At 41.4% G+C, this 288,358-nt stretch overlaps 5 protein-coding genes and 1 long non-coding RNA gene across 34 annotated transcripts; 3 read left to right on the top strand and 3 right to left on the bottom strand.

Annotated features, from left to right (window-relative positions):
- Positions 1-30,028: 30,028 nt before the first annotated feature.
- Positions 30,029-30,493, bottom strand: ANXA2R (annexin A2 receptor). The gene has a single exon (XM_008537098.2). It carries the CDS (start codon positions 30,491-30,493, stop codon positions 30,029-30,031), a length of 465 nt encoding a protein of 154 aa, XP_008535320.2.
- Positions 30,494-64,171: 33,678 nt separating this feature from the next.
- Positions 64,172-105,725, top strand: ZNF131 (zinc finger protein 131). Of its 20 annotated transcripts, none has more exons than XM_070587641.1 (9): positions 75,339-75,566; positions 76,478-76,616; positions 77,637-77,738; positions 83,275-83,466; positions 84,738-84,882; positions 95,798-96,158; positions 96,261-96,483; positions 103,075-103,205; positions 103,868-105,725. In XM_070587641.1, the coding sequence occupies exons 4-9, from the start codon at positions 83,415-83,417 to the stop codon at positions 104,552-104,554; spliced, it is 1,599 nt and encodes a 532-aa protein (XP_070443742.1). In that variant the 5' UTR covers positions 75,339-75,566; positions 76,478-76,616; positions 77,637-77,738; positions 83,275-83,414; the 3' UTR covers positions 104,555-105,725. The 20 variants fall into 20 exon arrangements, with proteins under 20 accessions (XP_070443746.1, XP_070443733.1, XP_070443734.1 ...); XM_070587642.1 differs by having other exon boundaries at positions 75,352-75,566; positions 83,345-83,466; XM_070587644.1 differs by lacking the exon at positions 75,339-75,566 and adding an exon at positions 75,666-75,958.
- A 7,507-nt stretch (positions 105,726-113,232) lies between these two features.
- Positions 113,233-170,079, top strand: NIM1K (NIM1 serine/threonine protein kinase). 2 transcript variants are annotated; one of them, XM_008537105.2, is made up of 4 exons: positions 113,233-113,524; positions 153,157-154,192; positions 166,841-167,109; positions 169,214-170,079. In XM_008537105.2, the coding sequence occupies exons 2-4, from the start codon at positions 153,901-153,903 to the stop codon at positions 169,961-169,963; spliced, it is 1,311 nt and encodes a 436-aa protein (XP_008535327.1). In that variant the 5' UTR covers positions 113,233-113,524; positions 153,157-153,900; the 3' UTR covers positions 169,964-170,079. The 2 variants fall into 2 exon arrangements, with proteins under 2 accessions (XP_008535327.1, XP_008535328.1); XM_008537106.2 differs by lacking the exon at positions 113,233-113,524 and adding an exon at positions 145,989-146,192.
- Positions 170,080-179,218: 9,139 nt separating this feature from the next.
- On the bottom strand, positions 179,219-215,310 carry HMGCS1 (3-hydroxy-3-methylglutaryl-CoA synthase 1). 8 transcript variants are annotated; one of them, XM_070587648.1, is made up of 13 exons: positions 200,911-201,047; positions 194,914-194,974; positions 193,403-193,540; positions 191,043-191,197; positions 187,627-188,084; positions 187,174-187,299; positions 186,462-186,626; positions 184,830-184,995; positions 183,833-184,003; positions 183,257-183,363; positions 182,304-182,429; positions 181,924-182,087; positions 179,219-181,017 (listed from the first exon to the last, which is right to left on the bottom strand). In XM_070587648.1, the coding sequence occupies exons 5-13, from the start codon at positions 188,072-188,074 to the stop codon at positions 180,928-180,930; spliced, it is 1,563 nt and encodes a 520-aa protein (XP_070443749.1). In that variant the 5' UTR covers positions 188,075-188,084; positions 191,043-191,197; positions 193,403-193,540; positions 194,914-194,974; positions 200,911-201,047; the 3' UTR covers positions 179,219-180,927. The 8 variants fall into 8 exon arrangements, with proteins under 8 accessions (XP_070443749.1, XP_070443750.1, XP_070443748.1 ...); XM_070587649.1 differs by lacking the exon at positions 191,043-191,197 and having other exon boundaries at positions 200,911-201,055; XM_070587647.1 differs by lacking the exon at positions 193,403-193,540.
- Positions 215,311-221,804: 6,494 nt separating this feature from the next.
- On the top strand, positions 221,805-241,032 carry LOC139077931 (uncharacterized). The gene is made up of 3 exons (XR_011530606.1): positions 221,805-222,007; positions 226,668-226,783; positions 240,245-241,032. It is a non-coding gene; the product is annotated as an uncharacterized lncRNA (long non-coding RNA).
- CCL28 (C-C motif chemokine ligand 28) lies at positions 236,598-273,742 on the bottom strand. 2 transcript variants are annotated; one of them, XR_011530605.1, is made up of 4 exons: positions 273,545-273,742; positions 251,759-251,885; positions 245,957-246,201; positions 236,598-236,991 (listed from the first exon to the last, which is right to left on the bottom strand). XR_011530605.1 is itself a non-coding variant. In XM_070587628.1 (3 exons), the coding sequence occupies exons 1-3, from the start codon at positions 273,612-273,614 to the stop codon at positions 246,009-246,011; spliced, it is 390 nt and encodes a 129-aa protein (XP_070443729.1). In that variant the 5' UTR covers positions 273,615-273,704; the 3' UTR covers positions 240,726-246,008. The 2 variants fall into 2 exon arrangements, 1 of the variants encoding a protein (XP_070443729.1); XM_070587628.1 differs by lacking the exon at positions 236,598-236,991 and having other exon boundaries at positions 240,726-246,201; positions 273,545-273,704.
- Between the last annotated feature and the right edge of the window lie 14,616 nt (positions 273,743-288,358).

The following is a 288,358-nucleotide window of genomic DNA, read 5'->3' as shown; positions in this document are numbered from 1 at the left end:
TTGGGTGCTGTTATAGGGAAATGGTATGTGTGAATATTTTCATTGATGTGCTCTAGACTGTTTTGTTGATAATTACATCTAGCCTTTTTAAATATTCAGAGCTAAGATACACATTTTTTAGAAAAAGATTAAATCATTAATTTAAGAGACTGGCCCAGTGGCTGAGTGGTTAAGTTCACACGCTCTGCTTCAGAGGCCCAGAGTTTCACTGCTTCTGATCCTGGGTGCAGACATGGCACCACTCAACAGGCCATGCTGAGGCCATGCCCCACGTAGCAACCAGAAGGACCTACAAGTAGAATATACAACTATGTACTGGGGGGCTTTGGGAAGAAGAACAAGAAGAGGAAAAAAGGAAGATTGGCAACAGATGTTAGCTCAGGTGCAAATCTTTAAAAAATTCATTAATTTATAATGACCTTCAAGTTTAAATGCTACAGATAGTTTTGATCATGGAAGAATTCAGGGGATAAACAACAAAGAAATGACTAGAAAAGCTTCCAGGTAAGAACAATGCTTCATTACAAGATTCCATTTAAGAACTATAGAAAACTAAAATTAAACAATGGGACAGTGATGACCGTGCCAAGCGCCGTCCTGCTCCTGGCCCCGAGAGCCACCACCGCACAAGCCAGCGGATCCGAAGCGCTGTTGCGCCGATGACCAAAGAGCCTAAGAATCCTGAGATTTCTCGAGACCCTCCACACGCAGCATCCTCCGTGCCCAAATGATGCTATGTAGCGCCTGTGAGTTTGCTCCATGACGATGAAGCGCTTCTGTCTTCAGAGTTCTTAGATAATTTTCTTTCGCTACTCAATAAAGATAACGAAAAACAACGCCAAAGTCCTTTATATCTCCCGTGTGTTCCCGGTTTGTCTGTTGGGAAAGGACGAGGCACAGGGGCGGTGGTGGCCCCGGTGCTGGTTCCCACCGGGGACCATGGGTCGCCTGGCTTTGCTGGGCGTGGCCAGGCACCGGGGCGGAGGCTAATAGGGGTCAAGCGTGTCCTTTAGACTGACTTGCCCACACGCGCTGGGCCCCCAAGAGAGATAGCAGACGGGCAGCCAGGGCCCGTAGGGACTCCGCTTAGCCCCGGAAACGCTCCTTCTCTGCGGCCCTGGCCCCTGTTGGCTCCGAGTCCATCTCCAGAGGCCATTCTGGCATCGGGCGCGTGACTGTGCCGCTCTCTCCACCACATTCCTCCCCACCTCCTCTCTACACTCACCCAGAAAGTCAGGGATCCTCAGGTCCAGATGTCCTGTCTTCCTAAGGCGGTGACCTAACGCCAGCATGTGTCCCTTACCTCACAGACTCTTGGAAATCCCTTTTTCCAGTGCCTGCCAGCGACTGTAGATGACCTGCTACAAGATTGCTGGGGTGGAAGGAGAAGACAGCCATGACCTGGGCTCATAGCCTGGGACACCAGGCCCCCTGCGGTGAGATAATACACTAACAATGACAGGATGAGGAGGATAGTACATAGAAAGAAGAAGGATTTCTATACCTTGAAGGACACATGGGTAAATCTGATAGATGGCAATTGGGAGAAGATAATTTCAAAGTCTAAAATTCACAAGTATCCAATATCTATATAGAACATCTAAGCTCTGCAAATCAAAATGATAAAGCAGGAAAACCAGAGGAAAATGCTCAAAAGGTAGGAATAGGCAATTCCCAGAAGAATAATATAACAATACAAATTGGCTAAAGAGTGAATGAAGAGAGGTTCAAAATCATGATAGATAAAGAAATGTTAATTAAAAGTATGAAACTGTCATAAGAGCAAACATTAGAAAGGTGGAAAATTCAAAGAGTTGGTGAGGATTGGTGAACAAACCTCTCATCAGGAATGAAATTGGAGTTAATTCTGAAAAGAAATATGGCAGTATGTCTGGAAGCTATGGGTACTTTCATTCTTTGTCTCTATAGACCACACTCCTGAACTATGTCACAGAAGATGTCTCCTTCAGGTCCAGAGAGTATCTAGTTGATGACATTCATCACAGCATTGTTTGTCAGACACGGGAGTTGGAAGCAACCATGATATCCATCACTAGGTATATGTCTATATAAAACGTGGTGGATTTTTGCTATAAAATATGTTGCAACAGTTTTATGAAACAAAGTTATATAGATAGAAATATTGATCTTAAAATCATAATGATGAGTGAATAATGAAAACAGAAAGATATGCACCTGAGTACCACTTATATACAGCAAAAGACATTCACACACCAATATCCTACAAATTTACATGGATGCATACATAATTTTTTTAAATATGGAAAAATTGGTGTGAGACAGGAGTAGAAGTGGGGATTGTGGACAAAAGAATAGAATATAAAAGAATGAAATAAAATTAATAAGATAAGAGCACATTTTTACAAGGATGAAGGGTGATAATTTGTTAAGAACACTGCATCTGCAGCAAACAGTAAACAGTGAAAAAAAAAAGGTGAGGGGCGGTCACTGTTACAAACTAGTTTTCAAAAATACCATCCTATAATTAGTTTTAATGTGTTTATTCTTCCATATAAATCTTTGAATCTTTTATTCGATTATACATTGTATTTTCACTTAAATCTTTTATTCAATTACACATTGTTTTCATTTAAATCTTTTATTCATATAAACAGTAAATATTTTATTTCACCTGAAGTTTATTTTGGAATACCGAGTGAGGTAGGGAGCCACCTTTATATATCCCTAGCAGTAGCTAATTGGATGTTCCACAATGTTCACTGAATAATTACTATTTCCCCATTAATTTGAAAAGCTATCTCTATCATATACTAAATTCCAATATGCACTTGAAATTATTTCAGCAGATGTCACATTAAAATGAAGTTAGAAATCATTAACAAAAAATTACTTCAGTAATTTACAAATATCAGGAAATAAAACAGCCATATACATCTAAATACCTATGAATCAAAGAAAAAAATCACAGTAGAAATTACAAAATATTTTAACTGAATTATGATGAATATTCAACATAAAGCTTGAGGGATATATTTAAGATCACGCTTAGAGATAAATATTTATCTTTGAATTACTAGATTAGAAAAAAACAATACCTGTAATATCAAATGTTTAAGCATTTGTTTCAAGAGATCAGAAAAATAGTGAAAATTAAGTCCAAAGGATGTAGCAGGAAATAAATAATTCTAAGAATAAATACTAATGATGTAGAAATTAAACAGACACTAGAAATGATCAACGAGACCAAAATACATAACCCCTATTAAGGCTGATCAAGAAATAGAAATGGGGGCTGGCCCGGTGGCGCAGTGGTCAAGTTCACACATTCTGCTTTGGCAGCCAGGGGTTTGCCAGTTTGGATCCCAGGTGCGGACATGGCATCGCTTGGCAAGCCATGCTATGGTAGGTGTCGCATGTATAAAGTAGAGGAAGATGGGCACAGATGTTAGCTCAGGGCCAGTCTTCCTCAGCAAAAAGAGGAGGATTGGCAGCAGATGTTAGCTAAGGGCTAATCTTCCTCAAAAAAAGAAATGGAAATGATGAAGAACAAATTAACAATATCAGAAGGTCAGAAATAAAAAAGAGACCATCACTACAGATTCTAGAGACACTAAAGAGATAATCATATGATGGTATAAATAACTTTGTGACTAAACTTGAAAATTTAAATAAAATAGACATATTCGTAGAAAAACATGATTTACCAAATAGCTACTGGTCTGGATTCCAGTAGATACTGTAAATCCTCCAGAAATTTAGGGCATGCCACTTTGATAAAGTTTTTAGGGTTCCGGTGGCCTGGAGCATGCCAGCTAAAGGGAAAATTATGGTACCTTGGAACTCTTTACCACAAATAGGCACAGTACTATGGGCCTCTTTCAGTTTTGAGGACAGCACTGATCACTCTGGACATAGAGTTCCAACCCATTTAGTCAGTGGCTCTGGATGTGGAATGGGGCCCAGAAGAGAGGGCTGTTGTCCAGAGTAATACAAGGCCACAGAAAAAGCTAACATGCCACTTAGGCCATATGACAAAATATGTAAAATATTAGGTACCGAGAGACCATGCAACTGGAAATGTCAGTCATAATTAAGTTTATCAGATCCAAGTCATAAGTTGCTCAGGCACTGCAGCATCTACTATAAGTTGCATTCAGAATAGAGCGTCCACCGCTTTGCTTTAGATGCTGGCTGGCAGTGTAGAGCACTGACAGTTCCCTGTGGCTGTTGTAACAAGTTAACAGTAACCAGGTCACTTAAAACAGCAGATATTTATTCTCTCATAGTTCTGGAGGCCAGAAGTCTGAAATCAAGTTGTTGGCAGGACTGTGCTCCCTCCCGAGGCTCTAAGGGAGAAAATCATTCTTTGTCTCTTGCACCTCCTGGTGGCCATCAGCATTCGTCGACTTGTGGCTACATCACTCCAGTTTCTGCCTCCGTGGTCCATGGCCTTCTCCCCTGGCTGTGTCAAAAATCCTCTGCCTCACTCTTATTGGGAAACTTGTCATCAGATTTGGGGCCCACCTGGAAAATCCAGGACCATCTCCTCATCTCAAGACCCTTAATATAATTATATTTGCAAAGGTCCTTTTTCCAAATAAGGTCAAGTTCACAGGTTCTGGGGACTAGGACATGGATTTATCTTTTGGGAGCCATCATTCAACCCACTACAAACACTATGCCATTTCTTTGTGTATATAATTCTTTCTGTATATTTTCTTTAAAAAGCGAAGAAAGTATTGAATAATCTCAGACAAGAATATAAAGAAGTATGACAAAAATATCTGTTTATTCCTATATTATTCAGAATCCAATCAGGTGACAGAAACTACACCAATCATTTGAACCAATAGAATTTAAAATATAGAATTGGAAACCAGGTAGAAAGCTATCAGTTAGGTAAAGAGAGAGGGTAAGAAGAGAAGTGTAAGATAATGCAGAGAGAGCAACTGCAGGAAGCAGTCAGGGAAACAAAGGGGAAAGCCTGGATTTATTAAACTTTGAAGTGCAAAGGAGAGGCATTGCTGAGCTGAAACCCAGAGTGGGGAGGCAGGGGCAGTATGGGGCTGGTGCTGTTTTCTCTGAGCTCAGAAGAGGGCCTGTGGGGTGGGACCCATATCTTTGCTGAGAGGGCTGGCTGATGCTGGTGTTTCTAGGGAGATGATATGAAGCTAGTTTTATATGTGTTCGGAAACAGCAGTTAACTGGATCCAGCTGCTGCTATGAAAATCAAACTACCTCTCTAGAGGTAAAAATGCTGCTTCGGGGGAACCAAGAGAAAATCCCCAAGAAGCAGCCAGGAAGGAGCAAGTCCTTGCTTTCTTCTCCAGCCTGGCAGTCTCTCTCTAGCACCTGCTAAGGGAAAACTGGCTATGGAGCCAGTTGGCAGAACAGAAATGTGATTTACAGAGTCCCAGCTCTAACATTACAATAGTGAGCAGAGAAGAGAGGGTTCGGAGTCGAGAGAAAAATACCTTAATAATTGAGCCATTTCTGTATATCACTTTCATTAATTCCCCAAAGGATACTCCATATTTTCCCAGAAATTGATCCTGGCAGGAAAAGGTAGATGAGGAATAGTGTAAAAGCAAAAAGAAATTCTCATTTTTGAGCCTAGGAATTTTTAAAACACGATTTTTATAAAAATTAGGAAAATTCAAACTAATCTATAAGGACAGAAGGCAGGTCAGTGGTAGCCTGGGGTGGGGGGGGGCGGGGCTGGTGGGACAGGAAGGCACAGCATGGAGGGAGTACAAAAGAGCCCCAGAAAACTTGATTGTGGTGATAATTTCAAAAATGCTACACTTTAAATTATAAACTGTAAATTATACACTTTAAATGTGTGCAGTAAATAAAATGTCAATTACGCTCAAATAAAGCTTTAAAAACAAATCTGGCTATCTACCTCAAGTCAGGACTTTAAAAGCAGGAGGCAAGGAGCTGGGAGCGCAGGAGAGCTCCTAAAAACAGAAGCAAGCAGAAAGAGAAATTGGAGATAGTGCCAGAGGAAGAAAGTCAAAATCATTGTCCAGCTTCCAGAAAACTTTAGATGCCTCAAAACATGGAATCTTACCCTAAAGGCTCAAGCCAACCCTTTCCTCTCCCCAGACCCCTGACAACATGCACACACACGCAAACACCCTCCCTCCTTCTGCACAGGGGCTTTTGCAGGCACTTCACATAAAATGATCACCATGGAGCATCAAAACCTTCAGCCTCAGCTCTTGGAAGAAGGAACTGGATGTCCTGCTCAGCAGGAGGATGGAGAATCTAGAAAGTCCAGGGAATCATCTTTCTGAATTTGGAAGGAAATAAGCAGGCCCAGCCCACACTCCAGAGAAGATCATAGTAGGGACATGAATATTAGGAGGTGGGAATCATTGGGGGCCATCTTAAAGTCTACCTGCCCACTGGCCAAGGTTCTCAGCCCAAGAGGTTTGAAAAGAGAATCCATTCACTGGGAGCAAGAGGGTGTGAAAGTCCAGGGGGTTGGGAGGGAGTGGGAGTGCCAGCGAAGATAGAGGATTCGTTATACTCAGAGGGATTTTAAGATTTTTTTTTCTTATTTTAACACATTGAGAATCAGGATATGCCTCACAAATGGTGGTGTTTATATTCTATGAGATACTGTGGCCTCCATATTGTGCAGAGTTGTTTTGAGGCTCAATATTATGTTTCACTGGTGTGTTAGTCTATCCCTTATAAGTCACTTACATCACTGAATCTAGCCTCTTCTGTTACGGTGGACTTGAGAGTATCCATGAGAGGCAGAGAAGAATGATGAGATTAAGAGAAAATTGGGACTCATTCTAAATACATCTACATTTATGCCACACTCCTCAAAGGCTACATGACTCTTGGTTTTAGGCTTGATGATAATGGCACACTGACTCAGAGATATCACATGAGCTGAATCCAGGGAGAAAAATAAAGTAGAAGAAAGAAAAAATGTGACAGGGAAGGCAACTTTGCATCAGAAAGCAAAACAACTTATAGAATTGAATGGCAGCAAAACTGTGACAGACATGTCCCCTTGAGTCCACTAGAGACACCTGCCCCACCACCCAATGGTTACCAAATTTATTTGCAAAAACAAAACAAAACAGTTTGGCCGTGGGTCCCTGCTGGAAGATACACTCTGTCCTCTTTCCACGATGCCTTCATCTTCCATTCCTGCAAGTAGGGCAATGGTGCTGAGGAGCAGAAGTGTTCAGATCCTGCACCTCAGTTGAAAGACCACATCTCAGCCCGCCCTCCCAGCGCTGGGCCTGACGATTCCTCTTACCCAACTCGACCATTTCAGGAGGCTTGAGGGGAGGAGACCGACTGTGGCTGGTTTCAATAGCCCAGCCAATTTGGGCGTTTCCTAATCTCCCGGCTGGAAGTTTTGGGGCCCTCAGGTTGAGAGAAAAGCAGTGGGTCCGGCGCCGGTGGACTCGCCACTAGGGGGCAGCAGTACGCCGGGCTCTAGCGTGACATGGGGTTTAGGGGGGAACCTGGAATTTGCAGGGGCCTAATGCACACTTGGACCTGAGGCTTGATCAACGCAGCCATTCTAAAGTCATCTGCTGGCGGAGGTGCTGCTTTCCCCAAAAAAAGTGGAAATGAAAACTCATTTTGTTTTTGTTGGTTTTTTTCCACCTTTATTGAGATATAATTGACATATAACAAGTGTAAGTTTAAGGTGTATAAAACGTAGATTTGCTACTTATATATTGCAAAATGATTGCCACCTATAGCATCAGCTACTTTAATCACCTTACATAATTACCATTTCTTTTCTATAGTGAGAACATTTAAGATCTACTCTCTTACCAACTTTCAAGTATAAACATTATTGTTAACTACAGTCACCCTGCTGTACATTAGATCCCAGAACTTACTCATTTTCTACCTGTAAATTGGTACCCTTCGACTGACATCTCCCCCACCCCCCAGCCCCTGGTAACCATCATTCTTCTGTTTCTATGAGAGCAGCTTTTTACATTCCACATGTGGAGACACCACACGGTATTTCTCTTTCTCTGATTTATTAAACATAGCATAATGCCCTCAGTCTCCACCTGTGTCGGTGCAAATGGCAGGATTTTCTCCTTTCTCATGTGACGATCCTTAGCACTTTCGCTAGTAGCTCTGAGCCCTGTGGTGTGTTTTGTTTCCTTTTCGTTTTGTTCGATTATTTGCATCAGAGCCCTAAATAGCATAGAATGGACGTTTTCTAGGGGGCAGCACCTTTGATTCCCCCTAGACCCGCCGGGCGCCAGCGTCGCTGGTTTTCCTGGAAGGGTCTCACAGTCCCAGCACTGCCGCTCTCACCGAGCTCCTGTTCCCGTTGGCACCTTCGTTTGTCCGCAGAGCCGGCGGGATTCCTGCCACAGGACACATTTGCATCCAGGTAGCGGCATTTTCTCGGTAGCCCACGTTCAATCCTCCAAACAGGCTGGTTCTCAGAGCTGGGTGTTTCTCGGGCCGGCACCGCTCTGTGCTCCTTGCCCGCATCGCTGGGACTCAGCAAGGTGAGGTGCTCGCTGTCAGCGTTTCCTCGGGCGCGGCTGGGATACGAGCAGAGACGGCGGGTCCTCAGTGGCCTCAGACCGCTAGTGGAAGGAGCGGGCGGCTCTGGGTCGGGCCGGATGTGTGATTCGGCGGCCGCACCTCTCCTTTCTTTCCTTGATCCAGGTGATTTTCGGTCTCATCCCAGATGTTTTCGCCAAGATTTCTCCCTGGTGCCCCGCTACCTCCGCCAGGTCACAGGCGTTTCAGAGGCAGCAGCGCTCCTGGCAGCGCGATCGCCGCACTAGCAGCCGGAGTGGGAGTTGTCGCGTCCCGCTCTCTGCGCAGGATCTGCGCTGTCTGGGTTCCGGCACCGCTTCCGTCTCCCAGAGCGCCAGCTGACGATTCCTGTTCAGATATTTGCAGGGAGTCGCCGTGCGCGTTTGCAATTTCCATAGTAGCGGTAGATGGCGCTTTTTCTGTCACAACACATTTGCACCCAGTCGGTGGGCTTTTTTCTCCGTGGCAGCAACTTTCATTCCTCCAAGCCCGATGTCTCTAGGGCGCAGCACTGCTCCTCAGAGCCGGCAGTTTCTCTTTGACAGCACAGCTCATCGCTCCAAAAGGAGTATTTGTCTTTGGGAACAGCACCACTGTTTGCTCCCCGCCGGCATCGCCACGTGCCAGCGCCGCGGGTGTCTCGGGTTTCTCTTCAGCAGCGTCGCTCCAGCGCAGCGCCCCAGCGGCCAGTGGCTGCGCCGTTTTGTTCTCCGAGGCCACATTTGGTTTCGTGGTCTGTGCACCGCTCACCGCTCCCTGAGTTTTGTAGGGTTGGTTCTCTGCACGGTTTGCTTTTTGTTCCGTTTCATTGCGTTTGCTTTCGTCTCGATATGTCTTTATATCGGAATGACTTGTGTCTGTTCTCTATGTTCTCTAAATTTTTTTCGTATTTCATTGTCTACTGATCTCCGTTTTGCATTCGCTGCCTTCCCTCCGCCCACGAGCCCTGGAGAGCATAAATACCCGGAGTGCTGGTGCTGCTGAAGCCTTTGCCTCCTTGATCAGCGCAAACGCCTGTGTCCTGGTCCGAGGCCTAAGCGATGGAGCAGCATTTTCTCGCCGCCGTGAAGGAGGCTCGGGATTCCGCAGAGGCGGTGCCAGAGCCTCAGCCTCTGTCCTCTCGGAGCTTCGAAGATTCTGGGCCGTGGCCGCTCCCTCTACCCGGTACTGGAAGAGTGCTTATGCCCTGGCGGTGATTTCCATTGGGAACTGCTTTCTAGTCCTAGCCGGCGGCTGTCCAGGGTTGGCCTGCAAAACGGACTCTTGCCCAGATCCGAGGGCACATTGGAACCAAGCCCAGCCCCGCCCACTCCGGACCTCTGGCCCGCCACACAGAAGACGTTAGAGTCAATCGTAGGGGAGTTGGTTCCTGCAGAGGAACCCGACAGACTCACGTTCCAGTCGCTTCCCTGGGCCAGGCTGCAAGATGCCGCCCACAGACAGCAGGACACAGAGACCTGTGACAGCGAGCCCCTTCGGATCGTAGTCGACCTCCGGTCCCCGCTTGGTGGAGCCAACACCGGGTTTTCTCAGCATGCTTGGCGTGGATTCCTTGCGCGGTGTTCTCCATGCCCTGGGGTTGCTGCCGGTGGGTCTTTGGCGCTGAGGAGCCCTGAGATGCAGCGGGAGTCTTTTTGAAACTTTCCCCAGGAAAAGATTCTCCGTTCCAAAACCTTCCCACTTACAGAATTTAAAAAATGCATTAAGGGGGCTGGCCCCGTGACCGAGTGGTTAAGTTCGCGCGCTCCGCTGCAGGCGGCCCAGTGCTTCGTTGGTTGGAATCCTGGGCGCGGACATGGCACTGCTCATCAAACCACGCTGAGGCAGCGTCCCACATGCCACAACTAGAAGGACTCACAACGAAGAATACACAACTACGTACCGGGGGGCTTTGGGGAGAAAAAGGAAAAAATAAAATCTTTTTAAAAAATGCATTAAGATGTGTCTTCGGTGTGCATTGCAAATTTTTCTCTTTCTCCTGCAGTTTCTCCTTGCAGTGTGCGGTCGCTTGTTACTTGCAGTTTCCTTGTTTGCCCATGAGCCCAGGAAATCAAAAACTATCCGCTATTTTCGCCCAGCCTGTAATTCGTCGATGGTAGTCCCGCTAGTTTTATGTAGCCGGATGTTTCTGGGTGGCAGCACGGCTAAGGTTGCTTCCCGTGGGCGCTTGCTGGATCCCAGCACTGTGAGCTCTCTGGGACAAAGTTTTGTGATTGCGTCTCTGATTGGCGCTCCACACATGGGGGCGGGGGAGGGGGGTTTTCTCCATCTACCAGCAAGTGTTTCCCAAGGACTACCTATCCTTTGGCCGAAAGGGATGTGTCTTGGTCGGTCGCACACCCGGCGTTGGCGCTTTCCCGCCGACCGCCCTGCCACTTGCGCCGTGTCAGTCGTCTTTCCGTGGCACCCGCGTCAGCTGCACGGAAACCACCGGTTTCTCATCATCTTCCTTATTAGTGCGGGTCCGTGGCAACGCTCTCAGTAGCAGAACTCGTGGGTTCCCCTGTAGTTAATGGAGTTTATAATAATTTTTGTTTATTTCTTTCTAAAAATTATTTAAAATTATTCATTTTCTACATTTAAAAATTTTTCCCTTTTAATTTAAAAAATGGGGATTTTTTATTATTCTAGTTATTTTTCTTATTTTTTCTTAGTATAGTAACTTACTATTTCTTTAATTTTTAACTTATTTTTCATTTATTTCACTTTTTAAAATTTTCTTTATACATTTTTGTTTTAAATATTCATGTTATTGTATATTTTATATTTGATTTTTAAAATTTCCTTTTCAACATTGTAATTTTTAATTTTAAGTTATTTTTATTTTACTCTATTTTTAATTTAAAATTTTTTGTTTTAATTTTTATAATTTTTATTATTTTTTAAAACCTTCAACTCCAACGGTTCTCAGTGTAGGCAATGATGATTCATCAGCGCCTGCAGTTTTCTCGTGGCAGCACCCTCAAAAGCGCCAAAACGGGTATTTTCCTTTGCCCACATCGCCTCTGTTTAACCTTGCCCGCCCTTGCTGGGTCCCAGCACCGTTAGGAGCGCCGACTTGGCGTTTTTTGCCCGTTGCCGCTGCGGACAGTGCACCGGCCGGCGTTTTCTCCGTGTTAGATTCCGGTAGAGCGAAGCTGGCGGTTTCTCGCTCGTGGCACCGCTGGTGGCGCGGAGCCGTCCCTTTCTCGGTCGCAGCCCGCCGCCTTCCCCACGCCCCCGAAGGTGTGGCTGCCACTGAGACTACTTGGGTGGAGCCGCTTTCGATTTCGCAAGTTCCGTTTGAGCTGTGCTTCTGATTTCACGCTAGTACAAGTCGGGGTGTCCAGTGTGGGCCATTTTAGGCGTAGCAAACACCGCTTTAGCGGTGACTGATTTCTTAGTCCCAGAAGTCCCGCTGTAGAGGTAGCAACAGGCGCTGGTTTAGGCGTGACCGGGAAGATCGGAGGACTGCGCTGTTCCACGGTGTTTGCTGTTTCTTCTTTGCAGCGGCGCTTTCTCCAAACGGCTTGCGTTTCCAGGTTGCTCCGGGCTGCGCTGCTCGGTCTCAGCCCCGCCGGTCACGGGCTCCCGCGCGCGGCGCCGCTCCTTACGCCCAGCCTGCGGTTTCGCCACAGCACTTTCTCCAGCAGCGCCAACGCCGCGGAGGTTCGGTCGAGGCACCAATAGTAGCGCTAAACAAGTCGATTCTCTTTCTCAGGTCTCGGAGGACCTCTGTGCCGTCACTTTCTGATATGAGTAACGCTCCTTTCCTTGGCCGGTGGTTTCAGGGTCGCAGAACTGGGATTTGCACCCAACTGGAGATCCCTTAGCACCTTCGCTAGCACTGCTGAGCCGACCTGTTGTGTTTTGTTTCCTTTTTTGTTTGCATCACAGCCCGAAATTGCATCGAATGGGCGTTTTCTAGGTGGCAGCACCCTTCATTCCTCCTAGCCTTACCGGGTCCTAGCACCGCTAGTTTCCCCCACTGGTCTCACGGTCCCAGCACCGCGGCTTCACCGAGCCCCTGTTCCCGTTAGCACTTTCTCTGGTTCGCTAGAGCCAGTGGTATTTCTGTCGCAAGAGCACATTTGCATCCAGTTGGCGGCATTTTCTCGGTGTCAACACCGTTCATTACTCCAAACCGGCTGTTTCCCTGAGCCAGCTGTTTCTCGGGCCGGCACCGCTCTGTGCTCCTTGCCCGCATCACTGGGACCCAGCAACGCGAGGTGCTGGCTGTCAGCGTTTCCTCGGCCGCGGCTGCGACACGAGCAGGGACGGCGGGTCCTCAGTGGCCTCAGATCGCTAGTGGAAGGAGCGGGCGGCTTTGGGTCGGGCCCGAGGCGTGTTTCAGTGGCCGCACCTCTCCTTTCTTTCTTCGATCCGGGTGATTTTCGCTCTCGGCCTCAATGTTTTCACGGAGATACCGAGTTCTCCCTGGTGCCCCGCTACCTCCGCCAAGTCACAGGTGTTTCAGAGGCAGCGCCCCTCCAGGCAGCGCGGTTGTCGCGTCCCGCTCTCTGCGCCAGCCCTGCGCTCTCTGGGTCCTAGCAGCGCTTCCACCTCCTAGCGCGCCGGCTGATGGTAGCGTTTCGGGATTTACAGGGAGTCGCTGTACCCCTTTGCAATTTCCATAGTAGCGTTAGATGGCACTTTTTCTGTCACAACACATTTGCACTTAGTTGGTGTTTTTTTCTCCATAGCAGCACGGTTCATTCCTCCAAGCCCGATGTCGCTGGGGCGCAGCACCGCTCCTTTCTCAGAGCCGGCAGTTTCTCTGTGGCAGCGCCTTTGATAACTCCAAACGGATATTCGCCTTTGGCAACTGCACCACGGTTTGGCGCCGGCCGCTTCGCAGAGACTCTGGCTCCTCGGATTTCTCTACAGCAAGGTGGCTAGCAGAGCCCCGGCGGGCAGGTTTTCGGTGGTTGCACCGCTCATTTCGCAGATAGACGGTTTTGTGGTCTCTGCACCACCGCTAATGGATCACAGTGTTTTCTACAGTTAGCGCTCTCTGCAGTTTGCTTCAGGGTGCCTTTCGTTTCTCTCTTCCTCGCTCCCCAAAAGCGATTTCTTACTCCTTGTATGCGCAGACTTAGTCGAAAGCAGTCCTGGTTTAACCATGCTTGCGATTATGCGCAGACTTAGTCGAAAGCAGTCCTGGTTTAACCATGCTTGCGATTCTTTAGTCGTTATTTATTTTTTAATTCTTATATTTTTAAATAAAAATTAAAACTAAAGAAGATAAAATGAATGATAAAAGTTTAAGATAATAGAAAATAAAATATAATAAAATTCTTTTTATTTTTATAGTTTAAAATAAAAGCATAAAATAGTAAGACTAAAATAAAGTAAAATAAAATAGTTTTATAATTTTTATTTTTACATTTTTTAAATTAAAAATAATTTCAAAAATAAAAAATGAAGGCCGCCCCGTGGCCGAGTGGTTAAGTTCTCGCGCTGTGCTTCCTTGGCCCAGGGTTTCGCTGGTTCGGATCCTGGGCGCGGACATGGCACTGCTCATCAGGCCATGCTGAGACCTGGTCCCACAAGCCACAACTAGAGAGACTCACAACTAAAAATATCCAACTATGTGGGGGGGGGGGGGGCTTTGGGAGAAAAAAGGAAAAATAAAATCTTTTAAAAGATTAAAATAAAAATGAACACATACTAAAAATAAAATTAAGAACTTTTTAATTAACTATATTTCAAAAGACTAAAACATAATATGAAAGAAGAAAAATTTTAAAAGTGAAACACCATTTAAGAAATCGAGAATTTTGCTTTTACCATTTAAAAAATGAAATTAAGTGAAAAACAAAACATATCATGAAAAATAAAAATATCCCTAAATATCAAATAAAACAATCTTAAATTTTAGTTAAAATAAAATTAAAAATTTTTTAATAAAAAGTAAAGTATTTTTGAAAAGGAAATACAAAATAATGTAAAATATAACTTTAAAATATTTTTAATTTTTTTAATTTTAAAATTTTATAATTAAAAACAAGATATGAAATGAAATTTAAAAATTAAAACATTGAAAATTTAAGTTGTGAAAATCACGATTTCAAAATTTAAAAATATTTTATTTAAAAAATTTTAAAATTAGAACACCATTTTTAGTTTCTTTTTACTATTTTTCAAATTTTGAGATGTTTTTATTTTTTATTTTACTTTATTGTATTTTTAATTTTGAAATTGTTCATATTTATTTTTTATATTTTATTTGTTTAATCTTTTAATTTTATTAAGCGTTATTTATTGATTTATTTTTAATCATTGCCATTTCCTTACTAGCGTTTCATGGCGCTTTTTCAGTCACACGGAGTGGCTCTTTTCTCCAGGACAGCCCCAATGATCCCTCCAAGTCGGATCTTTTTCGGTGGCCTATTGCCGGTTCTCAGGGCTGGCCGACTCTCTTTTGCACCACTGTTGATCGCTCCGAGACAGATAATTATCTCTGAGAAAGCACCGCTCATTGCTGGGTGCCCCACGGAGCCTACCAGGTCCCAGCACCACCAGCTCCTCTGGTGTCTCATCAGCGCTGCTCTTTCCGACCAGCGGCGGTTTCTCATCAGCACTTTCGCCATCTGTGCCTAGCCTGAGGTTTCTCAGTTGAGGCATCGCTCCTAGCGCCAAAGAGAACCTTTTTCGTTCGCAGGGCACCTTGGTACTCTGTGCCGTTGCTTCCTCGGTCCTAGCACCGCTCGCCTCCCTGGCAGGCTGTTTCCTGTGTAGCACCGTTATTTGCGGCGAGGTGACGTTCCGTTCGCACTTTCGGTGGTACTGCTGGACCGACATTGTTGTGTCTTTGTTCTTTAATCGCCGCGTGATTTTGTCCCTAATTGGCATTTTCTAGGTGACAGCACTGTTCATTCCTCTAAGCCAGATGGTTCTCGTTTGCTCAGCACTCATTTCTCAGTGCAGGCAGTTTCTAGGTGGCAACAACTTATTTACAGCAAAAAAGAAAGCTTGTCCCTGGCTAGAGTGCTAGCTGCTCATCGTTGCGGCTTTCCGTGTCCCAGAAGCACTGCTAGTTCCTTGGACTGGATCGTTTGTGATTTCGGAGGTGAAAATGTACATCACTTTGTTTTAACTTTCATTTCTCTGATTTCGGAAGCATCACGTTCCTACTGCCCCCTGCAGGCGCTCATCTGATTTTATAAATATTCTGCTTTTGAGCAACATATTTTAGTTTTCTTTCTTTTTCTAGTAAAACTTTCAAATGAATTACACGTGTAATAATCACCTCCTTTCCAACTGTAGTTGGGGACCTAGATTACAATTTAGCTATACACAAAACAATGTGACTGAATTTCCTCTGAATATCAGAGTCAAATTTCAAAGCAGTTTTACTGCCATAACCATAACTGTTTTATTCACCTTCCTTTCAAACATTTACTTTCTCTTCCCCACCACTGTATCCTTGGGTTTTAATCTGGATTTGAATCATATGAACTACCTGAGCTTCAAATGTAAGAACATTGTAATAGTATGTACTTGATAATGGTGTATCAGGCCCAGTTTCCACGAGAATTAGACGTGATGTAGGCAATATGCCTAGTATAGTAACTGAAACTCAGTCGAGTTTCTCTAATGGACCAAGCTACTCACAACACTTAATGGTCTCACTTAATCAGTCCCTACACTCTTTCTTCTCCCAGACTACTTTCCACTTGACCAAATATAAAGTACCATATACCTGTTAATATTAATTCTTATTTTTTATTCTCTTTATGTCATAACTAAGATAACCATACATCCAGTGTGCCTGGGACAGTCATAGTCATAGTTTCTTATTCTGTTATAATTGATAGTGCCCCCTTTAATTCTCAAGTGTCCTGGTATACGTGATAAATTATATGTTCATCCTGGCTTTTTCATTCATACTTTTCCCTGTTTCCTTAAAATTATCATGGCAAACAATATCTTTAAGAAGTTACTATTCCCTCTGCTCAAGGCCTTGTTAAATTCTATGAGAGTTTATATTACATGGAATGGACTTCTCTTATGATGAGAAGAGCTCTCAAAATTAGATCAATGAGTGATAGGTACTGTAGATTCTAAAGAGAGATTCTAGAAACATCCCCCACAGACTTGTTAAGTAAGATAACATGCCCTGGACCATTATCTTCTACAGGCAATAGAAGTAAAATCTACAGCTAAGAGAAGATTCACAGAAAGGAATTCCAAGGAGTAGAGAAAACTGTAGTGTCCACATTCACATCCCATCCAGCAGGTATCAAAGGTGTACCTCTATGAAGCCAAATGACGTAGAGTCCCATAAATAAATTTTAGGATGTTTAGCAAGCACCTGTTAAGAAGGTGAGGTTAACATTTCACGCCTTGACTGGATGCCTCCTGCTCATCAGAAATGGGTCCACCTACCTCAGAATGGCCACCGGAGTGAGGCACCTCAAGAGAGAGTCCAGGAAAACCTGATATGTTTCCCAAGACCTTTGGAGATCACTGACCCTGATGCCTACTTTTTGCCCAGAGAAGTGTCAAGGCTAAAGGATGGCCAAAACTGCCTCTGTCAACAGGGCAGACAGTGCAGCAATGAAACCAAAGGAAATCTCTACCCTTTGATGGTGCAAGGAGATTGCCTTTCACACTGTGAAAAAATGTAAAGAAAAATAAAGATGAGCTGTAGGACGATGGGGAATTTTAAAGAAATTTTTTCTTTTAACAGTTCCACCTAAGCCTCTCTGTATTATATCTCCTCTCACCTACTTAAAGTGAAATTTGCCCTCTGACCTGCACTAGTAATTTCTTCAACACTGTGAATTCATTCCCCTTGGGATGTAAACATACCTTAGAACACATTTAAAGAAAACATTTCTCTGAAATCCATCATTCTTCAACTACCAAATTTCTATGTTCCACTTCAAAATCACTTAAGAATTTGAGGATCAAAATAAACAGGCAGACAAACGGGTTCTAAATTGCTAAATAATATCAAAAACCATGAGTCTATACAAATTTAAAAATAGGTAAAAAGAGGAGAATAGAGGATTCTCTCCTATAGTAGAATTTTAACTGACAAATATGTGCAGAGTGGTAGCATTGGAAGATCATTGTTTTGCAACCACAATAGTAAAAATTTGGACAGGAACTGCCAACGGTTGCTAAGTATGAGGAGGGAATTTTAATGAGAAGGAGAATATTTGCATGATCTCAACTTCTCTTAGATTGCTTATTAGTTGTGAGGGGGGAAATTGTAACCGTGCGGTGGAGACATCAGACAGCACGTTGCTGGCAGGATCAAAGTTGTGATGACCACTGAGAAGCAGACACGCATTGTGTACTTCCAAACATGATGCCTTGAAGTTGGACAACCTCACTTATGCGGCATTCCAGCCGTACATGCATGATCTGAATCTTATCATGAGGAAACTTTAGACAAACCTAAATTAAGGACAATTCAGTGAAATAACTGGCCCGTATTCTTCAAAATGTCAACATCATGAAAGAGTGAGGAACTCTTCCATCTTAAAGGAGGCTAAGGAGACATGATAACTAAATGCAACATACGATTCTGGACTGGAGCATGAACTGGAGGAGTAAAAATGCTGTAAAGGACGTGATTGGGAGAATTGGTAAATTGCACTATGGACTTTAAATTATACAAAAGTATTATTTTGAATTAAAATTTCCTAAGTCTGATAACTGTACTGTACTTATGTAAGAGAATCCTTGTCCTTAAGAAATACAACCTCACAACTAGAAGGACCACAAGTAAAATATACAACTATATACTGGGGGAATTTGAGGAGAAAAAGCAGAAGAAAAAAAAGCACAACCTGAAACATTAAGTTATAGGTGGCCATACCTATACCTGTTATGTGAAATCTACTCTGTTGAGAGACTGAGAGAGAGGACTATTCTTGCATCTTTCCTGTACATTTTTAATTATTTTTGAATAAAAACCTAAAACATCACCTCCTAACTGCATATATACACTATCTCCATCTTTCACCTCCCAGTGAATCTTCTACAATGAAGCTTTAATTCCCACAATTACACTTTTTTATCCCCACACTCTTCAACCACTCATCAGCGTTTGATAGAACTAACATATTTCCTAGACTTCCTTCATATCCTACACTCCTTATTTTCCCTTTACTTCAGCAGACACTCATTCTCACTATGGTCTGCTGGATCCTATTTCTATGCACAACTTCCAAAATGCCCCAGGATTAAATATTTTGGTTTACTAAATATTTTGGAGTAATTTTTCACTTGTAAGTGGGATCTATATCATCAATGTTTCCAAAGGAAGCAGATGCATACTCTAAGGAGGTAATTGAGAAGAGTTTAATAAAGTGAGTATTCACAAAGGGAAGGTGTGGGCAGGTGAAAGGAAACCAAGAAGGAATGGAGAAGCACTCCAGAGCTGGCATCGGAAGGGGCATGAGAATGAGTGGTGTTATAGAAAACAAGAAAGTGCTGGAAGAAAGGGCCACCCCACAGTAACTTTGGCTTTGGATAAAATAATTCACCACTCTGAGGCCCAGATGGGAGAGAACCAGGAGAATAAATACCCCACCTCATATTCCAGAACTCTGAACAGCTGGCGTCTTCCAGTGACTGAGCCCTCTCAGAAGCCTGAGGGCAAAGTTAATCCTCCAGTGCAGTGCACACAGGTTACCTATTGCCACACAGAGTGGGCTGAAGATGGAGATATTGAGTATATACAGTTAGTAGATGATACTCAGGCTGAAGAAGAGTGGTAAGTGGATCTGGAAGGGAAAATGACAATATCCAGTAGTTCCTTTATGTTGATCAACTTACTCACGATAATAGCCTAAAAAATGGACTAAGAACCACTCTAAACACATAAATTCAGTAACTTGTTAAAATGAATGAATTCCTCAAAACCCAGAATCTACCCAAACTCATCCAAAATAAAATAATCTTAATATTCCTAGAACTATTAGTGACATTTAATTCATAGTTTAAAAGCTTTCAAAAAGCAAATTTCCAAATGTCACTGACTAATTCTACCAAACATTTAAAGAAGTGTTGTCCACAGCCGCAAAGGGCAAGGAATGACAGGTACCGCCAAGGCTACTTACTTGGTTACTTAAGCAATCAGAGTTCATTGATAAAGGGGAACACAACGAGGAGCAGGGATAAAGGGAAACAACAAATCCAAATCGGTACTTACAACATCCACACCACAATCAGCCAGGGAAGTCCCAATACTTTGTACAGCAGGCGGGAGTGCCGATTGTCCCAGTCTGAGGCAAAGTGTCCTTTCCTCAGTGAGACTTCGAATTGTTCTATGCCTGTGACTCCCTTTTATCCTAAGGTTTCTCTAGGCTCTGACTCAGGGTTTCAGACATTTGGATACTTTGAGTTCTTACTTCTTGTTCCCACGGATGGGGTGCTTCTATCTTTTTTGTTCCCACAGATGGGATGTTTCTAAAGTCCTGTCAGGTGCCCGTCAGGGTGGCCAGCCCAGACAAGGAACTTGACACAGGACATACTCTTTGTAATTTTTGTCCTAGAGTGAAGGCCAAAGTGGCCATCTTTGGCCCCAAGCCCAGACACATTCCTTCATTTACGGCCCAGGCCCAGTGTCCTTGGAAGGCGGGAAGGTCAATGAACTCTGTACAAGAAGAAATGACATGAATTCTACTCAATCTCTCCTAGAAAATGGAAGAGGATTGAACACTTCCCAACTCATTTATGAAGCCAGCATTACCCTAGAAAAGACAATATACCAAGAGAAAACTACTGACCAATATCCCCCATGAACAGATACAGAAATCCTCAAGAAAATACTAGCAAATAGAACCCAGCAACATACAAAAAGAGTAATATACTATGCTTGAGTAATGTTTATTCCAGGAATGCAAGACTTGATGTAATTCACCATATTAACAGTCTAAAGAACAGAAAACATATAATTCTATCAATTGATACAGAAAAAGAATTCAATAAAATGTAATATCTATGCATCTATTTTTAATCTATGGGAGATTAAAAAAAACTCCCATCAAACTAGGAATAGAAGAAAATTTCCTCAAATTTATGAAAAGCTTTTACAAAAACCTACAGCTAATATCATTCATAATGGTGAAAGACTCAATACTTTTCCATAGACTCAAGAACAAGGTAAGGACATCCACTCTCAGCACTCCTATTCAGCATAGTACTGAAAGTGTTAGCTAGTGGAATAAGGAAAGAAAAAAAGATAAAAAGCACATAAATTGGATATGAAGAAATAAAACTGTCCCTATTTGTAGAACATGTTTATCTATGTAGAAAAATCCCAAAGAATCTAGAAGAAAACTAGAACCAATACATGAGTTTCACAAGGTCACAGGATAGCAGGTCAACACATGAAAACCAGTCCTATTTGTATATTCTGGCAATGAACTCCTGGATACTGAAACTAAAAACACAATACTCCATTTACAATAACTCAAAAAAATACCGAAGCATATATTTAACAAAACGTGTACAATACCTCTTTGCTGAAAACCACAAAATTCTAGTGAAAGAAATCAAAGAAGACCTAAGTTAATTGGGAATCTTACCATGTTTATTAATTGGAAGGTTCAACATAGTAAAGATGTCACATCGCCTTAACTTTATCTATAGGTTTAACTAATTCCTATCAAATTCCCACAAGATTTGTTTGATAGATATAGAAAAGTTCATTATAAAAATTTTTATGGCAAGGGAAAGAAACTAGAATATCTCAAATAATTTTTTGAAAAATGATAAAGTTGAAGGAATCCCACTACCCAATTTAAAGACTTACTGTATACCTACAGTAATTTAGACAGTGTGGTGTTGATGGAGAGACAGACACAAAGATCAATGGAAAAGAATAGAGAGTCCAGAAATACACCACACAAGTTTGGCAAACTGATTTTGAGAAATGTGTAAAAATCAATGCAGTAGAGAAAGAATAGTCTTTTTAACATTTGTAGTTGGAACAACTGGACATCCATAGCCCCTCACATGCCAAAAACAAAAAACAAAAAAAGTCTACCTTAACCTCAAACTTTAAACAAAAATTAAATTAGTCAAAGATCTATATGTTAAACATAAAACCATACAGCCTCTAGAAGGAAAAACAAGAGAAAATCTTCAACACTTGGGATTAGGCAAAGAATTCATAGATGTGACCCCAAAAGCAAGATCCATAAGAGAAAATAATTTATAAGTTGGACTTCACCAAAATTTAAAACTTTGGCTTTACAAAAGAACCTGTTAAGAGGATAAAAAGATAAGCCACAGATTGGGATAAAATACTAGCAAATCACACCTCTGACAAAAGGCATACCCAGAATAGATAAAGAACTCTCTAAATTTGACAGTAATCAAAACAAACAATCTAATCAGAAAATGGCAAAAGATTTACAGAGATACTTTGCCAGAAATGATATATGTATGGCAATATACAGTTGAAAAGATGTTCACTCTTAGCCTTTAGGGAAATGCAAATGAAAGCTAGGATGAGATACCATCACATCCCTGTTAGGATGGCTGGATAAAAAACATCAGCAGTATCAAGTACTGGTGAGAATCTGGAGCAGTGGGATCTCTCAGGTCTTGCTAGTGTGAATGTAACATGATATGTAGCCACTGTGGTAAACTGTTTGGCAGTTTAGTATAATTAGACATATACTGGCCATACATTTTAGTTTTCTATTGCTGCATAACCAATTACAACAAACCTGGTAACCTAAAACAGGACACATTTATTGGTTCACAATTCTGTAGATAAGAATTCAGGGCACAGGGCAACCAGGTCCTTCAAGTCAGAAGTCTACAGAGTTTATAATAAGGGATTGGCCAGCTACATTCTCATCTGCAGCCAGGGTTGTCTTCCAAGCTCATTCAGGTGGTTGGCAGGAAAAAGTTCTTTGTGGTTTTGGACAGAGGGCGCCATTTTCTTACTGGTTGTCAGCCTAAGGTTGTTCTCAGCTCCCAAAGGCCACCTACTGTTCCTTTGTTAAGAGGTCCTGTTAATCTTCAAGGCCTGCAACAGAGAACTTTGCTCTCATGGGAAATTCTTGAGTCAACCCCTCTCATGCTTCAAATCTTTGCTTTTCTTTGGCCATTCTCCTCACTCTCAAATACAGTTTCTGGGGAACTGGATCACGTAAAATCTATTCAAACATAAGCCAAAACAAGAGAAACTTAGCTACACAGTATTTGTTGAAAGCATAATAACACTAGCATACCATAAGCTTCTATTATTTGTTTATCTATTTATTTATTTTTTACTGAGGAAGATTTGCTCTGAGCCAACATCTGTGCCACTCCTCCTCTACTCTCTCTGTGTGAGTTGCTGCCACAGCATGGCTGTTGAGTGGTGTAGGTCCGAGCCGGGGATCTGAACCAGACAACCCGGTGCAGAAGCAGAGTGCACTGAAACTTTAACCACAATTCCACGGGGCCAGCCCCACCAGAAGCTCCTTTTAAAATAAAGTGACTTTCAAACTCACCAAAATTAAACAGTGAAAAATTAAAACATTATATATATATTGCCTAGCAAATTCAAAACATAGTTTAGTTTATTACACCAATGATCATCACATTTTAGGGCAATGTGCACTTTCACATAATGCAAGTGAGACCACATTTGGTACAATAATTTAAAGTGAAATATTAAGATATGAATTAAATTCATAATGTACATGTTCTTGAAACCCAATGTTATCTATTGGTCAGTGTAATACACACAAACAAAAATCCCAGGGGCTGCCATGGTGAGGTGGTTAAGTTCATGTGCTCTGGTTCCATGGCCCAGGGTTTCACCAGTTGCGATCCTGGGTGCAGACCTTGCACCGCTCATCAAGCCATGCTGAGCAGCATCCCACATAGCAGAAATAGAAGGACCTACAACTAGAGTATAAAACTACGTACTGGGGGGCTTTGGGGAGAAGAAGGAAAAAAAATATTTGCAGCAGATGTTAGCTCAGAGCCAATCTTTAAAAGAAAAACAAGGGGGCCGGCCCCCAGGCCAAGTGGTTAAGTTCCCACACTCCGTTCCAGCGGCCCAGGGTTTCAACAGTTTGGATCCTGGGCACAGACATGGCACCACTCATCAGGCCATGTTGAGGTGGCATCCCACATGCCACAACTAGAAGGACCCACAACTAAAATGTACAACTATGTGCTGGGGGCACTTGGGGAGAAAAAGCAAAAAAAAAAAAAAAAAACAGAAGAAGAAGATTGGCAACAGTTGTTAGCTCAGGTGCCAATCTTTAAAAAATTTTAAAAATTAAAAAAAAAAAAAAAATCCCACAAGTTGAGGATGATCATAGCCAAACATAGATGTTGGGAAATATGTAACAATAGGATGTCAGAAATAAAAAATTTTGCAAACAACTTGGAATATATGTAGTTGACAAATGAAATGTCAATATGTAGATACAACATATATAAGTGAAAAAAAGCTAGTTACATAATGGTGTATATATCATGATTACATTTTTGCTTTATAATTCTGTATAGCTAGAAAAATTACAGGTCCACAAAATCTTCTCAGAAATTATAGAGAACAGATTGTTGGAATTCAGAGTGGGAAATGATAAAGTGATAATAGGTGCTTGTCCAGAAAGAGTGTAACCCTGCCTGCGGGGTCTAGAATCCTGTCCAGTAATCACCCTTTCTTATGAATATTCATGCTGATCAGGTATAGAGCACACTCTAGCCTCACCTGAGTCCACATCAGATTTTGCTTCTGACTGAGCTCTGCAGCAAAATGTACATACACAAGAGTATGTTTGCAGAAAATTTGGATTTTAGAATAACTCAAAATAACTGTAGAATTTTACTGCAAATTCTACCAGCGATTACTGGCAAGCAGGTTAATACAGATCTATCACTCTCTCCATGAATTCAAGGGATTATTTTTTTTATTGTCCAGAAGAAATTACTTTGAAATACTAATGGGCAATGTCGAGGGTGAAACAACGAAGTAATTAAATTCAGGGATGACATTTATTTCCTATGCTTACTGATTTCCTTTCTTATATACACAAAGGACAAAGGAGAAAACTACAGTATTTAAATAGAGGCTTATCAGCGTCTACGACACACATTCACAGTTCCCTGGTTATAAAGTGTATGTTTCACAAGCTAGCCCTTCCTGGGAAAACTCCCTTTGAGTCTGAAAATGTAAAATATCACTCTATGGTCCACCAGATCATGAAAATAGTATGTTTGCAATTCGCTCCAGACAGGCCACGATTTTTTTTTTTTTTAAGATTTTATTTTTTTTCCTTTTTCTCCCCAAAGCCCCCTGGTACATAGTTGTATATTCTTCGTTGTGGGTCCTTCTAGTTGTGGCATGTGGGACGCTGCCTCAGCGTGGTCTGATGAGCAGTGCCATGTCCGCGCCCAGGATTCGAACCAACGAAACACTGGGTTGCCTGCAGCAGAGCGCGCGAACTTAACCACTCGGCCACGGGGCCAGCCCCCAGGCCACGATTTTTATAACAGCTGAGCCACAACATCCGCGTCTGCAGCGATGGCACATAAAATGCTGGCAAGAAAAGGAGGGAAAAGTTGGGTCGGGTGTGGTGTCAGAAACTAGAGAGGTCAGAAGGGATTATAGGAATTAGCTCCCAGGGAAGATAGTCCAAACTTTGAAACCGCTGAGCTCAATAACTGAGTTTTTTCTGTCCCAGAGACATGGCAGTAGGAGAACGAGTGTAAGAAGGATTGCACTTAACATTTACTGAGCATTTATACTTTCCTGGACATTCTTCTGACTCAATGCCCCATACCAGCCCCGGAAACGATGTCTCCTCTAGGTCAACTTCCGTTTTCATTAGAGAGTTAAGGCGCCTTGGAAAGTCACCAAGAAACTCTGAGAACTAGCAGTGAGCAACCTAGAAACATCAGCGTTGAGGAAAGAAAGGTGCTGCCACCCAGAAAACCCCCACACGGTGCAAATCCGCGTTGTGACAGAAAAACCCAGGCCCAGCGCTACTAGAGAAAATGCTGACAATGTCACATCTGTGCAAATCATGGTGCTGCGAGCCTGAAAAGGCCGGCCAGGGAAGCGGGCGATGCTAACAATAAGAAGATGACATCACAGATGGCCTGAGGGCCCTGCGAGCGAGAAACGTTCTCTGACACCAGCAGCGGTGCCAGCACCAAGAAACGGCGGCCTCGCCGCTGCTGGCGAAAGTGCTGACGAGAAATCGCAGGCGGGGCGCAAGGAGCGATGACGCCCAGGACAAACCACTGATCCGCTTACTAGCGGGTTGAGCCGGGGCTGCGCTGCTCCGCTCCTCCGCTCCCGGACGCACGCCGGTCCCACGGCATGCATCCCGTGCGGACGCCGCACACGGGAACCTCAGTAGAAAAACTAGTAGAACGTAAATTAAGATAAATTAAACAACAAATTCTAAAATGCAAGTACACCCCAAAAGAAAACAAACCAAACATATCGATCCCAGAACAAAATACAGTGAAAGAAACTTAAAATGTAAACCATTCAGAGAAAGCAGCTCTACAAAGAAGAAACAGTGAACACCGTTGAACAGCGGGGTCCCAGGATTTTCCCGGTCACGCCTCAAGCAGCGCCTGTCGCTACCCTAAATCGGGACTTCTAGGACTAAGAAATGACGGTCACCGCTAAACCGCTGTTTGCTGCTACGCCTGAAATCGCACACACCGGACACCTGGACTTGTAGGCGAGTGAAAACAGAAGCACAGCTAAAGGGGAACTTGCATAATGGAAAGCGGCTCCACCCAGCAGCCTTGGTGGCAGCCACAGACTGAGGGGAGCGGGGAGGCCAGCTCCAGCCCGCCGCCAGCTCGGCTCCAGGAGACGGTACGTCCGAGAAAACGCCGGCCAGGTGCTTATCGCCGCAACAGTCAAAACGGCAACGACACGAAGGGGCTGAGAGTTGAGCGGTGCTCACACCGAGAGAGATCGCATTTCCAGGAGTTAAAATAAAATAAATTGTAGACCAGGCTTGAATATCCTCCTAGCCGGCAAAACCACTTAAGCCACGTCAGCAAAACTAAATTAGGTCATTTCAAAATGTAAGGGAAACCTAACAGCTTATTTCTCATAAATGATTTCCGTATTCTTTGAAAATCAAAGAAACAAATCATCTTCCTAAAATGGTATAAGATAATCACGTTTAAACCATTCCCCTGCCGTCTGGAAATCCCCTCGTAATAACCAATCATTGTAAAGATTAAACAACTTCCTCTTCCACTTTATAAACCGTTCTGGACTGTCAAGCCTCTGAGCTTCATACTAGTTTTCGGACTGAAGTCTCCCTCAGTGGGAACAGTTGGTTTCTCGCTCAATAAAATATTCCTATCAAGCAAAGCTCTCTGAATTTTCTCTGAGTAGTTATTGTCGTCAGAAGTGGGATGGAAGGAAGAGCCCTGATGAAGCCCGGAGGCTGGTGAGTAACTGGCGCCTGGTGAGGTCCAGGGTAAATCTGGAATCTGAGCTCCACGCCCTTTGTGTTGAGCTCTCTGATTGTGTCGAGCCACCTTTGCTGAAGCTTCTTGGTAACTCACGCTATTGTGTTCAAAATGAGGAGGGGGCAGGGGACTTGTGACTCCCTGTGTTGTGGAACAGCTGGTGAAAAACAGGGTTCCTCCGAGTTTAAGTTCCACCTGGTGCACAATGGGAACCAGAATCATGTGCCTTTGGGGAAAACGGGTGAACTTTTCGATAATTTGGAATTGTAGTGGCCTCTTTGGGCAACCTTTAATTTATATGAGATAGTTCACCTTAGGGGTGTCCTTAAAAAGAGAGTACCCCAGGCAATAGAACGGGAGACAACAGAATGCATTCTTTGATTGGTGTGCAGAAGCTTCTAAAAGACAAAGTGACTCCTGAAATAGCTTCTCTAAAAGAATCCTGATGGTGCACAAATAAAAACATTCTATAGGGCCAGCCTGTGGCCCAGGGTTTAGCTGGTTGGGATCCTGGGCACAGATCTAGCACCACTCATCAAGCCATGCTGAGGCAGCATCCCACATAGCAGAAATAGAAGGACCTATAACTAGAGTATAAAACTATATACTGGGGGGCTTTTGGGAGAAGAAGAATAAGAAAAATAAAGATTGGTTCAGGTGCCAATCATAAAAAAAAAAAAATAGTGGAAAGCTTCATCCATCACAGCAGGTAAGCTTAACTTGTTTCATCTCCTAGAAACACAGTTTGGATACAGCTATTCCTTTGAGTTTTGCATTATTGTACCTGACACAAGGCTAAAATTTTTAAATGAGAGCTGTAATATCTCTGTTTGTGTCTGTCTGTATCATGGTGTATATTTATCCATATATGTTATGTATATGTGATATTTTTAAAGAGTTCTATTTAATTTCTTAAAGAAAAACAACTGCTTATTTAAGTATGTTCTAAACCTCAGAAATACACCAAATAACCCGAGTGTTTCTAAAGTTCACATGATAGTGGATGATCTTTGATAAGTAGAAGTTAATTTAAGTTTTTTGGTTTAATTAAAACAAATATGTCTTCAGAGTTGTCAACATTAAGTGTAATGGAAACATACAATTTGTCTACCTCCATTAGTTACTAGTCAAATAAGCTTCATGCTATCTCTAGCTTACAAAATCTGTCAGCAAAAAAAAAATAACATGAAGATTAGCTGTTTAATGTATAACCGTTAGTATGCATTAAATTAAACACAAGTAATTTATATGGATACAAATAAGATAAAGTTTATACTAAGTTAAACTGAATGATGTTCATTGAATTAAATTAATAGTATTCATTGAATATAATATCTAGATCATTTCCAAATAATCTAAAATACTGCAACATTACTTGCTAAACGTAAGTTTAACTTGGTCTACTTTCATCTTCTTAATTTTTTACAGGGAGACGAAAGATATTTGGGTCTACTAGGAAACATGTCTTTTTCCACACTGAAACAATTATACAATGAAAGGCATATGTCTCTAAAAATTGTAAATTTTTATAATTTGTATCCATAAATTTGCTAGTTTTCACTGGGAAGGAAAGTTTACTATTAGTTAACATTTATAATCCATATGTAAAAATAAAACTACTAGAAGCAATAAGAAGGAAGGGAAACCACTTTATATACAAAGTATGGAATGAAAATGGGATATGTTTTTATCTGTAGGGCATTGTATAGTATGTGTTTTAGTCAAGGAGAAAAGAGAATAATTTTGTCCGAAAATAAAGTGGTTGTTCCAGAAAAAGAAATGGGAAAAGACAGACAAAACATAAATGGATATACAAATTGCAGAAGGTTTGCGGCGGGCCGGGGACGGGGGGTGATAAAAGCAGTGCTGGGACGCGGAAGCGCAGAGCTGGCACAGAGCGCAGGACCACATCTCCAGGACGGTGCGGTCCAGATCGCGCTGCCGCGAGCGCTGCTGTCTCTGAAACACCTGTGTTTTGGCAAAGATAGCGGGGCAACTGGCTATTTTCGCGAAAATTTCCGGGGTGAGACGGGAAATCACCCGGATCGAGGAAAGAAAGGAGAGGTGCGGGCACAGAAACACACCTCGGGCCCGACCGAAAGCCGCCCGCTCCTTCCACTAGCGATCTGAGGCCACTGAGGACCCGCCGTCCCTGCTCGTATCGCAGCCGCGGCCGAGGAGACGCTGACAGCGAGGACCTCGCGTTGCTGGGTCCCAGTGATGCGGGCAAGGAGCACAGAGCGTGCCGGCCCGAGAAACAGCCGGCTCAGGGAAACAGCCGGTTTGGAGGAATGAATGGTGTTTCCAAGGTAAAGGCCACCAACTGGATGCAAATATGTTCTGTGACAGGAATACCGCTACCTCTGCAAACAAGCGAAGGTGCTAAGGGGGACAGGGGCTCGGTGCCAGCCGCAGTGCCGGGACTGTGAGAACAGTCGGGGGAAACCAGCGGTGCTGGGATCCAGTTAGCAAGATTTTTGTCACTGAGAGCTTTGACAAGACCTGCACCACTAAGGAACCTGATGCAAAACCAGCGATATCAGTGCAGCTAAGCGCTGCTGCCACGGAAAATGACTGACGCAGAGCACGTAGCGGAGATCGCAGAGAGAAACCACCAAACCCAAGCGGGAACAAGAAGAATCGGGTTCAACAAAAGGATGGACACCTGTTTCGAAACACTTGCGAAGAGACAGGAAAACCGCACGCACGGAGCCCGAGTCAGACATGCAACCCACAAAACGCTGTCCCTAAGCACTGAAGAGTACTGGGATGGAGCAGGCTCCCACAAGAAGCAACTGGCGGTGCTGCAGGGAGAAACATCCGGCTCGGCAAAGTAGAATCAAAACTTGACAAGGAACACTAAAGGGACATCTTAACGCATTTTTATTCTGTAAGTGGATGGGTTTTGTAACCCTGAATCTTTTCCTGGGGAAAGTTCCAAAAAGGCTGTCTCTGTGTCTCAGGGCTCCTCAGCGCCAAAGATGGTCTGGCAGCAGCCGCAGCTCAGGATGTACACTGCGCGACCAATCCACTCCAAGCAGCCCAAGAAAAGCCGGTGGTGACTCCACCCAGAGGGGACCTGAGGTCAGCTGCGATCTGAAAGGTCCCTTCTGTCAGAGGTCTTGGCGTCCTGCTGTCTGTCGGCGCCGTCTGACGGCCGGGCGCAGGTACGCTGGTGGAACGCGAGTCCGTCCGGTTCCTCTGCAGGGTCCAAATCTCCCACCATCGCCTCTGGCTTGTTCCGCGTCTCCAGCCAGAAGCCCGGAGTGGGCGGGGCTGGGCTTGGTTCCAAGGTGCCCGGGGCTCTAGGCAAGAGCAAGTTTTGGCTGTAAACCAAACGCAGCCGCCAGCAAGGACTAGAAAGCAGCTCCCCCTGGACATCACCGCCGTGGCATGAGGACTCTTCTAGTATGGGGTCCAGTATGTGGTAGAAAGGGAGCCGCCACGGCCCAGAATCTTGAGAGCTCGGTATAGACGGAGGCTGAGGCTCTGGCGCCGCCTCTGCGGAATCCCGAGCCTCCTTCCCCGCGCCGAGAAAATGCTGCTCCATCACATAGTGCTCGGACCAGGAGGACACAAGCGTTTGCTCTGGACCAGGAGGCAAAGCCTTCAGCAGCAGCGGCAACCCGGGTATTTATTATGCTCTCCAGGGCTCGTGGGCGGAGCAACGTGGAGTGGCAACAAATTCTAGAAATCAGTAGACAGAATGAAATACTGAAAAATTTCGGAGAGAATAGACAACCGACACAAGTCATTCCGATATAAAAACATATCGAGACGAAAGCAAACGCAATGAAACGGAACAAAAAGCAAACCGTGCAGAGAACCAACCCTACAAACCTCAGGGAGCGGTGAGCGGTGCACAGACCACGAAACCAAACGTGGCCTCGGAGAACAAAACGGCGCAGCCACTGGCCGCTGGGGCGCTGCGCTGGAGCGACGCTGCTGAAGAGAAACCCGAGACACCCGCGGCGCTGGCACGTGGCGATGCCGGCGGAGAGCAGACAGTGGTGCTGTTGACGAAAATCCCTCTGTTTTGGAGCGATGAGCTGTGCTGTCAAAGAGAAACTGCCGCCTCTGAGAACTGAGCAGTCACCGACTGAAAACCATCCGACTGGGTGGAAGCACCGATGCTGCCACGGAGCAAATACGATCGCCTTCTACAATAAAAAGCGCAGTACAACGCTACGAAGGGAATGCTAATTATTATTTTTTGCAAAAAATAAAGTTAAAAAATTAAAACACTAAAAATAACAAAAGTAAAAATAATTTAAAAACAACTGAAACAATAAACAACAAAATTAAATACAAACTGATATATTCTATAATTTAATTTATAAAACATTTTATTATTAATTTCTTAATTTAAAGCTTGTAACTTATTTCAGTTACGGTTGCTTGTATTATTTTATTTTGTGTTTATTTGTTTAACTTTATTTTTTGATTTTCTGTTATATTTTAATTCTAAATGAAAAAATTAATTTTTTGAAAACTAAAATTTTAAATGTTTTTTAGTTTTGTTTTATTTTACTTACTTTGTTCATTTTATTTATGCAAAATTTTTAATGATGTTATTTTATTTTTAATTTTTTAATTTAAGAGATATTTCTTTTATGAGTTTCTTTTTATTTTACTTTACTATTTACATTTTTTGTACTTAAAATTTTTCTAAATTATAATTTTTTTCTCATATTTAATTTATTTTTCAACTTAAAACATTCAATTTAAATTTTTAACTAAATGTATTTAATTTCATTTTTAAAATTTTTTGTCTTTTTACTATTTTCTCTTAAACTTAAAATATTGTTTTTTAAAATTTTTTATTTTATTTAATATTCTTTATTTTTAATATTTTTATTTCATTTAATTTTAAAATTTTTTAAATAAAAAATTTCTGAATCTTAATATTTCTTATGCGATTTTTACTTTTATTTCTATTATTTTTAAGTTTTAAATTTTCTTTTATTGTAATTTATATTTAGTTTATTTTTCATTTATTTGATTTCTCATTTTATCTTTTGCTTTTATTTTAAATAAAGACATAAAATTAAATGTTTAAATTTTTCAATTTTATTTATTTGTTTGTTTATTTAAAGATTCACACCTGAGCTAACAACTGTTACCAATCTTCTTTTTTTTTTCTGCTTTTTCTCCCCAAAACCCCCAAGTACACAGTTGTATATTTTAGTTGTGGGTCCTTCTAGTTGTGGTACGTGGGACGCTGCCTCAACGCGGCCTGGCAAGTGGTGCCATGTCCGCGCCCAGGATCCCAAGGGCCAAACCCTGGGCCAACAAAGCAGAGCGTGCAAACTTAACCACTCAGCCACGGGGCCGGCCCTAAATTTTATTTATTTTTTATATGTCATTATTTTATTTTACTTTTAAATGCTTTCTTGTATCTGTCCAATATTTATCTTTCTTATTTTATTTTTTAAACTATATAAAATTTTAACTTTACCTTTGAAATGAAATAAAATTATATTTTTATTTTATTTTACTTAATTTTAATTAGATATTTAATTTTTAAGTTTCTGTTTAGAAATATAATATCCAAATTATATTATGTTTTAAACAATTTATGGTGAATTAAATATTTTGTTAATTTTTATTTAACATTATTTTCAGTTTTGTCATTTATTAAATTACTTTTACTTACTTAACCTATTCTAAAAGGTTTTAAATTTTATTTTACTTTTTAATTTTATCCTAAAATTCATTTTATTATTGAATAAAATTTATTTTACTTTCTAAATTTTAATGGTTTTAATTTTTACATATTTTAGATTCAAATTTTTTATTTTATTTTATCTTATTGTTAATTTATTTAATTTTTACATATTTTAGATTCAAATTTTTTATTTTATTTTATCTTATTGTTAATTTATTTGATTTTCAATTTTATTTTATGTCTATATTGTTTTATGTTTAATTTTTATTAATAAAAGGAAAATAAAAATTAAAAATTAAATTATAAAAAATTAAAGTAAAATTAAGAAATAAAATAAGAAAACAGTAAAAATGAAAATAAAATACAAATTTTTTCATTTAAAAATTAAAAAGAAATATAAAAACAATTTTAAAAATAAGAAATAAAGAGGGCCAGCCCCATGGCTGAGTGGTTGGGTTCACCCTTGGCTTTGCAGCCCAGTGCTTCACTGGATAGGATCCTGGGCATGGACCTAGCACCACTCATCAAGTCATTCTGAGGCGATGTCCCACAGCACAACTAGAGGGGCTTACAACTAGAATATACAACTATGTACTGGGGGGCTTTCCGGAGAAGAAGAAAAAAAAGAAGATTGGCAACAGATGTTAGCTCAGGTGCCAATCTTAAAAACAAAGAGAAAGAAGAAACAAAGTTAAAATAAACTATAATTATAAAAACTTTTAAAAATCAAAACTATTTTTAAAATTTACAACCTAAAATAATATTTAAAAATTAATATTTAAAAATAAAAAGGAAGCTAAAATAAAATAGACCAGGCTTAAAAAGAAACCCAAGCTGGTAAAATCACTTAAGCCCCTACATAAACAAACCTTAGGTTATTTTTCTGCAAATGCCTCTGATAATCGTGAAAGAAATAGATCACCTTCCTGAAATGGTATAAGGTAATCACTTTTAAGCAAACCATGGCCTCTGGAAACCCCCATTGTAATTACCAATCCTTGCAAAGTTTAAACAGCTAGCTCATTTTCACCTTATTAGCCCTCCTGCAACTTCATGCTTTTAACTTCATACTAGAGTTATCTTTGAAGTCTCCCAGTTCAATAAGAATTGTTTCTTCTTGAAGGAAAGCTTTGTATCAAGTAAAGCTCTCCATACTTTCTTTTAACAGAGAATGAACTGAAAGATTCACGCTGTGCAAAGGTGTTGTGTCGGAAAAAGCACCATGTAACTCTACTATGGGAATTGCAAACAGGTACTGGAGGGAGCTCACTGCAGATCACAGTACCATGACCTTCAAAGGGCAGTCTAGGAGAGACTAGCTGTGGTAGGATTGAGAAAGCTATAACTCAGAGAACGGATGGGGCCTGCAAAGCGGAAACTGATTTTGGCGCTTGGGGAGGTGTGGCAATGGAGGAGCCCAGATAACTGTGTGAACCTCGGTGACAGCTGATTTCCATCAGAGAGGTTAGGGGCAGCTAGAATATGCTGTAGATGCAGCAGAAAGAAGCCACTGCGGTGAGAACCAGCAATGTGATCAGACTGCAGATGATCAATATCAGTCAACAAAGTGAGGATGACCTGATTGCAGACAAGGTCTGACCATTACATATATTTGGGATATCTTAAAATTTCTTTTTGTCTATAAAAGTTCCCCAACACTTTCATGTTTCCCTTTTATTTTTTGAAGAAAAGAGTATCTCAAGTACAATGTCCTGCCCATTTTTTAAAGTTTCATTCATATACAACTTTTCTGAGCATCAAGAATAGGAAAATTCCAGTCAACCTGTGTGCCAGCATGGAGCAAGTTCAATATTGGGCATGTGAAACAAAAAAATTTCTACCAGGTAGCTATTTTCTCAAGACTAGAAATGGGATGATTTCAAAAAGGGAAGGCAGAAAGAATATTTTATAGATTTCAGAAATGATCATTGAAACTGATATGAAATAAATGTGGATGGATTTTTGAATACAATAGGCTCCATTTCTTTATCCACCTATACCAAAAACAAGTTTTGTTCTACTGTTACGGAAAAGGGTGGCATGAAAGAACACAGGTTTGTGAGAAGAGTTAACAAGAACATGGGCAGGCAGGGACTGGGCGTGCCCTGGTGAGACCGTCAGAGACAGTCTTAGTGTGGGGCAAGTGTTCTCAGGGATCCTGCCTCTGGCTGTTAGAGAACAAGTTCCTCTTCTGTAGGGTTTGAGGATCCAGTTTGGAGGTGAGGAATACTTGCTGACTGACAGCTTTCTTATAGCTCATCACTTTGCTTTTGAGAAGTAGATCAGACAAAATGCAGGCTCTTTAAGGGGAAAAACCACAATGGTGTCTCTCAGCCCAGTAGGACAGGTAGGTGACAGCTGTGGGAGGGTATGATGTCAGGGAGGGGTAGGATCTGGAGAGTCCAGGAAACCTGGTTACTGCACAGGCTCAGTAAATGATCTAATTCTAATTTGAACCCTTACTGTACCCTCTAAGTAGACTAACTCTAAAGAGGTTCCTTTTCTCTAAAGGATCACAGGGTACTCTCAGCAATGATAACTTTACTTCTAGCAACTTAAGCTAGAGTATAGTCCATGAATTGGATTGCCCTACTGCTTTAAATACAAGGTAGTGTCTTTGAAGAAAGTAAGAAAACAGTAATAACTGATAGTCAAGTTACTGAATCATGTACATAATATGATTTTTAAGAAGTCAATGGTATTAGTGTATTTGCATTTGCATTGGTGTGATTGCCTTTGCAGAAAAATATGAATATACTGCAAAATATCAATAGTGGTTATTTATCAGTTGGGAGGTTGGGAAAAAGAGGGTGTAAGTTCTATTTTCCCTTCATATTTTACTGTTCTGTTTAATTTAAAAAGAAATATTTGTTTTTTGATAAATATTTAGAGGCAATTTAAAAGAAATAGGGTTCTAATGTCTATTCACTTTGATATTTTAATAGCCAATATTTGTTCAAAATTTGCTATATGATAGGCACTGTGCAAAGAGTTTTATTTTTATTATCCATTATATTAGATGCTATTACTAAGTGCATTTTACAGGTAAGAAAATGTAGGGATGCAGAATTTAATTTGTTGGCCTGAGGGGCGGGTCAGCAAGTGTTTATCTGGGCCCTGTGGCTCCCCATTGGGAAATTCCACACCTCTGTGTGTTATACTCACCTGGGCACTGCCCACTGTCTGCAGCACAAGCATCCATACTCATGGTCCCACCAGGAGAGATATATTCAAAGAACACAGCTAATGATTGCCTGCACAATCTATTCACTTTACTTTTTTTCAGTAAAGGAAGATGAAAATGATGTACATGTCTTGTAAGATATTGAGAAAATAGTGTGGCTTCAAAAGAGTCTCTGTCCAGAACAAAATACAAAGAAATGAGCCTGTACCCTCCACTGCAGTATCAAATCTAGAGAAACAAGAGGTAAATAATATGTACATTGGTAAATGTAGAGCAGACTCTACGTGTCTGGAAGATGGATCCTGAGAACAGGAGCAGCTACAACCGAACAGTGATTATTGGGGGTACTTCAGTGATGATCCCAAGAAGCTAGTTTCTGCATTTCCTGGGTCAAGTAGCCGAGACATATCTCTCCAGGTGTGAACAGTGAGTGGATGCTTGAGTTGTAGAGAGAAGTGGTGCCCGGGTCACTATAACACAGAGAGGAGTGGGGAGTCCCAGTGGGGAGCCCCATGCGCAGGCAGCCCGGCTGAGCAAACCATCCTGCCAATATGGCTCTCCCTCAAAACTGTGCAAAGGAATGTACTGGTTCCTTTCAACTACCCTAGACAGGAACTGCCAACTGCAGAAGGAAAAGAATTATTAGGGAATACAGTATTTAGGCAATCCATAATTAGACTGGGTATTTTTGCTGTGTGGTTTTTTTTAATTTTTATTTTTGAATTATTTTATTGAGGTCATAATGGTTTCCAACATTATGTAATTTCAGGTGTACATTATTGTATGTCAGCATCTGTATAGACTCTATCGTGCTCACCACCAATAGTGTAGTTTTTATCCATCATCATACATATGTGCCCCTTTATGACTTTTTCCCACCCTCCACCCCCTTTCCCTCTGGTAACCACTAATCTGTTCTTTTTCCATGTGTTTGTTAATCTTCCACATATGGGTGAAATCATACGGTGTTTGTCTTTCCCTGTCTGGCTTATTTTGCTTAATATAATACCCTCAAAGTCTATCCATGTTGTTGCCAATGTGACAATTTTGTCCTTTTTTATGGCTGAGTAGTATTCCATTGTATATGTATACCACATCTTCTTTATCCAATCATGTGTTGATGGGCACTTGGGTTGCTTCCACGTCTTGAATCTTGTGGTTAATGCTGCAATGAACACAGACGTGCATAAATCTCTTTGTATTGTTGATTTCAAGTTATTTGGATAAATACCCGGTAGTGGGATAGCTGGGTCATATGGTATTTCTATTTTTAATTTTTTGAGAAATCTCCACATTGTTTTCTCTAGTGGCTGCAGCAGTTTGCATTCCCACCATCAGTGTACAAGGGTTTCCTTTTCTCCACCTCTTCTCAAACATTCGTTATTTTTTGTATTGGTAATTATAGCCATTCCGACACATGTGAGGTGATATCTCATTGCAGTTTTGATTTACATTTTCCTCATAATTAGTGATGTTGAATGTCTTTTCGTGTGTCTATTGGCCATCTGGATATCTTCTTTGGGAAAATCTCTGTTCACATCCTCTGACTATTTTTTGATTGGGTTCCTTGTTTGTTTGTTGTTGAGTTGTATGAGTTTATATATTTTGGAATTAACCACTTGTTGGATATATGATTTGGAAATATTTTCTTCCATTTGCTGGGTTGTCTTTTCATTTTGTTTATGGTTTCCTTTGCCTTATAGTAGCTTTTTAGTCTCACGTAGTCTCATTTGTTTATTTTTTCTTTTTTTCCTCTTGCCAGAGTAGACATGGTATTCAAAAAGATGCTGACAAGACAGATGTCAGAGAGTACAACTGATGTTTTCTTCTAGGAGTTTTATGCTTTCAGGTCTTACATTCAAATCTTTAATCCATTTTGAGTTAATTCTTATGTATGGTGTAACATAATGGTCCACTTCCATTGTTTTGCATGTGACTGTCCAGTTTTCCCAACACCATTTATTGAAGAGACTTTCCTTTCTCCATTATATGTTCTTGGCTCCTTAGTCAAACATTAGCTGTCCAGAGATGTGTGGTTTTATTTCTGGGCTTTTAATCCTGTTCCATGGAGCTGTGTGGCTGTTTGGCTGACAGTACCATGCTGTTTTGATTGCTATAGCTTTGTAGTATTTTTTGAAGTCAGGGATTTTGATGTATCCAGCTTTGCTCTTTTTTCTCAGGATTGCTTTGGCTATTCAGGGTCTTTTGTTGTTCCATATGAATTTTAGGATCCTTTGTTCTATTTCTGTGAAGCTTGTCATTGGAATTCTAGTTGGGATTGCACTGAATCTGTAGATTGCTTTAGGTAATATGGACATTTTAACTATGTTTCTTCTTCCAATCCATGAGCATGGCATATGTTTCCATTTCTTTATGTCTTCTTTGATTTCTTTCAATAACGTCTTACAGTTTTCAGTGTCTAGGTCTTTCACCTCCTTGGTTAAATGTATTCCTAGATATTTTATTCCTTTTGTTGCAATTGTAAATGGGATTGTGTTCTTGGCTTCTCTTTCTGCTAGTTCATTATTAGCGTATAGAAATGCAACTGGTTTTGTATGTTGATTTTGTACCCTGCAACTTTGCTGTAGTTGTTAAATATTTCTAATAGTTTTCTGGTGGATTCTTTAGGGTTTTCTGTATATAGAATCGTGTCATCTGCAAAGAGCAAGATTTTTACTTCTACCTTTCTAATTTGGATTCTTTTAATTTCTTTTTCTTGCCTAATTGCTCTGACCACAACCTCCAGTACTATGTTGAATAGGAGTGGCAAGAGTGGGCATCCTTGTCTTGTTCCTGTCTCAGAGGGATGGCTTTCAGTTTTTCTCCATTGAGCATGATGTTAGCTGTTGGTTTGTCATATATGGCCTTATTATGTTGAGGTACTTTCCTTCTATACCCATTTTATTGAGAGTTTTTATCAGAAATGGATGTTGGATCTTGTCAAATGCTTTCTCTTCATCTATTAAGAGGATCATGTGATTTTTATTCCTCTTTTGTTAATGTGATGTATCACATTGATTGATTTGCCAATGTTGAACCATCCCTGGGACCCTTGTATAAATCTCATGTGGTCATGCTGTCTGATCCTTTTAGTATATTGCTATATCGATTTGCCAATATTTTGTTGAGGATTTTTGCATCTATGTTCATTAGCAATATTGGCCTGTAATTCTCCTTCTTTGTATTGTCCTTGTCTGGTTTTAGTATCAGGGTGATGGTGGCCTCATAGAATGTGTCAGAAAGCGTTCTGTCTCTCTCAATTTTTGGAATAGTTTGAGAATTTTGAGTATTAACTCTTCTTTGAATGTTTGGTAGAATTCCCCAGAGAAGCCATCTGGTCCCATATTTTGTTTTTTGGGAGGTTTTGGATTACCATTTCAATATTTTTACTTGTGATTGGTTTATTCAGATTCTCTATTTCTTCTTGATTCAGTTTTGAGAGGTTGTATGATTCTAAGAATTTATGAATTTCTTCTAGGTTATCCAATTTGTTGGCATATAGCTTTTCATTGTATTCTTTTATAATCCTTGTATTTCTGTGGTATCCATTGTCATTTCTCCTCTTTTGTTTCTAATTTTATTTTTGTGAGCCTTCTCTCTTTTTTTCTTAGTGAGTCTGGCTAAGGGTTTGTCAATTTTCTTTATCTTGTCAAAGAATCAGCTCTTAGTTACGTTAATGCTTTCTGTTGTTTTTTTAGTCTCTATATCATTTATTTGTTCTCTAATTTTTATTATTTCCTTCCTTCTACTGACTTTGGGCTTTGTTTGTTCTTATTTTTCTAGTTCTTTTAGGAGTAGGGTAAGCTTGTTTATTTGAGATTTTTCTTGATTGTTGAGGTAGACCTGTATTGCTGCAAAGTTCTCCTTAGTGCACTTTTCCTACATCCAATAAGTTTTGATATGTTGTGTTTTCGTTTTCCTCTGTCTCTAGGTATTTTTTTATTTCTTCACTTATCCAACAATTGTTCAGTAGCAAGGAGCTTAGTCTCCACATATTTGTGACGTTCCCAGTTTTTTTCTTGTAGTTGATTTCCAGTTTCATAGCATTGTGTTCAGAAAAGATGCTTGATATGATTTCAACTTTCTTAAATGTATTGAGGCTTACCTTGTTGCCCAACATATGTTCTATCTTTGAGAATGTTCCATGTGCACTTGAGTACAATGTGTGTTCTGCTGTTTTTGGATGGAGTGTTTTATATATCTATTAAGCACATCTAGTCTAGTGTTCCATTTAAGGCTACTGTTTCCATATTGACCTTCTGTCTGGATGATCTATCCATTGATGTAAATGGGGTATTAATGTCCCCTACTTTTATTGTGTTGCTGTCAATCTCTCTCTTTATGTCTGTTAATAGTCGCTTTATGTACTTTGGTGCTCCCGAGTTGAGTGCATATATATTCATAAGTGTTATGTCCTCTTGGTGGAATGTCCTTTTTATCATTATACACTGCCCCTCTGTGTCCCTCATTGTCTTTTTTATCTTGAAGTCTGCTTTGTTTGATATAAGTATGGCCACACGTGCTTTCTTTTGCTTGCCATTTGCTTGGAGTTTTGACTTCCATCCCTTCACTCTGAGCCTATGTTTGTCTTAGTGCTGAGATGTGTTTCCTGGAGGCAGCATATGGTTGGGTCTTGTTTTTTAATCCATCCAGCCACTCCGTCTTTTGACTGGTGAATTCAGTCCATTTATATTTAGAGTGATTATTGATATATGAGGGCATAATACTGCCCTTTTACCTGCTGGTTTCTGGTTGTCCTATATGTCCATTGTTTCTTGTCCCTTGTATTTCTGACTGCCATTTCAGTTTGATGATTTTCTGTGATGGTTTTCTCAGTTTTCTCTTTACTTATGATTTATTTCTCTGCTCTGATTTTTTGTTTTGTGGTTACCATGAGGTTTGTATAAAGATCTCATAGATGAGACAATCCATTTTCTGATAGCCTCTTATCTCCATTAGCTTAAGCATGTTCCATGCCTTACCTCTTCCCCTGCTGAGTTATTGTTGTCACAAATTATTATTTTTTGTGTTGTGAGGTTGTGTCTAATTTGGAGTGTTTATAGTTATTTTTGGCACTTTCCTTCCTTTTATCTCTTCTGTTATATTTAATTGTTTACTAGCCTATTCAGATATAGAGCTGCAGTTTTCTGATTTTGTCTGTCTATTTATCTCCTTGTTCAATGTTTTGTAAAACTTTGCTTTTTTTTTTTTTTTGGATAGGAGGGCTCCTTTCAATGTTTCTTGTAAGACAGATGTAGTGGCAATGAACTCCCACAGCTTTTGTTTCTCTGGGAATGTTTTCATTTCTCCATCATATCTAAAGGATAGCTTCCCTGGATATAGTATTCTCTTCTGAAAGTTTTTGTCTTTCAGAATTTTGAATATATCATTCTATTCTCTCCTGGCCTGTTAAGGTTTCTGCTGAGAAATCTGCTGATAGCCTGATAGGGATTCCTTTGTAGGTTATTTTCTTCTCTCTTTCTGCCCTTAATATTTTTTTCTTTGTCATTGACTCTTACCTATTATAGTATTATATGCCTTAAAGAAGGTCTTTTTGCATTGATATAATTAGGAGTTCTATTGGCTTCCTGTACTTGTAAGTCCAGTTCTTTCCCCAGGTTTGGGAAGTTCTCAGTTATTTCTTTGAACCCACTCTCTGCTCCTTTCTCCCTCAGTTCTCCCTCTGGAATACATACAATCCTTATGTTGCTTTTCCTAATTGAGTTGGATATTTCTCGAAGAATTTCTTCCTTTTTTAAATATTGTATTTCTCCCTCCTCCTCCACCTGAAGCATTTCTATATTTCTATCCTCTAATTCACTAATTCTCTCCTCCATAATGCCACCTCTATTTTTCATGGTTTCTAGATTATTTTTTATCTCATTAATTGTGTTCTTCATATGCAGAATTTCTGTTTGATTTTTTTTAATGATTGACAACTGAGCTAACGTCTGTTGCCAATCTTCTTCTCCTTCTTCTTCTTCTTCTTCTTCTTCTTGTTCTTCTTGTTCTTGTTCTTGTTCTTGTTCTTGTTCTTGTTCTTGTTCTTGTTGTTGTTGTTGTTGTTGTTGTTGTCTTCTTCTTCTTCTTCTTCTTCTTCTTCTTCTCCCCAAAGCCCCCCAGTACACAGCTGTACATTCTTGTTGTCAGTGCCTGTGGCTCTGCTATGTGGGACACCACCTCAGCATGGCTTATTGAGCAGTGCTATATCCACACCTGGGATTCGAACTGGCAAAACACCAGGCTGCCAAAGCAGAGCATGTGAAGAAACTCAGCCACGGGGCCAGCCCCTGTTTGATTTTTCCTCTTTGGTGAAGTGTTCCTTCTGCTCGTTAATTTTATTCCTGATATCATTGAACTGTCTTTCTGAGTTTTCTTTTAGCTCATTCAGTTTCTTTATGACAACTATTTTGAATTCTCTGTCATTTAATTTGTATATTTCTGTGACTTTGGGATTGGTTTCTGGAGACTTGTGATTCTCCTTCTGCTCTAAAGTGCTACTGTAGTTCTTCATGGTATTTGATGAATTGATTCTTTGCTGGCACATTTGTGCTAGTATCAGGTTGCAGATTCCACCTGCCAATGCTGGGGGGTGGGGGCAGAGCAGGTGCTGTGTTTTCTGATCCCACCCTGTCTGCTGGTAGTTGTGCTGGTAGGGCTGCTCTGCATTTGCACAGGCTGGCCACAGTCACTTGGTGGATCACACATACATGTGCAGGCAGGGCCCCTGTACTCCACCAGTGGGTCACTGTTGTGTGAGTGGGGCTGGTGTAATCAGCAAGGGACCACCTAAGCTGCTGCACTAGCTGGGAGGGGTGCTTTCTTTCCTGTGTGAGCCAACTCTGCCTTGCGGGCAAATCAGCAGAGCTGTTGTGTTTGTTGGACAGGGCTCCTTCACAGGGGTTGAACTGCCACCACCTGGTGTGGAGTATTCACACTGGTGGGGCTGCCACAGCACAGTGGGCACTCCTGCAGGCAAAGCTACCACTCTGAAAGTGTTCACACACAGGCCAGGCTGCCTCCACCTCCTCCTACAGTTGCACCAGCCACTGCATGAGGACTGGTGACCTGGATTGCTGCTGCCAGGGAGTGGGAAGGGGTGCTCACCTAGTTCCACCGCTTCTGGGGAATCCACTCTACCCACCTTCAGAGGTATGACTGCATGGATCTTTCAGGCGTTCTGTTGTGCTGTGTAGAGAATCCTCTGCTAGTTAATGAAAGTCCATTTAGTTATAACTTAGAGGGGAGAGACAAAGTGAACAACTCTCTCCACCATGATGCTGATGTCTCTCTAGACTGTTCTTTTGAAACCAAAATTCTACTGGTCTTCAGTGTTTGTGAAAGTCTTCCTGAATAATTACTTCTAATATTTTGCTCTTAGACTTTAGTTTCTCTTCTATGATGGAATAAAATGGTATCAACTAAAGAGGTTATGTAGAGGGAATATAATCTGAGAAGTTGAGGAAGAAAGTGTGAAGACACCTCCCAAAGTAACCTGTATCTCACTTAATAATCCCTTGGCTACATCTCTGACCAGTGTCCTAATTTATTGTGATATTTCATATATTTGAGCATTTTTAATGTCAGTAATTAAAGTATTCAATCAAAACTTCCATTTTTTTTCCAAATTATCTATCAAGTCTGCCTGGAGGCCAGCAGGCCCTCTTGGGCAAAGGACTCCAAGATTGTTCTAGTCTGGAAACTTCCCACTTGGGCCACAGAAAGTCACTGCCTGCCTTCCCTCTGTCCGTGACTGTATTGAGCTTGTTCTAAATTCAGAGCCCTTGTACTTGATTTCTTTCTTGATGTTAACTCCTCCCCCAGATGTTGCATGGCTTCCTCCATGACCTATGCTGATCTAGGTTGAAAGGATACCCCTACACCTCTGATCATTCTATTCAGACAACCAGGATAAATGTAGCACCCTCCCAGTTACCTTCTGTCCAATTAATTACAAAACTTTCTTGATAGCGCTTATCATATATGTTTGCTGGCATGTTTACTGTTTCCTTCCATGAAGGTTTTAATGCTTTAGGGCCGCTACCATGCCTACTTGTTGCTTGCTTTATCTCCAGGATCTGACTCACTATGAATCATAATATAGGCACTTAGTAAATATTTATGAATGAAGAAGGAATGAATGCATACCAAATATTCTCCACTCAAGGGCTGAACAGAGGAAGGGCAAATATCACCGAAAAAGAAAAATACTATCCTTGGAAGGGTTTATTCGTTCGTTTGTTTTTTTTACCTCTCAGAAAATGCAAGCAAACTTTCTATGACCATCTAATGCTAACAATACCCAATCACTCAGACCTGCCAAAACCAGATTCAACTCGGTTTTGTTTCATTTCATTCAAGAAGAGCATATCTATGTGCTTCCTATGACCAGGCCAGAGTTTCTGAAGCAATTGATACCAAAGGTTAACACCAACATCCAATTTTCAACACCTTAGTTTCTGATAAGAGAGGGCTCTAAAAATCCAAGAGTGAAAAACTCCTGCATCCTGCTCTCTCTAGGCCCAGACATATTGTTTCACCATCTAGGGGCCTGAAGAATTGGAGCTTCATCTGTCTTGCTGGAAGGGTTTGATGATCTGTGGATTCAGTGTTTTCTGATTTCTGACAGTGGCTCTCTTTGGGAGCCACTTTGCTGTCTGGTTCTGAGACTCACTCCTGAAGTTCAGGCAAAAATATGTCTTCATTATTCCATCAAATATTAAGTTATTTTTTATCCCCTAATAAATCCTTTTATGCTAAAGCTATTTGAGTATATTTCATTTATGTCCCCAAAAGCATAAAAAGAAATAAAACAGTGAAATTACACTCAACATTTTACTTACTAACTTAGTGCAACCTTTTTCTTTTAACAATCTTGGAGGAATGAGTCTAGGTTTCCTTAATAACATATGTGAATATTTGACATTTTCTTTCTGTTTTCAGGATATTTTGAGGATGTTTGTTTTATATTGATCATGATTTTTAGACGAGACCATAAAGTTAAAAAAACAGATCCTCTTAATATTTCATCTTGAAATTTTACATCTTTCCTTTCCTATATGTCCTTCTATCAAGAATTAAATGAACCTTTTTAATAATGATGTTTGAATCTCTTGTGTATGTGATAATTTTCTTAACACAGGGAACCTGGGACAGGAGCAAGGAGCTTCTCCGATCCCTGCTGGGCGCTGAAGTAGCCCAGAGATTGGGGCATCCAGAATCTGACGTAGTTAGGGGCTGGGACTGGTGGAGGTGTTAAAGGTAGAGGGTTGAGAGGAGCCTAAAAGTAAAGAACAAGTGTGGCTCCTTAGCTAGACCAAGCAGGGAAATTATCCAAGAGAAAGACTTCATGCTCAACCTGATTCCTGCCTCACACTCCAAGATTTGCCCAGATTTAAAGATTGACTTAGCTTGAGACCAAGAAATAGAGTTCCTTTACCATTAGCCTTCTGGAAACACCTCACTGTGCCCACTGCCCAACATAAGAAGGGAAGATTTTCTCTAAGTCCACGCTAGTACGACCTAAGGGTAACTAAGGAGGAGAAGTATGTCCTTACCATCCTCCAGCCCAATTATTTGAAACAAATCATTAAACAGCAGGGCACATGCAGTAGAGCTCACAGAGTAATAGGAAGATGCCACTTAGGACACCAAATGTCATGATGTGTCACTTTCAGGAGGAGGTTTTAAACACCATGACTGTGTCTTGCTGGCACTCCCTCTCTTGCTCTTCTCTCAGTCTTGCTTTGCTGAAGCAGGACGCCTTGTGGCCAGCAACCCTCTGCAGAGGCCCACTTGACAAGGAACTCAGGGCAGCTCCCAGCCAACATCAGCAAGGGAACTTAACCTGAATCCCAAATAAGTAAAATTTAGTTACACAGTTTTGTTGAAAGCAAAATACCATACATATTGCATAAATTTCTTTGTTTCAAAAAAGTTTATTAAATGAAGGTCAAGTTCCTAAATATAAAAACACAAACATTAAAGAAATGGCATGCATCTTTCACTACCAAATTCATAAGATATTGTGCATTGACTTTATGGATAATCTCATTGTAGAGTCATACACATTTCATATACTGTAAGTGGGACTGTGTTTGGTACAGTAATACAGTAAGAAAAAGACATAACTAAATTTGCAAAACACATACTCTTTTTTTTTTTGAGGAAGATTAGCCCTGAGCTAACTACTGCCAATCCTCCTCTTTTTGCTGAGGAAGACCGGCCCTGAGCTAACATCCATGCCCATCTTCCTCTGCTTTATATGTGGGATGCCTACCACAGCATGGCTTTTGCCAAGTGGTGCCATGTCCACATGTGGGATCAGAACCAGCGAACCCCGGGCTGCCGAGAAAAAAACTGAACGTTTAGGATTACCTGGTAGAAATTAATTTTCTCAGTTATTATTATGATTATCATTATTATCAACGTTATCATGGATAGAATTATAATCTTAATGAGAACAAACGTTAAATATTGCCTTTTGAGGGGTGGGGTTCTTCCACTAAATGGATTATTTTTTCTGTAGCATACCATATCCGTGATGATATTGCATTGTAATATATCCTTCTTCTTCTGTGTCAAACAACCTGTTGACAAAAGCATCAGTGGATACATTATAGGTTTCCTCGACTAGATATTTATCTCTCTGTGATAAAGTCTGGTCATTCCCAATACTTAGGAAGCACATTTTGATATCCTTCCATGTTCTAAGGTCCTGTGATGGAAGCCACACACACAGAGATGAAGAACTGGCTATAGATTTCAGACCTTACCTCCTCATGAGAGAGCAGAGACACAGTCAAAGGACCATTCAGAATACAGCCAACTCCATGAGCATTGTCATAGCTGACTTGATGACCAGGAAGAAACGTTCTAAACATGCTATCTCCCTTCAAAGCCAGATTTATATTGTTTACTCAACTATAGGGGGAAAGAAGACCATAGTAGAAATAATAAATGAAAAATAACAAAACAGAAAAATTAACAACAGAATAGCAGTAAAGATGGCAGATGACTGAAAGCTCTAGCTAGTTCAAAAGTGTATGAGAGAACTTGGGACACTCACAGGTGAGTTGAGGATTGGTACAAAGATGCTTAGAATAAAAGAGCTCTGCCTGGGTAGTTAGAAGAGTGAGGCCAACTCAGGATCGTCTGAACCCAGTCGCAGCTGAAATCCAAGGGAGAGGGGAGGCACTGCTAGCCTGTGTTGTGGGTGCACCAGAAAGAAGTCACTACAGTGAGAACCAGCAATGGGGTCTGTTGTGCGCAGCCGCAAAGGGCAAGGAATGACAGGTGTCAACAAGGCTACTTGTTGTTTAAGCAATCAGAGTTTATTGATAAAGGGAAACAGAACGAGGATCGGGGAGACAAAGAACAACAAATCCGTACCTTCTACATCCACACCACAATCAGCCGGGGAAGTCCCAGTAGTTTGTAGGGCAGCCAGGAGTGCCAATTGTCCGGGTTTGAGGCAAAGAGTCCTTTCCTCAGTGAGACTTCCAAATGTTCTATGCTTGTGACTCCCTTTTATCCTAAGGTTTCTAACTCAGGGTTTCAGACATTTGGATAATCTGAGTTATTTCTTCTTGTTCTCATGGATGGGATGTTTTTATAGTCCAGTCAGGTGCCCGTTGGGGTGCCCAGCCCACACAAGGAGCATGACACAGGATATTTTCTTATTAACTTGTGCTTTGGGGTCAGGGTTGAAGTGGCCATCTCCAGCTCTGAGCCCAGACACATTCTTTCACGTAGGCCCCAGACCCCAGTGTCCCTGGAAGGGGGGGAGGTCAATGAACTCTGTACAGGGTCCATCAGCAGATGCTCAGCACCAATCACTAACAATCACTAACAAGGTGCAATAGCAAAATATCTGACAATAATAGCAGGGCAGGAATGAAGAGGCATCTGGGCTCTCATACTTGGGTGTAAATGTTGACAAACATTCCCTTTGGATTATCTAAGGCTCTGAAGTTTAGAGAGAAACCTGATGCATAGTAATCACAGCACATTCATATTAGAATTAGTCTATCCCTTGGCCTGGAAGAACCTTGTCAGATCTGCATAGCATTCTGACAGCTTTCCTTCTCAGATGCTGGTTTCTCTTTTTTCCTTTCATAGGTATTACTCTTCAATAAACATTTGATGCCTAAGTCCCTGCATTCTCTATAACCTGACGGAAGACAATGTTTAAATTAATTGTACCTATTGTTTTATTTGACTCTAAAATTTATCTTCGGCCAATGACAACCCTTCAATCTCACTCTTTTTTCTTTTTTGGCATGAGCCTAATAATTTTTTACAGCTCCTTTGCTTTCTGGTACAATAAACTATCCTAGGTACAGCTTTTACTTTTCTTGCCCTAGACCTGCAATCAGCCTTTTCTCCACGAAAACTTAGTTCCTTTTGCTGGGAACTGGTATGTGCAAATTACAGTTTTTTCATCGATGTGGTATATGATTTTGTTGATAATTGCATCTAGTCCTTTTCAGTAGACAGAGCCAAGATACACATTTTTTTAGCAAACAAAATTATGGCTTTATAATGACCTTCAAGTTTAAAGCTACAGATAGTTTTGTGAGTGGAAGAACTCAGGGGATAGGCAACAAACAAATTATTAGAGAAGGTTCAAGGTAAGAACCATGCTTCAGTATAAGCTTCCATTTAAGCATCACATAGAACTAAAACTTAACAATGGGACAACCGTTGCCAAAAGTAGTATGTAATTCTTGTATGTCCTGGACATAATGACACAATACACTATCAAAAATGGGATGAGGAGGATAGTACATAGAAAGGAGAAGGATTTTTCTTTTTAAAAGATTGGCACCTGAGCTAACAACTGTTGCCAATCTTCTTTTTTTCTTTCTTTATTTTTTCTGCTTTTTGTCCCCAAATCCCTCAAGTACATAGTTGTATATTTTAGTTGTGGGTTCTTCCAGTTGTGGTATGTGGGACGCCACCTCAATGTGGTCTAATGAGCGGTGCCATGTCCGCGCCTAGGATCTGAACCAGTGAAACCCCAGGCCGCCGAAGTGGAGAGCGCGAACTTAACCACTTGGCCACGGGCCAGCCGGCAAGAAGGATTTTTATACTTGAAGGACGCATGGGTAAAACTGATAGATGACAACTGGGAGAAGATAATTTGAAAGTCTAAAATTCACAGGTAACGAATAAAGATATAGAACATATAAGCTCTGCGAATCAAAATGATAAAGCAGGAAAACCAAAGAAAAATGTTGAAAGTTAGGAATAAGCAATTTAGAAAATAATAATATAATAAAACAAATTGGCTAAAAAGTGTACAAAGAGAGGCTTGTTAATGAAAGCTATGAAACTGTCAAAAGAGCAAACATTAGAAAAGTGGAAAATTCAAAGAGTTGGTAAGAATTTGAGAACAGACCTCTCATCAGGACTGGGATTGGAGTTAATTCTGAAAAGCAATATGGCAATATTTGTGGAAGCTGTGTGTGCTTTTGTCTTTTGTCCCTATAAACCACACTGCTGAACTATATCACAGAAGACATCCCCTCCAGGTCCATAGAGTATCTGATGACATTCATCAGGGCTTTTGTTTGTCATATAGAGGAGTTTGAAGTAATCATGATATTCACTACTAGGTAAGTGTCTATATAAAATGTGGTGTACTCTTACCATAAAATATATTACAGCAGTTAGATGAAACAAATAAGCTGTATGGATAGGAATATTGATCTTAAAATCATAATGATGAGTGAATAATGAAAACAGAGAGATATGTACCTGAGTCCCATTTATATACATCCAAAACACATTCACACACCAAAATTCTAAAAATTTACATAGATGTATAGGTAATTTTTTTAAAACACTGAAAAATTGGAGTGGGACAGGAGTAGAAGTGATGATTGGGAACAAGAGAATTGAATATAATAGAACAAAATGAAATAAAATAGGAGCATGTTTTCACAAGGACAAAGGATGATAATTTGCTAAGAACTCTGCATCTGCAGCAAACAGTAAATAGTAAAAAAAAAAATGTGGGAGGGTTACTTTTACAAACTAGTTTTCAAAAACATCATTCTAATTACTTTTAATGTGTTTATTCTTCCATTTAAATCTTTAAATCTCTTGTCCATATACACATTAAATATTTTCATTTAAATCTTTTATTTGTATACACATTGAATACTTTATTCACCTGAAGGTTGTTTTGGAATAAAGAAAGAGGAAGGGATCCACTATTATTTATCCCTATCAGTAGCTAGTTGGACATTCCACAATATTTACTGAATAATTAATATTTTCCCATTAATTTGAAAATCTACCTCCATGATATGCTAAATTCCAATATGCCCCAGAAATTCTTTCAACAGATGTCACATTAAAATTAAGTTAGAAATCATTAACAAAAAATTATGCAGTAATTTACCAATATTTGGAAATAAAACAGCATATATACATCTCAATACCTATGAGTCAAAGAAAAATCACAAGGGAAATTATAAAATATTTCAACTGAATTTTGGTGAATATTCAACATATAGCTTGAGGGATTCATTTAAGATCATGCTTAGAAATAAATACCTATATTTGAATTAATATATTAGGAAAAACAATACCTGTAATATCAAATAACTAAGCATTTATTTCCAGAGATTAGAAACATCATGGAAATTAAGTCCATAGGATGTATAAGGAGATAAATAATTCTAAGAATAAATATTAATGGTGTAGAAATTAAACAGACATTAGAAATGACCAACAAGACTAAAATAGATAATCCCTAATGAGGCTGATTAAGAAATAGAAATAATGAGGAACAAATTAATGATATCATAAGGTCAGGAATAAAAAAGAGAACTTCACTATAGATTCTAGAGACAGTAAAGACATAAGCATATGCTGGTATAAACAACTTTATGTCAATAAATTTGAAAATTTAAATAAAATAGACATATTTATAGGAAAACATGATCTACAAAACAGCTACTGGGCTGGATTCCAGTAAATTCTCCAGAAATTTAAGGTATGCCAATTTGATAAAGTTTTTAGGGTTCCAGCAGCCTGGGGCATGCCAACTAAAGGGGAAATTCTTTTCCCTTGAACTCCATACCACAAACAGGCATATTACTTGAGGCCTCTCTCCATTTTGAAGACAACATCCATCATTCTGAACGATAGTGATCCAACCCATCTAGTCAGTGGCTCTGAATGTTGAATGGGGCCCAGGGGAAGAGAGGACTCTTGTCCAAAGCAGGACAAGGCTGCAGAAAAAACTAACATGCCACTTAGGCCATATGACTCAATATATTCAATATTAGACACCAAGAGACCATGCAACTGGAAATTCCTATCATACTCAGGTTTAACAGATCCACTAAATCATAAACTTGAGCAGGCCCTGCAGCATCCATTATGTGGTGCATTCAGAATTGAACCTTCAACACTTTAACTGCTGGCTGGCAGTGTATGGCACTGTGTTACTTCCCTGTGGCTGCTGTAACAAATTACCACTAACTGGGTCACTTAAAACAACAGAAATTTGTTATCATAGTTCTGGAGGCCAGAAGTCTGAAACCAACGCATCAGCAGGGCTAAATTCCCCTTGAAAGCTCTGGGGGAGAAACCGTTGTTTGACTCTCGCAGCTTTAGGGGGCTGTCAGCATTCCTTGGCTAGTGGCTACATCTCTCCAATTTCGGCCTCCATGCTCCATGGCTTCCTCCTCCGTCTGTGTCAAAAAATCCTCTGTCTCACTCCTGTAAAGGCACTTGTCATTGGCTTTGGGGCCCACCTGGATAATCCAAGACAATCTCCTCATCTAAAGAGCCTTAATTTAATTATATTTACAAAGACCCTTTTTCCAAATAAGGTCAACTTCACAGGTTCGAAGGATTAGGACATAGGCATATCTTTTAGGAGTCCACCACTCAGCTGACTACAAACTATGACATTTCTTTGTGTATGCATTTTTTTCTTTGCATTTTCTTTAAAAAGAAAAGAAAAGAGGAGTGAGGTCAGCATCATGGTGGAGTAAGTCATTCCCTTTGTCTGTCCCCTCTAAGTTACAACCAGTCAGACATCCAGTGACCAAGAAAGGACTCCCTGCACAGCACACCAGAATGCCTGAGTGACCTATGCATCTATACATCTGAAAGTGGGTAGACTGGACCTCTGGGAGGCACTGAAACTAGGGAAATATCCCCTTTCCCTTCCCCAAGCAGTGACAATCCAAAACATGGATTCTCACCCCAGCATGCCTGCCAGCAACCACAGGCTACAAGTGCAAACATCACACTTGTAGCTTGGCTTCTGCCCTCCCAGTGATTGCAGGTGGTGCACACATGCTGAGGTTTCAGGGCATAGAGCAAAGCTGGAGACCTGGGCTCCACCCCTCCCCCTAACAGTGGCACTGGTCTTTCCAGCAGTGGGGACTACATCCAAGGTATAAATTTCCTTGGCAGGGATGGGGTGACCTGACCTGAGGTCCAAAAAGAACTCTGGCTGGCACCAGTAACTAGAGACTGCAGGGCCAGAAACAACACTTGTTGCCTAGTCCCTACTCTTCCCCCAGGTGTACCACCTCCTCTAGGAGGCAGCTGTGACTTGAGGCTTCCAGAATCACAGCAGAACCTGAGACTCAGCCCCCAGTGGCAGCACCCCTGACACTGACTCTACCAGCAGCAAGGGCTGCATACAAGAACCCAGGTCCCCAACAGCAACAGTGACACCTGTGAACCCAGTGCCCCTAGCAGCAGTGCTGCCAACAGCCCCAGATAACCCAGGAGCAGCAACCCAGGTAGTGCATGGGGCAGCAGCACCTGAGCCCATGGAGAGCTCATGGAGAGTAAGTGGGGGAATACAATACCCAGGTGACCCTGGAAGAAGCAGAAGTGCTCACAGCCTGGTGACCCTGGTGGCAATACCTGAGACTGCAGTGACATTGAAAGCAGTAAGGCACCAGCAACCTCAGAGGCACAAGTGGCACAAGGAGGGCACAGATGATGCTTCTAGCAGAGGCAGTGGAGGGTGGAAAGTGCAGGTTCTCAAATACCACCAGAAGCAGATCAAAATCAAAGTAACCAAAGCCATTCCAAAATAAGAAAGGTGGCTACTACCACAAATGCATACACAAAGGATCAATTCATCAAACATCATGAAAAACTACAGTAACATGGCAGAACAAAAGGAGAATGACAGCTCTCCAGAAACCAACCTTGCAGTCGTAGAAGATTACAATCTGCCTGACAGAGAATTCAAAATGGCTGTCATAAAGAAACTCAACAAGTTACAGAAAACTCAGAAGGAGAGTTCAGTGAGCTTAGGAATAAAATTAATAAACAATCAAATAAATAACAAATAAACAAACAAGTAAATAAAATTAACGAACAGAAGAAATACTTCACCAAAGAGACTAAAGCTCTAAGAAAAAAATCCAGACAGAAATTCTGGATATGAAGAACACAATTAATGAGATAAAAAATAAGGTAGAAAGTATAAAAAACAGAGCAGAGGAGGACACAATCAGTGAGCTTGAAGATAGAAACCTAGGAATGATCCAGGTGGAATAGGAGAGAGAACTAAGATTTTTTAAAAATGAAGAAATTCTTAGAGAAATATCCAACTCAATTATGAAAAGTGACATAAGAATTATAGGTATCCCAGAGGGACATGAGAGGGAGAAAGCAGCAGAGAGCTTATCCAAAGAAATAATAACTGAGGACTTCCCAAACCTTGGGAAGAAACTGGATATACAAGTACATGAAGCCAAAAGAACTCCTAATTACATCAATGCAAAAAGACCTTCTTTAAGGCATATATTAAAACTGTCAAAAGTCAATGACAAAGAAAAAATATTAAGGGCAGCAAGAGAGAAGAAAATAACCTACAAAGGAACCCCCATCAGGCTTTCTGCAGATTTCTCAGCAGAAACCTTACAGGCTAGGAGAGAGTGGAATGATATGTTCAAAATACTGAAACACCAAAACTATCAGCCAAGAATGCTCTATCCAGCAAAATTATCCTTCAGATATGATGGAGAAATAAAAGCTTTACCAGATAAACAAAAGCTGAGGGAGTTTGTCACCACTAGACCTGCCTTACAAGAAATGATGAAGGGAGCCCTCCTACCTGAATAAAAAAGGCAAAGGTTTACAAAGCTTTGAGCAAGGAGATAAATAGACAGACAAAATCAGAAAACTGCAGCTCTATATCAGAATAGGTTAGCAAACACTTAATTATGACATAAAACATAAAGGGAAAGAAAGCATCAAAAATAACTGTAAACACCTCAATTTGGTTACAAACTCACGATACAAAAAAGAATAATTTGTGACAACAAAAACATAGAAGGGAACAGGAAAGGGATGGAACCTACTTAGGCTAATGGAGATAAGAGGATATCAGCAAATGGACTATCTCATCTATGAGATCTTTCATACAAACCTAATGGTAACCACAAAACAAAAAATTCGAGCAGAGTCACAAACAATAAATACAGAGGAAACTGAGAAAACCACCAAACTAAAATGGCAGTCAGAAATACAAGGGAAAAGAAACAATGGAAATATAGAACAACTGGAAAGCAAGAGGCAAAATGGAATAATTAAGCCCTTATATATCAATAATCACTCTAAATATACATAGACTGAATTCTCCAGTCAAAAGACAGAGAGTGGCTGGATGGATTGAAAAATAAGACCCAACAATATGCTGCCTCCAGGAAACACATCTCAGCACTAAAGACAAACATAGGCTCAGAGTGAAGGGATGGAAGTCAAACTCCAAGCAAATGGCAAGCAAAAGAAAGCAGCTGTGGCCATACTTATATCAGAAAAAGCAGACTTCAAGATCAAAAAGACAATGAGAGACACAAAGGGGCAGTATATAATGATAAAAGGGACATTCCACCAAGAGGACATATCACTTATGAATATATATTCACCCACCACAGGAGCACCAAAGTATATAAAGCAACCATTAACAGATAAAGGGAGAAACTGACAGCAACACAATAACAGAAGGGGACCTCAATACCCCACTTACATCAATGGATAGATCACCCAGACAGAAAGCTAACAAGGAAACTGTGGCCATAAATGAAACACTAGACCAGATGGACTTAATAGATATTTATAGAACATTCCATTCAAAAACAGCAGAATATACAATTTGCTCAAATGCACATGGAACACTCTCAAAGACAGACCATATGTTGGGAAACAAGGCAAGCCTCAATACATTTAAGAAGATTGAAATCCTATCAAGCATCTTTTCCAACCACCACGCTATGTATCTAGAAATCAACTACAAGAAAAAAGTTAGGAAAGTCACAAATATGTGGAGACTAAGCAACATGGTACTGAACAACTGTTGGATCAATGAAGAAATAAAAAAATAGAGAGAGACAGGGAACCAGCCTGGTGGTGTAGTGGTTAAGTTCCCACACTCCAGTTCGGTGGTCCAAGGTTCACAGGCTTGGGTCCCAGGTGCAGACAGAGCACCACTCCTCAAGCCACAATGTGGCAGCATCCCAGATAAAATAGAAGAAGATTGGCACAGATGTTAGCTCAGCGACAATCTTCCTGAGGTGAAAAGAGGAGGATTGGCAACAGATGTTAGCTCATGGCCAATCTTCCTCACACACACACACAAAATAATTAAAAATAAAAATGGTTAATATAATTAAAAAATGCCTAGAGACAGGTGAAAATTAAACCACAATGTACCAAAACTTATGGGATGCAGAAAAAGTGGTACTAAGAGGGAAATTTATAGCAATAAAGGCTTACTTCAACAATCACGAAAAATCTCAAATAAATAAGCTTACATTATCCCTAAAAGAACAAGTAAAAGAAGAACAAACAACGCCAAAAGTCAGTAGAAGGAAGGAAATAATAAAAATTAGAGCAGAAATAAACAAAATAGAGACTAAAAAACCAATAGAAAAGATCAATGAAACTAAGAGCTCATTCTTTGAGAAGATAAACAAAATTGACAAACCCTTAGCTAGACTCACCAAGAAAAAAAGAGAGAAGGCTCACAAAAATAAAATTAGAAATGAAACGAGAAATTACAACAGACACCACAGAAATAAAAGGATTATAAGAGAATACAATGAAAAAGTATATGCCAACAAACTGGATAAGTTAGAAGAAATGGACAAATTCTTAGAATCATATCACCACCCAAAATTGAATCAAGAAGAAATAGAGAATGTGAATAAACCAATCACAAGAAAAGAGATTGAAACAGTAATCAAAAAACCTCCCCCAAAACAAAAGTCCAAGACCAGATGGCTTCCCTAGTGAACTCTACAAAATATTCAAAGAAGACTTAATACCTATCCTCCCCAAACTCTTCCAAAAACTTGAAGAGGAGGGGAGGCTTCCTAATTCATCCTATGAGGCCAACATCACCCTTGATACCAAAATCAGACAAGGAAAACACAAAAAAAGAAAATTACAAGCCAATATCACTGATGAACATAGATGCAAAAACCCTCAACAAAATACTAGCAAATCGAAAACAACAATACATTAAAAGGATCATACACCAAGATCAAGTGGGACTTATTCCAGAGTCGCAGGGATGGTGCAACAACCACAAATCAATCAATGTGATGCACCACATTAACAAAATGAAGAATAAAAATCACACAATCATCTCAATAGATGCAGAGAAAGCATTTGACAAGATCCAATATCAATTTATGATAAAAAAAACTCTTTAAAAAATGGGTATAGAAGGAAAGTACCTCAACATAATAAAGGCCATATGTGACAAACTCACATCATACTCAGTGGAGAAAAACTCAAAGCTATTCCTCTTAGAATAGGAAGAAGACAAAGATATGCATTCTTACCACTCTTATTCAACGTAGAACTGGAAGTTTTAGCCAGAGCGATTAGGGAAGAAAAAGAAATAAAAGTTATCCAAATTGGAAAGTAAGAAATGAAACTCTCACTATTTGTGGATGACAATTCTATATATAGAAAACTCTGAAGAATCTACCAGAAAACTATTAGAAATAATCAGCGAATACAGTAAAGTTGCAGGATACAAAATCAACATACAAAAATCAGTTGCATTTGTACACACTGATAATAAACTAGCAGAAAGTGAAGTCAAGACTACAATCCCGTTTACAATTGCAACAAAAAGAATAAAAAGCTACAAAACTATAGTAATCAAAACAGCATGGTTCTGTCAGCAAAACAGACACACAGATCAATGGAACAGAGCTGAAAACCTAGAAATAAAACCACACATCAATAGACAGCTAATCTTCAACAAGGGAGCCAAGAACATACAAGGGAAAGAGGAAACTCTCTTCAATAAACGGTGTTGGGGAAACTGGACAGCCACATGCAAAAGAATGAAAGTAGATCATCTTACACCATACACAAAAATTAACTCAAAATGTATTAAAGACTTGAATGTAAGATGTGAAACCATAGAACTCTTAGAAGAAAATGTCGGCAGTACACTCTTTGACATGGGTCTTAGCAGCATCTTTTTGAATGCCAAGTCTGGTCAGGCAAGGGAAACAAAAGAAAAAATAAACAAATGGGACTATATCAGATTAGAAAGCTTCTGCACAGCTAAGGAAACCATCAACAAAAGGAAAGGACAACCCACCAACTGAGAGAAAATATTTGCAAACCACAAATCCAACAAGGGATTAATTTCCAAAATATATAAAGAACTCATACAACTCAACAACAAAAAAAATGGGCAGAGGATATGAACAGACATTTTTCCGAAGAAGATATACAGATGGCCATCATGAACATGAAAAGATGTTCAACATCACTCATTATTAGGAAAATGCAAATCAAAACTATGATCAGATATCACCTCACACCCATAAGAATGGCTACAATTCACAGGACAAGAAATAAGTATTGAAGAGGATGTGGAGAAAAGGGACTCTCATACCCTACTGGTAGGAATGCAAACTGGTGCAGCCACTATAGAAAACAGTGTGGAGATTTCTCAAGAAATTAAAAATAGAAATACCATATGATCCAACTATCCTGCTTCTGGGTATTTATCCAAAGAACATGAAATCAACAATTCAAAGAGATTTATGCACCACTATGTTCATCGCATCATTGTTCACAATAGCCAAGACACGGAAGCAACTCAAGTGCCCATCAGTGGATGAATGGATAAAGATGCGGTATATATACACAATGGAAAACTACTCAGCCACAAAAAAGACAAAATTGTCCCATTTGCTACAACATGGATGGACCTTGAGGGTATTATGCTTAAGTGAAATAAGTCAGACTGAGAAACATAAATACCATATGATTGCACTCACACGTGGAAGATAAACACACAGATAAGGAGAACAGATTAGTGGTTACCAGAGGAGGAGGAGGTAGGGAAAGGGCACAAGGGATAAAGGGGCACATGTGTATAGTAACTGACAAAAATACCCTCTTGGTGGTGAACACCATGCAGTCTATACAGAAATTGAAATACGATAATATACACCTGAAATTTATACAATTTTATAAACCAGTATGACCTCAATTTAAAAAAAAGTGAGAGGGAAGGAAACCTTGGGTCAGGGAGCAAAAAGACTTGTAGAATTGAGAGGCAAACCAAACTCTGATGGACATGTCACCTTTTGTCCCTAGAGACACTTCCCCCATCACCCGATGGTCATCTAAATTCATTTGCCAAAAAAAAAAAAAAAACCCAAAAAACCAGAGTTTGGCCCTAGGTCCCTGCCGGAACATCCACTCTGTCCTCTTTCCACCTTGCTTTTGCTTGCAACCCCGCACATAGGGGAATGGCGCTGACGAGGACAAGCGCCAGATACTGCACCTCATTTGAGAGATCACATCTCAGGTCGCCCTCCCAGTGCTGGGCCTGACAATTCCTCTTGCCTGACTCGACTATTTCAGGGGGCTGGAGGGGAGGAGATGGACCAGCGCTGGTTTCAACAGCCCAGCGAACGTGGGCCTTTGATAACCTCCTGATTGGAGGAAGTTCTGGGCCCCCTCAGTTTGGGAGAAAAGCAGCTAGTCCTGCGCCGGCCGACTCACCACTAGGGGGCAGCAACATGCCAGGCTGCGGTGTGACGTTGACGTTCAGGGAAGAAACTCCAACTTGCAGTGGCCTAATGCACACTTGGTTCTGAGAGAATTGGTAAACGTTGCTATTCTAAATTCAGGCACTAGAAAGCGGTGCTGCTTTCCCCGAAAAAAGTGGAAGAGAAAACTCATCTTGTTTTTATTGGGTTTTTTTCACCTTTATTGAGATACGATTGATACATAATATTGTGTAAGTTTAAGGTGTACAACGTGCTGATTTGATACACTTAGATGTTGCGAAACGATTGCCGCCATAGCATTAGCTATGTTACATCTACCTTACTTCTCCTGACATAATTGCCATTTCTTTTTTGTAGTGAGAACATTGAAGATTTACTCTCTTAGCAACTTTCGAGTATGCAATCTGTATTGTTAACTATAGTCCCCATGCTGTACATTAGAGCCCCAGAACGTATGCATCTTCTCACTGGAAGTTTGTACACTTTGACCAACAGCTCCCCATTTCCCTCAACGCCCCCAGCCCGCCCCCCCCCCAACCATTCTACTCTATTTCCATAAGTTCAGCTTTTCTAGATTCCACATGGAAGTTGAACCAAACAGTTGTTTGTCTTTCTCTGTCTGACTTGTTTCACTTGGCATAATGCCCTCAAAGTCCATCTGTGTTGTTGCAAATGACAGGATTTCCTTGTTTCTCATGGCTATATACTATTCCTTTATAGTATATATATATATATATATATATATATATATATACTTCCTATATATATATTCCTATACGGTATACATATACATATATACTATATATATACATATATATATATATATATATATATATATATATATATATATATATCTCACATCCTCTTTATCCATTCATCCACTGACAAACACGTTTTTTCCATATCTTGGCTATTGTGAATAACACTGCAATAAATATAGGAGTGCAGATATCTCAAGATCTTGATTTCATTTCATTTGGATATATACCCACAAGTGGGATTGACAGATAATATGATAGTTCTATTATTAATTTTTTGAGGACACTTCATAGTATTTTTCACAGTGGCTGCACCAGTTTGAATTCCCATCAAGAGTGCACATCCACATCTTCACTAACACTTGAAGCCTCCTGGCTTTTTGATGATAGCCATTCAAACATGTGTGAAATGATATCTCACTGTGGTTTTGGTTTGCATTTCTCTGATGATTAGTGATGCTGAGTATCTTTTCACATACCTGTTGGCCATTTGTACGTCTTCTTTAGAAAAATGTCCTACAAAATGTTCCTCTGAGCGTTTTTTAATTGGATTGTTGTTTTGTTTTGTCTTTGCTATTATGTTGTATGAATTCTTTATATATTTGGATATTAGTCCTTCATAGGATATATGATTTGAAAATATTTTCTCACATTCTGTAGGTTGTCTTTTCATTTTGTTGATTGTTTCTTTTGCTGTGCAGAATTTTTTATTTAATATAGTCTCACATCCATTTTTGCTTTTGTTACTTGTGCTTTTGGTGTCGTATCCATAAACTCTTTGGCAAGACCAATGTCAAGGAGTTTTTCCCGTATGTTTTCTTCTAGGAGTTTTAAGGTTTCAGATCTTATGTTTAATCCATTTCAAGTTAATTTTTGTGAGTAGTGTAAGATAGGAATCCAATTTCATTTTTCTGAATGTAGTTATCCAGTTTTCCCAATACTATTTATTGAAAAGACTATCTTTTCTCCCTTGAGTATTCTTCACTTCCTTATCAAGTATTAGTTGACTATATATGCTTAAGTTTATTTCTGTGTTCTCAATTCTGTTTCATTGGTCTAGTTTTATGCCAGTACCATACACATTTGATTACTATATCTTTGTAGTATAGTTTGAAATCAGGAAGTATGATGCCACCAGCTTTGTTTTTCTTTCTCAAGATTACTTTGGCTATTTAGGAGTCTTTTGTGGTTCCATACAAATTTTAGGATTGTTTTTCTATTTCTGTGAAAATTGCCATCGGAATTTTGATAGAGATTGTATCTATAGAAGGCTTTAGGTAGTATGGACATTTTAACAATATTAATTCTTCTGATCCATGAACATGGGATATCTTTCCATTTATTTGTGTCTTTTTCAATTTCTATCATTAATGTTTTATAGTTTTCATTGTACAGATCTTTCATCTCCTTCATTAAATTTATACCTCAATATTTTATTGTTTTTGATGCTATTGTAAATGGGATTGTTTTCTTCATTTCTTTCTTAGATAGTTTGTTGTTGGGGTATAGAAATGCAACTGATTTCTATATGTTAATTTTGTATCCTGTAACTTTACTGAATTTGTAGATTAGTTCTAAGAGTTTTCTGGTGGAGTGTTTAGGATTTTATATATGTAAGATCGTATCCTCTGCAAACAAGGACAATTTACTTCTTCCTTTCCTATTTGGATGCCTTTTATTTCTTTTTCTTGCCTAATTGCTGTGGCTAGGACTTACAGTACTATGCTGATAGGAGTGGTGAGAGTAGGCACCTGTCTTGCTGCCGATCTTACAGAAAAAGCTTTCAACCTTTCATTGTTGAGTATGATGTTAGCATGGCTTGTCATATATAGTCCTTATTCTGTTGAGATATGTTCCTTCTGTACCCAATTTGTTGAGAGTTTTTATCACGAAAAGATGTATTTTGTCAAATGCTTTTTCTGAATCTATTATGATGATTTAATGATTTTTATCTTTCATTCCATTAATGCAGTGTGTCACATTTATTGATTTGTGTGTGTTGAACCACCCTTGTATCCTAGGGATAAATCCGACTTGATCATGGAGTATGATCCTTTTAACGTGATGTTGAATTTGGTTTGCTAGAATTTTGTTGAGAATTTTTGAAAATGTATTCATCAGGAATATTGGCCTGTAGTTTTCTTTTCTTGTTGTGTCCTTATCTATCTTTGATATCAGGGTAATACTGACCTCATAAAATGAGTTCAGGAATGTTCCCTCCTCTGCAATTTTTTGGAAAAGTTTGAGGAGAATTTGTGTTATTTCATCCTTAAATATTTGCTGGAATCCACCAGTGAAGCCATCCGAGCCTGGGCTTTTCTTTGTTGGGAGGTTTTTGAGTACTAATTCAATCTACTTCCTCATTATTGGTCTGTTCATATTTTCTATTTCTTCATGATTCAGTTTTGGTAGGTTGTATGTTTCTAGGAATTTATTCATTTCTTCTAGATTATTCAATTTGTTGGTGTACAACTATTCATAGTAGTCTCTTACAATCCTTTGTATTTCTGTGATATCAGTTGTAATGTCTCCTCGTTCATTGATGATTTTATTTACTCGAGTGTTCTCTCTTTTTTCTTAGTCTGGCTAAAAGTTTGTCAATTTTCTTTACCTTTTCAAAAAACAAGCTTCCATTTTCTTTGATCTTTACTATTTTTTTCTGGCTTCTATTTCATACTTTCTGCTCTGTTCTTTGTTATTTCCTTTCTTTGCTAACTTTAGGCTTAATCTGTTCTTCTTTTTCTAGTTCCTTAAGATGTAAAGTAAGATTGCTTATTTGAAACCTTTCTTTTTTCTTAATATAAGCATTTGTCACTATAAACTTCCCTCTTAGAACTGCTTTTGCTGCATCCTGTAAGTTTTAGTATGTTGCGTTTCCACTTTTGTTTGTTTCAAGATATTTTTTAATTTCTCTTTTGATTTCTTCTTTGACCCCCTTGTTGTTTACTAGTGTGCTGTTTAATTTCCACGTATTTGTTAACTTTCCAGCTTTCATCCTGTTATTGATTTCTAGTTTCATACCACTGTGATCAGGAAAGATACTTGGTATGATTTCAATCTTCTTCAATTTGCTAAGACTTGTTTTGTGACCTATCATATGATGTATCCTGGAAAATGTCCCATGTGTGATTGAGAAGAATGTGTTGGATATAATGTACTGTATATGTCTGTTAGGTCCATTTGGTCTAAAGTATAGTTCAAGTCTAATGTTTCCTTCTTGGTTTTCTGTCTGGATGATCTCTCCTTTCTTGAAAGTAGAGTGCTGAAGTCCCCTACTATCCTGAGTTGTCTGTCTCTCCCCTCAGATCTGTTATTATTTGACTAACATATTTAGGCACTCTGATGTTGGGGATATATATATATACACAATTGTTCTATCTTTGATGAATTGACCTCTTTACGATTATATAATGACCCCCTTTGTCTCCTGTTACCATTTGTGGCTTAAAGTCAGTTTTGTCTGATATAATTATAGCTAGCCTTGCTCTCTTTTGATTTCCACTTCTATGGCATATCTTTTTCCATCCTTCACTTAAGTTTATGTGTATCCTTAAAACTGAAGTAAGTCTATTGTAGGCAGCACATAGTTGGTTCTTGCTTTTTTATCCATCCAACCACTCTATGCCTTTTGATTAGCGAATTTCATCCATTTACCTATAGAGCAACTATTGATAGGTAAGGACTTAGTAATGCAATATTATTAGCTATTTTCTAGCTGTTTTGTAGTTCCCTTGTTCCTTTCTTCCTCTCTTGCTGCCTTCCTTTGTGAGTTGATGATTTTCTGTAGTGGTATGCTTTGATTCTGTAGTGGTATGCTTCTCTTTGTCTTTTGTGAATCTATGTAGGTTTTTGCTTTGTGGTTACCATGAGGCTTACATAAACCATCTTACAGATATAATGGTATTTTATGTCAATAACAACTTAACTTTGATCACATACAAAAACTACCCTTTTACTTCCCCCTTTTATGTTTTTGATGGCATAATTTACCTCTTTTCATACTTTGTATTCACTAAAAAATCATAGTAGTTATAGTTACTCTTAATACTCTTGTCTTTTAACCTTTATACTAGAGTTACTTGGTTAACACACCACCATGTTACAATATTAGAGTATGCTGAATTTGACTATATACTTACCTTTACCAGTGCTTTGTATATTTTTATATGTTTTCACATTACTCCTTGCTTTTTCATGTTCCTTGAAGCTTCGCATTGCTGTCTTCTTATTTGAAATAGCAGTTACCTCCACCAGGCTTTACTAACTGCCCTTGGGAGAGACATGTCTTCTGCCAGTTGTGGTAGAGATCCTGAGGCTACGTCAGACCGTCTGTGGGTACACCTGCTCCGTGCTTCTTGCTCCCTCTTGTGGCAGAATTCTTAAACTTGAATGCATGCCGTCTCTGCATCCTGCAGCAAACCTGGCCTAGTGCTAACAGCCTCTCTTTTGTTTTCCCAAAGGTGGCGCTAAAGCTCAAGTTTGTGGTTTCTCTCTGGCTCGCAGATTTGGGCTAGCTTTCTGCGCATGCTCACTAGCCATCTGCCAAAACTCGCTCTTGCTGCCGCAGCCGGAAGGGTGCGTCTTTGTCAGGATCTCGCACACCTGGGAAAGTGGTGCTTGCTCTCTCACTCCCCACGCTACGCCCAACAACAACCTCCGCCCGCCAACACTCCCGCAAAAGAGAAATAGAGAAATCATCGACGGTGAATCTCTCTCTCGTCGCTAAGCGGTGCTGCCTTGGGGGAGGGGTGATGCAGGTAAAGTCAAGTTGTTTTTACCTTCTCTGACACACCCAAACTCCTATTTTTTTGCTCCAAAGGTGTGCTAGAACTTCTCTTCTGGAAACCTGGACTTCCATAAAGGCTCTTTTTGTCCGTTGGTGATTGTCTAATACAGTGTTTTCCAGGCGCTCCCAGACCACAGCAGAGAGGGGCTGGAGCTGGTTCATGGGCCACTGCAGGGTCCACAGCCAGGACGGAGGTCCGTATGCCTATTACCTGATGCACATGTGGGCAAGACTTCTCCCCAGGACCTTGGCTTATGATGCTGGATCCCACAGCTCCCGCAAAGGCACTTTTGTCTGTGGACTGATGCCGAATTAATGTTGTTGAGAAGGCAGACAAAAACCAGGCACGTCTTATTCCACCATCGTGCTGACGTCACTTCTATGAAAACTCATTTTGTGCCAGTCTGCCTAGCAATGTCTGCTGGGGAAGGTGAAAGGAAAGATTAGAGGACAAACCTTTGTAAGGTTGGGCAGAAAAAAATCAAGAGCCAGGGAGAACTTCTGCAGGCATGGCCACTGCTCACCATTTTAGCCATAAGTGGCCTAAGGAAGAGATGAAGATTATATTAAAATAGGACACAATCCAGGAATAGGAAGAAATGCAATTTTAATACATTTGTTCCTCTTCATATTATTTTTTACGTTATAAAGATTCATTCATTCAACAAATATTTACTAAACGCCTACTCTATGTAGGCATTGTTCTGGGCACTTCAAATACATAGGGAACGAAAAAATGTGTCTGTCTTCATGGAACTCACATTTATTGATAGCAGATGCCTGCAAAACATGTAGAAAATACTGAACCTTGTAAGGAAGAAAAGGAAAACATTCTACCACTCCACCGTCAAAAAAGAGTCAATGTTAACATTTTGTTGCATTGTTTTGTTTACCTTTTGCTGTGCCTATACTGACACATCTATATCGTTTAAAAATTGGGGATTTTATTGTGCTCTTAATTTATAAAATGCGATACAATTTGTGAAAGGATACAAAGTTGTCAAACCCTCTTCATAAAAATTGCCAAACAGCTTTCCAGAAACATTGTTAGTCAAACACTGAGAGTTGTTAGGAGTTTAAAATCAATAGGAATTGGTAATATATTGATTAGGTGTATGTGTGTGTGAGAGAGAGAAAAGTGGGAGAGAAAGAGAAAAGGAATGCTTCTCAGGTATGACTTGTTCTACTAAGGGGTAGATCTAGGTATCAATAACCAAGAATATAATTTCAGTAAAAGGAGTAAATTTGATGTACAGAAGATGTGGTTTTGAGGTACCCAAGGGGCATCCCAACAGAGCCACCAGCCTGGAGCTGAACATCAATGTCTAAGCTGGAGATATAGGTCTGGATTGCATATCAAGCAAGACCAAGGGTGAGATCACCCAGCTAGAGTGTGTGGACTAAGAACAGGATGGAAGCTGAGTTCCAGGGTCCCAGTGAGTTCCAAGGAACTCCCAGACTTGGACTTCCCAGTTTGGGGGAGCCTGGAATGACTGGGATGTTTCTAGGGCATTCCAGAGTTTTCATCTACTCTAGCATGCCCCTAAGATGGCTCTAGAGTTCGCTGATTGAATCAGTCCTTGGGTTTATCCCTAATAAAATGGGTTTATGGAGTCAGAAGTTGAGGAATAGATTTTCTGTGTTTGCTTCCTCCTCTCCCCCTCTACTCACAATACATTCCTTGAATTTAGCTTTGATTTTTCAATATAAGAATTGTGAATCATGCTAGTGAATGCATGAAGGAAAATAATGCACTAGAAGTTTAGTAAGAGCACTGAAAAGTCTCAAAAGTATGTGTAGAATTGAATTTTAGGAGTCCTAGCAATGGAATAGAAAACTTATATTCTTGTATCTTGATTTTCAGAAGTCAAATGAATCGTTCTTAAAAGAGCTTAGTGTAGGGGCCGGCCCCGTGGCCGAGTGGTTAAGTTCGCACGCTCCACCGTGGTAGCCCAGGGTTTTGCCAGTTCGGATCCTGGGCATGGACATGGAACTGCTCATCACGCCACGCTGAGGCAGCATCCCACATGCCACAACTAGAAGGACCCACAACTAAGAATATACAACTATGTACCGGGGGGCTTTGGGGAGAAAAAGGAATAAAATAAAATCTTTAAAAGAGTTTAGTTTAAAAACAAATGTCAACAAACATTTGTTGAATGTCCTCTATGAACCAACCACTGTGCTAGGTTCACGGTAGAAAGATGAATAAGACCAGGGCCAATGTAAGAACTGAGCCCAGAGGAGGCAGGAGGCCCATCTGAATCAAGGCTTCATACACCCGAAAGGCCTCACATACAAAGCTACAGTGACAGGAATGAAAGACAGTAATTCTACAGCCTTAAATTTTTGCCCCTGAATTAATATCTTTTTTTTAAAAATCCTGTCATTTATCTTTTGAAAAGCATAACTATATTGTACTTTAATTTGTGAAAAAGCAGAAATTTGTTAAATAGAATATTTAGGCCACAATTTTTGGAAACTTGTTTTGGGATTTCTCGATTTTTAAGTATACCAGAAACCGCCAAAAGTGAAAGTGGCCACTTGCTGTTGACCTCTGAGAGACCACAGACAAAACATAGTCACAATCCTCAAGAAACTTCCAGTCTAGGGGAGAAAGAGACACATTAACAGACCATTTCAGTATTGTGTCCACTGGAAACTTTCTTAAGCCCTCTGCATGAGTCTTTCCAGACAAACCAATATGACAACAACAACGATTTGGCCAGAAACAGGTAATAAATTGCAGTGCTTAGTGCTGAGGGGGAAAATGCTGAATTTTATTATCCATCTACTCTTTATTTTTCCATTAATTCAATGTCCCATTCTGCCATTGCCATCATTTTATTTCAATAAAATTTCAAAATGTATCACAACAGTCACTTTGCCTCTTTCCTTCTAACAAATGTCATTTTATGAGGTGAGATTTTGAGTCATCTCTATTTCAGGAAAAGACAAATTATTTGTTTGGAAGTCTATTCAGATTAAGGGTCTGCACTAAAACTACCCTAGATCTCTGCCCTACCACAGGTTATAAACACACTGTTCAAACAACCCAATCCCCAATGTCTCTGTCTACACCCAGCATAACATTATTTTTTTCAACCGACATCAACTGCAGGACTTTGTTTGCCTGGTCCTCAGAGAAAACAATAGGAGCTTACAAGTTCAGGAGAATGTATCTTTATCAATAGCAATAAGGCTCTGGGCTCTAAATTTTACACAAAAGAGGGTACTTCCTGGTGGTGAGAGGGAGCCTCACATTAAGCCTATGTGCCCTCACTATGTCTCTGTGGTTTTCACCTAGCCTTGTGAAACTCTTATTTATTACTGTCACTATCAAGCTAGCCTGGGCATGGGTACTGCTTCTCCTTTAACTCTGTCTGGCCCAAGTAAGGACAAAATATTGGTTACCAGTTCAGACAATTATGGAATGTTTAAAGAGTCTTTGGCGGTAACATCCCAGAAATGAACAAGAAGAATAAATCCAAACAATCTTAACAAAGAGGAGGCCTTGGATATGGATTAAGAAACTATACCCCAGGAAAAAAGGAGATCTGGAAGCAAATTGGTCCTCAAAGGGAAAGAAGTCAATCTTTGAATCATTTCTATTTCTGAAGTTGTATAAGTTTATCTCAATTACCGAAGTGCCTAGCTGCCTGCCCAAGGCAAAAAATAAACGCTTTATGGAGGGAGAAAAAAATCATCCTAGGCCTCAAATTATTTCTAAAATTTTTCACACATAATATCCAGCAGTCAATAAAAAAATAATTAAACAAATAAGGAAATAAAACAACATGATGAAAAACCAAGAGAAGCAAAAAAAAAAAAAAAAAAACCAAAACAAAACACCGAAGAGTCTCCAGATAATGAGACACAGAATAGCACTCTTAATATGTACAAGAATATTAAAGACAAGATTCAGAAACTCACTAGAGAATTAGAAATTATAACAAAGAGGCAAAATGAACTAAAATATGTGGGAGCCAAATTAAGAATTCAATAAATGAGTTTAACAGAAGATTAGACTCAACTGAAGAGAGAATTAATGAACTAGAAGAATGATCAGAAGAAAATGTCCATAAGAAAGCAAGGAGAAAGGCAAGAGATGGAAAATATAGAGAAAAGACAGCTGGAAAGTCTAATATACAGGTATTTGAAATCTCAAAAGGATATAAAGAATGGAGCAGAATAAATATAAAACATATTGTGCCACTTCTTTCTGACCTTCATGGTTTCTGATGAGAAATTTGCTGTTACTTGAATTGTTCTTCCCCTATAGGTAAGGTTTTGATTTTTTTATGACTTCTTTCAATTATTTTTCTTTGTCTTTAGTTTTCATAAGTTTAATTATGATGTATCTTCATTTTGATTTCTTTTGGCTTATCCTGTTTGTTGTTTGCTCAGCATCTTGAATCCACAGGTTTATGTCTCTTACCAAATTTGGGAAGTTTGCAGCCATTATTTGTTCAAGTACTTTTCATCCTCACTCTTCTTTTTTCCTTTTGGGTCCTGATGACATGAATGTTAAATCTTTTCTTATAGTCTCACAGATTCCTGAGGCTCTGTTCATTTTTTTCCAGTCTATTTTCTCTCTGTTTTTTTAAATTGGGTTATTTTGATTCTTGTATTTTCCAGTTCACTAATTCTTTCCTCTGTACCCTCCATTCTTTTGTTGAGTTCATCCATAGAGCTTTTTATTTCAGTTACTGAGTATTTTAGTTCTCAAATTTCCATTTGGTTCTTGTTTATATCTTCTATTACTTTGCTGAGGCTTTGTATTTTTTTATTTGTTTCAAGTATTCATAATTACTCCTTGAAGCATTTTTCTTATGTCTGATAATGTTTGTCTACTAATTCTAATATCTCTGTCATCTTGGTGTTGGCATCCATTGATTGAAAATAGTTTTAAATCTTCTTGGTTCTTGCTTGGTATGATGAGTGATTTTTTTTTTTTAGGATGAATGATATTTTTAATGAAACTTTGATATTTCACCTTATGAGACTCTCAATTTTATTTAAACTTTGTTTTAACTTTTTTTTATGAGACTGCAGAGGAAAGGGGGAGCACCACCTCATTACTGCTAGAGGGAGGTAGAAGTCCAGGTTCCCCACCTGGCCTCCACTGACACCCAAGGAGGAAGTTGATCCTTGTTATTACCAGGCAGGAACAGGTGTTCTGGCTCCCCACATGGTCTGCACTGACACTGCAGTGGCGGTGGCCTCGTTCCTGCTGGATAATGGTGAAAGTCCTGACTCTCCACTAGCTTCCTCTAACATCTCCCCAGGATGACATAGAGGGGAATCTTGTTGCTGCTGGGTGTGGGTGAAAGTCTGGGCTCCTACTTGGCTTTCTCTGACACAATCCCAGGAAAGAGGGGGGGAATTGGGATGGCTTATTAGAGCCTGGAGAGGACAGAAGTTTAGGCTCCTCACTCAGCTTTGCTGACATGGATGGGGATGAGGCCATGTCTTTTTCTGTGGTGTTTGCCTCTGTAGAGCAGCTTTTGTCCAAGAGTATTGTGTCTTGCTAGGCTGCCCCTTTACTGGCCCTTGGACTATAGAGGACAGCCTTTGTTGGGCTTTTTTAAATTGTTGTTGCCTGTGCTTATTGGCATCTCTGACTTGCTGGCTTCTTTGGCTTTAAGACTGAGATATATAGGGGTGAAAAAAAACCCATGGAACTTACTACTGTATTGTTCCTCAGGTTCTGAGCTCCCTGGTCAGTCTGATTTTTCTCTCTATCTTTCAGAGTCTTCTTATGTTTGGTTTTTATATAATGTCCAGGGGTTATAGTGCAGGGTTTTAGTGCTTAGTGGAAGAAATAGGGAAAAGTACATCTACTCCGTGTTCCTGGAAGTAGAAGTCTTGTATTCATTTTACTTTTTAAAAAACATTGTATAAAAATACTATTTATCTTGGGGCCAGCCTGGTGGTGCAGTGGTTAAGTTTGCACGTTCCACTTCGACGGCCCGGGCTTTGCTGGTTTGGATCCCAGGTGCGGACGTGGCACTGCTTCTCAAGCCATGCTGTGGTGGGTGTCCCACATATAAACTAGAGGAAAACGGGCAGGGATGTTAGCTCAGGGCCAGTCTTTCTCAGCAAAAAGAGGAGGATTGGCAGCAGATGTTAGCTCAGGGCTAATCTTCCTCAAAAACAAAAAAATTTTTTATCTTGATTTCTGAGTTTTGACCCCCTCTTAAATTTGGCACCCAAGGCAAGTCACCTCATCCTAGTTTCAGCCCTCTTTGGAAGTCATCATAGAGGCTGGAATAATAATTTTTTAAAAATCCAAAATAAAGCCAGAAAGGAGAGAGAAGTAACACAGAACAGTAAGATGAATAGAAAACAAATGTTAATATAGATTTAATCCCAAATATATTAGAGTGACATTAAAAGTAATAGACTGGGGCACTCCAATCTTAAGAGATCAAGGAAAAGAGGAAGATCCACAGAGAAACCAAGGAGGGTCCAGTGAGTTCCATGTTGGCAATAAAAATTTAAAAATTAAAGCAGCAGCCTTGGATCTTAAGGACCCTTTGACAATCACAACATTCCAGAGTTTCACCAACTTCCAGGAGAAAAGTAATCATTTCCCCACCTGGATGTTATTATATTTCATATTGTTGTTATATCAAGATGGGACCAGAGTTGAACTTGAACACTCAAGATTTGGCAGCCATTTGGGACAATGACGCTGAAAAGAAGAACTTCTGGTCCTGGTGTGTCATTCCCTGCTTAGCCAGCTATCTTCTGTGATTTTTCCTACCTGGCCACTGTCCTGCCTTCTTCCCCAGCTCTACAAGAATATTGAGTACCCTCCCTAATTTGGAGTTTCCAAGCCAGCATTCGAGTTTGACTACTCTATGCGTAAAGGTCACCATCTACAAGCTGGGAAGCAACTAAGTAACCATCCTCAAGTACACACTACAGTCCTGAACTAGGATGTTGCCTGAAGGAAGAAAAGGAGGAAATAACCCTAATATTTTAGTCAGTGTCTTATTTGTGGCATATGTAAGATAGTGTCCCCCTCCAAAAACTCTAGACTTGTCATAATCCTTTTTTCAGCTTGCTGTATCTGTAGGTTCATTGGCGACATCCTGAATTTTCAGTTCCTTTGGGCAGTCCCAAAGAAAACCTCATTTGTTGACCCATAAATATCTTTTCAAAAATTATAGCAGATAGGAGATAGAATATAAACCTTATACCGGAGCATGACAATGAAGACCATTTACTGAAAGCTCGCTACACACCAGGTATTAATCAGAGTGCTTCTCATGTATTATCTGATTTGCTTTCTACATTTTTTGGTGGTGGTGGTGAGGAAGATTGGCCTTGAGCTAACATCTGTTGCCAATCCTCCTCTTTTTGTTTGAGGAAGATTGTCACTGAGCTAACATTTGTGCCAGTCTTACTCTATTTTGTATGTGGGACGTGGCCACAGCATGGCTTGATGAGTGGTGTGCAGGTCTGCGCCCGGGAATTTAACTACTATGCCGCCACTGGGCCGGCCCCACACGACAACGTATTTTAAAGGTGAAGAGACGGAAGTTTAATGAAGTTAACTTACCCAAAGTCACCCAGCTATTAACTTGAACCAAGACTTCAACCCAGGCTATCTTTCAAACCAAACTCTTAACCACCATTCTATCTCCTTTCCAATGTGGCCTTGACACATATAAAGGGACACCACTAAGGCAGCTGGAACTATTTGTCAATTCGCCTTAAGTTTGAAGAAGCCATTTTAACTCCAGAGAACATCTATAAACCTGGTTATAATTAACTGACACAAAATCTGCACCACAGAGAACTGTGTTTTAACACTAACTTCATCCTTACATCACCTATCCTTGTAGGTACCTGATTAATGAATGCTTCGGGAGGAAATCACAATGCCCAGCAGACCTGCTATCGTATAAATTCCTGGTTACCCACTTCTACCAGATCCTGTTGATGCTACTGTGATATTACTACATTCAAGATCTATTTCAAATCTTTTCCATTCCATTCTGTGGTAGGCAGTTTCTAAGATTGCTCCCAATGATCATGCCTCCTAGTATTTGTGCCATTGTGTAATTACTTCCTTTGACTGTGAGCTGTACCTGGCGACTTGCTTCTAACAAATAGGATACAGCAAAAGTGATGGAATGTCACTTCTGAGATTAGGTTACAAAAGGACTTGGCTTCTGTCTTGCTTACTGTCTCTTGTCTGATGGAATCCAGCTGTCAGTCACTATGGTGAGCCCCAAATGGAGGAAGGCTTTGCAAAGAACTGAAGTCTTCAGTCTAGTAGCCCAGGAAGAACTGAATTCTGTCAACAACCACTTAAGTGACCTTGGAAGCAGATCCTTCCCCAGCTAAGTCTTGAGATGATAGTAGCCTCAGCTGATATCTTGATTGGAACCTTGTGAGAGATGGTGAAAACTCAGGTCCCACACCCTGACCCATGGGAACTGTGAAATAATAATATTGTTGTAAGCCACTACATTTTGGGGCACTTTCTTATACATCCTTAAATAACTAATACATCTTCTAGTCTCAAACTTCTCCTCCCCAACACACATACACCCTTCTCCTAATCTTGGCTTTTAGTAGATAACCTCGTCCCTTATTTAATGGAGAAAACAGAACTTTTCAGTTAGATAAGAATTTTCTCAACTTCTTGAAAGTAAATCTATACTCCTAAGAGCATCTAATCCATTAATTCTTTCAGTGATAATAGTAGAGATGTCCTTTGTCCTAAGGCTGATTCATTCACCTATCCTCTCAACTTCATTTTCTCCAGTCTCTTCTTCTCTTGCACAATTAACCCCTTTTCCTGCTGTATTTTTATCTTCTTCCTCTGATGGATCCTTCCTCATCAGCATTTAAATAGCTTAAGTCTCTCCCATCCTAAAACACAAAAACCAAAACTGGCTTGACCCATCACCCTCTACAGGTACTCCTTTCTCTCCTCTCTCATTTTTAATGAGCGTTCTATCATTGTCATCTCAATTTCTTTTCCTAATTACTCCTAAACCTACTTGGATATGGACTTCTCACCCCGACACACACACCTCCCACAGAACTTAACTAAAACTGTTCTTGCTAAGGTCTTCTACTATAGACATCTATGATGCTAAATCTAATGGACAATTCCTAATCTTTGCTTAGCTTGCCCATTTGGCAGCATTTGGCATTGCTGAGCACACCCTCTCTTTTGGAACACTGACCTCCTTGATGTCATACTTCTCTTTTTTCCTCCTTTCTCGAGCTGCCATACTGTCCTTGCAGGTTCTTCCTTTCCTACTCAACCCATAAACATTGATACTTCTCAGGGATAAAGTCCTACACCTTCTTCCATTCTGACTCTATAGACCAAGAGTCCAAACTTAAATGCTTTAGGAACAAAGCAAGTAAAAATGAAAGATGCAAGCTGAGTCTAAGACATTTGAGAGTGATTGCGGCTGTGCTGAACTGAATAGCTCAAATCTCATATAGAGACGGCAGTCTCCATTTGGCTTAATCCAATTGCTGTTGCACAGAAAAGTACCCTTATATACTGGAATTTCCAAAAAACCTATTTCTATGTGCGATTTCTTCATCTTAAAAAATACTGTGTGAATAATAGTGATGATGATAATATTAAAACACCAACAGTCAATTCAACCTACAAACTGCTAGTCTATCATCCCTGCAGTTTGTCCTTAAATAATCTCACCTATTTCCATGGTTTCAATATCCACTTTATGCTAAAAATTCCCAAAGCTCTAAGGTTAGTTTTCTCCCCTAAGCTCTGTACAGATCCATATATAAAGTGCCTTGTTAACATCATTTCCATTTAGTTGTCTCCTTAAAATTACCCCTGCCCTCCCCATCCTCTCTCCCCAACCAGTTCCTCCAGTTGTATTCCCTATTTTGGTAAACAGTACCAACAATCCACCAGCTCAGGCTGGAAATCTAGGAGCCATCCTTGAGTGTTCTTCTCTCTTGTCATGAATACATCCAACATTATTTATTTAGTACCTATGACATGATTTCCAGTCAATGTTGATTCTATCTGTAGAGTCCATCCGGTTCTCTAATCCCACTTACCACCATGGTTTCATTTAGATTACTAACCGTCTCCCAACTGGTGTCTACTCCTTGCATCTTCTCCCATTTAATCCATTCTCCATACCAGGGCTAGAACTATGTCTATAAGAAGTAAATCTTACATGTCACATCCTGCTCAACCTTCAAGGCTTCCCTTTGCAATTATAAGAAAATCTAACATCTTTAACACTGTTTTCAAGGCCCCGTGGGTCTGTCCCAGAAACATTCTTTTAGTTCCAGGAATGCTATTATCTTGGTGCCTCTGCATGTGCTGTACCCTTGGCTAAGAACACTCAGACTTCATAATTGCTTTTTATAGGTCACCAGCTTTCCTTAACCCACGCATTACCTTGTTCTTCACATCTCATAACACTCCGCAGTCAGCACCCAGTCAATTACCTGTTCAAAATGTCTAACTACTCTATCAGACTAAGATTCATAAGGTAGAAACGACAAATGCCTTGATCACCACTGGACTTCCCAGTCTCTTAAACAGTACCTAGCACAGCGGTGGCTCTCAATAAATGTCTGTTGAAATAATCACATTCACCCTTGCATATAGCTATTTGAATCCTTCCCTTCCCACTCGTTTTCTTTGGAGATGAAAGAATAAGTTAATCTCGACCATCGCCTTATCATCAAAAATCATTTTTTCGGATGAACGAATAAATGACCCAGTCACGTGAGGCTGATTATGGGTCACCGGCCTCCTCAAGCGCCGAAGGCTGGGAGTGGAGAGCTGTAGTACTGTAATAGCATCATGTGTAAATAATCAGAGCAGATCCAGGTCCTGAGCCTGGCGAACACGTGCCCCTCGCCGAGCACGGAGAGGGCGGGCACCCGGGAGGAAGATCCCAGGCGGCCGGAACGTGCTCGCGCCCGTGGCCTCCGCAGCCCGCGCCGCGGCCGCCTGGGTCTCGGAGCGAGCGCAGGTGTGCAGGCCGGACCCGAGCAGAGGGAGCGCCCGGGCACTCGCGAGGAAATGGAGAGCGAGGCGCAGTTTAGGGGTAGGGAAAGGTGTGGGGCGAGTTACGCCCTGGCAGGGGACAGCAAGGAAGGAAAGGCTTTGAGGGACGGAGAGGAGAGAGGGAGGATCACGAGCTAGGTAAGGCGGGCCGACCGAGGGCTAGGGAGGGAAGGGGGCGGGGCGGGGCGGAGCCGGAGGAGCCCCGGAATAAAAGCAGAGCAGGAACAGGCTGCGAGTTTATTCTGAGGGCAGGGTCGGAAGTGCTCACACCTGGAGTCAGGCGGGGCGAGAGGAAGGTGGAAGAGCGGTGACTTAGGATCCCCGCCCCCAGCACAGCCAGGCCCTGAACCGGCCCAGTCCCTCCACAGCCTGATTTCCTCCCGGCGCGCGGCCTCGCCCTCGCTGAGCGCCAAATCCCTTGGGTTGGCTCCGCCCCGCCACTAGTGGGAGGCGGGGCCCGGCTCCTCCAGTCTGCGCTGGGTAGGCCTCTGCGTCAGCCGGAGCCTGACGCGGTGACGCAGGACGTCGACGTAAGTGACGCGCAGGCCCGGGCCGCTCCTCCTTCCCTGAGTGAGTGCCGGCCCGGTTGGGGCGGGGGAGAAGAGGGGGGGCGGGGGAGGGAGAGGCGACTCGACCCGGGAGTCGTTGTGGGCCGCGGGCCGGACCGGGTCCCGGGGCGGCGGGAGCCAGGGCCGGGCAGAGGGCTTGGCGGGCCGTTAGAGAGCCGCTGCGGCTGTCGGGTCCCCTCCCCTGCTGGGCTTGCGCGCCCCGGCGCCCGGAGCCTCCGGCGCTGTGCCCACCCCGCTCCAGCTCGCGTCTCCCGACTCCAATTAGGTCAGGCTCGGAGTCCCGCGGCCGCGGCTCCGGCCCCCAACGCGCGGCGGCCCCCGGCTCGCCTTTCTTTCTTCCCTCGCCTTCCTCTCCTCTCGCCTCACCCTCCCCCTTCTGTTCACGTTGCTGGGGTTTTGGTTTTTGTTGTTTTCTCTTTTCGGGGTTTTGTTCTTCAGCCCGAGCTCATGGGTGTACATTATCATGCTCCTCTTTTGTAGAGCAACCCGACGGCCATGGAGGCCGAAGAGACGATGGAATGCCTTCAGGAGTTCCCCGAACATCATAAAATGATCCTGGACCGATTGAATGAACAGAGAGAGCAGGACCGGTTTACTGACATCACTCTTATTGTCGACGGTGGGTAGGGTGGTGGGCAGAGGAGCGAATTTGTGGCTTCGATTCTTACCTCCCCTGCCTCCACCTGCCTTTTTTACCCGCCCTCTGTGGACTCCCCATCAGAAGCCTGAGGAGGGTGTGCGCTGGGACCCGAGGGCGCTTGTCACTGTTCACTCACATAGACCATGCTGTGGGAGGCTGGTTGGCCAGTCACGCTTTCAGCATAAGCATCGCATTTTAACTTCTTGCAGCCTTTTGAGTTTTCCCATTGCACACTTGAGTGCAAGATGATGGTGTGGGGGTGGGGAGGATGTCTCTAAATGTTTGGTTAACAGCCGTCTGTTGATAAGCTGCTTTGAGGAGTGTCTCACAGGAGTCATTTGGGAAGTGCTGATTCTTCCTGGTTTCTCAGATGGTCTGGGAGGGAGAATGTGAGAGATTCCTTTGCAGCACTGGTACCCACTTTGGGAACTCTCAAAATCAAATGGGGTCTTTACCAGTCTTAGGAGGCAAACCCAGCTTGGGTATCTTTTCGATTTAGTAAAAATAGGCCTCTCAAAGCAAGCTGTTCTTCTTATACGGCTGCTGTAGATTGAGCTTCTAAATATTAGGCATTTAAAAATGTTTCCCGTAGCAAATATATCCAGCTTCCTGTTTGTTCTATGGCTTTTTCTTCTCTCTTTCCAAATGATGTGTAACCTTTTGGGTTGTGTTTATATTTAGCATTTTCAACTGAATAGGATATGCCTTTCACTCTTTAATTAAGTGGTAGGAGGCTCTTTACCTCCTGAAGTCTTGTAAACTGGCCTTTATAAAACAGACCTAATGATGTCTTTGAGGTAAAGATCGGACTTCCTGTCTAATTAAGATTAAAATTTGTTGAGAGCTGCCAAGAATATTCTGACTTGAGTTCAGTAATTTATATAGTTTTATAATTATATTATGAAGAAAGATCTATTTTACTTTATATAATTTTGTAATTTGTTGTTTTGTGTTTGATTTTTGTGACTATGTATGATTTTGTTTTCTTTTTTTATCTAGGACACCATTTTAAGGCCCACAAGGCTGTTTTGGCTGCTTGCAGTAAGTTCTTCTACAAATTCTTTCAGGAGTTTACTCAGGAACCTTTGGTGGAGATAGAAGGTACATGCTTGTTTTAACCTAGTAAATGTAATTGATGAAAAAGTTTTAGACAATTAATTTAACAAGATATCATGGGAAACAGGCATCAGTGGTTCCTGTTAGGTGACTTGATAAATTGTTCTTTTGACACCTGAGAATTCTTACTTTTAGTAAAGTGCTTGGTAAAATGATCTGCCAGGAAAAACTCTTACTTTAGATGGTAGATGTTGGTCTCTTAAAGGAGTCTTTTCCACTGCTAAAACCAGTGGTCACTGTCTCTTGAAAACATGTATTAAAAGTGAATTCCCATCTTTGTTCAGTGGGCTTAGGGTTCAGACTGGCCGGAATGCTGCAGGTTACAGTAGAGGCATCTGTTCCAGCAGAGGTACAGATGATGTGCACAGTGTGAAGTGGGCTGCCATAATATGGAAAAGGCTAGGACAGATGGACTTAAGTAGCATTCAGAAGAAGTTCTAGTGGCTATAGAAGGTCTGGGATGGAAGGGGTCATCCAGTAGATGTTGCCTTAAAGTAGAAAGTGATTTCTGTACTTGCTTGACTTCTGTAATAATCGCCCACCAAGTGCCAGGTATTGTGCTCTGTATAGTTTATGTACATTTTCTGAGGTTTATAGCAGTCGTTTAAAGTAAGTGGTATTATTTCCAGTCTATACGTCAGGGAACAAACAGACCCCAAAAGGTAACTTGCCCACGGTTGCCCAGCTAGCAGGAGATTTAGTTTGTGCTATTAGTTACCATGCTTTTGTCTTCTGCTACTACAATATCCAGCATTCCCATCCAAAACTGTAGAAAATAAGTCAGCTTGCCCACATAAATAGAGAATTTTAGCTCCTTTCAGGGTTCTTGAGTTTTGGTTTTGTGTCTCTTTAACTGTGTATATATTCTCTGTTATGAATGGGTTGCCTGGAAACACTATTCCCTTGGAAAAATTTGGTGCCTTGGGGAGTAAAGAAAACATAAAGAGTTAAGAACATCCTTTTTTGGGTTCATTTCAGTTTATCTCTCATTCTAGCTACATCCATAGATAGTTTATCTTTTGAGTATCTGTGATAGAGCACAGACATAATGGAAATGCACAAAGCTTACTAAAGTGAGAGTCTAGCTGCTTAGATGGTATTGGTTTCTGTTACAAGGCAAGATTTCATTCATTTATTCACCTGAGGTACTGTGTGATCCCAGGCAGGTTACTTTACCTTAATTGTGTATTTGCCTCCTCATCTGAAAAGTGGGTTTATAGGCTTGTAGTGCTTAATTGAAATAACATATGCAGATTGCTTGGCAGTGTTTGGTGCGTTGTCAAAGCTTAATAAATTGGTGCTATTTATCAAGCTGTATACCTATTATATATTATATACTGTGCTAGACCCAGGAAATGAAGAGTTGATGAATAAGACAGCCCTTAGAGAATTTGCAGATTTAATCATGCATAAGCAACAAGTAAAGAAGTGAGTGAACAAAAGTGTTGCAGGGACTTTTATTGTGGAATGGTGTCACTGAGGAGGGAGTATGAGTGGCTTAGTCTACCTTAGAGAGAGAGGAAAGATTTCAAAGAGGAGTTGACTTCTGAGCAGAATCTTAAATAGTCAAAAATAAGCGGCCCAGGCTAGGCTATGCATTGCGGTGGAGCAAGGAGTACTAAACTACCTAGAGAAGTAGAGTCTTCTCTTCTGGAGACTAATGACCTGGGGATTGTGTCTTGTACCTCTCAGTATCTCTAACATGCCATGTACATTGTAGTACAGCACACACAAGCCTGCAGTATTTAAACCATAGACAGATAAGAAAGTAAAATGTAAGGACACTGTTTTTGTTGTTTGGCAGATTCACGTTTAAAGAATCAATCTGGCTCAATGTCGTCTTAGGCCCTCAACTTTGGGATTGTCTTTGGGTTTCCTGTACTGTCTGGCCGGGTCACCTGGCTGTAGAAAAACCCTGGGCATGTGATTAGAAAACCTGAGTTGTAGTCTTGGCTCTACTGTTTGTCAGTTGTGTAACCTTGGGCATCTTGGCTTCCTTTTTTTGTTTTTTGTTTTTTGGTTTTTTTTTGAGGAAGATTAGCCATGAGCTAACTTCTGCCAGTCCTCCTCTTTTTGCTGAGGAAGCCTGGCCCTGATCTAACATCCATGCCCATCTTTCTCTGCTTTATATGTGGGATACCTACTATAGCATGGCGTGCCAAGCGGTACCATGTCCGCACCAGGGATCTGCACCGGTGAACCCTGGGCCACCGAGAAGCGGAAGGTGTGAACTTAACCGCTGCGCCACTGGGCCGGCCCTGGCTTCCTTTTTTTAATCTGTAAAATATGTCAAGTAATTTTGGATTATGGCATGGACATTTTGAACATTATCACATTCTGCATGCTGTTAATTTCCTCTGGAGAATGCTTTTGTTTTGATTTTGATTTGTTTTGTTTAGCAGGCAATCAACCTGGTTAGGTTCAGACTGCCTTATGTGGGCTGTGGATCCAATTCCAATTTAGTTTTCCAAACCTTTGTTGTGTTGTTTAGGTCCTAGGTGTGCTGACCTGGGTGGTAGTCCGGGCCATAGTGCGGTTCTTAGAGCCTTCACTGTGCTGCCTCAGGTCAGTTCCACACGTGTGCAGCTCGACGCTTAGCTCAAGACTGCATACACAGATTTGGAGGATCTTTCTCCAGCTCCCTCTTCTGATTTCCTTTGCATGTTACCTGCCAGGGGCTCCTTTTCCTGGTCCTCTGGCTAGAAAACTAGGGTTTTAGCCTCCTTGTGCTGTCATATACTTCCCACAGTGTGATCCATTTCATGGACACAGAGGTGAGAGAAAAGGGAAAAAAAATTAGAATTCTTTCTCTCCAGGCTCTTCAGATCATACTTTCTTTCCTAGTTCTCTGTCAGGGAGAACTACTTTCTCCTAGAGTTTAGTTATGCAGCATCAGAACTGGGGCTAGCCGTGAGGCAGGGCTGAGAGAGAGGAATAAAAACAATTTTCCTTCACACTCCCCCCCCCACCCCCCCCTGCCATTCCATCCCTTTTCCTGGTTCTCTAGCCAGAAAGAGTTTGTCTTGGAGCGTTTTCTGTCTGCACCTGCTATACAGTTATGGGATTTGGGCTGTCCTCAAGTCTAAGCTGGGATATGTGGGAGGAAAAATTAAAACCAGAAAACTCACTGCTGTTTTTGACTTCTCTCCCCAGTCTGCTTGCTTTTATTTATTTTTTCAGAGTCCTTGTATATTAGCTTTATGTATTCTGTGCAGGATTTTTAGTTGTAATCAGTGAACAAGATAGGGTGGAGTAGGCTTTCTCCATCTTAGCTAGTCTGGAATCCCATCTGTAAAATATGAATAATGACCTGTAGCGATGGTCCTCATCCTTAGCTGCACATTAGAAACACCAGGGGAGCTTTTACAAGTACCAGTGCCCAGGCTGTGTCTCCAGATCAATTAAATCAGTATTTAGGGGGTGGGATCCAAGCATCTGTGTTTGAAAATTCTCTAGGTCCTTGTTGTTCAAGGTGTGATCTGAGGACCAGTGAAGCAGGGGCATCACCTGGGAGCTTGTTAGAAATGTAGACTCTCAGGCTCCACCCTAGGCCTGCTGAACCAGAACAAGATCCTCAGATGACTCCCGTGTGTAGCAAAGTTGGGGCAGCACTGCGCTAGGACAATTCCAATATCCAGCCAGTTTTGAGAACCACTGCCTTATAGTATTTTGTAAAAGCACATGACAAGTATTTAAAATAAATGTAAGTTGTAATATGCTCTGTGACTATAAGCTGTCATTGGATGCAAGCTAAGCTCTTCCCTGTTTTCTAGGTCCCTGGTGAAGTAAGTTACCTTTGATTAGAACCACAGGTTCACCTTTGGCTTCAAATCAAAATTGTTTGTAAAGCCAGCTGCATCCTAGCTCAGCTTTGTGACTTGGATTCACACCACATAAAATCTTCAACGCACATTCATTCTCTTGTTCAGAACACACAGCCGTCTTATAACCTGAACCTCCAATTTTCTAAATCCATTCCTTCTCTACTCCTCCTGAAACCACAGATCCATAAACACATAGTTTCTCTCTAATAGCATCTCTACCATCATGTCCAAAATTTTAGCTCCTACTATCAAGGACAAAACATCCAAGTACACGTTCATACATTCTTTTTGAGTAGGAGTTTTCCACCAATTGGGGCAATTTCCTAAGACTAGAGAAATTCCAGAATGCTGCCCCCTTTTGCTTCTTCCTAAGAAAAAAGATGACTCAGGATAAAATGTTCTTATTAACATTTTGCTTAGATACTTGCCTAGAAAAATTGTATTCTCCTGCACGCTTCCATTATGAAAGGAGTAAGGGCTTGATGTGAAAATGGCTGAGATTTCAAAGTTACCAAACTAATCCTGATAGAGAATAAAATATTTTTGCAACTGTACATCTAACACCACTTTCCTTACCTCGACAGGTGCTATCGATTTGGTTCATGTAAGCTAATTAGTTGGGTCACTGGTTTATTCCTAGGACCAGTGTTGGACTGGCCACATAAGAAGCACCTAGGTGCTTATAAAAACAGTTCCCTGTCCTAGTTTTGATTCTAGAGATTGGGGACCCATGCTTTTATTATGTCCACAGGTGATTCTGATGAACCAAGTCTGGGAACTAAGTCCGCACAATTCCTTATTCAAATCCTTGGAGGCCAGCTGTTTCTTGAAATTACGAATTTTTAGAATTTTCTAAAGATAATGCAGTATGTATATTAGATAATACTCCCTGTGGAGTCTAGGGCAACATCCTGTAACCAAATAATATTTCGGCAGCATAGCATATTAATATTTACTGTGAGTAGTATGAGGACTAAAATAGTCTCATGTCAGTTCACGTCAAATTTTGCTGCCAAATTTATGGGAAAACTTCTGGTTTTAAGAGATTTGAGGGACTTTGGAATTCTAAATAAAAGAGTATGGGCCTGTCGTGAATGAGAGACCATGAGTATTCAAACTCTTTCCTGCCATCATCTTATTTAAAAGTCTTTATCGTGGACTTTGGAGTTGGGCCATCTGAGTTGGACCCTGAGTTGGACACAGTTATCATTTAATAACTGTGTGACTTTGACAAGTTATTTAACATCTCTGTCTCAATTTCCTCATCTGTAAAATGGGGATTATAATAGTACGTCATAGAGTTGTTAGGATTAAATGAGTTAAGTAACTGGAAAATGTTTTAGAGTTGTGTCTGATACATATACTAAGCTTTATATAGGTGTGTTTGATTAAAAATTAACATCTCATTCCACTTCAGGAAAAATTTACTCATTGTTTTTAGAAAGGACTTTTGTACTTTTAAACTTTTGGTCAAAACTTCTTAAAAAAAAAAGCAAACAGCGAAATCTAGTTTTCTGTCCCTCAGACTACTTGTATAATAAAGAATAATGTGCTCAAAAGACAACCAGGAGAAAAAAGATTTAGGGGACCCAAATAAAATTAGCCTTCAGTGCATCCAATTATTTTTAGTTTGCTTGTTTGGTAGCGTGTAATTTGATCATATCGCGTTATATTTTGTGGTATTTCTCAATATTCAGATTATTTTCAGACATTTTGAAGATGGGTCTACTGAGGCTCAATGGTTCCGATTTGCCCACAATCAAATAGGTCATGGAAAGCTGGGACTAAAACTTGAAAGTTCTGACTTGCTGAATATCTTTTTTTCCACAAACCGAGGATGGTGGATATTCCATCAGTATTCTTACTGGTGTCTGAAATGCCACATTCAGGTGTGTAAAGTGAGAATAACATAAAAATATTTTTGTATTTGCAGTTGTGCATATTGTGTGCAGTTTGGACTTGGTCATTTCTTAGCATTAAAAATTTGTGTTAAAAGTATTTTTCTTGCAGCCAGCCTGGTGGCACAGTGGTTAAGTTCGCATGCTCTGCTTTGGTGGCCTGGGGTTCATAGGTTTGGATCCTGGGCGCGGACCTAGCACTGCTTGTCAAGCCACACTGTGGCAGCATCCCACATAAAATAGAGGAAGATTGGCACAGATGTTAGCTTAGGGCCAATTTTCCTCACCAAAAAAGAAAAAAAAAAAGATATTTTTCTCTTTGTTCTCATCAATAGTTTTTTGTAGCCTTACGTTAACAGACTGAAACAATAATATACAGCATTGAAGGGCACAAAGAAAGAAGAGTATCGTTTTGGGCCAAAATTTAAACACAAGACTTGAAAGGTTAGAATCATGGAAACTTACTTTTGGAAGTGACTTTAGCCTTTATTGATTTATTCCTACTTCGTGTGCCTGGATTTTAGGAAACATTGTGTCATGTACTGTGAGGTGAGTGAACAGAGACAAAATAACTTCTGTCAAGTAACTTACAGTCAAGAGGTGTCCGTGAATTGTTACCACAACAGGTACACAGTTCAGCCTGGGGGAAGGATTAAAGATGTGGCATTAGAATTAGGCCTTCAAGGGTGGTAGGATTTGTACAGTCAGAGACAAAGTAATCTAAGGCAAGGAAGATCTTAGAAAATGAAAGGTTTATTTGAAGATTAGTATGTAGCGTGGGTTTGATATAGTTCAAAATTTGGAAGGGAAAATTAGTTTAATATAGTTTAAAATTTGGAAGTGGTAAGTAGGAAAATAATGTGAAGGACCTTGAAATAAAGGCAGAGTGATACTGAACTTTATTTGCTAAGCTATGGGAAGCCATTGAAGATTTTGGAACTGAGCTGACGCAGAGCACCCTGGGGGGAGACATAGCATATCTGACGTGTAGTGGTTAGCCAGCTCATGTATTTTAGCGATAGATTTTACTGCTCTGTAAGAGCCTGAAGAAATCTTTAGGGAAGATCTTAAAGTATTTTTGCTAGTTATTGCTGGAACTTGGCTACAATGTTACTTTACTCTTAATGAGAATTCTGCCAGGAAATAATCTTCAGAAATGACAAATACTAATCAAATTCCAAACACTGGGCTTCTTTTTCTTTACTAAATGTTATAAGATTTAAATCAACGTTAATACATGCTAATGCACATCTTTTTTACAGGTGTCAGTAAAATGGCCTTTCGTCATTTAATTGAGTTCACATATACAGCAAAATTAATGATACAAGGAGAAGAAGAAGCTAATGATGTATGGAAAGCAGCAGAGTTTCTACAGATGCTAGAAGCTATCAAAGCCCTTGAAGTCAGGTAATCACTTATTCCTTTAATGAGGCGCAGATAGTTATATTCCGTCATGTTCACTCTGTTAGTCAAGAATTTGTGTGTCATGCCCTAAAGAACTGATGTTTTGATATTAAGACTATTTAAGGATCTGTAAAATTCTTCTGGGTATCGATTGTTCTTTCCCTCACACTTGATTTCTTGTCCTTATGTAAAAACTGTTAAGATTTACTAAAATAGCATCTTTTGTATATAATGAAATAAGGAGGACTAGGCAACTTTTAAGGAGTTCTCTGGGTCCCTGTAACCTGTTTTCTTGGGTTCAAATTGTTAATTATTTGTACCATGCCTTACTGTGAAAAGGGCTTGGCTTAGAAAGATTAACATAGTACTACTTAGAAATGTGAGGAAATTGATGAAGATAAAATTAATAGGCCAGGTAGGGGTGATAGTGAAATTAGAAATATGGTAGCCAAAATGCATTCCATTTAATTCTATATACATACTAGATGGGCTAAATCTTGCTCTGAGTTCTGAAGCACCAAGTGCAAAGAAAAAGGAAAAAGAATACTCAGTTACATTATTCATGGTTATAAGATGAGAACAAATCAATTACTTAGGAGCCATTCCTATGCAGTTAAAACATAAAATTTCTCAAAGAAGGTATTTAAAAAAGCATTAAATGATGTAGTGAGTGAAGATGTCAACATCTTACATCATGAATAGTGGCAATGTAATAAAGTGTAATATAGTGACTAAGAACAAGAACTCTGGAGTCAGGCTGCCTGGGTAATAACGCAGCTCTACCACTGTGTGGCATTAGTGAAGTTACTCAACCTCCTGTCAGCAGCTCAGTTTCCTTATCTGTCAAATGAGGATAATGTACTCTTGTGTGTAGGATTATTTGTGAGGGTTAAATGAATGAATGTATGTAGAGTGCTTAGCTTATGTCTGGCACGGAGGACTGTAAATGTGAACTGCTATTATTATTATTTCCTGCCTCTGTTTCTTGTGATCCTCAATGTAGGTCATTGTCATAAAACTGAAGTACCATTTGGTAAAATCATTTTCACATGGGACAGAATGATTTAATCCAACTTACTGGTGTGGTTCAGTCAAAAGATATAATTTAGAATAACTCTAAGAACTAATTGAACTGTAATCATCCATAAATACATTTCTCCTAATGAGCTTTTAATTAGGTTGGTGACAGAGTTCAAGATTAAACTTTTCTGACAAGAACTTGGTGTGTTTATATTATTTGATGCCTGGTGCCGGGCACGTAGAAGTGCAGTAGGCATTTGTGAATGGATGGATGGGTGCATGCCAGTTAAAACCAGATCAGTGCTGTCCTGCCGAGAGAGGAGACATGGGTAGCAAAATAGAGGTTTGTTGAGGATTTATACCTGATTGGGTCATACCTTCTCCAAAATGGAGGTAGACTAAGGGAAATATATATGGATGGGGCATTATCAGATTTGTGGTTAAATCCTGCATGAGAACCTTCTGAAAAAATGTTCTGTCTGTGAGGTTCTTTGCTGGTAGTATCTCACTATGAGGAAAATCCTTGGCAACGGAACAGTAGAACATATTCCATGACAGTGGCGTAGGTTGAATTTGAGAGGCATTTAATTGAGTTCTTGTGTATGGTCATTGGGAGATGAAGGTGAGAACAAGTGGGCACAGCTGCTTTCCCAGGCCTATTTAGAATCTTTTAGGGGCTGGCCCCCGGCCAAGTGATTAAGTTCACGAGCTCTGCTTTGGCGGCCCAGTGTTTCGCTGGTTCGGATCCTGGGTGTGGACATGGCACTGCTCATCAAGCCATGCTGAGGTGGCATCCCACATGCCACAACTAGAAGGGCGCACAACTGAAAATATACAACTATGTACCAGGGGGCTTTGGGGAGAAAAGGGAAAAATAAAATCTTTTAAGAATCTTTTATATTTATTATGATAAGGCTAGGATCCTTGTAGTAATTACAACCATCAGTGCTTTTCAGTATACATACAGTAACATGTTGAATTATTTCTCGAACCAGTCAGACAGACAGTATACTCTGAAGAGTTCTCTGAAAACAAGACAGCAGTATTACATGTTGGCTATTTATGATAATACAATTTATGAATAAAAATTTAAATTGACTGGTTAAGGTAACTGTATTGAGAAGATTATTCTATAACTATCTTAAGGTGAATAAGGTGCTTTTCTCACATTTGCAGTATGCAGGTCCTTTTGGAATATAGTGTATTTGATTGACACTGAAAAAATACTTGGAATTTATTTTGCTTTGCTGGAATTGCATTGTTTATTTAAAACTGTGAGAAGATTCCTGTTATTTGTTAGGAAAGAACAATTGCCTTATAGATTTTTCCTCCCCAGCCTATTGAGGTGTAATTTACATATAATACAATTCACCCATTTTAGTGTAGAGTTTGAATTTTGGTAATTGTATACAATGGTGTAACCACTACCACAATCAAGACACAGGAACATTCCCATCACCCTAAGTTTTCTCATGACTCTCTCAACCCTGATCCCCAGCCTCAGGCAACCACTGATCTGATTTTTATCACCGTAGTTTTATGTTATTTAGAGTGTCTTATAAATGGACTCCTACAACGTGTAGTATTTTGTGTTTGACTTTTTTCACTTAGCATTGTGTTTTAGAGATTGGTGTTGGTAGGTATTACTACTTCATTCCTTTTGATTGCTGAGTAGTATTCCATTGTATGGATACCATCTGTTGATGGACGTTTAGGTTGTTTCCAGTTTTTGGCTATTTCAAATCAAATGGCTGTGAATATTTGTATACAGGTCTTTGGACATGTGGTTTCATTTCTCTCAGTAAATACCTAGTAATGGAATACTTGGGTTGTATGGTAGATGTGTTTAATTTTTTTAAGAAACTGCCAAACTGTTTTCCAAGGTGGTGTGCCATTTTACATTCCAACCTGCAGTATATGAGAGTCCCAACTGCTCCACAGCCTAGCTAGTACTTGGTATGATCAGGCTTTTTCATTTTAGCCATGCTGGTAGGTATATAAAGGTTTTAAATTGCATTTCCATAATGACTAATAATGTTGAAAATTTTTTCATGAGCTTTTTTTGCCGTCTGTTTATCTTTTTTGGTGAAGTGTCTGTCCAGATCTTTTGCCCATTTTTAAAATTGAGTTATTGTCAAGAACTGTGAAAGGTCTGAGATTTTATCCTATTTGTAAGCTAATAAGTTGGCCTGCCACGGTTTTAGGGATCCTGGCAGAGGATATGAGACTCCTGAGTCTGTGAGAAAGGACTTTATTTCTCTCACAGCGTAACAAGCAGCATGAGCTTCATGTTCATATCAGTTTTTCTTCCTATGCCAGGTTCCGCAAGGGTGACACTGTGGCCTAGGTGTGTGCTGTGCTCACAGTGGTTTGCATCACTGTTGAGGAACGCTGAGCTTTAGGAAACCCAAATCTTTTTTAATAAGCTACAAGCAAACCTGCCTGACCTTTGCCCCAGAGGGGCCATTATCTTTATTATACTGGACAATAAATGAACCTATCCTCCAGTCAGGAGGAAGACAGTCTTTGAAGGCTATTTGCTATACGAACAACCTTGAAGAGATAGTCCAGAACAAAAGACGATCGGTGTCTTTGTGTACAAGCAACGCAGAAGCATGAGCAATCCATGGAGAGCTCCATGGAGAAACAATATCCTTGTTTCTATATTATTTTAGCTTCTAGTGAGTTTTCCCACGAGTGTTCCCACACTGTGTGACCACTCTGATTACTCTGAGTGATAGGGACTGGGACCTAATCTGTTCAGTTTTTCTCACACTGGATTTAATTAAGGCAACTATCAACAGAACTCCAAGCAGCAGGATATGGCCACCCTACAGTGCTGAGCTTAACCACACACCCACTCTCCTAAGGTGCGGAACTCCACCAGTGAACAAATCCATAGAAAGCCAGGTGGCTTTATCCTTTAGTTTCTGTACTGACTTTTCCACTTAGCCCTAAGCATTAATCTAAGTATTGCAAAATGCTGTAGCAGTTGCACAGTCTCTGCATTGGCCCACAGGGAGGAAGTCAAGGGTAAATCTATCTTCCATGATAACCATGGCCAGTGATTTGAGGCTGATATGAGTGCCTTCCAGAGCCCAAGTGGTGTCATTGATCACATCGGCTTAAGTTGGGTACAAGTTTTGTACCACCTTTTTGTATGGGTGACTCCCATTGTGGGGAGAACTGCGCATAGGACACAGATAAATAGCAAATTAGTTATTGCTTTAGGATGCTCCCCCAAGTAACCAAGTGTAGCCTTGTTTTGGAGAGATCTCTACAGTCATCTGAGAACTAAACTGATCTACCAGTGGTATTTCCTTAAACACTGGGTGGTCTCTTCTGCCCACTGTGCAAGTCATCATATTTTAGGAGGGAAGGAAGTACCTGGCTTCCACATAAGAAGTACAGTCCCAGGGGCACGTAGGTGCTTTGGAGAGAAATTATTGTTTACAATTGTTTGTGTTTGCAAAGTGAGACCTTCATCAGTCAGTGGCACAGGTTGACATTGCCTCCAATGTGGCCTCCCCCTTTCCCAGTTCAGTTAGAGTGATTGAGCCTAGTCTTTGTTTTTGGAGGGACTGTCTGCGGGCAGTTCAGTCTGTCCTGTTTGTCGTGAGCACCTGAGTGCCAGCTGAGTGGCAATCATCCAGCTCATGAACTGAGCCTCACCTTTGGGAATGGTAGTGGGACAAACATCTGGTGTTTTGCATGGGACATGCAGAAGCTTGGCCATCCCCTGCTGTTTCCAAAAGACTTTTTGGTAGAATTAAGGGGATGATGATCAAATTGTGGTCAGAGCCACCTAGCAGGAGATGACAGAACCAGCAGTCAATTTAAAGTTGTTGTAACAGTTGAGGAGAGCTGCATCAGAGCGTTTTCCTACCCGAGGAAGGTGCTAGGGCTGGTTTTGAAGGGCAAAAAGATCATTAATGTCCCTTTTTCCCCCATACCTCCTGGAGTCTAAGATGTTCTCTCACCACGTGCCAGGGTTGTTGCTCTCCTTCCACCTCCACAGAATCAGTGTGTCCCATTATAGTATATAGTATAGTAGCTATAACTTCACCTCTTTTCCAGTCATCCCCTCCTCTTACTGAGACCTTTCATCCAAAGTGGTCAGAGACAAGGGCATTTTATAAAACTTAGAGACCCATTATGGCTCACAAGGGCCACTGTCACTGTTCTTGGCAAGCAGACTATTCAACCATGCAGTCATTATTCTTAGAATCTAAGATGATGTCGAGTCAGCAAGAGAATCCAGATAGCTGAACTAAATTTCAGTTTGAATCTGCTAGGCCCACTTTTAATCAGCTGTCACCTGGAGGAGGTACCAACCAGGCTGTCCCAGGGTTGCCATTAGGGGGCAAGAAAAGGATCATGTCTTAAGAATGGTCATGGCAGAATCCTAAATTTCCAATTAGGTTTATATAACTTCCTACCCCTTTTGTCTTGATCCTTACCCAGGGAGCAGCTGAGAAGAGATGATCCCTTTCTGGGGACAGCTGAGTTCGATGACCAAACTGCCTTACTCAGATTTTTGGACAAGGAGGAGGTGAGGGAAGTAGAGTCAGAAATCTTTTGAGTCAATGTTTGAGGAGGCTGTTGGAACGCTCTACAATGTCAGTATCTGGATGGTAGGGAGCTTGAAAGGTCCATCAGCACCTTGACTATCAGCCAATTATTGTAGCTTTTGGCACACCATTATTGCACAGCAGGTGGTCCAGAAAGCTAAACATATGACACAGATTAGTCTCAAGGGCCACGTGGTGCGACCAGAACCAGCTGATCAGACTGGAACAGCAACAGTGTAACCTGAAAAAAATGTCTTCAGTGGTGAGGTACCACTGATAGCCCTGAGATGGAGTCAAAGGTCCAGTGTAGTCTGCGAGGAACAGTTGGAGACAACACCCTGTGCCATGTTGCCTCCTTCACCATGAGATAAACAGGCCAACTTTTGGCAGGTGTTACAAGTCTAGCATGCATTGGCAGCTTCTACATCAAAAATATAGGGTCTTTTACTTTCTGCTCAGTCTGTGATAGTGAATGTGTCACCACGTCCAGAATGTTGGATCTGGGTGTCCATGATGGAAGTCTGGGCAGTGCAGGCTTGATTCTAGTTGCTGTCATTGGTTTCATTACCATGGGCCTCTAAATCAATGATCCAGACAATTTGATCAACAGCTGTTACTTGTTTCTCCAGTTGTGATTCCAAAGATGGGTGTCTTTAATCTTCCAGGATTTTCAAGTCTTCCAAACATCTAGGCCATTGGCAACAGCCCAAGAGTCAGTAAAAATATAACAGGGTTTATTGTGGAAAATGTCCAGAGTTACGAAGACAGCCTTAAGTCCTGCCTTCTGAGCAGAGCAACCACATCCACTTTTGGTTTTGCAGAGTTGGTGGTAAGACTGAGCTCTACAGCAGCCCAGTGAACACCATCGGCCTTCAGCTTAGCCAAATCATCAGTGATCAAAGACTCCATTGATATAGTGGCTTTCTTTGGCCAACAGAGTGGAGGAGCTACCACTTTTTCACGTAAAGCCAAGAGGCCAACTGCTTTCTTGACTATACTATTTCTGTTTGACGAGTGAGACTTATTGGGCACTTCTTACCTTGCTAATCATGAAGTCTTAGTTGACACATTCCCAAGTGGTAACATCAGGCTAGAGAGCCTCAAAGCCTCCAGGGATCAGGTGTCAGTTGCAACAAGAGCCTAACATCAAGCTAATCCTTACTTGTCAAAGGGAATATACCTTGTAGCCATGTCAGGGAATTGACAAGTCCAAAACCCAAGGAGTACCTTTGGGCGGAGGCTGCCTCCCTTTGCTAGAAGCTGTAATCTGCAAAAGCATCAGTCTCAGACTTGTAGCTCAAAGGGGTCATTAAGGTGGTAGGGCTCCAAAGGTAGGCAACATGCCACAGTTTAATGGACAACTTCCAATGCAGCCTGTTGGTTGGAGCCCCACTTAAAAGATGCTGATTTGCAGATTACCTGCTGTAAAGAAGAAAGTAGAATGCCTAAGTGAGGCATGTGCTGTCTCCAGTACCCAAAAGGTCCAGTAAGATGCTGGGCCTCATTTTTGGTGGGAGGAGGGAGGAGGTGAAGAAGCAGTAGTTTTTCTTTTACTGCTGGAGGAATAGAGCCTTGTGAATCCACCTGCATGGTCCCAAGAAACTTGAATTTTGTTGGGGTATATCAGCAACCCCTGCTGGTGGAGGTGTGGTAACACTGCAGTCACGGCCCTTGAGACTGAGACTTTTGGCTTGCCAGTCAACAGGACATCATCAATATAGCGTAAACTTTAGACATAATGAGATAGAGACACGAGCTAAATCCTGACCCAGCTACTGGTGGCAAATGTCGGGGGGATTTGTTTCAGTAGCTCTCCTCTACCTGTGGCTCTTCCCAATTGGGATGATTCATCTCTGCTGCTTATGGGATGGGGAAGTATAAGTCCCATAGCAATTCCTTCTGTACATCCAGATGTCAAAGCAGTAATAGTACATAGAATCAGCCCCACCCACAGAGTCAAGACAGCCTCCCTTTCCTACTATGTACCTTGCCCAGACCCCATCAGTTGAACGAGTGCCTCCTCTCCCCATAGTGGGATGGTGAATTGGACACCTGAATGTAGCGGAGTCATGGAAGTTTGCATCCTTCCCATTCCTGAGTTTCTTTGAGTGTACTTGGACGGGTAGATAGTCTTCATTGTATACCCTTGGGAACAGGGAGACCTCACCTCTACCTCTAATTATCTTTCTCCAAGCAGGTGAAGTCAAGGTAGAGGAGAAGGGAAGGTAGAAGAGGAAGAGATGTGAAGGGAGAAAGTGACTGTGTCAGTGAGCAAGGCACATTTACTTTTGGTTTCAAACAGCACAAGAGTTACGTGTGCCCAACTAAACAAACCTCCAGTGTTTTGACCCCACCCAAAGCCCTCTACCAGGCAGCAAGGCTTACACTGACACCATCTGTTTCACTGGGGACCTCTTGATTTAACAGCCTCATTCACATTGCTTTCTAGTTGGTGCCACGAGGTTTATGCCTTTTGGCTGACTTAGACTTACCTTGCACAGTGGTGGCTTTTTTTTTTTTTTTTTAATTGTGCCTTAATCCTCGACATTTGCTTTCCCATTGTCATGATAACATCTCTAATGCTTTTCACTGGTTTAACATAAAGGTTGGAGGGGTCTTCAACAGGTCCGACTACAAGAATTCATATTGTTTTGGATTCTTTTCTCATTCCCAAAGTGACTCAGCATTTTAAACCCAGTTGGGCAGGAAGACTTACTAGTCAATGTTTGTCTCAGACAAATCTCCCCAAGAGCACCAAAGCACCATTATGGCAGCCAGGACCCACTACAAAAAAACTCAGACCTTTTACAGTCATTTCCAGCTGGATCTAAGGTAGACATGACAGACTGCAGGAGGGACTGAGCCCTGAGATGTGGCCTAGATGTTGCCATTCTTAACAAACATTATGCTGCCTCCTCATTTCCATATGGAGCAGCCACAGTTCTAATGTCTCAACTGGTTGCTGTTAGTAGCAGTTGCAGATTTTCTTATCAAACTTGATTTAGGTGCATGTCGCGGTAACTTGTCTGTAAAGTGGTGAAACCTGTCTCTGCCCTCTCCACCCACCATGAATCTTAGTATCCATTGTTAAGATGGGACAGACTGCCAGATTGGCAGGGAAAATGCCTGCCCCTCCTGCCAAAGTTTGCAGCAACTAGGGCACCATTCTAGCAGCTGTTCTTGAACTTAATTGCCCAGTACTCATCCTGCAACTACATTCCCAGTTGTTCCTTATTAATAGATGTTTTAGTTTCCTGGGGCTACCATAATAAAGTATCACAAACTGAGTGGCTTAATACAATGGAAATTTAGTGTCTCACAGTTCTGGAGGCTGGAAGTCCTAAATCAAGGTGTTGGCAGAGCCATGCTTCCTTAAAAGCATCTAGAGGAGGATCCTTGCTTGCCTCTCCTAGCTTCTGGTAGCCCCAGGCGTTCCTTGGCTTGTGGCAGCATAACTCCAAACTCTGCCTCCATCTTCACATTGCCGTCTTCATATGACTTTTTCCTCTGTGTGTGTATTCACATATGCCTCTTAATAGGACATGGTTGTATTGGAGTAGGGCCCACCCTACTGACAACATCTTAACTTGATTATATCTGCCAAGATTTCTTTCCAAATAAAAGCATATTCATAGGTATCAGGGGGTCAGGACTGCACTGTGTCTTTTTGGGAAACACAATTCAACGCATAGCAGTATGCAGTTAAGTAGAAGGCCATTTATTGCCCAGTTCACCATACAGTTTGGTTAACATGTTTGCTGCCACCTCCAATGGACTTCCTCAGATCCCATTAATTGCTCTGTGAGGCTTCATCCTTCCTCTTCCAGAAAGCCTGATCTTTTTCAGTATCCTGTCCTTGTTGCCAAAACCTGACAAGAACTGTGAGGGATCTAAGATTTTACCCTACTTGCAAGCCAACAGGTTATCCTGCCACAGTTTCATGGATGCTAATAGAAGATATGGGACTCTTAGGTCAGAAAGAAAAGACTATTACTTTCTGCACAGCGTGTAACATGAGTTTTATATTTGTACCAGTTTACCTTTCTCCCCGAAGTCCCACAGGGCTGACATAGAGTGGCCTGGGTGAATGCTGTGCATATGGTTGGTTTACTTCACAGCTGAAGCATCTCCAACTTAGGAAACCCAATCTTTTATAATGGACTGCAAGCAAACCTGCTCCACCTTTGTCTCAGAGGGGGGCATTATTGTAGTGGACAGTAAGCAAAGCTGCCCTTTGTTCCAGAGGGAGACATACTCTCAGTCTTCTCAGGCTGCGGGCTCCTCTGCAGACATCCTTGAAAAGATAGTCTAGAACAAAGCTGTCAGTTCACAAGATGTGCAAAAACACAAGAGGCTCATGGAGAATTGTCTCCCAATAGTTGTCTTCTCTTACTGAGTTTATTGAATTGTGAGAATTCTTTTTATAGTCTCTATACAAGACCTTTGACAGATATATGTTTGCAAATATTTTCTCCCAGTCTGTGACTTGTCTTTTTGTTAACTATGTGTTTCGAAGGGAAAAAGTTCTTAATTTTGACAAAATCCATTTTTATCAGTTTTTGCTGTTAAGATTTCTGCTTTTTATGTGCTATTTAAGAAATCTTTCAGTAACACAATGTTATAAAGATTTCTCCTGTTTTCTTCTAGAGGTTTGATAGTTTTAGTTCTTATGTTTAAGTCTGTGACCCATTTTGAATTAATTTTTTGTGTACAACATGAGAGTAAGGATTGAGGTTTATAGTTCCCATATAGATACCAGTTGCTTCAGCAGCAATGTTAAAAGATTCTTTTCTTGGGGCTGGCCCCGTGGCCGAGTGGTTAAGTTCGCGTGCTCCGCTGCAGGCGGCCCAGTGTTTCGTTGGTTCGAATCCTGGGCCTGGGCGCGGACATGGCACTGCTCATCAGACCACGCTGAGGCAGCGTCCCACATGCCACAACTAGAAGGACCCACAACAAAATATACAACTATGTACTGGGGGGCTTTGCGGGGAAAAAGGAGAAAAATAAAATCTTAAAAAAAAAAAAAAAGATTCTTTTCTCCGTTAAATTACCTTGGAACCTTTTTTCAAAAATCAATTGACTATATAAGAGTGGGTCTATTTCTGGACTTTATACTGTTCTATTAATCTTTGTCCTTACCAATATCACATTTTCTTAATTTACTGTAGCTTTGCAGTAAGCCTTGAAATCAGGTAGTATAAGTCCTGCAATCTTATTTTCTGCATTTCCATATTAATTCTGTTATCACTTTATCAATTTCTTCCCAAAAGCCTGCTAAAATTTTGATAAATCTTATAATTTTTTAATTCATACGTTATATGTTTCAGGAACAAAGAAAACTCAGCTCCACTAGAGGAAACTACTACAGGAAAAAGTGAGGCAAAAAAAAGAAAGATTGCAGAAACTTCAAATGTTATCACCGAGTCGTTGCCATCTGCAGAATCAGAACCTGTTGAAATTGAGGTGGAGATTGCTGAAGGCACAATTGAAGTGGAAGATGAAGGCATCGATACATTAGAGGAAGTGGCTTCTGCCAAGCAGTCCATAAAGTACATTCAGAGCACAGGTTCCTCTGATGATTCTGCTCTGGCACTGTTGGCGGACATTACCAGCAAGTACCGTCAAGGTGATAGAAAAGGGCAGATTAAAGACGAAGATGGCTGTGCATCTGACCCCACAAGCAAACAGGTAGAAGGTATTGAAATTGTGGAACTTCAGCTGTCACATGTGAAGGACTTGTTCCATTGTGAGAAATGTAACCGTTCATTTAAATTGTTTTACCATTTTAAGGAACACATGAAATCACACTCCACTGAGAGTTTCAAGTGTGAAATATGCAATAAAAGGTATCTTCGGGAGAGCGCATGGAAACAGCACCTCAATTGTTACCACCTTGAAGAAGGTGGAGTCAGTAAGAAGCAAAGAACTGGGAAAAAAATTCACATATGTCAGTACTGTGAGAAACAATTTGACCACTTTGGACATTTTAAAGAACATCTTCGAAAACATACAGGTAATTAGTAAATACTTTATGTTAAAAGTATATTTTTTCATATTTACTTCAAGTCTGAGTATCTGAATCCTTTTTGTTTTTAACTAATACCATGGAAACCATCCGCTGTATTTTCTAATGTACAAGCTGAGTTCACACTGCATTTGTAATATTAGTTTGTAATATTGATGTTTTAAAGGTAAAATCAGTATCAACTTAAAAGTCATTGTGACTGCTACACCTTGCCAAATTTTATATTTTTAAAAGAAATAAGTAAAACACAGTTTGTCATTATTTACTAAGGATCATAAATTAGGAAATCCTAATTATAGTGAAACTTCACTCTTAATTATTTTTACATTTCCTGTCTCTTGTTAATAAGTTACATAGATGAGTACATTTACAGATAATCCCTGATATGTTTATACCTTTGTGTGTTTGGTCATCTGCTTGACCTGGTAGCTAGGTAAGCAGTGTATGTCCATCTCCCCTCGCCTCTCTAAGGGCAAATGTGTCAGGACTGGTGGACAGCCAGGGTGATGAGAAGGATAATACTTCTACTGTCCTGGGTGCTGTCCCACGGAGTCTTCCTTAGAGCCTCTGGCTGTTAGATCTGCATCCATCCCCTGTGCCTGTTTTTTCCCTGACAGATTCCCTGTCCTTGCTTCCACTTCCCAAGCAGTCTTTATTAGGTCTCCTGTGCCACACACAGAAGCTACCACTAATTACTTGAGTCTCGAGAAGACCCTAAACCCACTATAACAAGGGTGTGGAGAGAGCAGTTGCTATGGTATACTACGTGTCAGACTTCTGGACACTTATTCCCATGTTCTTATTATGTGTGGTGGTTAAGGCTTTTTAGACTGTTAGTACAGTGATTACAACATACGTATCCCACACTGTTCAGAATCTTTCTCTCTGCTGGAGTTTGGAGAACTTTGGATGAATTTCTTTCATAGATCTCTTGCTGTCCAAAGTCACTTGCTACACACTACTTGAAATTGAGAAACCAGATAGATTCAGATAATGGGGTATCTCTCACGTTTCGAATGCTTGGTATCAATACTCAGGAACTGAATAGATACTTGGTATCAATACTCAGTGGTTGCATGAATAGCAGGAGAATCTCATACTTTACTTAAAGCTCAGTATGGATTTAAAAGACTTTAAAGTACTAGTTTGGATAACTAATAGGTGTTTATGAAATCTTTTGGGAAAATACTTTCTGATTTTCATACATTATAAACCTGTATATTTGGAAACTGCCTGTAGATATAGTTTTTGGTCCTTAGAAAACAAATATTCATCTATTTTAATGGTCTATTGATGAACATTTTGTGGTAACTCTGGATTAGTTTTGTCAAAGGATTGATTTACCAGCAGCACAGTAAATTGGTAAATAGGCATTATCTTGATAACTAGCGCACTTTGATAGTGGTTTCTGGTACCCCAACAGATAATCAGTCACTTTTATTTCCTAGCATTGTGAAAGTAGAAGCAATTGTCTCTTTTACCCAAAACTAGTGACTTACCTGTTTGAAAATAGGACAACACAGACCATTTTGAAAGTTTTAAAATGTGCTTTCCAAATCCTGCACTTTGTGTTTTGGATCAAACAGCAGAATAGGCAGGTAAAGTACATTATGTTGTGTGCCTTTGTCTTTCCCGTCAAAATGATGTGAGATAACATAAGTAAATTAACTTAAGTAGTTATAAGTTATAGAACCAGATGACCATTGGAGGAATATTTGAGCACATAATGCAAACTGAACTTTCATTGTCTTTTTTAATCTCAATCAATTATTGTACTAGTAATTAGTGACAAGATAGTTTAAGATGTGATCAAGACTTAGTGAATTCAAGAGGAGCATAAGTAAACAGTTTTAAGTTATGTTTATGTTAACAAAGGATGGATTGTTTTTGGGCCAGCCCCATGGCTGACTTGTTAAAGTTCTGTGCCTTTCACTTCGGTGGCCCACGTTCATGGGTTTGGATCCTGAGCACGGACATACTCTACCTACCAGCCACACTGTGGAGGTGTCCCACATACAAAAAAATAGAGGAAGATTAGCTCAGATGTTAGCTCAGGGCTAATTTTCCTCAGCCACAAAAAAATAAGGATGGATTGTTTTTTACTTATAGCTAAGTGTAAGGTAAGGAAACAATATGTTCCTGTTTCCTACCCTCAATATATACATAATACACCCCCCTCAGTTGCATATTTTGCATACTTTTGTTAGTTTTGTGGTTTGGTTTCTTGTATATTCTTAAAGCGTACACTGTAATCTGGCTTGATAAGCAAAATTTGGCTGTTGCTTGTCCTCTGGAATTATTTTGTTTCCATTTGGAAAATAGTAATGGTAATACCAATCTTCTTGGTCATGGAGATAAAGAAATTTTAGAGTCCCTGCCATCAAGGAGCTCAAACTTATATTGGGGGAGACAAGCAGGCACAATCACAGTGTGACAGGCTAAGTGCTGATAGACGTAAGCACAGAGTCTTATGGGAATGCATGCCTGGGCTGTTTGTTTATGATGGAAAGGGCAAGGATTGCTTCCTAGAGGGTTTACCCTATGATAACTCCCAAAGGAAAAGGAGTTAGCCAGAAGATGAGCATTCCAGGCAAAAGAAATGAAACATACACAGGCATAGAGAAAAGAGAGGAAGGAACTCGTGTGGAGCACTGCTAATAGGTTATCATGGCTTGGGGATTCGGTCCAAGTGGAGGAATGCCAAGAGATGCAGCTGAAGAGTTATCAAGGGCTGACCGTGTGGCATGCACTTAGGCATCATGGATGAACTACCAGTGGTTCAGGGGCAAGAGAGAGAAAGTAATGATGGGAGATGAGGCCAAGATCTTGTAATTATTTTCATAAGTGTTGTAAATGAGGTCAAATTTCTCTTGGGGGACTCTGGGTTATTTTAAAGAAGTTTAATCTAGGAAGAGATCTGATCAGATTTATGTTTGAGAGAGATGACTGGCAGGATAGATTAGAGTGGGATGAAAGCTACTAGGTCTAATCAGGAAGCTGAGGGAGTAATCTAAACAAGAATGAGGGATTGACTAAAGGCAATAATAGTGGAAAAGGGTTGGAGATGTGAGTAACGTTAAGTAGGCAAAATCAACAGGATTTGGTGATCGGTACGATGTGGGGTGAAAGGGTAGCTCCCAGCTTTCTGATTTGAGTGGCTACATGATTGGAGGTTATTAATTTAGAAAGAAAAATATAGTAGGGTAAGCACTTTAGGGGTCGGGGGAGATATCTGGCATGTTGATAGGGATACCGAGTGTGAAAGAGAACCTAAAGGTGACCTTTAACCATGTTTTCAAATAATTGTTCCCTAGTTTCCTGGAAAAGTAGTGTGGAATCATAGAAAGAATGTGGGTCCAGAAATCAGAATTAGATTCCAGCTCCAGTTCTGACATTTGCCAGCATGATAAACTTGACTAGTCACTTTATCTTTGGGTCTCTTTCTTTGTCTGTGTAAATAAGGGTAATGATACCTACTTTACAGGGTTGTGACAAATAAGAGAAGACAGTAAAAGCACTTTGGAGACTGTGCTGTCTATACATCTAAAGAATGATTAATCTGGTGCTATTTCTGGATTTTGGGGGGTTCATTAATAGTTTTTTAAATAGCAAAAGCTCAACATACAGTGAAAAGTGAATGTCTTTCCTACTTCAGTAGATCTCTCCAGAAGCAGCTACTGCCTTTATTTTCTTATTTATCCTTCTGGATATAGTCTTTGCATTTTCAAGTAATCATAGGCAGACACACAGAGTTTTTGAGAAAACAAACAGGAATATGCAGTACAGTGTTGTACCATTTAATTTATCTTGAACTGTTTTTAATATATGAAACATTCATGAATCTACTTATTTCTTTCACTGTAGCTGCATATTTCAGTGTATGGGTATCCCATAATTTACTTAACCACTCCTCTTGATCCACATTTAGGTTGTTGCTAATATTTTGCTATACTGTAAACTATACTGCAATAAGCATACTTGTATGTATCTTTGTGTGCATGTTCAAGTAATTTAATTTTTAAGAGCAGAATTGCCAAATCAAAGAATATGTGCATTTTAAATCTTGGAAAATATTGTCAAATTGCTCTTTAAAGAGGCTGTGCCAATTTGTATTTGTAGGTTTCATTTATATTGAAAAATAATATACTACCAAAATCCAAAACTTAACAATTTTATTTAGCAATATCTCCCAACATTTGGGGAGTTGAAAAGGAGTTTCTGTACCAACACTAATTCTAGGTGATTAGGTCTTCTCTCTCAAATTAGTTTTTTCATCTCGTTTACACAAAAAATAAGCTGGAGTTTTGTCAGGGAAAGAAACCACGGCTCAAAGTTACTTGACTGTGTCTGTTGTGCCTAGTTATAAGGGTCACGACTAGTACCTCATCTTCACTGGGGCCCATTCCCTACAAGCATCATCCTGTCTTTTGAATTCTCTCTTCTTTCCTTACTCTAACTGTTGGACTCTCCCTCATTTAGCCTTCCAGTCCTTCCATATCCCATTTCACCTAGCTTACTGCCCTATTTTCTCTGTCTTGTCTTGTGCTCATTGTATACAACTTGAGTCACTTTTTCTTGTACTCTAAGCACATTCCCTTGGCTTCTTAACCCCCTTACTCTAAAAAACCCTCCATCCTGGTATTATTGCAGTCATTTACTCCTACTCCCTGCTGAGCGCTGCTGGAAAAAATTCCTATTAGACCTTAAGTTAGGCCTTTTGGTGTCGGATTTATATCTTTCTTTTCATAATTTCTATTCTAGACCTTCAGTGCAGCACTCAAGACCCCAGAAGATGACATAGCTGTCTTCTTATCCCTAACTTACCTGTGCAGTAAACTTCCATCTTTGTCGCTTCCTTTTTTATTACAGAGAAAGATATTTCCCTTTTCTTTTTCATGGTCAGCCCTGGATCCCACACCTTGATGTCTCCTTGAAGACTCTGCTTCATGTATCATTCCTACTCCTTTCCTCCTCCACTGGCTTCTTCCCCTTCAATAAATAAATAATGACTCTTTTCTGGCTTGAATCTGTTAATGACTTGTACCTCTCTCCCACCTTTCCTCTTTATGTCCTAGCCTTCCTGAAAGAATTTCTGCACTGACTGTTTTCATTGTCTTGCCTCTCACTCACTCTCCCTCATCCCACTGTAGTCTGACTCCTGATCCCACCACACCACTTGCACTGTTCTTGCGAGAGTTGTTACCCTATGTGACATCTCTGTTCAGTTTGGCACTGTTTACTACCCTCTCCTTCCTGAAATTTCTTCCTTAATTTCCCTCAGTGTTCTTTCCTTCTACTTCTGGCTGTTATTTCCATTTTCTTTGCTGCCTCATCTACCTGCTGATTTAACTTGCCATTTCATTGGGATCTGGCCTTGATTCTGTTAATCACATAACATACTGGGAGTTTTATCCACATCAAAGGTTTTTATTACCACCTAAAGTAACTCCTAGTCTCTATGTCAGTCCACCCTCTATTTGGCTCCGGATTTGTCCATACAACTGTCTACTGGAATTTTCCACTTTGCTCTCAAACTCAACAGACATAAAACTGAATTTATAATCCTTCCCAGCACACCCCACAGCAAACCTACTTAGACTTCTGTGTTCTTTATTCTGGTTGATATTCTAAACCATAGATCTGGGAGTCATTATTGAGCTTCCTCCTTACTCCTCACTCACCATGCTATTTTATATTTCTGTGCCTCTGCCTAGAATAAATTTCTTTCCTTTCCTTCTCTCATTCCATTCCAGGCAGAATTAACCACTCTCCTGCTTTGTGCTGCTGCAGTACGTTTTCCATGGTCCTCATTTCTGTAACAGACCTTCTACAGTGCATTGCATTTGTTTATTTTTAAGTATTTTACCTTCCTGAAGTACCCTGGCCTGTGATATGAAGGTTTTAAAAACAAGGATAGTTTGGGGCCAGCCCTGTGGCCAGGTGGTTAAGTTCTCACGCTCCACTTCGGCGGCCCAGGGTTTTGCTGGTTCAGACTCTGGGCACGGACATGGCACCACTCATCAGGCCATGCTGAGGGAGCAGCCCACATGCCACAACTACAAGGACCCACAACTAAAAAAATATGCAACTATCTACTGGGGGGATTTGGGGAGAAAAAACAGAAAAGAAAAAAAACTGTCAACAGTTATTAGTTCAGATGCCAATCTTAAAAAAAAAAGGACAGTTTATTTATCTTAATCACCTAGCACATGGTCTGGCACACAGTAAGTGCTCAAAATATTCTTACGGAATGGTTAGCAATGTATTTCCCCAAAATAGAGATTGATCTTGATTTTTATCTAAGGGAAAACATACAGTTTTTTATGATTTGCAAAAACATGGGATAGAATTCAGATTCAAATTTTATTTCTTTGTCAGAGCACAGGTACAATTATAATAATCACTGAAAACTTAATTCCACTTCTAGAAAAATCTTTTGGATATGGTAGAAACATCTGAATTATAAATTCCAATCTTCCTTTTAAGAAGGTGCTATTACAATTAACCAAAAATAAAAAAACTTTAATTGCTTTTTCTATTTTTCTTAATTTGTCAATATAACTTTTTCTATTCTAATAGGTGAAAAACCTTTTGAATGTCCAAATTGTCATGAACGATTTGCTAGAAATAGCACCCTCAAATGTCACCTGACTGCGTGCCAAACTGGAGTGGGGGCAAAAAAGGGAAGAAAGAAGCTTTATGAATGTCAGGTATGTGTGAGTGTATTCACAGCAAAGGCGTCTGTGTTTGAAAGCATTTAGAGTAAAGGATAACAGAGTCTAGAGCAAAGGTATAGAGCTGACCCTTTGGAAAGAAATGAAGGTAAAGATTACATCATTGTCTTGATTTTTTTAAGGGAGATGAGAGTAGTGTTTTTTTAACCCAACCCTAGATGACACCATTGTCAGTAAAATAATGTCCTAAATAACGGGTAGTCTGAAACTATGGTTATTCTTAACCATGGAGAAATCATTAGAATTCACGGGTGAGGCAGGGGAAGGCGGACCAAATGTAATTGCCTCCTCTTCCATGATTCATGTATATTTATCCCAAATAATGTAATTGTTCTAAATGTTGATATTCTGGAGAAAATATAATATTGCTACTTTATACTCCTAGAATTCATATGACATCTTAAACAATGAAGGCAATATTACGATGTTTCCCAAAATGTATTTAAATTGTTAGCTACATCAGCTAAAAGACCAAATAAAAGAGTTACAAAATCTCTTGGACCAGATTATATTACAAGTATCATATTCACGACATTTTCAGAAAGATCTTCAACTTTTTCCTTACAGATAATAAAGCATCCGTATTTCCTTTAGTTTGAATATAAGTGTTGTTAATACCATATGTTTGGTTATTTTAGGTCTGTAACAGTGTGTTTAACAGCTGGGACCAGTTCAAAGATCACTTGGTAATACACACTGGAGATAAACCCAACCATTGTACTTTGTGTGACTTGTGGTTTATGCAAGGAAATGAATTAAGGAGGCATCTCAGCGATACTCATAATATTTCAGAGCGTCTAGTAACTGAAGAAGTTCTTTCAGTAGAAACACGTGTGCAAACTGAACCTGTGACATCAATGACTATTATAGAACAAGTTGGGAAGGTGCATGTGTTACCATTGCTTCAGGTTCAGGTGGATTCAGCACAAGTGACTGTGGAACAGGTCCATCCAGATCTGCTCCAGGACAGCCAAGTACACGATTCACATATGAGTGAGCTTCCAGAGCAGGTCCAGGTGAGTTATCTAGAAGTGGGTCGGATTCAGACTGAAGAAGGTACCGAAGTACATGTAGAGGAACTGCATGTTGAACGGGTAAATCAGATGCCAGTGGAAGTACAAACTGAGCTTCTAGAAGCAGACTTGGATCAAGTGTCCCCTGAAATCATGAACCAGGAAGAGAGAGAGCCTAGCCAAGTAGATGCTGCTGAGGCTGCCAGAGAAGATCACGAAGATGCTGAGGGTTTAGAGACCAAACCAACAATGGATTCCCAAGCTGAAAGGTCAGGGAACGAGAACAGAACACCTATGCCGGTTCTAGAATGAAATAACAAATGAATATATTTTTAAATTTATGTTTTGGGTTTTTGAACTCATGATGGGCAGTGTGACTGTCCTTAAGCTAACAGACAAGTGGACCAAAGTTAAACTTCTTCTTGTTGTGCTGAACTGTTTCTGTTGAAACAAACCGATTTCCCCCACTTAATGCCACAGAGGAGGGATCTTTCCCGTAAGTGAATGGGAAATTTTGAGAATTTTATTTCTGGAAACTTAAATGGATTATATTCTTCTTATGTAGTTGGGTACGAATGTATCTATTTTCATTGTGGTAAGGGTTCTCCCTTCTCTCTTTCCTAGGTCATGTCCTTCCTCAAATTTTTTATGTATTGTAAAATCAAACAAATTCATTAGAATACAAGGTTATGTATTCTAATGCATGTTAGAAAATTGATATAGGAAACACAAGGCTGCATGAAGAAAAGTGCATTGTTACTGTGCAGTTAAATTTTGGTTTCTGGCTTTCTTTAGTTTGAACAACGTTGTTGTCTATCCCAATAGTCACAGATGTCATCTATACAACAGAAACAGAGTGGTGGTGGCAAAATTTCTAGAATGTAAAAAAAAAAAAATCCACACCCATGTGCCTTTTGAAAACCAACTAAACTTCTATAAAGCATCTCTGGTTCTTTAAAAGTTTGTGTTGTAAGGAGCAATGTAGGTGATGCTATAGTACTTTATATTTTTGCTTAGTAATGACAACTACCAATTCTTTTTCACTTAAGTTGACAAATTTCATTTAATGGCAGCTGAAGGGCCATTTTCAATTGGGAAAATTCATTTGTATCTGTGGTAAAGTTTATTTTGATGAAAAGTTGCACTAGTATTTTACCATCAGATGAAAATAAGATGAGCATCAGTTAAAAATTAATGTATTTAAAGTAAAGTACAGAGAAAAACATGTATATAATATATCAGGCTTTGTTTTGAATGAATCTTTTTCCCCGATCCTTAATGTAAAGATCCTGTGCTATAACTTTTAAAGCCATACAAATAAGAGTGCTAAACTGTGGACTTAAAAGTAGATGTGTACATATTTTTAATCAGTATTACTTGGAAAATAAAATATAACAACCACATAAAATAAACCAATATGCTATATTCTTTACCTGTTAAATATTGGGAGATATTTGCATTTTTAAAGTAAACTTTAAAATTATGGTGGTCTTGACTCTTCTTTTTTTTTTTTTTTTTTTTTAATTACCAGTGTGGAAGTTGATTCGTGGTCAGAGATGTTTTCTCATCTGTATTAAGATGATTTTATGTTACCTATATTAACATGACTGATACGTGAGTTGAAATATAAAATTGTCAGTACACACCTCCAGTCCCCAAAAATCGGTTCAAAAGAAAGGAAGGAGGAAGAGGTGGTTATTTGCAGTTCTTAAATGGTGGGGCACAACAGCCAATGGAATTTTTTAGTAGAGCCTATTTTAAAAATACTTTCTCTGCTTATTAGGGTGTTAAATTTAAAAGATCAATTCAGCTTATCCCCCTTTGGTAATCCTGATGTTAAATGGTATCACATTTATGAAATACACTGAAGAGAAAGGCTTACCACAACGGGAGAAGTCACAGATTTAGAGACAAAAGGAATAGGAGGTTGTGTTTTTATTTTAAGATCAAAAAAGTGTGTGAGCATTTCCAAGTCTATTGTGTTTGGCAGTTGGGTACCTACTGCAAAGCTTACTTATATATATATATATATATATATTTTTTTTTCTTTGAAGTCAGAAAATACTGATAGAATTAAATTACATCACATTGAATTTTGTTTGCCTTAAGATGTCCATGTTCCTGAGTTAGTTGTTAAAAAAAAAAAATCCCTGACAAATAGTGGTCTCAAGTATGTAAATTACTAGTTAGTATCTAGTGAATTCTGAATGCTGAAAATAGCTCATGCTGTGCCCTTAAGCCAAGGTATGAAACAAGATTTATTTTTAAACATAATCTTTCAAGAGCTCTGACCACAAGGTAGAGATCAGGGAAAAAGGCACAACAAAGTGTTAAAGTTATCATTTGAATTTTCAGATTTGGCAAGGCCTTTCAAGACAGGTTTGAAGGGCAGATATAGTTCATTTTATTTTTCCAAAAAAAAATATAAAGGCTATATGGATATGCTCCAAATGCCAGTTAATTTAATTGCAGAAGGAGAGGAAAGCTACCTACATGGTGATAAACCTTATGTTAACTAGCAGTTTGCAGTTTGCAAAGCATTTTACATATAATATAAAACAGCTGTTAAAAACCATTTTGTATATTTACTTAAAGTACTGAAGTATATATATTTTGTTCCTCCCAGTTTACTCCTACTGGGGTGTTTGGCTACATCTACAGTGTGACAACTGGGCAGTAGAGTGCCAGACACTGGTCATCACAGGAATCCCAGGTGCACTGGAGAATGATAGGACAGCCTCTCCTGTTTCCCCTGTTCTAATATTAGTTCTTCAATTCCCCAACACCAACTGGGTGTCCAACAATTCACTTCTGGCACTACCCAGAGTTAGCATGGACTTCTCAAGTTAGGTGATCAGTACCACAAGACTGCCCCCACTTCAGACACCAGCCAAAATTGGAGTCCCCAGAATACTTGCACTTGTGCCCAGCCTGCTAAAAATTAGGGCTTCTCACCACCACCACCACCCCCGCCCCCCGCCTTGGTTTCAATAATGCACTAGAATGACTCACAAAACTCAGGAAAGCACTTATGAGTATAGTTTTATTGTAAAGAATACAACCCAGGAACAGCCAAATGGAGGAGATGCATAGGACAAGGAGGTGGTGGGGGAGAGGTGGGCAGAGCTTCCATGCCCTTTCCTGGTGCTCCGCTCTCCGGCACATGGTTGTGTTCAACAAACTGAAATCTCCCTTAACCTTGTTTACTGAAGTTTCGCTGCCTACACTTGATTGATTAAATCATTGGCCATCCATTATTGAACTCACTTTCCAGCCCTTCCCCCTTCCCTGGAGATCTTGGGGTGGGGCTGATAGTTCTAGTCCTCTAATCATCTGGTTGGTTCCTCTGGTGACCAGTGCCAAGAGTCACCTCATTAGCATAAACTCAGACATGGGCAAAAGGGGCTTGTTAATGAATAACATCACTCAGGAAATTCCAAGTGTTTTAGGAGCTCTGTGCCAGGAACTAGGGATAAGTATTCTTAATTATACCACACCTGCCGTCTAAGATTCAAAGGAAAACTAAACTGAACCCTAATGTTAGTATATTTAAAACCCAGAAATCGTTCTAATATGTGCAAAATCAGAAAGCTCTTAACAGTCTTACTAGTTTAAAAAGGCTACCATCCTCATACACTATTGAAAGTAGGAATATTTTCATGGACATGGAAATGCTTCTGCTCCCGCTACATTCAATTTGGAATTAGAGACTTCAGGATTAGAACGGTCCATGAAGGTCTTCTAGGTGAATTACCCACTTTGAATAAGCCGAGAGTATTGACTGAGGCCTAAGTGTAGACAGCCTCCACCAGCAAATCAAGTGGATTTTAATGAACATCTTCAATTTAACATGGGTTAGTTTAGACAGCTGATCAGATGGCCATTAAGGTGTTCACATGGAAACAGTGTTTAACTATCATATCATGCAAAATTACAAGTAAATGGGTGACCTTCAAAGTTTAGCCTGATTTTGTTGGAGAAATGTAATAGCTTTGGATTCATTAGATTAACACGTATGTGTTAGTTACATCAGAAGAGGGAAACCTAGTCCGAATGTTTTCACGTGTAATGTGCTGAGTTGTGCTATAGCTCTTGCAGAATTTGTCATAAAAGATGCAAATGAGAAGCAGCAGGAATTAAAACTATCAAACTCACCACCACCACCAATTAATGAGATCCTGTATAGTTGGAGGCCTAGAAGTGTATTGTTTTAAAACTGTAAATGCAGAGGCTGTCATTATCATAAATGTATTCTGAACTTCCAGGTTATCTTAAAACTACTCCTTGTTCTATACTTCATTAGTCCTGTTGACATGGTGAGTCGGAAGGCCATGTGTGCGTTCAGTATTTTTTCTTCTCAACTTTTCTACAACCTAGCATGACACCGCAAATGTGACACAGTTATTCAACTGAAGCAATGCTCACCTTGATGTTTGTATGAAAATAGAGCCTAGGAAATAAAAATCTCGCTGTAACATAATAGCATCATTTATGAATCACTTATCACTTTACATTTAATCATCTCAATGACCTCATGAGATAATTATATTATTAGCTAAAATGGAGGGAACTAAGACAAGGAGGAGATGAGAAAGAGTTAGTGGAAAGTGGAGTCAGTATTCGAAACCAGGGTGCTTGAATCCACAGACTACACTCTTGATCACTAAAATACAGTTCCTCTGTGTAAGATCTCTTTGTAGTTGACAAGACTGAATTGCACAAAGCATAGGCTAAATACCCATTTTTCTTTTTGGAATCCACATCAGCCCTTGATGGGGTTGTGGGTGGAGGGAACAGGAGATCAGAAAACCTGGCAAGAGCCAGTCCGGTGGCCTAGTGGTTAAGTTCAGAGTGCTCTGCTCCGGCAGCCTGGGTTCAGTTCCCAGGCATGGACCTACACCACTTGTCAGTGGCCACACTGTGGTGGTGGCTCATGTACAAAAAAAAGAGGAAGATTGGCAACAGATTTTGGCTCAAGGCAAATCTTTCCCTGCCAAAAAAAAATCCTGTTAACTTTACATGAATATCTGTCTTTACACAGACACACACACGAAAGAGAACTTTATTTATTTATTTATTTTGGTGAGGACAGTTGGCCCTGACCTAACATCTGTGCTAATCTTCCTCTATTTTGTATGTGGGACACCACCACAGCTTGATAAGTGGTATGTAGGTCCATAGGGATCCAAACCCATGAACCCTAGGCCACCAAAGCAGAGCATGCGAACTTAACCACTACACCACCAAGCTGGACACTAGTTTTAATTCTTTTAATTTTGTTTGGATTTAACAGAAATAAGAAGGGAAGCAGAAGAAACTGGTAAACCTCAGATAAATGTTTCTTTACCACAAGAAATATTAGTTTTTAAAAGGCTCCTATAAAGTTAAAGAAAAAAGAATTTTAATAACTAATTGTTTTAAGTCATTCAATTTGATTTGTTAATTATATTTGCATTGTCAAGGTTTCTAAAGTTAATGTGCAGGTTAAACAGCTGATTAATTACAGCACAAGAGAGAATAAGTGAGATAGAAGCTAGATCTGAAGACACTACCCAGGATGTAAAAGAAGGTAAACAGAAGGTAAAAATCCAGAAAACATGAGAAAGGACATAAGATAGAATAGAAAGGTCTGACATACATAAGGTCCAATTAGAATTCCTGAAGGAAAGATAAAACGTGGGATAGAAGCCGTGTTCAAAGAGTATCTGAGAATTTTTTCTGGATTGTTGAAGGACATGAATTCTTAGATTCAGGTACTGCACAAATCCTAAACAAGGTAAATTAAAAAATTTTCCTGGAACAGGATATATGCCATTTTGAGATGCAGATTCAACTCTACAGAAATATGCAATCTTGGAAGACTTTTGCTCTGCATCCTCTCCCAAGATTTGTCAAATATCTCTACCAGAGGGAAGGAGGAAGGAGAGTGCAGGTGGGAAAACCCCATGAATAGCCCAGGTTTACACACAGGCAGCAGTCTACCAGGTAATTTAATGACCAGGAAATGAGAGTAGCATGTCCCTCTATGCCCTAGGACAGCACCAAATGTGGAAGGATCCCTCAGAACTTGACAATGATAATAACAGCAACCACTTACTCTAGGAGGTTCTGGCCTTCTTTGGGCCCCAACTACTTAGAGATTGTGATGAAAGGAGTATCTTTTAACACATTTTCAGTGGGGTATCCTCCTGCCAGCCATCCCCAGCCCATGGACTCCAGATTAAGAAATCCTAGTTTACTATTTGCCAGAAACTTTATCTCATTAATTCTCAGAACACCTAGATTACAGATGAGGAAATTGAAGCTAGAAGATGCCTGAAACCAAAGAGTGTCATACAGCTAGTATGCAGCAGAGCTAGGAGTCAAGCTGTGGCTTTATGACCCAAAAGTCTTAAACTTTTAGCCACTGCCAATGTTTCTCAGCATAGAACAAGTACCTCCTGCATTAGAATCACCTGCGGTTGTTCCTAAGAATGTATTTGACTTCTTTCCTGCCAACACAAAGGAGCAAGGTTTAGAGGACTAAACTTTAATGAGCTCCCCAATAACCATGAACCTGCCTACACTGTCTTTATAGATCTGACAGTGTCATCAGTTCTTGTGGAAAATAATATTTTTCTGACACGCCCATTGTAGAAAATGCAAAAAATACTGGAAAGTATTAAGATCATTTAAATCACCTGTGATTCCACCAGGTAATGAAAACCATTTCTAGTGTTTGGTGTGTTTCCTTCTAGTCATACATATCACAAATTTGTATCACTTTGCTTTGTAACTTTTGCTTTCACTTAATTTGTTGAAAATATTTCCCCAAACGATTCAAAACAAGAATTTTTAACCTCTATATACTGTTACATTGTAATCCACCTATTGTTGAATGTCCCTTTCAAGGAGAAAGCACTTTTTTCAAGTGAAGAGAATTGAATGCCAAGTCAGTCCTGGATGGCTGCGGAGGAGGGAGGGGGGAAACCCAGGACTCCCAAGGGGAGGGAAGGCATGAAGGAGGGGTTGTGATTTGAAAGAGTGCAGGCGCTAGCAGCATGGCTGCAAGAGAAATGGGAGTGCGAGGGTCTCCTGGAATGGGCTCTGGCCCGTGGACTTCAGGAGAAGTGTTTTCTGATGCTGAGTTTTAAGGTTTCCTTTTCTGTGATATCCTGAAGTCTTCAGTAACCTTTTAAGCCTCTAGAATCTGGCATCAGCTTTGCTCTATGGTGCTCGAACGGGGCAGGATGGGAGGGTTTATGAGAGAGTCTGTGTCAGGTTGAGGCTCTTGGTTTCTAGGTAGTATCCTTATGAAATCCTATCAAGTGTATTGTCATGTTGTAGGATTCCAGGAGCATTTTGTATTATTATTTTTTCTTTTTGCTGAGGAAGACTGGCCCTGAGCTAACATCCATGCCCATCTTCCTCTGCTTTATATGTGGGACGCCTACCACAGCATGGCTTTTGCCAAGCTGCGCCATGTCTGCACCTGGGATCCGAACCGGCAAACCCCAGGCCACTGAGAAGTGGAATCTGCAAACTTAACCGTTGTACCACCGCGCCGGCCCTGTATTATGTTTTTTAAATATGAAAAGTTTTATCCTGCATTTTATTGCTTTAGAAAGAAAAACTGATGGCATGTACTATTTTAAAGATTACTTTAAAAAAAAAAACCCACTTGTCTTTCGAAGAGAGGTTCTCTGTTTAAAGACAAACCTTTCTCATAGAGAACCTTTATCATACACAGTAAGATGACCACTCTCATAAACCAAGGAAGAAATTATTCCAGGTTCTTTTGGTTTTCTTGCCAATCCAATGGTCAGTCCATGGAGCTGTCCAAGGTTTTATTTCTTGACCTTCCTGTTCCTGGCCTCTTTAGTCATAACGCAAAGAGGCAACAGAGGGTAGTAAGGAAGAGCACCCACTCTGGAGTCAAACTGCAAGGGTCTGAGTCCCAGCACCAGCAATGGACAGCTGTGTGACCTTAATCTAGTCAAATAACCTTTCTGGGCCTCAGTTTCCTCATCTGTCGAAATGGAGATGGTAATACGAGTACCTAACTTGCAAAGTTATTGTGAGGATTTAATCAGTTACTCTTTGTGAAAGTATTTATAACAGTGCCTGGCAAGTAGCAAAAACGGAATCTTTGAGTTCTCTAATTTCTACTATAAAAGGATTTTAAACTTAGGTTATTTTTCCCCTCAGCACTTTTGCTTTTGTAAATATTGCCCTGGCAATCATAAACACAGGATCTGGAAGCTGGAGGAGAGGGAAAGAATGCTCACAGAACTGCGACTTAGGGTGCCTAGTCCTGGCTCTGCCATTAACCGTGTGTCATAAAGCCATGTGACCTTTGCTACACTAATTGACTTCTCCGACCTCAGTTTCTTCCTCTGTGAAATGAAGGACTTGAACTTCAATAAATAACCTCTATGCTTTATTTAGGATTCTGTGAATCGCATTCCTGGCTCCACAGTCAATTCAGTGACTTGCTTTCCTTGTTTGTAAACTAGAAAATATTTGGCACCTACCAACAGCCGCAGGGTCATAGACGGGGAGTAAGCAGATTAGGGACCCGCCGTTTAAATGGCACCAAAGGAACCAAGTCTAATGTACACGAGGAATCCGGGCAGAGGGTGGCATTAGCACTTCTTTATGCAGAGCCTAAACCCTGCCAGACTCACCCGAAGGAGCTGTCACGGTGGTCTGCTGGAAACTCTTGTTCTGTTGGGAGGATTACTGGGGTCGCAGTCTCCCAAGGACACGGACACCTTTGACCAAGAGGCTGGAGCGGCTCAGGACAAGGGGTGAGTTGATGGGAGCTATGACAACCCTCTTTCGACTATGTCGCTGCTTCCCATCCATGCTCTAGGAGGGGTCCTCTCTGCGGCAGGGCCAAATCTCCCTCCTCGAGGCGTCTGCGATGGGTGTCCCCGCGCCGCGCGTCCCCCTCCAACCTGCCCCTCCCTCCTGGCTGCCATAGAAACTGGCCTACGAGGTCCAGGCCCGAGTCCCAGTGCCCGATCGGCCCCCGGGCCCCCTCCCCCGGGCCAGCCCCCCTCTCCGGATTGGTCCTTCGGGAAACGCTGCGGGGCGCCTCGGTTCCCGCGGCAGAGCCCGGGCCGGCGCTGGCGGGCTGGATTTGCCGGGGCCGCTGTCGGTCAGGTCGGCGCCCCTGACAGCTGCAGGAGCCTCCCAAGAGCGGCCGCTGCGCCCGGACACCCACGCTCGCCTGCGCCGCTCCAGCGCCCACCACCCCGAGCGCCCGCAGCCGAGCCCCGAGCCGGGCTCGCGACCTAGGTAAGCCAGGGCCGCGGGGCTCGCGGCCAGCACCCCCACTCCGCCCGCCCTGTCCTCCGCCGGGCTGCAGACTGGGTGGCTGAGGAGGGAAGCCTCTCCTCCCCGCGACCCGAGAAGGGAAGGGAGACCCAACTCTCCGGCGGTGAACTGCGGTCAGGAGAAGGGTCGGCACTCCTCGGGGGCGTCCCCATCCCAGGCCCATGCGCGCGAGAGGAGAGGGCGTCCGAGCTGGTGCGAGGGTGTGCTCGCGCGTGTGGGCCAGGCACAGGGATGCGCGGCGCCCAGGCGTCCGTGCGCGTGGTCCCCCAGCCGGGTCTGCTGCCGGCACCCGTGTCCGAGCGCGCGCCCACACGTGAGCCGAGGGGGCTGCTCGGCGCCTCGCAGGGCGCGCACCGGGTGCGCGGGAGCGGAGCCCCAAGGCGCGAGCCCAAGTCTGGAGAGTTTGTAACAACGGCTGAGGACGCGCGTGACCCGGGCAGGCAGTGGAGGGGACTGACGGCGACGGCTGTGGCCCGGGGCATGAAATCTCCCACCACACCCCACACCACGACACCCCCCAAAGAAAGGTGCTTCTTTTGAAAGACTGTACAAGGGAGCAAAACCTCGACTCCTCTTCCGGAGGTCCCTTCAGGAAGATTAGGAGCCCCTGGACTCGGCGACACGACAGGAAAGGATCGCAACAGCGTCTTTCAGATGCCATTTCTGGTCAGCTTTTGGGTGCCTGACACAACATCTGGGCAGATGGAGAGGTCAAGGCAACAGATAAAAATGCTATGAGCCCGAGTAAGGGCAGCGAGGATTCAGCCATCTGCACTTTTTTCTTCTCTTGTCTCCCTCCCTCCCTGCCTGTCTCTCCCCTACCCCCACCCTGTTTTCGTCCTCCTGAGTTTGGGAGACAAGCAGGCTTTCTGTTAGACCCACCCTCCCCCACCCCATTCCTCATCCCATCTCAAAAAGAGAGCGAATGAACCACATTCTAAGCTCTTACCCGTGAAACTTAGACAAGTTTGGAAATTAAACAAGTCTCGTTTGCACGCGAGGCCGCGGGAATCCAAAAGGGAAACAAACAAAACCAGCCCTAAAAAATCTATTCCAAGTTAAGATTTCAAAGAGGAATCTAAAACGAGTATTTGTTTATGGCAATGTCGTGTTTTTTTTAATGTTTGAAAAATATGTATCACTCAAGCTTGCATCATCGGTATTCAATGTGATTCACCCAAGCGCTTCAAAAGATGGTTTCTGTTAGTGTTGCAAAAGCACTTCTAATTTTGGTTGCCATGGTAACGGAAGAAGTCGCCCTGCGCTGTTGAGACGCTGCCTGGCTCGAACCAGGAACTGTTTTTGAAGAGATCTCTTCATGTCCCCTCATGTCACCATGGTAATAATAATTGAGCTTGTAAGATACTTGTTTCTTTTCCTTAAAGTACTAAGAGCCCAAGGCACTTTTTTTTTTTAATTTTATATTTTCAGAGTTTGCAATTTGTGAAACGGATCTTCCCTCTCAGACAACTGACGGTAAACGCTGCCCTCCAGCCCATCAGCCCTGCTGGCCCAGCTCTCTTCCCACAGCTCAGTGTGCTGGAGGAGGCAGGAGGAGAGTGTTTGATGTTAAAGGAACCCTGGCCTGCGACCAGCTCTCTCTCCCCATTTAGCATTTAAATTTGGAATCCTAATTAGCTTTCTAATTAAGAGAAGGGAGAATGTGGGTGGGGGTCCCAGAAAGAGGCTAATGGGGAAAAAGCTCAGTCCAGCTTGCCATGGACTGGTGTTTTGTGTGCTGTTGAATTTGCCTAGCAAAGCCCTCAAGGGTTTATTTTTGGCTTGACCGCTGTTAAGCGGTAAGCCTGGAAAAACCTTCAGAGAGGCCTCCTTCTGTGTTAGGAAAAAATGTGGCTTGGATACTTAGTTTGAGGTGTGTGCTTTTTTCTAATAACTAAACTGCATTTAAAATAAAGGCAGGTTTGTATGAAATCTAAATTTCCCAGTAATAACTACAGATAGGTCATAGAGCCCTGTATGCACTTGGTTTAGCCTTAGGTTTTCAGTTAAGAAAGTGGCGCCATTCAAATACTTTCATTAGCAAATGTTCGTGTCTTTAAAGAACCATAGTTCTTTACACATCCACCATTCCTGAGCATGAATCCTATAAATCAATTTTACACATTGACAGCATATGATTGGAAAATTTGAAAGTCCCTAGACTTACAGTTTTAAAAGATGAAAAGATTTTTGTCTCAGTAGGTTAATGTTTTCAGCCAAATATATTGTTTCATACTGAGAAACTTAAAAAATTAAAATATAAGTGTGAAATCCAATTTCATTCTTTGACTCTCCTTACAGTGTTTCTCTAGGAACCAAACAGCTTGAATTCATTGGCTGATTTTCTTTCAGTTGTTGAAAGGACAAACTGTTTATGGAATTAGTTTCATTCTATTGTTGTCATTTCTTATTGTCATTCTAGAAAAAGTTCTCCAGAATTGAAGTTATAAATTTTAAGAGAAGAAGAAAATATTCAAACTACTTACGAAGACAATAAACCACAATTTTAATTGGGTGGGTCCCAGTTCTTAAATTGCTTCCTCTCCAGCACTTCAAAGATAGCTCAACCATTGTTATACAGCATCCCAAGGAATATTAGCCAGTTTTACAGATGGGCAAGTTGTGTTCAGAACACTCAAGTCCTTTCAGCTAACCACTTGGAAAATTAAGAGACAAAAATACATGAGTATCAGCCAAGACTTAGAGAAAATCGAAGTGAGAAGAGAGACAGAGTGGGGATGGTAGGAAGAATTTAAGATTAGAGAGAAAAATAAAACTAGAGAGAAAAAGAGTCTTAAGTGAGGAGAAAACTCACAGATTAAGGAAAAGGGAGTAAAAGAGAAAAAGTTGAGTATAAAGAGTTGCGTAGAAAAAAAAAGTTGGAGAACAGGAAGCTAAAAAGAACTCTATGTTCATCTTCTACGGAGAACAGAGAGCTTGATGCTTTTCCAGAAAGCCCCAGGTATCGCATTTAGCAAAATCCTCTGACTTAGAGAATCTCTAGGGGGTCTGAGTGGCTGACGGAAGGGCTCTGTGGCTCAGGGCCTCCTGTTGCAGTGGTACGGGCTGAGACCTCTATCTCCTCCAGCTCTGCCAAACTAGCGGCCCACTGGAGCTGCTTCTTCTCAACCCTGAAGCCATCAACAAAGCGTTCTACATCTCCATTTGTTGAGATCATTTACTTGGGATAATTTATAGACACACTTGATTATACCATTGCAATTTAAAGTAAAAAAAAAAATTGCAATTTTTTAACTGCAATTTTTTAACTTGAAATTGCAAGTTTTTACTTTTAAAAAATTGCTTCAGTTGTTATTGAAATAGTGCATTCATCTAATTTTATGAATTAGAGCATGTTAAAAGATTCTAACAAAAACAGCAGTCCCCCTTCTTGGATACAAGCACTCTCCGCTCTTCGCTGTTTGATCAGTTACCTCACTATTTCCAAATAATTCATTTATGTGGCTGGTCCTTCATTTATCCATTTTAGACAGAATCTATGTGTTTTCTCTTATTATAGGGGAGGATATAGCTCTCTGACTCCACACCCTCCAACTTCCCTTCCTCCATTTTTGCAGCACAGTTGGTGGAAGCAAATCAGCCAGAGCACCATTAGCATAACCCTTTATTTCAAAATGCCAGGCGTGGGAAAGCTCCTAAGAGCATCCGGCTTGGGGGAGACAGGCTCAGTGTTTCCTAGGACTTTAGCCAGAACAGTCAAAGTTCAGCTACGTTCAGCAATAGTTGGTCAAGGATGGCTCTTGGAAGAAGGAGGAGTGGTCCTTGCAGATTAGGGGCCTTTGTTTGGGTAATCTGGATTTTACACAGGGGAATGGGGAGGAAGAGTGAGGGGCTAAAGTCTTGTGCTGGTGAGGAGGAGTGCAGGGCACGAGGGCTGGCACCTCAGTGGAAAGTTCTGTCCTACGCTGCCTCTCATAAGTTTGGTTAAATATCACAATTTTAGTTAAATCAACATTGAGTTTGCATTATCACGACTATGTAATAATTGATCACTGCAGAGCCAGATTGTGAACTATGATTGTATTTCTTTTTCTGTACAACTTTTTTGAGAAAATAATTATTTTTTCATTTGTTTAATTTTTAAGAACCTATCGCCATTTCTTCCCAAATGTTATAATGGCTCTGTAAAACACTTCTCCCTGGTATTTTCTGCACAGTGAAATGCATCAGACAAGTTAGTTCCTTCCCAGCTCTCCAAAATGGAGCCGTCAGTTCCCCAGTCTAAACGAGTTCGTTTCCAGCCCTGACACACTCCAGCATTCTGAGATTTCCCCTCACTTCCCTTCTGTGCAGATTCCCTTTCTCTCTGTTCTCTTGTTTTCCTCTTTCATTTTATGGAGCATCCCCTTTGGTAGCTTCTTAAGAAAGGATTAAGGGAAGTAAATTTTTGAGACCTTGCATGTCAGAAAATGTCTTTATTTTACTCTCATACTTAATTGATGGTTTGCCTGGCTATGGGCTTCTAGGCTGAAAATTAATTCCTGCATATTTCTGAAGGCTGATTCATTGTTTTTAGCTTCCAGTGTTGCTGAAAGTTCAATGCCGTTCTGTTTCTTGATTCTTGTCATGAAATCTATTTTTTCTCCCCAGAATCTTGTAGGATCCTCTCATGTTTTATGAAATTTCACTAAGTATGGATTCGCTTTCTATGGATGATGTTCATCTACCTAGTGGGCTCAAAAAACTTGTGTCCTGTGTTTCTGGGGAATTGATGATAAGTAGGCCTGCTTATCATAAAGAAATATAATTTTTTTGTTATAAAGCATATTATAAAATATGTATTATGAAAGAGTACATATTCCAGAGGTAGCAAGAAATAGGGGTTAAGTCTTAATTCTGGACATAGCTTGCTGAGTTTGAATCCTGGCTCTGCAACTCTCCTACTATGTGACCTTGGGCTCGTAGTTTGATCTCTTTGTGCCTCAACTGTCTTGGGCATAAAAATAGCACCTACTTTCTAGGATTGTTGTGAGAATTAAATTAGTTGATTGATTCATGTAAAGCTCTTAGAAGGTGCCTGACACACAATAAATGTCATTACTAGGGCTGGCCAGTAGTGCAGCGGTTAAGTGTGCACGTTCCGCTTCAGCGGCCGGGGGCTCGCAGGTTCGGATCCTGGGTGTGGACATGGCACTGCTTGGCACGCCATGCTATGGTAGGCGTCCCACATATAAAGTAGAGGAAGATGGGCATGGATGTTAGCTCAGGACCAGTCTTCCTCAGCAAAAAGAGGAGGATTGGCCGCAGTTAGCTCAGAGCTAATCTTCCTCAAAAAAAAAAGTCATTGTTGCTAATATTATTGTCAAAATTACAGAAATAAATGTTAAAATGAAAGAAATAATCATCTATAATTCTATCTTTAATCTTATCTGTAATCCCAGCAAGAGAGATGACCATGGTTAACATTTCAGAAGGTTGCTTTTTGGTAGTTAAAAACAAAGCAAGAAAATGGAGATATTGCACATACAGTTTTATTTGTTGCTTTTTCCACTTATCTTTATATTTTGAGCTTTTCTCCATGCTATTGAATAGTCACTATTCTTCTGTATGGCATATTTGTTTTCTGTATTGATCCTAACACAGAACCTTACAAATTAGGTTCTTAATAAGTACTAATTAACTGGGAAGCCAGTACCTCCTTCTGGACCCTTAGGGTTTGGGACAGCTTGAAGAGAAGTCCTCTCACTGGGAATTTGAGAAGCCCCCCTCCAACTAGGACAGGTGTTTTCTTTCTCTATACAGTAAAAGCACTCTAGAGATGCACCTGGGAAGTGTGGATTACAACAGAATGAGGCAATGCTTGTGAAAAGATGATGGAGGAGTATGGGGGAGGCGTGAGGGAGAACCAGAATGGGAACAGTGCGGCATGACTCAGCGGGGCCACCAAGCCTGGAGATGCACGTCTCCCCACCTGCACAGCAGAAGCCAAATGTGGGTTTGATGTTTTGGTTTTCCCTTGGAACCTCAGAGATTAGGTGAGGCTGGGAAGCCAGTGAGAAGGCCTCTGTGTGCAGACACCTCCTGGCAGCCGGCCTGCTTTGATCTCCCCAATCTCCTGGGAACCTCGCCCGGTTTGGCGCTTCCGCAATACATGACAGTCATCAGTCTGCTTCATTCACACGGAACAGGTGACCAGAAACAGCCACTTAGCAATGTTTTCAGGGTTTTGGAATTAAGCCTTGAGCAGCTCCAGTGAAGATTCATGCCCCTTGAGGGCACTGTGTGTAACACTGAGACAAATTTGTGTTAGTGGGTTTGTATTCTGTCATGTTGCGGTGTTAGCGAATTATTGTCTTCCCCAGAAACAGAGAAGCTCTTCAGAGGAGTGTGGGCTGGGTGGCCAGCTTGGATGGAGAGATTTAGAAGGTGATTTAGAAGGTGAAGAGGAGTACTTCTGTCTTGCCCAAACCCATGCTTCCTTAAGAGTCACTCTCTCTGTACAGCACATCACATCCAAGTGAGAACCACTCTGTGTGGTTTGGTGACTCTTGTCTGCCAAGAAAAGTCAAAAAGATTTACCAAAGTTCTAAGAGAATTGAGTTGGTCAATATCTATTGAAAACAAGACGCAACACTTTTTTTTTTTTAAGACTCTATTTTTCCTTTTTCTCCCAAAGTCCCCCGGTACATAGTTGTGTATTTTTAGTCATGGGTCCTTCTAGTTGTGGTATGTGGGATGCTGCCTCAGCGTGGTCTGATGAGCAGTGCCATGTCTGCGCCCAGGATTCGAACCCTGGGCTGCAGAAGCAGAGCGTGCAAACTTAACCACTTGGCCACGGGGCTCACCCCAGATACCACATTTTTAAAGGTTACTATATAGCAGTGCTAAGTAAGTAGACTCTTGGCTTAAACCTGTTTGTCTCGTTACTAGAATACTCAATGAGAGTTGCAAATGGGTGACTTAAACCTTTTTGTTCATGGGTAGATTATTTGGTGAAAGTTGCCCGTCACAAAAGAGCCCAAGATTCAGATACAGAATATTAGTTCCATTGCTGGCTAATAAAATACACTCTGATCATATTTAACCATGAAGATTTTTTTTAAGCCTTTTAAATTTTTCTGAGCTTCTAGTTTAGATAAATACCCCTCGGACATGATTAGCAGCACCAGATCTTGAGCTCCTGTAGAAGACAACGAGGTACAGATTTTCCCAGCCTTTATATTACCCCAAATTCAGTGGTATATTAAAAACCTCACATTTTACTTTCTGTTTCCCTGAACTACATTTCCTTATCTTAGTACTTGCTCAATCACATGAGCAAATTCCTTCAGGCCTCCTCTCCTTCAGGAAGTTTTCCCCGAATGTTCACGATACCCGAGGTCAGGAAGTTTTCCCTGAATGTTCACGATACCCGAGGTGTTTTCTGGGTACCACTCTCCTGTGCACGTCTCTAACCTAGGGCTTTGTACGTTGTATTTCAATTATCTGTTTATGTATCTACTATGCTCCACTTACTGATAATTTAGTCATGTCTACATGGCTCTTGAGGAACACCTTAGACCACTGGCATAAAGTAGGCAGTCACTTAAAAATAATGTTTGCTGAGCTGGGCATTTCATCTTGACATTGGAGGATTATTTTGCAGTAGAATGAGAAGGTAGCCACCTCACATTGCTTAGGGTGGGAGTGAGGGCAAAAAAGTAGGGAAGGACAATCTCTTCTCATCCTCTTCCTTTGTAGCAACATCTGCTCAGAGGGGATTGCCTGTGACAGTGCAACTCCACTTATGAGACCAGGTGAAGCAGCTGCATCTGTCGTGTGTGAAGCATGGGCTCTGAGGCCCGGCGGGCCTGGGCTAGAAATCAGACTGATATTTATTGCCTGCACAACTTTGGACAAGTTACCAAATCCTTCTGAAGTTTAGTTACTTAGTCTGAAAAATGAGGATAACTGTAGGCACCTTTCAGGGCTGTCATCAGGATTAAAGAAAATATGTATAAACTAAATGGAACAAAATAATGACAGCTATTCTAAGTTAAGAATGCTTTTGGCTGCAAGTAGTGAAAGAACTTTTCTACTTAGTTAAAAGAAGTTTATTTTCTTGCAGCAGAAGAGGTCTAGATGGGAGTATTGGTCAGTTCAGGCTGCTGTAACAATATACAATAGACGGAGAGGCTTAAACCTCAGAAATTAATTTTCTCACAGTTCTGGGGGCTGGCAGTATGAGATCAGCATGCCAGCATGGTCTGGTTCTGATGAGAGCTCTTCCTGGCTTATAGATAACCACTCGCTTGCTGTCCTCACATGGCAGAGAGAGAAAGAGAGAGAGAGAGCTCTCTCATCTCTCCCATAAAGACAGTAATCCCATCCTGAGAGCCCCAAACTCATGACCTCATCTAAACCTAAACCCCCTCTCCAAATACCATCACAGTGGGGGTCGGAGCTTCAACATATGAGGAGGGGGACACAATTCATATATTGCCAAAGGCAGTTGATAGCATTGTTTTAGCTGCCATCAGAGACCCAGTTTGTTCCTATCTTTCTGCTCTGCTGTCCTTCCTTGTGCTCTCATATTTATCACTTCATGGTCTTTAGATGCCTACTACACTGCCAGACAAGGTCCACATAGGAAGAAGGAGAAAGGAGCTGTGCTACTTGTAATTATCCCATTTTATCAGGAAGCACCAGTTATCAGAAACTCCTCACTAAGCTCTCGTTGGTCAGAACTGTGTCTCCTGGCGAACCCAAGCTGTGAGGGAGAAAGAGAAATTGGGTTTTCCGGTTTCTATAGCAGAAGAAGGCAAGGAAGGGAGAAGAGAATAAAGATATTGAGTGAGCCAGCTTACAATGTCTGCCACACTATCACTTATTGATAGGGTGGCCATATGTCCCAGTTTGTCAGGGACAGCCCTGGTTTACACCTGTTGTCCCAGTGTGATTATAAATAGCACTCCCCTCTACTCTCAAAAGGGCCCTGGTTTGAATGACAAATTCTATGCTCACCTCACTTATTGAGCACTTGCTATTTATTGTAACCTCTCATTAAACAGTAGTTATTAATAAGGAAGATAGAATGCACTCATAAGATAAATAACAAGCCACGATTACGTGTGATGAACGCCTGTGTGGTACAGGCAGCAGATGTGCTGGATTCACAGGAGAGAGAAATGAGTGTGAATCAGCAAATGAGTTGGGTGAGCTGGTTTGGATGGAGGTGAACTGCAGTGGGGAGATGTAACACCAGGCGATATTAACGTGAAAAATACATGGATTGGGGACAGTTTGAAAGATGGAAAAGTAGACCATTTATACACCAGGAACTTTTCTTTGAAAAGGTTAACAACATGCTGCCTTTGTTTGAGTGATAAACATTTTGTAATATGGGGTCCAATGCTAAGATACAGTTTGGCCAAAGAGCATTTTAAGGACTCATGTTACAAAATAAAAAAGCCATTTGTATTTATTAAGTCCAATATACTTTTTTGCCATCACAAAACTTTTCACAAAATTTTCTGTGTCAGAGGAAAAATGATTTTCTAAATTATTCTCATGTGCTGCATATAGTAGGGTGTGACCTTGAGCTATTTAGTAATAAAGTCCTTTTTTTTTTATGAGGAAGATTGGCCCTGAGCTAACGTCTGTTGCCAATCTTCCTCCATTTTATGTAGGATGCCGCCACAGTGTGGCTTCTAGGTCCACGCCCAGGATCTGAACCTGTGAACCCTGTGCCACAGCTGATGTGGTGAGCGTGAACTTAACCACTATGCCATTGGCTGGCCCCAGTAAAGTCCTTCTTGATCAAGAGAAAATATTTGCATCTTCCAAATTTTGTTTTGCATTGATCTCAAATGAAAATACTTACTTCGCTGTTTATTTATTTATTTTTCCTTAGCTTGGTTTTTAAATTCCAACAATTTGTTTTGGATATTCATTCATTCTTTTGGGTTGGTTGGTGGGCTGACTTAGTGGAAAGGGACAAAGTAAAGAAATTTGGATCTAGTCTTGTCCCTGCCACTAACTAGCAAGTCCCTTTACCTCTCTGGATCTGTTTCTCAAATACAAAATGAGAGATTAAATAATCCTGTGGGACTCTCCACTTTGTACTCCTAAAGGTTCACGCACGTGCTTAGGTTATCAAGGGAAATCATGAAACAGCCAACAGCCAAGCTGCTTGCAGCCTCAAGTTGGTTTGGCTTAGGAATGTGTTAAGAAGTAAGATTGCAGAGGAACTGAGATGAGACCATGAATGACCCGAATGTCCTACTAAGTAACTTGTTATTCATTTTTGGCAGAGGGAAGGCATTTCCTAAACAATGTGGAAGATCAGTGTGAAAAAATGGTATGTTGGTCCCATTCACAACAACATGGATAGACCTTGAGGGTATTATGCTGAGTGAAATAAGCCAGACAGAGAAAGACGAACTCTGTATGACTCCACTCATAGGTGGTAGTTAAAATATAGACAAAGAGAACTGATCGGTGGTTACCAGGGGAAAGGAGGGGTGGGGGGAGGGCAGTAGGGGTGAAGTGGTGTACCTACAACATGACTAATAATGATGTACAACTGTAATTTCACAAGGTTGTTAACTATCACAATCTTAATTAAAAAAAATGGTATTTTGGATGAGTTGGAGGGAAGAAAGACTGACAAGGAAGGAAAAGACTTGTTTTATCCCAAGTTCTGAGCTATGTTACAGTGTTCAATGACCTAATGGCAGATCTGGTCCAAAGAGCAGAGTGACAGCGAGGCTTAGCTCACCTGTTGCTGGGTTTGTGTCCTGAGATGTACCGGCACTTTACAGGTCTCATCATTTGGCACAGTCTATCATTGGTTGTTCTTCAACTCCACCCCTCCAGGAGCACTCTCATTTTTGCTAATATCACATTTCTAAAGGACATCCCCTATGTTTTGCAGCCTTCTTTTCCTGTCACTTTTATTTTTGATGAAAGGGTTAGAATCTACATAATTCTCATGTTCAGCCATTTCTACCAGTTTCTGTTTAGATTTTTCCCTTGGGAGATGTGTTATCAAGTAGTTGAAGATATTAGCATTTCAATGGCATACTGCCACTTTAAGGAGTAACCACACTGTGGATTTTGATATTTAAGTTGCCTGTTGAAATGGTGATGCTGACTGATGTCTTCAAGCTATTAAAGGACCCTATTCCTGATGCATTCCAAGACCCCATCCCTGACTACCTTTACTGTGGTTTGGAATTATTTTGGAATTTTTTCTTCCCTGTAAGTCCTCATCTATACCTTCTTTGCTAGCTTATCTTCCTCATTCCTAAAAACTCATTTATTTTTATGAAATCTTCCTCAGGCAAGATTTTGATTTCCTCAACTTTTCACGTCTCAGAACATGGAAGCATCTACTGAGCACTTCCTGCTTTGGCTGACTGATGGAAATGTTGAACAAGATTCCTCCCAGTTTCATGCCCAGGACAACTCATTGCCTTGTTGGAAAGTTGCTTAAAACTCTACACTTCTGTGGCTGTTATGAATGACTCGTATGTAACAGTCTTGCTCATACCTCTTTTAGAAGGTATGAAGATGTTTGCAGTCCTGAAATGTGGAGATGAGAGCAAGTGTACTAATTTACAGCAAAAAACTGAAACAGATTTTTTTGTATCTATGTGTTATGGAATACAAAACTAAATATACCACTTTAGGCCTACCCACACACAAAAACAAAAAGCCGCTGAGATTTCGAATTGAAATTCCCTGTTTATAGATTCATTTGGGGAAGAGTTCACATCTCCATGGTATTGAGTCTTCCCTGATTGAACATGCCTTGTTTTTCCATTCAGTTGCTCTTTTATGTTCTCCAATAAGCTTTCATAATTTATCTCTCTCAACTCCTTTGTTAGACTTATTCTTGGATATCTCATGAATTTTATTGCTACTCGTGTGAATGGAATATGTTTTATTATTGCATTTCCTTATTATTACCAGCTTATTATCGGTGCATACAAATGTTATTGAATTTGCACTAATCTTCTCTCCAGCAACACTGTGAAGCTTACTTATTAGTTCTAAAAGTTTATGAATAGAGTCTCTAGGATTTTCTGTGTTTAAAATCTTTGTCTGCAAATAAGAGCCATTTTATTTCTTCCTTTTCAATATTTAGTTCTTGTCTTCTTTTATTGGCTAGAGACTCCAATAAATATCGAATAGAAACAGTGTTAGCAGGCATCCTTGTCTTTTTCCTGACTTTGTAGAGAATGCTTCTAATATCTCACCATTTAAAAGGATGTTTGCTATAGGTTTTTGTAGATAGCCTTAACTTGGTTGAGCAAGTTCCCCTCTATACCTAGTTTGATAATATTTTTATTAATAAGGAGGGTACAATTTTACTGAATGCTTTCTCTGCATCTGCTGAGATGTCATTTTATTTTTTTTCCTTTAATTGATTTATGTGTTAAATTAAATTCACATGTCTTCTATTATTAAGCCATGCTTACATTCTTGGGAGAAATTTTACTTGATCATACTTTTATAAACATACTGCTAGATTTGATTTAGTACTATTACATTTTTGGTGTCTATGTTAGGGAGTGAAATTGGCTTATAATTTCACTTTCTTGTACAGTCTGCTAAACTTTCAACAGGTATTCTATTCCAAGATGGCCTGAGTTGTGGTTCTAGCTTAGAGTATAGCTTGTTTCTTCTCTAGTGTGAACATATACAGCAAGTATTGCTGTGTATTCTTATTTATTTATAACTTCCATTGAAGCATTTGTACTCATTTAGCAATAATGATAATAGTCATAAGCCATTTTAGACCTTTTTTGTACAGGTTGTCATCCAATAGCAGAGGGTTAACTAGAGTTTCATCAAGTCAGTTTGGCTACTTGCAATGAGGGATAACGAGTCCATTACAAAGTTGGGATTAAGGATAATTTAATTGGTGTATTTGCTATCACTGATATTCATCAGGCCCAATGGTTTATTCTGAAACAAAGCACGTTAAAGAATCTTCTTTCCTGAATCTCCCTCCTGCCCTTGCCACTATTGCGCCGATTCCTGCCTTGTCCAAGCTTGGACTTCATGGCAGCAGCCTGTTCCTTAGGGCGTTGTGTTCCACTGTAGGATACACCAAATGGAGCAAGTGGAATCAGGTGGGCCTGGCTCCCATGCTAGCCCCGACCCTCACTAGCTCTTTGAATTTGGACAAACTCCTCCATCTCTCCCAACTTTAGTTATTTCATCAGTGCAATGAGAATTTTAATATCTGTCTTACAGGGTTTATTAAATGAGTAAATCAATGGTATAAAAGAGCAAAGTGTCTGGTGTATAATAAGTACTTAATAAAAGTAGCTTTTAGTATACTTTCACTGTTATATTGAATAAAATGCTAACACTATGTTAACACCAACTAAAAGCTTGCCTGCTTCCAAATGTCCTTCAAAAGGTGCTATTAGTTTGTGGTTTATAGGTTTATATTACAGCATCTTTCAGATATGATGTTTTAATTTTTTAAAACAACTATTTATTTGGTGCCTACCACATCCTAGTACTAGATGCTGGGGAACATTGAGGATATGAGATAAAGAAGCCACAGGGGTGAGTCTAGCAAGGCCAAATAGAATTAGAATATGAATGGATAGAATATAAGGTATGAGATATCAAGATAGAACATCAAGATAAGATAGGAGAATATCAAGACAGAAGTTCAGTGGGAGTACTGAGGATGGAGCAACGAACGCTGTCCAGGTGAGTAGAGAGAAGAAAACAGAAAGAAAGTGATTTCAGTAGGATCTTGAAGGCAAAAAAAGACAAGGAGCAGTGTGTTCCAGTCAGGGCAAGCTGGGTGTGTAAAGCTGCCTGGACATGAAAGGTTATTTTGTGATAGGGAAGGTAAAACTTTAGGAATAAATTACATAATTCAGATCTCAGAATTTTCCTTCAGCGCTGGATGTTTAACTGTGAGTCTTTGAGCTTTAGGAAAAGGGACTTGGGATGGCTTGGAATCCTGGGTAAACACTGACCCTCTGCTGCCCTAGCTGTGGGATTTGATTCTCTGCTAATTAGTGTTGGTTTTGGCTCCCCTGGGGAAGTGCAAACATAAAGAAGGCAAGGAGTAGGGAGAAGGGCAAAGGCAAGTGCGTGAATGTGTATATTTGCAGAACTGCTTTGGAGGAATTGAGAAGTGCAGAGAAGGTCTTGAAAATAGAGCAAGGATTATTATTTCTCCTGCTTCAAAATAAAGCAAATTCTGCTGGAGTCTACTAACATATCACACCCTAAAAATAAAAACAGAGAGAAATGGAGCGTTTTTGACTCTCACTGTGATCATTTTAACCTTGGTAGCCTTCCAAAGGGAAGCCATAATCAGGCTGTTTTTATTGTCTGTGGGCTGGAGCAAATACTGGTCTCTAAACATTCTGAAGCTTCCAACTTAAATAGCCTTCTTAGGAATGTCTACCCACATTTGAGGTGTGCTTCACTGGCAACCTTAGAATGTTGTACAAAAGCAATGAGGCACCTCATCAAACCCACAGTATTTCAGAAATTTTCCAGCCAGAGGTGCTCTGGTTAGGGGCGCTTGTAACAAACCTGCCCTTGTTTCAGGAGAGAACTTGAAAGAGTTTTGTTTTTCTTTTTGGTTGTTTTTTAAAAAAATTTTGCCTTTTCTTCTTCATCATAGAATAGTTGTTTGTCATGGTTTTTTGTGCGTTCTTTTCCCAGCCAGAGAAGGATGTTTATGAGAGAAATATCTATTTCTGTATCTTCTGGGATCCGCACTACCTTTTAAAATATCCATATAATTCAAGTCAATTCCGCTAGCATTTATGGACTCCTCCTGGGTACTGGGTGCCCAGAATCCTGAAATTAACAAGATCCAAGACCTGCCCCATAGAAACCCACAATCCAGTAGGGAAGACAAATATGTACACAAGTAATTCAAACACCAGACAGGATCAGAAGATGTTGAAGGAAAACACAAAGTTCATGGGGGAAATACCAAAGGAAGAGCTGAATTCTGCTTGGAGTATCAGGAAGAAAAGAGAAGAGACAGAAGAGAGGGGAAGGGAAAGGTAGAGAAGGGAATTTAAGCTAAATTTGAATAATAGGTAGGATTTCAACCATTAGATGATTGAAATAAGAAATAAGTAATTAATCTCTTGTGAAACAAGAATTTCAAATAATTTTTGTGCCTACCAACAAAATAAGCCTATTTTAATTCACTTATTCATTTCATCTATTCCATAAACACGTATTGAGTACTATCATGTACCAGGCACTGTTTAGAGACAGAGATGAATAGAACATCCTCCCGGTCCTCCGTACCCTCATTGTCCAGACAGGTAGACAGAGATGTGCAAACAAATAGCGATACCACAGGGAAAAAAGTATCAACACAGGGGTGCATGAAATGCTCTGAGAGCACCAAGGACTTAAGGGAGTCAAAGAAGACTTCACAGAGAGATAGAGTTTCGAAGGTTCAGTGGGGAATGGATGGAGGAAAGCAGTCCATGTAGAGGGAATGTCAGCTACAAAGGCATAGAAGCACGAAGCAACATGGGATGGTTATGGGACCTCAAGTATTTTGATATGTCTCAAATATAGAGTTGTAGGGGGGAATATCCTCTTAGGGTCCCTGGCTGGGTCTGAAAATTAAACTGACAAAGATGGATAACAGGAGAAAAGTATACACATACATTTAAGTTTTTATGTGACATGGGAGCCTTCTTAAGGAAATGAAGACCCAAAGAAACAGTTAAACTTGAGTATTTTATGCTAGATTTGATGAAGAGTAGACAGTCGTGGAGGAGTATGATAGGTTAAGGAGTATGAGGTGAGTGTAATTACCTGGGGGAAACTTTGCAAGGCCTGTTTGTTAGGATTATTATTATTATTATTATTTTTAAAGATTTTATTTCTTTCCTTTTTCTCCCCAAAGCCCCCCGGTACATAGTTGTATATTCTTCGTTGTGGGTCCTTCTAGTTGTGGCATGTGGGATGCTGCCTCAGCGTGGTTTGATGAGCAGTGCCATGTCTGCGCCCAGGATTCAAACCAACGAAACACTGGGCCGCCTGCAGCAGAGCGCGCGAACTTAACCACTCGGCCACGGGGCCATATTATTATTATTTTTTTTTTGAGGAAGATTAGCTCTTAGCTAACATCTGCTGCCAATCCTCTTTTTTTTTTTTTTTTTTTGCTGAGGAAGAATGGCCCTGAGCTAACATCCATGCCCATCTTCCTCTACTTTATATGTGGGACGCCTACCACAGCATGGCTTGCCAAGCAGTGCTATGTCGGCACCCAGGATCCAAACCGGCAAACCCCGGGCCGCTGAAGTGGAACATGTGCACTTAACCGCTGCACCACCGGGCCAGGCCCAAGGATTCTTCTTGGTGTCCCTTTGTCTTCAGAGATACGATGCTCCTCTCATATGAGGGTTTTATGACTTGTTTCAGGAAAGAAGGGTGAGGGGGGAAGGAACTCAGAGTAGCTCTCCTACTTAAAATATTCAAAATACCAAGGTGCCCTACTTTGAGGTCTCATGTCCTGAACCCCATCAGGATGTATGGAAGGTGGCAAGTGGGAGCAGGGGAGATGAGAAATGAGGCTAGAAGTAAAATCAAGAACCAGATCTTGAAGAGCTTTCTAGACCACGCAGTGGAGACTGAATTTTATCCTACAGTCATTTTAATGAGGGGTTTTAAGCAGGGCAGTAATCATTGCATTTTAGAAAGATCCTGCAGGTGGTTTCATGGAGAATAAAGTTGAGCTTGGCAAAACAGGAAGTAGGAAAACCTGTTACGAGGCTGTTTCAGCAAACTAGGTCCAGGATGGGATTAAAACCTTTAGAGGCCACCACTCCTCATCATCCTCCACATGCAATGCAGAATTTACGCAAAGCTAACCATAAAAATGAGTCTAATAAAACCCAAGTTCTGATTGTTTTTATGATGATTGTTTAGACACGTTGAAAAAAATATCAAATATCAAAATATTTTAAGATTTTTATTGCCTCCTCTCTTCGGTACCCTTGGTCTACTGGTGCCTAAAGCGAGTGTATCTCTACCTACTGTGGGATCCAGCCCTGCCCAGGAGAGTCAGGATCGGGCTGATGGGTAAAAGAACTGGGGGGTGCTGAAGTGGGAGGATCACAAGACTGGGTGAGGGGAAGAGAGAACCCTGGGATGGTGCCTGGATTTCTGACTTGGCTGATGGGAGTGGCCATGCACTGCTTTTGGATTTCTACTTCTCATCATTCCTGACACTTGGCAGAGGCCCCCCTCCAGGACAGGAACGCCTCCAACATCTGTTCCCCTTGCAGAGTCCCTCCATCCTTTGCACTTAGTCCAGGCTCCAATAGATATGTTTAAATGCCCTTATCTGAGGGCCCCAAATAAATCCCTCACAGATTTTAAAATCCTCTGGACCCAATTCAGCCTCTGACGTAACCACCATTTCAGCACTGCTCTGTCATGAAGCTCCCGACACAACCTTGGCTCAGGACAGGAGGGCTCAGCAGGGCCCCCCTTTCTTTCTCCCATCTCTCGTCCTGCCACAGTTAGTGGCTCCTCCATGCAAAGGTCCCCTTACTCACTCTGGGACTGTGGCTCAGAAACAAAAGGACAAGATGCAGCCTGAGGGAGACGCAGCTTTATCCCAACATCATGCATAATCCACTGCCAGCCCCCAAATCTGTCTGGGAACAAGGCCCCAGGCAGCAGCTAAAGATATTTCTGGGATTTCCTGAATATTCTGAAGCATTAAGGTTGGGAAGAGAATTTTCCCCATGATCCTGGGCCTAGTGTTCATCACACTGTTTTCTTCAGGTTTCTAAAAGCCCTAACTTCAAGAGAAACAAACAAAAACAAATTTAGAGTGCATACTAGATATATTCTCAATTAGAGCTCAGCTCCTTCTCCATGTTCTTCCAGGCCAAGTACAGGACACAGGCGCCCACAGGTACCACTTAGTGTTTTTCATCACCAATACTCCAGCATCCACTTCTGCCTAGGGGTGTATTCTATAGTCAACTGGTAACTCTGTCACCATTTCAGCCACTTGACATAAGCTGCCAGATTTCATTTCTTTCTAAGTTATCCTATTTCTGGATTCCAAAATTTGGGAAAATCTCAGCTTTGGAGCGCTGGACCAGACCATCTCAGGAAGATGGGCCAGTTGATTTTATCAGGGATGGGTCACGTTTACACACATGGTCATCAGAGACAGGCCATATTCCCCAGACACCGGTGGAGATAAATGCGTTTTCTTTTTTTAAAGATTTTATTTTTTCTTTTTCTCCCAAAGCCCCCCTGGACATAGTTGTGTATTTTTAGTTGTGGGTCCTTCTAGTTGTGGCATGTGGGATGCCGCTTCAGCATGGCCTGATGAGCGGTGAAATGTCTGCGCCCAGGGTTCAATCTCTCGAAAGCCTGGGCTACTGAATCAGAGCGCGGGAACTTAACCACTCGGCCACGGGGCCAGCCCCTAAATGCATATTTTTGGTCCTTAAGCCAAGAAAATCTCTGTTGTAGTTATAAATAGTCAAAATAACAACAAAAGCTCACATAGAAGGATGCAGGGTAAAATGTGAAAGAGCTGCTTGAATTCTCCCCCTCGAGCCCAATTTCACTTCCCTCCTCCCTGTCAACAGTTGGGTACTTGTGGCGCCAGAACTTTCCCTGCTCTTTGCAGATGTCTTTCCTTATACACGCAGAGATCTCCACTTAAATGAGTGGTGACTATTATCATTAAGCTCTGAGAAATGTGCCCATTTCATGGACCTCATGGTGGTTCCCCTACACACAGCTTATCTTTACCGTTATATTTAATTCATAAAATTCAAACGGAAGTAGTAAAGGGTGGGGGGCGGGGAGTGTGCGCCGAGAATCCCAGCGGCAGCCTTCTCGATGCATCCTTGTGAATCTTTTCATGTTCAGTCTGTGACCTTTCTGCAGTTTTATGCATTTAAATAATATCTTGTCTCCAGAGCTCAAGCTTGGCTCGTGAGCTGCCCTGTGAGGTGAGAGATCCTCATTATCTACTTTCACTTGCCTCCTTGGGGAAATTTTTGCAGCCAGAAATACCAGGTCAATTAGCAAGCACCATGAGCAGCGTGTAATTCTCAGACTGGCTCCGAGAGCCTGCTGGTTCCCTGGGCGGGGCAGCACTTAAACTGCCTCTCCAGCATCGTGGAACCACTTCTTCAATCAGTCCTGAATCGGTTCCCGCTCCGGGAAGAAAGTGTCTCTAATTACATTTGCCTTTCTCTTCCTCAGTCAAGAAGGTCCTCTGTGCGGACGCCTGTGCCCAGCGGTTCTCGGAGCTGTAAAGGCACAGCCAGACACGGCAAGGTGCTCCCTCTTCATTACAGAGCAGTTTCTTTTGCTTTTCCGAGCCAGATAGGTCTGCGTGATCTTTGACGTCATGACTCACGTTCTTTAGTGGTTTACATCATTATTTGCAAGGCTACCTTCGCACGGAAGGCCAGTTTGGTTTCGACATGTTTTTCTTCATGTAAAGTCCAGAATGACTGCCTGTATCTACATGACGTGAATTTCCTGCCTCCCTAGAGGGTTTTCGGTTTCCCATCAAGATGAATATTTATTTGATTTAAAAAAGCAAAGTGATCTTTGATCCTGGTATACCTATAGGTATAAACCTATAAAGAAATGTAAATACCCTTTGTTACCTTTTTCTTTCTGGAGAGCATTTAAAAATGTAGAGATGCCGTATTTTATATGGACTAATTGCTCTTTTGTGAAGACCGTAGGAATGGTTTCCTGTGAGGTGAATGGAGAGAATGTCTTCTATGGAAACCAGGCAGGGAGTTTGTCCCTGTGTTTGCTCCTGCCTGCTCTGAAGCCAGACTCCTATGAGTTTTGAATTGTTGTCCGTGACAACAGAGAAAGGAAAAGGTGCAGCAGCTGAGACATCAGATATAGTGGCCATGGAGTGGGGCAGGCCCAGTGGTGCAGCGGTTAAGTGCGCACGTTCTGTTTCGCTGGCTGGGGCTTTCAGGTTCGGATCCCGGGTGTGGATGTGGCACCGTTTGGCAAGCCATGCTGTGGTAGGCATCCCACATATAAAGTAGAGGAAGATGGGCACGGATGTTAGCTCAGGGCTAATCTTTCTCAAAAATAAATAAATAAATAGAAATAGTGGCCATGGAGATAAAAATAAAAGGGCTGCTTTTTCCCCTCTGGAATGCAAGACATGAGTCCAAATGTGAATGATGTCTTGAGATCAGTGCATTTGATACCTTCCAGTAGTGTAAGAAAGAAAAGTATCAGGGGCCTGCCCAGTGGAGCAGCAGTTAAGTTCACACGTTTCGCTTCTCAGCGGCCCAGAGTTCGCCGGCCGGGATCCCGTGTGTGGACACAGCACCACTTGGCAAAAGCCATGCTGTGGCAGGCGTCCCACATATAAAGTAGAGGAAGGTGGGCACGGATGTTAGCTCAGGGCCAGTCTTCCTCAGCAAAAAGAGGAGGATTGGCAGTAGTTAGCTCAGGGCTAATCTTCCTAAAAAAGAAAAAAAAAGTATCAGAGATTGGGCAGAAAGAGAAGGAAATGTTAGCGCTTCAGGAATGAAGGTTTTTGGAGGTGAGCAGGGACAAAGTATTTTGGGAACCATGGATGAGTCATGTAACCTCTCTGGACCTTTGTCTCCTAATCCATAGAGTGAAGAGGTGGGAGGAGAGGAGTACGGTGGTGTCTTCCATTTGTAACACTCCACAATTGTGTGATTCTTTGTTCTAGCAATTTTGGCAGTTTGGGCAAAGGCCAGTAGGCAAGGTCTAAATAAAAGTCTGAAAGGGATGCGAGTTGGACCGGAAGATGTGGGTAGACATGTGCATGGCAGAAAGGGAACATGAACAGTCTGGAATCAAAAGGTTGTATTTAGGGCCAGCCCGGTGGTATAGTGGTTAAGTTTGTGTGCTCTGCTTTTGTAGCCTGGGGTTCACAGTTTCCGATCCTGGGCACAATACACCTATGCACTGCTCATCAAGCCATGCTATGGCGGTGTCCCACATACAAAATAGAGGAAGACTGGCACAGATGTTAGCTCAGGGGCAATCTTCCTCACCAAAAAAAAAAAAAAAAAAAAAAAAGAGGAGGTTCTGTTTAATCCAAAAACATGGTCAAGGTAGTAGGATAAAGATTTAGAGGCGGCTGGCTGGGTAGTTTGCATTAAGTGAATATTTTCCAGTACAATATTTTAATTTCTTTAATTATTTTAAATGTATTTTAACAGCTTTATTGAGATATAATTCAAAGACCGTACAATTTACTCATTTAAAGGATACAATTCAGTGGCTTTTAGTATATTCACAGAGTTGTGAATTCATCAACACAATCAATTTTAGAATATTTTCATTACCCTGAAAAGGTAATTGGCTTAGCCAGTATTTCTAATTCCTCCCCACAAATATTAGTGAACCACTAATCTACTTTCTGTTTCTATAGATTTGCCTATTCTGAACATTTCATGTAAACAGAATCATACAATATATGGTCATTTGTGACTGGTTTCTGTCACTTAGCATAATATTTTCAAGGTTTGTCCATGTTGTAGCATATATCAGTACTTCACTTCTTTTTATTGATGAATAACATTCCGCTGTATGCACATACTGCATTTTTTTAATCCCTTACTTGATGTATATTGGTTTGTTTCCACTTTTTAGCTATTATAAATAATGCTGCTAAGAACATTTGTATACAAGTTTTTGTGTGGACGTATGTTTTCATCTCTCTTGGGTATAATCCAAGGAGTGGAGTGGCTAGGTTGTATGATAACTCTACCTTTTAAACTGTTTAAAAAACTAGCAGGTTGGTTTTTTAAAGCACTGCACCACTTCCATTCCCACCAGCAGTATATGAGAGTTCCAGTTTCTCTACAACCTCATCAACAGTTGTTATTGTTTGTCTTTTTGAGTCTAGCCATCCTAGTGGGTGTGAAGTGGTATCTCATTGTAGTTTTGCATTCCCTGATAGCTAATGATGTTGAGCACCTTTTCATGTGCTTATTAGCCATTTGTTTGTCTTCTTTGGAGAAATGTCTATTTATATCATTTGCTCATTTTTAATTGGGTCATTTATCTTTTTATAATTGAGTTGTGCTATTTATAGATTCTAGATACAAGTCCCTTATCAGATATATGATTTACAAATCTTTTTTCACATTCTGTAGATTGTCTTTGCACTTTCTTGATGGTAGCCTTCGAAGCATAAGTTTTTAATTTGATGATGTCCAGTTTGTCTATTTTCTCTTTTGTCGCTTTTACTTTTGGTGTCACATTTAAGAAATCATTGCCTAATCCAAGGTCATGAAGATTTATGCCTATGTTTTCTTCTAAGAGTTTTAGTTTTTTAGCTGTTATACTTGGGTCTTTGATGCATTTTGAGTTAACCTTTGTTTATGGTGTGAGGTAGGGGTCTATTTTCATTCTAGTACCTGTGCATAGCCCTTTAATTATTTTTTAACTGTATATTTCTACTCATTTTCTGAGTAGTTGCTCTAGGGCTTACAATACACATTTTAACTTATCAGAACCTGGTTTAGACTTATACTAACTTAATTTCAGTGAGATCTAGAAACTTTACCCCTTTACAGCTCCATTCCTTCCTCTTCTTTGTTGTGCTATTGTTATACATGTTACATCTGTATATATTAAACATACAACAACATATTGTTATAATTATTACTTTATATAATCGTATGTTTTGGGGGGATTTTTTGGGGTTTTTGCTGAGGAAGATTCTCCCTGAGCTAACATCTGTGCCAATCTTCCTTTATTTTGTATGTGGGTCACCTGCCACAGCATGGCCACTGCAGAGTGGTGTAGGTCCATGCCCAGGAACTGAACCCAGGCCACCAAAGTGGAGTGCACCAAACTTAACTACTAGGCCACAGGGCCAGCCCTAATCTTATGTATTTTAAAGAAGCTAAGAGAAGAAAGAATAGCAAGTATGGAGAGACTTGGGGGTGATTATGAGCCCTTTGAGTGTGGAAATGCTCTCTGTTTTGCTCATTGTCATATCCTCTACACCTAGAACAGTGTTTGACACATAATAGGTGCTCACATAATGTGTAAATGAATGAATAACAATCTTCATACAGATAATAAATGAACTCCCAGACAGAGTCCCAATAAGAAGTGGAGATGAATGATGAAGAGATTAAGAGAATAAAGTTATGTGAGTTGTGGTGACGTTGGAGGAGAGGTAATAATCATAATGAAAAGTAAGAAGAAAGTGTCTTTCTCATTCCTTATGTGTCTGGTTCCTTGCAGCAATGGCGTATAGTAGATGCTCAATAAATGTTGAATGAATGAGTGAAGCATCCTATGCCTGGTGCAGATCTTGGAGGATAAGGGAAGAGAATTCCAGTCTTAGAAGTCCCTATGCTCCCCAAATGGACACACCCTTTGCCTCTTCTCAGTGTCCCTGACTCTACACTGGTGCTTCTTCTGGGGTCCTCACCTTGTGTCCCACATCCCCACCAGACTGTCAGCTCCTTTTGTGTATTCTGAGCAGGATGTCCAATCACTAAAGGATGAGAAGTACAAGCCTGTTGGTTAGGACTGAGCAGAGGGAAGATAGGACAAATTTATCATTAGCCAAGTTGGTGGGGTGGGAGGTGGACAGTGAGAAGAGGAAGAAGAAAACTATTGGTGATAGACTGAGGCATCTGAGAGAAAACCTGTGATATTCTTCATGTTTTTACCCATTCATTCACCCACAATATTAATTGAAAGCCTGTTTTGTACCAGGCTAGAAATGCATGTAATGAAATGTTCAATTTTCCTTATTAAATACTAGACATAAAAAAAGTTAGTTGTCGTAAGAACATTCTGGAAATAACTATATAGCACGCTGCAGTGGTTAGAAGCCCAAGACTGGAGCCCCCCTGCCTGGGCTTAACTCCCAGCTGAATGGAGTTGCCTGACTTCCCTGTGCTGAATAAAGCTGCTTTTCCTGTAAAATTGAGGTATTAGTACCTACCTTCCCAAATTCTTTTAAGGATTAAATGGCTCAAACAGACAAAGCACCTAGAATGGTGCCTATCACATAGTATGTACTATATAAGAGCTGGCTATTATTTTTTACATAATAATTATTATTAAACAAAGACCAGAATAGTTAGTTAACTGAGATTATCCAGTAAATTTCAATAACATTTTAGATTTCCCATTTTCCATACTACCTGGCTACCTAGGCGTCTTTTTAGTAGCAGTCATTTATGTATACGTGTATTTGTTTGTTTTATAGCTTGAGTCATTAAGAAGCAATAACTCTCTTCTTATATATGTTTGTTTCATTTTGTTAAATGATTAACTCGTGGCAAAAAGCTGTTTTCTACCTTGAAAAACCAGCTCCACTCCAGAGGTTACCAGAACAGAGGGGAGACCCCTGGATGGATAATTCATAGAGCATGAAAGCAGTTTCTTTTCTTTCAAATTAGGTTTATATGAGGGAATTGCTTCCTTAGATTTCAAAGCTGCGACAGATCAATGGGTTCAGGAATCAAAGGCAGCGAAGGTGATGTTTCTGGTGTAAATGTATGAGCCATTCAAAACAGTAATTAAAGTCTGTTCCTAGTTGGTTTTATCATGCAAAAGAGCAGCATCATGAAAGTGTCTTTTTGAAGCTTAAAAAAAATTTTAGATTAGAAAGATACAGTAGAAAGGCTGAATGTTTATTTCTATCACTGAATGCAAGAAGTGCCCCCACCCCCCACAATCAAAGTGTTCTATAACCCACTTGCATTGCTTGGCCCCATGGAGAACAATTCACTTGGACAATTAAGATTTCTCTTACCATAAAACTGCAGGTCCCTTCCAGTCAATTTTCTTAGCAGAACGTGCTTTAAATATTGAGCATCATCGATACCTGATGTTCTTATCTCGGTAGCAGATGGCCTATTTTAAGTCACACACGCACAGTAAGTGTCCAGGACATTGAGTCCTCAATAAATTCATCACTAGAGAGGGAAGTGATGGCATATAATAGGTGTTTAATAAATGTGTGTTAAATGAGTGAATGATGGTGATGATGGTGAACTGAAAAAAATTGGACATAAATAGAAGTCTCAACTAGATTTTTTACCCTGAATGGTCCCAGACAAGTCATTTAACTGCAACATTCCATGCCTCAGCTTCAGTGTCTTTAAAAGAGACTATCTGTTAAAATATGACTGGTGGTTTTCAGAGTGAAATAGAACTATGTTAATTCAAAATAATTACACTGAAGATTCCCACCGCCCAGCTCCCCTGGTTACCGTTAGGAGCAGGGAAGCAGTCTAAACACCAGGCTGCAGAGTAGCTCAGCCCAGTCGTTCACTCTCACCAGGGGCACGAGCACTCACTCGTACTTGGCCTGAGGTTCCTTCCAGGGAGCGCTGCTTACAGGTAAAACAAATAACACAATGGATATGCAACTACACGATTATTTATCCTCACCAGCTATCCAAAGTAAGAAGAAGAAACAACACATACAAGTAGGATGGTCACATTATATATCATCCAAACAAGGACACATCTGAGAGTGCAAAAGGAGCTAATATTAATTACGTTGGGAAACACTTGGACCCTCTTAGGCAAACCAGAACATCTGGTCAGCCTGGGTCTGTGCCAGCCCCAGAAGTAGTCTCAAGTGTTCAGGATCAGTTTAGTCCTTTTTACCTAATTAAACTTTTTCCCTTCCTGATCCCATCCTTTGTCTGTGATAAATCTTCCCCCAACTCCTCTTAAGATCTAGGTAGACCCCTTGTAGCTTCACCTTCATTTGCTAATGACAGCGTGGACACGAACATTTTTCTCATTATAAAATCATCAGCATTCCTGAGGCAACTAAGAATGAGGCCTATGCCTTCTGTTCCATTTGGTGACATTCCATCTGTCTTTTTAGCTAATTTACTTATGTGAACGTTCTGCAGTTGCTCACTTCTTACTTTGTCTGATTCTCTACAGGTGCTGGTGACCTGTACACATTCTCTTGAATTTGTTGACTTATCACATTTTATTTCTGCTAGCCAACCTTGATAGCTTTCCTTCTTTCAACAATAGATTTCCTTTCTCACTAGCACCGCCCACTCAACAGCCACAGGGTTTTGACATCCCTGCTGTCTGTACCCATTAGAATAGGTGTGTATTGTGGTGGAAACGAGCCAGGTCTTTTATACATTTGTTCAATGAATATTTAAGCGAGCACTTATTGTGTGCCAGATACTATTTAGAGCCCTGAGTATGTCATCTAGTCTGTAATTCATCTATTGGTTTTCTTAATGATATCTTTTGATATTCAGAGGTTTTTAATTCTGATGAAGTCAAACATCAATTTTTTTCCCTTTTATGGTTTGTGCTTTTTGTATACAGTTCAAAAAACTTAACCTACTTCGAGGTCCTGGAGATATTTTCTTAGAAACTTTATGGTCCTAGGTTTTATAAGTCAATGATCAATCTCAAATTAATTGTGTAAAGTATGAGATAAAAGTCGAGGTTCAGCTTTTATTCACAGAGATATCCAATTTAGTATCTTTTGTTTAAAAAAACTTTCCTTTTCCCCACTGAATTGGCTTAGTGCCTTATGGACAATCAATTGGCCATATACGTGTGGGTCAATTTCTGGACTCTTTATTTTGATCTATTGGTCTATCCTTACACATAGTCTTGATTACTGTAGCTCCTGGGAATATAGTCTAAATAAGTCAACCATGATCACTACCGTTAAGGAGCTTACAATCTGATGAGAGGCAGCCTGACATAGAAGTCATAATCGTACCAAGCAGTGGCGAAAATCACTGCGCTAGCCACAGATGTTGGAAGTACAAAAGAGAATTCCGCCTGGTTTATGGTGGGTGGGTGGGGAAGCTTCTTGAAAGAGGTAACACTTAAAATTATCCTTAAGGGATCAGAAGGAGTTTGCATCAGGTAGAAGCAAGCCTGGTGCCCCCAAGGAAGAGCGAGGAGACCAGTGTGGCGGCAGTGGAGTGACTGAGGGGGAGATTGGAGGAGATGACATCAAAGAGGAAGCGGACCACATTGGACAGAGCCTTGAAGGCCATTTTAAGGGTTTTGGCTTTTACTTTGATTGAGATGGGAAGCCATCAAAGAGTTGAGTAGAAAAGTGACATGATCTGACACCTTTTAGAAGGATCTTCCTCTGTTTGAAACAGACCATGTTGGGAGTTGTGGGGGGCAGGACAGAAGCTCTGAAACCAGCTCTAGAGACTGTTAACCATAATCCAGTCAAAACCTGATGGTGGCTTGGACTCGATGGAACGACTGTGATTGAATAATAATGGCATAAAGAGGTTGTGTTCTGGATACATGTTGAAGGTAGATCCAATAGGATTTGCTGACAGACTGAACGTGAGATATAAGATAAAAAAGAGGAGTCAAGGTTTTAGGCTTCAGCTGGAAGGATATGTTGCCATTTATCAAGATGTAAGAGGAACAAATCTGGAAAGAAAATCAGCAGCTTTGTTTTTCTACTTTAGGGTAAATATGAGAGATTACTATCCAAGGTACAGGTAAGTTCCCCTAAAGAGGAACAAGGTGAGGACAAAGTCACCTTGAGAGTTGACATTGTTAAGCCCAATGTGAGCAGCCCTATTCTAGGTGATGCGGGAATGTAAGAGAACGGGCATGATGCCCTGTACATGGACCTGCTCTCAGGGAGAGCTTGAGGAGGCTGACTCACAGAAATGAGATAGGAAAAATAGGAAGTCAAGGACCAGATCATGGGATACAGATCTCAGGTGCCACAGGATGGTAGCAGTGTGGTCAGAGGGAGTCAAAGGATGCTTCTAGAAGAAAATGGGAAAGAAGCCGTCTTCATAGGATGGAGAAGATAGAGAGGAAAAGGGGCAAAGTTGTGGGAATAAACAGGAGCCACTCAGGACACAGATATTCTAGGCCTGGCTGGAAGAGTTGTCAGAAGGATTAAAAAAAAATTGGTTCCTGGCACATATGGGCACTTGATAAATGGCACCTAATAATATTTATTGTATTGGGGGAATAGGTGGAGATAAAACTTCAACCTCTCCTGAGTCCAGCCCTAGCCCCATGTCAGCACCTACTCCTTTGATGCCCTTTGCCGTTTCTCCTTTCCCGGGCTGTCTTCCAATACTTATGTTAGAAAACCTTCAAATCTGGCTTTATAAATTACTTGTGAAGCGGGGAAAGGAATTGGGCTATAATATCTCAGCTTGTCCATGGAGGCTTATGGGTTTTTAATCATCTCATCCATGTGAATACTACAAAGGTCCAGAAGGGGGCAATGTGACACTTGGACTTCAGGAGGGTTTTTTTTTTCACAAATGTTTTGGAATGCACTCTCTATTGTTAAAATCCAGAATCTCAGAAAGTCAGGGCTGGAATGATCTGTAGACATCGTAGGGTCCAACACTCTCACTTGCCAGTAAAGACACTGAAGCCCAGAGAAGGGAAGGGACTTGCTTAAGGTCACACAGGCATTTAGTGGGAAAGTCAAGACCCTAACCTCATTTGACCCTAAGTCAGTGCTTATTCCAAGACCCTATTTGGTTGTTTGATTTGGAAGAATCTTCCTCAAAAGCAGAGTTTCTCAAACTTGTGTCATGTACCAGTAACTTTTAATGGAATAAAATTCTCACACCTCCCTGGATGGATGGGACTTAAATTATTTTATTATAGATAAATATAAATAAAAATTCTACATTAAAGATACTGAAAGGGGCTGGCCCCGTGGCCGAGTGGTTAAGTTCGCGCGCTCCGCTGCAGGCGGCCCAGTGTTTCGTTGGTTCGAATCCTGGGCGCGGACATGGCACTGCTCATCAAACCACGCTGAGGCGGCGTCCCACATGCCACAACTAGAAGGACCCACAACGAAGAATATACAACTATGTACCGGGGGGCTTTGGGGAGAAAAAGGAAAAAAAAAATCTTTAAAAAAAAAAGATACTGAAAAATGTACAAATATAAAACTCCATTTAAATTCTTTTTTCTTACAGCTTGTATACAACGATAAAGCAAACCACATTTTACAGAGTTAAAAACAAACAAAACTTCAAACCAATGAAATTCAGATTAAAAATATTACTTGAAAAGTATAGATGGCATTGTTTTGTTGAAATTAATTTCTTACTCATAAGTAAATATAGTACTTTTCAAAACAATGACATATTTGTTTGTATCACCTTAGTTTCTTTCATATGACCGTCCTCAATAACTATTTGTGAATTTGCTTTGTATGAAGGTATAAATAATTTGAAATATTTTGAGATATAAGTCTGAAGTCTCTGCAATTGTTATTCTACCTTTAACCCACGCACTTTCTTCTTATCTAGCTATCCTTTTTTTTTGAGGAAGATTAGCCCTGAGCTAACTGCTGCCAATCCTCCTCTTTGCTGAGGAAGACTGGCCCTGAGCTAACAACCATGCCCATCTTCCTTCACTTTATATGTGAGATGCCTGCCACAGCATGGCTTGCCAAGTGGTGCCATGTCCGCACCCGGGATCCAAACCAGTGAACCCCGGGCTGCTGAAGTGGAAAGTGGGCACTTAACTGCTGCGCCACCTGGCTGGCCCCTATCCATTTTTAATTTTGAAGTAATTAGACATGTTATAAGACTTTCAAACAATATAGAAACATCTGAGGTATGAAATGAAACAAACTCATTGTGTAAACATTATAAGCATTGTATAATATTAGATTGTATAACTATTAGGTTGTTGTAACAAAAGTCAAAACAACAGTGGCCTTAAGAAGGTACAATCTTATTTCTCTCACATCGTAGTCTACACATAGGCAATCCAGGGCTCACGGTGACCCTGCAGTGATGGGGACCCTGATTCCTCCTCTCTTGTGGCCCTGCTATTCATGGCTTCTATCTTGGTCTAAGATGGTTTTTTCCATTTACACCACCATGTCTATATTCCAACCAGCAAGAAGAAGGACAGAAAGAAGGGGAGGAGAGCATGTTGCTTTCCTTTTAAGGGCACAACTTTGAAGCTGCATTCATCACTTTTGCTCACAGCCAGTGACTAGAACTCAGACCCGTGGCCAAACCTAACTAGAGGGGAGACTGGAAGCACATCAGTTGGATAGCAGTGTGCTTATCTAAAACTTCCGTGTTATAGAATAGTGGTTTTCAAATCCGGCCATACAACAGAATCACCTGGGAAACTTAAAAACAAACAGACAAGGGGCTAGTCCGGTGGCATAGTGGTATAGTGGTTAAGTTCACGTGCTCTGCTTCCATGGCCCGGGGTTTACAGGTTCGGGATCCCAGGCTCCGACCTACCCGCCACCCATCAAGCCATGATGAGGTCGTGTCCCACATACAAAAGAGAGGAAGATGGGCACGGATGTTAGCTCAGGGGCAATCTTCCTCACCAAAAAACAACAAAAAAAGAAAGGCAAATATTTCTTCTCATTTCCAGTGCCTTGAAAAACAAATAAACAGACAGACAAAAAAGCATGACCTCTCCCAAGACAAATTAAATCAGAATCTCTGGGGGCAAGGCCTGGATTTCTGCATTTTAAAATAGCTCCGTGGTGATTTTAATGCAGGTCTAGGCTGAAAACCGCTGCTAAAGAAGAAAGAAGGAACAGACTGCGGGAGGGTAACTAAGCCTCACCATATACCCCCTTTCACTGCTCCCAGTTCTGACCCACCCACTCCCCACCCTAGTTGTCATCCACTAGTTCAATGTGTATTCTTCCAGACCTTTTTCTATGAATATGCAAATAAACACGTGGTCTTTCCCAACACCCACAGCCCAAGAGTGACTCCAGAATTCCTATATGGATGGGTCTTAGGATAGTCATATTACTAGAAAAGGCATGAGCCTCTGTGTTTGCATGGCACTTTACCTGAATTTAAGAAAATAGGAAGAATCTGCATTAAAGCATGGGAGAGTCTGAAGGAGAATTTGAGGTGGTGGGAGAGCTAAAGCCTACCAATGCCACCTCCTGCTTGAGTTCCTGCAAGCATCACATATTTGTCGACGAAAATAATCCATAACCAATCTATAAATGAAAATTTGGGTGAGTTTATTCTGAGCTTAAATTTTAGGATTATAACCCGGGAGAGTCTTTCCACAAAGGAACAGAGCACTCCAAAGAAGTGGGGGTATAAGGGTGGTTATATACCCTCAAAGAGGGTGTTTCACATATGATTGAAATGTCCCTCCCACAATAGTCACAAGATTGCCCTGTCGGCACAGCACTTGATGGACACAGCAGGTAGTGGTCTGCTATCTCGGTGGGCGTAGCAGGAGGCAAGTCTATTGTCTCAAGCTGGGCAGTCACAGGTGAGTGCAGCAATCAGTTTCTAGCCTAAAGAAAGATGCTTAATCCTTAAAGAGGCCAACGTTGGGACGGGGAGGGAAGTTGCACCTTTATCTCAAGGGCCTTTTGCTCTTGCCATAGGGAATCTCTAAAGCAGATATACAATGCATGCTCAACGGCCTTGGTCAGGCCCTTTTGGAAAGACAAGGTCAGGCCGAATTAGGTTTACACCAAATGGCTTCCTCATATATTCCAATATATCCTATTACTTGCCATTTTTATTTGTCATATTGAATCATTTCTCTCTTTCTTTCTTTCTTTCTTTTTTTTTTTTTTTTGAGGAAGATTAGCCCTGAGCTAACTACTGCCAGTCCTCCTCTTTTTTGCTGAGGAAGCCTGGCCCTGAGCTAACATCCGTGCCCATCTTCCTCTGCTTTACATGTGGGACACCTACCACAGCATGGCGTGCCAAGCGGTACCGTGACCGCACCTGGGATCCGAACCGGCAAATCCCGGGCCGCTGAGAAGCAGAACTTTCGAACTTAACCGCTGCGCCACTGGGCCGGCCCCTGAATCATTTCTCTTTTCCATTAGTTTGAAATGCCATCTCTAGTAACATATTAAATTTCCATATCTACAAAGATCTTTTTTTAAAAAAAATTCTCTATTCTGTTAGCTCAAATTGCTCTTGCACGCTGACCCTTCTTGCTTTTTTTGTCTTTAAGAACTCCTCTCCTGTCCCCTGCCAGCAGCCCTCACGTGCCTCCACCACTGGGTAAACATTTTAAGAATTCTCAGATGTGTTGCTTATATTGTGTGACGGGACCTTATCAGGTGTGAGAGGTTCTTAATCAAGGTTTCGAATCCACTTGAAGTGTTTATGATGATAAAAGTACGAGCTTTTTGTCTGTAACACTGTTTTCCTCTTCATGACCTCAGCCCTCCAGCCTCCTGCCATGAGACTCTTGAGTTCTGCTCAAATAGAAAAGGAGAACGTTTTTTTCCTAACACCCCCTAAGGCCATCACTCCGATATTCCCTCCTTCGTGGTGAACTCACTACGTTAGAGCTAGAGAAAGTTCAAGGCAGTGAAAGAGCAGTTTGTGCTTTGACTTGCAAATATTTTTAATCCCCTAAAAATAAACCAAGAGCTGCAAATAAGCAAGAGTGTTCCCACACTGTGTTTCCTAAATTAGTTATTTCTGAGGAGCTGAAGAATACATTTTGTTTTTCTGCTCGGGGCCACCTGCTTGTGATTCAATGCGTGATTCTGTTCTGTATCTTAATGCCATTTCTTATTTGTTTGGAGGCCGGCATACTCCCTCAGAGGTGATGGGAAGATTGTGTTTTGGAAATGAAGTATAAATGAGATTAAAAAATTTATGGAGAAGGGCCTGAGTTTCCGCCAGGTCTCCACTGGAACGTAAGTCCATTCTCTTCCTCATGTGTTTGAAACTCCTGGTTTCACGTGTGTAAGATTTCCTTACAGTCTCCACCCTGATGGAGCTGTCAAGACATCAAGGGCAACTTCCTGAATTTCAGTCGGCCTCAGTTTTGTTTTTTGTTTTAATCTGTGAAAAGAGAATGACAATACCTTACTTCACAGGGTTGTCATGTCATGTCATGTTATTCATTCATTCATTCATCAGGCACTGCTGTCTGTTGTAAAATGCCTAGCACTTTAAAATTACAAGTATTCTATTTTTGGATCTAGTAAATTTTAACAATCATTTTTTTAAATTGCATTATAGAAAATTTTAAACATATACAAAAATGGTGCAAAGAACATTAAAACCTCCATGTGCTCATTAAATTTAAATTCTCATCATTTCCACTTTTAAATTGCCACTCCTGATTATTTCGAAGCAAATTCCAGACATACTGCATCTAACAATTTTAAAGATTATTGTTTGATCTCATTTAAAACTTAAAATCCTTTTAATCACTTTAAACTGCATTTATAATTTATTTCATTTCCTTTTGAAGCACTTTGATTAACAAAAACTTCCAAAATACTAGTAATTCTTATAAATACGATGATTTAAGCATTTCAACAGGGTAAACTTTAAGTTCTCTTAAATATACTCCAATGCTATTTATGAACAATAAAATTTCAACTTAAAACCACAAGTTTAAATCAATTATTCAATTCTTCATTTTAAATTTGAATCACAAAACTATTTTGTTACTTTATTACGCCAAATTTTCTTCACATTACAAATACATAAAATACCAATTTCACACAGGCTCATCAAAACAAAAATAGTAATACTATGGGATTTGAGTCTCTTAAACATTTATGGTTTTTGGGGGGTTTTTTTGGGGAAGATTAGCCCTGAGCTAACTACTGCCAATCTTCCTCTTTTTGTTGAGGAAGACTGGCCCTGAGCTAACATCCATGCCCATCTTCCTCTATTTTATACATGGGACGCCTACCACAGCATAGCTTTTGCCAAGCAGTGCCATGTCCAAACCCGGGATCTGAACCAGCGAACCCCGGGGCTGCCAAGAAGCAGAAAGTGCACATTTAACTGCTGAGCCACTGGACCGGCCCAACATTTCTGTTTTCAATGCTAAATCTTCCCAAGGTCAAAAGATATTTAATCACTAAGAAACTATTAAGTCATCCTGGACCTCACAGAAGTGGGTGCTCCCACCCAGTTGGCTACATTTGTAGATTAAACTCAACTGATTTGTTTTCTGTTTCATTCTGTAGTGGATTGTTTTCATAATCTTCCTTTTGACATATTTATTTGACAGTTAATATTTAATTGACAGTTAATTGAGTATTTTATAACTTTGTCTAACTCTGAGGTCAGAGTTTTAAGAAAAATACCAGTGACAAAAAGGTATTCTGTGAGGATGAATTAGATGGTTAAATAAACTTGGAGAACACTTAATTAAATAGACAAACAGATTTTGGTGAGGGGTGTGTGTGTGTGTTTTAAATATCTCAAGACCGTAAGGTACTAATGCAAAAATCTAAGAGGGGTGTAGTAGGCGCCATTCCCGGATGTATTGGACTATGGACCTATGGACGCCCTCCCCTTGTTCTGATGTTCCTCTAAAACCTAGAGCAGAATCTTCAGATTGGCAACCTGAAGGCCACATTTGACCTGACAGTTCAGTTTCACTTGACCACAATATTTTAAAATATTTAATCCACCATTGGAAAATGGAGAGAGTTCACCAAAAATTTCTTGATTTCCAATTGCTTTTAAATTAAAAGACCTGGCAAGAGTAAGCCTCCATCCCAGCGTGGCTACCCTGGCTGGAGCCAAGCGTGGGCTGCCTAGTTTGGCATGGTTGCTGTGCTAAACCCCACAGAACACCTGCATGGCCCTCCTCAGCACTGAGTCTGTGACCTTGATGGTCAAGGGAACCTCAAGGGTGGTAGAACTCAGTGTGGGAAGGCCGTCAGACTGAGTGGACTGACCACAGATGGTGAGGGTAAATAGGGGAATGCGGGAGACCGGGCCAAGTGGCCGGGAAAGCAGCCTGTGAGGTCAAGCAGGGCAAGAGGTGGTGTCAAGGAGCAGCACAGTTCATCACCAGGGCACAGCCAGTTCACATGAATTTTCCATTTGCTTCAAAATTCCCCAGCCACCGCCCATGGGGATCTTGACATGTGTACTGAGAAATAAAGAGCTAAGGCCAAAAGCTAAGATGATGCACATGATTTTTAAATGGTAAAATAGATTTTCAAATGAAGCGTGTGAGCTAATGATCCCCTGAGGGTGCAGCATGCCTGAGGATTACAATGGGGCTGTCTTTGCATCCTGTTGCCACACAGAGAGAACACTTAGCCTGTCGTCTGAGCAAACCAGTGCCTGGCCTTGCTAACCAAGGAAGAGGTTGTGAGAGCCTCGTCCAAAGTTTTGTAATTTGAACTCAGGCAAAGAGAACAAAGGCAAGATGGTTTTCTTTGATATTATTTTCACAGTGGGTCACAAGTCAAGAAAATAAATTACCAAGTAAGCTTTGCTTTCTTTAATCTTATTTAATCCATGGCCATGCAGCAACAGTAAGAGAATAATTAAAGGGCCGTTCCGCCTCCTCCAGGGGCTTTGATCTATCATGACGTGACTCCATGTTTTTGTCTGGTTTTTAAACTCTCATTAACGTCCATAAAAATTGGTCAAAATCAAAGGGGCAAAAGGTAAAATGACAACAAATCTCACTTGCATCTAAGAAAAGAGGGGATTTCATCTGCAATTAGGTATATCATAATTTCCATTATTTGCTTATTTTTCAACATGATGTAGCTTGATGTTTTGGAACACTACCAAAAAGTAATCAAAATATAAACTATTTATAGCATCCCCACAACCTGCAATCAGGATTTCTGTTTCCAGACATCTAAGACAAGTCTTTAGAAAAACAAAAATCCTGTAAAATAAAAATGAGTATTCATATCCAAACAGGATTTATCATTCCTGTTAAATTTTTTTCTTCTACATTTTTATTCTATTGAAACATGTGAGAATCTGGAGTTTACCCTCATTCATTAGTACTTTTGAAATTGCTAAGATTTGTTGGCAATTCAAGTGCGATAGCATACGTATGTCTTACTTTATTGGGAATGTATTGTGACTCTGCAACTCTAATAATTAGATATTGGACTTCGTGAATGGATTGCCCAGTTATCTTGTCCTTTTTTTCTCTATTGTTTATCTCTTCTAGATTTTTTTTTAAACAATTCCTCAGTTGAATTCTTTAATTTCAGTTTCCAAGAGGGCTCTTTCTTATTCTTTCTTTCTGTCTCTTTTTTTTTTAGCATTTTGTTCTGGGTTTACGCATGCAGTAATTTTTTTGTCTCCTGCTTCCTGAACTGCTCTCTGTTTCCTGCAAATTCCTTTTGGTTGTCATTGTTTGGCTTGAATATGGTTTCTTTCTTTCATTGTGGAGCCTCTGCTCAGGTGCCTGGTGCTTCTTGCCTGGACGTTCATTCTAAGCAGAAGGCACTGAAATCTGACTGAAAGCTCCGTGCCTGTGAGTGAGCCTGGCACGTGGAGGATTGCACGGTGGGTGGTCAGGAAGCTTTTGTGCTGGAAATCCTCCACATGTCAGCTTCAGGAGGTCTTTGCTCTTGAAGTCCTGAATTTATCCAAAGGAGGAATGCCCTGCCTGGAAGATTATGTTTGTTTCCCTCCATTCTGGAAACTCAGAGTGCAGGAGTGCAGGGAGAAGAAGGGATCAGGGTTTCCCATAACCCAGAGTCTGACCTAATCGGCTGTCCTGTGCCCTGCATTCCTGAGCTGGGCTGGGAGTGGCAGAGAGTAGCAACCTACCTGGCTTTGAGGAGGGAAAGGTCTGCACTCCACATTCAAAAATTCCCTTGTGTTTGGTCTGCTCCATTCCTCCAAACTTTGAGGTACTTTGTCTCTCATAGTTTGAAGTCTTTGGAGTGTTCAGAAAGCTGAATCTCACTGGCCTGCCCTTATGTGGGATTCAGGTTGCCGTTTTCTTCACAGTCCTTGCCAAGTCACTCACCACTCCTCAATTTGCTTTCTGTCTCCCCCCAAAATGTGTTGGCGTCTTGCATTTGCTGCTATCTCTTCTCTTATGCTCTTTGTCCTTGTGAGTTTATACCTTTTCCCCTCCTAGTCCTAGTGTGGATTTTTGGAAGGAAGGAGCGATACATGAAATTTATCAGTATTTAACCAGAGTCCCTAATTAGCTTTTGATTTTATTTATTTTTTTAAAATAGCAATTTAGATTTTATTCTTTTCCTTTTTCTCCCCAAAGCCCCCCGGTACATAGTTGTATATTCTTCGTTGTGGGTCCTTCTAGTTGTGGCATGTGGGACGCTGCCTCAGCGTAGTTTGATGAGCAGTGCCATGTCCGCACCCAGGATTCGAACCAACGAAACACTGGGCCGCCTGCAGCGGAGCGTGCGAACTTAACCACTAGGCCACAGGGCCAGCCCCTAAGCTTTTGATTTTAAGAGCAATCCATTAGATATTTGAGAATCTGGTGCAGCAATTTCTCTATATAATCAAAAATAAAGCAAACATTGCACACCAATTGTGTAAGGTGGCAACACATTATATGTTTTGGGGTTTTTAAGGCAAATATATGCATGTGGAAAAAAAATGCAGATCATATAAAAGGTTAAATAGTGAAAAGTACACCTTTCTCTCACTCCAATTCCGAGGCAAACAGTGCCCCTCGCCAGATGCCCTAACTATTGCCAGTTTCTTAGGCATTCCTTCCTCTTTTTCTTTTCCTTTTTCTTTCTTTCTTTTTTTTTTTTTTGAGGAAGATTAGCCCTGAGCTAACTACTGCCAATCCTCCTCTTTTTGCTGAGGAAGCCCTGAGCTAACATCTTGCCCATCTGCCTCTACTTTAAACGTGGGATGCCTACCACAACATGGCTTTTTGCCAAGTGGTACCGTGTCCACACCGAACCGGCGAACCCTGGGCCACCGAGTAGCGGAACAAGTGAACTTAACGGCTGCGCCACCAGGCTGGCCCTCCTTCCTCTTTCTTATATATCTGATGTCACATCAGATGTGCTCCTCTGACCTCTTAACAGTATATTTGGATATTGTAACATTCATTTTCACAAGTGCATAGTAATCCATTATGTATATGTACTGTAATTTATTTAACCAGTCCCCTACTGATGGGCATTTGAACCATTTCTAGTTCTCTGCCTCAAAACAATGCAGCAGTGAATATGTATCTATCCATTTTTGTATTAGAAATAGATATATCTTTGTGAATGTGTATGTTAGACAAATTCGACAAGTGGAATTGCTGAGGCAAATCTGTACACTTGTCCTTTAACAGCTATAGTCAAAACTGCCCTCCAAATGACTGTACCAGTTTCTACCCTCGGTAACAATGAATGAGAGTTCCTGTTTCTCTAAACCCTCTCTCACTAGCGCATTATCAATTTTTTTTGTAGTTTCCACATACAATGTGTAAAAAATCGGATTATAGTGCAGTTTTGCTGTGTATGTCTTTGGCTGTGAGTGAGGAGCGTCTTTTTCTATATTACAGAGCCATTTATATTTTCTGTGAAACGTCCTCTCATGTTCTTTATCATTTTTCTCTCGGGTTGTTGGTATTTTTCATATCAGTTTGTAAAAATTCTTCCTTTATTTAGAAAATTAGCACTTCGTCTATCAGATATGTTGAAAAGCTTTCCCTACTATTTTATCATTTAATTTGCTTTGTTTGTTTATGATACTTTATGGCAAACAGAAAGTTATAATTTTACGTAGTCAAATTTAATGTTTTCTTTTATGGCTTTCCCTGAGATGATGAAAAAATGTCTGACTTTTTCTACTATTTTATGTTTTAATTTAGTTTACATTTACTTAGTTGATCTATTTGAAATTTATTTTGAGTAGGTGTACAGTAGGGGTTCAATTTTTCTTTCCAGTTGGCTTGCTTGACGTCCTGATAAGTCGGAATTCATCCTCAATACAAACCCACAGCAACATTTGCAAAGCTGTAAAAACGTCTTGATCTGAACTGAACAGACGATTAACTGTCTCCCTGGCCATTAGGGCAAGACAACTGGTTCAAGGCCATTGTGCAAGAAATTTAATTTTCAGATGTTGGTCTGTGATCCAGTCCGTGCTGAGGGAGAAAGGAGAGGAGCAGGACAGACGGATGAACCAAACGCAGTCCCCACCTTCACAGGGATGAGACATTTTGGAAAAGCACAGAGTGCTGTGGGGATTCAGAGAAGAAGTGATTATTTCTTACTGGAGGGTGCAGGAAAAAAGTCATGAAGACATTATGGCTGGGCGCTATTTCTTATCACTGAGGATGCCACAGACTTTACCCTCCAGTAACGTTACCCTCTCTTTCTGTACCCTCAAACTAAGCTGCTGGGCCTGGATACTGATCAGACTGGACACTTGATCAGAAATACCAAAATAAGCTTAGGAGAAAAATTAGCCTTTGTCACAGAATGACATAGAAAGAAGATGTGGGAGCAACCAGTATAGAAACAGCTGTACGAGAACACGCAGGGTAAAGAAACAGAACACGGTGTTATTTGAATCAATGTAAGAACTTTTGAAAACTGAAATCTTTATAATCATTACTATCATATTATTCAAAAAATCTGGCTTTAAAGCAACCCAAGGCAACATGCGTATTTTCCCAAACATCAAGAAATAGAAAGATTGTTTTGCTAGAAATATTTACAGGATGTGAGAGCTTTTCTAAAATGTAGATTGAGGAGTGTGAGTGTACATTTTCTTCTTACTAAATCATATATAAACAGGCATCTACGACTGAGATGAGTCATAACTTAAATTACATAATGCTTTTAGATGAATGCTTATAAAGCAGTTTCACGTTCATTGTAAATCCTGTACAGTACATTAGATGAGCTAATAAACTTTCTTACTGTCTGTGCTTAGGAATGACCCAGCACCTGCCCAATTTTTGAGACAGCTCACAGCTTAGAAGAAGGCTCATCTAAATAAAGGTCGGCTAAAGTGACATTGCAAGGATTTAATCCTTCTCTGACTTCCCATGTGACCAGAAGGCTGATTTGCAAGTTTCTGCTTTCCTGCAGTCCAGATTATTAGGTCTCTGGGGCCCTGCAATTTGACAGCAGGAGAAGTGCAAAATGAAGAAAGGCCGAGATGAGCACCAGCAGCAGGGACCTGGGGGCCTCCTTGGGGCTTTTACATACCAGAGAGAAAGATTCTCTGGCCATCAAAGGAAATAGCAAACCCGACCCTTTGTTCTGGGACACAGCCGCCTACCACGGAGCATCAGGCTGCACGGCCAGCCAGAGAGTTCCTGGAGCCTGCTCAGGGAAGTGGCTGTGGGAAATGCATGTGTGTCTGATTGTATAGTGGGAGCTGGGAAGTTCAACATGAAGGAAGCTGTGAAATGTCTCCAGTGAGGTGGGCAGCTTTTGGCTTGGCTCGGTTCACTCTGCTGGCCCCTTTGCCTCTGCCCTCCTCTGATTGAAGCCAAGAAGGGAGTTGCTCACCAAGGAGTCTTTGCCCAGCTCTGCAGGCCAGCTCTCACGGACACAGGGCTCTGGCAGTCCTTAACTCCTATCTCCCACCCACCAGCCTCTTCCGCTCCTCCCCAACCTGCCCTTGATCGGTGCCCCTTTGCTGAGATGGAGACGTGAGCCCGTGTGGACGATGACTGCAGTGTATGTGAATGGAGGCAGCCTGCTGAACCCCCATTATGCCAGATGGGATCGGCGGGAGAGCGTGGAGAGTGGCTGTCAGACAGAGTGCAGCAAGGAGGATGAGGAGGGACAGCCTCGCCAGCTGACACCCTTCGAGAAGATGACACAGGACATGTCCCAAGATGAGAAGGTGGTGAGAGAGATCACACTGGGGAAACGGATTGGCTTCTACCGAATCCGAGGGGAAATCGGAAGTGGGAACTTTTCCCAAGTCAAGCTCGGGATTCACTCCCTAACCAAAGGTAGGATCTGACCTCCCAAGGGTCATCCCCGTGGCATTGGGACCTAGTCTGGGGATGGTTTAGGAGTCAGGGGCCAAGGGAACAAGTGAGGAGACACTCTGAGCCCCTGCTAGGCACAAGCCCCGTGCCAGCTGCCATCCATTGTTATCCCGGCATTTCACAGTGACGGTGTGAGGTCAACATTTTCATTTTACAAATAGAGAAAGTAAGATCCAAAGAAGTTAAACGTGGTGTCAGCAGTTCCATCTGAGATGATTTTGACTCCAAAAACTCTCCCACTGTGCCATGTGGATGAACTCACTCAAACATTGAGGGGAATCTGTCCTCTCCAATTAGACCTTGGAAAGGTGAAGTGGAGTGTGGCTTGATTCCAAGGCAAATCCTTATTTATAACTTCTGCGTTTGTGTCATTAGCAATGGCATAGAATGGCACGGAAGACCTCCCCGATTGCCACTATCAGTGGACAGCAGTGTCCTGTTTCCCCTCCTTACCGGAGGCTGCTACTTCTGATATTTTTTTTTTAAAGATTGACCTTGAGCTAACATTGGTTGCCAATCTTTTTTTTTTTCCTTCTTCTCCCCAAAGCCACTGGCCCAGACCCCCTGTACATAATTGTATATTCTAGTTGTAGGTCTTTCTAGTTCTGGTACGTGGGAGGCCGTCTCAGCACAGCTTGATGAGCGGTGCTAGGTCCATGCCCAGGATCCGAACCAGTGAAACCCTAGGCCCCCAAAGCAGAGTGTGCAAACTTAACCGCTTGGCCGCCAGGGCTGGCCCCTGCTATTTCTGTTAAATTTCGAGAAAAGAGACTTGACCTCAGGACCTCCTCTCCTTCAGTCTACTCTGTACTATTTCTCCTTGTTGCTTGGCTCCTTGCTCTTTACCAAAGACCCACACTTGGCTACTGGGCACTCTGGCTTCTAGACCAGCAGTGCCCACCACTCTGGCCTCTGGGAGGAACTGTGCTGAGAGCCCAGCAGCTCTTTGCTGCCCTAACCCAGAGCGGGCACTTCCCCAAGTTACCTCTACTTGGTTACAGCATGAAGATTATCAGAAGGGAGTTACGAGACAGAAAAAGAAAGCTTGCAACTCAGTGTAATTTACTGACTTTCTAAAGGCCTTTGGCTCTCCCCTCTCCCTGTGAGTCCCGTACTGACATTTTCTCTCCTTGGACGCAGCCTACCACCGTGTCTTCAAGGCTGCTCTTTTCTTATGTTAGACTTGTCTTTTCTTCTCTTTCCCCTCCAATTCCCAATCCCATGCCCTTCCCATCCCTATGTTTGACCCCTATAGAAAAAGTACCACAGACCCCACACACATACACACATGCACACACATGCGTGCACACATGCTCCCGAGCCACTGGAGCTCCAAGTCCTTTTCCATCTTGCTCCGAGCCTGAGTGTCTGGGTTCATGTCTTCACATCAGCTACTCATCTTACTTACCTGGGTGAATTATAGTCCTCCTCTGAGCCTCGGAGCCCTCACTGATAAAATGCAGCCAGTAGCAGTGCTTACTTTACTTGTAAAAGTAGACGTAGTGCTGTAACTCAAATCTAATTGAGGCAGAAGTTGCTTTTCAACGGTCTAGAGCAAAAATGAAAGACAAAAGATAAAATGCATAGGGAGACGAGGGGCCGGAAATGAGACAGAAGGCATGATGACGAAGGGGAGAGAAGTTGGATAAAGGCAAAGGGGAGAGGAATTCAGGAAGGAGAGAGCATCCAATGCAGCAGAGAGGCCACAGCAGTGAAAGTCTGCACAAAGGCTGCTGGAGTGGCCAACTTGGAGCTATTTCCTGACTGTGGGTCCAGATGTTAGATTCCACTGGAGAGGAAGCAGGGTGGGGCAGTGGAAAGAACACAGACTTCAGAACCAGACAAATTTGTTTCAAATCCTTATTGTCACCTACTAGACATCTGACTTCTTGCATCTTACTCAGCCTCCTTGCTCCTCAGTCGCTTCAGCTGTAAAACAGAGATAATGATCCTTCTCTTAGATGTACTGGGAAAATTAGAAATAACACATGTGAAGTACATGGCACATAGTGGCCCCTCAATGAATGGTAACTATCATTGGTACAACTCTACTTTTTACTTAAATAAACATTTCAAAAGGAAATGTAACATTACCAAAATAATGAAAAACCAACATCACTTGCTATGAATAGAAGGTAATGGTAAAAATAAATAAAATGCAAACAAATTGAAAAGTTTTATTATTTATTTATTTTTCCAGCTTTATCGAGAAATAATTGACATATAACAATGTATGAGTTTAAGGTGCACAACATAGTGATTTTATAAATGTGCATATTGCAAAATGATTACCACAAAGCTGGTTAACACATCCATCACCTCACGTAATTCCAATTTTTTGTTTGTGGTGAGAACCTTTAAAATCTACTCTCCTGGAAACTTTCTAAAAATCTTGAAGGAAAATTACCAAGTAATAGAAGGTAATTTAAAACGAGCCAACAACGAATCTGAGACTTTCTCTTTGCCTTAATTAGGAGAAGGAAAGGAGGACTGAAACGGGAATAGGGTTTGGATGCCGTGAATCAGGGCTATTTAAGGCTGTTTCCATGCACTAGAATCGTTCTGGCCCGTGAGTGTTAAAAGTTCCACTTTGGGAAACACTGACCTCATCTAGTTCTCCTGTATTTTACAAATGAGGAAACAGAGGCCCAGTGTTTGCTACCCCAAGGTCATGGCAGAGGCAGGTTTAGAACTCAGCTTTCTTTTCACTCCGCCAAGCCACTTCAGGATTTTGCTGCAGTGTGGAGGAGACAAGTCTTCCACACTGTGCCCTGGACCAGCTAGCAAAATGGGTACCACTGCCTTCTCCAACAGCAGACCCCAGCCAGACCCCGGCTCGCTCACAGACCATCCTTCTCCTTCGTGACAATACTCCCAAGGAGGGGTCCTGCCCTCAAAATGCCTGCAGAAGGGCTGAGGAAACAGGAAACAACAGGGAGCAGGAGAGTATATCACCCAGACTCAGGGAAGCAGCAGGGGCTCTTCTTGCAGCCTACTTCCTTCCTGACCTTCTCCCTGTTCAGACAGCGGATAAGGGAGAGCTGCTGCCGGGTCTTAAGGGGCAGAAGACAGGGCAATATTGTGGGAAGATGTTAGCTTTGGAGTCAGCCAGGCCTGGTTGGAGTTCCAATTCTTTTTTCTCTAGCTGTTTGACCCTGGACAAGTTATTTTACCATTCTGGGCCTCAATTCCCTCGTGTATACGTGAGGGAAATATATCAGCTGCATAGGATTCCTGGGAGGAGCAGATTTTCAAAATATAATATATCGAATATCTACCATGAGCCGAGACAGAGCACACAGTAAGTCTTCATTAAATCCTATTACTCATCTGCTTTCAAAAAAGACAAGGTCCTGTAGGCCTGTTTGAGTCACACATCACTCAGTTCACGGAACAGAAGCCGACTGAAGTTAGCTCACACTGAAAGGGGTGAATTGTGTACAGGGGAATTCTGTGGGCCCACAGCAAGGAAGCAGAGCCAGATTTCAAGATAATACTCTCTCCATGTCTTTCTCTGGGGCCATGTGGTTTCTCATTTCTACTTCCCTTGATGAAAGAGTTCCATCTTCACACTGCTTTCTACAGAGTAACTTTCTCTCTTAGTCATCAGAAGGCACTTGACCAAGAGTGGCTGTTGCCAGTCCCATATCTACATAATCTCTCAGCTTTATTGCCATGTCCATCTCACTAGTTTCATTCTGTTCCAGATTAAATTTTAAAGAGAGAGAATATGCTTGCTCATTGGCCAGGTGGTGATGGGCCACCCCTGAGTCAAAGGCATGCCTGTGTCAAGTCAGCTGCAGCCCTTAGGGTCACATGGCCCACTGCTCTCTAGGCAGAGCCTGAGGTCCACAGAAGTGTCTCTGAGAAGGGGGAGTACACAGAGCAGCAAATTGATGGACATTTCTACCATAGAGACTATAACCAGCTAAGCAGAGCGATCACCACAAGCCAGGAGAAAGAAAGTGTCTAATTCTGTAGACAGGCTATTATATGAAGAGGACAGAATAAAAAGGGGCAACAACAACAACTGGTATTTACACAGTGACTTTCTTCTTGAAGGCCAAAGGCTTCTTGTCTGTGGTATTATAAAATTAACTTAATTCTAGTCCCTTGAGTTTCAGAGAACATGGCATTTCCCTGTGGCCTCACTGACATGCTCCCCTCCCTCCTAACCTGCCACAGAGTAGCCCTATTGTCAAACGTATAATGTCCCCTCTGGTTGTGGGATGGTATGTGTGAAAGAGAAGGGGAAGGCCAAAAGCAAGGCAGTGGAAAGCTCAGTCCAAGAAGCAAGTTTAAACAAGCCAGAAAACATAATGGCAGGTAACTTGAGCACAGGAGAAGGCTGCAACAGAAAAATGAATCCCAGACTTCACCTCCTGACTTGCAGGTCCATCCTGTAACGGCCTAGTCCTAGAACCTCCTCATCTCTCTTCTGGGCTTCTACCCTTCAGTGAGCCCCTTAGTCAAGGAAAGAGTAGAAAGGTGAGAACGAAACGAACTGAGAAGTGTGAAGGAGGGGAAAACCCAGATGCAAATCGATGGGAGGGGATGAAGAAAGAGCACAGCCGCTCAGGTGTTGAGAAATGGAATCTTGGGGGAGGATGGCAGAGTCAAGACTAAGAGACTGTGAAAAGGAGGGAGGACATTTGGCTACCCTGAGCTGACTGGAATGGAAAGAAAGAAGGAACGTTCCTCTAAAATCTTTACCTCTGGAAGAGGAAGGACATTTACTGTGAGTGGTTTAGAAAGCCTTCTGGGGATTTCTAGTACCCTGTCCCATTGCCGGGCCATGTCAGATTACATAGTAGGAACAGTGATTTGTACAAATATGGTCCCCCTAAAAAGTCAACTTGCCCCAAATTGTCATCAGCTTTTCTAGGAAATGTAAACAGTCTGGGTAAGACAATGGAGGAGAGTCCCAGGAAAGCAGTGGGTTTCAGTACCAGGGGCAGCTCCTAGGACAGTAGTTTTTAAAAAGGCACCAGCTGCTCTGGATCTCTAGAAAGAAGGCTCCAGTAAAGGCCCCCCGCTGACTGGAGTTTATTTTTATAGCTAACAGCTCAGATTCCCTCTGGCCTTGCAAGCTGATAGGGCAGGCTGAGCTGTCATGAGTCCCCTTTTAGGCTGATTAGAAATTTTTCAAAAGAGATGATGCCCTGGGCTTCTAAATATTTTATGTCCCATCTGTTGTCACAAACAAAAGTAAAAGAGGCCATGGATGCCCATCCCTTTCTCTGTTGCTGCCCTTCCTGACCTTTTCTTCCCTGGTCTTTCTTTCTGTTACTCTAGTCTCATGTTTCTAGAACCCTTTCTTCTTTTCTCTTTATTTATTCATCAGTTCATTCATTCCCTCTTTTTTTTTTTTTTAATACAATAAACTCTCCTGTGCCCATAAGTTGTTCTGGGCCTTAGAGGGATGAATAAGATACAGTTCTTGCCTGATGGGAACTCACAGTAGGTAATGGAGACAGGAAACAAATGGTAAGTGCTGTCACAGAGTAAGGCCCAAAGGGCATGCTCAGTTGTACCCAAGGGTGTCAGGAAAGGGTCAGTTGGCCAGGAAAGACTTGCATTAGGTCTCGAGGTTTGAGAAAAAGTTATACAGGTCACAGGGGAAAGGGAATTCCAGGCAGAGAGAGAGGATGTAAGGCGCATGGAGGTGTGAGCCAGTGTGGGGGATACTGGGGATTTAAAAGTAATTCAGCGAGGCTGGGGCATGGAATGCACCTACAGAGTGGTGGGATATATGGTGGGTGATGTAGGCAGGGGCTAGATCATGGAGAATCTTACATATCTGGATTTTGTCATTTAGGAATCAGGAGCCATTGAAGAGCTTTAAGCAAGCAATTAATACAGGTCATTAATATGATTTGATTTCAGTGAGGAAAGTGAATTGAAGTTGAAGAGTCAGGAAAGTTAGAATAAAATATTAGTCTGATGGTCCAGATGAATGACGATGTCCATCTCAACTAAGGAAGTGACAGTGAGGATGGAGAGAAGGGGATGCATTTGAAAAATCTTTTAGAATATTGGAAAATCTTGTGATCAACTGCATGGGGGAGAGCAGGAGGGGACAGGGAAAGGAAGAAGTGAAGACGACTCCCAGGTTTCCAGCTTTAATGAGTCAGCAGGGAAGAGCGAATACAAGAGAAGAAATGGAATTGAGAGTAAAGATATGGAGGTCATGAAGTAAATGAGTCCAATAGCCATCCTGGAGCCCAAGAGAAAGTATGAACGAGATATGAAAATGTGGGGCTTAACAAATCCAGGGTTTAGGGACAGTGTTGGAAGTCCTGATTACAAGTTTCTTGGTGTCAGACATTGTATCGTATTGATCCTTCGAGTTCCCCCACATGCGTTATAATAAACACTCAACAAATACTTGGGGAATTAAGTTAGTACACTAATTTCTCATGAAAATCCAGTAGTGGTGGGGAAGAGATATTGGAGGGAGAGCAATGGATGGCAGTACTCACTGGTGAGTTCTCTGTGCTGTAATCTTCTCAGAGGAACTCACTTTCTAGTAAAGTTTAATAGAGAAGGCCCACTGATTTTAAAAATTGATCCCTCCTTTTAAACGTATTCATTAAAACAGCAATTAAAATTGTTTTCCTATTTTAAAAATGCTTAGTTAGTGGCTTTGGTGAATCCATCTTAAAAATAAGTCCAATATTAGAAATACTATAACCAAAAATGTTCATTTTGGTGTTATTTATAGTGCAAAGGACTAGAAATAGTTTCTATGACCCAGTGATATAGGAATGGTCAAGTAAATTAAAGCATGTACACTGGATAGAAAGTTACACAGCCATTAAAAATCATGATTAAAAATCGGATCCTGGGCGTGGACATGGCACCACTCATCAGGCCATGCTGAGGCAGCGTCCCACAGAGCACAACGAGAAGCACTCACAACTAGAATATACAACTATGTGCCGGGGGGTTTTGGGGAGAAAAAGAAAAAAAAATAAGAGAAGTTTAAAAAAAAATCATGATTATGAAGAGTCTGTGGTAACGTGGAAGATGCCTGGGATGCGATAGTCAATGAAGATGCCAGGTGCCAAACTGAATGTACACTGCAATGATAATATTTATCCTGGGTTCTTGTGAGGATTAAATGAGATTATTCATTCAACATATACTTGTTGAGCACCTACTATGTAGCAGGCACTCTTTTAGGGACTGGAAATACAGCACTTTACCCAACAGACAACAATCTCTGTCCTATGGAGCTTATATTCTAGCGGGAAGAGACAAACAAAAATAAGTCAGTAAAATATTCTGTTATGTAGGGATAAGCGATGAGAAGGAAAACAGAGCAGGAGCAGGGACAGGCAGCAGTGAGGGCCGCAGCTTTGGATAAGTTGGCAGGGATAGCCTTACTGAGGAGGTAATCACTGAACTGAAAGAAACGAGGGAGCTGGCCACAGCTGCTGCTTTTCTATGGGGAAAGTGGTCAGGCAGAGGGAGACGCAAGCATATGCGCACCAAGGTGGGCGCGGGCCTGTAGTACTCCAGACATGGCTGAGGGGGATGAGGGCAGACAGTAGCAGGGCCCAGACCATGTCAGGCCAATATGTCATAGTGAGGACTTTGGCTTTTCCTGTGAGTGAAACTGGAGCCCTCGGAGGGAGCAGAGAAATGACACGATCTGGCTTATCCTTTCATAGGATCACCCTGGCTGCTCTGTTGAAAATAGACTGCAAGGGGTCAAAGGCAGAAAATGAGAGATCAGTTAGGAGCCCATTGCAATAATCCAGACAAGAGACAGTGGTGGCTTGGACCAGGAAGGAAGCCACGGAATGCTGAGAAGTGGCTGGATTCTGGCTATATTTAGAAGATAGAGATAACAGGACTTGCTGATAGATTGAAAGTGGAGTATAATAGAAAAGAGTCAAATACTCAATGTTTTGTTCTGGACAATGGCAAGAATAGAGTCTTCATTTACTGAAGTTGAGAAGACTATAGGAAGAGCAGATTTGGGGTTGGGAGGAGATCAAGAGCACAGTATTGAACATGCCTATTACACACCTATTACACATATATGGCAGAGGCTGTTGGTGCCTCACTCATGTCTCCTTGGGCCTTAGCATTTCAGTGCATGCAGGCCTGGCCTTCAAATGCCAGTCTCTCCATCTCTTTGCCTCTGGGCTTTCTCTAGTTACTGGAGCCTGCTCTTCCTGTATGCATGGGAGGCCAGAAATACAGGGGAATTAACGTCCCCCAGGAGCAGCTAACAACTAGTTACTGGCAGTAGTTGATGTATAAATACCCCAGCTCTCTCAGCCTTCTCATGATAAAACTTAGGCATGATAACTCCTAGCAGGATTAACTGGTAACTTGCTTAGTAACACATGCTTTATTGTCCATCTTCCCTTTCCTCTCTCACTTCCTCATCCTTCTACCAGTATTTCCTGGGGTCACCTCCCTCATAAACTACTTGCACTTGAATCCTGGCCTCAGGATCTGCTTCTGGCAGAACCCAAACTAAGATAACCAAGTGGAGAGGTCATGTAGGCAGGTGTATTTACGCATCTGGAATCACTGAGGAAGTGACTGTAGAGGAGAGGTCCAAGGACTAAGCCTTCAGGGATCCAACATTTAGAGGCCAAAGAGATGAAAAGCACACAGCAAAGGAGCCATAGAAGAAGTGGCAAGAGGTGGGAGAAAACCCAGGAGTGTGTGTTTTCCTAGAAACCAAACGATAAAGGTGTTTCAAGGAGGGAGGGATGAAGCCTAAGAACTGATCGCTGGCTTTAGCAACTTGGAGGTCATTGGTGACCCTGAGTGGTCTCCAAAGTAGGGTACACATACCCTAGGGGGTGCCCAAGATGATTCACTGGGATGAGGGAAGAATACTGGCATTTCCATTTATATTTATATGTAATTATATCTTTTTAATTTCTATGATTATGTATATTTAAAATGCATATGTTATTAGCACATGCATATAATTTATAAATAAATATACATAGAGTAGTGCTCAAAACTATTCTATTGATAAAGGAAGCCAATCAAAAAAGTGTATAGACTGGGGGCTGGCCCGGTGGTGCAGCGGTTGGATCCCGGGTGCAGACATGGCACTGCATGGCAAGCCATGCTGTGGTAGGTGTCCCACATATAAAGTAGAGGAAGATGGGCACAGATGTTAGCTCAGGGCCAGTCTTCCTCAGCAAAAAGAGGGGGATAGGCAGCCATTAGCTCAGGGCTAATCTTCCTTAAAAAAAAAAATTTCAGATGTCTGGCTTCTCTTGAAAAAATCAGATTTGGCAACACTGAGCCTACATGCAAGACAGTAACAAGTGTCTGGTGTTGAGGAGCAGCTGCCCCTTTGCACTGGGACGTGTACTCCTCAGGACTCCACAGTCCTCACTACTGCCTATTGCATCACTTGCCACCTGATTACCACCCTGGCCTCTAGAGACATTGGAATTTGTAAGTCCTGCTTTAAAGCGTGTGTTGCCCACTAGGTGGGACCCATGTCAGACTCTTCACCAGATTTGGAGAAAGGGGAGGTTTACCTCTCAAATTTGTCCACTTCTCTCTTTCTCCCCTGCCACTACCAAGAGAGTCCTGTCTCAGGATTGCTGTAATCACCTCCTAAACCACGCCCCTGCTCTGGGGCTTGTTCCTCTTCTATCGTGTCCTACACTGCAGCCAGAGTGTTCCTTCTAAAATGGAAATCAGATTATGACACTTTCCCTTAAAACCTTGTAATGTCTTCCCACTGCCCTAAAGATAGAGGCTACATTTCTTAAGACAGCCTCCAAGGCTGTTGGAGGCCCTGCATTGTCTGACCCCTGCCTGCCGCTCCAGGCTGGTTTGGGACCATCTCCCCTCCTTCTCTGTGCCCATCAGAGTGCGCTCCTTTCAGGTCCTCAAACACAAATGTTACGTCTTGCCCAAACCCGGAACACATGCCGTTCTCACTGCCCACTGCCCAGTGTAGGGGCTCCCTCCTCACCTCCTGCTCATAACTTGTGTCCTCGCCCAGAGAGGCCTTTCCGTCCTCCTGTCTGTATCCTTTCCTAACATGACCACACTTGTAATACGGCTTTTCGCAAAGTCCTTCGCGCTCCCTGGACTGTGGGAATAGCGTCTGTCTTTTTCATCGCCTGGTGCATAGTAGGTACTCACTGAGCATTTGTTGAAAGAGTGGATTGAGAGACCTGGTTCTTCAAGGGACAGCAGTTTCTACCACTTAGTGACAATTTGGAATACCAATGCTTTTTAAATGTCATATATGATTATACATTCATGTCACGAGGCACGCCTACAATCTGATTTAACACAAAGTGGAGGACACAGGTTGGGACTAGAGTGAGGCCGTCAAGGCGCGTGGGGTGCAGAACCAAGGAAGCTCTCCCTCTCACCACTCCTCTCCTGCCTCACTCTGGACCCAGTCCTGGGAGGGCTGCCACTCAAATATAATATATATACATAAAAAAATAACATAAAACTAGGATGTGCTAAAGGGAGGTTTGTGACAGCAGCCTGACCTGCACCATGACCTGATGATTCTTGGGTGCTTGCAATGTGGGGAATGGTGTGAGCAGTTGCTGCAGGTCAGAGAGGGCAGCAGAGAGGGACACGCACCTTAACAGAAGTCTGGGTCAGTGCTGGAGGGAGACAGAGGAGGAGAAGTGGCCTCTGCTACAGGCAATCTGCCAGAGTAAAGGATGGAATTCATTATTTTAGCTCTTAAAATAAGAGCTCACTCACACACAAAACCAGAAGTTTCTGTTTCAGGTAAGCAGCTGAAGGGAATCTTAATCCTAAAGACTGAACAGCAGAAAAGATGCCACTGGGGAGGAAGAATGTCCGGAGGCTGGGCAGTGGAGGTCCATCCGCTGGGGTCGATCGTCCTCCACGGTTTCTCACAAGCCTGGAGGGTTCTGCCTGTTTATGGCTTGCCTCCTCCTCTCCTAACACTGCCACCACCAGAGCAAGTGTGGCCACATCAGACACCAGCGAACCCTGCCTCTTTCCATTCCAGAAGCCCTAATGGACCTGCTTTAATATACCAATAACACTGCTATTTTAAACCAGTGGCATCTGTTTTCATGGGGGAATCACAGAGGCAAAGATCTTCAAAGCAGTTGTTTTGAAAGTAGGTCAAACAGGTGCCCTGCGATCTGCTCTCCCCATTTACTCGCCTGGTAAATTCTTTCTTATCTAAGAGAAAGTCTGGTCCAGTTTGAACCAAAACACGAATGAAGTTTTATTTTGGAGTAGAGGTGCATTAGTTTTCAAATGTTAACTATTTTTTATTACACAACCTATATTAATTGTTTAATTAGGTTGTATAATTAATTGTAGGAAAATTAGAAAATACAGACAAGCAAGACAAATTTAAAAGAAAGCCATCCATGATCCCCCTATTGATAAAAGAACTATTCTAAACATTTTGGTGAATATCTTGCCAGATTTTTTTTCTATGCAAATGTATATTTGTATTTTTCCTCACTTCTTCTATATTGAGCATCTTTTCATGTCAATAAATAAAGATCAACATCATTATTTTGATAGCTGCATGGTGTACCATTTTAGAGAGAGACGAACCCCACTTTACTTTAACAATCTCTCTTGCTGGATGCTTAAGCTGTTCCCCGTATCACAAAGATATTCTTACACATGCAGTCTTGTGCATGTGTGAGATTATTTCTTTAAGATTAATTGCCAAAAGTGAAATGGCTGAGTCAAAAGGCTCTCAATGTGTAATAGCAAACTACAGTCCAGAACCTCTGTACCAATTAATCCTCCCACCAGCAGCCCATTGCAGTGCTGGTCTCCTCATGCCGTCACCAACACTTCACACACATTCAGTACTGGTGTGTCCTGTGCTGTTACATTATGTGCCAGGCCCTGACAAAGTCAGATAAAACACAGCCACAGGGAAGGGGGGAGGAGGCCAAGACAGGCGAGGAGTGAACATTTACAGGCCAGTGTGCTGAGATGACAGTACAGAGCATACACAGAATTTGGATATCATGATCTTTCTGGGACAAGTGTCATAAAAGGCTTCCTGAAGAGGCTGGTTCTGAGGCTAACCTTGAAGGATCATCTGGAGTTAACTGAGCAAAGAACAGGGAAGGAGTGATGAGCCAGAGAGAGGAGATGATCCAGGCAGAGGGAAGGTCCCAGGTGGGAATGTTCAGTCCATTTTCAGAGAACCACAGAAAGTTCTGTAACGGTTGGTCTAAAGGGTGCACAGAGAGGTAGAGACCAGGAACAGGAGTGACGGACTATGAGGCTGAAGAGGGAGCTGGGCCTGATCCAGAGGGGCTTTCTCAGCTCAGTAAAGGAGCTTTAACTTTATCCAGAAAACTGGATAAAGATCATCAAACTAAAACCTCCTTGAGAGGCAGGAGTTGGCATCAAAACCTGTGCGTGGTAGACTCACACTGATCCACGGGACCAGCACTGATGTTGAACTCAAGGATTGCTCTCTGTCATTACCGCTGATGGGCTCTCCGAGCTTGGAAACAGCCACTTAGCCTCCGAGTCTAGTAAAATAAAGGGGCTAATCTAGGTCCATTCCGGTTATAAATATCTATGCTCCTAGGAAATCTGACATATACTTTGATTGTTTTTTTTTTCCAGAAAAGGTGGCCATTAAGATCCTGGACAAGACCAAGTTAGACCAGAAAACCCAAAGGCTACTATCCCGTGAAATCTCCAGCATGGAAAAACTGCACCATCCCAACATCATCCGCCTTTACGAAGTCGTGGAGACCTTATCCAAGCTCCACCTGGTGATGGAGTATGCAGGGGGTGGTGAGCTCTTTGGGAAGATTAGCACTGAAGGGAAGTTCTCAGAACCAGAAAGCAAGCTCATCTTCTCCCAGATCGTGTCTGCCGTGAAGCACATGGTGAGTGGGGACAGGAGTGAGAGTTTTGCTCACATTCTGCCCACAGTACGAGGGTGGGGCTGTAGTTTACCGTCATCTAAGCATCCCACAGCGTTTTAGTCCTACAAAGGCTGACAGTAGTCCCTTCTGTGAGCGTCAGAAGTCTGGCTAGGATTGTGTTCCCTGCCTTGGAAACAATGCCCAGGGATCTCCCGTTACATGGCAGCCTCCTGACTTCTGTGGAAGTTGGCAGGAGTACCTCTGAGCAGCAAGATAACCATCACCCACTCCGTGGCCACACCTGTTTCTCCAACCCCCTCTTCCACTACCCGCAGAGCTGGCTTCTTGCTGCTTCTTGGCTTTGCCTTCCTAACTCTGTGTCTAGAATGCCCTTTCCGCTCTTGTCATGCCTCACATTTCAAATGCTATCCCTGCTCAGTTCTGTCTCTCTCTGAAACTTTCTGGAGTCTCTCATCAGCTCACAGCCATTGGTGGACTCCTCTACCTCTTGCTGCCTGTGTGTTCAGCAGATTAACACTGGATTATGTCATTCTTATTTTAGTTCTCTGATTATTTCTTTCGATAAATTGACTCCTTAAAGTACACTCCCTAGTTCCCCCAAGAATTGGTTCATCTATGCCCTCTCTAGCATTGGTCGTATTGCTGGGCATGCAAGAGGAATGTGACTTGCAGACCTGACTACCACTTTTACTGTTCTGTTAGTGCAAAAGTTAGGACCACTCTCTCTATCCAGATCTCAGTCCACTTGGCAGGAAAGAGATGCTTGTCTGCAGTCCATATTAGTTGAGAGGCTGTTTCTGGTTTGCTTCTCTACCTGGATGTTGTGGGGCAAGAACTGGGGTCAGCGACCTCCTGGCCAAATTATTAGCAGAGGAATCAGTGACCCTGGGGGCCCAAGACAGCAGTCAGAAGGGAGAGGGGTAGGAAAAAGAAGTGAGTGAGATAGAAGACCGTGATTGCAAGGGGAGTGGATGTTTCAGACCTAGGGTACCACCACCAGTTGTCAGTTAAGCGGTCCTGTGCTGTGCTGTCCTTTCCCAGGGCCAGGGAATAAGCCAGACCCATACCAAGCAATAGGACAGATGGGCAAAGAGTTTCCACATTCTAGTTGGAAAAGAAATCTAGTGGGAGAGCAGAAGAGAATCCAGCAGTAGAGGGTGCCAGCTGAGTCCTCTGAAGCTCGCACTCTGACATTTCTCCCAGCTCTCTGGTCTCTGAAAGGAGGAAGAGTGAATCACAGACATAGATCCTAATTGTATTGAGTGAGTTCACTATGTGCCTGGACCATGCTGAACACTGCAGATGCAGCATCACATACAGTTCTCACAACAGCCTTAGGAGGTGGTTAGCAGCATCCTATTTTACAAAGAAAGAAACTGATACACACCTTACATAGCTGGTATAGTTGGACCCAGAATTAACCAAGTTGTCAAGCTCCAAAGCTTGGAATCATACCCCAGAAGACCCATGGGGGAAAAGTAACATTAAACCATTTCCCAAGAGCCCTTGGGACTGAACAAGTCAAGGGTCCTCAAGATTATCTGTCTGGATCCAGAATGCAAGGGTTGGGGGTGGGGCATGTGCTCACAACCCACAGCGGGACCTGCTGCTAGAACCTTGCCAAATAATAGCCGTCTTCCTTCTACTAAACTCTATAAAGAATTAAAAGGAGCCCACCCAAAGGAGCATGGCTAGAAAGTTGACAGAGGACTCCAAGCCTTCTCAGTGCCCTAGTTAAGAAATTGCTCAGCCAGAAAGACTCATATATGGCCTCAAAAACGAAGGATTACTGCTTCATTATGTAGTTTCATAAGATCTGGGTCTGATTTCTGGTGTTAATTCCTGAATCCACATGTGTGAAACAGGCTTCAACCCTCAGCCGACAGAATAGAACCTTTGGTCTATTTGAGGGGGCGGGGGAGTGGGTTGCGTTTGGCTCAAGGTTAGGACAGGGCAGCTCTTGCTGTTGGCTGACATGATGTAAGTTGATCTGCACTGAATTTGGTTATTACGGCATCGTCATCCCACCATTTCAGAGCAACTGATGCATTTGTGTTGGTATTTTACTTTCAGAATTATGATTTTTCCCTGTCTTCTTTCACAGCATGAAAACCAAATTATTCATAGAGATCTGAAAGCAGAAAATGTATTCTATACCAGTAATACTTGCGTGAAAGTGGGCGATTTTGGATTCAGCACAGTGAGTAAAAAAGGTGAAATGCTGAATACCTTCTGTGGGTCTCCTCCCTACGCTGCACCCGAACTTTTCCGAGACGAGCATTACGTCGGCGTCTATGTGGATATCTGGGCCTTGGGAGTGCTTCTGTACTTTATGGTGACAGGCACCATGCCATTTCGAGCAGAGACGGTAGCCAAACTGAAGAAGAGCATCCTGGAGGGCACGTACAGCGTGCCTCCGCACGTGTCGGCGCCCTGCCTCCGCCTCATCCGGGGCGTCCTGCAGCCCACTCCCACCGAGAGGTACGGGATCGACTCCATCATGAACAATGAGTGGATGCAAGGGGTGCCGTATCCCACTCCTTTGGAACCTTTCCAGCTAGATCCCAAACACTTGTCAGAAACCAGCACCCTCAAAGAAGAAGAAAATGAGGTCAAAAGCACTTTAGAACATTTGGGTATTACAGAAGAGCATATTCGGAATAACCAAGGGAGAGATGCCCGAAGCTCCATCACAGGGGTCTATCGAATCGTTTTACACAGAGTCCAAAGGAAAAAGGCTTTGGAAAGTGTCCCAATAATGATACTTCCAGACCCTAAAGAAAGGGACCTAAAGAAAGGGTCTCGTGTCTACAGAGGCATAAGACACACATCTAAATTTTGTTCAATTTTATAAATTGCATTAGGTTGCTGGTAATTAACCAAGATCATTGTTGCTGCTTTTAAACTTTTTCAAGGACAACTTGGGTGGAGACATTTTTGTAATTTTTAAATAAATTTTAATTTAAGATATGCATTTTTTCCCCAAAGGTGTCTGTTAGCTCAGATTCTGGCTTGATTTGCTATCCCGTTCACAGACTCTAGCATTCATCCGTTTAATCAAGAAATATCTATGCAGTGCCTACTATGTGCCAGGCACTTTTTAAGGTGCCAGGGAAAGAGCAAAGAATGAAATAGGCCGGGTCCTTCCTTTCCTGAGTAGGATATCCTAAGACTGGACAAAGGCTCTGACACAAGAAAATATTTTTTAAGAAAAATATTAGATAGTGATAGGTGCTATGCAGAGAGTTCAGATAGGGTGATCTGATATTAGAGTCTTGCTACTTTGCATTAGATCATTAGACAAGGCCACTTTGAGTAGATGACAATCTGAGATCTGAATGAGAAGCAAGAGTGACTCTTGAAAAGCAGGCCAAGATCATTACAGGCAGCTAAGGATTTTAGACTAGCTTCCTCCCAAAGAGAGCCTAAGACAAAGGCTCCCTATAGAGTAGCTTATGGGGAAGTGGTCCTTGGGAGCAGGAGTGAAGGGCAGGGGAGAGAAACAGGGAAAGCCACTACCAGTTGGCCAGTGCTACAGGTGACTGGCACTTAGTCCTGTGGGATCTCCTGAGGAGACTTATGAAACACATCTCAGGTGTCTGCCCAGGGGACAAAGGGAAAAACATTTATCCATCAGCTCCTGTTCACCATTGGTTAAGAGTGGCCTCACAGTGTCACCTGCCCTGTCCTTCAAGATTATGCAGTGTGAGTGCCAAATGGGTACCCTGTGCTTCCCATGCCTCAGTGTCAGAGAAGCCCTGGAGCGAGAAGTAAGAGGTACACAGCATTTGCCTGAGATAAGATGCAGTCAAGTAGGACCTGCATGAAGCTGCCCAAACTTGCATGGAAATGGTCACTGCCTCAGGGCTGGAGGAAGAAATGTGGCTAAAAGGATCTGAAGTGGTGCACAGCCCACTCCCACCCCCACCCCAGGGTCTACTCAGATTTGCTGGCTGTTAAATCCAATCTATTGCAGTCATCTCCTTCTATGGGTTGGGACCTGGAAAGACTTAACGCAGCAGGATTCGTTTTCAAGTTCTAGTGCATCAGAATCACCTGGAGGGCTTGTTAAACCAAACTGAGTTTTTGATTCAGTACATCTGGGGTGGGGCCCAAGAATCTGCATTTCTACCAAGTTCCCAGGTGATGCTGATGCTGCTGGTCAGAGACCACACTTTGAAAATGGCTACTCTACAGTCATTACTGCAGCTGGTCCTGAGGCTGTATGTGGGCTCATCCCTCCCTCCTCCGACACACATTCTAAATTTCCCTCACCTTTGGCCAGCAGGTTAGCTGCTCTAGATTGGGTAGTATGACTCAGACCATGATCATCAAAGAATTCAAGCCTTTAGTTGCCTTTTCTTTCTCAGGCCATGGTTGCTGCGATTGCCTGTTCACCATTATCATGAGGCCCAAAAGTGACACTCAAGTGAACCTCTTGGGTTCCAGACATACTCCGCTTTAACTCCGTATGATAGTCAGGGTCAATAATCTCCACCAGCATAATAGCTCCTTTCTTTGCTTGCTTGTCCACTGGCACAGAGATCCCAAAGTGACCATGTGATAGTCATAGATTCCAACTCACTGGACCCTCACTGGGTCCCTTGGTGAAAGCATCGCCCTGACCCCAAGAACCAAAACCTCTAATCTAGCCGACCCTACGTTGTAGGAAAGAGAAATTCTTCAAGTGGGTTGCTGATTGTGATGGTGAGAGAAGGCAATCCTACTTCTACCCATTGGTCCCCAAACCTGTATATTTTGACAATAGGGGACACTTATCTATCAGTCATTGTTAAAGCATCCTAGAGGACAGCACCTCAACTCTACAGGGTACTGTCCTATAGCTGGTGCCTTAGTTGAGCCACTCTGTTCTTCTATATTTGCTGGCTGCTTTGGTGTTGAGGTATATAGTGCAGGGGAGGAAGACATTTCCTCTACCCACTCTGGGTCCTTCTGGCCGGAAAATGAATTAAATTCACATGAGACAGAATAACAGGAGAAAATTACACAAAGCTTTACAACATGTATACATGGGAGAGGCTCAGGCAAACTGAGCAACTCACCAAAATGGCTGAAGTTCTCACCTTAAATACCATCCTCAGGTAATGACAAAGGAGGATGTTGGAGGTGGGGAGAGTCAGTTATGGGAGATTACCAGAAAAGCACAGTAAACAAGGGTAAAGTTATCATGCAGATTTAAGTCCTTGCCTTCCAAATTGTTTAAGAGTTTCCAGAGATAAGGTCATCCCCCCTTCTTCCTGGTACAGAGAGGGAGACACCTTTACAGATGGAGATTTCCTTTACAAATGTAAATGTCACTTAACAAAGGGTAAGTAAATTCTGCTTTTCAGAGTTTCTTTCCTGTCTGCAGTTTTTAAAAGTAAGCAGCCCAAAATAATCCTCACGCCAAAGAGACATATCTTGGGGTGGCCAATTCCAGTCCCCCACAATAGTAAGATAAGTAGATCCCATGGTCAGGTGCCCATTCCCCCACTGCCTTTGCCAGGAAAGTGGTCCTAGAGGCAATGTTATATGAGATCGTATGACAATGGAAGATATTCTCTGTGTCATAGCATGATTGTATTGGAGGATACACTGCAGGCAGGAAAGGCAAACCCACATCCTGAGTAGATGTCAGTTCCAATAAGGATGAAGCACTGTTGTGCCCTATGAATTTATGACTCTGTGGACCTGACAATGCCCAGCTCCTGAGGAGAGAGCTCCATTTGCTAGGTCCCTTTGTGTCCCATAATCAGGTGTTCAGTTTCTGCTAGAGCCGTTAGGATGCCAAGAGCCTGAGTTGTTAGTTCTCGGTTGCAGAAAGCACGGCCTCACTCCAGACCCTATGGGGCTGTGCTATAACCTTCTACTGGGATTGCCAGAGACTCCACAGAGTATTTTTTCTTTCTTTCTGCTTTTTCTCCCCAAATCCCTCCAGTACACAGTTGTATATTTTAGTTGTGGGTCCTTCTAGTTGTGGCACGTGGGACGCCGCCTCAGCGTGGCCTGATGAGCGGTGCCACGTCCACACCCAGGATCCGAACCAGCGAAACCTTGGGCTGCCACGGCAGAGCACGCGAACTCAACCACTCGGCCATGGGGCCAGCCCCCTCCACAGAGTATTCTTAACTGCCACATACACAGCCAAAGTAGCAACACAGTTTGCATAGAAGCCTGAAACTGGATCTTCTTTCGTGTGTGGGATCACTTGAAACTGGCAACCCTGATAAATGGGTTGGAGGAATATACCAAGCACAATATATATGCTTCCAAAACCCAGAGAGGCCTACTAAACCCTGTGCCTCTGTTTCAGTGCTGAGGGGTAGAAGGTACAACAAGTTATCCTTTATCATAGAAGGAGTATGTAGGCATGCCCCACATCATTGATCTTTTAAATAATTGATCAGTGTGGCAAGCCCCTGCTTCTTCATGAAGTTTATCACCCACTTTCTGGCACGCTTAGTCTTACTAGGGCAACTGGAGTACTTGCCGTTTTCTGACGCCAAATCTACCCAGTATGTTATCACATTATAGTGGACTAGCATGATGTTCTGCAGAATGTCAAGATGATCGAGGCCCTTTTAGACTATACTGTGACATACAGCAGGAGATTAAACATTGCCTAGAGGCAATAGAGTAAAGGAGAAACACTGTCCATCCCAGAGGAATGTGAACTGCATTTGATCCCCCTTTCTGATGGAAATTGAGAAGAATGCACTTTCCAAAGCAATAGCTGCATATCAATGCCAGAGGCTTCCAGAAAAGATACCACGTTCAGCTGGCAGCCACAACAAATGAACAGCAAGCAATCCATCACCCTCTACTATCTATCTGCTCTCTTTAGGAGTCTGACGGATAAGGTAAATTAAACAGGGTAATGATCACACCCATAAGCCGTGTCTCCTTTCAAGTTTTTGATGGTGACACTGATGGGTTTGTTTCCTCAAGTGGTTGCTCATCATTTACTAGCATGGCCAGGGAGGGGGTACAGTTTCAAAGGTTTCCATGCAGGTCTTCCTCCCCTAATGGCTCTTACTCCACAGGTCAGGGGTCTAAATATATTAATCCCAAATATATATTTGGAGATTGAGGAAAGAACCCCAAGGCAGGGCCCATTGTGAGACAGACTTTGGCCAGAACTCCAATTATCACCTGGTTTCCAAAGGCCCCCCATTCATACATAGGGTGATAATAGCATTTAGGGTTCCCTGGTAGCTATTTCAGCTTTTTATCTTTTTATCTCAGACTTTTTATCCAATAGTCCTTAAAAACTCTGGGTCTGTAGCTCATATACATTTGTGGCAGCAGGACTTTTCCTCAAGGAGAGCTGGCCTCCGGCTCACTGTGCACTGGATTTGTAAATTAACTTAGATCTGGGACCATGGTTTTCTCATTGTGACAGGCTACACCAGCCTCTGTTCACCAGCTTGCCTCTTTTCTATTTTTTTTTTTTTTTTGGTTCTGCAAGTCAAACAACACTCTAGCCAGCTGTCACTCACTACTCCATGATCTACAATGTACCCCGATTTCCACTCCAGCCTTACGTTGCATTCTATCTTGTCTATCTCACCTGTGGCATTTAAGTAATAATTCATGGCCTCTGCCATTCTAGAATCCCACCATCCCCACTGACAACAGCATGTACAGTTCCATGCCAGTGTTTCCTACTGTCAACCCCTGCCTGTAGTGGGCAGCCATCACTGAGCTTTTTGTGGGTGCTGGTACACCCCTTCCCAGTGCATTCTTTATTGCCCTAGTGAAGGCGGTGTCCTCCTGGGGAACGTAGCTAGGCGGTTCTTCAGTCTCACATGATGAATCCACTCTAACATTCACACCTCCTGAACTTTCCAACCCTTCCCTTAACACTATGCCACTGCAGTTCCACCATCTCCACCTCATTTACCGTATGCCATACTCATGTCCATGCCTCAGTAGCCATCCCAGCAGTATATGAGGACCAGCTTCAGATGTCCTTCACTCCATGTCATGGGTAAATGCTCCCATAATGAACTCTCCTTTATCTTGCCTAATATTCTCTCAACCTCCACCACTGGCCCAATACCCTCAAGATCCACTCGTGCACATTTTCCCGTGGTTCCTGACAGTACATATTAGCCAGGTTCTGCAATTCCTTGTGTCTAAGCTATTTCCTCCCAGACAGAGGTGGCATTTCTCCGCTCAGGCTGTGTTGAGATCTGACCTGGTTCTTCGTTTGGAGAATACCGGTATTGTTCTGGAATTATGATTGTTCTGGAATTAATTGGAAGAGGATGTCGAGGTCAAGCATCATCTTGCAGGCATCTGCCTCACTAGAGGCCTTGGCAGGGTCTTCAGGCAGGAAGGAGGAGCTGCTCCTGCCAGCATCACATGAGGGGAATCTGGTTTTTTACATTTTCATGCACACTATTGTTACTAACTTAGGCCCCAGTGTCCCACTCTATTCCTATCAAGGCTCTGACTTTGATAAAGGAGAATTGTCAAGACTGAGTATGTTATTTCCTTTGCAGCTCAGCCAACCTTACAATTAGATCCCGGGCCTGTTTTAGGTAGTTTTCCTCAGCTGCAGGAGATAAGGCTCTCTGCAACCCTGGCTCCAAAGGCTCTCAGGCATTCAGTGTGCCTTGAGTTGAGAGTTGGCTGACTTGAGCCTGTCGTTTTTTTTCCAGGCTTCCAAAGCAGTTAATAAAACCCAGCCAAATCCAGTCTTTATCTTTGCCCCTGCACTGTTCAAGAGCTACAGGCACCACACGGTCAAAGGCCTCATCTTCCACCTACACCTAGAGATGACAGTCTTGGTCGTAATTGGCTGCTCCTGCATGCCAGGGGTTGTCAGCACCCTGCTTCCCAAGAGTGCATTAGTGTTCCATTGACGTAACAAATTACCACAAATATAGTGGCTTAAAACAACACAAATTTATCAACCGACAGTTCAGTGAGATAAAAATTTATCACAGGGGACCGGTCCGGTGACGCAGGGGTTAAGTTTGCACATTGCACTTCGGCGGCCCGGGGTCCCCTGATTCAGATCCCTGGTGTGGACATGACACCGCTTGGCAAGCCATGCTGTGGCAGGCATCCCACATATAAAGTAGAGGAAGATGGACACGGATGTTAGCTCAGGGCCAGTCTTCTTCAGCAAAAAGAGGAGGATTGGCAGCAGATGTTAGCTCAGGGCTAATAGTCCTCAAAAAAGAAATTCATCATGGGTCTCACTGGGCTAAAATCAAGGTGATGTCAGGACCAGGTTGCTTTCTGGAGTCTCTAGGAGAGAACCCATTTCCTTGCTTATTTCTGCTTCTGGAGGCAGTCCATATTCCTTGGCTCATGGTCCCCTTCCTCCATTTTCAAAGCCAACAATGTTGCATCTCTCTGACCATCCTTCTATAGTCACATCTCCCTCTGACCGCAGCCCAGATTCTCTGCTTTTAAGGACCCACATGATTAGGTTGGGCCTATCCAGACCATCTAAGATAATCTCCCCATCTCAAGGTCCTTAACCATAATCACATCTGCTTTTGCCATCTAAGATAACATGTTCACAGGTTCCAGAGATGGTCATCTTTGGTGGGGGGAGGCAAGGGGTAGGCACCATTCTGCCTGCTACGAACAGCAATGGGGTGATTGCCATGACTGGTGTGTGAACCAGCTCCGACCTCCTGTTCTGAAGCTCTGCTTTCTAGGGCCATTCTGGGTACTAACTGTCTTAACCTGGATTCTCTGCCAAAAAAGGTGAATGGTATGTGGTAGGAATCAAAGGCAAGCGCCATCACATTCTCTGACATCCCAGTCAGACTACATGGAAGCAGTTGCCACAGTGTGGCTGGAGTAGAAGTCAGGGCAGAGAAGGTCTGATGTGGGGCCCAAGGTTTCTGGTGCATACATCAAAGGCTCTAAGGCTAGAATAAACTTGGCATATTTGAGGAATGGAGAAGGCAGGGCAGATGAAAACATAGTATGCCTTGATGAGTGTGGTATCGAGTTGAGTAGGTAGGGAACAGATCCCATAAGAGTTTGCAAGCTTGAATAAGGAATTTGATACATAGGGTGAAAAGTGCTTACTAAGGTAGTCCAGGCAGCCTTCAGGGAGGAAGCAGCTCTTGAGATGAAACCCCACAGATCAACAAGCCTTTCTTTGCTAAGATGGGTTGGAGGTGCTAATTTAATAGCATGTGAAAGAACTGGAGGCAAGGGGAAGCTTTTGCAAAATTAGTCTAATAAAACTTTTATGAATTTTTTACTGTAGATGCCTGCACAACAATGAAATAAGACAAAGTAAAAGATGAATTCGTTATTTTTCACTTCTAAACATTTCAAACGAAAATGCATTTTTTTAAAGACTGGCACAAGCTAACAACTGTTGCCAATCTTTTTTTTCTTGCTTTTTCTCCCCCAATCCCCCCAGTACACAGTTGTATATTCTAGCTGTGGCATGTGGGACGCCGCCTCAACGTGGCCTGACGAGCAGTGCCATGTCCGCGCCCAGGATCCAAACAAGCAAAACCCTGGGCCACGGAACCAGAGCACAAGAACTTAACCACTCAGCCACGGGGCCAGCCCCCTGAAAATGCATTTTTTATTACTATAAACTTCCTGAGGACTGGCATTCATAATCATCAGCACCAAATTACTGCTTTTATAATAATTTGTGGGGAAAAAAAAATCACAGGTCAACTATTTTTTTCCACCACCAATTAGGAAAAAAATGAGAAACCTATGATTTATCTAAGAGCAGTTGCTAGAAATTTTACAGAAAGTGTTTACCTGTATGTCAAGATTACATAGCTCTAAATTACTTTTTTTTGAGGAAGATTAGCCCTGAGCTAACATCTGCTGCCAATCCTCTTTTTGCTGAGGAAGACTGACCCTGAGCTAACATCCATGCCCATCTTCCTCTACTTTATATGTGGGACGCCTACCACAGCATGGCTTGCCAAGCGGTGCCACGTCCATGTGGGACGCCTACCACAGCATGGCTTGCCAAGCGGTGCCATGTCCACACCCGGGATCCAAACCTGTGAACCCCAGGCCACTGAACCGGAACGTGCAAACTTAACTGCTGCGCCACCAGGAGGCCCCTCTAAATTACTTAAAGATCCTGTTCCATTCCTTTTCTATCCATTCCACTTTAGTGTTTCTTTCAGGACATTTCAAACAGCAGACAAGACAGGAAGTGTTTCAACTAAGTCACAGAAGGACCAAAAGATCAAAAGACACCTGTATCTGTTTGAGTTCCATCTAGTGTTAAATTTACTCAGTGTTCATAAAAATAAACAAAAACCCAGAAGGTGAAAAAAAAAGTTAGGTGCACAAATAGAGAAAGCACAAATTCTAGACAGGAGAAGGAGAAGAACAGAACTCTTAAAGCCATATGAATTAGGATCCTGCAATTTGCAGATGTGACTTTAGAAAACATTGGACTGGCCTCATTTTCTAAATGAGCCAGAGGGATAGGAGACTGGCCCAGAAAATAAGAGAAATTATTACTAAGTATTGAATCTAGACATGACATGATAAAACATGGATCAGTGTTAGAAAATAATCTGGTTTATCCCTAATTCATACAATCCTGAGAGTTGACAGGGCTCTTGGAGATGATCTAGCACAATATTATTGCCAAGGCAAAAACCCCCTCTGCAGAAGCCCGGGCGCCAGCAGCATGTGACCCTTAGGCTGGAGGCTCTAGCTGGGAGTAGGCAGTTTGATATTGGCAATAAAATTTGCTTTTAATCTTTAACTGCCAACTCTTAATTTTAGGTTGTTTTTAGGAAAACACAGTTAACTCTCTTCATAAATGTTTACAGCAAAGTTTATACATACTTACCACCCAATTCGGGAGTTAATTTCTTGGTTTGAAGTGTAAGAATAAAGAATTATCAGTATAAATTCCTTCATACTAGACAAGTAGCTCCTTGAAGGCAAGACTATGTATCTTAGAAATCTTTATTTCTGACTTAAGCAGAGTGCCTTGCTTATATCAGGTTTTAAAATGTTTGTGGAATGGTGAATGAATGAATTGAAATGAATGCTCATATTTAAAAATAGCATATTAGCTGATTTCTTGCCTTAACTCTTAGTTCAGGAGGGAAAAAGAATACTCAAATATCTGAAATATTTCTCTAAAACTTTATTCAAAGTTATTGACCTCACAGTTAATAAGGTGCACAGTTAATGCTCTGTGCCAATAATGCCAGGCCTGCCCACTGCTGGCAATGGACTTTGAGAATACCCATTTCCTGACACCCAAAAGTTAAATTACTCTTTTCAAAACATACCAAACTCCCAATACTTGCAAAAGTATTACATGCACCATTTCCCCATCAATCTTTAAATCTGAACTTACATTATTAATCTACATCAGTGGATGTTAAAATGAAGTAATTTTAACAAATTATGACTGTACAAATCAAAATACCACTAGTTAATATTAGACAAGAGTATTTTACAAACACTACATTACATATTACCTTGCAATTCGAAACATTACATTTCATATTGGAATAAGTTTTTTTAGATAACTGAAACTTCACAGAATTTAACAGCAAATAAAGTTTAAAAAATTTAGTTCTGTACATTAGTTCCAACTATCTCTATTTTACAGTCTATAAGGCTCATGTCATAGTTCAGCACCAAAGAGATCTACAAAACTGTCTAACCAGTATTCTTATTCATCCCATGTGATAGTTTTTGTTGTTTTTTTAAGGGTGAAAGTCTGAGAAAATGCTTTAAAAAAATCCTACTTCCACACCCTGAAGTGGAATACTCTTTTTGGCTGGTCATTTTATATAAAAACTTGGTTGTACCTTTTTATTTTCATTGAACAGATATGGGGAAAAAAAAACAAAACAGGAAAAGAATACTTACACCATGAATTCAGGTTGTCAGTCTTTGAGTTTATAACACTGAAGCATCAGAATTAGCTTAACAATGCCCTGCCCCATCTTTCCTTTTTATTTTAAATGTTTAAAAGGCAGCCAGAAAAATGTTTTATTTATTCTTCAAAATAAGGTGCAAAGAAGGATTGCAACAATCGACTTCCTCATACACATCTCCAAAAACATGTCAATGTTGCTCAGCGCCATCCACCTGGAATGCATTTGGGAGCAGCCCCACAGCTGCTCCCACGGCTCCCGAATGTACCACGCTGTCTGTACCGGATGTCTGCCCAATGCTGGCACCGCTCTGTTCACAGAGGTCATTACAGTAACTTGTCACTGCTGGCCTGGACTTAAAGTGACATTCCAGTTTCCAGAACCAGTGTCACCATCCCAACTCTTCTTCCTCTTCAGGATTTTTAAGTTTTAGAAAAAGAGCATGTTTGTCTTGCCATTTTCAAACAAGGTTTGTGCATATCATATTTTAAGACCACATTCCCTAAACTAGAAACTTTTTTCAAAAACCACAGGTACTTTCAGTAATCTTGTTTGTTCAAAGTATAAAATTCTTACATGTTTAAAAAAATTAAAATTGGAGACTAGTACCTCTGCTCTCTTCGCCAGAAGCACACGATTCATCATAGTACATTTAAAAACTAAACTTCATGCATACGAATGGCCAGAGGTATGAAGTTTACAGAGCCCTTGACATCATTCGAGTACAGTAAGCGTTGGCTAGACCACAACAGGAAGCATGTTAGCAAATTGAGCAAAGAGACTTTCCCAAGAACACGATAGTTTTCTAGGCTCCATGTCAGTCACATAAAAATTTAAGCAACATGTAATCCTTTAAAATTGTTCCAAGACATCCCATTCCCCCAACCGTTCCCATATACATCCCACCCGCCCCAACCCACACTGAAGTCTTCCACCTCACACAAGTGTCTTAATGCTTCCCGTTACTGAGGACAGCTGCGTCTGGTTCTGCTGCTGTGGCAGGGAGCCTTGGCACTTTCTTAGCAGGACTTGGAATATGCTAAAATCAAAGGAAAAATGGTGTTGTCTCATATTTTTTTTAAAAAGTCATGGTGCTAATTAAAATTCCAATAGAAAAACTGATAAAGGACAACTTTGGAGACGTTTATGCTACATTTATCTTCCATATAACTTTTCATGGAGGAACGAAATAGCCATTCTTTACTCATATAGAAAGAGAGTGAGGAAGGCCAGAGATCCACCACACACAGTATTTTACTTGCTACGTCTGGCATTCTCAACTCAACACCAGTGGCTTGACCTGCTACCTAATTAGTACCATAGCAAGAAGGAAGACTACACATTCACCAAATTTGTGATGAACAGACAAAATAAATAACTTCAAGGTTATAAAGACCTTGAAGCATGGCTATGATCCTGGGCAAGTGATTTAACCTCTTGCAGCCTCACTTCTAAAATGGGGATATCTACCTCAAGGTGGTTTTTATAGGGATTGATTAAATTAGAAAACGTAAATAAAGTGCCTAGCATATAACAGGAATTCAAATCATTGCTATTATTGTCACATCTTGACAATTTGAGGATAGTTCTGACAATGGCCGGAGAGAAGAGACATAAGGGGCTCAACACCCTGTGCCTACTTCATCTCTCCCCAGACATTTCCACAAATGAGCCTTCTCTCTAATCAGTCTTCCTCACATGCTGCTATTATTAATAAAACCTAGTATTTACTGTGCACTTTTAAAATGCTAATAATCTAAGTGCAAAGCACTCCCTACAACTAGAAAATGACACAGCCAGAATCCAATCCCTTGTCTGAACTACTCTGTTTTATTGATACTCCTTTAAGTGGCTAAATCTGTTAGGTCCCCTTAGTCCTGAGATCTGGTGATGGAAATTTCTCACCCTGCCAAAGCCCAAGACCAACACAATGAGCTCGACCTACCTCAGCAGCTGTGCTCGAGTGCACAAGCCCTACTCCTTCATCCAAAGTGTCGTCATTTGGAGAGGGGCGCCGAGCATACGTTCTTCTGTGCTTTTCATCCACTCTCACTAAGTACCACGTTCCTTCAAAGAGTGAATCGACGGAACTCTGAGGAATATAGTTGACTAAAGGAGAGGCAGAGAATATGAAACATCAGTTATGACATATAATTCATCTGATAATAAAACTAGAGAAAAGAAGTTGCATATTTTCCTACATTTCTCACCTACATCAGATTAGTACTGAAGAGAGCCTAGATATCCTTATCTTCTACATAACATGTTTCACGTTATATTAAACATTCTGCGTGTATATGTTTAAACACAGTTTAATATTTTTACCCAAGTGATGAGTGTCCTCTCTGAGTTTCATGTTTTCAGCAAAAACATTTGGTGCCACACAAGTTCTTGAGTCAAGCCTTGATTTAAGATCACATAAACTTGCTGTTATTTTATCAAGAGCAGACCCTAAAATAGTAAATAATTCCAATATCAAAAGACTAAAAATAGCATGCCCAAAAGCCCGAACACAATGTTGCCAAACGGCAGAAACAATTTTTCATTTCTTGTAGAACTGCTGGCTGCTGTTCAGTTAAAAGCTAAAGGTGTGCCTATTTGGCAGAGCTTCCTACAGCCTCTGACTAAACATTTGTCAAGTTAGGCAATGGGTGGGATTTCAAACTGTAACTAATTTGTCTATAGTTAATCTATGACACAGTGTTAACATAATGACAAGTCTTCCACCAGTTTTTCTCCATGTTTTGCTCCTTCCTGCTCAGGGAAGATACAAAAGTTTCCTTGAATATGGCCAAGACCATAAACCCATAAAAATTAGAACTTAGTATAAAAACAAACCAACAAGAAATGATTTGGTATTATTCACTCATATGCTCAGACTCAAAAGCTGCCTGCATTAAACAGATATAGTTCCCTTTCCTTACCTACATCCCCTGGCTACATATACTTAAAAAATGACACAAAAGATAAAGTTACTTGCCAAAGAAGGAAAAGTCAAACATTATGCCATACAAAAAATTTTTAAGCTGATTATATATTTTTTCTGACTTGGAATGAAGAAAAGAAGACATTCTGTCTCAGATATAGCCCTGTCCTTTACCCAGCTGAGGTAGATTTTTAGAGTAGAGAATAAAAGATCCGGCTATGTTGAAAGAAGTAAAGAGGATTAAAATGCTATAATGATCTATGGGACAGATTCAAGTGCTCGCTTCAGCAGCTGAATCGACCTTACCACAGAAGGTTCTCAATACATTCTTGTTGAAAGACTCAGCATTTACCTGGTGTGGCATCTTGTGTAACTTTAAGGGAGTAAAGGGTGGCAGCCAAACCAGAACCATAAGAGAACACGCCAATCCTCTTTCCTGCCAGCTGCTGAGGTGAGTACCTATGAAGGGGAGGAAAAGCTATTAACAAGTTTCACTGATCCAAAACTACAATGTGTAGAAAGCCATAAGTTGGAATAAAAATTCATCCTCTAGCCTTAGAGACCCAACCTAAAGCTTTACTAGTACAGCAAGGAGGCTGAAAACAAGCATTTCATCTCCTTGAGAATGATGGGGCTTATGAAAGGTATTATGCCATAAAATAAGCTCCTTTGTCAACCAGGGAGAGATGGGTCAACTGCAGGTCAAGAATAGTGAGACTCTGAGAACTAGGAAAGCCAACGTGAAATTAAATATTCTGGATAACTGTGGTCTCACCCCATATATCCTTCAAGTCAATGGACAATAGGTTAGAGAGCCTGGACATAAAATATTCTTTGACTTGCTACCAACATGCCCGATACCAGACGCGGCTGTAGAAATCTAACATCCCCAAATGAGGGGAGTTAAACCACTGAAATTTATACTCACTGTGCTAGAACAGAAGCGAGGGAACCATACACGGAAGATGTGTACATATTTCCATTTTGATTTGATACAAGCAAAGATGCCTTTGTTTTCTGATTAAAGAGTTCAGAACTAGCCTTCACAAATGCCTTTTCCACATCTCTATCAAAGTAGGTATCTTCTAATTTCACATCCCTGGAAGATTTATAAAAAAGACAATTTTACAGTGTCCAAAGACTACATTTTTATTATATCAGATAGTGGACCTAACTAATATTTTAACCTGTGTGTATGATTCTGTTTTCCTGTTTATTAAAAAACCAAACAACAGCATGCTAATTGCTATAGAAGACATAACATCGTACACAAATGGTCCTTTTTCTCAAAGTTTTTTATAATCAGGGTAAGACACCTTGATTCTATTGGTTTAATACACCTACTAAAGCTTTGTTGTCACCAAACAGAATACACTACTACTTCAAGGCCACAATAGTGTCTGTTTAGTTAGAAAAGTCATGCTGTTACAGGAGCCTCTTAAAAGTTGAGTAGAATTTTATCAGATGCAGACGGGACACAGGCAAGAAGAAACAGAATGAGTTGAACAGGCATAGCATGCTAGGGATCCTTAAAAGTGGGAAAAACGTGGCAGGAGGATGAAAGCAGACTTCAACAGAGGTAGTGTGCAGGACAGACATGGGCGAGAGGGGCTACAGGGAGGCAGGGAGAAAGAGGCTGTTGTAGTAAATATAGGCACCTGTGGGGCTACAGTATCGTGGTGACAATGGGAAGGAGGCTAAAAGGAGGAAAGCAGAAAATCTCAGCAAAAATGACTAAAGAATTCATGTAGGTAAGCTATCACTTCTCTAAGACTCAGTTTCTTAATCGATGACATAAATAGGTTAGAGTAGACAACATCTAAGATCCTTTGACTCTAACTTTTTCAGGTCTGTACCAATAATAGTTTAGCAGATATAAAAATGCTCTCTTACAGAAGGAAAAAAAAAATCACAACTCCTCTTACCCAAAGGCTTCCAGGCCACTATAGATACTATTTTTATCTCTGTTCTGGTCATTAAGAAAGTCATTCAGCAACATCCGAGCTAGAGATTTCTGAACCAGTTTACAATAGGGTGAGTGAAAGATCATGAAGCCAAAATCATTCAAGGTAAAATCTTTATCTTTTCCCTCTGAAAGAGAAATCCAAAAAAATTATGAAATTAATATAAGCCACTAAAGGGGCCGGCCCCGTGGCTGAGTGGTTAAGTTCCCACGCTCTGCTTCAGCGGCCCAGGATTTTGCTGGTTTGGATCCTGGGCGCAGGCATGGCACCGCTCATCAGGCCACGCTGAGGTGGGGTCCCACATACCACAACTAGAAGGACCCACAACTAAAATATACAACTATGTATTGGGGGGACTTGGGGAGAAAAAGCAGGAAAAAAAAAGAAAAGGAGATTGGCAACAGTTGGTGGCTTAGGTGCCAATCTTAAAAAAAAAAAAAAAAAAATATATATATATATATATATATATATAACCCACTAAAACTTTTGAAGTTTGATTTTAGAACAGGCCTAGAATGTTTTTATATCTTTAAACAGAAACCAAAATATAATGAAATATCTCTCTGGTTTAAAATGCATATCAAAAAGACATCCAGAGATAGAACAATGTACACTATTACATCACTGTTTTTCAAACTGAAGAGTCACAACCCATTCATGGGTTGTGTAATCAATTCAATAGGTCATGGCCAGTAATTTTTTATCTTACTAAATTAGAGTACTTTTTAAATAAAACAGAATAGAACAGAAAATAGCAGACTGCCTAACTTGCAGCATGGGAAAGTAATTTCACGACACTTTCATTTGAGTTTAGCATACATATACAATGTAAAGCGTGCTTCATTTGAGTTTAGCATACATATACAATGTAAAGCATGCTTCTTACTGCGGGTCCTAATAAAAAGTTAGAAAATCACCATACTGTTAAACAGCATGACATTTTACATACTGTAACAATGGTTCTTAGCCAGACCTACAATGTTTCTTAACATCTGTTACTGAATATTATTTTTTAATCCTCTCTCACACCTCTATAAAGCAAAGCTGGACTATGAAAAAAGCATACTTTATATGATACTGTGTGTTGTAACAGCATTAATTCAAATACTATTCCTTTTCAGCATCTCAAGAACTTCTTCAGGCTTGCAGGTGGAGATTAATGACAACACTAAAAAAGCCAGTATGAATTCCCAGCTCAAGTGCAAACAGACTACTGGGGGGGGATCACTTCAGCAATTTCTTGTTATTACAGTTTTCTCTGGATCACAGTTGCAAATTAAAACCTCGTGAAAATACCTCTCTCAAAAGATGAATAAAATTCAAGTCACTTTCCTTTACCCTATTCTGATGTCTTACTACGGTTCGGTCAAGGTAAGTATCTTTGCAGAGCTATACCTCACTTCCGAAGCCTACCTCTTTTCCTAAACTATATATTCCCAGAAACTATGGGAAAATGCTCTTTGGTGAGTGAGGAAGAAACGGTTACAGGACACTAACGAAGGATGCCCACAAAGCTGTTTGTCACTGAAGACACCCAGCTCATTACACTGTCCTCAACAGATACCAAAACCAAGGAAAATGGATAAAACCTACCTTTCTGCCACTGGGCACGGATCTTTTTGCGGTAGACAGAATAGCAGCGGTCTAATGCACTGAGGTAGCACTGTATGGAGAGTTTTCCATCTACTATAGGATATTCAGAAAGCATATCAGGCTTGTAAAAGTCATAGGCATGTTGCATATGTGTCCCACGAAGTCCTAGGAGAACCAAAAAGGAGGATGTCCATGTATTTCTGCTTCTCGATGTTTGTATGTTAGTAAGCATATTGCTTTATCTGTGGACCTTTCATAACTATTCAACTCTCACCACTTGCAGAATGGAAATCACAAGGTGCAAGCATTATGTAATTGAAATGAAATCTAACAGTATCTACGGCCTAAGTCTCCTTTGATATACAGCATTTTATGCAAGCTTCATAAATCTAACTGGGAGATCACAATAGCTCCACTGAACTGAAAACAGATTAAACTTGCCACTGACTGTGTGATTATGGGCAAGTTATTCCTTCCAGTTATTAATTAAACCCTACTTAAACCCATTTCACTTTTCTGTAAAATGTGAGGGATGGCATCACTTATCTCATATAATTGCTAAGAAGGCTAAATATGCTAACACATAGAAAGCACATAGCAGGTACTGCCTGCATTTAATGTACACTCAGTAAGTGCTAGCTTCTACTTCTATTTTCAAATTTCTCAGCGTACTGTGCTAATAAAAAAATAAAATGCTTTTCCAAGCACTCACCTCGGTCAAAAATTAACGGAGCATTTGGCCCAATTAGCAGAGCAACAGCTCCGACACCACCTGTAGGTCTAGCATTTCCTGTGGCATATACAGCAATATCTCCTGTAACTACCAGGGCATACCGTCCTGAAAAATATTTTCTGTTAGTATCCAAAAAGGAGATCGACACTTTAAATACCATAGACGTAAACTAAAGTGTTATATTTTCCCCAGAATTTGCTTTCCCCATCTTTGGTAAAGAAAGAAATGTTCTGACTAAATTTTGATAATTTTGTCCTACATGACAAAAATAACCAATTTATAATTCAGATAAGTTGCAAGTCATAGCTGTCTTTCTGAATAAATTCAAACAAGCATAACTGGTAAAAGTTTGCATATGGCATTAATTAAAAGGTCATTTGGGGCTATTCATCCTCAAGGAGAGTTTCTTTGTAATAGGGGCATGTAACATACCATCCCAAGAGCTGGACTCAATCCAGTTAACAGCATTGAAGACAGCAGCTGTGCCTCCATAGCATGCATTAGTTGTGTCTATTCCTTCTATATCGGTATTCCCAGACTCCTCAAAGAGCTGCATCAAATTAGTCTTCACTGATTTTGATTTGTCGATGATTGTCTCTGTTCCAACTTCTAGCCGCCCAATGCAATCATAGGAAAGGCTATTTCTCTCCATAAGATTCTGAACCACAGTCAAGCAAAGAGAGTTGATATCTTCTCTATCTGTGCAGAAGCCCATCTTGGCCTGGCCCAAGCCAATAGTATACTTTCCAGCATCTACACCATCGTATTTTTCCAACTCTGCTTGATCAACATATTGAGAAGGAAAATAGATCTCAAGGGCAACAATTCCCACATCTTTTGGCCAGCAGGCTTCTGCATTCAAAGGAAGTGACCCAGGCATGGTGAAAGAGCTTTAGAAAGAAAAAAATACTGTTTTAGGTTATAAGTTGCAGATTTTCATATTCAAACTTGAGAAACAGACATTAAGAGTCCAAGTATCACCTGAAACATTAGCTTAGTTTCTAAGTTTAGTATATTTTACTCTGGGCAGTCAATTTTTATTTATTTATTTATCTATTTAAATTTTGACATTTTATTTCATTTTTTTTTGAGGAAGATTAGCCCTGAACTAACATTTGCTGCCAAGCCTCCCCTTTTTTGCTGAGGAAGACTGGCCCTGAGCTAACATCCATGCCCATCTTCCTCTACTTTATATGTGGGACGCCTACCAGATTATGGCTTGCCAAGCGGTGCCATGTCCGCACCCAGGATCCGAACCAGTGAACCCTGGGCTGCCACAGTGGAACGTGCAAACTTAACCACTGTGCCACCAGGCCGGCCCCTGGGCAGCCAATTTTAAATATGTGGAAGTAGCAAGTACAGTATGAACAGAATATTATTATTTAAAATTATGGTCTTTTAGAAACACATTTTATTCAAAATTAGACAACTTTAGATTTAAAACATGATTCTTAGAGGCAAAGAAAACTCAAGATTCTTCTATGTTGTAAAGAACTATAAGATAAAATACAATGGCAATTTAGTAGTGTGGCTGACAAATCAGAATTCAAGTACTTGATCTATTCCTGGCCACCCAGAAGAGTTCAAATTAGTCACTCATTCATTAATCACAGATATATTGATTATTCACAGCTACCGAGTTTATGGGACTTTAAAAATTATTATATCAAACAATATTACATTCATTATTCATCTAAATAATCCTAGCAAGCAGAAAACACACAGTAATTACGTCCACCAAGGCAATCCATATAAGGCCTCGCTCCTATAATCCTAGCCTTCTAGAGCATCCTGCCCCCTCACCCCGCCCCCCGAGAACCCAAATGATTAAAATTGTAGGGGGCTGGCCCCGTGGCTGAGTGGTTAAGTTTGCGCGCTCTGCTGCAGGCGGCCTAGTGTTTCGTTGGTTCGAATCCTGGGCGCGGACATGGCACGCTCATCAAACCACGCTGAGGCAGCGTCCCACATGCCACAACTAGAAGGACTCACAACGAAGAATATACAACTGTGTACTGGGGGCCTTTGGGGAGAAAAAGGAAAAAGTAAAATCTTTAAAAAAATAAAATAAAATAAATAAAATAAAATTGTAGCAAAGACAGTTCCAGGACTCATCACAGGGTCAAATGCCAATATTCTATACTTTCTACAGCTTGTGTATACCCGATAAATGATCACAAAACCACAAGATAGCACTTAGTTTCTAATTCAGGGGAAAAGACAAACTCTGATTCAAATTTGAAAACTGGTAATCCACATATTATTTGTACGGCAACTAACTCTTAAATAACACTTCTTAAAATCACTCCTTTTTTTTTTTTTTAAGGAAGTCACTACATTTTATTTATTTATTTATTTATTTTTTTGAGGAAGATTAGCCCTGAACTAACATCTGCTGTCAATCCTCCCCTTTTTGCTGAGGAAGACTGGCCCTGAGCTAACATCCGTGCCCATCTTCCCCTACTTTATATGTGGGACGCCTGCCATAGCATGGCTTTGCCAAGTGGTGCCATGTCCGCACCCGGGATCTAAACCAGCGACCCCTGGGCTGCCAAAGCGGAACGTGCACACTTAACTGCTGCGCCACCTGGCCAGCCCCAAACCACCCCTTCTTTTTAAAAAAAGACACTAAAATGCTGGACTGTTGCCACACTGCAAAGACTTTCAGTAGTGCCTAGATTTATTTACCAATACGAACAAAAATGTGCTAGCCACTCCAGGCCACTGCTATGTGCCCATGGGCAAGCCAGATAACATATTAGCGCCTCTATTTCTTTAGACGTTGTATTAATCAGGAAAAGAGAGGTTATTCTGGATATTTCAAACAGAGGGGAATTTCATACAGGGAAATGGTTATAAACTTATTGGCCAGGAGTGAGGAGCCAAAGGGGAAAGGTGGTTCTTCAGATCTCCTGAGCCTACACTCTCACTGGGGCTGCTGGAGCCACCAGCGCAGCACCTCTGCTGCTGAGCTGGGAGGAGTGTGGCCCACACTCCCATTGCTGCCGCTGCCACTGACAAAACCAAGACAGCTACTTCTTCCCCTCTTCTAATCTCACCTGAGTATTTCCATCGGCAGTCTAACCAGAAACCAGCCAGCACAGGAGTCACAAAAAATGTCGCTGTCAGGCTTTGAAGAGTGGCACAGCCCCTCAATTTTAGAGAAAGATTTCTCTCCATATTTAAACTTCTACAACTCAATTTCTTTTCTAGGCATCACATAATTGGATGGTGCTGCTTAGGGAGCAGAATTTCAGCTCTTCGTTGACCTAAAGGTACCTGGCTTATGAGAGTTACCTGGGTGAAACGGGTTCACTAATCTATAGCATTTGCCAACTCACCAGTAATTTGACTCCTAAAATGAAAAGTTGAGTCCTGTATTTATGTCATTTGTCCTCCACCACTCTGCAAACTCTAGTATAGTATTAGGTATACTGAAATTAGAGACCATTGCCACAGTGGGTTAATTATAGAAATCTGGAGAGAATATCTAAAACAGAAAGGCTGACTTTAAATCAGGAAATCTACCCTTACTCCAAAGGGCATCAAGTTATGAGTATATTAAAACCTTAAATAAGCCCCTCAAAATATAATCACAAAATCTTAAGTTAAAGGTCTTAAGGAATACCATTTGAGTCTTCCTTCTAAATATAAAAATCTTATTCATATTTTTTTCATACATCCAAACACTGACAACATGTTATAAGCCAAACATCTGGGATGAGTTTAATAGGAGATAATCCTTGCCCTCTCAAATATGAACTGTCTTGTGGGATAGTAAGGTACAAACACACAATAATAAACAGGTGAAACCAGAGACAGGCAAACTGTGTTCTGGAGAAATTCCTGACCTAGCCTCGTGGCAGGAGAAGGAGTAAGAAAGGCTTCTGAGTTCCTGGTGCCTGACCCGAGTCCTAGGAAGGAGCAGGAGTCATCAGTAAAGCTCACCAGAAGCAGACAGTGGTAGAAGATTTTCAACAGGGTGGACAGCATAAACAAAGGGATGCTACAAGGAAGCATAAAGAGCTTTATTAAGTTATTGAAGTGAAAGGTGAGGCCCAGTGAGTGAATCAGGTGAGTCAGAACTGTGATGGCTGCTTCTTGTCCTCATGATAAAGTTGAAGCTTCCTGACGTCAGCACATCAGAACTTCCAAGACCTGGTGCTAATGGTAGGAAGCTTCAACTCTACTGTGAAGACAATAAGAAGCCATCGGAGAGTTTGGAACAGGAGTAGCGTGATCATATCAGTGTTCAGATGAGTGTTTTTCCAACTCTGGAATCAATTTAGTGGATGGCAAACAACATTTTTTTAAATGAAAAAGAACAGAAAATATCAGATTGCATGGCTCATATGAATACGAGAATTTTTTCATGAAGCATTTGTTTCAATTATTCATACAACTACTGAGTTGGAATATACAGTGTATTTCTTACTAAGAGTCAGTCAAAAACGCTCGAGAGTCACTGCTTCATGTTACAGTCACTGGTGCTGTGTGGAGAACGGATCTGAGTTAGGAAGCTGATAACAGCAGTCCAGATAAGACACAGGGCATGAACTACAGCAATTACTACATGAGGGGTGAGGAAGGAGCAGCCTCAAAAGATATGGAAACAGCAAAAACTCGGGAGTGAGTAGACCTTAGGAAAAGCAAGTATTTAGGCCGACTCCCAGATTTCCAGCCTCACCTGTTTTATGACTTGACAGGCTCACTGTCAGATGCACCGAGTGAAGGGAGAAGCACCTCTCCACTCTTCTCCCGTGCCCCCTCCCACGCAAAGCTGGCCATTTTAGGATCATCTAAACCTGATGCCTACTTTGCTGCACTGAAGTTGAAATAAAGACATAAACGGACTATCTAGTATGTCACTAGGCAGATTCTAAGTTTATAGTGAAAAAAATTAAGTCCTCTGCATAGTCCACAGAAGAGCTCTACAACTAGTGTTAAAAAAAAAACAACAGACCAGTCTATGTACTCATAGGCAGGAACTCCTCCTATATGCCACCCTCTAAGCTACCAAAGGAGAGGCAGTAGGACTAACCACCCTCCCAGCCTTTCCCACGAGGCTACCCTTTAGACTCTTTTAACTCTTCAAACTGCTCCAAACATGCTGAGGATGGTATCATTTTCCCTCCTGGCCCAACGGCTTGTAATGCTTTTGGAAATAAAATGGACAAGTATATATAATCTTCTGAAAGTATAAACCAGTTTATGAAAAGCCATAATGCAAGGCTTCAATTCCAGAATTAATCCATATTTACCATAATCTGACTAGCTCTGAGCAGTTCTTGTATTATGGTACTTACAAAATAAGGTATAACTCTATTATTCTTAAACCTCCTAGAGACTAATAAGTGACTTGCTTCATTTGGGGAAAAAAAAAAGTAGCTTAACTAAACCCACATGCATCAAGTTGAAAGTGAATCATGACTCTGATCTTGGTGTGGAAAAAAATTTTACATTGTTTAACTCAGTCAGTACTGTTCATTTGCTGAGGGTTTTTGACAGCCAAGGTGTTTCATTACATTCTTGCTAAAAAGCCATCTAACTTGAAATATTTAGCTTTTGCTTGAAGTTGAGTGAGAATGAAATTAAGTAGGGAAAGAGGAAAAACTACAGGGAAGTAATTGCTTCCATGGCATTTCAAACAACAAGAAGTCTTGATATGGTTTCTGGTCTGTAACCCTATTTTTAATTATCTTATTAAATGTATGCTCTTATGTTGTCCTCTCAAACGCTCTCTGAAGTAGGCCAGATATAAATTAGAAAAAGAAAAAAAAGCAAGGCCAGCTAAAGATCCGAGACGTTCACATTATGGTGTTAACCGCATAGAGAACAGGGTATTCTGGTTAATTCATTATTCTAAATATCACAAAAAAATTAGAATACAGTTTAAAAATATGACAGTTAAAAAAAATTACCTGCGTATTTTTAATCTTTTTTTAATCTTTTTTATCTTTTTAATCTTTTGCTGAGAAGAAGGTACTTCATTAGTTTTCAGAGCATTATATTCACAATAAAAAGTCTAAGTAGGATAATGGGCATTCTGTATTTATAATAAAATATGTAAATTTTATTTTTAAATTTCTCCTTTAAAAGGAGGGAAAAAGTACATTTTCACCACAGAACTCTGTAAACCTTCTAAAACTCTCTTCCAACAAGAAAGCACCAACAGAAGACTCAAGTCTTTTGTCCTGAAGTGAAGGCTCACCCCCTCTGGTGGACAAAAGGAGCCACAGGTCCTGTTTCCAGAGTGGGCAAAGCAAGGTGCCTTGTTAATACTTTCAGAGTGCTTCCTGCCCAAGAGGACACAAAAGGGACCAACAGATCCTCTGAGAATCTTTAAAATCTGTGAACGAAGCAGAATTGGAAAAGGAAAAAAAGGCAGCTGAGGATGCTGATGCAAGGGCAGACCTGACCTGGCTCTTCTGGCTGGGTAAGGGAGGGACTTGGGCATCAGCCCCCAGGACCCTGACGTCAGCCTCTTAAGTGAGCTCTCTACCTCCACTCCCTCCCCTGTCCTAGGCTAATCTTTCTAAAATGCACATCTGACCTTAGTCAAGATGCTACTGAAAACTACTCCAAGTTTCCTCCCATTGTTTAGGGTCAGCCTCTGCACTAGACAAGGAGTTTCTGGAAAGCAGGAATTGTGCCTTGTTCACCTTTGTATCCCTGCTACCCAGCCCCCTACTTGGCATAAGGTAGAAGCTGAATGTTGAATAAACGAAATCCTACTAGTCTTCTAATCTGAAATCAGTAACAACTGTGGGAAATAATACTGAAGCACACACACAAAGCAGAATCATAAGGGCTGGCCCAGTGGCGTAGGGGTTAAGTTCAGTGCTCTCCACTTTGGCGGTCCAGGGCTCACAGGTTCAGATCCCAGGTGTGGACCTACACCACTCATCAAAGCCACATTGTGGCAGCAACCCACATACAAAATAGAGGAAGATTGCCACAGATGTTAGCTCAGGGTCACTCTTCCTCACCAAAAAAACAAAACAAAATCAAACACAGAATCATAAGAGAGGAGCTCCATGGCAATACTTTCAAGAAAGGTTGGCAGTTGGGGCTGGCCCTGTGGCCAAGTGGTTAAGTTTGCGTGCTCCACTTCAGCGGCCCAGGGTTTCACTGGTTCGGATCCTGGGCACAGACATGGCACCGCTCATCAGGCCATGTTGAGGTGGCATCCCAAGTGCCACAACTAGAAGGACCCACAACTATAATATACAACTATGTACTGGGGGAATTTGGGGAGAAAAAGCAAAAAAAAAAAAAAAAAGAAAGGATGGCTGCAAAAATTAGATTATTGGTTCAAACATATTTGTAATCACTACTGTCCAATCTCACATAAACATTTATCCATAGCCCAGATAGGTATCTTTTGAAGCTATAATTTAAAAAGCACTATAGGTATGTATGCTTACCTGTGACTGTGCCTGATTAAGCAGTTTATGTGATTACGTTTTATTATCCAGACTTTTGTCTCTTATGAGTGAACACTAATTTTTTAAAACCAGTTTCTAGATTTTAAACATTAGCCTAATAAACACAAAATCAGACAGCCTCCTGAAGCATTCTGGCATTAACTAATACTTAAAGATAAGGTATAGCCCTGTAAAGGGTTCTAAGAATGTGTTCTTTGCTCTAGGATAACAATTAAATTTCCCCCTTCCATCAGAGAGGACCACTGTCCTGTAGCAGCATGACAGGATGCCATACCTGTGTGAGGGATAAAGAACTGCAGTCTCCAGGTCTGTCACTCTGTTTCCTTCTTCAGCCACTGGGAATTTCAAATAAGAACTTCTTTTAAAGTCGCAAGTCACCACACAAATTCAAATAATATGACTCCAATTCCAAGTGAGTTTATAAAATAAACATTTCCTCGTCCAATTACATTACGTAAAACAGAATTTGACTTTGCTTAGAAATAAATGGTACTTAAAGCTTATAAAACTTTTTCCCCCTTATTTTGTTAGCTCTTACAGTAGTAAGTTCAGTCCTGGCAATGAACTGACAAATTCATATCACTGATTCAGGCCTTAAACCAAGTATAATGCTGGGAGAGTTGTAGTCTTCTTTACTAAATCTGAGGTTTCAAGAATTGAGGGAAAGAAATATAAATAAGTTTACTAGACTAGAAATTTCTGGAGTAAAGAGACTTGCACATTCAAGATTTTGCTCTGCATGTAACAGCTTATGGCTTTAACAACAATTTGTGCCTCTTTGAGCCTCAACTTTCTCATCTGTAAAATGGAGCTAATACCTGCCCTCTGGCTCACTGTGAAAGATTGCTGAAAAGATAAAATATGTGAATAACACTTTATAATATAAAGCACCAGTACACGGACTATTATCCTAGTTCTCAATCTTTTTCAAACAAAATACATATCTTTCTAGCAAACTTAGTTACCTTCATTGATTTAATCTTATTCTCCTGTTTTTCAACATGGCCATCTTCACCCTCCCTAATCTTATAGAAGTGATTTCCCCCTTGCTGCTTGTATTAAAAAGACAAGCATTTGAGATATCAAGAGAAAGGAGCCTTAAGCTTTATCATCATTTAAATTATGTGGAAATAAAATGGGAAGATGACTTCGGGCATTTCCTTCAGTTCATCTGTTTTGAAGGATTGTTACTTGAGAGGACAGTCCTTATGTTTAACACAAACACAATTTCCCTTGCTCTCTACTGGCAAATTTAGCACCTGCCCTTGCCTGATTAAGCAGAGACTACATTCAGATGCTATTTAGTAAAGCTTTACCTCTACATGATTACATCATTTAAGGGCTCTTTACTGCCTTAGTTCCTTTTATTATTTCATTAAGTTTACCTTCCTCCCCGCAAAAATAAACAAATCCTGAGTTTCATAGGAAAATATAAGACTACTACATTCTAATAAACCTCTTTGATTACAGAATTATATATATATTTTGAGAAAATAACCTATTTATTGTTATTATCTCAAATTATGCTTTTGCAATCTGCAAATTAAGCAGAGCCCAGGGACCAGTTCTCACTGGCGGGGGGGAAAAAAATAATTCCCTTTCTGCGTTGAGACTATTTAAATAATTTAGTAATATTTCTTCTTGAAGCCATGTATGGATTTGCATTTGACACTATTTGGATCAAGGGAAATTTCCCCTGAACTGCTGGTATTCCCTCTTTGAATTCTGATTATTTTAAATTGGGGAGGGAGGTTAGCTGGGGAGGGAGGGAGGTTAGCTGGGGAGGGAGGGAGGTTAGCTGGGGGGTGGGAGGTTAGCTGGGGGGGAGGGAGGTTAGCTGGGGGGTGGGAGGTTAGCTGGGGGGGAGGGAGGTTAGCTGGGGGGGAGGGAGGGAGGTTAGCTGGGGGGAGGGAGGGAGGAGGGAGGGAGGTTAGCTGGGGGGGAGGGAGGGAGGTTAGCTGGGGGGGAGGGAGGTTAGCTGGGGAGGGAGGGAGGTTAGCTGGGGAGGGAGGGAGGTTAGCTGGGGGGGTGGGAGGTTAGCTGGGGGGGAGGGAGGTTAGCTGGGGGGGAGGGAGGTTAGCTGGGGAGGGAGGGAGGTTAGCTGGGGAGGGAGGGAGGTTAGCTGGGGAGGGAGGGAGGTTAACTGGGGAGGGAGGGAGGTTAGCTGGGGGGAGGGAGGTTAGCTGGGGGGTGGGAGGTTAGCTGGGGAGGGAGAGAGAGGGGGAGGCAGGAGGAAGGGAGAGAGAGAGAAAAGCAGAGGGAGAGGGAGAGGGAGAGGGAAGAGGAAAAAGAAGAGGCAGAAGATGAGGGAGAGCAGCACTGAGCAAAGAAAGAAACAGAAGGACAAAGAGGACTCCCAGAGGACTGCTGCGCTACTTAAACTCAGGAGAAAGAGGGGCCTGGAGACCAGGGAAGGAAATGGAGGCAGCAAACACCACTGTGTAGAAGAGTCCGTCAGAAAGGGACCAGGCTTCCCTCTCCTCAGCAACAGCTAGAAGGGTTCATTGCTATTCTGACTAAAACAGCACTGTGAAAGCCTCAAGCACTGCGAAAGCCTCAAGCAGGTCAGCTTATTTCTAACAGAAGGTCTTTTCAAGGCAAGAGATAGGGGGAAGCAACTCTGGTCAGGAAGCAGTTAACGAAGCACCAGCTGCTGGGCAGGTCACCACAAACCACATCTGGAGACTCCAGGGCCAGACCATAGGCACTTCGTGAGTTTGGCAAAGATTAAAACTGAAGAATGATGAGACTGCCTAGGCCCAACCAGGTTCCTGAAATGATACTTTCTTCTGGGGTTTATTCAGTGTTCTGAAGTCTGGCTTCCTCCTTAGCCTTGATTCAAACAAGTGGTTGAAGTTCATCCAGTACACATTTTGGTACTGTGATAAACTATGAGCAGTTACCTGCTGATCTTTTTCACTGTTACAGGCGAGAAATCCAGGAAATTGAGAATGAGCTGGCAACCTTTCCTCCTTAGGAGCAAGCAAGCAAAACTACGATTAAGAAAGCCTTGCCCACCACATATATATGGTGACAGATAAAAATTAGACTATTGGTGGTGAGCATGATGCAGTCTATACAGAATACTGATAAGTACTAACGTACACCTGAAATCTCACACTGTTATAAACCAATATGACCTCAATAAAGTAATAATAATAAAAAAAGAAAGCCTTGGGGCCGGCCCAGTGGCTGAGTGGTTAAGTTCACATGCTCCGCTTCAGCAGCCCAGGGTTTTGCCGGTTTGGATCCTGGGCGCAGACATAGCACCGCTCATCAGGCCATGGTGAGGCGGCATCCCACATGCCACAACTAGAAGGACCCACAACTAAAATACACAACTATGTACTGGGGGAATTTGGGGAGAAAAAGCAGAAAAAAAAAAAGATTGGCAACAGTTGTTAGCTCAGGTGCCAATCTTTAAAAAAAAAAAACAAAAACAAAGAAAGACTTGCTCATGCCTGTACACTCTGGTCTAGTTCTCTAAGGAAAAAATATGAACATCCCTGCCTCCCCTCGAGTTACTGGTCTGCTTATCAGAGATTCTATTCATATTTCAAGGCCTTGTTCTAAGCTACCTCTCCCAAGGATGTTTCCTCGAGCTTTCTAATCAGGGCCCTGCACTCCCACAGCACCTATGTCTTCACAGTCTACTCTCTATGGAAAACTAGTTATGGGCAGCCTGCTTGTCCACGCTGGACTCCTAGACCCCTGTTGAGAGAGGAGCTGTATTTTCTTTTGAAATCCCTTTGGGACCCTGGAGTAAAGGGGCACTCAACTGCCATTTCTTAAGGGGCTGAATTTGGAGTTAGAACAATTAGAGGACAAATCTTTCAGATTTAAGTACTTGAAGTAGCCCTCATTAGTCAAGTTCTTTTTGCTATCACTTTTAAGACAAGGTGCAGCACCAAAGTGTGCCTAGAAGTTTAAGAAAACTGGCTTTCTACTACCGCTGTTCAAAGCAAAGGGTAGGTTTCAATTGTTCTCAGATCCTAACCTGAAAAACATATGGAATCCAAATGAAATCAGAAGAGCACATTTGTTGGTCTTACGATCATTCGCACATGCACCTCTCCCCAACCATACACCCTGCAATGATGAAGACTGTGAACTTTGAAAGGTTAGCTTCTCCTCTACAGCTCCAACTACACTCAGCTCAGAGAGAACAAAGTGAGCAGCCCCTAGTGCCAAGCTTTAGGATGAACACATTATTAAGAACTGACCTGAGTACTAGCACCCTCCCATTAGACTGGCTAACATGTTTCTCAACCTTTTAAATCTATACTACCTTCTAGAGAAATATAAAATTATCATACCCTTCTAGGATATTAGGGTTTTTAGTAATCCAACATAAACTTATAAGACTATATTCCTTTCCAAATGAAACTAAATAGAGATTCTGATATACAGCCCATCGAGCTCCTCCATCCACAAAGCCAAACGCATCTCCCCACATTCAGTTCCACTGGATTATGGTTTTAAATTCTAGGGTACCCAGGAAACACACCTTACATCAACATCAGGGTTTTGCATTTCCTGTGAGAAAAGCTATCTAAAATCTCAGTCAAAAATCTCAAATCAATCCCACAGTTAGGAGAAACAAGATGTAAAAGCACTCTGCAGGATTATTTAAAAAGAAAATAAACACAAACCAAAAGCAAGGCCCAGAATTAACCCAACAGACGACGTGGTCTTGTAGGGCCCCAAACATAATACCCATCTAATTCTCCCCATCAGAAAGACTTTCTAGGCACTGGGTTTACTGGCTAAACTAGAAGTGAATATGGGGCAAACTTACAAACTTAGGCAAGAGCGATCTATAAAGGGTAGACACAAAGAAGTCTTTCTCCTCTCCCCTAAGATATGCTCTCCCTCCCTCCTTATCCACACAAAAATAACTGAAATTTAAAAAAATAAAGTTTTGATCAAAGAAAGAACACAGACTGCTTAGATGTCTCAAGCTGCAAGGAACCATTCGGCACAGATACATGTTGAGGACTTTCAATCTGCCTTCTAACAGAATCTGTGCAAAAGAAGTCCAAACTCCATCTGAGAAGAAAAAAATCTGTTAACTGTACGAACACTTCCATTTGTCTTAATTTTGTCACTTATCTTGCCATTGTTTTTCATGCTTCATCCCTGAAACAGAGGAAAAGTTACTCAGCAGCCGCAAGAACTCATCCTACTGCAGCAGGTTGGCAAGAGCATCAGCAGGAGGGAAAGCGCTGCTGCTGCAGCGAAAGGGCCAGGGCCGCCCTAAGGCCAAGGCCACAGGGCAAGCATGACAAGCAGGGACAACCTCACATTACTTGTTGTCCAAATTCCTCCTCCAGGGTGGGTCAGAGTAGTCTTTTCTCCACCACTGGTCAAGGCAGGACACATGTTTTCAAAGACTCCATATACTTGGTTTTGAAATGTCCTTGGTTTAACCCTAAACCTACTGAGTGTGAAGGCCCTATGGGTGCTTGCCCATTACATCTCATATCAGGTCAGGCTGTCCCCGAAGCTATTAGCAGGAGGGAAGTACAGGACTTCAGAACACTGAGGAAATCTGTTTTTTAAAATGGGCATAAAAACAGGGAGGGAGGAAGGCAGGAGGCAGGAATCTGTGATATGTGAAGCAAGCGCAGACCGAACCAGTCCAGAGCCCAAGTACTCAGCCAGGTTAAATCACGGTTGTGAAGCTTTCTTGCATCTGAGTTACGGAAGAAAAGTAATGCTGACCACTCCCATTCCTCCCATCAACTTTTGATCTACGGCAGCAGGAGGACACACCCCCTGCCACCCTACAAGTCTCCATGTATGCGTGATATTCCCCATCCTTCGGTGTCCACCCTTAACCCGAGGCTCCGGGAACGCCCTGGCAGCCCAGCTCCTTTCTCGTCCTTTCCTGATGCACCCCCCACTCCAATCCCCTCCCGGTGGCAACAGCCACCTCCCTAGCACCTCCAGCTCCTGGACGACTATGTCATTAGAACCCTAGCTCTCAACGCCCTTTCGCCTTCTCCCCTCCGTGACTGGCCTGCCCACACAGTGTCCTCGGGCCCTCCTCACACCCGCCGCTGTCGGCCCCAGGTCCCTGGCAGGGGAGGCCCCGCACGGCGCCGGCTCTCGGCGCCCCATGCTCCCAAGCCAGGTCTATGCCTCCGCCCTGACCCGGACGGAGCCGGGGCTTCTCCGGGCCTGGTCAAGGTGACCGCCTCCGCCCGGCCTCCACCCCGCCCGCGACGCCTCGGCAGCCCAGTTCCCCACCTCCGCGCAGGGCACTCACCCAAACGTGACCGTGCGGTGACCAGGAAAGGGGAGCGAGCCGCGAAGAGGCAGTACGCAGAGCCCCACCTCCGCCAACAGCTTTATAGCCGCCGACCCACCCGACTCCGGCACAGCCGGGAGTCGGCGGGAGGCGGGACAGTGGCTCCAGCAGCCAATCGCGGCCGGCAGAATAGCCCGGCAGAGCCCGCCCCCCAGCCCGGCTTCTACCAATCCGAAGCAAAGTAGAGGCGGGCACTCGCGAGGGCTGTCCCTCGTGGCTGGAAGGGCGGGGGAAGGGGCGGGGATAAAGTCGGAGGGCCAAGGTAGTGGGGTGAGAGAGTGACGTGGGGTGGCCCGAGAGCCGGCCTGCCAATGACAGAGCGGCGAGAGACGACGGGAGCCAACGGGAACGGAGTGAGAGATTCTCCGACCAATTGGAACCCAGTGAGTGGAGATGGGGGCCAATGAGGCCTCCGCGTCCCACCGCTGGGGAGAGATGGTCAAGTGTGGGAGGCAAGTTGGTCCCTGCTGGAGAGGCGGTCAGGTTGCCCAGCAACCAGGAGCTGGGCTTCACCTGTGAGATTTCTGAAATACTTGATTTGAATTCAATCTCAACGTTTTCTGGTTTCCAGAGCAGCCAAGTGCGCCTGCATTACAAGTTGGAGCAGAATACGTGACCCAGAATTTGTAAATTTGCAAATATTCTAAATATCCGATTTGTAAATACCCAATATTGTCATCTCTATTCAAAACTATCTTAACTTTTTAAGAGACTGTTATTGAGACAATTCTTCCTAACTAAACCTAAAACTAGGTAGTTGGGGGTTAGACACCAGTGAGGTGGGGAAGGGGCCTTGCCTGAGCAGGGAAGTCGATCCTGAGTCTAGGATTTTTGCTAGTCCACGTGCTCTGAGAGAAAGGGCTCCATCTGGCCGTTCCCCACTGTGTCTTCTGACCTTGATATGTGGTAGGTGCCAAATATAAGACTGTTGAAAGAAGAAAGGGGCCCTATAATTCTCAGTATAGGGAATCCACAGGATAAGGATTGCCAACCACCCCAGAAAATAGAAATTCAAGCTCGAAGAAATCACTAAAATACTATTTGGGAGAATCCAAAGGAGGACAATTATGGCCTTATATTAGACTGTGCCGCCTCTCCTCCTCAGATAGAGAAACCATAATACTTAGCTTTGGTGGGGGACCAGAAGTTCAGAGTTATTTGTATCTCCCTGCTTCTAAGTTTCCTTACAACCCAGGAACTCTGGTGAGAAGGGTTCACTGATGATTCTGTGCATCTCACAACTACTGTTACATGAAATTTATTATCCACTCTAGATACTAACCTAGTAAGAGACATTCTCAGCAGCAAAGTGGCAAAATATATTGGCAATGGAACCACCGCGAAGTAGTGGTATTAGTTGGGGGACAGGAACACTCAGTAATGGTAATCGCTCCACGATATTGCCCATGACATTCATTCTGTTCCAGAATCAATGTCGTTTCATACCTTCATAAAGTAACTAGGTGATAAAGAGAAAGAGAAATTGCCTGATTGTAATCAACAGCAATTTTGAGGGGCAAATTAAACATTCTTGGTATGTTAGAATGCATCAAAAGTCAGTAAGGACAAACACAAGAAGACACAGCTTTGTCCTTAGAAGGGGATAGCAAATAGTTCCAACTCCAGGAGCATACAATAGCAAATGATTAGCCAGGTGGTAGAGAGGGTGATCATCTTGTACAACAGGAAATTCCCACAAGGCACAGACTGGTTTTTGATCAAATTAATCTTCAATTCAGCAAAGTGAGCATGGTTATTGATTATTGGGAAGCCAAGCAGTGGACAACGAAATGGGTTGATAATTAGATATAGAACATCTCAATTGAATTTTAAAAAACAAACCTCTGAGATTCTGTGAAATATAATAGTAGATTATACCAGGCTATACAAATATTTGCTATAGCCCATGCAATTGAGGGCAAAGTATACATGTATTTATTTTTGAAACGACTGCAGGTTTTTTTGAGCTACAGTTTGGCACAAGCATAACAAATGTGCTTTTTTTTTTTTAAAGATTTTTTAAATTTTTTTTTCCTTTTTCTCCCCAAAGCCCCCTGCCGTTACATAGTTGTATATTCTTCGTTGTGGGTCCACCTAGTTGTGGCATGTGGGATGCTGCCTCAGCGTGGTTTGATGAGCAGTGCCATGTCCGCGCTCAAGATTCGAACCAACGAAACACTGGGCCGCCTGCAGCGGAGCACGCGAACTTAACCACTCAGCCACGGGGCCAGCCCCAACAAATGTGCATTTTTAAGACATGTTAAAATATATGTTTTGTTATATTGTTTCTTAATCTAATGCTAAGTAGTATTGGTCAAGCTCTGTAGATGCTGTATGTCAAAAGTAAAGTATAATTTATTTTTCTGCCCTACATTGAAAGGAACAAAAGTTTTTTAAGAGGCAGGAAGATGTACTGATAGCATTTAGTATTATGAATTCCGTGAACAAACATTTACTTTTTTCCTTTTCCATGACAGAGGTTGTGCCAGACCTGTGCTGTCCAATAGGGCAAGCCCTAGCTAGATGTGGCTGTTGAACACTTGAAACGTGGCTAGTCCAAAATGAGATGTGCCATAAGTGCAACATACGCTCCAGATTCTAAAGATTTAGTACAAAAAAAGGAAACAATAATTTTTATATTGATTACATGTCATAACGATAATATTTTTGTTATATTGGGTTAAATAAAATATATTATTATAATTAATTTCACCTGTTTCTTTTTAGTTTTTAATGTGGCTGCTAGAAAATGTCAAAGTACATATGCAGCTCCCATTTGTGGCCCCCATTTGTGCTAGACAGTAGGAAGACACAATCGAAAGATAGACTCTGTCCTTAAAGAGCTCGTAATCTAAAGAGTGAAGGAGAAAAAAACAAATATGCAGAGAGCTGAGTTTCTAGGCTGTATCTCACTAGATAAAGAATAGGAGAGGGTAGGGTAGGAGGAAACTTCAGATTTGTCAGTTAAAGCTTTAAACAGCTTTATTTTGCCTAAATGACCCATCAATTCAAAGTTTAATTCCCCATCAGGGCTATTTCTCTTCTAGTCCAAGATGGCATCTGGATTTTATGGAGTTTACTGAGTTGTTGCATCGGAGGAGGTGGCTCAGCCCAACTTGTGGATTCTTGTACTGGCCTCCTTTGGCTGGCCAGGACCTGGCCTTGTCTCTCTCTGGTGCTGCAGAATCCTAAGGTTCACCACAGCTCTCATTTGATAGCCTATCCCCTAGTCTGCTTCAGCAGCCCTATAGCAGCCCTCAACTATAGGCTCACTCAGCCCCTTTCACAGGAGTTTTGAGGGATTTTCTAAACCCCTCAACCCTGCCAACCAGAGTTTCAGCTGTTTTCTTTCTTCTGCATGACATGAGGAGCTTCTGTAATGCTTCCACACAACTCAGGAGCTGAAGGAGGCTCAGGGCCCTGTCCCTACCCGACTGCATGATGACACTAGTTCTACTCTACTGTTATACTCCAAGTAGGCTTGTGGTTCAGGAGATAGTCTCCTCTCTCTAGAACTATCCGCCCTCCCACCCAAGAGTTCTTAATGGGAACTTGATTGAAAACCCCACTGATTTAGCACTCCCACCCCAACAATCCAGTATTGGTTCCAAAACTACTCCCCTCTAGAATTTTACCTCTTGCCCTTCCTCTTTCCCATCTGGTTCTAAAAGAGTTACTACTATGGGAGGATGCATGAAAGGTATTTTCTTTTAAGTTTATAGTAGTTTATTACCATTATCTGCTATAATCCACCTGGGTTTTATTTTATTTTATTATTTTATTGAGGTCATAATAGTTTACAACATTGTGAAATTTCACTTGTACGTTATTATTTATCAGTCACCATATGTATGTGCCCCTTTACCCCTTATGCCCACCCTCCCAACCCCCTTCCCTTCTGGTAAACACTTATCCGTTCTCTTTGTCCATGTGTTTGTGTATCTTACACATATGAGTGCAATCCTGTGGTGTTTGTCTTTCTCTGTCTGGCTTATCTCGCTTAACATAGTACCCTCAAGGTCTATCCATGTTGTTGCAAATGGGACAATTTTGTCTTTTTTTTGTGGCTGAGTAGTATTCCTTTGTATGTGTGTGTATATACATATATGTGTGTGTGTGTGTGTGTGTGCATATGTGTATATATATATATATATATATATATATATATATATATACAGACATCTTCTTTATCCATTCATCAGTTGATGGGCACTTGGGTTCCTTCCATGTCTTGGCTGTTGTGAATAGTGCTGCAGTGAACGTAGGGGTGCATAAGTCTCTTGAATTGTTGATTTCAAGTTCTTTGGATAAATATGCAGTAGTGGGATAGCTGGGTCATATGGTGTCTCTATTTTTAACTTTTTGATTCCAATCGGCTCTCGCTCTCTGGTTTCCTGGGGCCTTGGCTTGATGGGGTCCCCCCATGTGAAAGCTTTCCCTGTTAGATGGTTTCTGATCTGTGGGAGTCCTGGACCATCCCCCAGACATCCGGCCCCTCCTCTGCTCCTTCCCTCAGGGATCCTCCCTGGACAGCGATCCCAGTCTCTAGGGAAGGGAGCAAAGTTTTCTCTTACCCTGATCCAGCTCCTCTGAGGAGGGCTGCAGCCTCTCCGCCTTCCGTCGTTTGGCTGCTGTGGGTCTCTGATGATTTCTGTGCTATTAGGATTTTTTTGTTGGAATGCAGTTGCTCCTTTTGGTTGTAATTTGGAGAGGAGGGAGCCTTGGGCGAGCTCACTCTGCCATGACACTGACGTCCTTATTTTTAACTTTTTGAGAGCGCTCCATACTGTTTTCCATAGTGGCAGCATTAGTTTGCATTCCCACCAGCAGGGTATGAGGGTTCCTTTTTCTCCACATCCTCTCCAACATTTGTTATTTTTTGTCTTGGTGATTATAGCCATTCTTATGGGTGTGAGGTGATATCTCATTGTAGTTTTGATTTGCACTTCCCTAATGATTAGTGATGTTGAACATCTTTTCACGTCCCTGTTGGCCATCTGTATATCTTCTTTGGAAAAATGTCTGTTCATATCCTCTGCCCGTTTTTTTGATTGGGTTTTTTGTTTTTTTGTTGTTGAGTTGCATGAGTTCTTTATATATTTTGGAGATTAACCCCTTGTTGGATATATGATTTGCAAATAGTTTCTCCCAGTTGATGGGTTGTCTTTTTGTTTTGGTCCTGGTTTCCTTAGCCTTGCAGAAGCTCTTTAGTCCAATGAACTCCCACTTGTTTATTTTTTATTTTGTTTCCCTTGCCTGAGTAGACATGGTATTTGAAAAGATGTTTCTAAGACTGATGTCAAAGAGTGTACTGCCTATATTTTCTTCTAGGAGTTTTATGGTTTCACATCTTGCCTTAAAGTCGTTAATCCATTTTGAGTTAATTTTGGTGTGTGGTGCAAGATAATGTTCTACTTTCATTCTTTTGCATGTGGCTGTCCAGTTTTCCCAACACCATTTATTGAAGAGACTTTCTTTTTTCCATTGTATGTTCTTGGTTCCTTTGTTGAAGATTAGCTGTCTGTAGATGTGTGGTTTTATTTCTGGGCTTTCAATTCAGTTCCATTGATCCATGTGTCTGTTTTTGTATCAGTACCATGCTGTTTCAATTACTATAACTTTGTAGTATATTTTGAAGTCAGGGATTGTGATGCCTCCAGCTTTGTTCTTTTTTCTCAGGATTGCTTTAGCTATTGGAGTCTTTTTTTTTTTTTTTTTTGAGGAAAATTAGCCCTGAGCTAACTGCTGCTAATCCTCCTCTTTTCACTGAGGAAGACTGGCCCTGAGCTAACATCCATGCCCATCTTCCTCCACTTTGTATGTGGGACACCTACCACAGCATGGTGTGCCAAGTGGTGCCATGTCTGCACCCGGGATCTGAACCGGCAAACCCTAGGCCACTGAAGCAGAATGTGTGAACTTAACCACTGCCCCACCGGGCTGGCCCCAATATTCAGAGTCTTTTGATGCCCTGTATGAATTTTAGGTTCTTTGTTCTATTTCCATGAAGAATGTCATTGGGATTCTGACTGGGATTGCACTGAATCTGTAGATTGCTTAAGGTAATATGGACATTTTAACTATATTTATTCTTCCAATCCATGTGCATGGAATATCTTTCCATTTCTTTAGGTCATCATTGATTTTTTTCAATAATGTCTTATAGTTTTCATTATATAGGTCTTTCACCTCCTTGGTTAAATTTGTTCCTAGATATTTTGTTCTTTTTGTTACAATTGTAAACGGGATTGTATGAAAGGTTTTCTCTTTTTGCTGAGGAAGATTCACCCTGAGCTAACATCTGTGCCAATCTTCCTCTACTTTGTATGTAGGTCACTGCCATAGCATGGCCGCCAATGAGTGGGATAGGTCCTCACCTGGGAACCAAACATGGGCTGCCAAAGCGGAGTGTGCTGAACTTAACCACTAGGCAACAGGGCCAGCCCTGAAAGGTATTTTTTAAATAGCACAATTAACAATTACAATATAGTTCCAGTGCTACACCAAGAAGCATGCCCAAAGGACAATGGAGGTTCAAGGGAGGACTAATCCATTCTGGTGGTTAGGAAGACTTTCCAGAGCAGGCGATAGTCATTCATGTATCACATTCAGAAACGTTTATTGAGCATGATTGTGTGCCAGGTGCTGTCCTAGGCTCAGGGGTTCTATGTGGTACACAAACACAATTTCTGATCCAGTCAAGCTTAGTGGAGGAAAACGAAACATTATGTAAGAAAAATAGTAAGTTGCAGTATCTTCAGACAGTGATAATACTATGAAGAAAATAATGCAGAGTAATGAAAATGACTATGGGGTGGATACATGCACGAGGTGGTTAGGAAGGATCCCTCTGAAATAGTGACAGTTGAAGGATGAGAAGGAGCCAGTCTATGAAGCTCTGGAGGCAGAACAATGCAAGGGGTGGGACGAGGAGGGCCAAAGGCTTGCCTGTTTTAAGAACAGGAAACAAAAGGCCCATGTGTCTGAGCTGAGTTTTGAAGGAGTTATGTGGGTTGTGGACCAAGGGGCAGGAAGAAGACAAAGGGAAGGAGTAGTCATTTCAGGGAAAGGGATCCATTAACTGTACGATGTGGGAACTGCAACTTTAATCAAGAGTAATAAATAAGTCGAAGATCCGGTAAATAGCAGTGAAATCTCCCTTGTGCTGGGTTTTTCAGGTAAAAAGACTGTTGATGGAGCAGGCTGCAACATTTTCTCTGTACATTGGGAGGGAAAGGAATGAGTTCAATGGAATATCCTTCCCCCACTGTGACCCTGAGAGTAATCTACTACTCATTTGTCAACACTTGTAATGAGAGTTTACTATCTACCATTTTCCAGAGATTCTAAGTGTCTTATATACCTTTTCCCTCCAGTCAACCCCACTGGGTAAACCCCAATTTAAAATGAGGACACTGAGACTCAGAGAGGTTAAGTAACTTGTTCCAAGTTAGTCAATCACAAAGAAGCAAAACTGAGATTCAAACCCAGGTCTTCTGATGTTATAGCCCATGTTCCTTCCACTGTTTCTCTCTATAAAAACACAGTTGTGCTCAAAGATAAGGTGGACTGGGGTGGGGTGGTAGATGTCAAATAAGAGAGGGTAGTTTTCTTCTCCTGAGAGGCCTTAGAGGATAGCACCTATTGCCCTGAGGAGTCTTATCACAGAACAGTTCTGATGCTTGGCTCGTGGGCTCAGCAGACTTCTTGTATCAGCTTGCTAAGAACAGTCCATCTCTGAGGGGTGCGCTACATTAACCAAGTTTATGATGTATAAGATCAGAATGTCAGTTTACTATTTGTAGTACAAGAGGGGCCACAACCCTCAAAGTCTACGTGACTCACCCTCCAGGTTAACCTACACGGGAAACCAAGTCATCCTCGGAACACTGATTGGTAAAGATGGAATTGGGAGGAAAGTTAGAAACACGGCTCTTTCAAGCTATCGGGTTAAGATGACATAACATATCCATTTCTCAATAAGATAGTCTTCCCAGTCGGAGTGGAGATATGCCAAGGTCATAAAGCTGCTGATTGCCTTCACTCATGCCACTTTAAGACTGGCTTTGCTAGTAAGACTAGAACACTTGAAATCCACTGCTACGCTCTCTTCTTCTGTGGACTGTCCTTAGTTGGACACTGTTTGCATTTGTATCTGTGACTCCCCTTTTTTCAGAGTCCATGGCTAACCATCTCCACTTCCAGCTGTGACTTCTCTAAACAAGTCACAATCAATCAGTACAATCAATCAGGGTAAAGTCTAGTCTTAACTGCCTGAGTGACATTTGGTTTCTTGAAAGTGAATTTTTCTATCTCTACTCCAATATATGTCAATTTTTTACAGCTTATTCCTCAGCAGATGATCTCATTTCCAGGTCCTTGGGGGACACCTCACAGTAGAGCCCACCTACCGAAAGCACATACTGCCCTCACTTGCCTCACAGTAGTGTATGGAACGAATGTATTAGGACGGTATCCAGCCCCGACACAGCCGAATTATGCAATGTGGTTACAAGTGAGTCACCCTACATTTGGAGCCCACAGGCGGGCATGAACATTGAGGCTCAAAGTTGAGAAATAAAGAAGCACTGGATACCTTACATTCTAAGAGCAATACTAGGGCCAGGTACATTCCTTCAAAGGACTTTTGAATTGTTGAAAGAAAAACCTTTCTATGATCAACTACCACCTGCTCTACCTCCACAACCTGAAAGAATATGGGATGGTGAGGATAGGAAGAGAGGTCAAGAGGCAACAGCCCCAGGAGGAGTGCAGTATTCTAAGGAGAGGGCAATTTGTTCCTGCCCTGTGGAGAAGTGTGGTTCTTCCTCTGTTCCCCCCAGGTTAAAACAAGGTTTGGGGTTGTTGACAGGAAGGGGAGACTGATATTTCTCTCTCCCACTGGCTGATTGCTGAATGCAGGGCCCTCTGCTGCCTTAGGAGCACTGTAGGGCGTGGAGAGAGAATTTTTAGAAGAGCTTTACATACATCCCCCAGGGGAGAGGAGGTGAGCGTGTAAACATAGAAATTGGTGCCTGCTTTTTGGGCTGTAGATTTTTGAAAGGAAACTTGTTGGAATGGTCTCATGAAGGTAAGGGTAGACTGTAGTCCATTTTTCCAGTGCCTGGGAAGAAGATGGGGGAATACCCCTATCCTAGGAGACCATAACACTAAGAGAGTAATAAAGAGAACCTCAGTGCTTGCCATGGCTCCATATAAAGGTGCTCATAGTACAGGAGGAGCAAGAACTGTATGGCTGCCGCCTATAGACCTTGCTGTGGTTTTACCCCACCACCCCCATGGCTTTGTTTAGCTTTTGTCTTCAGGCTTATTTCCTCACCTCACAAAATGGTTGTAACAGGTCTAAGCATCATGTCCTCACATAATATCCAAAGGTTGGAAGAGGGCAAAAGGGCATCCTTCTCTAAATCACTTTGGAAGAGCAAAGACAACTTTTCTGAAGCTCCCCAGGGACTTCCTCTCATATGTCATTGGGCAGAATTGCACCACATGCCCATTCCTAAGTCAATTATTGTGGGGAAATACAATGATCATAATTAGCTTGAGCCTTCCATAAAAGAAATTCTGGATTCTCTTCACAAGGAAGATGAAGCAAAGGGCTGAAGGAGAGGCAGAAACTATGTCTGCCATGTGGAGGAATCCCCAGCTGTGAGCTGGTCCACTTGAGTAGCTTCCTTCCTATGGGTGGGTATGGGTACCTGGGGGCTGCATGGAGGTTTAACAATTACAAGACTCTTCCTGCCAGGCTTGGGGTTTTATGACAATATACTCTCTCTAAGCCCTAATTGGTTGCTGGTTGATTTGCTTTGTAGATTCCATTTATTGGTGTGTTAGTCAATACAGTTGGTTGTAAAGAACAGAAACCAACACAAACTAGCTTAATCAATTGGTTCACATAATGAAAAATCCAGGAGGTTTGTTTTGTTTCGAGGATAATTGGATCCAAGACGACAGTTGATGTCTTTTACTATTATTGTGCTCTCCATCTTTCAGGAATGATTTCCTCAGTGTTGGCATTTTTCTCAGAAGAGCTCCCTTCTTGCTCAAGATTCCCATCCTACAAGGTTGCCAGTCAGGAACAAGACAGGCAAAGTTACTGTCCTCATAGAGCTTACTGTCTAGTGTGGTAGTCTAAGGAAAAAACGCATTCCTGTGTGTCCCCTCTACTCTCAATACTGTACTGCAACACTACTTCACTTCTGACACCAGATGTGAGTTTTCTACACAGCAAGCAATTCTTCAACACTGGCTGGGGGTTCTACAATTTAATTCTGACACCATCTACCTGGAAATAGTGTCAGATCCCACAGGTTAAGGGCCCAGTCCGACAAGACTGCCCCCCATCTAACCCACTTTAGACACCATCACAAGTCTAGTTTGTTACCGATGTTTCAGACCCACCAGCTGTAAATTGGAGATTCCCATGACCCCCTCCCTCCTCAGCTTCAATTAATTTGCTATAGCAGCTCACAGAACTCCGGGAAACAGTTTACCTACTAGATTTCTGGCTTATTACAAAGGATAGCAAAGGATATAAACCAACAAACAGATGAAGAGATACATAGGGCAAGGTCCAGAAGGGTCTCAAGTACAGGAGCATCAGTTCTTGTGGAGTTTCGGGTATGCCACCCTCCCAGCATATGGGTACCTTCTTCTTCACCAACCCGGAAGTTCTCCAAACCCTTCGTTTCTTAGGCATGGTTGATTGAATCACTGGCCATTGGGTAATTGGATTCAATCTCCAGCCCCTCTTCCCTCCCTGGAGGTTAGGGGCATGGCAGGGGGAGGGGGCGGGTGAGACTTAAAGTTCCAACCTTCTAATTACATGGTTGGTTCCCCTGGCAACCAGCCTCTATCCTTAAGTGCTTTCCAAAAGTCACTTTGTTAACATAAACTCAGGTGTGGTTGAAAGGGGTTTGTTATAAATCACAAAAGACCCCAAAGGAAGGTGACCTTGCCTAAAATAATCTACTCTGCTAGAAACTTCCTTTTTCCCACCCCCTTCTGCCTATAAAAGCCTTCCATTTGGTACAGCTCCTTGGAGTTCCTTCCTATTTGCTAGAAGGGATGCTACCCAGTTCATGACTTGTTGAATAAAGCCAATTAGATCTCCAAATTTACTCAGCTGGATTTTGTTTTTTAACAGTTAGAATATGATTGGCTAGGAGGAGGATGGCGATACATGAGGTGGTTAGGAAAACATTCATTTCTAGTGACAGTTGAGCTGAGAAATCAATGAGAAGGAGCCAACTATATGGGCTCTGGGTGTTGCAAAAAGAGGAAGAGCAAGTACAAAGGTTCTGAGACAGAAATAACTTCACCTGTTTGAAGAACAGATGAAAGGCAGGCATGACTGAGCCGAGTTTTAAAGAACTAACAGGAGTTAGCCAGACTTGGAGATAGAGGGGTGGGGATGATGGTAATTTATTTAAGGCAAAAAGAAGAGTAGCAGTATGGGGACCATAACTGTAACCACAAAAGAGACACTTATCTTAAAAGTAACAATAGACCATGAGAATGAGGGAAAATGTGGAAGTTATGGTCAGTAGCATAGAAATTTTCTCACATGCTGGGTTTTTCCTCTGTTCCCGCCTGGGCAAAAGAAGTGAGTTCCATGGTCTGTGATTCTAGGAGTTTCCTGCTAATTACTTGAAAATGTTTTAATACTAGTTACCATTTATTGAATGTCTACTGTTTTCTAGGCATTGTAATAGGCATCCTAGGTATGTTATCCTACCCACCAACCTACAAGTAGATATTATTCTCAATTTATAAGTGAAGAATTGAGCTGCAGAGAGTTTAAGTAATTTGCCCACAATAAATGGCAAAGTTGAGATTCAAATCCATGTTTTCTGTGCCAAAACTCATGCTCTCTCCACTATTCTATGTACCCAAAAGAAGCACAGTTTTGTCTAGGGATGGAGTGGGTGTCAGACATTGGAAAGAGACGGATGGTGGGTAGCTTCTACAGAGAGGCCACACAGGACAGTACTCATTTCTTTGAGGAACTAAACATGCTCAAGGGTTTGGCACTTGGCCTGGTGGGCTCCGAAGCCCGCTTTTAGTAAAAGGCTCAGAAGTAAACTCACATCAACCAAGTTTATGACGCGTGTTATAATCAGAATGCCAGTTTCAAATATGGCTGCCTGGAAAAGCGCAAATAAAATATGTAGTCAATAATATGAAATGTCAGTTCACAAACAAGTTAAAAAAAGACACTTTTTTGAAAATATCTTTGGTGTGTGAAGGTATGCCCCGTGCAGCATTAATGCCTTCTTTATGTGGGAAAAGAAGAGGGAGCTAACTCTCATGGCTTCCAGCCTAGCGAACGAAATGCTACTATGCAAAAATTGTTTTAAAATACTAATTGTTTATGTTCCGTTATAACCTTACTCTCAAAAATGAGAGTCCCAGATTGGAGCAAATGTTAAGATAAAGAATAATTAAGGGGCATTATGCCCAGAACATTTATCAACACTGTTACTGAAGCAGAATGCTTGAGAAAAAGACCAGAAGAAAAAAAATGAAAGTTTGGTTGCTGTTTTTGAATATTGGCTTGAAACTCAGTTTCTGAACTGAGAAAAGGATGCTAAATCACTGTACCCACATACTGAATACTTACACTTTAAAAAGTCATGTAAATATGTGATTTCATGAACATGAGAACTTTCATCTTTCTTGGTTTAGGTATTTCTTACTTGATTCTCCTAATTGGAATGAAGATAAACATTTTTTGCTGCACTAACTTTTTGTTTTGTAGACTTTAATTATTTAAAAGGAGAACTTTGTGTCTCATCTCTCTTGTTGTAATAAGGGTACAGAATACAAAATTGTAGGTTTAGGCATGACCTTTTGTTGTGTGTGTGTGAGGAAGATTGGCCCTGAGCTAACATCCGTGCCAATCTTTCTCTATTTTATGTGGGATGCCACCACAGTGTGGGCTGAAGAGCAGTGCTAGGTCTGTGCCTGGGATCAGGGCCCACAAACTCTGGGCCTCCAAAGTGGATCCGTGAACTTAACCACTATGCCACCAGGCTGCCCCCCAGGCATGACCTATTTTAATCCATGCAAACATTTGGTTATTTGCACTCATGTCAAAAATAGTTGGAGTGCACATTTGTCATGTTTTTCTTCTTCACTTCTTAGCACATGAACCTCTTTCCTATATTTAGGGACTTCTGCATGAATGTTTCTTGATGTCTTTCTCCCACAGTCAGAAGATGAGAACAGCAGATAATCACTTTCCCAGATCACCTGTTAGAGAACGTAAATGACCTGCATTCAACCTGTCAGCTGCCTCCACCTGGGACTTTAAATCTGAAGCTAATGTTGCAAAGAAGCAAGACAAGTGGACAGTCCTTTCTGACAGTGGCTGCTGTGACTGAACTTCCATTTCCCAGGGGCAAAAGCCAAAAGGGTGTTCAGAATCAGTGATTCAAGCCACTGCCCTCCATGTGTTCAACAGGGGCAACAAGCCCTTCCTGACTGGCATGATTATGGTTAGCCTCCCTTTATTTTTGCCCATTTTCCAATCCTAATTTTTCAGCCTTCCCTGAAATTCTCCAAGATGCCCAATATCATTTCAATAAATCCCTTTTTGGTTTAAACCAGCCAGAAATGGTGTCTGATAAAATGGCTAACTTTCTATAGTTGCAACTTGCTGGATTTATTGTACTTAATTTTATATTTAAAAAAAAAAACAAACCTCTGAAGTTATTTGATCTTCATATTGGTATTGGGAGATTATAAACATGGGACTTTAATGGATATGTGTTATAAGCCAACTGTGCCAATGTCTTTTTTTAATTGGTCCTTGTGAAACCCAGAAAAATAACATAAAAATGGCATAGACCTTGGTGAGGTTGGGTGGAGGCATGTGGAGGGCATGACTATATAATCCTACTGGCCTCTCCATACTTACTTACTCCCGGCTCCTGTGGGAGGAAAGAGTGACTTACCTAATTATAGGCTTTGGGAGAAAGCACCAGATATGTGTGGCACAGCTCCTCCTCTGTCCCTGTTGGGAGCAGTCAGCCTGCAGAGAACAGGTGCTTTCCTTTGCGCTCTACCATGTGGTAAGTTGCAGCGTCAGCCTGGCCCTTCTGAAATAGGCCTGCCCTGGTCTATCACTGCTGACACCTGGGAGGGTGAGTCTCTGATTCTGGGGTGCAGTGTTAGGAAGCCCACAGATACTGATACCGAACCTGAAGTGAGTTCACTCACCTTTTGTGCAGCAAGCCAATCTCCAACACAGGATGTAGTGGTGGAAGAAAGTAGGAATTTTATTATTGCACAGCACTGAGCAAGGAGAGAGGGCAGCTAACACTGAAATCCCAAATTCCCCAAAAAGCTAAAAGGAAGGGTTTTTATTTGAGGTTTTAGGTTGGGGAGGGGAGCATATGGCCTTGCTGGACAGAGCTTTCCCACCAGCCTGTCTTTGGCCTTGAGACTACTTGCAGAGAGGAGGGAGCCTGTGACCTTGCTGGTCAGCAGCTTTCCCACCAGCCTGTATCTCTTTGCGGGGAGGACATAGTGAACCCAAGTGCTTGTCCTTGGTGGTGTCTGTCTCCATGGAGGATATCAGATTCGGGAGGCAGGAAGGCAGGGAGTAAGCAGGGAATGAGTGTTTTGGTTTTAACCCCATATATGCTGGGTTTAATGTAGGGAAACTGATATGAGGGTCAGTATCAATTCCCCCTATTTTATGTCCATCTTGAGGGATTTGGGGTGGCAACTGATCCATCTACTTCCTGCTGAAATGGGGCATAGGTTGTTTCATCTCACTGAACCAGTCTTTTAATAAGGCAGTGATGCTGGTGGGCTCCCAAAGTTAGGCCTGTATCATGTAAGTAACCAGGTGTTTAATAAGAAGTATTTTTTAGAGAAACAAAAAGAGAAAAACAAGGTTAATGGTTGGAGCAAATTATAAACCAGTTTCTAAGCCCAGGGGGCAGCAAATCAAGATTCCTAAAGTCAGGGTTGAAGCATCTTTTGCAGTTTGAAAGGTTTCTGATGGTGCCATCGGTCACTCAGGTCACTTCTTGAGAGGCTTACACAGCAGTGGACGTGAATCTCTCTTAGGTTTAGACTGAGTCCTCCAGCTTCAGTTTGCAAGTCTTTAAGAAAAAGGGCAGATTTCGTTTTCAATGACTCCAAATGAAAATGATGGGAAAACAACCCTGAAAATATTAGTTCGGAGGTTTGTAGCCAGATATTTCAGGAGACTAAAAGAATTCAGGATCCAGTCCAGTTAACAGATGTAACAAAAATCTTAAAGATGATTGACAAAACCAAAATTTAATATCCATAAATGTGTATTATAGTTTCTATTGAAACATAATCTTTTTCTCTAAAATCACCCTCAATTTCACTAGACATAGCCAAATTAAGACTAACTGGTTTGCAAAATATGTCTAGTTTTAAATAAATTTGGCATAATTATTTACATAAGTATAGCAAGAATAGTAATTGATTATATAGGCTCTTTTAAATCTGCTTTGCTGGAACCTCATAAGGAATCTCAGTTGAATTTTAAAGGCCTCTCAAGGAAAGCCAAGCAAAGGATCTGTCATCAGATTCCACCTGCAGTACTTACAGATTTGGGTGAATCCCTCTCTTCGTGAGGTTCCCCAAAATATTGAGTTTCCTTGTACCTGCCAAAGGCAGTGACATTCTTTGCTCAACCTTACCAGGTCACTGAACCCATAAGCAAGGTACCAGGCCAATATTTCCAAGTGGCTTTATTCCAGAATGTCAACCTTTCTTCCTCAAAAGTTGTCTTGTTATATCCAAGCCCATATGTTTTTTTCAAATATGATATTCCAGTCAAAGCCTTGGTAATATAACCAGTGTTTCCAATCGTGTCCTGTTATAAGAAGAACAGATTCTTACTGAACTTATGCAAACAACCATATTGCCATGAGAATAAGAATACTTACTCATCAGGAGTTTTTACATTTTGGAGGGCTCAGATAGGGAGAAAAAGATAAATGTTTCAATTTTGTTTACAAATTGCTATAAGTCACAGGTTTTTAAGAGAAAAAGGTTTCCTTAAATCTGAAAAAAACAAAACATAAAAAATCAGCAATATCTTAAGTAAAAAGCCATAAAAATTATAATCATCCCTATTGGTTTATTTAGTACTGTGTAATTGGTTCTTGATCTTAATCTTGGTAGCAGTCTGTGAGGTCATCAGTTTCTCTGTTAGAGTTCTGTAATTTTTACCCAGTTTAGTTTTATAATCTCAGAGTTTATTAGAAACCTGTGTTCTAGAGTGTTAGAGTCCTTTCTATGAATTTCTCCGAAGATGAAACACATTTGCAAAAACATCAAACAACTGTCGTAAATAACAAAACATTTAAAAAGTGGCAATTTACAAAGACATTTGACCATCTCTGTGATGTACATTTTGAGATAATAATGAGAATCATGGCTGACAATCAGAACAGATCAGAATTCTAGATAATCTTTAAAATACTTGTATTAATAACACTCATTCACATAATACCATTTAAGAAAGTTTATTATTACTTATTTGACAACACTTCCCATATAGTCTAACAAGCCTAATTAGTTTAGCATTTTTTCTTAGAGGAAGAGAGCAAATCCCTCTGAGAAGTCTCAGGGGCCCTCTGAAAATCCCCAGAGAAACTTTTTCTCCTTCTCCAGGTCGAAAGAAAGCTTTTATTCAGGACTTGAATGTTTGTGTGTGGGGGGAAGCTTGTCAAAAATATTAAAAGCTTTAAAACATTTATTCAGATAGGAAACCAGTTTCACTGTGAAACCATGTTCAGGTACCTATTCGAAGTGACAACAGAAACAGTCAAGGGGAAACAGTTAAAATAGTAAAAAAAAAAAAAAGCCTTTTTATAATCTTTTTATCAAGAGCAGATTAAAAGTTTAGGAAAATTATCTTTGAAGAAGGAGGAAACCAAGTTTTAGTTTAGTGCCAGTTTATTTTTGACATATAAATTTATTTACTTAATTGGATTTACTTTAATCTTAGCCAACTTGACCATATATAAAACTCTTTAGGGCTTTATATTTACAAATATTTAGTTATTTTTTTTTACATTCAGAATTTGTCCCAGTACTTTAGGACAAAGTTATCTTTCTCAACTCAAGAAACAAAAATATTTTTATTCTTTCTATCTTTTTACTGAAAACATATATTTTACTTTCCTTGTATACAGATCTTTTAGAAATATATGTTTTTTCATAGAAAATTCCTCAGCATACATACGTTTATCAATAAACCTAAGCATTTTTCAGTTTCTTTGATGTAAGAAACCAAAGGCAGACAAATATATGCTTAGTAGTTAACCTTTAATATTTTATCTGATGTGGAAATGACCTAGACACTCAATAAACTGTTATTATTTAACTTACCTTAATAAAGCTCAAAGTTTAAGTTTCCAAAAAGATTTTGGAAGCTGTTTTTTAAGTATGCAGACTATGAAACATAATTATTGTACTCAAAACTCTTATGCACTTTTAATAATTATGTTTAAATTACTCTTAAAAACTTTATGTGACATTAAAGTAGTGAACCATTATTTTAAGTCATTTTAAGTACATATGTCATGATACATATAATTATTGTTAAAAAGTTGTTCCAAAATGTTTATCTTTTTACATTTATTTAGTTTACTTGTCTTTAGCAATTATATTTAGATCATCTACAAAAACCTCACAAGACATTAAACAAAATCAGCTGTTATACTGAGTTATCAGTTTTGCTGATAAATTTTGTAGCAGAGATGACACGATAACCAGTAAACCCAGGCTGTGTGTCTGCATCATATCCAACGCTGATAACTTTGAGGACATGTCTATTTTAAATTAAACCAGCAAACTGAAACAGGCTTTCATTCATCAAAGATCATTTTATATCATGTTAAATAACTTTGTCTCTTAGAAGTTTTTGCATATTAATTGAAGACTGAATTTCATTGAGAGATTTTGAATCCTCTCTTTTCTGAAACGGGTTTCTCAGAATGGCCGTTACCATTCCAAATTATTTCAAAAGCTTATTTATTTTCATTTGTTCAATTTTAGATCAGGAATTTTGGGGGAGCTGAAGTGAAGTTCAGCTTGCTGGGAAGCTCAGCAAGATTTGGGTCTGGCTGCTGGCATGTTTAATTATTTAATTATTTTCTCTTAAAGAGGCAGTAAAGTATTTCTGATTTTATTTAGAAGGCTCAAAAGATTAAAACAGGTTTTCCGTTGTTGTAGCTGGCTTTTTCAATTGCATACATCAGTTTGGGTGAACTGAAATTGGCCCATTTAAGTGTGTTAATTTTTACAAAACTTTATCCTAGTTTTACTAACTCTTATGCTTTTAATTATAACTTACATTAGAATTCCATTAACAAGCTTTGGTATTACTATATTGTGTAGGGGAAACATTTCCAGTTAGACATAACATTTATTCCCAAAGCAAACATTCAGGCAAAGTTGAGCACATGGCCTTCATATAATATTAGCTTAAACTCTTTAATCTTTATAGTCTTGTTAACCTTAGTAGTCTAACTGTTGCCCCAAACAATTGGTGGTCAGGTTTCTTATTCTGATTTCTGCCTCCTGATCTTTTAAATTTTTTCAAACTGGGGTAAATAGAACAGGTTTGTCTGATGTCCTTTAATGTTGGGGAGCTAATAGGGGATCCCTTTAGCCCATCCAAACTTAGGCAGTGTTTTATTAAAATTTTTGTTTTAACTTTATTCATGTCTGTTCCATTTATCCCATTTTTCTTTTCAATAACTAGCTAAAGATTTTTATCCCATTGGGGTGAGTCCTGTGACTCATCCTTTTCTAATTTCTTTTTGTTAATGTTTTCATTAGCATCTGTAAGACCACAGGAAGAAACTGACACCCCAAGTTTGCTTAAGTTCTTAAGACTAGTCATTATAGTTTCCTTTTAATTTGGTCTTTTTTAGGTACCAATAAAACAGCTGTTTATTATAAGAGCTATCTAAAAAGTTTCCCAACTTGAGGATCCATCATTTGGCCATTTTTTTTTTCTCTCCGGAGTCTAAAGAATATTGTGGCCATGTGGTGTTAGAAAAGAAAATCATCCCCATTTAGACATTGGCTTATAGCTATAGGTCAACCATCAGCCAAAGTTTTTCCCAAGGGGCTCTTAGGTGGAATAGATGGGGCACCTCCCATGTTAACACTTTTAAAAGGAAAGACAAACAGACAAACAATAACAAATACCAAACAAGCACGCTTTCCCAAAAGCTCTCAGCCACAAACAGAAACCAAAAACCAAAATCAAATCCCCAAGCCAGAGTGCTTCCAGTCCCAGCTCAGTCCGTGTCCTGCACTCGGGGGGCGCCCAACAAATGAAGATATGCTACGCAGATCTTCCCAAATGAGCGAGGACAAGGGGCCTCGGTTGTGCACACCCAGGGGACTTACCAAAATCTGGCCAGGGCATCGCAACTTCAAAACAAAGGGAGCCCAGAGGACTGCTGGATACCCATTATTTCCAGCCGGTCTTGTTGGAAAAGGTTAACACAAAGACAAAGACGAAAACTACCAGCTACTTACAAGAGACGTCTTCCTAAGTCATAAACCTAGTTTCTTCCACCACCAAAGCAAAAGCGCTGTGGGCCAATGACGTCTGGTCAGCAGCCAGTCACTTGGGGCTGTCCCTGAGACAAGGGGCTCAGGCAGCTGTAGGACAGCTTCTAAGAGAGGCCTGTAGCCAGAGGCCAGTGTGCCACAGGCAAGACGTCCACCTGGGACATTGTCCCATCTGGGACGCCAAATTGATACTGAACCTGAAGTGAGTTCACTCACCCGTTGTGCAACAAGGCAATCTCCAACACTGGGTGTGATGGAAGAAAGTAGGAATTTTATTATTGCATGGAGCTGAGCAAAGAGAGAGTGCAGCTAACGCTGAAATCCGAAAACCTAAAAGGAAGAGTTTTTATTTGGGGTTTTAGGTAGGGGAGGGGGAGCACATGGCCTTGCTGGTCGGAGCTTTCCCACCAGCTTTCCCACCAGGTGCTTGTCCTTGGTGGTGTCTGTCTCCATAGAGGATAGTGAATTCTGGAGGCAGGAAGGCAGGGAGTAAGCAGGGAATGAGTGTTTTGGTTTTAACCCCATATATGCTGGGTTTAATGTAGGGAAACTGATATGAGGGTCGGTATCAATACCATACACCTAGACCACGTCCTTTACCTTGGCTTTCATCAAAGGCAATACTTAAATCTCAACCCCTAGCTGTTTCAGAACTTGACAGAAGAAGACAGCTTTTTATTTAAGCCCCCCTCAGACTCTAACAGATTTATACAAATGATTCCATGTGTACTTTCAGAGTAAAATTTTAGAAGTTTAATATTTGTCTGTTTTGCTATTCTTTTTTTCTTCTATACCAGTCTGGATCCAATCAGGAAAGAGAAAATGCACAGTAATTTAAACAGGAAAATTTAATTTAATTAATTAATTTATTTATTTTGAGGAAGATTAGCCCTGAGCTAACATCTGCCAGTCCTCCTCTTTTTGCTGAGGAAGCCTGGCCCTGAGTTAACATCGTGCCCATCTTCCTCTACTTTATATGTGGGATGCCTACCACAGCATGGCGTGCCAAGCAGTGCCATGTCCACACCCGGGATCCAAACTGGCGAACCCTGGGCCACCGAGAAGCGGAACGTGTGAACTTAACCACTGCGCCACCGGTCCGGCCCCGGAAAATTTTAATATAAAGAAGTTTTAACTAAAAACATGATTGGTATAAGAGGGATAAACTAGTCCAGAAGTAAAGAGAACTCTACAGAATATAGGAATAGCAGATAGAGGGAGTAGCCACCATCCCTAGAGCTGAGAGAGACCTTCAAAGGAGACACCTCAGCTCCACCAGGCTGAGAGCCAGACTTTGTTGGAAAGACCTTGGCTGTGGCTCAAGGAACGGCAGAGAAATTGACGTAGTGCCATGTCCTTTGGAATTTGCTGGAAATTCACCTTCCAGGGTGCTGGGGAAGTTGTTGGGGTCCACTGGAGGCACTGGGCTACAAGGCTGCTCCAGGTAAGGAACCAGAAGGGGGAGGGGGAGAGCTGCTGCCACCACTCACCCCCCTGCCACCCAGTGCACTGTGCTCCCCAGGAGCCCATTGAGGGGGAGACAAGGAATTAGGAAGCAAAATCTCCTTTTTAACTCCTGCAATACCTTTCTAGCACCCCTCTACTAACAAACCTTAGCATCGATCATGCCAGCTGACAATGGAAAAATATTTAAAGGTTCCAGAACTGTTTTCACAAAGCAGGCAAAAATGGTGAATTTGGAGCTGAGAGGCAACAGATCCATAACCGGCATACCTAGACACTGATTTGATTGTATTTTACAGTGATATCAAGTTGATTCTATTTTCTGACACTCTTAAATGCTTTTGAAAGTTCAGGGTAACCCCACATAAAGTAGTAAATATCTGTGTTTATCCACAGGCAGCTGAGAGCTTGGAGGTAAATATTTGCACTCTCTGTTGTTCCCTCTAAGGGAACACTGAGAATTTTTCTTCTCCAGATAGCTGATTATGTATTCAGATGATACTCATAGGTTCTGCTAGGTTTTTACCACTCCTTTATCTCCTTCCCAATGAAAGTTTGTTCCTGTCACCTCTTTTCCTAGGCTTCCAATCTTTATGGATTTATAGCTTTTTATTTTTTATTTATTTATTTTTTTAAAGATTTTATTTTTCCTTTTTCTCCCCAAAGCTCCCCGGTACATAGCCGTGCATTTTTAGTTGTGGGTCCTTCTAGTTGTGGCATGTGGGACCCTGCCTCAGCATGGCTTGATGAGCAGTGCCGTGTCCGCGCCCAGGATTCGAACTGAGGAAACTCTGGGCCGGTGAAGCGGAGCGTGCTAACTTAACCACTCAGCCACGGGGCCAGCCCCTGGATTTATGGCTTTTTAGAAAATCTATGTATGATCATTTTAGCCAGTTTCACTAGGAAGCAAATATCAATGTACGTTTAATTCATCTTTACTTGGAGGTCTCTGCCGTGGTTTTAGTGGCTGCTCTGCTAAAGGAGGAGCCCACCAATTCTTCCCCTCAGGAGCTGTTCTCAGTCCATGCTGCTGTCAACTTCAGAGAACACACGGGAACTCTCAGTGGTCCCACTGAAGCGTCACCCAATTCGAGGAGACGAAATCAAAGCACATCCCTGTCCAAAGAAATTCTCCTCACTAAATTGTCTCTTAAGCACTCTTCTTTCAATTCATTAATATCTTTGTATTAGTCAGGGTTCAGCCAGAGAAACAGAACAAGTAAGAGATATGTATTGAGAGTTATTGCAAGGAATTGACTTACATGGTGGTGGAGGCAAACCCATAGGGCAGGCCCCCAGGAAGGGCAGGCCCCCAGGAAGGGCAGGCTGGAACTCTCCAGGAGGCTGCACTCCATAGGTGAAGGCTTTTTCTTCAGGGAAGCCTCAGCTCTGCTCCTAAAGCCTTTCAACCAATTGAATCAGGCCCACTGAGATTATCTAGGATAATCGCCCTTATAGTCAATTGACTTTGGATTTCAATCAAATCTACAAAATACCTTCTCACCTGCATCAGTGTTGGACTGAATCACTGGGAACTGTAGCCTAGCTAAGTCGAAACATAAAACTGACCATCACACCCTTATTATGGGTTGAGTATTTTTAGAACTGTGAAACCAATGCTTGAGTATTACCTTTGACAATATGCATCTTATTCTAGCACTCACTTTGGAATTTTATATCTATTATACCAATTTAATTTTCTTTTGCACCTTCCTGATGTTCAGCTTAAGAGAATAGTCTAGACTAATGAGCCTTTTGTTGGTAGTTTCCTGAACTTCCTGCCCTCACTCTCATCTTGTTCCATCATTCACTGCTCAGGACATCTCTTGGCATCCCTAGTTCTTAAACTGGAGGCAAGTTTTGCACTTATGGCCGTACTCTGGTGCACGTCTCATTCCTCCTGGCTCACACATTTAACTGGCAATGCTTGTGTTGTTCCACTTAAGCCCCATCTTCTCATAGAACACTTTGGGTTCCCCAGTCGGTTCCGGCCTCATTCAAGGGACGTGCCTTCCTCCAGTGCATCTTATGCTCTGCCCCCACATTGAGATAAATGTGGCTCTGACCTTCTTACCACTCTACACTGAAAAACACCAAGCCAGGTAGTCCTAATCTTTGCCACCAGCGGCACAAATCAGGCATTCCTCATTACTTACAGAATTAAATACCAAAGCCACAGTCATTCAAAGCCTCCCTTAATAGTATTCTGATCCCTTGCAGAATTTTCTCACCAAACCAGTCCATCTACTCTGCCTAAAATGCAGTCCACACTTCCCCATATTTCTGCCTTGACTTGTGCTCTCCTTCTCTCTGGAGAGTCTTGGCCCTCATCTCCACCCACCAAAATCTCACCTGCCCTTCAAAGTTCACCACAAATGACACCCACTCCATGAATTTTTCTTGATATCCTTAACTGGATGTCATGCCTCCTTCTTTAGTACCTTATACCTCTTACGGCACATACAAGTTATTCCACATATTGATGTTATTTCCCACACATCCTTAGATTAGAAACTCCTTGGGGACAGACACTTTTCTGGCTAATGTTTCTATTGCCTCTAGCATCTAGCACAATGTTTTGCCCAAAGTAGATCCTTAACAACTATTTTTCTGAAATGAATATATTTGATCTGGGTCATTATTTCCCTAAAAATGTTGTGTAATGAGCTGCACATATGATCTCTGAATCAGAAAACCTGATTTTCAGCTCACCCTTGTTATAGCCTTATCGGTTCTGGCCCTCATTCTCTTCATCTTTAAAATGAGAGGTTTTGGTCAGATGATTTTCAGAATTCCTGTGATGTTCTTAAATTCTAAGATTTTCTTTTCATTGCCTAAAATGAGAATGCTAGATTGTTTTCACAGCTCTTCAGAGAGATAATCTGTGCCCTGAGGAGAAAGATGTGTTATATAAGGTGACAAAGTTTGAGTTGCTGAAACCATATTGGCTTGGCCACCCTGACCCGCCCTGTCTTGCTCTGCCTGGGGCAGCCTGCTACTGGCACCCACCAATCAGGGAGCAGGAAACCTGGTCAGAGGACTAGGATGACAGCAGGCGGCATGGGAGCAAATGGAAGGGCAAGAAGAGAAATTGAATGCACTATCTCAGAGAGGCAGGTGACACAGAATTTCTAGGTCTTGAGCAAAGAGAGGAAGAGATATCAGTGAGTGAAATCAAATCAAAAAAGCCTTTTGGGAAAAGTGAAAATTTGATTAAGAAAATCTACTCTTGTATTTTTTTTAAATAAACTTTTATTTTAGATTAGTTTTAGGTTTACAGAAAAGTTGCAAATATTTACAGAGTCCCCCTATACTCCACACTCAGATCCCCCTATTGTTAATGTCTTACATAAGGTACATTTGTCACAACTAATGAACCAATATTGATAGATTATTGTGTTCTAAATCTAAATTTCCTCAGTTTTTGCCTAATGTTCTTTTTCTGTCCAGGATACCACGTTACATTAAATTGTTACATCACCTTAGGCTGTGACAGTTTCTCAGACTTTTCCTGTTTTGTTTTGTTTTTTTGCTTTAAAAGTACTTTTTCTTTCAGTTTTATTGAGCTATAATTGACATACAGCACTGTGTAAATTTAAGGTGTACAGCATAGTGACTGGACTTGCATATATTGTGAAATGATTACTGCAATAAGTTTAGTTAACGTCCATTATCTCAAATAGGTACAAAAAAAGGAAAAATATATTTTCCTTGTGAGGAGAATTTTTAGGATCGACTCTCTTAGCAACTTTCAAATATGCCATACAGCAATGTCAACTATAGTCATCATGTTGTACATTACATCCCCAGTACTTATTTACCTTATAACTGGAAGTTTGTACATTTTGACCTTCTTCATCCAATTCCCCCACCCCTCAGACTTTCCCTGTTTTTGATGATCTTGACAGTTTTGAGAAATACTGGTCAACTGTTTTGTAGAATTCCCTTCAACTTGGGTTTGTCTGTTGTTTTTCTCATGGTTAGCCTGGATTTATGGGCTTTTTGGAGGAAGTCCTCAGAAGTTAAAGTGCCACTCTCATCACATCCTATCAAGGTTACATACCATCAGCAGGACTTATCCCTGTTGATGTTGACCTTGATCACCTGGATAATGCTGTGTTGCTTAGGTTTCTCCACTGTGAGAGTATAGTATATTCTTTTTCCCCTTTCCATACTATACTTTTTGGAAGGAAGTTACTTGGTGCAGCCTACATCGATAATTAAATGTACTAAAGAAATAGTAGTACTTAGCCTACTACTAAGGGGTGATACTCCTCTGAGTTTATTTTCTCTCGTCCTCTAGGTTTGTCTTGTTTTTCTCATAGCTTCATTGTCACTCTGGCCCATCACCTCTTCTCTTCTCCTCCATTTTCTGATGTAGTGGCATTTCCCCTGTGACAGATGAATCCCTATGAAAAAAGCATTCCTGTCTCTCTACTTCCTTTTCACAAAAATGTAGTATATTAATCAGCTACTATTGTATAACAAATCACCCCAAACTCAGTGATTTAAAATAGCAATCATTTATTTGCTAGCCAGGATCAGCTGATTCAAACTGGGTTCAGCAGAACAGCTCTGTTGAAGCTCTGGGTCTGGCCACCTTAAATCTCTTCTCTATGTGTTTTCATTCTGGGACCCAGAATGGAGGGAGAAGCTACCTGGAGCAGAGGATTCTTCTCCAATGACAAGAGAGCCAGGCCTGCTGCACAAGCGCTTTTTAAGCTCCCGTTTGCATCACTTTTGCTAATGTGCCAAAGTAAGTCATGGGGTCAAGTCTCAAGTCAAGGGGAGAGGAAATACACTCTGCTTTTGTGGGAGGAGCTGCAAAGTTACATGGCAATGGGCATGGCTACAGGGAAGGATGAAGAATTGGAGCCAATAATGCAATATATCACAGATGATCACAGTGGATCCCAATTTCAGTCCAGGAAAGAACCTGCTTTGACACCACTCTTGATATGGATGACAGGAAAGCCAGTAAGAGTTATTGTCATTGATCTTCAGCTATGGTATTGGGGAAGCAGCCTTGGTGGAAAGTGGAAAGAGAATGGCAACCTTCAAAAATAGAAATTAGTTTAAGAGGGAAAGCAAGAACCTTTATTAGGGATCAAAGAATTACAATTCAGGGAGCACATATTTAAGTAGAAAGCCAAATAGTATCTCAATTATAGGAGAGGGGCTTAGGATTTTTATGGGAAAAAGGGAGGATGAAGTCAGTTGTCTTAAGGAAGAATTCATTGGTGCTAGATAAGGTAAGGCTAGATTTGTACTTTGTAGATTGGCTTGAGGTTCAATGATCAGGCAAAAGGCTAGACTTGTGTTTCATTGATTAGTTAGCGAGTCCATCATCAACAAAGTCCAATTTCATCAGTCCTTACAGACAGGATATTCTTGTCCTTACTGACTTCTTGGAATGTTGGCAGTTTGGTCCAGTTTGGAGGAGAAAACAAAACGTGCAAGGCAATTCCTCAGAAATGGCTGCTTGGGTTCTATTTTAATATCGCTCCACTCAGATCATCTTTCACATTTTCCCCCTTTTGATCATGATCTGTCTCCAAAAGCATCACTGATCAAACACTGGAAAGTATTGCTGATCAACTATTGGAAAGCATCGCTAAACATCCATCATTGGTTCCTCAGCACCAGGAAGGCTCATTCCTGATGTGCCATGTCCCACGTAGGAGGGAAAGCGGTTTCCTCAAGAACTTTTAGACCACATTTGAGCATAAAGAGAACCAGAGCAGAGAAGGCTCTAGCCATCAAGTTCTTTTAAAGGTAAACATCTTCTGTTTCTTGAAGTTTCTCATGTGAAGTTTCACAAGCCTTAGTAATCGTTTCAAAGCACCGAGTGACCATTATCCGAGTGGTGTTTTTGAAACATCAAGCTATGCAGAGGACGCAAAGTTTTACAACAAGAATTCCTGTCATAACAAACAAAATGCTGAGTCCAAGTTGAAGAAAAGACCTGACCAGGAGGCAATGTCCGAGGGCAGCAAGCTAAAGAGATCAAGGAACCACAAGATGCCAGTGGGCACTCCATTTAACCATTTGGCTTGTGCCCAAATTCTGTCTAGTTCCATCTTTACCTTGCCAGAGGTGTTTAGCCAAGTAAAACAAGAGGTGTTCACAGCAGTTACCTCTTAAATCTCTGGAGGTTAGATTGGTTAGACGAGAAGTTCTAGACACCTAGCACAATGAATTAGGGGAGGAATGGCGGAGACATTGGTAATTAAATGTACTAAAGAATTTTCTAGATTCATGTACAGATGATGCTTCTGATGACAAACCCAAAATGCCAAAACCAAAGGAGAAAGATTTCCTTTTTTTAAAACTTTTTATTGAGATTATGATAGTTTACAACCTTGTGAAATTTCAGTTGTACATTATTGTTTGTCATTCATGTTGTAGGTGCACCACCCTTTGTGCCCACTCCCCACCCCACCTTTCCCCTGGTAGCCACTAATCTGTTCTCTTTGTCTACATGTTTAACTTCTACATATGATACGAGTGGAGTCATACAGAGATTGTCTTTCTCTATCTGGCTTATTTCACTTAACATAATACCCTCAAGGTCCATCCATGTTGTTGTGAATGGGATGATTTTATCCTTTTTTATGGCTGAGTAGTATTCCACTGTGTGTGTGTGTGTGTGTGTGTGTGTGTGTGTGTATACCATATCTTCTTTATCCAGTCATCAGTTGATGGGCACTTAGGTTGTTTCCATGTCTTGGCTATTGTAAATAATGCTGCAACGAACATAGGGGTGCATGGGACTTTTGGAATTGCTGATTTCAAGTTCTTTGGATAGATACCCAGTAGTGGGATGGCTGAGTCATAAGGTATTTCTATTTTTAATTTTTTGAGAACTCTCCATACTGTTTTCCATAGTGGCTGCACCAGTTTGCATTCCCACCAGCAGTGTATGAGGGTTCATTTTTCTCCACAACATCTCCAACATTTGTTACTTTTCTGCTTTGGTTATTTTTGCCATTCTAACAGGTGTCAGGTGATATCGTGTAGTTTTGATTTGCATTTCCCTGATGATCAGTGATGATGAGCATCTTTTCTTGTGCCTATTGGCCATCCATATATCTTCTTTGGAGAAACGTCTGTTCACGTCCCCTGACCATTTTTTGATCAGGTGGTTTGATTTTTTGAGTTGTGTGAGTTCTTTATGTAGTATGGAGATTAACCCTTTGTCAGATACCTGACTTACAAATATTTTTTCCCAATTGGTGGGTTGTTTTTTGGTTTTAAGTCTAATTTTTTTGCCAGCTTACTTTTGATACTAAAACTCATTTACTTAATTAAATCAATTTCAAACTTAGCCAGCTTGACCATCCACAAAACTCTTTTCTCAGGGTTCCTCTTCAGTAAACCTTCTCTAACTTTCTTTTTTACATTCAGAATTTGCCCTTTTTTTACCCAGGCTTACTTTAGAACAAATTTGCTTTCTCAACAAAAATATCTCCATTTCTTAATCCTTCTTTTTTGTTACTGAAAACATACATGGCACAAGACATGTTTATTAACAGACCTAAACATCTTTTAGTTTTTTCTGTAATAAGAAGCTGAAAGTAGATAAACCTATGTTTAGTAATTAATATCTAGTATTTTGTCTTATTTGGAAATGACTAGATACTCAATAAATTTCCATTGTTTAACTTAATTTAGCAAAACTCTAAGGTTTTGAGTTATCAAAATGTTTTGAGGTTATTTTTAAGTACATATACCATAACACAATTGTTGCTTAAAAGTTCACCTAAAAAAATCTTTTAATCTTACTTACATTTACTTAAAGATGTTAGATTTTGGAAAAGGGCATTTCTATAGACATTTTTCTCTTTTTTCTTTTTTTTTTCAGTCTTAGAAATTGGTAATGGTCTAGGTAACAGTTCCTGGAGAGGTTACAAGCTTTTTTTAAATTTAATTTTATGGATTTTTTTTTTGAGGAAGATTAGCCCTGAGCTAACTGCTGCCAATCCTCCTCTCTTTGCTGAGGAAGACTGGCCCTGAGCTAACATCTGTACCCATCTTCCTCTACTTTATATGTGGGACGCCTACCACAGCAGGGCGTGCCAAGCGGTGCCATGTGCGCACCCAGGATCCAAACTGGTGAACCCTAGGCTGCCGAAGCAGAACATGCGCACTTAACTGCTGCACCACTGGGCCAGCCCTGGTTACAAGCTTTTTGAGATAAATAGGGGAGGTTTTGGGATGGTGAAAGGGAGTGGGTGGAATCTGAACTGCTTCTAGAGCTGCATTTCTAGTTTTGCGAGATAAGGATAATTGCTCTCAGTTCCTCAGAAATTAGATTGTAACTTAAATGACATTATAGTTTGATCAACCTGTCCAATTACATCATCCCTAATTTTCTTCATTCCCTCTGGGTGTGTAGTTTTATTTTAACTTAAGGAAGAAGACCTATAAAAAATTTCTATCTGGCTCCAAATATCAGCTTCCAGTCTGGCCAAATTTCTGATCATAGCTTATTAAATCCTTTCAAAGGTCTTGTCAAATTTCAGCCAGGACAAACAGTAAATATTTCTGACAGTATTAAACAATTCAATTAATTTTTTTTAAGACTTGATACACAAAATTCAAGATTTATTTTTCCTACAAGAAAAAGGCCAAACACCAGTGTCTTATCATACAAACAACTATAGAAACATGCTGTAGTGACAAATTAAACTCTGAATGACAACGCAGGAATAAAACAGTATCTGCAGAAAATATTTAGGAATACTGCCAGTGTCTTCCTGCTTTTTAAAAAATCTGTTTTGCATATAAGGAAATGGCTTGGAATGTTATGTGCTGCAAGAATATTTTGAGTCCTACATACATGTGAAAATATATATATATTTTTCCATATTGTTTTATTAAGATTATGGTAGTTAACAACCTTGTGAAATTACAGTTGTACATCATTACTAGTCATGTTGTAGGTACACCACTTCACCCCTAGTGCCCTCCCCCCAGCCCCCCTTTTCCCTGGTAACCACCGATCAGTTCTCTTTGTCCATATGTTAACTGCCACCTGTGAGTGGAGTCATAAAGAGTTTGTCTTTCTCTGTCTGGCTTATTTCACTCAACATAGTACCCTCAAGGTCTATTCATGTTGTTAATTTTTTCGAAGAACCAACTCTTTGTTTCATTGATCCTTTCTACTGTCTTTTTTGTTTCAATATCATTTATTTCTGCTCTAATTTTTATTATTTCCCTCCTTCTACTGACTTTGGGCTTTGTTCTTCTTTTTCTAATTCCGTTAGCTGTCGTTTGAGGTTGTTTATGTAAGATTTTTCTTGCTTATTGAGGTGAGCCTGTATTGCAATGGATTTCCTTCTTAGGACTGCCTTTGCTCCATCCCAAATTAGTTGGTACGGTGTGTTTTCATTTTCATTTGTCTCCAGATAATATTTGATTTCTTCTTTAATTTCTTCAATAATCCATTGTTTGTTCAGTAGCATGTTGTTGAGTCTCCACATTTTTGCCCCTTTCCCAGCTTTATTCTTGTACTTGATTTTTAGTTTTATAGCATTATGATCAGAAAAGATGCTTGATATTATTTCAACCCTCTTGAACTTATTGATGCTTGCTTTCTTTCCCAAGATATGGTCTGTCCTTGAGAATGTTCCATGCGCACTTGAGAAGAATGTGTAACCTGCTGTTTTTGGATGAAGTGTCCTATATATATCTATTAGGTCCATCTGATCTAATTTTTCATTTAATTCTATAATTTCCTTGTTGATTTTCTGTCTGGATGATCTGTCCATTGGTGTTAATGGGGTGTTGAGGTCCCCTACTATTATTGTATTGCTGTTGATGTCTCCTTTTAGTTTTGTTAATGGTTTCTTTACGAATTTTGGTGCTCCTGTGTTAGGTGCGTATATATTTATAACTGTTATGTCATCTTGGTGGACTGTCCCTTTTATCATTATATACTGCCCCTCTTTGTCTTTCGTTATCTGTTTTGCTTTGAAGTCTACTTTGTCTGATATAAGTGTGGCAACACCTGCTTTCTTTTGTTCATTGTTAGCTTGGAGTATAGTGTTCCATCCCTTCAATCTGAGTCCGTGTTTGTCTTTGGGGCTGAGGTGTGTTTCCTGGAGGCAGCATATTGTTGGATCTTGTTCTTTGATTCATCCTGCCACTCTGTGCCTTTTGATTGGAGAGTTCAATCCATTTACATTTAGAGTGATTATTGAAACGTGGGGGCCTACTGTTGCCATTTTATCACTTGTTTTCCGGTTCTTTTGCATTTTCTTTGTTTCTCGTCCCATGATTTTTGGATTCCTAATTCAAGTAGGTAAATTTCTGTATTGGCTTTCTTCTTATTTGTAATTTGTGTCTTTATTCTTGTTATTTGTTTAGTGGTTACCAGGTGGTTTGTATAACACATCTCGTAGATGAGATACTCCTTTTTCCGATAGCCTCTTATTTCCTTAAAGTAAAACGTTCCATCCCTTTTCTCTTCCCCTTCTAAGTTGTTATTGTCAGATTTTTTTTTCTCTTCTTTTTTGTGTTGTGAGTTTGTGGTTAAAATGACTAGGCTATATTTATTCTTGGTGTTTCCATTCCATTTATCTTTAATGTTTTATTTAACTTTTGCTAACCTGTCCTGATGGAGAGCTGTTACTTTGTGTATTGTCCTCCTGCTTATCTCCTTTGTTCTGGGTTTTGTAACCCCTTTCCTTTTTTGATTTTTCAGGAATGAGGTTCTTCCTGAGCATTTCTTGAAGAGGAGGTTTTGTGGCAATGAACTTCCTTAACTTTTGTTTATCTGGGAAAGTTTTTATTTCTCCATCGTATTTGAAGGATATTTTCGCTGGGTAGAGTATTCTTGGCTGCAGGTTTTTGTCCTTCAGAGTTTTGAATATTTCATTCCAATTGCTTCTAGCCTGTAAGGTCTCTCCTGAGAAATCTGCTGATAGCCTTATGGGGTTTCCTTTGTAAGTTATTTTCTTCTGCCTGGCTGCCCTTAGTATTTTCTCTTTGTCATTGACTTTTGCTAGTTTCACTACTGTATGCCTTGGGGTTGGTCTTCTTGCATTAATAAAGTTTGGAGATATATTGGCTTCTGTCAGATGAAGTTCCATCTCTCTCCCCAGGTTTGGGAAGTTCTCAGCCATTATTTCTTTGAACAGGCCTTCTGCCCCCTTCTCCTTCTCTTCTCCCTCTGGTATACCTATAATCCTTATGTTGCATCTCCTAATTGAGTCAGATAATTCTCGGAGAGTTTCTTCATTTCTTTTTAGTCTTAGTTCTCTCTCCTCCTCTGTCTGCAGCATTTCTATATTCCTGTCCTCCAAATTGCTAACTCTGTCCTCCATATTATCGACCCTACTGTTCAGAGAGTCCAGATTTTTCTTAATCTCCTCCATTGTGTTCTTCATCTCCAGTATTTCTAATTGGTTCTTCTTTATAGTGTCAAGGTCTTTTGTGACATAGCTCCTGAACTCATTGAGTTGTCTATCTGAATTCTCTTTTAACTCATTGAGTTTTTTAATAATGGCTGTTTTGAAGTCATCGTCATTTAGGTTATAGATTTTATTGTCTTTGGGATTGTTTTCTGGGTGCTTATCATTTTCCTTCTGTTCTGGAGATTTAATATATTTTTTCATACTGGTTGATGGCATGGATTTGTGCCTCTGCCTAGAGATAGAGTTTAGTCGCTGCTTCCACTTGTTGTGACTGGTGTGGGGGTGGGGAGCAGCTGTTTAGACTGCACCAACAAGGAACCCTGTCAGCTGTTACTGACTGGACCTGGACCCCTCCTCATAGTCACAGTGGTCCTGTGGGGTCCCTCGTTGGTTGTGGGGGCAATCACAAGCAGGCCTCAGGCTGCTGGTGCCTACTGTTGCAGCCCACTTAGACATGCTCCCTCCTTGGGTTCTGCAGCGGTGTTATGGGCTTTCCCAGCAGCCAGGAGCAGGATCACCTATAATCACAGCTTTGTCCCTGACAGAGCCCACAAGATCACACTTGTCCACTATAGGTCCCAGCAGAGCTATGGGTATCTTCTGCAGTCTGTCGTTAGCTCACCTAGCTGTGCTACTTTTGCCCCAGGGCCTTCCAGCCTTGTGATTGCCAGTCAGGACCTCTCCACTAGTGCTGTGAAGAGGCTTTCACTGAGGCTGCTGTAGGAACCTGGAGTTCCCCCCTGGGCCATGTAGCCGTTTCACTGGAGCTCCACTCTGCCCCACACCACTCTCATGGAATCTCTGGGAGCCCCTTGCCTCGTCTGGGACACGGCCAGAGTTTGTGGACCTGGCAGCGGCTGACAAGCCACTGCCTTGCGGGGAATTCTTCTCTAGGGAGCTTCCTGGTGTTCCGAATGCTGGACGGGGCCTCCCTGACAATGGCGAGCAGAGGCCCTCCCTGCCAGGGGGTGCAGGACCCTGGAGCCTCTCCCTGGGCCACAGAGCCGGGCGCTGGAGTTCCACCCAGTCCCTCAGTATGTCCAAGGGAAGTCCGGGCACCCCCTGCACTGACCCGTGCACAGCCGGAGACCATGGGCCCAGCAGCAGCTGGCGGGCTCGTGCTGTGCCGGGGAATCCACTCCCTGGGAGCTTCCTTTTGCTCTGGTTTCTGGGCGGGGCCTCCCTTTTAATGGTGAGCAGAGGCCTTCCCTGCCAGCGGGTGCGGGACCCTGGAGATTCCCCCTGGGCTTAGGTGTAATCGCGGGGGGCTTAGGTGTCATCACGGGGGGCTTAGGTAGGGCTGTTGTCACCTGTTTCCACCGTCACTCAGCTGGTGAGTGCACACTCCCACCCTTGGTGCATGACGATGCTATGGGGGAGTCCGCTGGAAGAGAGCCTCTAGCAGGTACTAGGCTGTCCAGGGGTTGGGGGTCGGGAGTCGGAGAGTTTTCACCTATTTCCACCTCCTCCCAGGGGGAAGTCCATCCTCCTTCCGATGTATAGCAGCACAAGTCTCTTAGGCATCTTGAGATGCTATCTGGACATCCTTTGTTAATTGGTGAATGCCCAATTAGTTGTATATTCGAAGGGGGAGAGGCAAAGAAGACCACTCACTCCGCCATCTTGGTCCCACCGGCAATTCCATTAATTTTTAATTTTAGTTTCTCCTTGACTGTATATGGGAATAATGTAGCAGTGTACCAGGAAATCTCTCAGAGTTTCATTAATTCTGGAAGGAGCCCATACGAGGGCCCTCCTTCAAAGTAGATATGGGGGTGTCTGAAAAGCCATTAACTTACCAGACTTTTTTATAGTCTTTTCATTTAGGTCCCTCTCATATTGTAATTTTTCATTAGCTTTTTGCAACAAAACTTTCCATAAGGCTACTTTGGAATTTCAAAGCCTTTGCTTTTAAATGCACTTCTTAAATAATCTCATCTAATTGGAACACTACTTCTAACTGCCAATGTAATTCCTCTGAGGCTGACAGCACTTTGGTAGGACCCTAGTCACAAATGAAGTTCAACCCACATTTCTGTCCAGCCATATCTGACTCAAATGGGGTGCAACCCCCATTTCTGTCTGACCATACTTTGGGCCCCCAACCTGATGGTTACCAAGCCAAGCTCTCAGGACATGAAATAAGCTTAGTAAGATTTTGTTGTTCTTTGTAAATATTTATAGCTTCCAAGACTGTAGTTTTTAAGCAGGTGTGCTGGAAGGTGGTGTGCTTGACTCTTTAGAAATTAAAGATTGCATTTAATTTGTCTGGTCCATGATTCTCAAATCTAGTGCTCAAAAAGACAAGTTTTGGAAGCTTAGAGAAGCCCCAAAGTGTCCACGGTAATTTTAAACCATCTTTAGTATTATCAGTCTACGGGGACAAAAATTTATAAAAGTCCCATAGTAAAGAAAAGCTTGCACCTTAGAATGACAATAGGTTTTTTTACATGTACATTAATGGGTTAGCTAAGCCTTGAGTCTCTTGTAGCCAAACTAATACTTAAGAGGGATCTTTCATGGGGTTGGAGATTGTGTGATGTTTTTACAGTGTACCTCATTACATAGAAGTTTTCTTGAGGTTGACAGGTAACACAGTGTTAGTCTAACCTGTTTTGTGACCACCTTATCTGGGAGATCTCTTAAGGTGGTGAGCATGCTAATGGCTTTTAAATGCTCAACACATGCCCACCAATTTTTCGCCCTTGGCTTCCAAGATGTCCCATAGCAATAGCTTTTACTTCATGTGCACATTAACCCACAGCAACGTTCATCTAAGCAGAGAATTTTACTGAGTGAATCCCTCCAAAATTCAAAGTACTCACATATCTACGGGGGGCATTCCCTCCCAGCAAACGCTGCATCAACACTGTCAGCGGGAGTCCCCTCATTGCATGAGGGAAACCTCTCCTGCAATGACCACAGCCACTGCACCCATCCCAAAGAAGAGCACTAACCTCAACCAAAGGGAGGGAGATCTGAGCCTGAGAGGCCCCACGATTGGAGGAGTCATCTGTGTGTGGAAGCGGCTAAGTACACAAGAGGGCTTGTGTTGGTACCAAACCTGTTTCTAGGGAATGGTAGTCCTCAAATGTGAGATCACTTCAGATCCCACTTCTAACACCGTATGTCAACCAACAAAAACAGAAATTGGTTTTAAGAGGCAAAGCGTTTATTTGGGATCAAAGAATTGCAATTCAGGGAGCACGGATTTAGGTATAAACCTAAAATAGTGTCCCAATTATAGGAGAAAAACTTGGAGGTTTTATGGGAAAAAAGGAGATGAGCTGAGTTGTATTAAAGAAGAGTTCATTGGTGCTAGATAAGGGAAGGCTAGGTTTGTACTTCATTGACTGGTTAGCGATTCCATCATCAGCAAAGTCCGATTTCATCAGTCCTGACAGACAGGATATTCTTTCTCACTGACTTCTTGGAATGTTGGTGGTTTTGTCCAGTTTGGAAGATAAAGAAAACAAGACGTGCAAGGCAGTTCCTCTGAAACGGCTGCTCTGGCTCTATTTTAATATGGCTCTACTCATGTCATCTTTCACAAGAGGGAAAAAAAGCAAAAACAAAACATTACAAAGCGCCCGTATCTCAAAGAGCTGTATTTATACTTTATCCTTTGCTCTTGGGTTCTCTCTCTTTCTACCTCCCTCCCACCCAAGTCTCAGAAGTTCCTGATAAACGGCAAGAGGAGGTTAGACTGTGACATTTTCTCAAACTTCTCTCCAATCCAACACAAATCAATGAAACAGAAGCTATTTCCATGCTGTGAAACAAGTAACACACATGTCTAAAAGATAGGGATACGTTTTTTTGATGCCCAATGAGAATATCTTGTAATACCACCAGCCAAATGATCAGATTTTACCTTTCTTCAGTGTGACCCCCCAGGGCCCAGGGGTATTGTCTCAACTGTGCTTGCGGACAGATGATTTGTGTGCTTTTACTCCGGCCTTGTTTCTGCTGCCTCACCTATCAATGACCAACATGAAGTTGCTGCTCTTAGGGGCAGAGCCATCCTCTGTCCCATTGGTGATGGCCCCCAATGTCACCACCCAGGCCCTGTGAGGACACTGCTCTCCCCTTAGCTATTCTTTCTGAACACAAAGCTGATCCTTCCTGAGCTCTCCACAGCCAGATGGAGGCCAGGTTGTAATGTCTAACAGGGGCGCAAGTGCTAGGAATCAGAGGGTGAGAGTCGAGTTGGAGAGAATACCATCTCAACGGTTTTTCTCAATTTAAACGAACCAGAATACAGTCTTCCCCTAAAAAGAACTAATCGTTACTGAGCACCCCTTATGTAGCAAGCACTGTGCTTTACGTTAAATCCTCACAAGAATCTTTTTGTTTTTAATGACTTCAAACTCAAACAACACAAATTTATTATCTTAACGTTCTGAAAGTGAGAAATCTGAAATGAGTCTTGCTGGGCTAAACTCGAGGGATCTGCAGGGCTGCCTTCCTTTCGGAGGCCCCAGGGGAGCATCTGCGTCCTTGCACTTTCCAACTTCTAGAAGCTGCCTTATTCATGGGCTTGTGGCTCTCTTCCTCCAGATTCTAAGCCAGCCACAGTGGGTCGAATTTTTCTCACAGACCAGCACAGTTCTTCTCAGAGACAGATCATTCTTCTGTTGTCACATCCCCGTCTCTGACTCCAAAACCACAATCTTTTTTTTTTTTTAGTTGATGTCATCATGGTTTATAACATTATGAAATTTCAGGTGTACATTATTATTTATCAGTTTCTGTATAGACAGTATCATGCTCACCACTAACAGTCTAATTTTTATCCTTCACCATATAAATGTGTCCCTTTACCCCTTTTGCCCACCCTCCCCTCTGGTAACCACTGAATTGTTCTCTTTGTCCACGTGTTTCTTTATCTTCCACATATGAGTGAAATCACATGGTGTTTGTCTTTCTCTGTCTGGCTTATTTTGCTTAACATAATACCCTCAAGGTCCATCCATGATTGTTCACAACAACAATCTTTGAGCCAGGTTTTATCATCTCCATTTACGGCCATTTACAGATAAACAAACCAACATTCTTCTTCTTATTTTTTTTTTTTTTTTTTTTTGGAGATGGAGAAAGGTTTGTTCAAATCAGCCAAAATGAGAAGGTGGGAGGATGGGTTTTCTCAAATCTACCTTCCAAACTGACACTCTGTACAAGGACTCCAATCAAGGCTGGTCTGACCCCAACAATCCAGTGCTTTTTCTACCACATAATGCTGCATGAATAAAAACTCAAATGTTAACATTAGCTTTAAAAAAACATTCATTTTATCAAATGATTTTTTGGAGAAATTTCTTTAAAAAACTCTTCTACTGTATTTACAATTGAATTCGATTTATAAAAATAAATTGAATACTGACATAGTTTTCAGGAATGTTTAGTTTATAGAAAAGAGATTCACATACAGTTCCTAAGTTGTATATGTAGTTTTTAAATAGCAACTGCTAACTCTAACAAAAACTCAGGCAAGCATATTAATACTAATATTTTAACTATTTACATAGTGGTCATTGTGAATATGGTATATTAGCTCAAGATAATATACAACATCTGCTCTGCCTTCAATGCCTCTGACTTATGAGCCTGAAATATGGGAAAATTGACCAGATTTTGACATTTGGTTTTGGGGAACTAGAAATGCCAAGTTTCTCCTTTTACTCTTGGAAAGTGGCTTGAGCCCATTTTGGATCCAGGAGCTATTTCTAACTTAAAAAATTGATGTAGTTGTATTAAGGATCACACCCAGGGGAAATAAGCCTCATTTGGGCATGTCCTTTAAGGGAAACAGAACCTTGGAATTGTCATCTGTTGTCTACACGAGTCAGATATCTGAAATAATATCTTATGCAACTAGTAAGCCTTGCTCCATTGGCTTGGGCTGTAAATACAGTCACATTTCTTTTATTTTTCCAATCAATCAATTGCAAATCAATTTACCTTTATTCACAAGAACTAGACTATTTCCTTCTCAAGGCCTCTCTGTCTCCTCCACCTGAATAGTATAAGAATTCAACCCACAGCAGAGCAGTCCTGCTTTCCAAAACCAGGTAGAGACAGAGATTGGAGTCTCCTAGCATGGTTGCTGTGCTTGCGACCATATGGCGTTGTTACTGAATTCCAGCTCCTGTATCCTTTATTAGCAACTTCTACGCTCAGATATTCACTGAGCACCTTCTATGTACCAGACACTGTGTTAGGCACCATGGATGTAGCTGGAAACACACTAGAGATGGCTTCTGTAATCAGCCTTTCCCAATACAATGGGGCCCAGAGGATGATGCCCTTACTGGACCAGACATACAGACCAGCTTAGGGAGAGCTCCACAATTGCAGCCCTCCTGGGTCACACACAAGCTCAGACACTGTGTCCTAAGTGGCAGGGTCTTGTGAGCCTTGTCTCTCAACCACACACTGAGGTAGAAAGAATCTGCCTCCGGGCCCAAACACCAGGCCTCTTGTGATGTCGAGTCTGAGTCATAAGCTGAGAAGAATCCTCCCTTCAGGGGAATTTCCCTTAGTGCCAGTTGATGCCTTGCCTGCCCGTGGACCTTGGATTGTTATCCTGACAGGTTTTCCTAACTCTCATTTCAGCAGTTCAGGTTAGAGTGCTGGTCCCTTTTCCCAGATGCTCTGGCCCCCTTGTGCAAATCGTATACTTCTTCCCCAGAATTTTGCATAGATCAGTGGAAGAAACTGCCGCTAAGCCATAAAGGGGGAGTGGGAGATCTTATTGTGACCTTTGCCTTTGCCCACTGACCTTTACATTTATGCAGCAAAGGAAGCCACTCAAGAAACCCTTCACAGAACAACTGAGACTACCAAATCACATCCCAAGGTGACTTCCTGTCTCTGCCCAGAAAAAAAGAGGCTGAGATAATTGAAACCACAATAGCACTGCTTCACCTGTCTTCATCTTTGGGGAGAGAGAAGGATGAGACTTTATCTGCTTGACTCCGGAGAATTCTTATTTACAGACTTCATTTTCCAACAAACATTGTGATTTTTTTTTCACTGAGATATAATTGACATATAACATTGTATTAGTTTTAGGTGTACAACACAATGATTTGATATATGTATATATTGCGAAATGATCACCACAGTATGTTTAGTTAACATCTGTTGCTGTGAAACGTTACAATTTTTTTTTCTTGTGATGAGAACATTTAAGATCTACTTTCTTAGCAACTTTCAAATGTCCAATACAGTATTGTTAACTATAGTCACCATGCTGTACATTAGATCTCATGACTCTTTTATTTTATAGCAGGAAGTTTGTACCTTTTGTTCACATTTACTCATTTTTCCCACCCACCAAACCCCCACCTCTGGCAACCAGCAATCTATTCTCTGTGAGCTCAGGTTTTTTAGATTGCACATTCAAGTGAGATCATATGTGATTATTTTTTAACTAGAGCAACACAGAGCAAAGTGATGCGTTGCAGGTGGGGGTTGAGGGGGAGAAAGAAAGGACAGTAGTTTTCCACAAAAGCAAAACATGTGCATGTGTGTTGTATCGGATGTTATATATAAATAAAAAATATTTTGTATATTTATGCCACCGAATGTTTTATATATGAAATTTTGGTTGTCTATCACTTTGCTAACCTATGAAGTCTAGAAATGGGCATTTCTGATGTCTCCCCTGCAAATCTTCAAATCACTAACCAGAACTGACAATGAAGTGAATTGAAGTTAAGCTGCACAAATAAGGTAGGCATGTTGGGGAGCTGCTCGTTGGGGTTCGTGATACTGACTCCTTTGTGTCTGATCTTGTTCCCTCATCAATAAACTTGTGAGATACATCTATATTGTTGCATGAATTATAGATTGCCCTTCCTCATTGGTGGATAGCATTTCATTTTATGAATATAACATTTAAAATCTATCCATTCTAACGTTGATGGGCACTTAGATAGTTTCCCATTTTCAGGCTGCTATGAACATTCTTATACATTTGTTTTGGTGAACATATTCACTTAACTCGATATTACTTAAGTGTGGAATTTTTGGGGTCATAGGGTAGTTACATGGCTTTAGTATATAAGACTAGACAGTTTTCCAAAGTGGTTTTACTAATTTACACCTCCCCCCCTACCCCCAGCACACATAAGAGTTCTGGTTGCTCCACATCCTTGCCAACACTTAGTATTTTCATCTTTTTAATTTTACCCATTCTGGTAGGTCCAGGGTCACTCTGAAAGTCGAGAATCAAACAGGGAGTCATCACTTTTCTTCATGCTTTATAATCCCTGAGGACACCATGACCCCACTTTCTTCCCAAACCTAGGTTTTCTCACAGATTGTACAATTTGCCTCCATTGTGATCTGGGTTTAGCAAAGTCAATCTGTCAGAAGCCATCTCTTCTGCTCTACCTCCTCTGCAAAGAAGGTTCTTTAACTCACTGATACAGATCATTATGCCCTGAAGAGAAAAGTGAACAGAATTGAGACACAGTCCATTTTATGGAGGTTGATGTCAGAGCTGTAGGGAAGAGGTAAAGAACATAAAAATTCTGAGATGAAGAAAAGCTTGAAAACAGAGGAGCCCACTCACACTGGGTTTATTTAATTCACTCTCCCAACCAGGTCTTGGCAGAATTTAACCCTTACTATCCTTCTCACTCTTCAGTACAGGCTGGTCACTACAGGGGTGTATGACTGTTATGTGGTGTCTTGTTTTCATCATAATTAGCCAAATGAGAGGCCACTTGCTTACGTATGCTTTATCAGTAAATATTTATTGAATGTCTACTATGTGCTAAGCCCCAGATGAAGGAAGGAGATGCCCACTGTTTTGGTAGTTTACGCGGAGGTAGAGGTGGAGAGGCTACAATATGCCAATTAATCAAATTATCTGACAATGAATTATGAGGAACAGCAGAATCACAGCATTGGGGGTAGGATGGGATGAACTTGAAGTTCTCTTAAATTGACCAGAGGGAAAGCATGATTCTATAATTATAAAAAAAACAATGTGCATAATTGTCAAAAGAGCATCACGTTGATTATGTAAATTGTGAAACATATGTCATAGTTCGATTTGTTCTGTGATAATATAAAAGTTTAGATCTCACAGGGAGGGGCACTAATACCCCTCTTAGGTAATCTTCACCCACCTTCCCGCATTGGTTAGTCAAACTCCATGGTACAAGAAAGAGGGAGCATTTTGGATTATCTGCTAGCCAACCCAATTTGGACTGGAATAGTTAGTGGATGTTTAATGGCACTAAACAGAGAGTCCATGTTTCTATAAAAAGGGAGATCCTTTTCAACTTAGATTAAATTGAAAGCTGCAGTAATCTTCCCATCAAAAAGGGTAAATATAGGGGGCCAGCCCCATGGCCAAGCGGTTAAGGTTCTGTGTGCTCCACTTCAGCAGCCTGGGGTTCTAGGTTTGGATCCTGGGTGCGGACCTACTCTACGCATTAGCCATGCTGTGGAGGCATCACACATACAAAGTAGAAGAAGACTGGTACAGAAGTTAGCTCAGCGCTAATCTTTCTCAAGCAAAAAAAAAGAGAAGGATTGACAATGGATATTAGCTCAGGGGGACTCTTCCTCCTACACACAAAAAAGGGGGTAAATATAAAACTCACCCACTACCCCAGGGTGACCAGAGCACAGAGGGAGCCTTTTATCTTGCCCTTGAGCAAGTCATTTTATCTCTATGAGCCTCAGGTTTCCTCCTCCATAAGGTGGAAATATCAGTACAAAGCTTGCAGGATTGTTGGTGAGAATAAATAAATCACATGCTAAATTAGTGTCAAGGAGCAATTTGGTGATATTTTATCACAAAGGCTATTTGGTGATACTTTAACCTACATCACGTTCAGCACCTCCATGTGTCCCATTATCCGCTCCAAATTGTCCTGGCAACACCACTTCCTGGGACTGGCCAGAAGGGAGGCACAGGACACCTGACCCCTGGCAAAGTGAACGCTGTGCTCCTGCCATCTGATGGCTGTTGATGAATAAGTGAAAAGCAATAAGATATATTGGGGTATATGAGGAAGCCACTTAGTTTAAAACTAACTTGGCCTGGCCTTGTTTTTCCAGAAAAGCTGAACATGGCCTATCAAGCATACATTGTACATCTGCTTTAAACATTTATAATGTCCCAAAGCCAAGAATGATGCCCTTAAAGATAAGGATGTATGCCTCCTCCCCATATCAGCATTTCTCTAAAGATAAGCCTTTCTTCCCAGAACCTAAGGATTGATTACTGATCTGCTGTGCTCATCTTGTGACCACTGACCTGCTGTGCTAGAAAAACATCTTGTGACTGTAGTAAGAGAGAGATTCCTGTCATATTTGATGGGAGTTCTTTGTTCTAAGACGATATATGACCACGGTTCTTCAGAGTGCTTCCTTCCTTGGTGAAGGTTCTCTCCCAGGCCATAGTCCTCAAAACTGCCTCATGTAGGGGCCGACCCCATGGCCTAGTAGTTAAGTTTGCACAGTCCACTTCAGTGGCCCAGGGTTTTGCCGGTTTGGATCCTGCGTGCGGACATGGCACCACTCATCAAGCCATGCTAAGGCAGTGTCCCACATAGCATAACCAGAAGGACCTACAGCTAGAATATACAACTATGTACTGGGGGGCTTTGGGGAGGAGAGGGGGAAAAAAAGAAGATTGGCAACAGATGTTAGCTCAGGTGCCAATCTTTAAAAAGATAATTTTAAAAAACTTGATCATATAATAAATTCATCCCAATTTTTTTTTTTTTTTAGGAAGATTAGCCCTGAGCTAACATCTGCTGCCAATCCTCCTCCTTTTGCTGAGGAAGACTGGCCCTGAGCTGACATCCGTGCTCATCTTCCTCTACTTTATATGTGGGACACCTACCACAGCAATGGCTTGCCAAGTGGTGCCATGTCCGCACCCGGGATCCAAACCAGTGAACCCTGGGCTGCTAAAGCAGAATGTGAGAACCCAACCACTGCACCACTGGGCCGGCCCCCCAATTTTGATTTATAGATTGATTATGGATTATTTGTGTTGACACTGTTTATGAAAGCTAGATCTTACTCTATATCTCGAAGCTTCTGTGAGCAAAAAAGAGTCCAAAAGAGGAGCAGTGCCATGGGAATCAATGCACAAGATGTGGGAAAGGTTAGGAGTTGAAAGACGTAGGCCCCTTGTTTAGGGAAAGCGTCAAATCGTCCCTCCTGAAACCCAACTCTGGACCCCTCCCTAGTGCTGCTCCAAGAGCTGACTGTGGGAGGCAGACAGCCGCTGAAGCAAAGCAGATTTTTTTTTTCAGCATCAGAATTTATCAATCCAAACAACAGTAGTGCTCAAACTAGGTGTTTTAAAGTGATATGCAGCTAAAACTTTTCTACGTAGAAAATGAACTCTAATGTTCATGAACTCCAAATACTGCAATAATAAATATACAAATTCATACAGGAAGCATTCTTACCAAAAATGTTAAACCTGAACGTGATCATGAGAAAACAGACAAATCCAGAATGTGGAGCAGATTATGGCTCATGCTCTGTTAAAAAGTCCATGTCATGGGAGGACAGAAAAGAAAAAAAGCGGAAGAACTTTCTTAGATTAAAAGATATGAAAGAAATATAACAATTCATTGCAATATGTGAACCTTGATTGGTTTTAAAAAAACCTATATAAAATGCTCTGGAAATAGTCGGGGAAATTTGGATGTAGAAACATAAATATATATAATATATATTAGATGACAATATTATATATTAGGTTAGATTAATATGTATTTGTATATATTATTGAAACTATTAATTTTTTAGGTCTAAAGCTGGTAATGTGATTATATATAAAATGTCTTTATTCTTGAGGGATGCCAAGTTGTAACACCAAAAAAAATTTAGGAGTGAAGTATCATGATGTTTGCACCTTATTTTCAAATTGTTTAGCAAAAAGTTACATATTTATATAGATATAAAATGTTTTATATACACATACATACAAAGAGAAGAGAGAGAGAAAGCAAATGTGGCAAAATATTAACAATGATTAAGTGAAAGATATACAGGTGTTCACTGTACCATTCTTTCAACTTCTTTGTAGGTTTGGAAAATTTCATAATAAAAAAGTTGGGGAAATTATGTCTGTATGCTGCTCTCAAAATATCATATGAAGATAAGTACAGTTATACTCCGCTTAACGATGGGGATTCATTCTGAGAAATGTGTTGTTAGGCAATTTCGTCCTTGTGCGAACATCATAGAGTGTACTTACACAAACCAGATGGCATAGCCTTCTACACACCTAGGCTCTGTGGTACTAATCTGATGGAACTGCCATCGGATATGTGGTCCATTGTTTATAGAAACGTCCTTATGTGGCACATGACTGTATTATCTTTTGATTTCATTTTTCAGTTGAGTATATTACTGATTACATTTGCCTACTGTATAATTGTTCCTTTTAAAAACAAATATTTTGTTTTGCCCTCTTGGCTTCCAATAAGGAACATTCACGTGATAAATTTATAACCAACCGTGGCCAAGTTCACTTCAGGAATCATCTGCGTAGATTCACTCGTCAACTCTCTAATAAGGCGTTTCATGGTCGTGTGTTTCATGTTTCCTATGATGTGCCCCTTTACTGTTCCTCTTGCTGGGGTGTTTCTTCTTATGGCAAATGGTGCCTTTAGCATTTTTCTTGGCTGCTTGTTCTTTCATCCACTTCTTAATATTATGACTGTGCGGGCTGACACAGATTCTTCTGCGCTTGACATGAAGGCTGCCAAGAAGGGAATAAAATAAAATCACTGATAGAAAGTACAAGTAAGTAAAAGCTTAGTGACTTCTGGGCAGTTCCCACTTTCAGACACTTTTAGTGTTTTCTTAGAGACTGAATCCTAAAGCTGAGCACCACAAGGCTGAATCTTAACCTTACTACACTGTTGCCTGTGTTTCCTCAGACATCGGCAGGAAGTGTGAAAAGATGGAGAAGGAGATTGCAATAAAATGTATATGTATATATAAACTATAATAGAAAAAAATTTTTTAAAAAGGAAGAACCTGAATAAAAAGGAGGGTACTTTACAAGTCAGTGAGTAAAAAAGAAAAAGACAAAGGAGAAAAGAATATGAGGAGGAGGCAGAGGAGGGAGAGAAGAAAAACCAGGTGAAAATTTTCTTTCCAGACCCCAAGCTTCACTCATCAAAACCAATTCACTCCTCATTGCGCATCTCAAACATATCCTCCTCCATTAGGTTTTTCTAGATCTTCTCAGCTAAATGCTCTCTTTTTTCCTTTGCGTCTCTGTGGTGCTGATTACTTCTCTACTGGGGCTTAGTTTGCTCTTTTTTTTTTTTTTTTAAGGAAGATTAGCCCTGAGCTAACATCTGCCGCCTATCTTCCCCTGTTTGCTGAGGAAGACTGGTCCTGAGCTAACATCCGTGCCCATTTTCCTCCACTTTATATGTGGGACGCTTACCACGGCATGGCCCGCCAAGCGGTGCCATGTTCACACCCAGGATCTGAACCTGCGAACCCCAGGGCCACCGAAGCAGAATGTGTGGACTTAACCACTGCGCCACTGGGCCGGCCCTTGTTTGCTCTTTTATTTGAGTGGGGTCTCAAACTTTCTCCTTTCCCTGTGATGCTATGCTCCTTGAAGGAGGACTAGTCTGGAAGTTTGTCTTGAAAAGGCCTTGTGCACAGTAGCAATTCAGTAATTACTTGTATATATAAAGGGAAAATTGTTCAAAATAAGAAAAGTCTGGTTCTGTTTTCAACAAACAATTAACTAAAATATTCTAAGCTTTTGTTAATATTTTAATGTAATATAAATCTATACCATATGTCAGAATTTGTTTTCCTTTCATTTTTGCTATATGAAACTTTGAACTTGGGGTAGGAGAATCCTATAGCAGCATTCACAATTTCTGTTAAATAGAAGAATTTCTTGTTACAAAAGATATTGTGACTTTTAACTCCCCATCAGGTGCCCTCCAGCTCTTATTAAATGTCACAAATCCTGCTGGCTGTACATATACGATATTTCTGTGTCTGGATAAACTGAAACTCCTGACCCTGTTATGTGGGGGGAAAGTATGGGGGACAGAGAGTAGGCTGCCATATCTCCAGATGACCCAGGCAGAATCACCAGCCAACAAATGGGAGGGAAAGTTAGGACAGGCTTGAACAAACTTAAGCATAATAAAGCTGGCATGTGGGGATATTAGTTTGAAAGAAGTGAGGCATCTTAATAGGAGGACAATATATTCTCTAAGTGTATTAGCCTGGGAGGCTGCAAAAGGAAAGCTACTTCTCACTATGCTGGTTGGTTTGCCTTTAACTATTACAGGAGGAAACTTGGCTGTAGTACTAATGTGGAGGAAAAAACAAAAATAAAGAGTTGAAGCTCCTATGCTTTGCAAAGGACTAAAACTGTCTCCTTTCCCTGTGGTGTCAGCAAGAACCCGGGCAACAGGCAGTGGAGTCCACTGACAGTCCACTGACAACCAGACAAGCCCACAGATTACACAGAAGAAAACTAGGGCTCAACTCCATTATTCCGTGGGCAGTGAGGAGCTTCAGGGATGGGCACTGGCAGGGGGCCGAAGGGAGAACTGGATGGGGGCTGGAGACAGAGGATGCAGGGAGGCAGAGAGCCACAGAAAAACAGGCAACAACCCCATGGGGACGCTTTTCAAAGGCCTACCAGTGAGGCCTCAACCTGTCAATGTCACACAAGGGGAAAATCAGCTACCAGAACACAGCTCCCAAACCCAAGATGCTATGATGTTTTCAAATCCTAAAGTTTAAAGACTGCTTAAACCTCCACCTGTATCCTCTGTGTATTCCATCAGGATAAAAAGAGACGAAGTCATGCTGGGCAAGGACGTGGCCTATTCCACACTCCCTCCCCTACTGCCAACTCCACAGTATTCTGATGGGCTCCGAGCGACCCACCCATTGTGAATTTCTAGGTGGAGAGTTTGACTCTAAGAAACCATAAGGCAAATTCCCTGCTTCTTTTACCCGCAAGAGGGGAGCTAGAGACAGTCCAATGGACCCAAAGGGGTGGCCCTGCCAGAGATCGTCACTGTCATTGTTCCCTACACTCTCTTTGTTTACCCATTCCTCTAAGCACAACAGCCCTTAACAACCACTCCTGAAAAAATACTCAAGCCTCCCAGACATCCTTATTTAATAACCCCCAATTTTCTTCCTAACAGATAATATCTGTATGGTTCAAGAAAGCTCAGCTCTCTGCCCAAGATAAACAACTTTTCATTGTATTTATGGTTAGAAACAGCCAGAAGCTCTTTAACTAAGTCACTGTAGAGATTTAAGCAAGCAAACTGCAGTCTTAGACATCAAAAATTACAATGATCATTCACAGGGTGTGAAACAAAGGACCCATTTCTAGGCAGAAAAGAAAGAGGAAAGAAATCTAGTGAGTTCACTGTAACTTAATTGATATTAGTTAATTGCGATTTATAATAACACATGCCCTTTGGGAATTATATTTCCAATGCTTGCAATATTTCCTCTATCTAACACACTTGACTCAAACATTAAAGTCTTTATACACATTCAAAGTTAAGGGGCTATATTTTGGATAAGTAAAGATGTGTTCTGTAGAAAAATAAATTGAAAACAAGAGAACTTTTATATTTTTATGTTGAATTTCAGGAAACACAACAGAGAAGATCTGTAATTTATGATTAAAAATGCTACACAGTCAAATTTAATCTTGAGACCAGGTCATAACTACTCTATATTTTTCAGCTGTCTTATCAGCACAGAGAGCTCAACTTACAAACTTGTATTTGAATAAAATATTCTTAGATCCAAGGGATTGGCTTCATAGTTTCCCTTCAATTAAAATTAAGTCCTTTTTAAAGTGAAGACTCATGTTTTTGATCATACTTTTCCTTATCAAAATGAGGACTTACATAATTTCTGTTCTTATACCTTTAAGATCTCTATCTCACACCTGCTTGTCCCAAAGAAACTTCTCTGAAAATCCTGTTACCAATAGCAATAATCCCCAGCATCTATCTCTTACTCTTACACACACACAGAAACTTCCTCTGGTTCTTTCCCCATGCCTGCCTGGGAGTCCAATGGGAGCCCTTTCAAGTTTTGAAGGCTTCATTAGTCTGAAGTGACAAATGTCAAGGAGGTGGAAGGAACCAAAAGTTAAGAATTTGGAGTTTCTGGAATAGCCAGGGCAGCCTCAGGCAGATTTAATTCAGCTAGGTAGATGTCACACAAATATCCAGATGTTTCCAATTTTCCAGAGCACTGTTTGTCCATGAAGTGCCTATGAATTTTTACTCTCCAACTATTACCAGCACTATATATTAAGATTAAACAGAAGACTGATAGAATCTCAGCCAGGCACTTACTAAGGGAGTTTTTCAAAGAAGCTGGGAACTGGAAGCACCCCTCAGAACGTACCTCATTAGTAAGTATTTTGTGGATTGCTATCGGATACACTGGTTCCCAGTGACTAAACCACCTGAGCCGATGGATGGAGTGTGGTGGCATGAACTGAGGAGCTGCTAAGAGAGTTCTCAATCCTCTCCCTTCTCCCACATAGACGCTCATCCTTATGAAACGTTTGGGCCAGGAATTGTCTTCCTCTGCATATCTAACTCCAAGTGTGATTTTTAAACTTTATTAGATTGAAGCCCCTTTTGAGGATCTTATAAAACCTATGGACCTTCACCCCAGAAAAATGTTCAGACATTCATACCCATAAATTTCAGGGAGTTCACAGCTCCTTGACCTAAGGGAAGTCTATCAATGGACATCTTACAAACTCATCCTCTGAACTTTTAAGAACCGTTTCTTGGAGCAGTGTTTCTCAAAGTTGGGTAATGGATGGATTCCTCTGAAGAGGGGAAAAAATGGTCTGCAGGATGGGCTGGATAGAGTCTTCTAGAGACTGTAAGAGGGCAGAGTCTATTTTATCACTGCTGCATCTCCGCCACATGGAACGGTGCTTGGTACATAAATGCTAAGCAACAAATATTGGTTGAATTCATTGAATAAATAAAGAGGTTCCCCAGTTCTCAGAAACACAGGTATAAGCAATGGGCTTATTTGTAGCCCAAAGAAGGGGTACCAAATGGCTCATCAGCATCACCTGGAGCCATAAGTGGTATTAAATGAGCATGCCAGGGAGATGCCTGATATGCTTTGAAGGTGCCAAATGTAATGGAGTTTGGGGAGAGCATTTTATGGCTAGTCCCGCCATCGCTTTTTTTTCCTTCTTCTTCTTCCTTAAGGCCTCTAGTACATAGCTGTATATACTAGTTGTAGGTCCTTCTGGTTCTGCTATGTGGGTTGCCGCCTCAGCATGGCCTGATGAGTGGTGCCACGTCCGCGCCCAGAATCCGAACCAGTGAAACCCTGGGTTGTTGAAGTGGAGCACCTGAACTTAACCACTCAGCCACAGGGCCGGCCCCCACCAGTGCTTTTGAGAGAGCTTGGAGGTATACAGTGTTCTGAACAAAGAGACCTGGGCAGCTCACATCCCGTTTCTGCCATTCACTAGCTGTATGTCACCAGGTGAGCTACATAATCTCCTCAGTCACAGCTTTCTCCTGGATGACGTGGAGATAATTTATGTCTTTCTCACAGCATTGTTGTCAGAATCTAGATTTGCTAAATATCAATGCATTTCAAATTGTAAAGTCTCCATGGAGACCTTAAGTACATATAAGTCTAAAGTTTTCAATAACTGAGCCAGGGATGGGGGTAGGAGTGGGGAGAGGCTTCACCATGAGCCAACAGCCCAGACCCAAAGGCAAAGAAAGGCATTTGTGCTTGATTGCAAGTAGCACTTGTGACAGGCACAGACATCTCATCTCTACACTTCTATCTGAACCTTACATACACATACACTCCTGATGAATTCAGAGAGTGAAAATGACAGCAACTTATATACTTGCCTGGAAAAAGTTACAGTTAAAGCCATGAAATAGAACTGTGGCCTTCCGTTTTTATTTTTGTTGTATTTTTTCACCCAGAGTGTCCCTTGTTTTGCTTAGGAAAGTCGTGCACGCTGTCGGGTGACTGAAGGCATTTAGCCCTTATCATAGCATTACAGAGGTGGGGGGCAGAGGGTAATGTGGGCTCTGGACATCCTAGTGCAGAAAGATTGTGCGTTCACTCCAGGGAGCCCGGACAGAAGGCAGAATATTTACTCTCCCACTCTTGTTTAGATGATTATTTGTATGTTGCGTATTAGGTAAAGCCTTCTCGGCCTACTGTTCATTGGCCAAGAAATGACCACTGTGCAGATTTAGATCCCCCTGCTGAAGAACACTCACATGACAGCAGCCAAGTCACAATCCCCATCAGCTCTCTGAATGCGACATGAATTCACTTTTTCCAAAAGCCTTCTGGAAATATGATGGGAAACCTCGGTGCAGCAGCTGGAAGCAATGGGAAGTATGGCTAAAAGAAGAAAAGAAAAAAACCTTAAAAATTACAGTTTGTAAAAAAATGGCCTGGCTCTCATCTTAAAGACTCCAGAGGAGCAGAATGTTAATCCACTCTAGCAAAGGATAAACACTAACTGAGGGCTTTGTGCATGCAGATCTGGGGCAGGACACATCTCTACCTTCCAGAACTTACACAGTATTTGCAGGAGATAAAACTAAGTACAGGCAAGGACACAAAACAAGTGAAGAAATGAAAAAAACAGCTCCAGGGGGCAGGCCCAGTGGAGCTGTGGTTAAATTCGCGTGCTTCACTTTGAGGGCTGGGGGTTCGCGGTATGAAATCCTGGGCATGGACCTACACACCACTCATCAAGCTATGCTGTGGCAGCATCCCACATACAAAATAGAGAAAGACTGGCACAGATGTTAGCTCAGGGCCAGTCTTCCTCACAAAAACCAAAACAGCTCCTGTCAAGGATATTAGTGGGGTTGCAGACTGACTTGACTGAAGAGGAAAGAAGAGGTTGACAGAATGTCCCACACAATTAGAAGAGAACGACCACATGGGCCCCTGGAGCAGCTTTGAAATTTTCCCACCAGGGAAGGACTTGACTGAGTCTTAAAGGATTTGGATGGATGAAGAAAAATGGAGAAGACTTGTTCAGACTAAAGGAAGTGCAAGGTTAAGACTTCTGAGACAGGAAAGCCCAAGGCACATTTAGGGTATGGAGGAAAATAGACCACTTTCTCTGTATTGAGTGTCTAGGAAGGTGAGTGATGGGAGACGTGATTAAAGGATAGACTGAGGTTACACCACTAAGGTCTTGAATGTTACTCTAAGGAGGTTTAGCTTTTATGAAATAGGGACCACTAAAGATTTGAGAAAGGAGAAGGGTTTTAGGAAAATCCGTCTCGCAGTGATAAGACGGATGAAAGTGGGGAGAGACCGGGGCAGGAGGTGAGGGTACAAGGAGCTTGTGTTACTCAGATGTAAGGAAAAGAAGGAAACACAAATATGAAAGGAAATCCACTCCCCTAGGAAAACGTGTATCTGCAAATTCCTAATGTCACATGCACACAGTATTCTCCTATGCTTCCCAATCCACCAAGTGAGTAGTAAATAAAATAAAAAAATTAGAAATTACAGCCAATGGTGGCTGCAGGTGGCAATCTCATCATAGCAGAAAGAAGTTAGCCACTGAATTAGGGATTAAAAGAAATGGTTGAAGCCCTCTACGCGGTCAGCTCTAAGCAATAGAGGTAGCTGCCCTTGTAACAGGGAGAGATCTCTGTACCCACGCTTTGCCCCCATGGAAACATGGGGCCTACTCACAGCCATGCAGTAGAGAAGGAGGAGCTGAATACCAAATTAAGCGTGTCCATGTGACTCACCCACTGGGTCTCAAAACCTTCCATTGCCATTCATTCTTTCACTTATTCAATTATTCAACAAACATTTATTGAGCAATTAAAATGTTCCAGGCACAATGCTAATCACTGGGGGATACAAACATAAATAAAACAATATGACCCTGTCCCCAAGAGGCTGTGGTAGAGGAGACAGATTTGGAACTAAGTGCTTAGGATACAATCCCATTGACTCACTATAACTGTACTTCTGGAATTCTGTTCTTCTAAAGGTCTCCCAAGTCATAAAGACAGGTGCACAGCTGTTCACTATAGCAAAACACTAGAGGCCATCTCAATGTCTATCAATAGTTAAATAAACAATGGTACATCCAAATGCAATAAAGGACGAGGTAGATATATTTACACAGAGATAGATGAATGTCCATAATTTATTGTTAAGTGAGAAATGTAAGTTTCAGTGCAAGAATTATATATGATCCCATTTTCATAAAAAGAGTGTACATACATACACAGAGGGAAAGATATGGAAGTATATGCCCAAATTTATAAGCAATGACTACTTCCAAAAAGCAGGGAGATTTTCAACTAGCATGTAAAACTTGCAGTTTTTTAAAACCTCTATTGCTATGCAGAGCTGAACCAAGCCCTGGAGAAACACAGAAGATTACAGAAATTAACTCTGCCTAGGGGAGACAGGGTAGGAAGACAGAGGACATGAAGTTTGGACTGAATTTTAAAGGAGGAGCAGAATTCACCTGACTGAGAAAGGGAGTGGAGCGATCTAAGTAGAAGGAGCTATACGTCAAGAGTGCTGGGGTAGACAAGAACAGATTGCTTGTTTGAGTTGTATATCTCACAGAATCTGAGTCAAACTCACAGAATCTGATGTCTTAGAGTGGGGCAAGTCTACTCTGGCAAGATTCTTGTTAACAATGGCACAGAAATCTCTGCGTTGACTTCAAGTCATGCTCAGGCCCTGGGGAAAATGCCTTGACCCTAGTCCCAGAGCCTCAAGGAGGATCTGCATAAAATTAATTGGAGCCGTCTCCCTCCAGAAAGAAAGACTTTGACCTGCCTCTCTTGTCCTGCCTGTCCTGAATAACCCAGTGCTGCTCCATTTGGAAGAGACTCTCAGCTTGAGATCTAGATCAGTAACAACCCAGCATCAGCCCAATATGCATACTTTTTAATTCTCGGGAAATTAGAATATACATAAAATCCCCAAATATATATTAATTATATATTTACATGAATTCATTTTTACATAAATTCATTTACAAAAATGTATGTCTTCAATAACTTCTAAACCATGCATTTAAATTAATAGATGTAGTTGAAATATACCCACACAAGTGATACAGAGTGTTAACAGTTCTACATTTTTTGCTTGAGGAAGATTGTTGCTAAGATCTGTGTCAACCTTCCTCTATTTCATGTGGGATGCCGCCACAGTGCGGCTTGACAAGCAGCCCTAGGTCTGCACATGGAACTCGAACCTGTGAACCCCTGGCCACCAAAGCAGAGCACACGAGCTTAATCACTACGCCACCAGGCCAGCCCAATATTTCAATTTTTTTAAAAAGTGCTATAGGAGAATGGGACACCGGTTGTCCTTATATTTATTAATACATTGATTTCCTAAAATCAATTGTTTCTTTCTTTAGCTACACTGTGCTGCCTATTCTCTAAGTCAAACTGTTTAACATCCCAAAATAAGGTTTTGGGTATATTCGTGTATCTATGCATTCATTTACCCATCTTACGCTATAAGAATCACTATATGAATTCTTATAGAGTGAATCACTATCTTTTTTTTTTTTTCTGTTTTCTCCCCAAAGCCCCCTGGTACATAGTTGTATATTTTAGTTGTGGGTCCTTCTAGTTGAGGCATGTGGGACGCCGCCTCAGCAAGGCCTGATGAGCAGTGCCATGTCTGTGCCCAGCATTTGAACCGGCAAAACCCTGGGCCTCCGCAGCAGAGCGTGTAAACCTAAACACTCGGCCTCGGGGCTGGCCCTGAACCACTATCTATATCCATGAATTCTTATAGAGTGAATCACTCTGCTAGACTCTGGGGGTAGAAAGATGAAGAGTTACTAGCTTCAAAGAGCTCCTACACAGACCACTGCTATTAGTTGAGACCCAAGCAACTATAAAACACAAAACAGACTTTCAAATGCACTATGGGAATCATAGGCAAACCTGTATGTTTAGGATTTTGAGTTGTCTGAGTGATGACATCAATTCAAGGAATAATTTTAAGCCAGAAAGGCACCCAGGACCTATATGTACTTAGAAAACTGGATTACATTTCTCAAATATAAAGGTAGGATGGCTCACCTGGAGATCACTTGACCTAAGTCAGATTAACGATCAAAAGGCAAGAGGCATGTAATTAGAGCATTTATTACATGTTGCTAGATGTGACCGGCGCCCTCCTGAGGCAGCTGGAAATACAGAAGGCCAGGAAAGATGAGATCCTTTGAAGAGCGCCTACCCACTTGGGCAATGAAGAATGCTGTCAGAATGGTTGGACTAAGGCAATGGTAAGATTCTTTTAGAAAACATTGCCCCCTAGAGGTTTTCTCGAGAAGCCTCTTGTCAGAATATTTCCATTTTTAAAGACGAGTGAGCAATTTCTTCTGATTTCAACAATGATCCTGAATTTCCATATAGGAGAGATTTATCGGTGTCAATAAGGTCAAAAAAAGATTTGGTGACGTTTCTTCTGCATTTACATATTTTCTATTGAGATAATACAATTGCTTGGTTGGGGAAGCAAGCTGATAAGAGATTAAAGAAGCGAAGCCTCCCCTCAAAGACCTCTCTGGTGCATAAGGCCAGGAATCTCATGGGAAAGAACCTGCTTTTATTCCCAAACTGGAGTTCACACAAACAGACCTATCTGATGGAGTAAGGGTTTCCCTGGAGGAAAATAGTGAAAATTATTGCAAATAAGAAAGAAGTCTTGTAGAGTGGGCTTGATAAAACAGCAGGGCGGAGGTATGAAGGAGCAAGGATCTGAGGTTTGTTGTGAGGTTTTACCCGCTCCACCCCCAGCCCCTTCCCTAACCCCTCCAGACATTCCTCTTTACTTTGGGAAGGACACTACAGAGTGTGTCAGCCCAAGAGCTCCACCTGGGAAGCTCCTTTGAAAGGTGATTTACGAGAGCAGTTAATGCATTTCTCTGCTGGGCTAAGGTCAGTCCTCTGAAGGAAGCAGGTGGCCACTAGTGGGTGGGGAGTGGGTCAAATGCCCACAGAGGCACATAAAACTGCAGGGAGGGGCTCTGCTCATGCGAGAGATGAGCCTCCCTACCCTATCAGCCCACCTCCCGGCAGACTGTTAGAAGGAACGGACCCTTCTCGAGGACCTGCAATCTGAGAATTATCAAAAATCTTTGGATTCGGAAATCCTGAAAAAAACCTGTAATGACTGCTAGGCAAGAAGGTGGGGACCCAGAACATCATAATTTCTATTCACCAGCCAGTGAAACCCAGGCCATACAGTTTCCATGGGTAGCATTTGATGTGTGTACTCAGTGAATTGAAGTCAATATTTGAATCATTTTGGGGATTATGTCCATCTTTGCTCCATTATAAAGGATGATTTGCTTCTGTATAAGAAGTGTGAAATAGAGGGAAAACATTTCTAACGTAAGCTGGGGACTTGAAAGGTGGACAGAATTTGAATAGGGCAGTAAATGTTAAGGAGACAACAGGTAGAATGGCACAAAAGTGGGAAAAGACAGAACTTATGCAAATTTGGTTGGAATTATAGAATTTATGAATGTAATTTGTAAGGGGAAGAAGTGAAAAGGATGTTGGCACCAGATTGCCTTATATTTTATATCAATAACACAAGTTCAGTAACCTCTTTCTATGGAAACATTTTTAATGAAGACAAGATGATTTATTTTAACACTCTTCTGTGGAAATCTAAATGTGAATAGATAATTGATGACATTACTACTATTCTTTGCTCGTAAAATATTTCAACACATAGAAAAGTACCAAGAAGGATAAAAACACCTATATACCCACCATCCAAATTTTACTAATTTTAATCCTTTTCCATGCTTGCTTTCAGTCTTATTTTTAAGAAATCTGTTTGCAATACTTTAGTGTTACAAGCAAGGCTGCAATGAATCATAAGAGGCTCCTCATGACAATAAGAGGTCACATTTCTTGAGTCCTCACTCTGTGCCAGGCGCTAGTGTGACTGCCATATGTGAATTAGTTCATCACAGGAACTATATGCAGAAGGTACTACATTCATTCCCATTTTATAGATGGATACCTAATACAGAGAAAAGCTATATAACTTTCCCCAGATCAAACGGCCAAGAAATGGTGGGGCTGAAATTGGAATGGAGACAGTCTGGCACTTTTTTTTTTTTGGTGAGGAATACTGGCCCTGAGCTAATATCTGTTGCCAATCTTTCTCTTTTTGCTTGAGGAAGACTGTCATTGAGCTAACATCTGTGCTAATCTTCCTCTATTTTATGTGGGATGCCACCACAGCAGGGCTTGACAAGCAGTGCTAGGTCCATGATCAGGATCCTGGCCTGTGAACCCAGGCTGCCAAGGCAGAGCACGGGAACCTAACTACTACACCACCGGGCTGGCCCCATGTCTGGCACCTTTTTAAACCACTGGGCTATGCTTTGTTATTCCTCTATATGTCTCTTTGGGGTTTCTGAAAGAATTTCTCTAGGGCAGTGGTTCTCAAAGTTGAACGAGCATCAGAATCATTTGGAGGGCTTTCGAAACCACAGCTTGTTGTCACTCCCTCCCCCACCTCAGGTTCCTGATTCAGTAGTCCGGGATGAGGATTGAAAATGTGCATATCTAACGACTACCCAAAGGGTGCTGATACTGCAAATCCTGGAACGCACTTGGAGAACCACCGCTCTAGGAAGATGGACCTGTACATGGAATTGCTAGGTTGTAGGATACGGTCGCTTAGGCAGCACACATACTAAAATTGAAACGAGACACAGAGGATACACGCTCCTTCAACAGTATTTGATACAGAAACATTGCTCTACAAAGTGATCGCGCCAATTTACACTCCCACTTGCAGCAGATGAGAGTTCCATTTCTGCATATCCTCAACAACACTTCAAAATGCCACTTTAAAATTTTCCCAGGGGCCAGCCTGGTGGCGTAGTGGTTAAGTTTACGTGCTCTGCCTGGGCAGCCGTGGTTCACAGTTTGGGATCTTGGTTGCAGACCTAGTACCACTCACCAAGCCCCGCTGTGGTGGCATCCCACATAAAACAGAGGAAGACTGGCACAGATATTAGCTCAGAGCCAATCTTCCTCACACACACACAAAATTTTTTTGCCAATCTGATGGGGTTGAAATATCTCAGTTGGCTTAACTTGCCATTTCTCTATTAGTGAATTATTGATCATTAAATTTCCTTTTTAAAGTGCCAAATCCTATTTTTGCCAGGTTTTTTTTGTTCGGTTTTTGTCTTATTTATTTACAGGAATTCAAAAAATATTTTGGACACCAATGTTTCTTATTTATTTACAGGAATTCAAAAAATATTTTGGACACCAATGTTTCATTAGTTATTAGAAAATATTTTCTCTCACTTGGTAGCTTATCTTTTCACTTTGTTTAAAATTTTTCTTTATAGTTTGCTATTTGTCTTATTTAGCGAATCTTTCCCTAGCCAGAAGTCATGAAAATAACATTTTGTTGTAAAAGTTTTGCTTTTTGGCAACTGAGGCTGTCAATTCCAGGCGGCGCAGGCCAGCTCACAAAGCCTCCGGATCCATGTTGGGGTTTGAGGCCAAGGTTCCAGCTAGTGTGAGTACTTCCTTAACTAGAGCAGCTTCTTGGCCAATTTCCCCCCAAAATGTAGCTTAGCACAGGCAGTTGAGGACTTGGGACCTGGTGTCAGATCCCACGATCAAATCTCAACATCACAGCACTGGCCCCACCTGTCTTCCCTCGGGCACCCTGCACTTCCTTTTAGAGTATTTACATTTTATCATCATTTTTTGTTTATATGTCTACTTCCTTTACAAGAATCTAAGTTCCTTGATCAAAGGGACTGTGCTTTATCCATTTTCATATCTTTGGTACCCAGGACATAATTGGTGTTCAGTAAATATTTTCTAATGAAAAATAAAAAACTCTGCTTTTTACATCTGGAATTTATTTTATGTATGCCGTGAGTCAGGAAAAGATTTTTTTTTGCATAATGTCTCAGAACTTTAAGTGTAAATGAAAGTTATTTTCTCCATTTACAAAAGGGAAAGAGACATTTTTCCCCTTCCTCCTTTCTTAAGAGAGTTTCCTTAGAGACATCGTGAATTTGAATCCTTGCTCTAACCTTTGGAGAAGAGGTAAATCTCTCTAAGGATTAAAGCCAGCCTCCAGTTGTTATATTATAGCTAGATATCTAAGGTCACTGGGCAAACGACCTCTAGATACGTATAATGTACCTCCAGAATTAGCTCAGGGTCTCTCACAAGATGGACAGGGACTGTCACAAGGTACGACTCTTTTGTCTTTTGAGGAGATAAGAGAAGTTATTATCCTTCCTTCTGCTTTGCTGTATAAAATGTGTGAGATTCTGTTCTAATTTCAGTCACCTTCGTTTTACCTCACAGCTTGTAAATCTGTTAAGGCTTACTCAATCATATACTGTATTCTCTCTTCTATACGCGTACAGAGGGATCTTTTGTTGGCAGGATGGCTTCCTTTTCCCAAGAGAACCACACAGTCCCCTTAAATCTTCACGTTTCCGTATACACACAGGTCTGTTTCTGGGCTTTCACTTCCATTTCATTGCTCTATTTATCTGTCTTTGCACCAATTCCATACTGTCTCAACTAAGATGACTTTTCAATATATCTTGCTATCTGATGCAATAAGTCCCCCACCCAACTTCTTCTTCTTCAGAATTGTCTGGGCTGTTCTTGGGCTTTTTTATCCCTCTTATAAATTTTAGGATCCTCATGTTAAGTTTTGCAAAAATCTTTGAAATTTTGGTTGGAGTTGTAATAAATTGGTGACTAAGTTTTGGGAGACCTGACGTCTAAAAAATATTGTTTTCTTATCCATAAATATGGACTTAATTATCTCTCTAGCTATTCAGATTTTCTTTTATGGCCTTCCAGACCTTTGTGAAGAAAGTTGTAAAACGTTGTATATCTTATCTTAGATCTATTCCTGGGTAACTGATAGATTTTGTGCTATTGTGAACGGTTTTTTTAAAAATTCCTTTTTCTAATTAGTTATTTTTGATGTATAAGAGTGCTATTGATTGTTTTATGTTGATCTTGTATCCAGCAACTTTGCCGAACTTTTTTAGTTGTAATAGTTTGGGGTAAATACTCTTTGGTTTTCTAGGTAAAGAGATGTTTTTATCTATTTGTTTTCAATTCCTGTATAGGAATTAAAGGCTTTTCTCCTTTAAAATGTGTTACTTTGCTAAATGCATAGAACAGAGCCTAGCCCATTTAACCTCAATACCTAAATCTTAACTTAATATTATGGATTAATCTATTTTCTTCCTTGCTCTCCTGGGATAAACCATACTTAGTCATAAAGTATTAATTTTACATGATCCTGTGTTTAATTTGCTATTTATTTAGGTTTTTGCATCTATGTTCATAAACAAGATTAGTCCATACTTTTATTCCCTGATATCATAGTTGAATATTTGGGGTATTAAGGTTATATTCATCTCAAATTGCATTGGGTAGTTTTCTCTGTTTTTCTGTTATTTGAAAGAGTTTGTATAAGATAAGGATTCTCTGTTCTTCCAATATTTGCCAAAACCATCCAGGCCTGGTGTCTGTTTGAGGGAAAGATGTTCAACTCTGATTTAATTCTTTAATAGTTATTCACTTATTTAGATTTTCCATATCTTCTTGAGTCAATATTGATATCTTAGTTTTCTAAGTAATTGTCCATTTCATCTACAATTTCTCATTTTTGTCACTGAAGAATTCAGAATATACCACCCCAAAATACGCCACTCTGGCATATTATTTTAAGTTAAAGCCACTTAAAAAAACAGCAGATGCAAAAAGGGCACTCTGACCTTCCTAGAAGCAGGAAATAAAACTCTCAAGTAAAAGGTCCCCTCCTTGCACCTGGAGGAAGAAAGACATTTTTTATCATCAAAGGGCAACATCCCACCTCTACTCCACTGGAAGCTTGGGCCAAGAGAAATCTGTACAAACAAACCTTGTTAAACTAACCCTTATCTTTCTGGTACTTTCCCATGATTAACTGCCCTAGCCCAAGCCCCTCTGTCTTGTCATGTTTTCATAGTTTAGCACTCTTTGTTCAACTTGATACAATATTAATATAATAACAATATTTGAGCATTGGCTCAAACTGCTTCTTTGAGTCTTCATTTCCTTATGCTCCCATGTCAAGTAAAACTTACTTACATTAAATAAATTTGTATGCCACAAAAATGGACGCATAGGTCAATGGAACACAATGGAGAGCCACAAATAAACCCAGGCATGTATGGTCAATTACTCCTCAACAAAGAGACAAGAATATACATTGCGGAAAATACAGTCTCTTCAAATAAATGAGGTTGGGAAAAGTGGACAGATACATGCAAAAGAATGAAACTTGACTACTTTCTTACACCATATACAAAAATAAACTCAAAATGAATTAAAGACTTAAGTTAAGCCCTGAAACCATAAAACTCCTAGAAGAAAACACAGGCAGCCAGCTCTTTGACATTAGTCTTAGCAATATTTTTGGGATATGGCAAGGGCAACAAAAGCAAATAAACAAATGGGACTACATCAAACTAAGAAGCTTTTGTTGATGGTTTCCTTCAACAAAATGAAAAGGCAACCTACTGAATGGAGGAATATATTTGCAAATTATATATCCAATAAGGGGTTAATATCCAAAATATATAAACAATTCATACAACTCAATATCAAAAAAACAATCCAATCAAAAAATGGGCAGAGGACCTGAATAGACGTTTTTTCAAAGAAGACAAACAGATGGCCAACAGGTACACGAAAAGGTGCTCAACATCACTAATCATCAGGGAAATGCAGATCAAAACCACAATGAGATTATTACCTCACATTTGTCAAAATGGCTATTATCAAAAAGATAAGAAATAACAAGTGTTGGCAAGGATGTGGAGAAAAGGGGACCTCTGTGCATTATTGGCGGGAATGTAATTGGTGCAACCACTATGGAAAACAGTATGGAGGTTCCTCAAAAAATTAAAAACAGAACTACTATACAATTCAGCAATACCACTTCTGGGTATTTATCTGAAGAAAATAAAACACTAATTTGAAAAGATATATGCACCCATATGTTCACTGCATCATTATTTACAATAGACAAGATAGGGAAGCAACTTAAGTGTCCATCAGTATACGAATGGGTAAAGAAGATGTGATAGATAGATATGTATAATGTGGAATATTACTCAGCCATAAAAAAGAATGAAAGCCTGCCATTTGCAACAACATGGATGGATCTAGAGGATATTATGCTGAGTGAAATAAGCTAGCCAGAGAAAGAAGACCACCATATGATTTTACTTATATGTGGAATCTAAAAAACAAAAAAAAAAACCAAATGAACAAAACAGAAACAGACTCATAGATACAGAGGACAAATTGGTAGCTGCCAGAGGGGAAGGGGTAGGGGAGAAGAGTGAAATAGGTGAAGGGGATTAAGAGAACAAATTTGCAGTTATAAAATAAGTCATGAGGATGTAATGTACAGCATACAGAATATAGTCAACAGTATTGTAATCCCTTTGTATGATGACAGATGATTACTAGCCTTATCAAGGTAACCATTTTGTAATGTAAATAAATGCCAAATCATTATGTTGAACACCTGAAATTAATACAATATTGTATGCCAACTACACTTCAATTTAAAAAAATTTAATAAAAATCAATAAATAAATTTGTATGCTTTTCTCCTGTTAATCTATTTTTGTTACAGGAGCCCCAGTCCAGAACCTAGAAGAGTAGAGGGAAAGATTGTTTCTTCCTCCCCTACATCACACAGCTGCATAGTATTATCTTACCCTATCTGTAGTTAGGACTCCTTTTTCGTTCTTATATAGTGTTTGAATAGGGAGTTTCTACGCAAAAATAATCATTTAAAAGTTTGGATCTAAATAATATATAAAACATATTTATAAATTTACAAATATCGTTTGTTTTGAAACTAAAAAATTCATTTAACTCCTGGGTTAAAGAGGAAATCACAAAATATTCTGATAAACGGTGGAAGTACAACTTACTATAACAAGTGGGATATAGTTAAATCTAGCCTAAGTGCACTTATTTAAAACACACACACGAAAAAACAACTAGCCGTTAACTCAACAACCTAGGAAAGGAAAACCTTCTCAAACACGGGAAAAAGACCAAAGCACGACATCGAGACGCTTTACGGCTTTCGCGCTACGCGTATCTGCCGTCAGGGCGGCCGTGCTGCTGGCGAGCCTGGGAGCGGGACGCCAAGTGTGGGACCTGGAGCGAAGCAAAGCCCAAGACCAAGGAGGAGGAGGAGTGCCGAATGGCAGCCACAAGAAGCCGTTGTGCTTGTCATATGTACCGGGGCCACATCCCGCTGCTCTTCTGGTATCTACTCGTGCGCAACCTGGTTGGCGCCAGCGGCGCCGTTGGGCGGCTTCTCCCTCAGCGGTGGATGGTGCGTGTGGCGCCGAGAAGCGGCCCTGGTGTCATCAGGACCACGGGAGAGGAGGATGGCGGCGCGTGGCCAGCGCGGGGCGGCGGCACTACTCCTTCGCCCACAGGCGCCTGCAAGCTCAAGCGTCTTGCGCCGCGACGTGGGGGAGCTGCGGGCGCCTGCTCCGCGGTGCCTGCTCCGTCCCCAGGCCCATCGCACCCCAGCCTTTGTTCCCCAGCGTCCTGGGGACGCGCCTCCTCGGCTGCCCGCGCCAGCTCGGAGGCGCCCAGACCTGGCCTCCCGCGGGCTGCTTTTCCTGGAGCAAAACTTAGTTGTGTTGTGCCCGTCTTTCCTACTCCTGTTAGTTTTTTGATTGATATATCAGTTTCCGATGTGGATATGTTAAAAATCTTACACTATTGTTGGGGTTTATAGCAGATTTTTTTCTTGCGAATCTGTTCTCTCCTGCAGTAATCCCTTGGGTTTATATTTTCGGATGCGTACAAATAACCTCCTGGTCCACAGCCCGGGTTAGAGTGAGGCACTGACCTTGGGTGGAAAATTTAAAGAGGCTCCAAAAACCCCAGTAATCAAGATAAATCACATTTTAATGCAATATTTTTTAAAGTAAAAATGCCAAAAATAGATGAAGACTAAAATACTACAATTTTAAATGAAAAGAAAATCCGACCCTGCCCTTTAACGACTCACCTCAATCACCTCACTTGCCTCACCTTATTCTCCAGCCCTGGGTGTACCTTCTTAGTGAATTGATTCTTTTTATCCTTCCGTAAGATTTCTCCAGTCCTATTACAGCTTTTTGCTTAAATTCTGTGTTTTCTGATTTAATAGTGCAACAACGAACTTTTGGTTAAATTTATTTATCCACATTTTGTTTTCTTATCATCCCTTTTCTTTGCTTTTTTCCCCCTTCTGTTGGATTGATAAGTTTTCTACATTTCCTTTATTTTTTTTTTTACTGAAAATTTAGACTGGGTTAGATCAAGAAAAAACATCCTTGAGAAAATATCAACACAAATGTTCTCCAGTTTGAAACGTTTAAGTGTATTATTTTACTAAGGAAAGTGATTGGAAAACAGTATGGTGATTCCTTAAAAAAATTGAGCATAGATCTATATGATCCAGCTATTCCACTGTATATATCCAAAGAACATGAAAACATGAATGCATAAAGATACATGCACCCCTATGTTCATCACAGTATTATTCACAATAGCCAAGACTTGGAAGCAGCCTAGGTGCCCATCAAGGGAGGAACGGATAAAGAAGATGTGGTATTTATACACAATGGAATACTACTCAGCCATAAGAAACGATGAAATCCGGCCATTTGTGACAACATGGATGGACCTTGAGGGTATTATGCTGAGTGAAATAAGTCGGAAAGAGAAAGTCAGATACCATATGATCTCACTCGTAAGTAGAAGATAAAAACAACAACAAACAATCTCACAGAGACAGAGATTGGATTGACGGTTACCAGAGGGGAAGGGGCGAGGGGGTAGGGTGAAAGGAGTGATCAGGCACATGTATGTGGTGAAGGATTGTAATTAGTCTTTGGGTGGTGAACATGATGTAAACTACACAGAAATCAAAATATATAACGATATACACCTGAAATTTATATAATGTTATAAACCAATGTTACTGCAATAAAAAAAAAGGAATTTGATAGGAAAAAAAAGAAAGTGATTGCCATATCAGTAAAATTCCTTAAGCATTTATTGAGTACCTACCTGTGTCATTCATTGTTCCAGGAACTAAGTATACAAAAATTAGTAACTCATTGTACCTGCCCTCAGAGTGCCTACAATAGATGTTTTTCTAACGTTATCTTACGAAACCTCCCTGCTGCCTGTGACATTGTTACTCATTCCTTCCTGGAAGTTTTCCATATCCTTGGTTTACAAGACACTCATCTCTCCCCGTTCTCCTAGTACTGAGAAATTACTTTCTCTGCCTCTTGAACTCCTTTGCCCTCTCCTCAATAGTTAGCATTCCTCAAAGTTCCATCCTTGACCTTCCACTCTTTTCTTGCCATTTACATCTCTCATGCTTTAAATCATGATATATGTCAGTAACTTCAAAATATCTTTGTCTAGGGCCTAGCCCGGTGGTGTAGTGGTTAAGTTCACGCACTCCACTTCCGTGGCCCCAGGTTTGTGGGCCCGCATCCAGGGCTCAGACCTATGCACCGCTTGCCAAGCCACACTGTGGCAGCATTCCACATAAAATAGAGGAAGATGGGCACAGATGTTAGCTCAGGGCCAACCTCTTCCTCACACACACAAAAATACACATCTTTGTCTAATCTCTACCCTAATGTCCTGACATATATCCAACTGCTGTTGAACATCCGTTTGGATATCCCACAGGTTTCCTACCTCAATAAATCCCCAACTGAAGACATCTGCCAATGTAAATCTATTCCTTTTCCTTTTCTCATCTCAGTTAACCATCATTTACCATTTGCCCATTTGCCCAAGCCAGAAACCCCTGTGTCATTCCATCCGTCTGCACTCTTCACAGCCAATCCCAAGGTCCTGTCAATTTTACTCCATTAACATTTCTCAGATTTGTCTCCTCTGCATTCCTCCCCTCCACTGCTCAAGTTCAAGACCTCATTAGTTGGCTCCTGGCCTGCTGAGCCTCCCAGCTGCCTCCTTCTCCCAGCCTTGCCCTTTCCCCACATCAATCTGCAGTCCCACAGCACCCTGTGCTTTCCTGTCTTCACCATATGTAAAATTAAGGATTTATGTGACTACGCATTTTGATTGTGAGCTCCCTCAGGATATCTTTGTACCCACACCACATAGCACAGCGCTTGGCATTAGTGCTGAGGAAATGTCTCTTGAGCTGAGCTAAGCTCTGTTGTAGTCTTAAGTGATGTTTCATTTTATTTTGTTTTAAGGCTTTTAATGCCATTAAAATATTTTTCCTTTTTTAGGAAATAAGATTAGCAGTTTTTGGTCAAGGTCTTATGTCCCAAATGTCCTAAAACTACACAGTACTTTTCAGAAACATACCATTCTTCCACCCTCAGGTAATTAGGGGTCAACTCAATATGATAAATCATTTGTTCAGTGTATTTAATTTTTTTTTTTAGGAAGGTTAGCCCTGAGCCAACATCTGCCAATCCTCCTCTTTTTACTGAGGAAGACTGGCCCTGAGCTAACATTCGTGCCCATCTTCCTCCACTTTATATGTGGAACACCTACCACAGCATGGCTTGCCAAGCAGTGCCATGTCTTGACCTGGGATCCAAACTGGCGAACCCTGGGCCTCCGAAGCAGAATGTGCACACTTAACTGCTGTGCCACCTGGCTGGCCCCTATATTTCATATTTTAAAGATGGTGTTAGTATCTCATTAAAAGCATTACTATTTGTCATTAATTAGAGTGTTATTGCAATTGATCCTGTTGGTTTGGGGTGGTTGTCATTGTTTCCAGTATTAAGTGTCAGAGAGTCGGATGGGTGATTTGCCACGAATGTCTCCCTGACTTGGTTCTGTCTGTGACCCAATTGTGGTCACTAGAAGGCTTTAAAGATTTCTGTACTCATGACCTAAAACACTACACATCAAATTCGTGATGTAAAAATGAGATTCTGGGTTTTAAGGAAAGGATCCTGTTACTGTAGAGAGGTGAACCAGCCTCCTGTCTTACTTAGATGTTTTGTACAGGGTCTTGCTACTCAAAGTGCAGTTCCCAGAGCTGCAGCAATGGCATTACTTGGGGGCTTATTAGAAATGTAGTTTGAAAAAGTACTGGTATAAAGAACACTTCATAGGACACAGCAAAATGGATATAGAGAAAGGTACATGCCATTGTTGGAGAAAGGATTCCCAGGATAAAGATAAAAAACAGTAAGAAAGATTCACTTGGCTGCTGTCGTATCTCCAGTCTATGAATGCAATTTAAGCGAGGCAATTTGTAAATAAACATAACATTCTGAATGTGGTTGGTTAGGGACACACTTCCCCATTCTAGTGGACTTCCTGCCTTCATGGAGCCACATCACATTGTGGATGCCTTTAAAGGTATCCTCTGGTGTCACTGAGCAGGCAGGAAGGGCTTACCAAGCCATGATGCCTGAAACTGCTATGCCCAAATAAAGTCCTCCCAGACACTATTTGGAACCCTGGGATAATGTTGGAGTAATGGAGAGTGAGTGAGGGTTTTTCTTTACCTTTATATGAACACATTTGGTCACCAGTACTTCTCCCAGCATGGAAGCTGGACTGGTCGGGGGGAGTCTCGAAAGGGACTGGATGATTTTATGCCATAGAGATGTGCTGAGAGGCATTACTGCACAGTAGTTAAGCATATGGACACAGACAACCAGGTTCAGTTCCTGGCACTGACTAGCTGAAGTTGGGTGAGTTACTTAATTCTCTGTGTCTCAGTTTATTTCTCTGTAATATGAGGATGGTAATAACACCTACCTCATAGGGTGGTTATGAAGATTGCATAAGTTGATAGATTTAGGTGCTTAGAACGGGGGTGACAAGTAGTAGACTCAATAAAAGGAAACAAACAAACAAAAAAACATTATCTAGGGGCCAATGAGCAGCATAGTGCCTGCCCCATAGTAGGTATTCAGGTGCCTATTAAGTGTTCATGGGATGTGCCCATTGTCTATTTACTGCCTCTCAGCTTCAAATTCACCCTTAATTGCCAGTCCTAGGAAATTAAGATGGGCCCTTGAAATATTTTTCCTCTGCCAGCTGGCATGATGTTAAACTTTGTTGGTAGAGGACCCAGGAAAGACATTGCAGGAAGAAGGGGCTTTCCTTCCTGGCTCCAGTGTGCTCCGGGCAGCAGGCTCCTCTAGGCCCAACTCCTGCAGAGCTGCGGCTGCCCCAGTCCTGGCCCTGGGAGTGCGGGGCGGCTCGGAGCATCCTCCCCTCCCCAGGCATTTCAGTAGCAGAGGCCTCTAGGGAGACAGCTCCCTGTGAGGAACTTCCCCCCACAAACTGGAAGACAGACAAAAAATGGATTTGGCGAGCCCTGGCTATGTCCTCTCCAACAAGGTCTGGATCTCCACTGGGCAGGCGAGGGTACAGGATCTTTTCCTTGAAAACTCCGTTTCAGTCCTAGGAATATCTACTATTCCTATATTCGTTAGCGATCTCTTTACTTCTTTTAGCCTGTCTCTTGTTTTAGTTAATAATTTGTTATATTAAACTTTCCCTATTCAAATTATCATCTGGTTTCTGTCTCTTGATAGGACCCTGAAAGATAATGAAATTTTAACATTTCCAATTGCTCTGGGAAATTTGTATGTTGTCTGTAAGATGAATGATGCAAACTTTTAAGAAATGACTATGTGTGTTGAACAGATATACTGCTATCTGTGATTAAGTGAAAAAAATAAGTAAAACAATATGTAGATGATAGTCCTATTTATACTTTTAAAAATCTGTGTGGGGGCCGGCCCCCTGGCCGAGTGGTTAAGTTCGTACTCTCTGCTTCCACAGCCCAGGGTTTCGCTGGTTTGGATCCTGGGTGCAGACATGGCACCGTTCGTCAGGCCATGTTGAGGCGGCATCCCACATGCCACAACTAGAAGGACCCACAACTAAAATATACAACCACGTACTGGGGGGATTTGGGGAGAAAAAACAGAAAAAAAAAAAGAAACTTGGCAACAGTTGTTAGCTCAGGTGCCAATCTTTACAAAACAAAAAATCTGTGTGGATGTGCACGGGTTCATATTTGTAAGTATCGAGGAAGTTCTGGAAGGATACAGAGAGCCCAGAAGGGATATGACCTCTGGGGAGGGAAGAGGGATTAAGGGAATGGAGAAGGGTGACTTTCACTTTTTTATTTTATATTTTATATTTTAAAAATGTACACTCTTGTTACTGTTATAATTTTTATAATTTTAGGAATTAAATTCTTTAATTTTTGTGACTTTTGTAATTTCAATTTAAAAAAGTCAGCAGGTGATAGAACCTTGTGTGGGAGGACAGGGAAGGAACTAACAATTATTGAGCACCTATTATATGCCAGACACTTTCCATATATTATCTCATTTAATCGTGCGAATGAGAGAGGCATTGTTATTCCTATTTTACTGATAAGAAAACTGGGTCTCAGAGTGATTAAGCAATTTCCCAACTTCATGTTAGAATTCTGCCTTGGCCTTTTGGAATCCAAAGTCCAGACTCTTCCCACCATGCTAGTGTTTCTTAAACTGAGTTTTATAGACCTCTGAGAGGAGGCCCATAGATGTGTTCTCAAGGTTCATGAACTCTCCAGACAATTCCTAAATTTTAGTATGTCATTTCAATGATAATCTTTAAGTAGATATGTTCTGGATCTTCTGGAAGACCATCTTAAAAGAGCACTTCAGACATCTGAATTTTGCTTATGTTTATGCTAGTGTTCTTACCAAAGTCACATCCTCCCTTAATTGTCCCAGGCGAATCAGAAAAGAACAGAGTGGAATTTCATAAGGCATTCATGCCAAGGGAGGGCCAGATTATATCATGGCTCAAACAGAAAACAGTGGTGGGGAAGAAAACACCTCACATTCTGAACATGGCAACATATGCACAGAAAACTCAAAAAAACTGCAACTCAAGAATTAGTGCTGGACTCACGTTTGGAATGGTGATTTTAGTTTTGGCCAAACAGTACTACATTAAATTAATGTTGTCACATTTAAATTTTCTTGGCTTTGTAGTTGTGTTTTTATTTAAATTTTAAATTTATTTTGGCTCTACAATTGCAGAAGAGAGAGATACACAAGGGTTTATACCTGGCTTTATGTTTATACATCAAGTAACATAGTAAAATAATTTGAAAGGCATCCTCCCATCGACAGTAAAGAGAACGTCTTCCTTTAAAGAGACTCATTTATGACTCAAATTTGAGAAGATTGCTATTATACCACTCTGCTTCTCTAGACATAGAAAAGGACATAAAAAAACCCTGAAATACATTACAGATATGATGACAGGGTTTTGGAACCAAAATCTAGATGCTTAATCTAACAATGGTACTGAATTCAGGGAATGCAGGACGTATTGTTTTAACTAAAGGGCACACCTGGAGAGAAACTGAACAGCCAATTACCGGCGCATCATGCCAGGCCTCTCAGGGACCACGCCTGGTGAAGTGGAGAGTCCCAGCTGTGCAGAACAGCTTTCAAGCACAAATGCATACTCTGCGTAACGCTCCCTAGTGAGCCTCCTATGATTCAAACAAACAAAAGAGAAAGTTTTCTTTTAGGATGCAAGCAGCAAGTCCCTAGCAAGCATCTGTATAATCAAGAGCCATCTACTCCGAGAAAGCAGCTTGTCAGAAGGAAGCCAGTTGGGGACTCAGTGAAGCAAAAGCCCTCAACTCGCATCTGCCGGACACAAGCAGAGCCCCAGTCTGAACGTACAATAAAAACAGCCGGGCCCACAAAGCCCTAGGTTGTGGCTTTAAATAATCTGGCTCAGGGCCCCCGAGAGTGGATGATCAACATTTTTATGGACTCGGTATTGAGTTCTGGGAGCCAAAAGCCATGTCAGCAGGTGTGGAGCATGCCTTACCTTTGTGTAGAATCCTAGGCTTTTAATTATGGGTTAGTCAACTGCTTCTTGATTTATGCAGAACCCTTTGGGAATACTAACTACTGAGCCATCACATCAAGGTGGCCATTTAAGGTATCATTAAGGCAATGGAACTGTTAGTGCCTGGAAGAACAAAAAGTATTTTCCAAAGTCCCAAACTGGCACAGGCCACTTCCTTATCCCCTCCCCCAGCCTGCAACAGTTGTCAAGGCCACCTATACCCTCTTGCCTGCACTGCTCAGTATTCCCCACCTCCCTCCCTGAAGCCTGAACCCCTTAGAGCCTCCCCCGGGGCATTGGCACACACAGACACTTGAATGGAAGTTTGCCACACAAGGCAGTGGGGTTGCCCCTCTCAGTTCCACAACTGTTCTCAGGCGTACTTTCAGGTATTTTAACCCAACATCACTTATTTTTAAATGGTGGAGGCTTGGGGCTTCTCAGACACTGGGATTGTCCTGTGGCCCAAACTGACTTAGGAAAAGCCCTGAAATCAACCCAAAAGGCTACTGCTGAGTCTCCTCAGCTCCCTTTCTTTCTTATCTTCACCAGTTGTTGCTTTTCAAACAACTCTGTGTTTTGCTGTAGCACTCCCTCTGCCAAGACTGTCCCATATGATGCCTGGCCTTGGGTCTGGCAGGGCTTCCCTCATCACCCCTGCCCTTGGCCTGCCCTGCCCTGCCCTCCCTCCTTGCCTGTAGGAGGGCGGCTGCTGCTGTGGGGACAGCTGGAAACAGGTCAGAAAGCTGAAGGGAGAGAAATAATACACCTTTATTGCAAAGTTTTATATGAAAAAAACCCTTGCATTGCTAAAACTAGGAATAAAGCCTTAGCAGCTAGACCTTTGAGAAACGGTGCAAGTGAGTCGTAAAATTTCAATGGTGAGTTTTTCTGAAAAATTTTACAGAAACATATAAAATAGACTTTTGTCTTTGTCTTGAAAAGATAGATTGATAGAAATCAATCAGAGATTATCCAGATTTTTCCTGTGCTCAGTAATACAAGCCCAGTATATTGATGCACTACATGTGGGTCCCTAAACAAATGCAGTTAATGGGATGATAGCCAACTTCAGAGAAGGACAGAGGCTAGTCTGCTCCAGCCAGTTCTTGCCAGGGAACGTGGAACCATAGACGCCAGACCTGATTTTTCAAGAGAAGCTTTAAAATCCAGTTTGTATGTATGTTTAGATATGAATATGCATATGTGAAATTCATCAGTTTTAAAATGTTGGCTTACTTTTTTAAAAAGCAGACCAAACAAAATCTATATTTCTCCTCTGTTCTGGATTTAGAGAATCTGTTCAGGATAAAGTTTCAGAAAAGAAGACAGTGGAAAAGAGTCAAATCAGCCAAGTATTAAGTAGCTATATTTAGAGTTTCCTAAATACAGTAGAAAAGATTGCCTCCTGTCCAAATATGGTTGTAATCTTCATATATATGCTAGCAACTCACAGTTTAAGTTTCTCTTTGACGTAATTTGTATGGTTCAACCTCCTTTATCTTGGGTCCCTTTTTAAAGGTCAGAGTGAAGTTTTGGTTTTCTGTATCCACAGGGCTGACTTTGTTCAGAGAAGTTGCAGTTTCCCAAATCCTAACACAGAAGGTCAAGCGAGTCTCTCTTCCAGGAATGTGCACACTCGTACCCAGACAGGTTAGCAGGTTAGGGGCAGGGGGAGACAGATGAACAACAGGGTCTTTCCTCCAACCTCTACCTGGGGATTTTCTAAGACACTGTCCTCAGAAAAGGACACGCAGCTCAAAGTTGCACTGACTGACGTGAAAGATCTCATCCTCCAGGTGGTAAATTACTAATCTTGTTGCTCATGAGGTTCCTTCCCGAAATTTCTTCTTGAAGATCCGGAATTTAAACCTATGCCATTCTCTTGTAGATAACTGGAAATTCCTACCTGAAGAGATTGAAATTCCTACCCCAAATTGATGGCAGCACGGAGCTCCTTCCAGCTCCATCTTGGGCGGCACCCCCCCCCTCCTCCCACCGGAGGCTTAGTTAGCAGGCGCCCCCACTCACCTTCGGAGGTGCGAAGAGCCACACAGGCAGCCAAAGCCGCGAGGGCGAGAGCGAGTCCTGTCTGCTGCATGCCCGCCTGCTCCACCAGCTGGGACAGCACCGCAGGTGAGGCAGTGAGATCAGGAAATGAAGCCAAAGGTGTCCTTGGGTGCAGAAAAAGCGCGCGGAGGAAAAATAAGCCAGGAAGCCCCGCCCTGGGAGGTGCTGGGGTACCTGTTTCTCCTGTTTCTTTCCTTGAGACCAGATTCTTTCTTAAGAGCAGACTTGTGGTCAAACCACGGAATGGGGAGCAGTGTTAGACGATGTCGGTGGCCAGACAATCTGGCAGCTGGTGAGGTCATTGTGAGTTGGGGGTGTGCATCAGAATCACTTGGGAACTATTAAAAAAAAATAGCTGTCTACATGAATTTCTCCACAGATCTATACATCAGAATTGGGGGCACGGGACCAGTAATTTGAATTTTTAAAAAGCTCCATAGGTGATTCTGATGGATACCTCCATTGCATAAAGGAATCAGTGTTTAAGTAGCTTGTTGAAACTAGGCGTTTCTGGGAACAAGGGTGACAAGTCATAAAAAAAAATATCTGGTGGAAAGATATGGAAAAATTTGATCCCACTCTGGTCTTTGGTTTGCAGCCAAACTGTTTCCAGTGAAGCTGTCAGTTTATTTGAGACGGGTAAGACAGGTAGATGGGCCTCTTCCCACTCCCTCTAGGCTGTACCTTTTCTCCTAACTGGTTGCATAACCTTAGAAAACGTACTTAGCTTTTCTGTGAATAAGGAGTTGGGCTGGCTGATCTCCACATCATGCTTTCTCTCTCACTGCACTGTCCCATGCGGTAGCCTTTTGTCCACATGTGGCCCCTGAGCATTTGAAATGTAGTAGTCCAAATTCAGACGTGCTGTCATTGTAAAATGCATGCCAGATTTCAAAGACTTAGTACCAAAAAATATAAACTATCTTGTTAATAATTTTCATGTTGATCACATGCTGAAGTGATAATATCTGGACATATTGAGTTAGATAAGATATATTACTAAAATTAATTTTATCTGTTTTTTTTAACTTTGTTAATGTGACTGCTCAGAAAATTTTAAATTGCATGTGTAGCTTCCATTATATTTGCAATGGGCAGTGCCACTTTAAAAGGTCAAGAGCTCGAGGTCAGAATCGTCCCCCCCCCCCCCGCCCCCATCAAGTTGTGGTACTTAACCAGTCTCCAATTTCACTGTCATGAACTGGAGTTATAATAAAATAGGAAGTGAAATCATTAGAGGACAAAGATGGTGACCTCCTGAATGAGAAGACCCAGTCACACAGTGCAGCACTTCCAGACGCTGCCACTAAGCAAGGGGACTTTGCCACAGGTCTCAGTAATAGAGCACAGAGAACCTGCAGAGGTGACCGTCAAGGCCTGTGAAATTTTGTGCACCCACCACAACCACAGTAGCCTCTCTGGAACCAGCAGTATGCTCTGAACTTAAGAGTGGGAAGCTGCGTAAAAGTCATAGCCTGAAGTAGCGAAAATTACAAAAGAACTCCCATGCCTAGACATTCACCAGCCTGCCGCTGCGCCTGAATTCCCACCCTGAGTCCTTCCTGAGGATGGCTTCTCTGCAGTAGAAAAAAGCCTCTGTTTGGATCAGTTGGAGGGTGACTGTTGGCTAATAGGAGTGATTTTTCAATCCAACAGGACATAATTTACGCAGAACTATTAGGGCACCGACAAGGAAGCCTGGAGTTAGGCAGACCCTGTGAGCTTACTCATGTGCTATTCTCTTATTTGTTTCTCTGTTTGACAGGACAGCTTCCCTTTCACTGTGTGCCTGTTTCTTCTGATAGGAAATGTCACCATGGCCCTACCAGGAAGAAGGCATAGGGACAGAATCCAAGGGCTTGGAAAGCACAGGGGCCCTTCCTTGAGCTGTCACAGGGCACGAGCACGTTCCCTCTCCTTCCTACTCCTTCTTGGGGGGCACTGGAATGAGATGGTGGGTTGGGTGGTGGTTACCTGAAGACAGTTGGTATGATATGTGGAGCCAAAATTATTAAAGCCTGCATGCATGAAACCCCTGCCATTAGAATCCTGGCCTCGGGGAAGGCATTATGTTAACGTCGGGTTAAGCAGCAAACCCTGACATCTTCCAGCAGTGACCAATAAACTACTGGAAAACTCTATGCCATGACATTATATAACAAGACATGGATGAGAGGAATGCTGGGCAGGTCAGTTTTGATTGGGACGAGGGGTAAACTGAATGATGGGATTTTTGTCTGCAGAGTTCATGTTGCAAGCTATAATTATGGGGTTCATGTGTCTGTGTGTGGCTGGCGTGTTCATTAGGCAGAGATGGACCACAATTAACTAGGAAAGAGCCTCCAAAGAGTGTGATCAGAGCAATTTTCATTATTTAAATATTTTTATCTGGACTTGGGGCTTCTACAGAACCAAATGACAAGGAGCCTGGGAAATGAGTGCTTACAGGACCAGGGGATAGTTGGAGGGTAGGGCCATAGGATGAAATAAACAGTTTGAGGACAATTAAAGCCATGTATGCTTTTGTGTTTTCCACTGTGAAATGTCCTGGCTAAGAACACGGGGATGGCGGCTGCCCCATGGCCGAGTGGTTAAGTTCCTGGACTTGCTTTGGTGGCTCAGGATTTCACCGGTTCGGATCCTGGGCACCGACATGGCACTGCTCATCAGGTGAGGCTGAGGCGGCACCCACGTGGCACAACCAGAGGCACTGACAACTACAGTATACAACTATGTACTGGGAGGGTTTGGGGAGAAGAAGAAGGAGGAGGAGGAGAGGGAAGGGAAGGAGGAAGAGGAGAAGAAGGAAAAAAGATCGGCAACAGTTGTTAGCTCAGAGGCCGATCTTAAAAACAAAAAGAACACAGGGATGCAACCTTTTAAAAAAAGTTTTTTTTACCTTTTCTTCACTCTCCTAGGAAAAACCCAATTGTTTTCGCTTTAAAGAGAAGTAAAGTGTAAACCTCAGGCTATCACAAAAATACTTGATGTTATCAGTTCTCTAGGTAAAACAACCCATTTGGATTAGGGGAATGAAGACTATTCCTAAACAGTAGCTTAATAAAATTAAGCCAGTAAACTTCCCTTAAAGATTTGTCTTGAAAATTAGTATGTAGATGGACTATTTTGAAAATGATGTCGACATTTAAATGTTCTAGAAGAATCTACAATTTAATGGATGCCTTCCATGAATCTTCCCATGCTGAGAGTAATCACCCTTTAGCAAACTGTGTGATATTTGAGTTCTGATTTGTAGATGGTGGATTTGTTGAAGCAGAGCCAAACGGGGTCTCGTATTCAAAACTGGGCTCCAAATACATTACGGCAGGCTCTGAGTTACAATTTTTAAAGATAGTATCTTCTCTTCTAATTACAGAATTATATTGGGTCCACTGTAGAAAATGTGGAATGTGTAAAAAAAAAGTATAAGGAAGGAAATATTTAAATAGCCAGCAATGAGCTTTCTTACCCTTTGGTGGCTATTCCTCCAGTCTTCTTTCTGTGCGTATCTAGTCATTCATTCACTGAGTCAAGCTTTATTAGGGATCTACCATATGCAAGATGTGTTAGATGAATGGTGAGCTAAGAGGACACAGTCTCTGATGCCCGGAGGTCAGACAATTAAGCAGCCACAACAATAATGAAAGGGTAAGTGCCAGCACAGGGTAGTGCAATGCTTAGGGTACCCAGAGCAGGGGCGGTTCACCCAGTCTGGGAATGAACCAGCTCTAAAAGATGCTTTCTAACTGCTGCCAAGTTTAGTGTTTTATAATACAGAGGTATTGTACTTTGGTGAACCAACCTCTCAATTCTGAAAGTTCAGATTTAAAAGTGTTTTTTTCACTATTATAAACAATTCTGCAGTGAATCCCTTATATAATTTAAACCTTTATGCTCACTCTTTAGAATAAATTTTGAAAAGCAGAATTGCAAAACTAAAGGGCACAGTTGTTTGAAAGCCTTTTGATACATATTCAGGCCGTTAAGCTGAAAAATTTACCTACATCTTTTTCTCCAACACTTTCCACATTTTTTCCGGCATCCCACATGACAACTCTAATTATATAAAGCAAATCACATGCTTTAAAATGGCTCTGCGGAGCACATGGCAGGGCCCTTCCCTCCTCGGAAGATCTGTTTCCCAAATCAGGATTTAAGAACTTTTAGGAGAGCCAGGCTAAGGTCCTTTTCGGTGCTGTGGTTTCATGATTTACACTCTGAATTAAACATGTGATAGGGTTGGGCATCAGGTGTGCCAAAGCAAACAGAGAGGAAAGAATGCAAGACTGATCAGTGGAAACAGAGTTTGAACCTAGTGCCAAAGTAGGGAATTTCCCTGGCACTGAATTTCTTATTCCTGGTTAACACAATAGTTTCCTTTCTAGACTTAAACATAACTGTTTGCTTTTTTAGCATTCATGCTTTCCAGATAGGTAAATAATCCAAATTCATTTTAATGTCATTGTTATGAGTTTTATTAGGATGCTGAGGCACAGAAGTTAGGTCACTTGGCAAAGATTAATCAATAAATTGGGAATCATAGAGCAGAATAGTAACTCAAGCGAAGAAACACAAAAAGAATGCCCCGAGGAAAATCTGAAAAAGAAGAGCCTTGAGGAGTGACTAGTCCCTCTGGATGTCAAAATATGTTGTAAATCTACTGTAATTAAAATAGCTATAGTAGACTGTAGACACCAATGCATAAATCCAGAAGATATAATGCTTGTGCGAATTGGATACATAGTAAAGTTAGCATTTTACATCAAGGAAAACTGTGGATTATTTAGTGAATGTTTTTGAAACAACTGGTTAACCATGTGGAAAAAGATAAAGTTGAAGCTTTAAATTCCAGATGTATTAAATATTTAATGTAAATGATTAAAATATAAAAGTATCCAAAGGAAATATGGAAGTTTTGTGTTTTTTTAAACTTTTGGAGAGGGAAGAACTTTCTATGTGTAAAACAAGTCTTCGAAGCTATAGAGAAAAGAATGAAAAATTTGACTATACAAAAAAGTGAAATTCCATCATGGAAAAATAAAACTGAAAAGACAAATGGCAGGGGCTGGCCCCTTGGCCGAGTGGTTAAGTTCCCGCGCTCCGGTGCAGGCGGCCCAGTGTTTCGTTGGTTCGAATCCTGGGCGCGGACATGGCACTGCTCATCAAACCACGCTGAGGCAGCGTCCCATATGCCACAATTAGAAGGACCCACAACGAAGAATATACAACTATGTACTGGGGGGCTTTGGGGAGGAAAAGGAAAAAAATAAAATGAAAAAAAAAAAAGACAAATGGCAAAATGTTGTGTGGGTGGGTGGAGCGGACATTTGTAAGGCAACAAACGGCTGTTATATAAAGAGATCTTGACTATCAATAAGAGGCGAATGACTCAATAGGAAAATGGGCTACGGGTATGAACAGGTAGTTCACAGATGGACTTTTCACCTACCAGGCTGGTGAAGGTCAAAGCGTTCAATATGACGCTGGGTTAGCAAGTATTCACTCATGGGTGAGTAGGAGGGTAAATTGGTGCAAATACTTAGGAGGTTAATTTGGCAATACCTATCCATTTAAAATGAAGATATCCTTTGACTTAAGAGTTTCACTATCGGAATTTACACTAAGATACAGACACATGTATGCAAAGATGTAAGTATAAGAATCTCATTGCAGCATTATTTTTAATAGCAAATTATTAAAAACAACCTGCATAACAACTAAAAGGACCCACAACTAAAAATACACAACTATGGACGGGGGGCTTTGGGGAGAAAAAGAAAAAATAAAATCTTTAAGAAAAACAACCTGCATATCCATCAAGAAGTTACCAGAAAAATAAATTATGGCATACTCCAATGGACTACAATGCAACAGTAAAAGTAATAATAATAATAATGTGTTGTAAGGAAAGATCTCTGGTCTGCAAGTGAAAAAAACAAACAAGGTGCAGAGCAGTGGAAAAATATATAGTCCGACATTCTTTCCTCTCTGTTTACTTTGGCATATTGATGACCAACCCCATCACACATTTAATTACAGAGTGTAAATCATGAAACCGCAGCACCAAAAGGGCCTTAGCCTGGTTCTCCTAAAAGCCATCTCAGCTGGGGGATGTTCTATCTGGTTTCTAAAGGATACAGATTTCTAATATATCAGACACACCTACTCACTCACTGCCCTTGGCCCTAGTTTCGAGATATATCCACATATATAAATATATACACCCATGTGTGTATATATATAGAGATGAAATGCACATACGCAACACACGGACACATGTAGATGTTTATAGAGGCAAAGAAGATTTCTGGAATGATGCAGCACAAGTTCTTATTAGTGGCTGCCTCTGAGAAAGTGAAGGTCTAGGGTGGTCGAAAAATCTCCTTTTCTTTTCATTGTCTATACTTTTTTGTGATTTGAATTTTTACTAATTGTATTAGTTTTCTACGGCTGAATAACAAATTAGCACAAACATCGTGGCTTAAAACAACATCTGTTTGTTAGCGCACAATTTCCGTGGGTCAGGAGTTGAGTAACACTGAACTGGGGCCTCTGCTCAGGATCTCACAACCGAAGTTGCAACCTCAGCCAGAGCTGCATTTTCATCGGAGGCTAGAAGTCCTTTCCAAGCTCACGGGGTAGTTGGCATCATTCATTTCCTGGCAGTTGTTGAACTCATGGTGTCTTGGCTTCTTCAAGGCCAGCAGGAGAGAGAGTCTCTGAGCTCTAGATACTCTTTTAAAGAATTCACCTGATAATTTCCCTTTCGATTCACTTGAAGTCAACTTTAGGGACTTTAATTACATCTGCAAAATTCCTGCATCTTTGCCATGTTCTATTGACTGGAAGCAAATCATGGGTTTCACTGCACTCAAGGCGAGGGGATCATACAGTGGCTTGGATATCAGGGGGCAAGAGTCACTGGGGTCTTAGAATTCTGCCTACCACACCAATATTACCAACTATAAAACCACCATCACCACCACAATAATATCTAATACATATAGAGCTTATTTTGTAATAGGCACTGTTCCAAATGCTTTGCACATAATGTCGCTTAATGGTCAGAACAATCCTATGAAGTAAGAATTCTTATAACCCCTATTTACAGATAAGGAAATGAGGCATGAGTTTAAGGAATTTGCCTAAAGTCACAGAGCTTGTAAGTGTTGGAGCTACCACTGGAAACCAGGCAGTATATATTTAGAGTTCTGTGTTCCTCACTACCTTATGTATGCATTGTTCAAATACAGAGGGAAAAAAAATGTTTTAAGTGTTCCCGTGACTGAGGCTATATAACAAATATGCCAGCACTTGTGACTTAAACAACTACAGCATTTAGTTTGCTCCTGAATCTGCGTCTTAAGCAGGGGACGGCTCACGTCCTCTCCACTCAGTGTCACCTGGAGTGGTTTGAAGGCTGGGAGCTGGAATCATCTGGACGGCTCACTCATTCCCATATCCGGCAGTTGCTGCTGGGTGTTAGCTGGGGACTTCAGTTGCTCTGTACGTGGGCCTCTCCTTGTGACTAGTTTGCCTTCCTCACAGCATGGTGGCTGGGTTCCAAGGGCAAGTATCCCATGAATGAGAAAGCAAGCGAGGTGGAAGCTACATTGCCTTCATGGCCTGTCTCGGACATTTAAGCAGGTTCATTTCTACTGCATTCCATTAGTTGGGATAGTCACAAAGTCCTACTCAGGTTGAAGGGGAGGGGAAATAGACTTCACCTCTCAATGGAGAATGGCAAAGTTCTAGAAGAGAATGAGGACTTGAAATAGTGCTGTCAGTCTGCCTCAAAAAGGTTGATTAGGGGCTGGCCCCGTGGTACAGCGGTTAAGTTTGCACACTCCACTTCGGCAGCCTGGGGTTCGCCAGTTTGGATCCCGGGTGCAGCCAGGGCACCGCTTGGCAAGCCATGCTGTGGTAGGCATCCTACATATAAAGTAGAGGAAGATGGGCATGGAGGTTAGCTCAGGGCCAGTCTTCCTCAGCAAAAAGAGGAGGATTGGCAGATGTTAGCTCAGGGCTAATCTTCCTCAAAAAAAAAAAGAAAAGAAAAAGTTTGATTAATTTATTCCTCTATCCCAGAGCTAGCCTGTACCCAAATCATCCCAATAATTTATCTATTCTTTTTGTTAAAAGCATCAAGAAAAAGGCCCCACAATATTAAATAATAAAACATCAAAGTAATGTCCATCTTTCTTTTCATACTCATAGATCACCTTTCTCCTTACATTTCCCTTAGGGTGAAGAACAAAAGAAATTTTAAGCTCTCGTGAGGTCTTTGCTGCAGGCTTTGAATCTGGATAATTATATTTTCCTTCTTTTGGCTGAAATTCTAAGATACTTCAGGGAAGAATTCTGAGTTAGGACTGTCTAGAACATGTCAGCTCTTATCTTTTAAGAAAATAGGGAAAGGGGAAATAGATATAATCATTCATTCATTCATTTAACAAAAATGTATTGAGTCCCCTCCCTGCACAGAACACAGCCCTAAGGAAAGAGTAAGAGATGGAGACAATGTCTTTGCCCTCAAGGAGCCCATGTTGGTGGGGGAGAGAAGGAGAACAACAGATTCAGCATTAATTCCTGTAAAAGTGTGGAAGTGAAAAAAGATGGAGTCTCTCAGGTTAAGGCACTAAAATGGAGCAGGGTGGACATGAAGAGAAGAACAAATTCCTCCTTCAGGATGAACTCTTGAACTCATTAGATGCCTGAAATGCACCTGCAAGTGTTCTCAAGGAAGATAAGATAATGGGGACAGAACCTTCATTCCCGTCAGGGTCGTCTTCTACATTCCTATATTTTAGTGGCTTATTTCAACTGACCCTTACCCCATGACTACCTTGCACCTGGAATTTGTTAAAAGACATTCCTTTCTTTTTTTTTTCTTCTTGGCCTTTGTGCTGCTTGAACCTGTGTTCCTGGGCTTCCGTCCTAAAACCCTGAATAAACTTCATTTTGTTTAAGTCTGTTGGAGTCGACCTTCAGCTTACAGGTCTTCAGCTGGGTCTTTGTCTTGTCTGGGATTGATGCTTCCTAGCAGCCAAGTCCTCAAAAAGAAGGCTGCCATTGCATTAAAATTAGTAATGCAGTTCCCAAACTATGTGCCGAGGCACCCCAGGGTGCTGAAATGAACTCTTATGGGTGCTGTGGAATATTCTAAACCGTGGAGGGAAACATAGGGACATCTGCTGGACACCACACGACTACTACTATTAAGTCGTTTGACTCTAACTAAATAAAAACTATATGGTATTTCTTTTGGCCTTAGTGGCATGGTGAAGAAACTACCGAGATATTAAGAACACCAACTGTAAGCCAAGAAAATTTGGAAACCTCTAGAGTACCTCATCTATCAATTTTCCTGATAATTCCTTATATTTTTCTTCAAAGTGAACACACACTGTTTGAGCTCTTCTTTCTCGGGGCAAGGCCTTATCACCTGGACCTCTCCAGGGACTCCTCCCTGGGCCTTTAGAGGGCATCCTCAGGTGAGCATCCTTTCCAGTATCTCCCCACTCCTGCCTCCCTGCCTGCAGGCTTCTCCCCTTAGCATTCGCCTGTTCAGTGTTCCTTTCCCCAGAGCCTGGCACCTCCCTATGGAAATAATCAAGTCTCCATCCTCACCAGGGCCTTGTGCTGACTTGCAGATATTGCATCCCTGTCCTTTCCTCCTCTGCCCAGTTACTGCTCCCAGCAAAGAGAAAAATCATGCAGGGCTATGGTTGGTTCAGCACTCCACCCAAGATGAATTCCATTTGAACTCCATGTGAGATGAGAAAGGCCTACCCCTTTCATTAACATATCTTTGCACTGGTTTCTTGTTAACTAATATCCTGGTGCTACTATACTAAAATAGCATTTGCCTTAATTCTACATTAACTGATAATAAATGGTAAATGTCCAAACGTGTTCTAATTACAAGGCTTCTCTCCTGGCCTTGTGGCGGAGTCAGGGGTGAAGTAGCTGAGTAAGGACAGGACAGGAAAAGCATTTGGCCCTTGCCACCACATCACACCATGATAACACAAAACAGAAGGATGCAGAAGACTGCGCTGAAGTGGGAGCCCCAGCTCTGCCTCAGAGGCTGGATTGAGAGGGTTTATAAAAATGGCTTACAGACAGGACACACTGGAGGTGAGTCTTGAAGGGAGAGTAAGAGCTACCCAGATGCTTAATTGTGCAGGAAAAGCCTTCCAGATAGAGGGAACAGCATGTGCACAAAGGAGAGCCCTAGCATGTTCCATTCTAAGACTGTAGATTGTCCAGTGCTCCATGGAAAGAGGCCAGACTTGATCCAAAAAGGCTACAGTCAAGGGGAGAGAGACCACATCCCTGGTTTGTTTAAGGTAGGGGTGATTTTGCTTAGATACTATTTCGACTATTTTGTTCTTAGATTATAAGTAGCCCAAATTTAGAGGTCACTGGCACTGAGTAGAGAGGCTTCTTATTGCTGCCGTGCCTCTAACCTTCAAAGTTCTTGATGGGAAGGCCACATGGCTACATGACATCAATTAGAATGTAGGAGCTCTTGGATTTGGCTCCCAGTTATAGACTCCAGGAATAAACTCAAACCCGATGGTACCAACCTCAGGCTTAAACCTCTCAATGCTTCCACATTGCCCTCTGGACAAATTCCCAACTCCTTAACAGGCTGACAACGTTTTCCAGGCCTGGGTCAAGGTCAGTTTACTGCCTTCAACCCTCACCACTCTCCCACCTCAAGCACTCTGCTCTAGCAATGCTGAGTTACCTCCGATCTCACCCATGAGCTGTCACGCAGGGCCTTTGTAAATGCTCTTCCCTCTGCCTTCTGGGATCTTCCCACCCTCTCCCATCACCTCACCCTCACGCTCACTGGAGCCCTCCGGCCTTTCTTTTACTTCTCAGGGAACTTCCCTTTCTTCGCCAGTGGGACTTCAGAAACCCTGTGTTTTCTCTTGCACCACTTACCAGGCTGTACTGAAATGTCCCGTCTCCTGTGTTTCTCCATAACTAGCCTAGGAGTTCTTTTAAGGGTCTGCATCTTTTTCGCCATTAGAACACGGCAAGTATTGTATTCATTTTCACCCAAAGGAACTATGAATGTTTAACTGGCCAAGACTTTTATGAATTTAAATCTTTTTTTTTTTTTTCACGGAGAGTAGAGAAAGGGTTTGTATAAAGATTCTATAGTTCTACATGGAGAAAACAGAGGAGAAATACAACCATAAGTGTTAATAGCAAGGGAAGAAAAGGACATTCTTATCCCGAGAACAAACTTAACTCTGGCAAGGCAAGTTGGAGGCCATTTCCCCAGAATTTGAGGAGCCCCACCATCACTAGGATAAGGAGCTGTGGGCTCTAGAAAGTTACAGCAGGAGAGGAGTCTTGGAAAGCAGCTAGCCTATTCCTCATTGGCTCAAAGAGGATGAGTGACTCGTCCAAAGACACCAGGACAAGAGCCTGGTCCAGTGCACAGGATTCAAGAAAGTGGTCTCAGGAATGCTCATGTTAAACCAACAAAACCACCACCAACAGAGCCAGCCCTGATGGCCTAGTGATTAAAATTCAGCATGCTTGGCTTTGGCATCCCATGTTGGGTTTCTGGTCACAGAACCACACCACTCGTCCATGAGTAGCCATCCTGTGGCAGCGGCTCACAGAGAAGAGCTAGAAGGACTTACAGCATATATAACTATGTACTAGGGCTTTGGGGAGGAAAAAAGAAAAAAAAGAGGAAAAAGAGAGGAAGATTGACAACAAATGTTAGCTCAGGGCAAATTTTTCCCAGCCAAAAAAGAAAATAAAATCACTACCAACAAAACAACCACTAAAAATATCTAAGGGGAGGCAGAATAATGGCCTCCAAAGATCTCCACATCCTAATGCCTGGAACCTGTGAATATGTTAGCTTACATTGCAAAAGAGGCTTTGCAAATATGACTTGAGATGAGGAGCTTAGCTTGGATTATCCACGTGGCCCAATATAATCACATGGGTCCTTAAATTGAAGAACCTTCCCCAGCTGTAGTTGGAGAGAGACATGAGTGTGGAAGGAGGATCAGAAAGATGCAACGTGGAAAGGAAACTGACCTGCCATTGCTGGCTTTGAAGATGGAATAAGAGGGCCAGGAGCCAAGGAATGCAGGTGGCTTCTAGAAACTGAAAGAGGCAAGGAAACAGATTCTCCCCTGGAAGCTTCAGATGGAATACAGCCCTGCTGATGCCTTGATTTTAACCCAATGAGACCTGTGTCGGATTTCTGACAACAAACTGTAAGATAATACATTTGTCTTGCAAAAGAAGAGTAATACAGGATACATACACACACACCCTAGAACCTCTAAGCAGGCCAAGGAGGCAGGCTTCCCATCTCTCTTCCATTCTTTCTTCTCACTTTTTTGTAGTATTTTTACCCTTTTAAAGATCCCTTGAGGTTTATTTTAATCCCATATCACTTGGCTTGACTCGTCGAGATGGGAGCAGAGGGCCTGCAGAGTGATTTGCTGTGCGGCTCACACACTAGGAGTGGCAGAGCCCTTTCCAGGATTGGCCTGGGGCCCATGCCACCCTTTATGAGGTCGGATTAACCAAGCAGCCCTGTGCCAAGCAGTTGAGACTCAAGAGAAACACCTGAGTCTCTGCTGGCTGGGGAATCAGGCCTAAAACTGAGAGGCTATTGTTATAGACTGGGCAAAAAGCCAAGGAGGTGCAGGAAGAAGGAAGTGGAGTATTTACACATGACTTTCCAAGAAGAGCAGGGCCTCGGCAGCATACAGTGTTCCTTATGGCTGGTCTCTCAAGAATGCTTTTAAAAAGCTTCAGCCACTCCCTGTGATTGTGTGAAATAACCGAGGGTGGTGAGGTATGATCACCATCATTTAGACATGGAACACTTGCATGCGGTCTGTTATGTGACCACTATCCCACATTTTATACTTTATTTAGCGTCACCCAGATATTTAGGGAACATTTTCTCTCTGCCTTCCACTTTACGTGCATGGTATCAATATTGCTGACCTCGAAACCTGGGCGACACTCAAATGAAGTCAGGTGACTGTTGACTGAGGGATGGTGTGGGAATTCTGATGGGAGCTTTCCTTAAGAGTCCACGCAGATGTCTGAGGAGGGTCAGAGTGGAGGAGGGGTCAGAGCTCTTGTCTGACATTCCTTTCCTGTTCAGAAAATTATGGGGTTGATGGGATTGGAATGCTTCCCAGACGTGAAGCAACATTAATCAGTGCTGGCGGGTATGTAAGCCAAATAACTCCTTGCAAGGTCAGTCAAAAGGGTAAAATGCTTCAGGAACCCTTTAATTATTATCATTATTCCTGGGAAGTAAAGAAATGCCAAGGGGACGCATGTGGCAATGCCTTGGATTTATGCAAAGTGCAAAGTAACTGTGGAGATCAATTATTAATAGGAGTTGCTCAGATCAATGGAATGCTGTGAGCCTCCTGGCTTGGGGATAGACCTAATGTGGGCAGAGAGTCTGAGGCTTGTCTTGTCTGGTACAATATTTGGGAAAAAATTGCTCAGTAGTGAGCAGAGTGTTATTAAGTACCCAGCTGAAGTCAGACAGTATGAATGGTAGTAGGCCAAGCAAGCCTGGTTCCATAACTACTTTAGAGACATGTGGTCTAAAGTAGAACAGGGAAAGTGGACTAAGCGGATTATTCAGGGTTGGCTAATTGGATTAGTTCACGAGGAAGTCTGGGGTAGTAGGGTGTTGAAATAGTTGAAACAATAACCTACAGCACCACGGTAGGTAGGGCAAGAACAGTTAATGTCCCTAGCAGAAGGCTGATGGACCTGATTACAAAGGAAGTTTAAGAACAATGAAAGAGATCGATAAGGCAAAGAGTTGGCTCAATGAAGAGAAGGGAGGGGAGAAAAATGAAGTTAAAGAAACGGGATGGGTCCAGAGCAGGGCTTCTTAAAGTATGGTTCCTGAACAATAGCACCAATATCAATTGGGAACTTGTTGGAAAATTCTCGGGACCTACCAAGTTAAAACTCTGGGAGTGGGTGTCAGGCAATCCCTGTTTTAACAAGCCGTACAGGTGATTCTGATGTATGCTAGAGTTTGAGAACCACTGGTCTAGAAAAAGGAAACAAAGTTTGAGATCTCAGAGATGTGCAATGTCACCTAAAAAGGAGGTACCGAGGGCTGTGGTACTGGCGGATGGCTGATGTAATGTGGTGATGAGAGTCAGTGGTATACAAGAAGTGGGGACTATTGGAGCCCATCAGATGACTGAGGACAAAATCAAAGGGATAAAAGGGAAGAAGGGATCCAAGTGCTCATACCGTCAAAGAAGTCTTAGACAGTAATATGTGAGGCTGAGGATTGGGAGCGAGCAATAGAATGAGATAGCAAATGAAGAAAACTGAGAACTATGATGGATAAAAGGTTTAGCTATGACAGTGGTGAGCAAGAACCAGAAGAGCCCCTATTCCTCCTCCATTCAGTTGGGAAAAGGTGAAAAACTAAGTAATTGTTTCAACTTCCAAAGAAAAAGGAGCCAGGGAGCATCTGCCCAATTGGGTGGGTGTTGGGGGTGTGGGGTGGGGCTGGCTGACTCAAGAAAGAACATGAGGAAAAATGGGAGTTTTAATCCGTATGAAACAGGGTCTTAGCTCACCACTAAAGAAAACTAGGCTTGGGGATGAGTAGAAAATAGTTCAGGGGTGGAAGTTCTCTTTGAGTAGCCAGCATAACTAACATGGCTCAAGAAAACAGTGGATGGGGAGGTCATATCAGTGAAACAGCCAAGAGAGAAACCACTA

The sequence above is a fragment of the Equus przewalskii genome, chromosome 20, assembly GCF_037783145.1.
Source record: "Equus przewalskii isolate Varuska chromosome 20, EquPr2, whole genome shotgun sequence".
In the NCBI taxonomy this organism is placed as follows: domain Eukaryota; kingdom Metazoa; phylum Chordata; class Mammalia; order Perissodactyla; family Equidae; genus Equus; species Equus przewalskii.
This window is presented reverse-complemented; position numbering and strand designations above follow the sequence as displayed.

Coding starts and splice junctions, on each gene's coding strand:
- CCL28 (XM_070587628.1), bottom strand. CDS start 273,614: ATGCAGCAGACAGGACTCGCTCTCGCCCTCGCGGCTTTGGCTGCCTGT. Junction 251,886..273,544: donor GGCTCTTCGCACCTCCGAAG/GTGAGTGGGGGC, acceptor TTCTTCTTTTAG/CCATACTTCCCATTGCTTCC. Junction 246,202..251,758: donor TGTGACTTGGCTGCTGTCAT/GTGAGTGTTCTT, acceptor CCTTCTTGGCAG/CCTTCATGTCAAGCGCAGAA.
- ZNF131 (XM_070587645.1), top strand. Junction 84,883..95,797: donor ATCAAAGCCCTTGAAGTCAG/GTAATCACTTAT, acceptor TATATGTTTCAG/GAACAAAGAAAACTCAGCTC. Junction 103,206..103,867: donor AGAAGCTTTATGAATGTCAG/GTATGTGTGAGT, acceptor TGGTTATTTTAG/GTCTGTAACAGTGTGTTTAA.
- HMGCS1 (XM_070587652.1), bottom strand. CDS start 188,074: ATGCCTGGGTCACTTCCTTTGAATGCAGAAGCCTGCTGGCCAAAAGAT. Junction 184,996..186,461: donor CCGTGCCCAGTGGCAGAAAG/GTAGGTTTTATC, acceptor TTTCTCTTTCAG/AGGGAAAAGATAAAGATTTT. Junction 181,018..181,923: donor ACTCGAGCACAGCTGCTGAG/GTAGGTCGAGCT, acceptor CTTTGATTTTAG/CATATTCCAAGTCCTGCTAA.
- NIM1K (XM_008537105.2), top strand. CDS start 153,901: ATGACTGCAGTGTATGTGAATGGAGGCAGCCTGCTGAACCCCCATTAT. Junction 154,193..166,840: donor GATTCACTCCCTAACCAAAG/GTAGGATCTGAC, acceptor TTTTTTTTCCAG/AAAAGGTGGCCATTAAGATC. Junction 167,110..169,213: donor TGTCTGCCGTGAAGCACATG/GTGAGTGGGGAC, acceptor CTTCTTTCACAG/CATGAAAACCAAATTATTCA.
- ANXA2R (XM_008537098.2), bottom strand. CDS start 30,493: ATGGAGCAGCATTTTCTCGGCGCGGGGAAGGAGGCTCGGGATTCCGCA.